Below are 288,358 nucleotides of genomic sequence, written 5' to 3' on the forward strand. Positions count from 1 at the left end.
ACGTGTGAGATACATACACTTTCTTTTTGATCATATTTTCTATTCCGCTATTCAATTAAAACCTTTGGGGATCAATTAAATTGCGTGATAGTCTGTGTCGGTACGTGTGAGATCCACCTTTCCAAGTTTTTGGGGTTCATCTCATACTTCTGAAGATTTGAGGGTGCTGCCTGTTCCATACTCCTCCTCCTACTCCTCAACCATCCTTTTAGGGGTACAAACAATAGTAATTGGGGCCTAGTGTGGTGGTGTACGTGTGAGATACATACACTTTCTTTTTGATCATATTTTCTATTCCGCTATTCAATTAAAACCTTTGGGGATCAATTAAATTGCGTGATAGTCTGTGTCGGTACGTGTGAGATCCACCTTTCCAAGTTTTTGGGGTTCATCTCATACTTCTGAAGATTTGAGGGTGCTGCCTGTTCCATACTCCTCCTCCTACTGCTCAACCATCCTTTTAGGGGTACAAACAATAGTAATTGGGGCCTAGTGTGGTGGTGTACGTGTGAGATACATACACTTTCTTTTTGATCATATTTTCTATTCCGCTATTCAATTAAAACCTTTGGGGATCAATTAAATTGCGTGATAGTCTGTGTCGGTACGTGTGAGATCCACCTTTCCAAGTTTTTGGGGTTCATCTCATACTTCTGAAGATTTGAGGGTGCTGCCTGTTCCATACTCCTCCTCCTACTCCTCAACCATCCTTTTAGGGGTACAAACAATAGTAATTGGGGCCTAGTGTGGTGGTGTACGTGTGAGATACATACACTTTCTTTTTGATCATATTTTCTATTCCGCTATTCAATTAAAACCTTTGGGGATCAATTAAATTGCGTGATAGTCTGTGTCGGTACGTGTGAGATCCACCTTTCCAAGTTTTTGGGGTTCATCTCATACTTCTAAAGATTTGAGGGTGCTGCCTGTTCCATACTCCTCCTCCTACTCCTCAACCATCCTTTTAGGGGTACAAACAATAGTAATTGGGGCCTAGTGTGGTGGTGTACCTGTGAGATACATACACTTTCTTTTTGATCATATTTTCTATTCCGCTATTCAATTAAAACCTTTGGGGATCAATTAAATTGCGTGATAGTCTGTGTCGGTACGTGTGAGATCCACCTTTCCAAGTTTTTGGGGTTCATCTCATACTTCTGAAGATTTGAGGGTGCTGCCTGTTCCATACTCCTCCTCCTACTGCTCAACCATCCTTTTAGGGGTACAAACAATAGTAATTGGGGCCTAGTGTGGTGGTGTACGTGTGAGATACATACACTTTCTTTTTGATCATATTTTCTATTCCGCTATTCAATTAAATCCTTTGGGGATCAATTAAATTGCGTGATAGTCTGTGTCGGTACGTGTGAGATCCACCTTTCCAAGTTTTTGGGTTTCATCTCATACTTCTGAAGATTTGAGGGTGCTGCCTGTTCAATACTCCTCCTCCTACTGCTCAACCATCCTTTTAGGGGTACAAACAATAGTAATTGGGGCCTAGTGTGGTGGTGTACGTGTGAGATACATACACTTTCTTTTTGATCATATTTTCTATTCCGCTATTCAATTAAAACCTTTGGGGATCAATTAAATTGCGTGATAGTCTGTGTCGGTACGTGTGAGATCCACCTTTCCAAGTTTTTGGGGTTCATCTCATACTTCTGAAGATTTGAGGGTGCTGCCTGTTCCATACTCCTCCTCCTACTGCTCAACCATCCTTTTAGGGGTACAAACAATAGTAATTGGGGCCTAGTGTGGTGGTGTACGTGTGAGATACATACACTTTCTTTTTGATCATATTTTCTATTCCGCTATTCAATTAAAACCTTTGGGGATCAATTAAATTGCGTGATAGTCTGTGTCGGTACGTGTGAGATCCACCTTTCCAAGTTTTTGGGGTTCATCTCATACTTCTGAAGATTTGAGGGTGCTGCCTGTTCCATACTCCTCCTCCTACTCCTCAACCATCCTTTTAGGGGTACAAACAATAGTAATTGGGGCCTAGTGTGGTGGTGTACGTGTGAGATACATACACTTTCTTTTTGATCATATTTTCTATTCCGCTATTCAATTAAAACCTTTGGGGATCAATTAAATTGCGTGATAGTCTGTGTCGGTACGTGTGAGATCCACCTTTCCAAGTTTTTGGGGTTCATCTCATACTTCTGAAGATTTGAGGGTGCTGCCTGTTCCATACTCCTCCTCCTACTCCTCAACCATCCTTTTAGGGGTACAAACAATAGTAATTGGGGCCTAGTGTGGTGGTGTACGTGTGAGATACATACACTTTCTTTTTGATCATATTTTCTATTCCGCTATTCAATTAAAACCTTTGGGGATCAATTAAATTGCGTGATAGTCTGTGTCGGTACGTGTGAGATCCACCTTTCCAAGTTTTTGGGGTTCATCTCATACTTCTGAAGATTTGAGGGTGCTGCCTGTTCCATACTCCTCCTCCTACTGCTCAACCATCCTTTTAGGGGTACAAACAATAGTAATTGGGGCCTAGTGTGGTGGTGTACGTGTGAGATACATACACTTTCTTTTTGATCATATTTTCTATTCCGCTATTCAATTAAAACCTTTGGGGATCAATTAAATTGCGTGATAGTCTGTGTCGGTACGTGTGAGATCCACCTTTCCAAGTTTTTGGGGTTCATCTCATACTTCTGAAGATTTGAGGGTGCTGCCTGTTCCATACTCCTCCTCCTACTCCTCAACCATCCTTTTTAGTGGTACAAACAATAGTAATTGGGGCCTAGTGTGGTGGTGTACGTGTGAGATACATACACTTTCTTTTTGATCATATTTTCTATTCCGCTATTCAATTAAAACCTTTGGGGATCAATTAAATTGCGTGATAGTCTGTGTCGGTACGTGTGAGATCCACCTTTCCAAGTTTTTGGGGTTCATCTCATACTTCTAAAGATTTGAGGGTGCTGCCTGTTCCATACTCCTCCTCCTACTCCTCAACCATCCTTTTAGGGGTACAAACAATAGTAATTGGGGCCTAGTGTGGTGGTGTACCTGTGAGATACATACACTTTCTTTTTGATCATATTTTCTATTCCGCTATTCAATTAAAACCTTTGGGGATCAATTAAATTGCGTGATAGTCTGTGTCGGTACGTGTGAGATCCACCTTTCCAAGTTTTTGGGGTTCATCTCATACTTCTGAAGATTTGAGGGTGCTGCCTGTTCCATACTCCTCCTCCTACTGCTCAACCATCCTTTTAGGGGTACAAACAATAGTAATTGGGGCCTAGTGTGGTGGTGTACGTGTGAGATACATACACTTTCTTTTTGATCATATTTTCTATTCCGCTATTCAATTAAATCCTTTGGGGATCAATTAAATTGCGTGATAGTCTGTGTCGGTACGTGTGAGATCCACCTTTCCAAGTTTTTGGGTTTCATCTCATACTTCTGAAGATTTGAGGGTGCTGCCTGTTCAATACTCCTCCTCCTACTGCTCAACCATCCTTTTAGGGGTACAAACAATAGTAATTGGGGCCTAGTGTGGTGGTGTACGTGTGAGATACATACACTTTCTTTTTGATCATATTTTCTATTCCGCTATTCAATTAAAACCTTTGGGGATCAATTAAATTGCGTGATAGTCTGTGTCGGTACGTGTGAGATCCACCTTTCCAAGTTTTTGGGGTTCATCTCATACTTCTGAAGATTTGAGGGTGCTGCCTGTTCCATACTCCTCCTCCTACTGCTCAACCATCCTTTTAGGGGTACAAACAATAGTAATTGGGGCCTAGTGTGGTGGTGTACGTGTGAGATACATACACTTTCTTTTTGATCATATTTTCTATTCCGCTATTCAATTAAAACCTTTGGGGATCAATTAAATTGCGTGATAGTCTGTGTCGGTACGTGTGAGATCCACCTTTCCAAGTTTTTGGGGTTCATCTCATACTTCTGAAGATTTGAGGGTGCTGCCTGTTCCATACTCCTCCTCCTACTCCTCAACCATCCTTTTAGGGGTACAAACAATAGTAATTGGGGCCTAGTGTGGTGGTGTACGTGTGAGATACATACACTTTCTTTTTGATCATATTTTCTATTCCGCTATTCAATTAAAACCTTTGGGGATCAATTAAATTGCGTGATAGTCTGTGTCGGTACGTGTGAGATCCACCTTTCCAAGTTTTTGGGGTTCATCTCATACTTCTGAAGATTTGAGGGTGCTGCCTGTTCCATACTCCTCCTCCTACTCCTCAACCATCCTTTTAGGGGTACAAACAATAGTAATTGGGGCCTAGTGTGGTGGTGTACGTGTGAGATACATACACTTTCTTTTTGATCATATTTTCTATTCCGCTATTCAATTAAAACCTTTGGGGATCAATTAAATTGCGTGATAGTCTGTGTCGGTACGTGTGAGATCCACCTTTCCAAGTTTTTGGGGTTCATCTCATACTTCTGAAGATTTGAGGATGCTGCCTGTTCCATACTCCTCCTCCTACTGCTCAACCATCCTTTTAGGGGTACAAACAATAGTAATTGGGGCCTAGTGTGGTGGTGTACGTGTGAGATACATACACTTTCTTTTTGATCATATTTTCTATTCCGCTATTCAATTAAAACCTTTGGGGATCAATTAAATTGCGTGATAGTCTGTGTCGGTACGTGTGAGATCCACCTTTCCAAGTTTTTGGGGTTCATCTCATACTTCTGAAGATTTGAGGGTGCTGCCTGTTCCATACTCCTCCTCCTACTCCTCAACCATCCTTTTAGGGGTACAAACAATAGTAATTGGGGCCTAGTGTGGTGGTGTACGTGTGAGATACATACACTTTCTTTTTGATCATATTTTCTATTCCGCTATTCAATTAAAACCTTTGGGGATCAATTAAATTGCGTGATAGTCTGTGTCGGTACGTGTGAGATCCACCTTTCCAAGTTTTTGGGGTTCATCTCATACTTCTGAAGATTTGAGGGTGCTGCCTGTTCCATACTACTCCTCCTACTCCTCAACCATCCTTTTAGGGGTACAAACAATAGTAATTGGGGCCTAGTGTGGTGGTGTACGTGTGAGATACATACACTTTCTTTTTGATCATATTTTCTATTCCGCTATTCAATTAAAACCTTTGGGGATCAATTAAATTGCGTGATAGTCTGTGTCGGTACGTGTGAGATCCACCTTTCCAAGTTTTTGGGGTTCATCTCATACTTCTGAAGATTTGAGGGTGCTGCCTGTTCCATACTACTCCTCCTACTGCTCAACCATCCTTTTAGGGGTACAAACAATAGTAATTGGGGCCTAGTGTGGTGGTGTACGTGTGAGATACATACACTTTCTTTTTGATCATATTTTCTATTCCGCTATTCAATTAAATCCTTTGGGGATCAATTAAATTGCGTGATAGTCTGTGTCGGTACGTGTGAGATCCACCTTTCCAAGTTTTTGGGGTTCATCTCATACTTCTGAAGATTTGAGGGTGCTGCCTGTTCCATACTCCTCCTCCTACTGCTCAACCATCCTTTTAGGGGTACAAACAATAGTAATTGGGGCCTAGTGTGGTGGTGTACGTGTGAGATACATACACTTTCTTTTTGATCATATTTTCTATTCCGCTATTCAATTAAAACCTTTGGGGATCAATTAAATTGCGTGATAGTCTGTGTCGGTACGTGTGAGATCCACCTTTCCAAGTTTTTGGGGTTCATCTCATACTTCTGAAGATTTGAGGGTGCTGCCTGTTCCATACTCCTCCTCCTACTCCTCAACCATCCTTTTAGGGGTACAAACAATAGTAATTGGGGCCTAGTGTGGTGGTGTACGTGTGAGATACATACACTTTCTTTTTGATCATATTTTCTATTCCGCTATTCAATTAAAACCTTTGGGGATCAATTAAATTGCGTGATAGTCTGTGTCGGTACGTGTGAGATCCACCTTTCCAAGTTTTTGGGGTTCATCTCATACTTCTAAAGATTTGAGGGTGCTGCCTGTTCCATACTCCTCCTCCTACTCCTCAACCATCCTTTTAGGGGTACAAACAATAGTAATTGGGGCCTAGTGTGGTGGTGTACGTGTGAGATACATACACTTTCTTTTTGATCATATTTTCTATTCCGCTATTCAATTAAAACCTTTGGGGATCAATTAAATTGCGTGATAGTCTGTGTCGGTACGTGTGAGATCCACCTTTCCAAGTTTTTGGGGTTCATCTCATACTTCTGAAGATTTGAGGGTGCTGCCTGTTCCATACTCCTCCTCCTACTGCTCAACCATCCTTTTAGGGGTACAAACAATAGTAATTGGGGCCTAGTGTGGTGGTGTACGTGTGAGATACATACACTTTCTTTTTGATCATATTTTCTATTCCGCTATTCAATTAAATCCTTTGGGGATCAATTAAATTGCGTGATAGTCTGTGTCGGTACGTGTGAGATCCACCTTTCCAAGTTTTTGGGGTTCATCTCATACTTCTGAAGATTTGAGGGTGCTGCCTGTTCAATACTCCTCCTCCTACTGCTCAACCATCCTTTTAGGGGTACAAACAATAGTAATTGGGGCCTAGTGTGGTGGTGTACGTGTGAGATACATACACTTTCTTTTTGATCATATTTTCTATCCCGCTATTCAATTAAAACCTTTGGGGATCAATTAAATTGCGTGATAGTCTGTGTCGGTACGTGTGAGATCCACCTTTCCAAGTTTTTGGGGTTCATCTCATACTTCTGAAGATTTGAGGGTGCTGCCTGTTCCATACTCCTCCTCCTACTGCTCAACCATCCTTTTAGGGGTACAAACAATAGTAATTGGGGCCTAGTGTGGTGGTGTACGTGTGAGATACATACACTTTCTTTTTGATCATATTTTCTATTCCGCTATTCAATTAAAACCTTTGGGGATCAATTAAATTGCGTGATAGTCTGTGTCGGTACGTGTGAGATCCACCTTTCCAAGTTTTTGGGGTTCATCTCATACTTCTGAAGATTTGAGGGTGCTGCCTGTTCCATACTCCTCCTCCTACTCCTCAACCATCCTTTTAGGGGTACAAACAATAGTAATTGGGGCCTAGTGTGGTGGTGTACGTGTGAGATACATACACTTTCTTTTTGATCATATTTTCTATTCCGCTATTCAATTAAAACCTTTGGGGATCAATTAAATTGCGTGATAGTCTGTGTCGGTACGTGTGAGATCCACCTTTCCAAGTTTTTGGGGTTCATCTCATACTTCTGAAGATTTGAGGATGCTGCCTGTTCCATACTCCTCCTCCTACTGCTCAACCATCCTTTTAGGGGTACAAACAATAGTAATTGGGGCCTAGTGTGGTGGTGTACGTGTGAGATACATACACTTTCTTTTTGATCATATTTTCTATTCCGCTATTCAATTAAAACCTTTGGGGATCAATTAAATTGCGTGATAGTCTGTGTCGGTACGTGTGAGATCCACCTTTCCAAGTTTTTGGGGTTCATCTCATACTTCTGAAGATTTGAGGGTGCTGCCTGTTCCATACTCCTCCTCCTACTCCTCAACCATCCTTTTAGGGGTACAAACAATAGTAATTGGGGCCTAGTGTGGTGGTGTATGTGTGAGATACATACACTTTCTTTTTGACCATATTTTCTATTCCGCTATTCAATTAAAACCTTTGGGGATCAATTAAATTGCGTGATAGTCTGTGTCGGTACATGTGAGATCCACCTTTCCAAGTTTTTGGGGTTCATCTCATACTTCTGAAGATTTGAGGGTGCTGCCTGTTCCATACTCCTCCTCCTACTCCTCAACCATCCTTTTAGGGGTACAAACAATAGTAATTGGGGCCTAGTGTGGTGGTGTACGTGTGAGATACATACACTTTCTTTTTGATCATATTTTCTATTCCGCTATTCAATTAAAACCTTTGGGGATCAATTAAATTGCGTGATAGTCTGTGTCGGTACGTGTGAGATCCACCTTTCCAAGTTTTTGGGGTTCATCTCATACTTCTGAAGATTTGAGGGTGCTGCCTGTTCCATACTACTCCTCCTACTGCTCAACCATCCTTTTAGGGGTACAAACAATAGTAATTGGGGCCTAGTGTGGTGGTGTACGTGTGAGATACATACACTTTCTTTTTGATCATATTTTCTATTCCGCTATTCAATTAAATCCTTTGGGGATCAATTAAATTGCGTGATAGTCTGTGTCGGTACGTGTGAGATCCACCTTTCCAAGTTTTTGGGGTTCATCTCATACTTCTGAAGATTTGAGGGTGCTGCCTGTTCCATACTCCTCCTCCTACTGCTCAACCATCCTTTTAGGGGTACAAACAATAGTAATTGGGGCCTAGTGTGGTGGTGTACGTGTGAGATACATACACTTTCTTTTTGATCATATTTTCTATTCCGCTATTCAATTAAAACCTTTGGGGATCAATTAAATTGCGTGATAGTCTGTGTCGGTACGTGTGAGATCCACCTTTCCAAGTTTTTGGGGTTCATCTCATACTTCTGAAGATTTGAGGGTGCTGCCTGTTCCATACTCCTCCTCCTACTCCTCAACCATTCTTTTAGGGGTACAAACAATAGTAATTGGGGCCTAGTGTGGTGGTGTACGTGTGAGATACATACACTTTCTTTTTGATCATATTTTCTATTCCGCTATTCAATTAAAACCTTTGGGGATCAATTAAATTGTGTGATAGTCTGTGTCGGTACGTGTGAGATCCACCTTTCCAAGTTTTTGGGGTTCATCTCATACTTCTGAAGATTTGAGGGTGCTGCCTGTTCCATACTCCTCCTCCTACTCCTCAACCATCCTTTTAGGGGTACAAACAATAGTAATTGGGGCCTAGTGTGGTGGTGTACGTGTGAGATACATACACTTTCTTTTTGATCATATTTTCTATTCCGCTATTCAATTAAAACCTTTGGGGATCAATTAAATTGCGTGATAGTCTGTGTCGGTACGTGTGAGATCCACCTTTCCAAGTTTTTGGGGTTCATCTCATACTTCTGAAGATTTGAGGGTGCTGCCTGTTCCATACTCCTCCTCCTACTCCTCAACCATCCTTTTAGGGGTACAAACAATAGTAATTGGGGCCTAGTGTGGTGGTGTACGTGTGAGATACATACACTTTCTTTTTGATCATATTTTCTATTCCGCTATTCAATTAAAACCTTTGGGGATCAATTAAATTGCGTGATAGTCTGTGTCGGTACGTGTGAGATCCACCTTTCCAAGTTTTTGGGGTTCATCTCATACTTCTGAAGATTTGAGGGTGCTGCCTGTTCCATACTCCTCCTCCTACTGCTCAACCATCCTTTTAGGGGTACAAACAATAGTAATTGGGGCCTAGTGTGGTGGTGTACGTGTGAGATACATACACTTTCTTTTTGATCATATTTTCTATTCCGCTATTCAATTAAAACCTTTGGGGATCAATTAAATTGCGTGATAGTCTGTGTCGGTACGTGTGAGATCCACCTTTCCAAGTTTTTGGGGTTCATCTCATATTTCTGAAGATTTGAGGGTGCTGCCTGTTCCATACTCCTCCTCCTACTGCTCAACCATCCTTTTAGGGGTACAAACAATAGTAATTGGGGCCTAGTGTGGTTGTGTACGTGCGAGATACATACACTTTTTTTGATCATATTTCCTATTCCGCTATTCAATAAAAACCTTTGAGGATCAATTGAATTGCGGGATAGTCTGTGTCGGTACGTGTGAGATCCACCTTTCCAAGTTTTTGAGGTTCATCTCATACTTCTGAAGATTTGAGGGTGCTGTCTGTTCCATACTCCTCTTACTCCTCATCCATCCTTTTAGGGGTAGAAACAATAGTAATTGGGGCCTAGTGTGGTTTTGTACGTGCCAGATACATACACTTTTTTGGATCATATTTCCTATTCCGCTATTCATTAAAAACCTTTCTAGGGCAAGATCTTAAATTACAGAAATATGAGGAGACCGTCAAATAAGGGCCGTGGCCTGGGTCGTGGTGCTGCTGGTAGAGCTCCTGTTGCAAGGAGAGGATGTGGTCGATCTGTGCCAGCTACACGCACAAGTGAAACACCTTCCTCAAGTGTGAGTAGGCGACAGAACCTGCATCAGTATTTGGTAGGGCATCATACGCCCCTAAAAGTGATGAGGCCAGAACAAGTGGAGGCGATAGTAGATTGGTTTGCTGCTGACAGTGCCTCCAGTTCCTTCACATTGTCTCCCACCCAGTCTACTGCAGAAAGGTCACAGTTGGCACCTGCAGCCGATGTCCAACCGTCTTTCACCTCACCCCCTTGCAAATCAGGCAAGCAGTCTGAGCCCCAAGCCATACAGCAGTCTCTTCTTCTTTTTGATGACTCTGTCAGCAGGGTTTCCCAGGGCCATCCACCTAGCCCTGCCCCAGAAGTGGAAGAGATTGAGTGCAGCGATGCCCAACCACTTATTTCTCAAGATGAGTACATGCAAGGATCATCGCAGCACGTCTCCGATGATGACGAAACGCAGGTTTCAACTGCTGCGGCGTTCAGCATTGTGGAGACCGACAAGGAGGGCAGGGGTGAAGACTGGGTGGAAGATGATGTGGAGGACGATGAGGTCCTCGACCCCACATGGAATGAACGTCATGCAGGTGACCTGAGTAGTTTGGAGGAAGAGGCGGTGGTCGCACAGAGCCACCAGCACAGCAGAAGAGGGAGCAGGGTGCAGAAGCGGAGCGGCCGTGCCCTAGACACTACGCCCGCTACTGCCCAACGCAGCAAGGGAACGAGCGCACCAAAGTCAGCTCAAAGGAGTTCTCTAGCGTGGAAGTTCTTTAGAAAATGTGCTGATGACAGGACACGAGTGGTTTGCACCCTGTGCAATCAGAGCTTGAAGCGAGGCATAAACCTTCTCAACCTGAGCACAACCTGCATGATCAGGCATCTAAGTGCAAAGCACGAGCTGCAGTGGAGTACACACCTTCAAAACCAAGAAACGTCTCTGGCTCATCCTGCTTCCTCTTCTGCTGCAGTCTCGGCCGCTCCAGCCACATCTGTAGTGATACCGGCACCTGCCACCCCGCAAACAGACGATCTGTCAGCCACACTACCACCTGGGTCACCAACAACCATCTCCACAATGTCCCGTGGAAGCGTTCAGCTTTCCATCTCCCAAACACTTGAGAGGAAGAGGAAGTACCCCCCTACCCACCCGCGATCCCTGGCCCTGAATGCCAGCATTTCAAAATTATTGGCCTTTGAAATGCTGTCATTCCGTCTGGTGGAGACGCACAGTTTTAAAAACCTTATGTCGGTGGCTGTCCCACAGTACGTCGTGCCCAGCCGCCACTACTTTTCCAGGCAAGCCATCCCTTCCCTGCACAACCAAGTGGGGGAAAAAATCAGGTGTGCACTGCGCAACGCCATCTGTGCCAAGGTCCACCTAACTACCGATACGTGGACCAGTAAGCACGGTCAGGGGCGTTATATCTCCCTAACGGCACACTGGGTAAATGCAGTGGCGGATGGGCCTGAGGCGGATAGCAATTTGGCGCATGTCCTTACACCACCGAGGATTGCAGGGCGCTTCAGTTTGCCTCCTGTTCCTAACTCCTCCTACTCCGCTTCCTCATCCTCTACCGCCTCCTCATCCGGACAGCGTAACACCTTCACCACCAACTTCAGCACAGCCAGGGGTAAACGACAGCAGGCAGTTTTACAACTTGCCTGTTTGGGGGACAAACCACACACCGCGCAGGAGTTGTGGAGGAGCATGGAACAGCAGACAAATGAGTGGTTGCTGCCAGCGAGCCTCAAGCCCGGCCTGGTGGTGTGCGATAACGGGCGAAATCTCATAGCAGCTCTGGGCCTAGCCGGTTTGACGCACATCCCTTGCCTGGCGCATGTGCTGAATTTGGTGGTGCAGAGGTTCCTTAAAAACTACCCCGATATGTCAGAGCTGCTGCAGAAAGTGCGGGCCGTTTGTGCACACTTTCGGCATTCTCACCCTGCTGCTGCTCGCCTGGCAGCGCTGCAGCGTAACTTCGGCCTTCCCGCTCACCGCCTCATATGTGACGTGCCCACAAGGTGGAACTCCACCTTGCACATGCTGGAAAGACTGTGCGAGCAGCAGCAGGCCATAGTGGAGTTTCAGCTGCAGCACGCACGCGTGAGTCGCTCTGCGGAACAGCACCACTTCACCACCAATAACTGGGCCTCCATGCGAGACCTGTGTGCCTTGTTGCGCTGTTTTGAGTACTCCACCAACATGGCCAGTGGCAATGACGCCGTTCTCAGCTTAACTATCCCACTTCTATGCCTCCTTGAAAAAACAATTCGGGCGATGATGGAAGAGGATGTGGCACAGGATGAGGAGGAGGAGGAGGATGAAGAGGTAACATTTCCAAGGCTTTCAGTGCAGTCATTCGCAAGGGGCTCCGAGGGTGGGTTCCTGCACACACAAACGCCAGGGACACAATTGTCCAGCAGGGGCACAGTTCTGGAGGATGAGGAGGATGAGGAGGAGCTGGAGGAGGAGATGGAACCATGTTCACAGCAGGGTGGCACCCAGGCCAGCTCATGGCCATCACTGGTGCGTGGCTGGGGGGATACAGAGGACACGGACGATACACCTCCCACAGAGGACAGCCTTTCGTTGCCTCTGGGCAGCCTGGCACACATGAGCGATTACATGCTGCAGTGTCTCTACAACGACCGCCGAGTTGCCCACATTCTAACTTGTGCTGATTACTGGGTGGCCACGCTGCTGGATCCCCGTTACAAGGACAACGTACCGTCCTTAATTCACTCACTGGAGCGCGATCGCAAGATGCGCGAGTACAAGCGCACGCTGGTAGACGCCATGCTGCTGGCATTCCCATCTGACAGCGGGGCCGCAGTGGAAGCACAAGGCAGAGGAGGAGGAGGAGGAGGTCGCCAACGCAACCAGGGCACCGCCAGCACCTCAGAAGGCAGGGTTAGCATGGCCGAAATGTGGAAAAGCTTTGTCAGCACGCCACAACAAACAGCAGCACCAGCAGCTCAGATGGAACGTCTTAGCAGGAGGCAGCATTTTACCAACATGGTGGAGCAGTATGTGTGCACACGCCTACATGTAGTGAATGAGGGGTCTGCCCCCTTCAACTTCTGGGTCTCCAAATTGGGCACATGGCCTGAGCTTGCCCTTTACGCCTTGGAGGTGCTGGCGTGCCCTGCAGCCAGTGTATTATCTGAACGGGTATTTAGCACGGCTGGGGGCGTTATAACAGACAAGCGCAGCCGCCTGTCCAGAGACAATGTGGACAAGCTCACGTTCATTAAAATGAACCAGGCATGGATCCCACGGGACTTTTCCGTACCTTGTGCAGAATAGCAATGGATACCGACCTTACCCACCCATTGTTCCATTTTTGCTCTTTCTCACTCTTTTGGGGTGTACCCTCATTTAAAATTTGTGAAAAGAAGCAGTGTTGGCTACCTCGTCCTCCTCCTCAGGGCCAGATTAACGTAGGGGCTATTGGAGCTGCAGCTCCAGGCCCCTACCTTTTATATAGGCCCCGGGTTGGCCATATTCACTGTTACCGCTCTTCTGTTACTTGTAAACACAGAAGTCTGGCTTCTATGCTCGCTTCCTGTTAGGGTGCTGGTGGTAACCTGGCGACAGAGATAGGCCCCGATGTCCGCTAGAGGGCGGAGCTTGGACGGAACCCCCAAGGTAAGTGACACAGGCTAGCCTGAGGTGCGGAGTCTAAGTATCCACCGGTTTTCGCCAGAGCCTCTAGTGGTGAGGATGGAGTTCGCTGCGTGTGGATACCAGGTCGCGGTCCTCAGGGTCGCCCCACCAGGGGTGAACCGATCAAGGTCAGAAGGCGGGTAAACAGACAAGGGAGATCCGAGAGAATGGTCAAACAAGCCGGGGTCAGGACAGGCAGCAGACGAGCGGAGTCAGGAATAAGCCAAAAGGTCAACAGGAAATCAGCAGCAAACAGGTCACAGGTTCAGGAACAACGGCAGGAGCTGAAGACAAGACAGCACTGAACCTGTGTGCTGATCCAGCTTAAATAGAGCTCTTTCTAGATGAGAGGGGTGGAGCTGGAATAGCCTGTGAGACTTAACTCATCCACTGCCAGAGCCTTCCTGACAGGTTCCTAACATTGCCCCCCCCTTAAGGGCAACCTCCGGGTGCCCAACAAGCTCCTTTTTTGTGGATGAGCACGAAAAAATGCTTGGATTAGGTCCGCAGCATGGACGTTCCGTTCAGGCTCCCAGGAGTTCTCTTCCGGACCATAACCCTTCCATTTGATGAGAAACTGTAGCTGGTTGCCTCTCTTTCGACAGTCCACCACAGCCTCAACCTCATACTCCACATCTCCATCCACGAACACAGGTTCTGGGGTACCTGAACTTCTACCAGGGAAGTTATCGGGGATCACGGGCTTCAGTAAGGAAACATGAAATATGGGATGGATCCGAAGGGTATCGGGTAGGGATAGTTCATAGGACACATCATTGAGTTTCCTTTTAACTGGAAATGGACCAATAAATCTGGGAGCCAGTTTCTTGGACGGACAGGCTAGGCGGAGATTAGCCGTGGAAAGCCAGACCCGATCATCAGGTTGAAGAATCAACTCTCCCTTCTTTCTCTTGTCAAAGATCCTTTTGGACGCAGTTTGGGCCTTGGCTAAGGTCTCCCGCAGAAGGTTATTATTCCGGGAAAAGAAGTTGACAGTGTCTTGGACTGCAGGAACTCCGGATTCACATGGAATATCTGGTAAGAAGGAGGGATGAAATCCGTAATTAGCGAAGAAGGGAGATTGGCCAGTAACAGAGTGCTTGGAATTGTTGTAGGAGAATTCTGCAAATGGTAACAGGGCTACCCAGTCGTTCTGGACAAAGGTGGTAAAGCACCGCAGGTACTGCTCCAGGGTTTGGTTTGTCCTCTCAGTTTGTCCGTTGGTCTGTGGGTGGTAGGCTGAGGACATAGACAGCTCGATCTTTAACAGTTTACATAAAGCCTTCCAGAAGCGGGAAGTAAATTGTACCCCTCTGTCAGAGATGATGTTCCTGGGAATCCCATGGAGTCTTATGATCTCCTTAATGAAGATCTCTGCAGTTTCCCTTGCAGAGGGAGTACCCTTGAGGGGCAAAAAATGGGCCATTTTAGAGAGTCGATCTACCACCACAAAAATGGCAGAGCACCCTGCAGAAGGTGGAAGTTCCACAATAAAATCCATGGCAATTGTTTGCCAGGGCCGATCAGGGATGGGAAGAGGTCTGAGAAGGCCCCATGCCTTACTTCTGGCGGTTTTACACCGGGAACAGGTGGTACAGGAGAGTACATAACTCCTGCAGCTCTCTTCCATGTCAGGCCACCAAAAAGAACGCTGCAGGAGGTCAAGGGTTCTATGGACGCCAAAATGACCGGCCAGAGGGTGATCATGACAGGCAGCCAGAATTGCTGTTCTGACCTCTTCCGGGACGAAGATCTTGTCTTTAACCCATAACAAGCCATTTTTGTGCACCAGGGGTATTCCGGGTGGACCAGGAATGTGGGCAGAGGCTTGCTCAAGACGGGCCTTCAGATTTGTGAATAAAAGTAGGAAGTTCTTTTCGGATAGGATGGTGTCAGGTACTGAAGTTTCCTTCGGGCTATCAAACATCCGGGACAGGGCATCCGGTTTAACATTTTTAGACCCAGGCCGATAGGTGATATGAAATGAAAACCTTGAAAAAAAAGTGCCCACCGTGCCTGACGGGGTCTCAAACGTTTTGCAGATCTCAGATACTCAAGGTTTTTGTGATCCGTAAAAATAAGAATAGGGTGTACAGCCCCCTCAAGCAAATACCGCCACTCTTCAAGTGCGGCTTTGATCGCCAGAAGTTCCCGGTCCCCAACATCATAATTCCTCTCTGCAGAGGAGAGTTTCCGGGAAAAGAAGGCTATCGGGTGTATCAAGTCCTTGGTTCCCTGTCTTTGGGAGAGGACTGCCCCGACAGCAACTTCAGAAGCGTCAACCTCGAGGAGGTAGGGTAAGGTGGGATCCGGGTGACTCAACACAGGGGCTGACGTGAAGAGCTTCTTAAGGACCAAGAAGGCGGACTGGGCTTCGGGGGTCCATTGAAAGTGAACACTCTTCTTGGTGAGCTGAGTAATGGGAGTGATGATATGAGAGAAACCCTTAATGAACTTTCTATAGAAGTTGGCGAAGCCAACGAATCGCTGCACTCCCTTTTTGTCAGATGGAGGTGGCCAATCCAGGATGGCAGAGACTTTCTGGGGATCCATCTCTATACCCTCTGTAGAAATTATTAACCCCAGAAACGGGATGCTGCTCCGCTCGAATTCACACTTCTCGGCCTTAACATAGAGACCATGCTGACGGAGGCGGCCGAGGACATTTCGAACATGCTCGCGATGTTGCTCCAGGGATGTAGAGAAGATTAGGATGTCATCTAGGTAAACTATGACAAAGATATCAAGCCAATCCCGGAAAATATCGTTCACAAAGTGTTGGAACGTAGCTGGGGCATTGCAGAGGCCAAAAGGCATCACAAGATATTCAAAATGCCCGAACCTGGTACGAAAAGCTGTCTTCCACTCATCGCCTTCTCTAATACGGACTAAGTTGTAGGCCCCGCGGAGATCCAACTTAGTGAACAGGACAGCAGATCTGAGCCGCTGAAAGAGCTCGGGAACCAGAGGGAGAGGGTAGCGGTTCTTAATGGTAACTTTATTCAAGTCTCTGTAATCGATACAAGGTCGAAGGGAGTGATCCTTCTTTTCTACAAAAAAGATACCTGCCCCTGCCGGAGAGGTGGAAGGACGGATAAACCCCTTCTTCAGACTTTCATCCACATAGTCCTTTAAAACGTCCAGCTCACGTTCAGATAGTGGGTAAATTCGGCCAAATGGGATCTCGGCTCCCGGGAGCAAGTCGATGGGGCAATCATATGAACGGTGAGGAGGTAAGGTCTCAGCTCCCCGCTTACTGAAAACATCCAGGAAGTCATGATATGCCTTGGGTACAACAGAACATAAATCAGGCTCAGATTCGAGACAGAACAGAGTTTGGGGGGACTTGGATGGAGCGGGTATACAGGAGTTCCTGCAGTAAGGAGACGGGAACTGGACGGCTCCTGTGATCCAGTTGATTTGCGGGTTGTGTGCCTGTAACCATGGCAATCCCAGGATAATGGGAAATAAGGGAGATGCGATGACATCCAAACGTATCAATTCCTTATGGCCAGATGGAGAGACCATTGGAAGAGGAAGGGTTTCTTGGGTCACGGGTCCAGACTTGATGTGGGAGCCATCGGCCAGGAAGATAGTGAGGTCCTGGGTCTTGGTCTGGAGAGGTATGCCTTGCTGCCCCGCAAAGGAACGGTCAATGAAACAACTGCAGGCTCCCGAGTCAATGATTGCTGTAACCTGGACGGGTCCTTCTGGGAGTTGCAAAGACACAGGAAAGGCTAAGTGGGAGGTGGAGGTAACTGATGCCACACAACTGGAGGGCGAGACTGGCACAGACTTATGGTGTTTTGCTGCGCAAGAGCGCACATAATGGCCAGCTTCTCCGCAATACAGGCAAAGATTACCCAGCTGGCGGCGACGTCTCTCCTCCGGAGACAAGACAGGCCGCATGACCCCAAGTTGCGTGGATTCAGGAGCATCAGGCATGGCTCTGGCGGGAGCAGGGCTGGGAGAGACTGCCCCAGCGGAAGGGAAGTGTACAGGAGGTGCTACTCGTGGCAACATCCAGGCTGGCCGAAACTGCTGCGTTGATCGTTCCGCCCGGCGTTCCCGGAGCCGACGGTCGATTTGAATGGCCTGGGAGATCAAATCCTCTAGTGCGTCGGGGATGCCCACCCGGGCCAATTCGTCCTTCAGTGCTTCGGACAAGCCTAGACGGAACTGGTACCGGAGTGCAGCCTCGTTCCAGGAAGTGTCGGAACTCAGGCGACGGAAGTCCGTGACATAGTCTTCTACGGGTCTGCGCCCCTGCTGGAGAACGTGTAGCGCAGCTTCTGCGGTGGAAGATCGCTGTGGATCGTCATAGAGTTGGGCCATAGCCTCAAAAAATGACAATAGAGAGTTTAAATGGGGGCTACCCTCTTCAAGGAGCCGATGGGCCCAGGACTGGGGTCCGCATAGTAGCAATGAAATAACAAACCCCACCTTGGTGGCCTCCAGGGAGAAGGTCCGGGGGTTGCAAGGAGAAGTAGAGCTGGCAGGCATTGCGAAACGCTCGGAATTTACCCCGATCTCCGGAATATTTTTCAGGGGTAGGGACCCGAGGTTCCGGTGGCAGCATCACTACTGTGGGGCTGGAGGCCGGTGCTGCGGTTGCAGCAGTGGAGGAGGGAGCAGATGGCGCAGTGGAATCTGCCGTGAGGGTTACAGAGCGTAATCGTCCCTCTAACTGTGTATAGCCATCCTGAAGCGTCCTCACGGCTTGAGACAGGGCTGCTAGATGTTGGCAGATCTCCTCTAACGGTGAAGCCTCTCTTGCAGGTTCCGACATGGCTGTCTTGTACTGTTAGGGTGCTGGTGGTAACCTGGCGACAGAGATAGGCCCCGATGTCCGCTAGAGGGCAGAGCTTGGACGGAACCCCCAAGGTAAGTGACACAGGCTAGCCTGAGGTGCGGAGTCTAAGTATCCACCGGTTTTCGCCAGAGCCTCTAGTGGTGAGGATGGAGTTCGCTGCGTGTGGATACCAGGTCGCAGTCCTCAGGGTCGCCCCACCAGGGGTGAACCGATCAAGGTCCGAAGGTGGGTAAACAGACAAGGGAGATCCGAGAGAATGGTCAAACAAGCCGGGGTCAGGACAGGCAGCAGACGAGCGGAGTCAGGAATAAGCCAAAAGGTCAACAGGAAATCAGCAGCAAACAGGTCACAGGTTCAGGAACAACGGCAGGAGCTGAAGACAAGACAGCACTGAACCTGTGTGCTGATCCAGCTTAAATAGAGCTCTTTCTAGATGAGAGGGGTGGAGCTGGAATAGCCTGTGAGACTTAACTCATCCACTGCCAGAGCCTTCCTGACAGGTTCCTAACACTTCCCCAGGCAGCACCCTCAGAACCTCCCCACACAGCGTGAAGGCCGGACAAGGAGGGACAGTTGCCGATGCATGGATGTGTTTATGGGCTTCAGAGACAGCATCCCATGTTGAATTAGGCATGCATGGCTGCACCCTTCCTCCTCTGGGTGCATGGCAAGGCACGGCCCTTAAGGCCCTTCAAAATCCTCAGCACCAAGCCCATGATGCTCTTAATCCGGCCCTGGTCCTCCTCCACCGCCGCTTCCACCTACACCGCCCATAGGTGTGCGCAGCCTATTGCATTAAGGTGTGCACCCCAAAGTTGAAATACACATGCATGTGTTTGCCAGCAGGGAGAGTAATGTATCGGGGCCATGTACCTGTAGGCAAAGAGAAATAGAGCAGAGCAGGTCCGAGGGAGATCTTTCCCATCTCCTCACTGGCAATGCTATGTGCCCTAGGTGATTAGGGTGTGCCCAGGCACACCCGGCACACCCTGTGCGCATGCCTATGTCACCGCCACATCCACCACCACCTCAACCTCCCTCCTACTCCATATGGGCCTCGTCCTTCAGAGATGAAGAAGAACATTGTTTTATTTTTCTGTTTTTTTTTGTTGTTTTAAGTTATTTCCCTATCCACATTTGTTTGCAGAGCACTTGCCATGCTCTTAATTACGTTTTGCTGCCATTTGCAGCACTCTAGCCCTTTCCTTTGGTGTTTTAGAGCCATTTTAGTGCCTTAAAGTTCGGGTCCCCATTGACTTCAATGGGGTTCGGTGTCCGGGAAAAGTTCGGTAAAAGTACGGGACACGGACCCGGACTTTTTTTTAAAGTTCGGCCGAACCCGTCGAACACGGACATCTAGGTGTCCGCTCAACCCTAGTCCCAAAACGACACTCGCGGCCCTTGGAAGCAAAAAATTGTAATTTTGACCAAAAACTACACTTCTGGCCCTTGTGAATAAAAGTGGTCATTTTGACAAAAAACGACACTCCTAGACCTCGTAAGCAATAAAATGGTCTTTTTGAACAAAAACGACACTCGCAGCCCATTCAGACCAAAAATGGTCATTTTGACCAAAAATAACACCCCCAGCCCTTGGAAGGCAACAATGATAATTTTGACCCAAAACAACACTGCCGGCCCTTGTAAGCCACAAAATTGTATTTTGACCAAAAACTACACTCCTAGCCCTTTGAAACAAAAAATGGTAATTTTTACCAAAAATGACACTCCATTTGAGACCAAAAATGGTAATTTTGACCAAAAACCACACTCCCGACTCCTGTAAGCCAAAAATGGTAATTTTGACCAAAAATGACACTCCTGGCCCTTGTAAGCCAAAAAATGGTCATTTTGACCAAACACGACACTCCTAGCCCTTGGAAGCAAAAAAATGGTAATTTTTACCCAAAACTACACTTCTGGCCCTTGAAAGCCCAAAAAATTGTAATTTTGACCAAAACTGACACTCCTAGCCCATGGAAGCCGAAAATGGTCATTTTACCAAAAACAACACTCCCGACTCTTGGAAGCCAAAAGCGGTCATTTTGACAAAAACGACACTTCCTGCCCTTTGAGACCAAAAATGGTAATTTTAACCAAAAACTACACTCTCTGGCCCTTGTAAGCCAAAAATGGTCATTTTGACCAAAAACGACACTTCCGGCCTTTTGAGACCAAAAATGGTCATTTTGACCAATAACGAGTCCCGGCCCTTTGAAACAAAAAATGGTAATTTTTTACCAAAAACGACACTCCCTTTGAGACAAAAAATGGTCATTTTGACCAAAAACCACACTCCCGACTCCTGTAAGCCAAAAATGGTCATTTTGACCAAAAATGACACTCCTGGCCCTTGTAAGCCAAAAATGGTCATTTTGACCCAAAACGACACTGCCGCCCTTGGAAGCAAAAAATGGTCATTTTGACCAAAAATGATAATCCCAGCCCTTTAGAATAAAAGTGGTCATTTTGACCAAAAACGAAACTTCCAGCCTTTGGAAGCCAAAAATGGTCATTTTACCAAAAACAACACTCCCGGCTCTTGGAAGCCAAAAGTGGTCATTTTGACAAAAACGACACTTCCTGCCCTTTGAGACCAAAAATGGTAATTTTGACCAAAAACTACACTCTCTGGCCCCTGTAAGCCAAAAATGGTCATTTTGACCCAAAACGACACTTCCGGCCTTTTGAGAGCAAAAATGGTCATTTTGACCAATAACGACAGTCCCGGCCATTTGAAACAAAAAATGGTAATTTTTACCAAAAACGACACTCCCTTTGAGACAAAAAATGGTAATTTTGACCAAAAACCACACTCCCGACTCCTGTAAGCAAAAAATGGTAATTTTGACCAAAAATGACACTCCTGGCCCTTGTAAGCCAAAAAAATGGTCATTTTGACCAAACACTGCACTCTTAGCTCTTGGAAGCAAAAAAATTGTAATTTTGACCAAAAATTACACTTCTGGCCCTTGGAAGCCAAAAATGGTAGTTTTGACCCAAAACGACACTGCCGCCCTTGGAAGCAAAAAATGGTCATTTTGACCAAAAACTACACTTCCGGCCCTTGTAAGCCAAAAAATTGTAATTTTGACCAAAACTGACACTCCTAGCCCATGGAAGCAAAAAATGGTAATTTTGACCAAAAACTACACTCCCGGCCCTTGGAAGCCAAAAATGGTCATTTTGTCACAAAACGACACTCGCGGCCCTTGGAAGCAAAAAATTTTAATTTTGACCAAAAACTACACTTCTGGCCCTTGTAAGCCAAAAAATGGTCATTTTGACCAAAAACGACACTCCTAGCCCTCATAAGCAAAAAAATGGTCTTTTTGACCAAAAACGACACTCACAGCCCATTCAGACCAAAAATGGTCATTTTGACCAAAAACAACACTCCCAGCCCTTGGAAGCCAAAAAATTGTATTTTGACCAAAAACGACACTCCTAGCCCTTTAGAATAAAAGTGGTCATTTTGACCAAAAACGAAACTTCCAGCCTTTGGAAGCCAAAAATGGTCATTTTACCAAAAACAACACTCCCGGCTCTTGGAAGCCAAAAGTGGTCATTTTGACAAAAACAACACTTCCTGCCCTTTGAGATCAAAAATGGTAATTTTAACCAAAAACTACACTCTCTGGCCCTTGTAAGCCAAAAATGGTCATTTTGACCAAAAACGACACTTCCTGCCTTTTGAGACCAAAAATGGTCATTTTGACCAATAACGAGTCCCGGCCCTTTGAAACAAAAAATGGTAATTTTTACCAAAAACGACACTCCCTTTGAGACAAAAAATGGTAATTTTTACCAAAAACGACACTCCCTTTGAGACAAAAAATGGTAATTTTGACCAAAAATCAACACTCCCGACTCCTGTAAGCAAAAAATGGTGATTTTGACCAAAAATGATACTCCTACACCTTGTAAGCCAAAAAATGGTCATTTTGACCAAACACGACACTCCTAGCCCTTGGAAGCAAAAAAATGGTAATTTTGACCCAAAACGACACTTGGAAGCAAAAAATGATCATTTTGACCAAAAACTACACTTCCGGCCCTTGTAAGCCAAGAAAATTGTAATTTTGACCAAAACTGACACTCCTAGCCCATGGAAGCAAAAAATGGTAATTTTGACCAAAAACAACACTTCCGGCTTTTGGAAGCCAAAAATTGCCATTTTGACCAAAAACGACACTCCCGGCTCTTGGAAGCAAAAAATGGTAATTTTGACCAAAAACTACACTTTTGGCCCTTGTAAGCCCAAAAATGGTCATTTTGACCAAAAACGACACTCCTAGACCTCGTAAGCAAAAAAATGGTCTTTTTTTACCAAAAACGACACTCGCAGCCCATTCAGACCAAAAATGGTAATTTTGACCAAAAATAACACTCCCAGCCCTTGGAAGGCAACAATGTTAATTTTGACCCAAAACGACACTGCCGACCCTTGCAAGCCAAAAAATTGTATTTTGACCAAAAACTACACTCCTAGCCCTTGGGAGCAAAAAATGGTCATTTTGACCAAAAACGACAATCCCAGCCCTTTAGAATAAAAGTGGTCATTTTACCAAAAAGAACACTCCCGGCTCTTGGAAGCCAAAAGTGGTAATTTTGACAAAAACTACACTTCCTGCCCTTTGAGACCAAAAATTGTAATTTTGACCAAAAACTACACTCTCTGGTCCTTGTAAGCCACAAATGGTCATTTTGACCCAAAATGACACTTCCGGCCTTTTGAGACCAAAAATGGTCATTTTGACCAATAACGACAGTCCCGGCCCTTTGAGACAAAAAATGGTAATTTTGACCAAAAACTACACTCCTGGCCCTTGGAAGCAAAAAATTTTATTTTTTACCAAAAACTACACTTCTGGCCCTTGTAAGCCAAAAATTGGTCATTTTGACCAAAAACGACACTCCTAGCCCTCGTAAGCAAAAAAATGGTCATATTGACCAAAAACTACACTTGCAGCCCATTCAGACCAAAAAATGGTCATTTTGACCAAATACAACACTCCCAGCCCTTGGAAGGCAACAATGGTAATTTTGACCCAAAACGACACTGCCGGCCCTTGTAAGCCAAAAAATTGTATTTTGACCAAAAACGACACTCCTAGCCCTTGGGAGCAGAAAAAGGTCATTTTGACCAAAAACGACAATCCCAGCCCTTTAGAATAAAAGTGGTCATTTTGACCAAAAACTAAACTTCCTGCCTTTGGAAGCCAAAAATGGTAATTTTACCAAAAACAACAATCCCGGCTCTTGGAAGCCAAAAGTGGTCATTTTGACAAAAACGACACTTCCTGCCTTTTGAGACCAAAAATGGTCATTTTGACCAATAACGACATTCCCGGCCCTTAGAAACAAAAAATGGTAATTTTTACCAAAAACGACACTCCCTTTGAGACAAAAAATGGTAATTTTGACCAAAAACCACACTCCCGACTCCTGTAAGCCAAAAATGGTAATTTTGACCAAAAATGACACTCCTGACCCTTGTAAGCCAAAAAATGGTCATTTTGACCAAACACGACACTCCTAGCCCTTGGAAGCAAAAAAATGGTAATTTTTACCCAAAACTACACTTCTGGCCCTTGAAAGCCCAAAAAATTGTAATTTTGACCAAAACTGACACTCCTAGCCCATGGAAGCCGAAAATGGTCATTTTACCAAAAACAACACTCCCGACTCTTGGAAGCCAAAAGCGGTCATTTTGACAAAAACAACACTTCCTGCCCTTTGAGACCAAAAATGGTAATTTTAACCAAAAACTACACTCTCTGGCCCTTGTAAGCCAAAAATGGTCATTTTGACCAAAAACGACACTTCCGGCCTTTTGAGACCAAAAATGGTCATTTTGACCAATAACGAGTCCCGGCCCTTTGAAACAAAAAATGGTAATTTTTTACCAAAAACGACACTCCCTTTGAGACAAAAAATGGTCATTTTGACCAAAAACCACACTCCCGACTCCTGTAAGCCAAAAATGGTCATTTTGACCAAAAATGACACTCCTGGCCCTTGTAAGCCAAAAATGGTCATTTTGACCCAAAACGACACTGCCGCCCTTGGAAGCAAAAAATGGTCATTTTGACCAAAAATGATAATCCCAGCCCTTTAGAATAAAAGTGGTCATTTTGACCAAAAACGAAACTTCCAGCCTTTGGAAGCCAAAAATGGTCATTTTACCAAAAACAACACTCCCGGCTCTTGGAAGCCAAAAGTGGTCATTTTGACAAAAACGACACTTCCTGCCCTTTGAGACCAAAAATGGTAATTTTGACCAAAAACTACACTCTCTGGCCCCTGTAAGCCAAAAATGGTCATTTTGACCCAAAACGACACTTCCGGCCTTTTGAGAGCAAAAATGGTCATTTTGACCAATAACGACAGTCCCGGCCATTTGAAACAAAAAATGGTAATTTTTACCAAAAACGACACTCCCTTTGAGACAAAAAATGGTAATTTTGACCAAAAACCACACTCCCGACTCCTGTAAGCAAAAAATGGTAATTTTGACCAAAAATGACACTCCTGGCCCTTGTAAGCCAAAAAAATGGTCATTTTGACCAAACACTGCACTCTTAGCTCTTGGAAGCAAAAAAATTGTAATTTTGACCAAAAATTACACTTCTGGCCCTTGGAAGCCAAAAATGGTAGTTTTGACCCAAAACGACACTGCCGCCCTTGGAAGCAAAAAATGGTCATTTTGACCAAAAACTACACTTCCGGCCCTTGTAAGCCAAAAAATTGTAATTTTGACCAAAACTGACACTCCTAGCCCATGGAAGCAAAAAATGGTAATTTTGACCAAAAACTACACTCCCGGCCCTTGGAAGCCAAAAATGGTCATTTTGTCACAAAACGACACTCGCGGCCCTTGGAAGCAAAAAATTTTAATTTTGACCAAAAACTACACTTCTGGCCCTTGTAAGCCAAAAAATGGTCATTTTGACCAAAAACGACACTCCTAGCCCTCATAAGCAAAAAAATGGTCTTTTTGACCAAAAACGACACTCACAGCCCATTCAGACCAAAAATGGTCATTTTGACCAAAAACAACACTCCCAGCCCTTGGAAGCCAAAAAATTGTATTTTGACCAAAAACGACACTCCTAGCCCTTTAGAATAAAAGTGGTCATTTTGACCAAAAACGAAACTTCCAGCCTTTGGAAGCCAAAAATGGTCATTTTACCAAAAACAACACTCCCGGCTCTTGGAAGCCAAAAGTGGTCATTTTGACAAAAACAACACTTCCTGCCCTTTGAGATCAAAAATAGTAATTTTAACCAAAAACTACACTCTCTGGCCCTTGTAAGCCAAAAATGGTCATTTTGACCAAAAACGACACTTCCGGCCTTTTGAGACCAAAAATGGTCATTTTGACCAATAACGAGTCCCGGCCCTTTGAAACAAAAAATGGTAATTTTTACCAAAAACGACACTCCCTTTGAGACAAAAAATGGTAATTTTTACCAAAAACGACACTCCCTTTGAGACAAAAAATGGTAATTTTGACCAAAAATCAACACTCCCGACTCCTGTAAGCAAAAAATGGTGATTTTAACCAAAAATGATACTCCTACACCTTGTAAGCCAAAAAATGGTCATTTTGACCAAACACGACACTCCTAGCCCTTGGAAGCAAAAAAATGGTAATTTTGACCCAAAACGACACTTGGAAGCAAAAAATGATCATTTTGACCAAAAACTACACTTCCGGCCCTTGTAAGCCAAGAAAATTGTAATTTTTACCAAAACTGACACTCCTAGCCCATGGAAGCAAAAAATGGTAATTTTGACCAAAAACAACACTTCCGGCTTTTGGAAGCCAAAAATTGCCATTTTGACCAAAAACGACACTCCCGGCTCTTGGAAGCAAAAAATGGTAATTTTGACCAAAAACTACACTTTTGGCCCTTGTAAGCCCAAAAATGGTCATTTTGACCAAAAACGACACTCCTAGACCTCGTAAGCAAAAAAATGGTCTTTTTTTACCAAAAACGACACTCGCAGCCCATTCAGACCAAAAATGGTAATTTTGACCAAAAATAACACTCCCAGCCCTTGGAAGGCAACAATGTTAATTTTGACCCAAAACGACACTGCCGACCCTTGCAAGCCAAAAAATTGTATTTTGACCAAAAACTACACTCCTAGCCCTTGGGAGCAAAAAATGGTCATTTTGACCAAAAACGACAATCCCAGCCCTTTAGAATAAAAGTGGTCATTTTACCAAAAAGAACACTCCCGGCTCTTGGAAGCCAAAAGTGTTAATTTTGACAAAAACTACACTTCCTGCCCTTTGAGACCAAAAATTGTAATTTTGACCAAAAACTACACTCTCTGGTCCTTGTAAGCCACAAATGGTCATTTTGACCCAAAATGACACTTCCGGCCTTTTGAGACCAAAAATGGTCATTTTGACCAATAACGACAGTCCCGGCCCTTTGAGACAAAAAATGGTAATTTTGACCAAAAACTACACTCCTGGCCCTTGGAAGCAAAAAATTGTATTTTTTACCAAAAACTACACTTCTGGCCCTTGTAAGCCAAAAATTGGTCATTTTGACCAAAAACGACACTCCTAGCCCTCGTAAGCAAAAAAATGGTCATATTGACCAAAAACTACACTTGCAGCCCATTCAGACCAAAAAATGGTCATTTTGACCAAATACAACACTCCCAGCCCTTGGAAGGCAACAATGGTAATTTTGACCCAAAACGACACTGCCGGCCCTTGTAAGCCAAAAAATTGTATTTTGACCAAAAACGACACTCCTAGCCCTTGGGAGCAGAAAAAGGTCATTTTGACCAAAAACGACAATCCCAGCCCTTTAGAATAAAAGTGGTCATTTTGACCAAAAACTAAACTTCCTGCCTTTGGAAGCCAAAAATGGTAATTTTACCAAAAACAACAATCCCGGCTCTTGGAAGCCAAAAGTGGTCATTTTGACAAAAACGACACTTCCTGCCTTTTGAGACCAAAAATGGTCATTTTGACCAATAACGACAGTCCCGGCCCTTAGAAACAAAAAATGGTAATTTTTACCAAAAACGACACTCCCTTTGAGACAAAAAATGGTAATTTTGACCAAAAACCACACTCCCGACTCCTGTAAGCCAAAAATGGTAATTTTGACCAAAAATGACACTCCTGACCCTTGTAAGCCAAAAAATGGTAATTTTGACCAAACATGACACTCCTAGCCCTTGGAAGCAAAAAAATGGTAATTTTGACCAAAAATTACACTTCTGGCCCTTGGAAGCCAAAAATGGTAATTTTGACCCAAAACGACACTGCCGCCCTTGGAAGCAAAAAATGGTCATTTTGACCAAAAACTACACTTCCGGCCCTTGTAAGCCAAAAAATTGTAATTTTGACCAAAACTGACACTCCTAGCCCATGGAAGCAACAAAAGGTAATTTTGACCCAAAACGACACTGCCGGCCCTTGTAAGCCAAAAAATTGTATTTTGACCAAAAATGACACTCCTAGCCCTTGGGAGCAAAAAAAGGTCATTTTGACCAAAAACGACAATCCCAGCCCTTTAGAATAAAAGTGGTCATTTTGACCAAAAACTAAACTTCCGGCCTTTGGAAGCCAAAAATGGTAATTTTACCAAAAACAACAATCCCGGCTCTTGGAAGCCAAAAGTGGTCATTTTGACAAAAACAACACTTCCTGCCTTTTGAGACCAAAAATGGTCATTTTGACCAATAACGAGTCCCGGCCCTTTGAAACAAAAAATGGTAATTTTTACCAAAAACGACACTCCCTTTGAGACAAAAAATGGTAATTTTGACCAAAAATCAACACTCCCGACTCCTGTAAGCAAAAAATGGTAATTTTGACCAAAAATGACACTCCTGGCCCTTGTAAGCCAAAAAATGGTCATTTTGACCAAACACGACACTCCTAGCCCTTGGAAGCAAAAAAATGGTAATTTTGACCCAAAACGACACTGCCGCCCTTGGAAGCAAAAAATGATCATTTTGACCAAAAACTACACTTCCGGCCCTTGTAAGCCAAAAAAATTGTAATTTTGACCAAAACTGACACTCCTAGCCCATGGAAGCAAAAAATGGTAATTTTGACCAAAAACAACACTTCCGGCTTTTGGAAGCCAAAAATTGCCATTTTGACCAAAAACGACACTCCCGGCTCTTGGAAGCAAAAAATGGTAATTTTGACCAAAAACTACACTTTTGGCCCTTGTAAGCCCAAAAATGGTCATTTTGATCAAAAACGACACTCCTAGACCTCGTAAGCAAAAAAATGGTCTTTTTTTTTACCAAAAACGACACTCGCAGCCAATTAAGACCAAAAATGGTAATTTTGACCAAAAATAACACTCCCAGCCCTTGGAAGGCAACAATGTTAATTTTGACCAAAAACGACACTGCCGGCCCTTGCAAGCCAAAAAATTGTATTTTGACCAAAAACTACACTCCTAGCCCTTGGGAGCAATAAATGGTCATTTTGACCAAAAACAACAATCCCAGCCCTTTAGAATAAAAGTGGTCATTTTACCAAAAAGAACACTCCCGACTCTTGGAAGCCAAAAGTGGTAATTTTGACAAAAACGACACTTCCTGCCCTTTGAGACCAAAAATGGTAATTTTGACCAAAAACTACACTCTCTGGTCCTTGTAAGCCAAAAATGGTCATTTTGACCCAAAACGACACTTCCGGCCTTTTGAGACCAAAAATGGTCATTTTGACCAATAACGACAGTCCCGGCCCTTTGAGACAAAAAATGGTAATTTTGACCAAAAACAACACTCCCAGCCCTTGGAAGGCAACAATGGTAATTTTGACCCAAAACGACACTGCCGGCCCTTGTAAGCCAAAAAATTGTATTTTGACCAAAAACGACACTCCTAGCTCTTGGGAGCAAAAAAAGGTCATTTTGACCAAAAACGACAATCCCAGCCCTTTAGAATAAAAGTGGTCATTTTGACCAAAAACTAAACTTCCTGCCTTTGGAAGCCAAAAATGGTAATTTTGACCAAAAACAACAATCCCGGCTCTTGGAAGCCAAAAGTGGTCATTTTGACAAAAACAACACTTCCTGCCTTTTGAGACCAAAAATGGTCATTTTGACCAATAACGACAGTCCCGGCCCTTTGAAACAAAAAATGGTAATTTTTACCAAAAACGACACTCCCTTTGAGACAAAAAATGGTAATTTTGACCAAAAACTACACTCCTGGCCCTTGGAAGCCAAAAATGGTCATTTTGTCCCAAAACGACACTCGCGGCCCTTGGAAGCAAACAATTTTATTTTTTACCAAAAACTACACTTCTGGCCCTTGTAAGCCAAAAAATGGTCATTTTGACCAAAAACGACACTCCTAGCCCTCGTAAGCAAAAAAATGGTCATATTGACCAAAAACTACACTCGCAGCCCATTCAGACCAAAACATGGTCATTTTGACCAAATACAACACTCCCAGCCCTTGGAAGGCAACAATGGTAATTTTGACCCAAAACGACACTGCCGGCCCTTGTAAGCCAAAAAATTGTATTTTGACCAAAAACGACACTCCTAGCTCTTGGGAGCAAAAAAGGTCATTTTGACCAAAAACGACAATCCCAGCCCTTTAGAATAAAAGTGGTCATTTTGACCAAAAACTAAACTTCCTGCCTTTGGAAGCCAAAAATGGTAATTTTACCAAAAACAACAATCCCGGCTCTTGGAAGCCAAAAGTGGTCATTTTGACAAAAACAACACTTCCTGCCTTTTGAGACCAAAAATGGTCATTTTGACCAATAACGACAGTCCCGGCCCTTTGAAACAAAAAATGGTAATTTTTACCAAAAACGACACTCCCTTTGAGACAAAAAATGGTAATTTTGACCAAAAACCACACTCCCGACTCCTGTAAGCCAAAAATGGTAATTTTGACCAAAAATTACACTCCTGACCCTTGTAAGCCAAAAAATGGTAATTTTGACCAAACATGACAGTCCTAGCCCTTGGAAGCAAAAAAATGGTAATTTTGACCAAAAATTACACTTCTGGCCCTTGGAAGCCAAAAATTGTAATTTTGACCCAAAACGACACTGCAGCCTTTGGAAGCAAAAAATGGTCATTTTGACCAAAAACTACACTTCCGGCCCTTGTAAGCCAAAAAATTGTAATTTTGACCAAAACTGACACTCCTAGCCCATGGAAGCAAAAAAAGGTAATTTTGACCAAAAACAACACTCCCGGCTCTTGGAAGCCAAAAATGGCTATTTAGACCAAAAACGACACTCCCGGCTCTTGGAAGCAAAAAATGGTCATTTTGACCAAAAACGACAATCCCAGCCCTCTAGAATAAAAGTGGTCATTTTGACCAAAAACAAAACTTCCTGCCTTTGGAAGCCAAAAATGGTAATTTTACCAAAAACAACACTCCCGGCTCTTGGAAGCCAAAAGTGGTCATTTTGACAAAAACGACACTTCCTGCCCTTTGAGACCAAAAATGGTAATTTTGACCAAAAACTACACTCTCTGGCCCTTGTAAGCCAAAAATGGTCATTTTGACCTAAAACGACACTTCCGGCCTTTTGAGACCAAAAATGGTCATTTTGACCAATAACGACAGTCCCGGCCCTTTGAAACAAAAAATGGTAATTTTTACCAAAAATGACACTCCCTTTGAGACAAAAAATTGTAATTTTGACCAAAAACCACACTCCCGACTCCTGTAAGCCAAAAATGGTAATTTTGACCAAAAATGACACTCCTGGCCCTTGTAAGCCAAAAAATGGTCATATTGACCAAACACGACACTCCTAGCCCTTGGAAGCAAAAAAATGGTAATTTTTACTAAAAATTACACTTCTGGCCCTTGGAAGCCAAAAATGGTAATTTTGACCCAAAACGACACTTCCGGCCCTTGTAAGCCAAAAAAATTGTAATTTTGACCAAAACTGACACACCTAGCCCATGGAAGCAAAAAATGGTAATTTTGACCAAAAACAACACTTCCGGGTCTTGGAAGCCAAAAATGGCCATTTTGACCAAAAACGACACTCCCGGCTCTTGGAAGCAAAAAATGGTCATTTTGACCAAAAACGACCATCCCAGCCCTTTAGAATAACAGTGGTCATTTTGACCAAAAACGAAACTTCCTGCCTTTGGAAGCCAAAAATGGTCATTTTACATTAACAACACTCCCGGCTCTTGGAAGCCAAAAGTGGTCATTTTGACAAAAACGACACTTCCTGCCCTTTGAGATCAAAAATGGTAATTTTAACCAAAAACTACACTCTCTGGCCCTTGTAAGCAAAAAATGGTCATTTTGACCAAAAACGACACTTCCGGCCTTTTGAGACCAAAAATGGTCATTTTGACCAATAACGAGTCCCGGCCCTTTGAAACAAAAAATGGTAATTTTTACCAAAAACGACACTCCCTTTGAGACAAAAAATGGTAATTTTGACCAAAAATCAACACTCCCGACTCCTGTAAGCCAAAATTGGTAATTTTGACCAAAAATGACACTCCTGGCCCTTGTAAGCCAAAAAATGGTCATTTTGACCAAACACGACACTCCCGGCTCTTGGAAGCAAAAAATGATCATTTTGACCAAAAACTACACTTCCGGCCCATGTAAGCCAAAAAAATTGTAATTTTGACCAAAACTGACTCTCCTAGCCCATGGAAGCAAAAAATGGTAACTTTGACCAAAAACAACACTTCCGGCTTTTGGAAGCCAAAAATTGCCATTTTGACCAAAAACGACACTCCCGGCTCTTGGAAGCAAAAAATGGTAATTTTGACCAAAAACTACACTCCTGGCCCTTATAAGCCAAAAATGGTCATTTTGTCCCAAAACGACACTCGCGGACCTTGGAAGCAAAAAATTGTAATTTTGACAAAAAACTACACTTTTTGCCCTTGTAAGCTTCCAAAAATGGTCATTTTGACCAAAAACGACACTCCTAGACCTCGTAAGCAAAAAAATGGTCTTTTTTTTACCAAAAACGACACTCGCAGCCCATTCAGACCAAAAATGGTAATTTTGACCAAAAATAACACTCCCAGCCCTTGGAAGGCAACAATGTTAATTTTGACCCAAAACGACACTGCCGGCCCTTGCAAGCCAAAAAATTGTATTTTGACCAAAAACTACACTCCTAGCCCTTGGGAGCAAAAAATGGTCATTTTGACCAAAAACGACAATCCCAGCCCTTTAGAATAAAAGTGGTCATTTTACCAAAAAGAACACTCCCGGCTCTTGGAAGCCAAAAATGGTCATTTTGACCCAAAACGACACTTCCGGCCTTTTGAGACCAAAAATGGTCATTTTGACCAATAACGACAGTCCCGGCCCTTTGGAAGCCAAAAATGGTCATTTTTTCAAAGACAACACTCCCGGCTCTTGGAAGCCAAAAGTGGTCATTTTGACAAAAACGACACTTCCTGCCCTTTGAGACCAAAAATGGTAATTTTGCCCAAAATCTACACTCTCTGGCCCTAGTAAGCCAAAAATGGTCATTTTGACCCAAAACGACACTTCCGGCCTTTTGAGACCAAAAATGGTCATTTTGACCAATAATGACAGTCCCGGCCCTTTGAAACAAAAAATGGTAATATGTACCAAAAACGACACTCCCTTTGAAACAAAAAAAGGTAATTTTGACCAAAAACCACACTCCCGACTCCTGTAAGCCAAAAATGGTAATTTTGACCAAAAATGACACTCCTAGCCCTTGGAAGCAAAAAAATGGTAATTTTGACCCAAAACGACACTTCCGGCCCTTGTAAGCCAAAAAAATTGTAATTTTGACCAAAACTGACACTCCTAGCCCATGGAAGCAAAAAATGGCAATTTTGACCAAAAACGACACTTCCGGCTCTTGGAAGCAAAAAATGGTAATTTTGACCAAAAACTACACTCCTGGCCCTTGGAAGCCAAAAATTGTCATTTTGTCCCAAAACGACACTCGCTGCCCTTGGAAGCAAAAAAATTGTAATTTTGACCAAAAACTACACTTCTGGCCCTTGTAAGCCCCAAAATGGTCATTTTGACCAAAAACGACACTCCTAGACCTCGTAAGCAAAAAAATGGTCTTTTTGAACAAAAACGACACTCGCAGCCCATTCAGACCAAAAATGGTCATTTTGACCAAAAATAACACTCCCAGCCCTTGGAAGGCAACAATGATAATTTTGACCCAAAACGACACTGCCGGCCCTTGTAAGCCAAAAAAATTGTATTTTGACCAAAAACTACACTCCTAGCCCTTGGGAGCAAAAAATGGTCATTTTGACCAAAAACGACAATCCCAGCCCTTTAGAATAAAAGTGGTCATTTTGACCAAAAACGAAACTTCTGGCCTTTGGAAGCCAAAAATTGTAATTTTACCAAAAACAACACTCCCGGCTCTTGGAAGCCAAAAGTGGTCATTTTGACAAAAACGACACTATCTGCCCTTTGAGACCAAAAATGGTAATTTTGACCAAAATCCACACTCTCTGGCCCTTGTAAGCCAAAAATGGTCATTTTGACCAATAACGACACTTCCGGCCTTTTGAGACCAAAAATGGTCATTTTGACCAATAACGACAGTCCCGGCCCTTTGGAAGCCAAAAATGGTCATTTTACCAAAAACAACACTCCCGGCTCTTGAAAGCCAAATATGGTCATTTTGACAAAAACGACTCTTCCTGCCCTTTGAGACCAAAAATGGTAATTTTGACCAAAATCTACACTCTCTGGCCCTTGTAAGCCAAAAATGGTCATTTTGACCCAAAACGACACTTCCGGCCTTTTGAGACCAAAAATGGTAATTTTGACCAATAACGACTGTCCCGGGCCCTTTGAAACAAAAAATGGTAATTTTTACTAAATACTACACTCCCTTTGAGACAAAAAATGGTAATTTTGACCAAAAACTACACTCCCGACTCCTGTAATCCAAAAATGGTAATTTTGACCAAAAATGACACTCCTGGCCCTTGTAAGCCAAAAAATGGTCATTTTGACCAAACACGACACTCCTAGCCCTTGGAAGCCAAAAAATGGTAATTTTGACCCAAAACGACACTGCCGCCCTTGGAAGCAAAAAATGGAAATTTTGACCAAAAACTACACTTCTGGCCCTTGTAAGCCAAAAAATTGATATTTTGACCAAAACTGACACTCCTAGCCCATGGAGGCAAAAAACTTGTAATTTTAACCAAAAACGACACTTCTGGCCCTTTGTAAGCCAAAAAATGGAAATTTTGACCAAAAACGACACTCCTAGCCCTCGTAAGCAAAAAAATGGTCTTTTTGACCAAAAATGACACTCACAGCCCATTCAGACCAAAAATGGTCATTTTGACCAAAAAAAACACTCCCAGCCCTTGAAAGCCAAAAAATTGTATTTTGACCAAAAACGACACTCCTAGCCCTTTAGAATAAAAGTGGTCATTTTGACAAAAATGACACTTCCTGCCCTTTGAGACCAAAAATGGTAATTTTGACCAAAAACTACACTCTCTGGCCCTTGTAAGCCTAAAAATGGTCATTTTGACCAAAAACGACACTCCTAGACCTCGTAAGTAGTGTTGAGCGAACACGGACTGTATTATTCGTGTTCGTACCGAATAATTGGATTTTTGTTACCCGAACACGAACACGGACACTTTACTGTATATTCGGGTAAAAATCCGTGTTCAGTCGTTTTATTTCCGGGTTTTGCATGCTTTGGCGCTCTTTTCATGGCGGGCTTTCAACAGCCAATCAACAATCATTTAACTGGTGTGCCTTAAGCCATCCCAGCCATGCCTGCAAATGTCTCAGTAGCTGTGATTGGCCGTCTGAAGCATGTGACCAAGTCTTTATAAGTTCGAGGCAGCCGCAGCGGCATCATTATGCTGCTTAGATCAGGGACAGAGCACACATCAACGTGCTGGCTGCTGATTAGGGAAAGATAGGCAGGAAAAAACCATTTGTGTCCGGATAGAATTGAGGGACAGGTCGGAGTGTTTAGGCAGGGCGAGTTGTAGGCATTTTAGGGATAGAGTCTGCTGAATTATAGGGTCAGTGTGTTCTACAAACTACAATCGATATTGCTGTGTGGGGTGGGGTCTGCACTTAGTTCTCCTGATCTACGATCTCTTCTCAATCCTGTTAGGGACAGAGTCTGCTGAATTTTAGGGAAAGTGTGTTCTACAAACTACAATCGATATTGCTGTGTGGTGTGGGATAGGAGATAGGCAGGTGTCAGTGATCCACATCCATTTTTCTGTGTGTGGGCTGCAGTGAACACAATCTTTTTGGGGTGCAGTGAACACAATCCTTTTGGAGTGCAGTGAACAAAATCTTTGTGGGGTGCAGTGAACAAAACCTTTGTGGGGGTACAGTGAACACAATCTTTGTGGGGTGCAGTGAAGACAATCCTTGTGGGGTGCAGTGAAGACAATCCTTGTGGGGTGCAGTGAACAAAATCTTTGGGGGGTACAGTGAACACAATCTTTGTGGGGTGCAGAGAAGACAATCCTTGTGGGGTGCAGTGAACAAAATCTTTGGGGGGGTACAGTGAACACAATCTTTGTGGGGTGCAGTGAACAAAACCTTTGTGGGGTGCAGTGAACACAATTTTTGTGGGGTGCAGTGAAGACAATCCTTGTGGGGTGCAGTGAAGACAATCCTTGTGGGGTGCAGTGAACAAAATCTTTGGGGGGTACAGTGAACACAATCTTTGTGGGGTGCAGTGAACAAAACCTTTGTGGGGTACAGTGAACACAATCTTTGTGGGGTGCAGTGAACAAAACCTTTGTGGGGTACAGTGAACACAATCTTTGTGGGGTGCAGTGAAGACAATCCTTTTGGAGTGCAGTGAACACAATCTTTGTGGGGTACAGTGAACACAATCTTTGTGGGGTACAGTGAACAAAACCTTTGTGGGGTACAGTGAACACAATCTTTGTGGGGTGCAGTGAACACAATCTTTGTGGGGTGCAGTGAACAAAACCTTTGTGGGGTGCAGTGAACACAACCTTTGTGGGGTACAGTGAACACAATCTTTGTGGGGTGCAGTGAACAAAACCTTTGTGGGGTACAGTGAACACAATCTTTGTGGGGTACAGTGAACACAATCTTTGTGGGGTGCAGTGAACAAAACCTTTGTGGGGTACAGTGAACACAATCTTTGTGGGGTGCAGTGAACAAAACCTTTGTGGGGTACAGTGAACACAATCTTTGTGGGGTGCAGTGAAGACAATCCTTTTGGAGTGCAGTGAACAAAATCTTTGTGGGGTACAGTGAACACAATCTTTGTGGGGTACAGTGAACACAATCTTTGTGGGGTGCAGTGAAGACAATCCTTTTGGAGTGCAGTGAACACAATCTTTGTGGGGTACAGTGAACACAATCTTTGTGGGGTGCAGTGAAGACAATCCTTGTGGGGTGCAGTGAAGACAATCCTTGTGGGGTGCAGTGAACAAAATCTTTGTGGGGTACAGTGAACACAATCTTTGTGGGGTGCAGTGAAGACAATCCTTGTGGGGTGCAGTGAAGACAATCCTTGTGGGGTGCAGTGAAGACAATCCTTGTGGGGTGCAGTGAACAAAATCTTTGGGGGGTACAGTGAACACAATCTTTGTGGGGTGCAGTGAACACAATCTTTGTGGGGTGCAGTGAACACAATCTTTGTGGGGTGCAGTGAAGACAATCCTTTTGGAGTGCAGTGAACACAATCTTTGTGGGGTACAGTGAACACAATCTTTGTGGGGTGCAGTGAAGACAATCCTTGTGGGGTGCAGTGAAGACAATCCTTGTGGGGTGCAGTGAACAAAATCTTTGGGGGGTACAGTGAACACTATCTTTGTGGGGTGCAGTGAACAAAACCTTTGTGGGGTACAGTGAACACAATCTTTGTGGGGTGCAGTGAAGACAATCCTTTTGGAGTGCAGTGAACACAATCTTTGTGGGGTACAGTGAACACAATCTTTGTGGGGTGCAGCGAACAAAACCTTTGTGGGGTGCAGTGAACAAAACCTTTGTGGGGTACAGTGAACACAATCTTTGTGGGGTGCAGTGAACACAATCTTTGTGGGGTGCAGTGAACACAACCTTTGTGGGGTACAGTGAACACAATCTTTGTGGGGTGCAGTGAACAAAACCTTTGTGGGGTACAGTGAACACAATCTTTGTGGGGTACAGTGAACACAATCTTTGTGGGGTGCAGTGAACAAAACCTTTGTGGGGTACAGTGAACACAATCTTTGTGGGGTGCAGTGAACAAAACCTTTGTGGGGTACAGTGAACACAATCTTTGTGGGGTGCAGAGAAGACAATCCTTTTGGGGTGCAGTGAACACAATCTTTGTGGGGTACAGTGAACACAATCTTTGTGGGGTGCAGTGAACACAATCTTTGTGGGGTGCAGTGAACAAAACCTTTGTGGGGTGCAGTGAAGACAATCTTTGTGGGGTGCAGTGAAGACAATCCTTGTGGGGTGCAGTGAAGACAACCAATCCTTGTGGGGTGCAGTGAACAAAACCTTTGTGGGGTACAGTGAACACAATCTTTGTGGGGTGCAGTGAACAAAACCTTTGTGGGGTACAGTGAACACAATCTTTGTGGGGTGCAGTGTAGACAATCTTTTTGGAGTGCAGTGAACACAATCTTTGTGGGGTACAGTGAACAAAACCTTTGTGGGGTACAGTGAACACAATCTTTGTGGGGTGCAGAGAAGACAATCCTTTTGGGGTGCAGTGAACACAATCTTTGTGGGGTACAGTGAACACAATCTTTGTGGGGTGCAGTGAACAAAACCTTTGTGGGGTAAAGTGAACACAATCTTTGTGGGGTGCAGTGAACAAAACCTTTGTGGGGTACAGTGAACACAATCTTTGTGGGGTACAGTGAACACAATCTCATACTTGTGAAGCTTTGAGGGTGCTGCCTGTTCTATACTCCTCCTCCTCCTCCTCATCCATCCTTTTAGGTGTACAAACAATAGTAATTGGGGCCTACTGTGCTTCTGTACGTGTGAAAAACATACACTTTTTTTGATCATATTTCCTATTCCGTTATTCAATAAAAACCTTTGGGGCTCAATTAAATTGCGGAATAGTCTGTGTCGGTACGTGTGAGATCCACCTTTCCAAGTTTTTGGGGTTCATCTCATACTTCTGAAGCTTTGAGGGTGCTGCCTGTTCTATACTCCTCCTCCTCCTCTTCCTCATCCATCCTTTTAGGTGTACAAACAATAGTAATTGGGGCCTAGTGTGCTTCTGTATGTGTGAAAAACATACACTTGTTTTTGATCATATTTCCTATTCCGCTATTCAATAAAAACCTTTGGGGCTCAATTAAATTGCGGAATAGTCTGTGTCGGTACGTGTGAGATCCACCTTTCCAAGTTTTTGGGGTTCATCTCATACTTCTGAAGCTTTGAGGGTGCTGCCTGTTCTATACTCCTCCTCCTCCTCATCCATCCTTTTAGGTGTACAAACAATAGTAATTGGGGCCTAGTGTGCTTCTGTACGTGTGAAAAACATACACTTTTTTTTGATCATATTTCCTATTCCGCTATTCAATAAAAACCTTTGGGGCTCAATTAAATTGCGGAATAGTCTGTGTCGGTACGTGTGAGATCCACCTTTCCAAGTTTTTGGGGTTCATCTCATACTTCTGAAGCTTTGAGGGTGCTGCCTGTTCTATACTCCTCCTCCTCCTCCTCCTCATCCATCCTTTTAGGTGTACAAACAATAGTAATTGGGGCCTAGTGTGCTTCTGTACGTGTGAAAAGCATACACTTTTTTTTTATCATATTTCCTATTCCGCTATTCAATAAAAACCTTTGGGGCTCAATTAAATTGCGGAATAGTCTGTGTCGGTACGTGTGAGATCCACCTTTCCAAGTTTTTGGGGTTCATCTCATACTTCTGAAGCTTTGAGGGTGCTGCCTGTTCTATACTCCTCCTCCTCCTCCTCCTCATCCATCCTTTTAGGTGTACAAACAATAGTAATTGGGGCCTAGTGTGCTTCTGTACGTGTGAAAAACATACACTTTTTTTGATCATATTTCCTATTCCGTTATTCAATAAAAACCTTTGGGGCTCAATTAAATTGCGGAATAGTCTGTGTCGGTACGTGTGAGATCCACCTTTCCAAGTTTTTAGGGTTCATCTCATACTTCTGAAGCTTTGAGGGTGCTGCCTGTTCTATACTCCTCCTCCTCCTCTTCCTCATCCATCCTTTTAGGTGTACAAACAATAGTAATTGGGGCCTAGTGTGCTTCTGTACGTGTGAAAAACATACACTTTTTTTTGATCATATTTCCTATTCCGCTATTCAATAAAAACCTTTGGGGCTCAATTAAATTGCGGAATAGTCTGTGTCGGTACGTGTGAGATCCACCTTTCCAAGTTTTTGGGGTTCATCTCATACTTCTGAAGCTTTGAGGGTGCTGCCTGTTCTATACTCCTCCTCCTCCTCCTCCTCATCCATCCTTTTAGGTGTACAAACAATAGTAATTGGGGCCTAGTGTGCTTCTGTACGTGTGAAAAGCATACACTTTTTTTTTATCATATTTCCTATTCCGCTATTCAATAAAAACCTTTGGGGCTCAATTAAATTGCGGAATAGTCTGTGTCGGTACGTGTGAGATCCACCTTTCCAAGTTTTTGGGGTTCATCTCATACTTCTGAAGCTTTGAGGGTGCTGCCTGTTCTATACTCCTCCTCCTCCTCCTCCTCATCCATCCTTTTAGGTGTACAAACAATAGTAATTGGGGCCTAGTGTGCTTCTGTACGTGTGAAAAACATACACTTTTTTTGATCATATTTCCTATTCCGTTATTCAATAAAAACCTTTGGGGCTCAATTAAATTGCGGAATAGTCTGTGTCGGTACGTGTGAGATCCACCTTTCCAAGTTTTTAGGGTTCATCTCATACTTCTGAAGCTTTGAGGGTGCTGCCTGTTCTATACTCCTCCTCCTCCTCTTCCTCATCCATCCTTTTAGGTGTACAAACAATAGTAATTGGGGCCTAGTGTGCTTCTGTACGTGTGAAAAACATACACTTTTTTTTGATCATATTTCCTATTCCGCTATTCAATAAAAACCTTTGGGGCTCAATTAAATTGCGGAATAGTCTGTGTCGGTACGTGTGAGATCCACCTTTCCAAGTTTTTGGGGTTCATCTCATACTTCTGAAGCTTTGAGGGTGCTGCCTGTTCTATACTCCTCCTCCTCCTCCTCCTCATCCATCCTTTTAGGTGTACAAACAATAGTAATTGGGGCCTAGTGTGCTTCTGTACGTGTGAAAAGCATACACTTTTTTTTGATCATATTTCCTATTCCGCTATTCAATAAAAACCTTTGGGGCTCAATTAAATTGCGGAATAGTCTGTGTCGGTACGTGTGAGATCCACCTTTCCAAGTTTTTGGGGTTCATCTCATACTTCTGAAGCTTTGAGGGTGCTGCCTGTTCTATACTCCTCCTCCTCCTCTTCCTCATCCATCCTTTTAGGTGTACAAACAATAGTAATTGGGGCCTAGTGTGCTTCTGTACGTGTGAAAAACATACACTTTTTTTTGATCATATTTCCTATTCCGCTATTCAATAAAAACCTTTGGGGCTCAATTAAATTGCGGAATAGTCTGTGTCGGTACGTGTGAGATCCACCTTTCCAAGTTTTTGGGGTTCATCTCATACTTCTGAAGCTTTAAGGGTGCTGCCTGTTCTATACTCCTCCTCCTCCTCTTCCTCATCCATCCTTTTAGGTGTACAAACAATAGTAATTGGGGCCTAGTGTGCTTCTGTACGTGTGAAAAACATACACTTTTTTTTGATCATATTTCCTATTCCGCTATTCAATAAAAACCTTTGGGGCTCAATTAAATTGCGGAATAGTCTGTGTCGGTACGTGTGAGATCCACCTTTCCAAGTTTTTGGGGTTCATCTCATACTTCTGAAGCTTTGAGGGTGCTGCCTGTTCTATACTCCTCCTCCTCCTCTTCCTCATCCATCCTTTTAGGTGTACAAACAATAGTAATTGGGGCCTAGTGTGCTTCTGTACGTGTGAAAAACATACACTTTTTTTTGATCATATTTCCTATTCCGCTATTCAATAAAAACCTTTGGGGCTCAATTAAATTGCGGAATAGTCTGTGTCGGTACGTGTGAGATCCACCTTTCCAAGTTTTTGGGGTTCATCTCATACTTCTGAAGCTTTGAGGGTGCTGCCTGTTCTATACTCCTCCTCCTCCTCTTCCTCATCCATCCTTTTAGGTGTACAAACAATAGTAATTGGGGCCTAGTGTGCTTCTGTACGTGTGAAAAACATACACTTTTTTTTGATCATATTTCCTATTCCGCTATTCAATAAAAACCTTTGGGGCTCAATTAAATTGCGGAATAGTCTGTGTCGGTACGTGTGAGATCCACCTTTCCAAGTTTTTGGGGTTCATCTCATACTTCTGAAGCTTTGAGGGTGCTGCCTGTTCTATACTCCTCCTCCTCCTCTTCCTCATCCATCCTTTTAGGTGTACAAACAATAGTAATTGGGGCCTAGTGTGCTTCTGTACGTGTGAAAAACATACACTTTTTTTTGATCATATTTCCTATTCCGCTATTCAATAAAAACCTTTGGGGCTCAATTAAATTGCGGAATAGTCTGTGTCGGTACGTGTGAGATCCACCTTTCCAAGTTTTTGGGGTTCATCTCATACTTCTGAAGCTTTGAGGGTGCTGCCTGTTCTATACTCCTCCTCCTCCTCTTCCTCATCCATCCTTTTAGGTGTACAAACAATAGTAATTGGGGCCTAGTGTGCTTCTGTACGTGTGAAAAACATACACTTTTTTTGATCATATTTCCTATTCCGCTATTCAATAAAAACCTTTGGGGCTCAATTAAATTGCGGAATAGTCTGTGTCGGTACGTGTGAGATCCACCTTTCCAAGTTTTTAGGGTTCATCTCATACTTCTGAAGCTTTGAGGGTGCTGCCTGTTCTATACTCCTCCTCCTCCTCTTCCTCATCCATCCTTTTAGGTGTACAAACAATAGTAATTGGGGCCTAGTGTGCTTCTGTACGTGTGAAAAACATACACTTTTTTTTGATCATATTTCCTATTCCGCTATTCAATAAAAACCTTTGGGGCTCAATTAAATTGCGGAATAGTCTGTGTCGGTACGTGTGAGATCCACCTTTCCAAGTTTTTGGGGTTCATCTCATACTTCTGAAGCTTTGAGGGTGCTGCCTGTTCTATACTCCTCCTCCTCCTCCTCCTCATCCATCCTTTTAGGTGTACAAACAATAGTAATTGGGGCCTAGTGTGCTTCTGTACGTGTGAAAAACATACACTTTTTTTGATCATATTTCCTATTCCGTTATTCAATAAAAACCTTTGGGGCTCAATTAAATTGCGGAATAGTCTGTGTCGGTACGTGTGAGATCCACCTTTCCAAGTTTTTAGGGTTCATCTCATACTTCTGAAGCTTTGAGGGTGCTGCCTGTTCTATACTCCTCCTCCTCCTCTTCTTCATCCATCCTTTTAGGTGTACAAACAATAGTAATTGGGGCCTAGTGTGCTTCTGTACGTGTGAAAAACATACACTTTTTTTTGATCATATTTCCTATTCCGCTATTCAATAAAAACCTTTGGGGCTCAATTAAATTGCGGAATAGTCTGTGTCGGTACGTGTGAGATCCACCTTTCCAAGTTTTTGGGGTTCATCTCATACTTCTGAAGCTTTGAGGGTGCTGCCTGTTCTATACTCCTCCTCCTCCTCCTCCTCATCCATCCTTTTAGGTGTACAAACAATAGTAATTGGGGCCTAGTGTGCTTCTGTACGTGTGAAAAGCATACACTTTTTTTTTATCATATTTCCTATTCCGCTATTCAATAAAAACCTTTGGGGCTCAATTAAATTGCGGAATAGTCTGTGTCGGTACGTGTGAGATCCACCTTTCCAAGTTTTTGGGGTTCATCTCATACTTCTGAAGCTTTGAGGGTGCTGCCTGTTCTATTCTCCTCCTCCTCCTCTTCCTCATCCATCCTTTTAGGTGTACAAACAATAGTAATTGGGGCCTAGTGTGCTTCTGTACGTGTGAAAAACATACACTTTTTTTTGATCATATTTCCTATTCCGCTATTCAATAAAAACCTTTGGGGCTCAATTAAATTGCGGAATAGTCTGTGTCGGTACGTGTGAGATCCACCTTTCCAAGTTTTTGGGGTTCATCTCATACTTCTGAAGCTTTAAGGGTGCTGCCTGTTCTATACTCCTCCTCCTCCTCTTCCTCATCCATCCTTTTAGGTGTACAAACAATAGTAATTGGGGCCTAGTGTGCTTCTGTACGTGTGAAAAACATACACTTTTTTTTGATCATATTTCCTATTCCACTATTCAATAAAAACCTTTGGGGCTCAATTAAATTGCGGAATAGTCTGTGTCGGTACGTGTGAGATCCACCTTTCCAAGTTTTTGGGGTTCATCTCATACTTCTGAAGCTTTGAGGGTGCTGCCTGTTCTATACTCCTCCTCCTCCTCCTCCTCATCCATCCTTTTAGGTGTACAAACAATAGTAATTGGGGCCTAGTGTGCTTCTGTACGTGTGAAAAACATACACTTTTTTTGATCATATTTCCTATTCCGCTATTCAATAAAAACCTTTGTGGCTCAATTAAATTGCGGAATAGTCTGTGTCGGTACGTGTGAGATCCACCTTTCCAAGTTTTTGGGGTTCATCTCATACTTCTGAAGATTTGAGGGTGCTGCCTGTTCCATACTCCTCTTCCTCATCCTCCCTTTAGGGTAGGAAAAAATTTAATCGGGCCTAGTCTGTGTTTGTACGTGTGAGATACACAGTTTTTTATCCTATTCCGCTATTCAATACACACCCTTTTGGTGTAAAAAACATTAAATTGCGGCATAGTTTGCATATTTGACTGTGAGATACACCCGTGCGATACTGTTGTTCTTTTGTTCCGCTATTCAATAAAGACCTTTCTAGGGCAAGATCTTAAATTTCAGAAATATGAGGAGAGCGTCAAATAGGGGCCGTGGCCTGGGTCGTGGTGGTGCTGCTGCTAGAGCTCCTGTTGCAAGAAGAGGACGTGGTCGATCTGTGCCAGCTACACGCACAAGTGAAACACCTTCCTCAAGTGTGAGTAGGCGACAGAACCTGCATCAATATTTGGTAGGGCATCATACGCCTCTAGAAGTGATGAGGCCAGAACACAGAGAGGCGATAGTAGATTGGTTTGCTGCTGACAGTGCCTCCAGTTCCTTCACATTGTCTCCCACCCAGTCTACTGCAGAAAGGTCAGAGTTGGCACCTGCAGCCAATGTCCAACCGTCTTTCACCTCACCCCCTTGCAAATCAGGCAAGCAGTCTGAGCCCCAAGCCATAGAGCAGTCTCTTATTCTTTTTGAGGACTCTGTCAGCAGGGTTTCCCAGGGCCATCCACCTAGCCCTGCCCCAGAAGTGGAAGAGATTGAGTGCAGCGATGCCCAACCACTTATTTCTCAAGATGAGTACATGGAAGGACCATCACAGCACGTCTCCGATGATGACGAAACGCAGGTGCCAACTGCTGCGGCGTTCAGCATTGTGGAGACCGACAGGGAGGGCAGGGGTGAAGACTGGGTGGAAGATGATGTGGAGGACGATGAGGTCCTCGACCCCACATGGAATGAAGGTCATGCAGGTGACCTGAGTAGTTTGGAGGAAGAGGCGGTGGTCGCACAGAGCCACCAGCACAGCAGAAGAGGGAGCAGGGTGCAGAAGCGGAGCGGCCGTGCCCTAGACACTACGCCTGCTACTGCCCAACGCAGCAAGGGAACGAGCGCACCAAAGTCAGCTCAAGAGAGTTCTCTAGCGTGGAAGTTCTTTAGAAAATGTGCTGATGACGGGACACGAGTGGTTTGCACCCTGTGCAATCAGAGCCTGAAGCGAGGCATAAACCTTCTCAACCTGAGCACAACCTGCATGATCAGGCATCTAAGTGCAAAGCACGAGCTGCAGTGGAGTACACACCTTCAAAACCAAGAAACGTCTCTGGCTCATCCTGCTTCCTCTTCTGCTGCAGTCTCGGCCGCTCCAGCCACCTCTGTAGTCATACCGGCACCTGCCACCCCGCAAACAGACGATCTGTCAGCAACACCACCACCTGGGTCACCAACAACCATCTCCACAATGTCCCATGGAAGCGTTCAGCTTTCCATCTCCCAAACACTTGAGAGGAAGAGGAAGTACCCCTCTACCCACCCGCGATCCCTGGCCCTGAATGCCAGCATTTCACAATTATTGGCCTTTGAAATGCTGTCATTCCGTCTGGTGGAGACGCCCAGTTTTAAAAAGCTTATGTCGGTGGCTGTCCCACAGTACGTCGTGCCTAGCCGCCACTACTTTTCCAGGCAAGCCATCCCTTCCCTGCACAACCAAGTGGGGGAAAAAATCAGGTGTGCACTGCGCAACGCCATCTGTGCCAAGGTCCACCTAACTACCGATACGTGGACCAGTAAGCATGGTCAGGGGCATTATATCTCCCTAACGGCACACTGGGTAAATGCAGTGGCGGATGGGCCTGGGGCGAATAGCAATTTGGCACATGTCCTTCCACCACCGAGGATTGCAGGGCGCTTCAGTTTGCCTCCTGTTCCTAACTCATCCTACTCCGCTACCTCATCCTCTACCGCCTCCTCATCCGGACAGCGTAATACCTTCACCACCAACTTCAGCACGGCCAGGGCTAAACGACAGCAGGCAGTTTTACAACTTGCCTGTTTGGGGGACAAACCACACACCGCGCAGGAGTTGTGGAGGAGCATGGAACAGCAGACAAATGAGTGGTTGCTGCCAGCGAGCCTCAAGCCCGGCCTGGTGGTGTGCGATAACGGGCGAAATCTCATAGCAGCTCTGGGCCTAGCCGGTTTGACGCACATCCCTTGCCTGGCGCATGTGCTGAATTTGGTGGTGCAGAGGTTCCTTAAAAACTACCCCGATATGTCAGAGCTGCTGCAGAAAGTGCGGGCCGTCTGTGCGCACTTTCGGCGTTCTCACCCTGCTGCTGCTCGCCTGGCAGGGCTGCAGCGTAACTTCGGCCTTCCCGCTCACCGCCTCATATGTGACGTGCCCACAAGGTGGAACTCCACCTTGCACATGCTGCAAAGACTGTGCGAGCAGCAGCAGGCCATAGTGGAGTTTCAGCTGCAGCACGCACGCGTGAGTCGCTCTGCGGAACAGCACCACTTCACCACCAATAACTGGGCCTCCATGCGAGACCTGTGTGCCTTGTTGCGCTGTTTTGAGTACTCCACCAACATGGCCAGTGGCAATGACGCCGTTCTCAGCTTAACTATCCCACTTCTATGCCTCCTTGAAAAAACAATTCGGGCGATGATGGAAGAGGATGTGGCACAGGATGAGGAGGAGGAGGAGGAGGATGAAGAGGTAACATTTCAAAGGCTTTCAGGGCAGTCATTCGCAAGGGGCTCTGAGGGTGGGTTCCTGCACACACAAACGCCAGGGACACAATTGTCCAGCAGGGGCACAGTTCTGGAGGATGAGGAGGAGGAGGAGCTGGAGGAGGAGATGGAACCATGTTCACAGCAGGGTGGCACCCAGGCCAGCTCATGGCCATCACTGGTGCGTGGCTGGGGGGATACAGAGGACACGGACGATACACCTCCCACAGAGGACAGCCTTTCATCGCCTCTGGGCAGCCTGGCACACATGAGCGATTACATGCTGCAGTGTCTCCACAACGACCGCCGAGTTGCCCACATTCTAACTTGTGCTGATTACTGGGTGGCCACGCTGCTGGATCCCCGTTACAAGGACAACGTACCGTCCTTAATTCACTCACTGGAGCACGATCGCAAGATGCGCGAGTACAAGCGCACGCTGGTAGACGCGATGCTGCTGGCATTCCCATCTGACAGCGGGGCCACAGTGGAAGCACAAGGCAGAGGAGGAGGAGGTCGCCAACTCAACCAGGGCACCGCCAGCACCTCAGAAGGCAGGGTTAGTATGGCCAAATGTGGAAAAGCTTTGTCAGCACGCCACAACAAACAGCAGCACCAGCAGCTCAGATGGAACGTCTTAGCAGGATGCAGCATTTTACCAACATGGTGGAGCAGTATGTGTGCACACGCCTACATGTAGTGAATGAGGGGTCTGCCCCCTTCAACTTCTGGGTCTCCAAATTGGGCACATGGCCTGAGCTTGCCCTTTACGTTTTGGAGGTGCTGGCGTGCCCTGCAGCCAGTGTATTTAGCACGGCTGGGGGTGTTATAACAGACAAGCGCAGCCGCCTGTCCAGAGACAATGTGGACAAGCTCACGTTCATTAAAATGAACCAGGCATGGATCCCACGGGACTTTTCCGTACCTTGTGCAGAATAGCAATGGATACCGACCTTACCCAGCCATTGTTCCATTTTTGCTCTTTCTCACTCTTTTGGGGTGTACCCTCATTTAAAATTTGTGAAAAGAAGCAGTGTTGGCTACCTCGTCCTCCTCCTCAGGGCCAGATTAACGTAGGGGCTATTGGAGCTGCAGCTCCATGCAGGCCCCTACCTTTTATATAGGCCCCGGGTTGGCCATATTCACTGTGACCGCTCTTCTGTCACTTGTAAACACAGAAGTCTGGCTTCTATGCTCGCTTCCCCAGGCAGCACCCTCAGAACCTCCCCACACAGCGCGAAGGCCGGACAAGGAGGGACAGTTGCCGATGCATGGATGTGTTTATGGGCTTCAGAGACAGCATCCCATGTTGAATTAGGCATGCATGGCTGCACCCTTCCTCCTCTGGGTGCATGCCAAGGCACGGCCCTTAAGGCCCTTCAAAATCCTCAGCACCAAGACCATGATGCTCTTAATCCGGCCCTGGTCCTCCTCCACCGCCGCTTCCACCTACACCGCCCATAGGTGTGCGCAGCCTATTGCATTAGGGTGTGCACCCCAAAGTTGAAATACACATGCATGTGTTTGCCTACATGTACATGGCCCCGATACATTACTCTCCCTGCTGGCAAAGAGAAATAGAGCAGAGCAGGTGCGAGGGAGATCTTTCCCATCTCCTCACTGGCAAACAGAGCGATAATGCTATGTGCCCTAGGTGATTAGGGTGTGCCCAGGTACACCAGGCACACACTGTGCGCACGCCTATGACACCGCCACATCCACCACCACCTCAACCTCCCTCCTACTCCATATGGGCCTCGTCCTTCAGAGATGAAGAACATTGTTTTATTTTTCTGTTTTTTTTTGTTGTTTTAAGTTATTTCCCTATCCACATTTGTTTGCAGAGCACTTGCCATGCTCTTAACTACGTTTTGCTGCCATTTGCAGCACTCTAGCCCTTTCCATTGGTGTTTTAGAGCCATTTTAGTGCCTTAAAGTTCGGGTCCCCATTGACTTCAATGGGGTTCGGTGTCCGGGAAAAGTTTGGTAAAAGTCCGGGACACGGACCCGGACTTTTTTTTAAAGTTCGGCCGAACCCGTCGAACACAGACATCTAGGTGTCCACTCAACCCTACTCGTAAGCAATAAAATGGTCTTTTTGGACAAAAACGACACTCGCAGCCCATTCAGACCAAAAATGGTCATTTTGACCAATAATAACACCCCCAGCCCTTGGAAGGCAACAATGATAATTTTGACCCAAAACGACACTGCCGGCCCTTGTAAGCCAAAAAATTGTATTTTGACCAAAAACTACACTCCTAGCCCTTTGAAACAAAAAATGGTAATTTTTACCAAAAATGACACTCCATTTGAGACAAAAAATGGTAATTTTGACCAAAAACCACACTCCCGACTCCTGTAGGCCAAAAATAGTAATTTTGACCAAACACGACACTCCTAGCCCTTGGAAGCAAAAAAATGGTAATTTTGACCCAAAACTACACTTCCGGCCCTTGAAAGCCAAAAAAATTGTAATTTTGACCAAAACTGACACTCCTAGCCCATGGAAGCAAAAAATGGTAATTTTGACCAAAAACGACACTTCCGGCTCTTTGAAGCCAAAAATGGCCATTTTGACCAAAAACGACACTCCTAGCCCTTGGAAGCCAAAAAATTGTATTTTGACCAAAAACGACACTCCTAGCCCTTTAGAATAAAAGTGGTCATTTTGACCAAAAATGAAACTTCCGGCCTTTGGAAGCCAAAAATGGTCATTTTACCAAAAACAACACTCCCGGCTCTTGGAAGCCAAAAGTGGTCATTTTGACAAAAACGACACTTCCTGCCCTTTGAGACCAAAAATGGTAATTTTGACCAAATACTACACTCTCTGGCCCTTGTAAGCCAAAAATGGTCATTTTGACCCAAAACGACACTTCCGGCCTTTTGAGAGCAAAATGGTCATTTTGACCAATAACGACAGTCCCGGCCCTTTGAAACAAAAAATGGTAATTTTTACCAAAAACGACACTCCCTTTGAGACAAAAAATGGTAATTTTGACCAAAAACCACACTCCCGACTCCTGAAAGCCAAAAAATGGTCATTTTGACCAAACACGACACTCCTAGCCCTTGGAAGAAAAAAAATGGTAATTTTGACCAAAAATTACACTTCTGGCCCTTGGAAGCCAAAAATGGTAATTTTGACCCAAAACGACACTTCCGGCCTTTTGAGACCAAAAATGGTCATTTTGACCAATAACGACAGTCCCGGACCTTTGGAAGCCAAAAATGGTCATTTTACCAAAAACAACACTCCCGGCTCTTGGAAGCCAAAAGTGGTCATTTTGACAAAAACGACACTTCCTGCCCTTTGAGACCAAAAATGGTAATTTTGCCCAAAATCTACACTCTCTGGCCCTTGTAAGCCAAAAATGGTCATTTTGACCCAAAACGACACTTCCGGCCTTTTGAGAGCAAAATGGTCATTTTGACCAATAACGACAGTCCTGGCCCTTTGAAACAAAAAATGGTAATTTTTACCAAAAACGACACTCCCTTTGAAACAAAAATGGTAATTTTGACCAAAAACCACACTCCCGACTGCTGTAAGCCAAAAATGGTAATTTTGACCAAAAATGACACTCCTGGCCCTTGTAAGCCAAAAAACGGTCATTTTGACCAAACACGACACTCCTAGCCCTTGGAAGCAAAAAAATTGTAATTTTGACCCAAAACGACACTGCCGCCCTTGGAAGCAAAAAATGGTCATTTTGACCAAAAACTACACTTCCGGCCCTTGTAGGCCAAAAAAATTGTAATTTTGACCAAAACCGACACTCCTAGCCCATGGAAGCAAAAAATGGCAATTTTGACCAAAAACGACACTTCCGGCTCTTGGAAGCCAAAAATGGCCATTTTGACCAAAAACGACACTCCCGGCTCTTGGAAGCAAAAAATGTTAATTTTGACCAAAAACTACACTCCTGGCCCTTGGAAGCCAAAAATGGTCATTTTGTCCCAAAACGACACTCGCGGCCCTTGGAAGCAAAAAATTGTATTTTGACCAAAAACGACACTCCTAGCCCTTTAGAATAAAAGAGGTCATTTTGACCAAAAATGAAACTTCCGGCCTTTGGAAGCCAAAAATGGTCATTTTACCAAAAACAACACTCCCGGCTCTTGGAAGCCAAAAGTGCTCATTTTGACAAAAACAACACTTCCTGCCCTTTGAGACCAAAAATGGTAATTTTGACCAAAAACTACACTCTCTGGCCCTTGTAAGCCAAAAATGGTCATTTTGACCCAAAACGACACTTCCGGCCTTTTGAGACCAAAAATGGTCATTTTGACCAATAACGACAGTCCCGGCCCTTTGAAACAAAAAATGGTAATTTTTACCAAAAATGACACTCCCTTTGAGACAAAAAATGGTAATTTTGACCAAAAACCACACTCCCGACTCCTGTAAGCCAAAAAATGGTCATTCTGACCAAACACGACACTCCTAGCCCTTGGAAGAAAAAAAATGTTAATTTTGACCAAAAATTACACTTCTGGCCCTTGGAAGCCAAAAATGGTCATTTTGTCCCAAAACGACACTCGCGGCCCTTGGAAGCAAAAAATTGTAATTTTGACCAAAAACTACACTTCTGGGCCTTGTAAAAACGACACTCCTAGACCTCGTAAGCAAAAAAATGGTCTTTTTGAACAAAAACGACACTCGCAGCCCATTCAGACCAAAAATGGTAATTTTGACCAAAAATAACACTCCCAGACCTTGGAAGGCAACAATGATAATTTTGACCCAAAACGACACTGCCGGCCCTTGTAAGCCAAAAAATTGTATTTTGACCAAAAACTACACTCCTAGCCCATGGAAGCAAAAATTGTAATTTTGACCAAAAATAACACTCCCAGCCCTTGGGAGCAAAAAATGGTCATTTTGACCAAAAACGACAATACCAGCCCTTTAGAATAAAAGTGGTCATTTTGACCAAAAATGAAACTTCCGGCCTTTGGAAGCCAAAAATGGTCATTTTACCAAAAACAACACTCCCGGCTCTTGGAAGCCAAAAGTGGTCATTTTGACAAAAACGACACTTCCTGCCCTTTGAGACCAAAAATGGTAATTTTGACCAAAAACTACACTCTCTGGCCCTTGTAAGCCAAAAATGGTCATTTTGACCCAAAACGACACTTCCGGCCTTTTGAGAGCAAAATGGTCATTTTGACCAATAACGACAGTCCCGGCCCTTTGAAACAAAAAATGGTAATTTTTACCAAAAACGACACTCCCTTTGAGACAAAAAATGGTAATTTTGACCAAAAACCACACTCCCGACTCCTGAAAGCCAAAAAATGGTCATTTTGACCAAACACGACACTCCTAGCCCTTGGAAGAAAAAAAATGGTAATTTTGACCAAAAATTACACTTCTGGCCCTTGGAAGCCAAAAATGGTAATTTTGACCCAAAACGACACTTCCGGCCTTTTGAGACCAAAAATGGTCATTTTGACCAATAACGACAGTCCCGGACCTTTGGAAGCCAAAAATGGTCATTTTACCAAAAACAACACTCCCGGCTCTTGGAAGCCAAAAGTGGTCATTTTGACAAAAACGACACTTCCTGCCCTTTGAGACCAAAAATGGTAATTTTGCCCAAAATCTACACTCTCTGGCCCTTGTAAGCCAAAAATGGTCATTTTGACCCAAAACGACACTTCCGGCCTTTTGAGAGCAAAAATGGTCATTTTGACCAATAACGACAGTCCTGGCCCTTTGAAACAAAAAATGGTAATTTTTACCAAAAACGACACTCCCTTTGAAACAAAAATGGTAATTTTGATCAAAAACCACACTCCCGACTGCTGTAAGCCAAAAATGGTAATTTTGACCAAAAATGACACTCCTGGCCCTTGTAAGCCAAAAAATTGTCATTTTGACCAAACACGACACTCCTAGCCCTTGGAAGCAAAAAAATTGTAATTTTGACCCAAAACGACACTGCCGCCCTTGGAAGCAAAAAATGGTCATTTTGACCAAAAACTACACTTCCGGCCCTTGTAGGCCAAAAAATTTGTAATTTTGACCAAAACCGACACTCCTAGCCCATGGAAGCAAAAAATGGCAATTTTGACCAAAAACGACACTTCCGGCTCTTGGAAGCCAAAAATGGCCATTTTGACCAAAAACGACACTCCCGGCTCTTGGAAGCAAAAAATGTTAATTTTGACCAAAAACTACACTCCTGGCCCTTGGAAGCCAAAAATGGTCATTTTGTCCCAAAACGACACTCGCGGCCCTTGGAAGCAAAAAATTGTATTTTGACCAAAAACGACACTCCTAGCCCTTTAGAATAAAAGAGGTCATTTTGACCAAAAATGAAACTTCCGGCCTTTGGAAGCCAAAAATGGTCATTTTACCAAAAACAACACTCCCGGCTCTTGGAAGCCAAAAGTGCTCATTTTGACAAAAACAACACTTCCTGCCCTTTGAGACCAAAAATGGTAATTTTGACCAAAAACTACACTCTCTGGCCCTTGTAAGCCAAAAATTGTCATTTTGACCCAAAACGACACTTCCGGCCTTTTGAGACCAAAAATGGTCATTTTGACCAATAACGACAGTCCCGGCCCTTTGAAACAAAAAATGGTAATTTTTACCAAAAACGACACTCCCTTTGAGACAAAAAATGGTAATTTTGACCAAAAACCACACTCCCGACTCCTGTAAGCCAAAAAATGGTCATTCTGACCAAACACGACACTCCTAGACCTTGGAAGAAAAAAAATGTTAATTTTGACCAAAAATTACACTTCTGGCCCTTGGAAGCCAAAAATGGTCATTTTGTCCCAAAACGACACTCGCGGCCCTTGGAAGCAAAAAATTGAAATTTTGACCAAAAACTACACTTCTGGCCCTTGTAAGCCCAAAAATGGTCATTTTGACCAAAAACGACACTCCTAGACCTCGTAAGCAAAAAAATGGTCTTTTTGAACAAAAACGACACTCGCAGCCCATTCAGACCAAAAATGGTAATTTTGACCAAAAATAACACTCCCAGACCTTGGAAGGCAACAATGATAATTTTGACCCAAAACGACACTGCCGGCCCTTGTAAGCCAAAAAATTGTATTTTGACCAAAAACTACACTCCTAGCCCATGGAAGCAAAAATTGTAATTTTGACCAAAAATAACACTCCCAGCCCTTGGGAGCAAAAAATGGTCATTTTGACCAAAAACGACAATACCAGCCATTTAGAATAAAAGTGGTCATTTTGACCAAAAACGAAACTTCCGGTCTTTGGAAGCCAAAAATGGTCATTTTACCAAAAACAACACTCCCGGCTCTTGGAAGCCAAAAGTGGTCATTTTGACAAAAACGACACTTCCTGCCCTTTGAGACCAAAAATGGTAATTTTGACCAAAAACTACACTCTCTGGCCCTTGTAAGCCAAAAATGGTCATTTTGACCCAAAACGACACTTCCGGCCTTTTGAGACCAAAAATGGTAATTTTGACCAATAACGACAGTCCCGGCCCTTTGAAACAAAAAATGGTAATTTTTACCAAAAACGACACTTCCTTTGAGACAAAAAAATGGTAATTTTGACCAAAAACCACACTCCCGACTCCTGTAAGCCAAAAATGGTAATTTTGTCCAAAAATGACACTCCTGTCCCTTGTAAGCCAAAAAATGGTCATTTTGACCAAACACGACACTCCTAGCCCTTGGAAGCAAAAAATTGTAATTTTGACCAAAAACTACACTTCTGGCTCTTGTAAGCCAAAAAAATTGTTATTTTGACCAAAACTGACACTCCTAGCCCATGGAAGCAAAAAATGGTAATTTTGACCAAAAACAACACTCCCGGCTCTTGGAAGCCAAAAATGGCCATTTTGACCAAAAACGACACTCCCGGCTTTTGACCCAAAACGACACTTGGAAGCAAAAAATGGTCATTTTGACCAAAAACTACACTTCTGGCCCTTGTAAGCCAAAAAATTGTAATTTTGACCAAAACTGACACTCCTAGCCCATGGAAGCAAAAAATGGTTATTTTTGACCAAAAACAACACTCCCGGCTCTCGGAAGCCAAAAATGGCCATTTTGAACAAAAACGACACTCCTAGCCCTTGGGAGCAAAAAAAGGTAATTTTGACCAAAAACGACAATCCCAGCCCTTTAGAAAAAAAGTGGTCATTTTGACCAAAAACGAAACTTCCTGCCTTTGGAAGCCAAAAATGGTCATTTTACCAAAAACAACACTCCCGGCTCTTGGAAGCCAAAAGTGGTCATTTTGACAAAAACAACACTTCCTGCCCTTTGAGACCAAAAATGGTAATTTTGACCAAAAACTACACTTTCTGGCCCTTGTAAGCCAAAAATGGTCATTTTGACACAAAACGACACTTCCGGCCGTTTGAGACCAAAAATAATCATTTTGACCAATAACGAAAGTCCCGGCTCTTTGAAATGAAAAATGGTAATTTTTACCAAAAATGACACTCCCTTTGAGACAAAAAATGGTCATTTTGACCAAAAACCACACTCCCGACTCCTGTAAGCCAAAAATGGTAATTTTGACAAAAAATGACACTCGCGGCCCTTGGAAGCAAAAAATTGTAAGCCAAAAATGGTAATTTTGACCAAAAATGACACTCCTGGCCCTTGTAAGCCAAAAAATGGTCATTTTGACCAAACACGACACTCCTAGCCCTTGGAAGCAAATAAATGGTAATTTTGACCAAAAATTACACTTCTGGCCCTTGGAAGCCAAAAATGGTAATTTTGACCAAAAATTACACTTCAGGCCCTTGGAAGCCAAAAATGGTAATTTTCACCCAAAACGACACTGCCGCCCTTGGAAGCAAAAAATGGTCATTTTGACCAAAAACTACACTTCCGGCCCTTGTAAGCCAAAAAATTTTAATTTTGACCAAAACTGACACTCCTAGCCCATGGAAGCAAAAAATGGTAATTTTTGACCAAAAACAACACTCCCGGCTCTCGGAAGCCAAAAATGGCCATTTTGAACAAAAACGACACTCCTAGCCCTTGGGAGCAAAAAAAGGTCATTTTGACCAAAAACGACAATCCCAGCCCTTTAGAATAAAAGTGGTCATTTTGACCAAAAACAAAACTTCCTGCCTTTGGAAGCCAAAAATGGTAATTTTACCAAAAACAACAATCCCGGCTCTTGGAAGCCAAAAGTGGTCATTTTGACAAAAACGACACTTCCTGCCCTTTGAGACCAAAAATGATAATTTTGACCAAAAATTACACTTCTGGCCCTTGGAAGCAAAAATGGTCATTTTGACCAAAAATGATAATCCCAGCCCTTTAGAATAAAAGTGGTAATTTTGACCAAAAACGAAACTTCCTGCCTTTGGAAGCCAAAAATGGTCATTTTACCAAAAACAACACTCCCGGCTCTTGGAAGCCAAAAGTGGTCATTTTGACAAAAATGACACTTCCTGCCCTTTGAGACCAAAAATGATAATTTTGACCAAAAACTACACTCTCTGGCCCTTGTAAGCCAAAAATGGTCATTTTGACCCAAAACGAGACTTCCGGCCATTTGTGACTAAAAATGGTAATTTTGACCAATAACGACAATCCCGGCCCTTTGAAACAAAAAATGGTATTTTTTACCAAAAACAACACTCCCTTTGAGACAAAAAATGGTAATTTTGACCAAAAGAATAAAACAAAATTATGCAGCGCTAGCAATAAATTAGTGAAAATATAAAATTATAAAATTATGATAGAACCAATCTATATCATACAAGAAATCATAATATAATGTATCAATCACATTAAGTGCATAAAATAACTGCAATAATTATATAAAGTGCAAAAATGCGTTGACGCACTTCCGGTTGCGGACGTAACGTCATTTCCGGTTGGGAACTTCCTGGATGTGGAACGCACGCTACGAGCGGCGCCACTCGCTTTGTTTGATAAATGCTTTTTTAACCTTTTTATCCTGTAAGTATTGAATCGCTTTTTGGGGAAATAAAATATACCTACGTACTTCACGATGTATGGCCCTTTTTTCTTTTAATGGTGATATCGGAGACGATTTCAATTTGGAGGTCACATCGGAGGAACCCCACATCAGATCCTGGGCAAATGTGCAATAATACCAAGGGCTTTTTTACAATCGCAATCCGGTGAGTGGGGAACCAAGAGGGCACCTTCACCTTATAAGCACCTTTATTCACTTGGCACTTTGGCACCTATTGGATCATCAATAAGGACTTTTTTCACCAAATTATTTATTTATGCACTTTAATCTTCTCACTTGAAAACTATACTTAACTTTTTAGTTTATCATGCACTTTATATAATTATTGCAGTTATTTTATGCACTTAATGTCATTGATACATTATATTATGATTAGGGTTGAGCGGACACCTAGATGTCCGTGTTCGACGGGTTCGGCCGAACTTTAAAAAAAAGTCCGGGTCCGTGTCCCGGACTTTTACCGAACTTTTCCCGGACACCGAACCCCATTGAAGTCAATGGGGACCCGAACTTTAAGGCACTAAAATGGCTCTAAAACACCAATGGAAAGGGCTAGAGTGCTGCAAATGGCAGCAAAACGTAGTTAAGAGCATGGCAAGTGCTCTGCAAACAAATGTGGATAGGGAAATAACTTAAAACAACAAAAAAAACAGAAAAATAAAACAATGTTCTTCATCTCTGAAGGACGAGGCCCATATGGAGTAGGAGGGAGGTTGAGGTGGTGGTGGATGTGGCGGTGTCATAGGCGTGCGCACAGGGTGTGCCTGGTGTACCTGGGCACACCCTAATCACCTAGGGCACATAGCATTATCGCTCTGTTTGCCAGTGAGGAGATGGGAAAGATCTCCCTCGCACCTGCTCTGCTCTATTTCTCTTTGCCAGCAGGGAGAGTAATGTATCGGGGCCATGTACATGTAGGCAAACACATGCATGTGTATTTCAACTTTGGGGTGCACACCCTAATGCAATAGGCTGCGCACACCTATGGGCGGTGTAGGTGGAAGCGGCGGTGGAGGAGGACCAGGGCCGGATTAAGAGCATCATGGTCTTGGTGCTGAGGATTTTGAAGGGCCTTAAGGGCCGTGCCTTGGCATGCACCCAGAGGAGGAAGGGTGCAGCCATGCATGCCTAATTCAACATGGGATGCTGTCTCTGAAGCCCATAAACACATCCATGCATCGGCAACTGTCCCTCCTTGTCCGGCCTTCGCGCTGTGTGGGGAGGTTCTGAGGGTGCTGCCTGGGGAAGCGAGCATAGAAGCCAGACTTCTGTGTTTACAAGTGACAGAAGAGCGGTCACAGTGAATATGGCCAACCCGGGGCCTATATAAAAGGTAGGGGCCTGCATGGAGCTGCAGCTCCAATAGCCCCTACGTTAATCTGGCCCTGAGGAGGAGGACGAGGTAGCCAACACTGCTTCTTTTCACAAATTTTAAATGAGGGTACACCCCAAAAGAGTGAGAAAGAGCAAAAATGGAACAATGGCTGGGTAAGGTCGGTATCCATTGCTATTCTGCACAAGGTACGGAAAAGTCCCGTGGGATCCATGCCTGGTTCATTTTAATGAACGTGAGCTTGTCCACATTGTCTCTGGACAGGCGGCTGCGCTTGTCTGTTATAACACCCCCAGCCGTGCTAAATACCCGTTCAGATAATACACTGGCTGCAGGGCACGCCAGCACCTCCAAGGCGTAAAGGGCAAGCTCAGGCCATGTGCCCAATTTGGAGACCCAGAAGTTGAAGGGGGCAGACCCCTCATTCACTACATGTAGGCGTGTGCACACATACTGCTCCACCATGTTGGTAAAATGCTGCCTCCTGCTAAGACGTTCCATCTGAGCTGCTGGTGCTGCTGTTTGTTGTGGCGTGCTGACAAAGCTTTTCCACATTTCGGCCATGCTAACCCTGCCTTCTGAGGTGCTGGCGGTGCCCTGGTTGAGTTGGCGACCTCCTCCTCCTCCTCTGCCTTGTGCTTCCACTGTGGCCCCGCTGTCAGATGGGAATGCCAGCAGCATCGCGTCTACCAGCGTGCGCTTGTACTCGCGCATCTTGCGATCGCGCTCCAGTGAGTGAATTAAGGACGGTACGTTGTCCTTGTAACGGGGATCCAGCAGCGTGGCCACCCAGTAATCAGCACAAGTTAGAATGTGGGCAACTCGGCGGTCGTTGTGGAGACAATGCAGCATGTAATCGCTCATGTGTGCCAGGCTGCCCAGAGGCGACGAAAGGCTGTCCTCTGTGGGAGGTGTATCGTCCGTGTCCTCTGTATCCCCCCAGCCACGCACCAGTGATGGCCATGAGCTGGCCTGGGTGCCACCCTGCTGTGAACATGGTTCCATCTCCTCCTCCAGCTCCTCCTCCTCCTCATCCTCCTCCAGAACTGTGCCCCTGCTGGACAATTGTGTCCCTGGCGTTTGTGTGTGCAGGAACCCACCCTCGGAGCCCCTTGCGAATGACTGCCCTGAAAGCCTTTGAAATGTTACCTCTTCATCCTCCTCCTTCTCCTCCTCATCCTGTGCCACATCCTCTTCCATCATCGCCCGAATTGTTTTTTCAAGGAGGCATAGAAGTGGGATAGTTAAGCTGAGAACGGCGTCATTGCCACTGGCCATGTTGGTGGAGTACTCAAAACAGCGCAACAAGGCACACAGGTCTCACATGGAGGCCCAGTTATTGGTGGTGAAGTGGTGCTGTTCCGCAGAGCGACTCACGCGTGCGTGCTGCAGCTGAAACTCCACTATGGCCTGCTGCTGCTCGCACAGTCTTTGCAGCATGTGCAAGGTGGAGTTCCACCTTGTGGGCACGTCACATATGAGGCGGTGAGCGGGAAGGCCGAAGTTACGCTGCAGCCCTGCCAGGCGAGCAGCAGCAGGGTGAGAACGCCGAAAGTGCGCACAGACAGCCCGCACTTTCTGCAGCAGCTCTGATATATCGGGGTAGTTTTTAAGGAACCTCTGCACCACCAAATTCAGCACATGCGCCAGGCAAGGGATGTGCGTCAAACCGGCTAGGCCCAAAGCTGCTATGAGATTTTGCCCGTTATCGCACACCACCAGGCCGGGCTTGAGGCTCGCTGGCAGCAACCACTCATTTGTCTGCTGTTCCATGCTCCTCCACAACTCCTGCGCGGTGTGTGGTTTGTCCCCCAAACAGGCAAGTTGTAAAACTGCCTGCTGTCGTTTAGCCCTGGCCGTGCTGAAGTTGGTGGTGAAGGTATTACGCTGTCCGGATGAGGAGGCGGTAGAGGATGAGGTAGCGGAGTAGGATGAGTTAGGAACAGGAGGCAAACTGAAGCGCCCTGCAATCCTCGTGGTGGAAGGACATGTGCCAAATTGCTATCCGCCTCAGGCCCATCCGCCACTGCATTTACCCAGTGTGCCGTTAGGGAGATATAACGCCCCTGACCGTGCTTACTGGTCCACGTATCGGTAGTTAGGTGGACCTTGGAACAGATGGCGTTGTGCAGTGCACACCTGATTTTTTCCCCCACTTGGTTGTGCAGGGAAGGGATGGCTTGCCTGGAAAAGTAGTGGCGGCTGGGCACGACGTACTGTGGGACAGCCACCGACATAAGCTTTTTAAAACTGGGCGTCTCCACCAGACGGAATGACAGCATTTCAAAGGCCAATAATTGTGAAATGCTGGCATTCAGGGCCAGGGATCGCGGGTGGGTAGGGGGGTACTTCCTCTTCCTCTCAAGTGTTTGGGAGATGGAAAGCTGAACGCTTCCACGGGACATTGTGGAGATGGTTGTTGGTGACCCAGGTGGTGGTGTTGCTGACAGATCGTCTGTTTGCGGGGTGGCAGGTGCCGGTATGACTACAGAGGTGGCTGGAGCGGCCGAGACTGCAGCAGAAGAGGAAGCAGGATGAGCCAGAGACATTTCTTGGTTTTGAAGGTGTGTACTCCACTGCAGCTCGTGCTTTGCACTTAGATGCCTGATCATGCAGGTTGTGCTCAGGTTGAGAAGGTTTATGCCTCGCTTCAGGCTCTGATTGCACAGGGTGCAAACCACTCGTGTCCTGTCATCAGCACATTTTCTAAAGAACTTCCACGCTAGAGAACTCTTTTGAGCTGACTTTGGTGCGCTCGTTCCCTTGCTGCGTTGGGCAGTAGCAGGCGTAGTGTCTAGGGCACGGCCGCTCCGCTTCTGCACCCTGCTCCCTCTTCTGCTGTGCTGGTGGCTCTGTGCGACCACCGCCTCTTCCTCCAAACTATTCAGGTCACCTGCATGACCTTCATTCCATGTGGGGTCGAGGACCTCATCGTCCTCCACATCATCTTCCACCCAGTCTTCACCCCTGCCCTCCCTGTCGGTCTCCACAATGCTGAACGCCGCAGCAGTTGGCACCTGCGTTTCGTCATCATCAGAGACGTGCTGTGATGGTCCTTCCATGTACTCATCTTGAGAAATAAGTGGTTGGGCATCGCTGCACTCAATCTCTTCCACTTCTGGGGCAGGGCTAGGTGGATGGCCCTGGGAAACCCTGCTGACAGAGTCCTCAAAAAGAATAAGAGACTGCTCTATGGCTTGGGGCTCACACTGCTTGCCTGATTTGCAAGGGGGTGAGGTGAAAGACGGTTGGACATTGGCTGCAGGTGCCAACTCTGACCTTTCTGCAGTAGACTGGGTGGGAGACAATGTGAAGGAACTGGAGGCACTGTCAGCAGCAAACCAATCTACTATCGCCTCTCTGTGTTCTGGCCTCATCACTTCTAGAAGCGTATGATGCCCTACCAAATACTGATGCAGGTTCTGTCGCCTACTCACACTTGAGGAAGGTGTTTCACTTGTGCGTGTAGCTGGCACATATCGACCACGTCCTCTCCTTGCAACAGGAGCTCTAGCAGCAGCACCACCACGACCCAGGCCACGGCCCCTATTTGACGCTCTCCTCATATTTCTGAAATTTAAGATCTTGCCCTAGAAAGGTCTTTATTGAATAGCGGAACAAAAGAACAACAGTATCGCACGGGTGTATCTCACAGTCAAATATGCAAACTATGCCGCAATTTAATGTTTTTTACACCAAAAGGGTGTGTATTGAATAGCGGAATAGGATAAAAAACTGTGTATCTCACACGTACAAACACAGACTAGGCCCGATTAAATTTTTTCCTACCCTAAAGGGAGGAAGAGGAAGAGGAGTATGGAACAGGCAGCACCCTCAAATCTTCAGAAGTATGAGATGAACCCCAAAAACTTGGAAAGGTGGATCTCACACGTACCGACACAGACTATTCCGCAATTTAATTGAGCCACAAAGGTTTTTATTGAATAGCGGAATAGGAAATATGATCAAAAAAAAGTGTATGTTTTTCACACGTACAGAAGCACACTAGGCCCCAATTACTATTGTTTGTACACCTAAAAGGATGGATGAGGAGGAGGAGGAGTATAGAACAGGCAGCACCCTCAAAGCTTCAGAAGTATGAGATGAACCCCAAAAACTTGGAAAGGTGGATCTCACACGTACCGACACAGACTATTCCGCAATTTAATTGAGCCCCAAAGATTTTTATTGAATAGCGGAATAGGAAATATGATCAAAAAAAAGTGTATGTTTTTCACACGTACAGAAGCACACTAGGCCCCAATTACTATTGTTTGTACACCTAAAAGGATGGATGAGGAAGAGGAGGAGGAGGAGTATAGAACAGGCAGCACCCTCAAAGCTTCAGAAGTATGAGATGAACCCCAAAAACTTGGAAAGGTGGATCTCACACGTACCGACACAGACTATTCCGCAATTTAATTGAGCCCCAAAGGTTTTTATTGAATAGCGGAATAGGAAATATGATCAAAAAAAAGTGTATGTTTTTCACACGTACAGAAGCACACTAGGCCCCTATTACTATTGTTTGTACACCTAAAAGGATGGATGAGGAGGAGGAGGAGGAGGAGTATAGAACAGGCAGCACCCTCAAAGCTTCAGAAGTATGAGATGAACCCCAAAAACTTGGAAAGGTGGATCTCACACGTACCGACACAGACTATTCCGCAATTTAATTGAGCCACAAAGGTTTTTATTGAATAGCGGAATAGGAAATATGATCAAAAAAAAGTGTATGTTTTTCACACGTACAGAAGCACACTAGGCCCCAATTACTATTGTTTGTACACCTAAAAGGATGGATGAGGAGGAGGAGGAGTATAGAACAGGCAGCACCCTCAAAGCTTCAGAAGTATGAGATGAACCCCAAAAACTTGGAAAGGTGGATCTCACACGTACCGACACAGACTATTCCGCAATTTAATTGAGCCCCAAAGATTTTTATTGAATAGCGGAATAGGAAATATGATCAAAAAAAAGTGTATGTTTTTCACACGTACAGAAGCACACTAGGCCCCAATTACTATTGTTTGTACACCTAAAAGGATGGATGAGGAAGAGGAGGAGGAGGAGTATAGAACAGGCAGCACCCTCAAAGCTTCAGAAGTATGAGATGAACCCCAAAAACTTGGAAAGGTGGATCTCACACGTACCGACACAGACTATTCCGCAATTTAATTGAGCCCCAAAGGTTTTTATTGAATAGCGGAATAGGAAATATGATCAAAAAAAAGTGTATGTTTTTCACACGTACAGAAGCACACTAGGCCCCTATTACTATTGTTTGTACACCTAAAAGGATGGATGAGGAGGAGGAGGAGGAGGAGTATAGAACAGGCAGCACCCTCAAAGCTTCAGAAGTATGAGATGAACCCAAAAAACTTGGAAAGGTGGATCTCACACATACAGACACAGACTATTCCGCAATTTAATTGAGCCCCAAAGGTTTTTAATGAATAGCGGAATAGGAAATATGATCAAAAAAAGTGTATGTTTTTCACACGTACAGAAGCACACTAGGCCCCAATTACTATTGTTTGTACACCTAAAAGGATGGATGAGGAAGAGGAGGAGGAGGAGTATAGAACAGGCAGCACCCTCAAAGCTTCAGAAGTATGAGATGAACCCCAAAAACTTGGAAAGGTGGATCTCACACGTACCGACACAGACTATTTCGCAATTTTATTGAGCCCCAAAGGTTTTTATTGAATAACGGAATAGGAAATATGATCAAAAAAAGTGTATGTTTTTCACACGTACAGAAGCACACTAGGCCCCAACTACTATTGTTTGTACACCTAAAAGGATGGATGAGGAGGAGGAGGAGGAGGAGTATAGAACAGGCAGCACCCTCAAAGCTTCACAAGTATGAGATTGTGTTCACTGTACCCCACAAAGATTGTGTTCACTGTACCCCACAAAGATTGTGTTCACTGTACCCCACAAAGGTTTTGTTCACTGCACCCCACAAAGATTGTGTTCACTGTACCCCACAAAGATTGTGTTCACTGCACCCCAAAAGGATTGTCTTCTCTGCACCCCACAAAGATTGTGTTCACTGTACCCCACAAAGGTTTTGTTCACTGTACCCCACAAAGATTGTGTTCACTGCACTCCAAAAGGATTGTCTTCACTGCACCCCACAAAGATTGTGTTCACTGTACCCCACAAAGGTTTTGTTCACTGCACCCCACAAAGATTGTGTTCACTGTACCCCACAAAGGTTTTGTTCACTGCACCCCACAAAGATTGTGTTCACTGTACCCCCCAAAGATTTTGTTCACTGCACCCCACAAGGATTGTTTGTCTTCACTGCACCCCACAAGGATTGTCTTCACTGCACCCCACAAGGATTGTCTTCACTGCACCCCACAAAGATTGTGTTCACTGCACCCCACAAAGGTTTTGTTCACTGCACCCCACAAAGATTGTGTTCACTGCACCCCACAAAGATTGTGTTCACTGTACCCCACAAAGATTGTGTTCACTGCACCCCAAAAGGATTGTCTTCTCTGCACCCCACAAAGATTGTGTTCACTGTACCCCACAAAGGTTTTGTTCACTGCACCCCACAAAGATTGTGTTCACTGTACCCCACAAAGATTGTGTTCACTGTACCCCACAAAGGTTTTGTTCACTGCACCCCACAAAGATTGTGTTCACTGTACCCCACAAAGGTTGTGTTCACTGCACCCCACAAAGATTGTGTTCACTGCACCCCACAAAGATTGTGTTCACTGTACCCCACAAAGGTTTTGTTCACTGCACCCCACAAAGGTTTTGTTCACTGTACCCCACAAAGATTGTGTTCACTGTACCCCACAAAGATTGTGTTCACTGCACTCCAAAAGGATTGTCTTCACTGCACCCCACAAAGATTGTGTTCACTGTACACCACAAAGGTTTTGTTCACTGCACCCCACAAAGATTGTGTTCACTGTACCCCCCAAAGATTTTGTTCACTGCACCCCACAAGGATTGTCTTCACTGCACCCCACAAGGATTGTCTTCACTGCACCCCACAAAGATTGTGTTCACTGTACCCCACAAAGATTGTGTTCACTGCACTCCAAAAGGATTGTCTTCACTGCACCCCACAAAGATTGTGTTCACTGCACCCCACAAAGATTGTGTTCACTGCACCCGACAAAGATTGTGTTCACTGTACCCCCCAAAGATTTTGTTCACTGCACCCCACAAGGATTGTCTTCACTGCACCCCACAAGGATTGTCTTCACTGCACCCCACAAAGATTGTGTTCACTGTACCCCACAAAGATTTTGTTCACTGCACCCCACAAAGATTGTGTTCACTGTACCCCACAAAGATTTTGTTCACTGCACTCCAAAAGGATTGTCTTCACTGCACCCCACAAAGATTGTGTTCACTGTACCCCACAAAGGTTTTGTTCACTGCACCCCACAAAGATTGTGTTCACTGTACCCCACAAAGGTTGTGTTCACTGCACCCCACAAAGATTGTGTTCACTGTACCCCACAAAGATTGTGTTCACTGTACCCCACAAAGGTTTTGTTCACTGCGCCCCACAAAGATTGTGTTCACTGTACCCCACAAAGGTTGTGTTCACTGCAACCCACAAAGGTTTTGTTCACTGCACCCCACAAAGATTGTGTTCACTGTACCCCACAAAGGTTTTGTTCACTGCACCCCACAAAGATTGTGTTCACTGTACCCCACAAAGATTGTGTTCACTGCACTCCAAAAGGATTGTCTTCACTGCACCCCACAAAGATTGTGTTCACTGTACCCCACAAAGGTTTTGTTCACTGCACCCCACAAAGATTGTGTTCACTGTACCCCACAAAGGTTTTGTTCACTGCACCCCACAAAGATTGTGTTCACTGTACCCCCCAAAGATTTTGTTCACTGTACCCCACAAAGCTTTTGTTCACTGCACCCCACAAAGATTGTGTTCACTGTACCCCACAAAGGTTGTGTTCACTGCACCCCACAAAGGTTTTGTTCACTGCACCCCACAAAGATTGTGTTCACTGCACCCCACAAAGATTTTGTTCACTGTACCCCACAAAGGTTTTGTTCACTGCACCCCACAAAGATTGTGTTCACTGTACCCCACAAAGATTGTGTTCACTGCACTCCAAAAGGATTGTCTTCACTGCACCCCACAAAGATTGTGTTCACTGTACCCCACAAAGGTTTTGTTCACTGCACCCCACAAAGATTGTGTTCACTGTACCCCACAAAGGTTTTGTTCACTGCACCCCACAAAGATTGTGTTCACTGTACCCCCCAAAGATTTTGTTCACTGCACCCCACAAGGATTGTCTTCACTGCACCCCACAAGGATTGTCTTCACTGCACCCCACAAAGATTGTGTTCACTGCACCCCACAAAGGTTTTGTTCACTGCACCCCACAAAGATTGTGTTCACTGTACCCCCCAAAGATTTTGTTCACTGCACCCCACAAGGATTGTCTTCTCTGCACCCCACAAAGATTGTGTTCACTGTACCCCCCAAAGATTTTGTTCACTGCACCCCACAAGGATTGTCTTCACTGCACCCCACAAGGATTGTCTTCACTGCACCCCACAAAGATTGTGTTCACTGTACCCCCACAAAGGTTTTGTTCACTGCACCCCACAAAGATTTTGTTCACTGCACTCCAAAAGGATTGTGTTCACTGCACCCCAAAAAGATTGTGTTCACTGCAGCCCACACACAGAAAAATGGATGTGGATCACTGACACCTGCCTATCTCCTATCCCACACCACACAGCAATATCGATTGTAGTTTGTAGAACACACTTTCCCTAAAATTCAGCAGACTCTGTCCCTAACAGGATTGAGAAGAGATCGTAGATCAGGAGAACTAAGTGCAGACCCCACCCCACACAGCAATATCGATTGTAGTTTGTAGAACACACTGACCCTATAATTCAGCAGACTCTATCCCTAAAATGCCTACAACTCGCCCTGCCTAAACACTCCGACCTGTCCCTCAATTCTATCCGGACACAAATGGTTTTTTCCTGCCTATCTTTCCCTAATCAGCAGCCAGCACGTTGATGTGTGCTCTGTCCCTGATCTAAGCAGCATAATGACGCCGCTGCGGCTGCCTCGAACTTATAAAGACTTGGTCACATGCTTCAGACGGCCAATCACAGCTACTGAGACATTTGCAGGCATGGCTGGGATGGCTTAAGGCACACCAGTTAAACGATTGTTGATTGGCTGTTGAAAGCCCGCCATGAAAAGAGCGCCAAAGCATGCAAAACCCGGAAATAAAACGACCGAACATGGATTTTTACCCGAATATACAGTAAAGTGTCCGTGTTCGTGTTCGGGTAACAAAAATCCAATTATTCGGTACGAACACGAATAATACAGTCCGTGTTCGCTCAACACTAATTATGATTTCTTGTATGATATAGATTGGTTCTATCATAATTTTATAATTTTATATTTTCACTAATTTATTGCTAGCGCTGCATAAATTTGTTTTATTCATTTATTCTAAGATTTTTCATAGTGTTTGCAGCAGCTGCACACTTTCACAGTTTATCACCATAATTTTTCACTATTGTGCAGCGCGGGTTTAAATTTGTTTTTTCAATTTTGACCAAAAACCACACTCCAGACTCCTGTAAGCCAAATATGGTAATTTTGACCAAAAATGACACTCCTGGCCCTTGTAAGCCAAAAAATGGTCATTTTGACCAAACATGACACTCATAGCCCTTGGAAGCAAATAAATGGTAATTTTGACCAAAAATTACACTTCTGGCCCTTGGAAGCTAAAAATGGTAATTTTGACCGAAAATTACACTCCTGGCCCTTCGAAGCCAAAAATGGTCATTTTGACCCAAAACGACACTTCCGGCCCTTGTAAGCCAAAAAATTGTAATTTTGACCAAAACTGACACTCCTAGCCAATGGAAGCAAAAAATGGTAATTTTTGACCAAAAACAACACTCCCGGCTCTCGGAAGCCAAAAATGGTAATTTTGACCCAAAACGACACTTCCGGCCTTTTGAGACCAAAAATGGTCATTTTTTTTACCAATAACGACAGTCCCGGCCCTTTGGAAGCCAAAAATGGTCATTTTACCAAAAACAACACTCCCGGCTCTTGGAAGCCAAAAGTGGTCATTTTGACAAAAACGACACTTCCTGCCCGTTGAGACCAAAAATGGTAATTTTGCCCAAAATCTACACTCTCTGGCCCTTGTAAGCCAAAAATGGTCATTTTGACCCAAAACGACACTTACGGCCTTTTGAGACCAAAAATGGTCATTTTGACCATTAACGACAGTCCCGGCCCTTTGAAACAAAAAATAGTAAATTTTACCAAAAACGACACTCCCTTTGAGACAAAAAATGGTAATTTTGAGCAAAAACCACACTCCCAACTCCTGTAAGCCAAAAATGGTAATTTTGACCAAAAATGACACTCCTGGCCCTTGTAAGCCAAAAAATGGTCATTTTGACCAAACACGACATTCCTAGCCCTTGGAAGCAAAAAAATGGTAATTTTGACCAAAAATCACACTTCTGGCCCTTGGAAGCCAAAAATGGTCATTTTGACCCAAAACGACACTGCCGCCCTTGGAAGCAAAATATGGTCATTTTGACCAAAAACTACACTTCCGGCCCTTGTAAGCCAAAAAAATTGTAATTTTGACCAAAACTGACACTCCTAGCCCATGGAAGCAAAAAATGGTAATTTTTGACCAAAAACAACACTCCCGGCTCTCGGAAGCCAAAAATGGCCATTTTGAACAAAAAACGACACTCCCGGCTCTTGGAAGCAAAAAATGGTCATTTTGACCAAAAACGATAATCCCAGCCCTTTAGAATAAAAGTGGTCATTTTGACCAAAAACGAAACTTCCTGTCTTTGGAAGCCAAAAATGGTCATTTTACCAAAAACAACACTCTCGCTCTTGGAAGCCAAAAGTGGTCATTTTGACAAAAACGACACTTCCTGCCCTTTGAGACCAAAAATGGTAATTTTGACAAAAAACTACACTCTCTGGTCCTTGTAAGCCAAAAATGGTCATTTTGACCCAAAACGAGACTTCCGGCCTTTAAGAGACCAAAAATGGTAATTTTGACCAATAACGACAGTCCCGGCCCTTTGAAACAAAAAATTGTATTTTTTACCAAAAACGACACTCCCTTTGAGACAAAAAATGGTAATTTTGACCAAAAACCACACTCCAGACTCCTGTAAGCCAAAAATGGTAATTTTGACCAAAAATTAAACTCCTGGCCCTTGTAAGCCAAAAAATGGTAATTTTGACCCAAAACGACACTGCCGCCCTTGGAAGCAAAAAATGGTCATTTTGACCAAAAACGACATTCGCAGCCCATTCAGACCAAAAATGGTCATTTTGACCAAAAACAACACTCCCAGCCCTTGGAAGGCAACAATGGTAATTTTGACCCAAAACGACACTGCCGGCCCTTGTAAGCCAAAAAATTGTATTTTGACCAAAAACGACACTCCTAGCCCTTGGGAGGAAAAAAAGGTAATTTTGACCAAAACGACAATCCCAGCCCTTTAGAATAAAAGTGGTCATTTTGACCAAAAACGAAACTTCCTGCCTTTGGAAGCCAAAAATGGTCATTTTACAAAAAAAAACACTCCCGACTCTTGGAAGCCAAAAGTGGTCATTTTGACAAAAATGACACTTCCTGCCATTTGAGACCAAAAATGATAATTTTGACCAAAAACTACACTCTCTGGCCCTTGTAAGCCAAAAATGGTCATTTTGACCAATAACAACAGTCCCGGCCCTTTGAAACAAAAAATGATAATTTTTACCAAAAACGACACTCCCTTTGAGACCAAAAATGGTAATTTTGACCAAAAACTACACTCTCTGGTGCTTGTAAGCCAAAAATGGTCATTTTGACCCAAAACGACACTTCCAGCCTTTTGAGACCAAAAATGGTCATTTTGACCAATAACGACAGTTCCGGCCCTTTGAAACAAAAAATGGTAATTTTTACCAAAAACGACACTCCCTTTGAGACAAAAAATGGTAATTTTGACCAAAAACCCCACTCCCGACTCCTGTAAGCCAAAAATGGTAATTTTGACCAAAAATGACACTCCTGGCCCTTGTAAGCCAAAAATGGTCATTTTGACCTAAAACGAAACTTCCGGCCTTTTGAGAGCAAAAATGGTCATTTTGACCAATAACGACAGTCCCGGCCCTTTGAAACAAAAAATGGTAATTTTTACCAAAAACGACACTCCCTTTGAGACAAAAAATGGTAATTTTGACCAAAAACCACACTCCCGACTCCTGTAAGCCAAAAATGGTAATTTTGACCAAAAATGATACTCCTGGCCCTTGTAAGCCAAAAAATGGTCATTTTGACCAAACACAACACTCCTAGCCCTTGGAAGCAAAAAAAATGGTAATTTTGACCAAAAATTACACTTCTGGCCCTTGGAAGCCAAAAATGGTAATTTTGACCCAAAACGACACTTCCGCCCCTTGTAAGCCAAAAAATTGTAATTTTGACCAAAACTGACACTCCTAGCCCATGGAAGCAAAAAATGGTAATTTTGACCAAAAACAACACTCCCGACTCTTGGAAGCCAAAAATGGCCATTTTGACCAAAAACGACACTCCCAGGTCTTGGAAGCAAAAAATGGTCATTTTGACCAAAAACGACAATCCCAGCCCTTTAGAATAAAAGTGGTCATTTTGACCAAAAACGAAACTTCCTGCCTTTGGAAGCCAAAAATGGTAATTTTACCAAAAACAACAATCCCGGCTCTTGGAAGCCAAAAGTGGTCATTTTGACAAAAACGACACTTCCTGCCCTTTGAGACCAAAAATGATAATTTTGACCAAAAACTACACTCTCTGGCCCTTGTATGCCAAAAATGGTAATTTTGACCCAAAACGACACTTACGGCCTTTTGAGACCAAAAATGGTCATTTTGACCAATAACAACAGTCCCGGCCCTTTGAAACAAAAAATAGTAATTTTTACCAAAAACGACACTCCCTTTGAGACAAAAAATGGTAATTTTGACCAAAAACCACACTCCCGACTCCTGTAAGCCAAAAATGGTAATTTTGACAAAAAATGACACTCCTGGCCCTTGTAAGCCAAAAAATGGTCATTTTGACCAAACACGACACTCCTAGCCCTTGGAAGCAAAAAAATGGTAATTTTGACCAAAAATCACACTTCTGGCCCTTGGAAGCCAAAAATGGTCATTTTGACCCAAAACGACACTGCCGCCCTTGGAAGCAAAAAATGGTCATTTTGATCAAAAATGATAATCCCAGCCCTTTAGAATAAAAGTGGTCATTTTGACCAAAAACGAAACTTCCTGCCTTTGGAAGCCAAAAATGGTCATTTTACCAAAAACAACACTCCCGACTCTTGGAAGCCAAAAGTGGTCATTTTGACAAAAATGACACTTCCTGCCATTTGAGACCAAAAATGATAATTTTGACCAAAAACTACACTCTCTGGCCCTTGTAAGCCAAAAATGGTCATTTTGACCCAAAACGAGACTTCCCGCCATTTGAGACCAAAAATGGTAATTTTGACCAATAACGACACTGCCGCCCTTTGAGTCAAAAAATTGTATTTTTTACCAAAAACCACACTCCCGACTCCTGTAAGCCAAAAATGGTAATTTTGACCAAAAATGACACTCCTGGCCCTTGTAAGCCAAAAAATGGTCATTTTGACCAAAAACGACACTCCTAGCAATCGTAAGCAAAAAAATGGTCATTTTGACCAAAAACGACACTCACAGCCCATTCAGACCAAAAATGGTCATTTTGACCAAAAACAACACTCCCAGCCCTTGGAAGGCAACAATGGTAATTTTGACCCAAAACGACACTGCCGGCCCTTGTAAGCCAAAAAATTGTATTTTGACCAAAAACGACACTCCTGGCCCTTGGGAGCAAAAAAAGGTAATTTTGACCAAAAACGACAATCCCAGCCCTTTAGAATAAAAGTGGTCATTTTGACCAAAAACGAAACTTCCTGCCTTTGGAAGCCAAAAATGGTAATTTTACAGAAAACAACAATCCCGACTCTTGGAAGCCAAAAGTGGTAATTTTGACAAAAACGACACTTCCTGCCCTTTGAGACCAAAAATGATAATTTTGACCAAAAACTACACTCTCTGGCCCTTGTAAGCCAAAAATGGTCATTTTGACCTAAAACGACACTTACGGCCTTTTGAGACCAAAAATGGTCATTTTGACCATTAAGGACAGTCCCGGCCCTTTGAAACAAAAAATAGTAAATTTTACCAAAAACGACACTCCCTTTGAGACAAAAAATGGTAATTTTGACCAAAAACCACACTCCCGACTCCTGTAAGCCAAAAATGGTAATTTTGACCAAAAATGACACTCCTGGCCCTTGTAAGCCAAAAAATGGTCATTTTGACCAAACACGACACTCCTAGCCCTTGGAAGCAAAAAAATGGTAATTTTGACCAAAAATTACACTTCTGGCCCTTGGAAGCCAAAAATGGTCATTTTGACCCAAAACGACACTGCCGCCCTTGGAAGCAAAAAATGGTCATTTTGACCAAAAACTACACTTCCGGCCCTTGTAAGCCAAAAAAATTGTAATTTTGACCAAAACTGACACTCCTAGCCCATGGAAGCAAAAAATGGCAATTTTGACCAAAAACGACACTTCCGGCTCTTGGAAGCCAAAAATGGTCATTTTGTCCCAAAACGACGCTCGCGGCCCTTGGAAGCAAAAAACTGAAATTTTGACCAAAAACTACACTTCTGGCCCTTGTAAGCCCAAAAATGGTCATTTTGACCAAAAACGACACTCCTAGACCTCGTAAGCAAAAAAATCGTCTTTTTGAACAAAAACTACACTCGCAGCCCATTCAGACCAAAAATGGTCATTTTGACCAAAAATAACACTCCCAGCCCTTGGAAGGCAACAATGATAATTTTGACCCAAAACGACACTGCCGGCCCTTGTAAGCCAAAAAATTGTATTTTGACCAAAAACTACACTCCTAGCCCTTGGGAGCAAAAAATGGTCATTTTGACCAAAAACGACACTCCCGGCTCTTGGAAGCCAAAAGTGGTCATTTTGACAAAAACTACACTTCCTGCCCTTTGAGAACAAAATGGTCATTTTGACCCAAAACGACACTACCGGCCTTTTGAGACCAAAAATGTTAATTTTGACCAATAACAACAGTCCCGGCCCTTTGAAACAAAAAATGGTAATTTTTACCAAAAACGACACTCCCTTTGAGACAAAAAAATTGTAATTTTGACCAAAAACCACACTCCCGACTCCTGTAAGCCAAAAATGGTAATTTTGACCAAAAATGACACTCCTGGCCCTTGTAAGCCAAAAAATTGTCATTTTGACCAAACACGACACTCCTAGCCCTTGGAAGCAAAAAAATGGTCATTTTGACCAAAAACTACACTTCCGGCCCTTGTAAGCCAAAAAAATTGTAATTTTGACCAAAACTGAAACTCCTAGCCCATGGAAGCAAAAAATGGTAATTTTGACCAAAAACGACACTTCCGGCTCTTGGAAGCCAAAAATGGCCATTTTGACCAAAAACGACACTCCCGGCTCTTGGAAGCCAAAAATGGTCATTTTGTCCTAAAACAACACTCGCGGCCCTTGGAAGCAAAGAATTGTAATTTTGACCAAAAATTACACTTCTGGCCCTTGTAAGCCCAAAAATGGTAATTTTGACCAAAAACGACACTCCTAGACCTCGTAAGCAATAAAATGGACTTTTTGAACAAAAACGACACTCGCAGCCCATTCAGACCAAAAATGGTCATTTTGACCAAAAATAACACCCCCAGCCCTTGGAAGGCAACAATGATAATTTTGACCCAAAACAACACTGCTGGCCCTTGTAAGCCAAAAAATGATCATTTTGACCAAAAACGGCACTCCTAGCCCTCGTAAGCAAAAAAAATGGTCATTTTGACCAAAAACGACACTCCCGGCTCTTGGAAGCCAAAAGTGGTCATTTTGACAAAAACTACACTCCTAGACCTCGTAAGCAATAAAATGGACTTTTTGAACAAAAACGACACTCGCAGCCCATTCAGACCAAAAATGGTCATTTTGACCAAAAATAACACCCCCAGCCCTTGGAAGGCAACAATGATAATTTTGACCCAAAACAACACTGCTGGCCCTTGTAAGCCAAAAAATGATCATTTTGACCAAAAACGGCACTCCTAGCCCTCGTAAGCAAAAAAAATGGTCATTTTGACCAAAAACGACACTCCCGGCTCTTGGAAGCCAAAAGTGGTCATTTTGACAAAAACTACACTTCCTGCCCTTTGAGAACAAAATGGTCATTTTGACCCAAAACGACACTACCGGCCTTTTGAGACCAAAAATGTTAATTTTGACCAATAACAACAGTCCCGGCCCTTTGAAACAAAAAATGGTAATTTTTACCAAAAACGACACTCCCTTTGAGACAAAAAAATTGTAATTTTGACCAAAAACCACACTCCCGACTCCTGTAAGCCAAAAATGGTAATTTTGACCAAAAATGACACTCCTGGCCCTTGTAAGCCAAAAAATTGTCATTTTGACCAAACACGACACTCCTAGCCCTTGGAAGCAAAAAAATGGTCATTTTGACCAAAAACTACACTTCCGGCCCTTGTAAGCCAAAAAAATTGTAATTTTGACCAAAACTGAAACTCCTAGCCCATGGAAGCAAAAAATGGTAATTTTGACCAAAAACGACACTTCCGGCTCTTGGAAGCCAAAAATGGCCATTTTGACCAAAAACGACACTCCCGGCTCTTGGAAGCCAAAAATGGTCATTTTGTCCTAAAACAACACTCGCGGCCCTTGGAAGCAAAGAATTGTAATTTTGACCAAAAATTACACTTCTGGCCCTTGTAAGCCCAAAAATGGTAATTTTGACCAAAAACGACACTCCTAGACCTCGTAAGCAATAAAATGGACTTTTTGAACAAAAACGACACTCGCAGCCCATTCAGACCAAAAATGGTCATTTTGACCAAAAATAACACCCCCAGCCCTTGGAAGGCAACAATGATAATTTTGACCCAAAACAACACTGCTGGCCCTTGTAAGCCAAAAAATGATCATTTTGACCAAAAACGGCACTCCTAGCCCTCGTAAGCAAAAAAAATGGTCATTTTGACCAAAAACGACACTAACAGCCCATTAAGACCAAAAATGGTCATTTTGACCAAAAACAACACTCCCAGCCCTTGGAAGGCAACAATGGTAATTTTGACCCAAAACGACACTGCCGGCCCTTGTAAGCCAAAATATTGTATTTTGACCAAAAACGACACTCCTAGCCCTTGGGAGCAAAAAAAGGTAATTTTGACCAAAAACGACAATCCCAGCCCTTTAGAATAAAAGTGGTCATTTTGACCAAAAACGAAACTTCCTGCCTTTGGAAGCCAAAAATGGTAATTTTACCAAAAACAACAATCCCGGCTCTTGGAAGCCAAAAGTGGTCATTTTGACAAAAACGACACTTCCTGCCCTTTGAGACCAAAAATGATAATTTTGACCAAAAACTACACTCTCTGGCCCTTGTAAGCCAAAAATGGTCATTTTGACCCAAAACAACACTTACGGCCTTTTGAGACCAAAAAAGGTAATTTTGACCAATAACGAAAGTCCCGGCCCTTTGAAACAAAAAATAGTAATTTTTACCAAAAATGACACTCCCTTTGAGACAAAAAATGTTAATTTTGACCAAAAACCACACTCCCGACTCCTGTAAGCCAAAAATGGTAATTTTGACCAAAAATGACACTCCTAGCCCTCGTAAGCAAAAAAATGGTCTTTTTGACCAAAAACAACACTCCCAGCCCTTGGAAGCCAAAAAATTGTATTTTGACCAAAAACTACACTCCTAGCCCTTTAGAATAAAAGTGGTCATTTTGACCAAAAATGAAACTTCCGGCCTTTGGAAGCCAAAAATGGTCATTTTACCAAAAACAACACTCCCGGCTCTTGGAAGCCAAAAGTGGTCATTTTGACAAAAACGACACTTCCTGCCCTTTGAGACCAAAAAGTGTAATTTTGACCAAAAACTACACTCTCTGGCCCTTGTAAGCCAAAAATGGTCATTTTGACCCAAAACGACACTTCCGGCCTTTTGAGACCAAAAATGGTCATTTTGACCAATAACGACAGTCCCGGCCCTTTGAAACAAAAAATGGCAATATTTACCAAAAACGACACTCCCTTTGAGACAAAAAATGGTAATTTTGAACAAAAACCACACTCCCGACTCCTGTAAGCCAAAAATGGTAATTTTGACCAAAAATGACACTCCTGGCCCTTGTAAGCCAAAAAATGGTCATTTTGACCAAACACGACACTCCTAGCCCTTGGAAGCAAAAAAATGGTAATTTTGACCAAAAATTACACTTCTGGCCCTTGGAAGCCAAAAATGGTCATTTTGACCCAAAACGACACTGCCGCCCTTGGAAGCAAAAAATGGTAATTTTGACCAAAAACTACACTTCCGGCCCTTGTAAGCCAAAAAATTGTAATTTTGACCAAAACTGACACTCCTAGCCCATGGAAGCAAAAAATGGTAATTTTTGACCAAAAACAACACTCCCGGCTCTCGGAAGCCAAAAATGGTCATTTTACCAAAAACAACACTCCCATCTCTTGGAAGCCAAAAGTGGTCATTTTGACAAAAACGACACTTTCTGGCCCTTTGAGACCAAAAATGGTAATTTTGCCCAAAATCTACACTCTCTGGCCCTTGTAAGCCAAAAATGGTCATTTTGACCCAAAACGACACTTCTGGCCTTTTGAGACCAAAAATGGTCATTTTGACCAATAACGACAGTCCCGGCCCTTTGAAACAAAAAATGGTAATTTTTACCAAAAACGACACTCCCTTTGAAACAAAAAATGGTAATTTTGACCAAAAACCACACTCCCGACTCCTGTAAGCCAAAAATGGTCATTTTGACCAAAAAAACACTCCTGGCCCTTGTAAGCCAAAAAATGGTCATTTTGACCAAACACGACACTCCTAGCCCTTGGAAGCAAAAAAATGGTCATTTTGACCAAAAACGACACTCCTAGCCCTCGTAAGCAAGAAAATGGTCTTTTTGACCAAAAACAACACTCCCAGCCCTTGGAAGCCAAAAAATTGTATTTTGACCAAAAACGACACTCCTAGCCCTTTAGAATAAAAGTGGTCATTTTGACCAAAAATGAAACTTCCGGCCTTTGGAAGCCAAAAATGGTCATTTTACCAAAAACAACACTCCCGGCTCTTGGAAGCCAAAAGTGGTCATTTTGACAAAAACGACACTTCCTGCCCTTTGAGACCAAAAAGTGTAATTTTGACCAAAAACTACACTCTCTGGCCCTTGTAAGCCAAAAATGGTCATTTTTACCCAAAACGACACTTCCGGCCTTTTGAGACCAAAAATGGTAATTTTGACCAATAACGACAGTCCCGGCCCTTTGAAACAAAAAATGTTAATTTTTACCAAAAACGACACTCCCTTTGAGACAAAAAAAATGGTAATTTTGACCAAAAACCACACTCCCGACTCCTGTAAGCCAAAAATGGTAATTTTGTCCAAAAATGACACTCCTGTCCCTTGTAAGCCAAAAAATGGTCATTTTGACCAAACACGACACTCCTAGCCCTTGGAAGCAAAAAATTGTAATTTTGACCAAAAACTATACTTCTGGCTCTTGTAAGCCAAAAAAATTGTTATTTTGACCAAAACTGACACTCCTAGCCCATGGAAGCAAAAAATGGTAATTTTGACCAAAAACAACACTCCCGGCTCTTGGAAGCCAAAAATGGCCATTTTGACCAAAAACGACACTCCCGGCTTTTGACCCAAAACGACACTTGGAAGCAAAAAATGGTCATTTTGACCAAAAACTACACTTCCGGCCCTTGTAAGCCAAAAAATTGTAATTTTGACCAAAACTGACACTCCTAGCCCATGGAAGCAAAAAATGGTAATTTTTGACCAAAAACAACACTCCCGGCTCTCGGAAGCCAAAAATGGTCATTTTGACCAAAAAAACACTCCTGGCCCTTGTAAGCCAAAAAATGGTCATTTTGACCAAACACGACACTCCTAGCCCTTGGAAGCAAAAAAATGGTCATTTTGACCAAAAACGACACTCCTAGCCCTCGTAAGCAAGAAAATGGTCTTTTTGACCAAAAACAACACTCCCAGCCCTTGGAAGCCAAAAAATTGTATTTTGACCAAAAACGACACTCCTAGCCCTTTAGAATAAAAGTGGTCATTTTGACCAAAAATGAAACTTCCGGCCTTTGGAAGCCAAAAATGGTCATTTTACCAAAAACAACACTCCCGGCTCTTGGAAGCCAAAAGTGGTCATTTTGACAAAAACGACACTTCCTGCCCTTTGAGACCAAAAAGTGTAATTTTGACCAAAAACTACACTCTCTGGCCCTTGTAAGCCAAAAATGGTCATTTTGACCCAAAACGACACTTCTGGCCTTTTGAGACCAAAAATGGTCATTTTGACCAATAACGACAGTCCCGGCCCTTTGAAACAAAAAATGGTAATTTTTACCAAAAACGACACTCCCTTTGAAACAAAAAATGGTAATTTTGACCAAAAACTACACTCCTAGCCCTTGGGAGCAAAAAATGGTCATTTTGACCAAAAACGACACTCCCGGCTCTTGGAAGCCAAAAGTGGTCATTTTGACAAAAACTACACTTCCTGCCCTTTGAGAACAAAATGGTCATTTTGACCCAAAACGACACTACCGGCCTTTTGAGACCAAAAATGTTAATTTTGACCAATAACAACAGTCCCGGCCCTTTGAAACAAAAAATGGTAATTTTTACCAAAAACGACACTCCCTTTGAGACAAAAAAATTGTAATTTTGACCAAAAACCACACTCCCGACTCCTGTAAGCCAAAAATGGTAATTTTGACCAAAAATGACACTCCTGGCCCTTGTAAGCCAAAAAATTGTCATTTTGACCAAACACGACACTCCTAGCCCTTGGAAGCAAAAAAATGGTCATTTTGACCAAAAACTACACTTCCGGCCCTTGTAAGCCAAAAAAATTGTAATTTTGACCAAAACTGAAACTCCTAGCCCATGGAAGCAAAAAATGGTAATTTTGACCAAAAACGACACTTCCGGCTCTTGGAAGCCAAAAATGGCCATTTTGACCAAAAACGACACTCCCGGCTCTTGGAAGCCAAAAATGGTAATTTTGTCCTAAAACAACACTCGCGGCCCTTGGAAGCAAAGAATTGTAATTTTGACCAAAAATTACACTTCTGGCCCTTGTAAGCCCAAAAATGGTAATTTTGACCAAAAACGACACTCCTAGACCTCGTAAGCAATAAAATGGACTTTTTGAACAAAAACGACACTCGCAGCCCATTCAGACCAAAAATGGTCATTTTGACCAAAAATAACACCCCCAGCCCTTGGAAGGCAACAATGATAATTTTGACCCAAAACAACACTGCTGGCCCTTGTAAGCCAAAAAATGATCATTTTGACCAAAAACGGCACTCCTAGCCCTCGTAAGCAAAAAAAATGGTCATTTTGACCAAAAACGACACTCCCGGCTCTTGGAAGCCAAAAGTGGTCATTTTGACAAAAACTACACTCCTAGACCTCGTAAGCAATAAAATGGACTTTTTGAACAAAAACGACACTCGCAGCCCATTCAGACCAAAAATGGTCATTTTGACCAAAAATAACACCCCCAGCCCTTGGAAGGCAACAATGATAATTTTGACCCAAAACAACACTGCTGGCCCTTGTAAGCCAAAAAATGATCATTTTGACCAAAAACGGCACTCCTAGCCCTCGTAAGCAAAAAAAATGGTCATTTTGACCAAAAACGACACTCCCGGCTCTTGGAAGCCAAAAGTGGTCATTTTGACAAAAACTACACTTCCTGCCCTTTGAGAACAAAATGGTCATTTTGACCCAAAACGACACTACCGGCCTTTTGAGACCAAAAATGTTAATTTTGACCAATAACAACAGTCCCGGCCCTTTGAAACAAAAAATGGTAATTTTTACCAAAAACGACACTCCCTTTGAGACAAAAAAATTGTAATTTTGACCAAAAACCACACTCCCGACTCCTGTAAGCCAAAAATGGTAATTTTGACCAAAAATGACACTCCTGGCCCTTGTAAGCCAAAAAATTGTCATTTTGACCAAACACGACACTCCTAGCCCTTGGAAGCAAAAAAATGGTCATTTTGACCAAAAACTACACTTCCGGCCCTTGTAAGCCAAAAAAATTGTAATTTTGACCAAAACTGAAACTCCTAGCCCATGGAAGCAAAAAATGGTAATTTTGACCAAAAACGACACTTCCGGCTCTTGGAAGCCAAAAATGGCCATTTTGACCAAAAACGACACTCCCGGCTCTTGGAAGCCAAAAATGGTCATTTTGTCCTAAAACAACACTCGCGGCCCTTGGAAGCAAAGAATTGTAATTTTGACCAAAAATTACACTTCTGGCCCTTGTAAGCCCAAAAATGGTAATTTTGACCAAAAACGACACTCCTAGACCTCGTAAGCAATAAAATGGACTTTTTGAACAAAAACGACACTCGCAGCCCATTCAGACCAAAAATGGTCATTTTGACCAAAAATAACACCCCCAGCCCTTGGAAGGCAACAATGATAATTTTGACCCAAAACAACACTGCTGGCCCTTGTAAGCCAAAAAATGATCATTTTGACCAAAAACGGCACTCCTAGCCCTCGTAAGCAAAAAAAATGGTCATTTTGACCAAAAACGACACTAACAGCCCATTAAGACCAAAAATGGTCATTTTGACCAAAAACAACACTCCCAGCCCTTGGAAGGCAACAATGGTAATTTTGACCCAAAACGACACTGCCGGCCCTTGTAAGCCAAAATATTGTATTTTGACCAAAAACGACACTCCTAGCCCTTGGGAGCAAAAAAAGTTAATTTTGACCAAAAACGACAATCCCAGCCCTTTAGAATAAAAGTGGTCATTTTGACCAAAAACGAAACTTCCTGCCTTTGGAAGCCAAAAATGGTAATTTTACCAAAAACAACAATCCCGGCTCTTGGAAGCCAAAAGTGGTCATTTTGACAAAAACGACACTTCCTGCCCTTTGAGACCAAAAATGATAATTTTGACCAAAAACTACACTCTCTGGCCCTTGTAAGCCAAAAATGGTCATTTTGACCCAAAACAACACTTACGGCCTTTTGAGACCAAAAAAGGTAATTTTGACCAATAACGAAAGTCCCGGCCCTTTGAAACAAAAAATAGTAATTTTTACCAAAAATGACACTCCCTTTGAGACAAAAAATGTTAATTTTGACCAAAAACCACACTCCCGACTCCTGTAAGCCAAAAATGGTAATTTTGACCAAAAATGACACTCCTAGCCCTCGTAAGCAAAAAAATGGTCTTTTTGACCAAAAACAACACTCCCAGCCCTTGGAAGCCAAAAAATTGTATTTTGACCAAAAACTACACTCCTAGCCCTTTAGAATAAAAGTGGTCATTTTGACCAAAAATGAAACTTCCGGCCTTTGGAAGCCAAAAATGGTCATTTTACCAAAAACAACACTCCCGGCTCTTGGAAGCCAAAAGTGGTCATTTTGACAAAAACGACACTTCCTGCCCTTTGAGACCAAAAAGTGTAATTTTGACCAAAAACTACACTCTCTGGCCCTTGTAAGCCAAAAATGGTCATTTTGACCCAAAACGACACTTCCGGCCTTTTGAGACCAAAAATGGTCATTTTGACCAATAACGACAGTCCCGGCCCTTTGAAACAAAAAATGGCAATATTTACCAAAAACGACACTCCCTTTGAGACAAAAAATGGTAATTTTGAACAAAAACCACACTCCCGACTCCTGTAAGCCAAAAATGGTAATTTTGACCAAAAATGACACTCCTGGCCCTTGTAAGCCAAAAAATGGTCATTTTGACCAAACACGACACTCCTAGCCCTTGGAAGCAAAAAAATGGTAATTTTGACCAAAAATTACACTTCTGGCCCTTGGAAGCCAAAAATGGTCATTTTGACCCAAAACGACACTGCCGCCCTTGGAAGCAAAAAATGGTAATTTTGACCAAAAACTACACTTCCGGCCCTTGTAAGCCAAAAAATTGTAATTTTGACCAAAACTGACACTCCTAGCCCATGGAAGCAAAAAATGGTAATTTTTGACCAAAAACAACACTCCCGGCTCTCGGAAGCCAAAAATGGTCATTTTACCAAAAACAACACTCCCATCTCTTGGAAGCCAAAAGTGGTCATTTTGACAAAAACGACACTTTCTGGCCCTTTGAGACCAAAAATGGTAATTTTGCCCAAAATCTACACTCTCTGGCCCTTGTAAGCCAAAAATGGTCATTTTGACCCAAAACGACACTTCTGGCCTTTTGAGACCAAAAATGGTCATTTTGACCAATAACGACAGTCCCGGCCCTTTGAAACAAAAAATGGTAATTTTTACCAAAAACGACACTCCCTTTGAAACAAAAAATGGTAATTTTGACCAAAAACCACACTCCCGACTCCTGTAAGCCAAAAATGGTCATTTTGACCAAAAAAACACTCCTGGCCCTTGTAAGCCAAAAAATGGTCATTTTGACCAAACACGACACTCCTAGCCCTTGGAAGCAAAAAAATGGTCATTTTGACCAAAAACGACACTCCTAGCCCTCGTAAGCAAGAAAATGGTCTTTTTGACCAAAAACAACACTCCCAGCCCTTGGAAGCCAAAAAATTGTATTTTGACCAAAAACGACACTCCTAGCCCTTTAGAATAAAAGTGGTCATTTTGACCAAAAATGAAACTTCCGGCCTTTGGAAGCCAAAAATGGTCATTTTACCAAAAACAACACTCCCGGCTCTTGGAAGCCAAAAGTGGTCATTTTGACAAAAACGACACTTCCTGCCCTTTGAGACCAAAAAGTGTAATTTTGACCAAAAACTACACTCTCTGGCCCTTGTAAGCCAAAAATGGTCATTTTTACCCAAAACGACACTTCCGGCCTTTTGAGACCAAAAATGGTAATTTTGACCAATAACGACAGTCCCGGCCCTTTGAAACAAAAAATGTTAATTTTTACCAAAAACGACACTCCCTTTGAGACAAAAAAAATGGTAATTTTGACCAAAAACCACACTCCCGACTCCTGTAAGCCAAAAATGGTAATTTTGTCCAAAAATGACACTCCTGTCCCTTGTAAGCCAAAAAATGGTCATTTTGACCAAACACGACACTCCTAGCCCTTGGAAGCAAAAAATTGTAATTTTGACCAAAAACTATACTTCTGGCTCTTGTAAGCCAAAAAAATTGTTATTTTGACCAAAACTGACACTCCTAGCCCATGGAAGCAAAAAATGGTAATTTTGACCAAAAACAACACTCCCGGCTCTTGGAAGCCAAAAATGGCCATTTTGACCAAAAACGACACTCCCGGCTTTTGACCCAAAACGACACTTGGAAGCAAAAAATGGTCATTTTGACCAAAAACTACACTTCCGGCCCTTGTAAGCCAAAAAATTGTAATTTTGACCAAAACTGACACTCCTAGCCCATGGAAGCAAAAAATGGTAATTTTTGACCAAAAACAACACTCCCGGCTCTCGGAAGCCAAAAATGGTCATTTTGACCAAAAAAACACTCCTGGCCCTTGTAAGCCAAAAAATGGTCATTTTGACCAAACACGACACTCCTAGCCCTTGGAAGCAAAAAAATGGTCATTTTGACCAAAAACGACACTCCTAGCCCTCGTAAGCAAGAAAATGGTCTTTTTGACCAAAAACAACACTCCCAGCCCTTGGAAGCCAAAAAATTGTATTTTGACCAAAAACGACACTCCTAGCCCTTTAGAATAAAAGTGGTCATTTTGACCAAAAATGAAACTTCCGGCCTTTGGAAGCCAAAAATGGTCATTTTACCAAAAACAACACTCCCGGCTCTTGGAAGCCAAAAGTGGTCATTTTGACAAAAACGACACTTCCTGCCCTTTGAGACCAAAAAGTGTAATTTTGACCAAAAACTACACTCTCTGGCCCTTGTAAGCCAAAAATGGTCATTTTGACCCAAAACGACACTTCTGGCCTTTTGAGACCAAAAATGGTCATTTTGACCAATAACGACAGTCCCGGCCCTTTGAAACAAAAAATGGTAATTTTTACCAAAAACGACACTCCCTTTGAAACAAAAAATGGTAATTTTGACCAAAAACCACACTCCCGACTCCTGTAAGCCAAAAAATGGTCATTTTGACCAAACACGACACTCCTAGCCCTTCGAAGAAAAAAATGGTAATTTTGACCAAAAATTACACTTCTGGCCCTTGGAAGCCAAAAATGGTCATTTTGACCCAAAAGGACACTTCCGGCCTTTTGAGACCAAAAATGGTCATTTTGACCAATAACGACAGTCCCGGCCCTTTGGAAGCCAAAAATGGTCATTTTACCAAAAACAACACTCCCGGCTCTTGGAAGCCAAAAGTGGTCATTTTGACAAAAACTACACTTCCTGCCCTTTGAGACCAAAAATGTTAATTTTGCCCAAAATCTACACTCTCTGGCCCTTGTAAGCCAAAAATGGTCATTTTGACCCAAAACGACACTTCCGGCCTTTTGAGACCAAAAATGGTCATTTTGACCAATAACGACAGTCCCGGCCCTTTGAAACAAGAAATGGTAATTTTTACCAAAAACGACACTCCCTTTGAAACAAAAAATGGTAATTTTGACCAAAAACCACACTCCCGACTCCTGTAAGCCAAAAATGGTAATTTTGACCAAAAATGACACTCCTGGCCCTTGTAAGCCAAAAAATGGTCATTTTGACCAAACACGACACTCCTAGCCCTTGGAAGCAAAAAAATGGTAATTTTGACCCAAAACGACACTGCCGCCCTTGGAAGTAAAAAATGGTCATTTTGACCAAAAACAACACTCCCGGCTCTCGGAAGCCAAAAATTGTAATTTTGACCCAAAACGACACTTCCGGCCTTTTGAGACCAAAAATGGTCATTTTTTTTACCAATAACGACAGTCCCGGCCCTTTGGAAGCCAAAAATGGTCATTTTACCAAAAACAACACTCCTGGCTCTTGGAAGCCAAAAGTGGTCATTTTGACAAAAACGACACTTCCTGCCCTTTGAGACCAAAAATGGTCATTTTGACCCAAAACGACACTTCCGGCCTTTTGAGACCAAAAATGGTAATTTTGACCAATAACAACAGTCCCGGCCCTTTGAAACAAAAAATGGTAATTTTTACCAAAAACGACACTCCCTTTGAGACAAAAATTGTAATTTTGACCAAAAACCACACTCCCGACTCCTGTAAGCCAAAAATGGTAATTTTGACCAAAAATGACACTCCTTGCCCTTGTAAGCCAAATAATTGTCATTTTGACCAAACACGACACTCCTAGCCCTTGGAAGCAAAAAGATGGTCATTTTGACCAAAAACTACACTTCCGGCCCTTGTAAGCCAAAAGAATTGTAATTTTGACCAAAACTAACACTCCTAGCCCATGGAAGCAAAAAATTGTAATTTTGACCAAAAACGACACTTCCGGCTCTTGGAAGCCAAAAATGGCCATTTTGACCAAAAATGACACTCCGGTCTCTTGGAAGCAAAAAATGGTAATTTTGACCAAAAACTACACTCCTGGCCCTTGGAAGCCAAAAATGGTCATTTTGTCCCAAAACGACACTCGCTGCCCTTGGAAGCAAAAAATTGTAATTTTGACCAAAAATTACACTTCTGGCCCTTGTAAGCCCAAAAATGGTCATTTTGACAAAAACGACACTTCCTGCCCTTTGAGACCAAAAAGTGTAATTTTGACCAAAAACTACACTCTCTGGCCCTTGTAAGCCAAAAATGGTCATTTTTACCCAAAACGACACTTCCGGCCTTTTGAGACCAAAAATGGTCATTTTGACCAATAACGACAGTCCCGGCCCTTTGAAACAAAAAATGGTAATTTTTACCAAAAACGACACTGCCTTTGAGACAAAAAATGGTAATTTTGACCAAAAACCACACTTCCGACTCCTGTAAGCCAAAAAATGGTCATTTTGACCAAACACGACACTCCTAGCCCTTCGAAGAAAAAAATGGTAATTTTGACCAAAAATTACACTTCTGGCCCTTGGAAGCCAAAAATGGTCATTTTGACCCAAAACGACACTTCCGGCCTTTTGAGACCAAAAATGGTCATTTTGACCAATAACGACAGTCCCGGCCCTTTGAAACAAAAAATGTTAATTTTGACCAAAAACCACACTCCCGACTCCTGTAAGCCAAAAATGGTAATTTTGACCAAAAATGACACTCCTGGCCCTTGTAAGCCAAAAAATGGTCATTTTGACCAAACACGACACTCCTAGCCCTTGGAAGCAAAAAAATGGTAATTTTGACCCAAAACGACACTGCCGCCCTTGGAAGTAAAAAATGGTCATTTTGACCAAAAACTACACTTCCGGCCCTTGTAAGCCAAAAAAATTGTAATTTTGACCAAAACTGACACTCCTAGCCCATGGAAGCAAAAAATGGCAATTTTGACCAAAAATGACACTTCCGGCTCTTGGAAGCCAAAAATGGTCATTTTGTCCCAAAACGACACTCGCGGCCCTTGGAAGCAAAAAACTATAATTTTGACCAAAAACTACACTTCTGGCCCTTGTAAGCCCAAAAATGGTCATTTTGACCAAAAACGACATTCCTAGACCTCGTAAGCAAAAAAATGGTCTTTTTGAACAAAAATGACACTCGCAGCCCATTCAGACCAAAAATGGTCATTTTGACCAAAAACAACACTCCCAGCCCTTGGAAGGCAACAATGGTAATTTTGACCCAAAACGACACTGCCGGCCCTTGTAAGCCAAAAAATTGTATTTTGACCAAAAACTACACTCCTAGCCCTTGGGAGCAAAAAAAGGTCATTTTGACCAAAAACGACAATCCCAGCCCTTTAGAATAAAAGTGGTCATTTTGACCAAAAACGAAACTTCCTGCCTTTGGAAGCCAAAAATGGTCATTTTACCAAAAACAACACTCCCGGCTCTTGGAAGCCAAAAGTGGTCATTTTGACAAAAACGACACTTCCTGCCCTTTGAGACCAAAAATGGTCATTTTGACCCAAAACGACAGTACTGGCCTTTTGAGACCAAAAATGGTAATTTTGACCAATAACAACAGTCCCGGCCCTTTGAAACAAAAAATGGTAATTTTTAACAAAAATGACACTCCATTTGAGACAAAAAAATGGTAATTTTGACCAAAAACCACACTTCCGACTCCTGTAAGTCAAAAATGGTAATTTTGACCAAAAATGACACTCCTGGCCCTTGTAAGCCGAAAAAATGGTCATTGTTCTGCTTCGCGTTATTGAACTGTTGTATAACACTAGTCAGACAGCTTAACAATAATTCAGAAGTCAAGAAACGGGAGACATCATATCTGTATGTATTCTTTTTTCTGAATAACTTTGTAAAACTACAACATAAGCATAAACAAAACATATGTGTCAGTACATTAAACATTATACAGCAGCCTCACTCCATCAGTGGATGTACTTACAGACAATTCTCTGATTAGTCCTGGAATAGATAAGAGCTCTTCTGAATGCTGTCAGGAATAGTTATGAAATGGAGGAAATACAGTTCCAGGTTAAAGGTTACTGCCCTTCCCTCTGAGGGGAATACCTTTTCCTGTCAAGCTTTAGCAAATACACTTCCAGGTTAAAGGTTACAGCCTCTTCCTATGAGGGAAAACATTATTTCCTATAAGCTCTGGCAAATAACTAACTCTGACCACTAGATGGCAGCAACATCAACAACATTGCAGTATAATCTGTAACAGCACTGACCAATATGGGCAGAACACTCCCTGTCTGGCATAATTTATTATGTCACTACCCAAACAATTACTGCTATGCAGAAAAAACATAAACAGGTAAATGGAATCCTACTTAGTCTGAGATCAAAACTATAATGTCAGTTATAGGTCTGAGATAAATTCTGGCAGTCTCATTTTTTACAATCTTGACCTCAACCTTTCTAACCTTGCCATCCCTGCTAGGTAGAACATTGACAATAAGTCCTACGGGCCACTCGTTTCTGCTCTCTTGGCTGTCCTTCAACAGAACAACATCACCCACTTTCTAGATTTGGGCGATCCTTAGTCCATTTCCTACGGCGTTGCAGGTTTGACAGATACTCTCTCTTCCATCTTTTCCAAAAGGTGTCTGCCAAGCATTGTACTTGCTTCCATTGTTTCGCATGGACTTGGGTTGTACTTATGGTTCCAGATGGAGCAGACAAAGAGTTCACCTTTTGAGTCCACAACACCATAGGTGTATCTGGGTCGGAGGACCATATAGAGTTCTGCAGGCATACTGCTTGTATAGGTCTAGTGGCATAATCTGCAGGGTTTTGCTCTGTAGATACAAAGAACCACTGATCTGGGTGTGTAGATTGCCTGATTCTATTCACTCTGTTGGAGACGTACAGATAGAACCTCCTAGTGGTGTCGCAAATGTACCCTAGGACAGTCTTGCTATCAGTGAAGAATTTTACAGCATCAAAGTCAGTGTCTAGTTCATCTGTGATTAGTTCAGACATTTCAACTGCAAGTACAGCAGCACACAACTCTAAACGAGGAATAGTGTGGGCTGGTTTAGGGCTTAATTTGGACTTTCCCATGACAAATCCAACATGACACACATTTTCTGCATCAATTACCTTCAAGTAAGCTACTGCACCTATAGCTGTGGTGGATGCGTCTGAAAAGATACACAATTCCTTCCTGCAAGCTGATGATAGAGATACAGGCACATAGCATCTGGCTATCTTTAGGTGCTCTAACGTTTGCAAGGATTCTGTCCATTGAACCCACTCACTTAGTCTCTCCTGTGGAAGCAATGCATCCCATTCACTTTTCCCAGATGACAGTTCCCGAACTAGGGCCTTACCTCTTATTGTCACAGGCGATACAAACCCTAGGGGATCATAGAGGCTATTTACAGTAGAAAGAATGCCTCTACGTGTAAAAGGCTTTTCCTCTGAGGAAACTCTGAAAACAAAACTATCTGATTCTAGATCCCAACTTAGGCCTAGGCTTTTCTGCAGGGGAAGAGTGTCTGTACCCAGGCAAAGATCTTTTAGGTCCTTAGCTCTGTCTGCTACAGGGAAGGCTTCCATTACTTCTTGGCTGTTGGAAGCAATTTTATGAAGACACAGGTTGGATTCTGCCAGCATTTGCTTTGCTTTACTGAGGATGGAAATTGCATCTTCAGGTGTGCTAGCAGAAGCGAGTCCATCATCTACATAGAAATGTCTCAATACAAAGTGTTTGGCTTCTTGTCCATAGCGCTCTGCCTCTTTTTGGGCAGCTTTTTGCATGCAGTATATAGCGACAGAAGGAGATGGGCTATTGCCAAATACGTGCACTTTCATTCTGTACTCGACAATTTCTTTGTCTATATCATTGTCTTTGTACCAGAGAAAACGTAGAAAGTCTCTGTGGTCTTCTCTGACAAGAAAACAATAAAACATTTGTTGCACATCTGCTGTGAAAGCAACAGGCTCTTTTCTGAAGCGCATGAGGACACCTAGCAAAGTATTGTTTAGGTCAGGGCCACTCAAAAGTACGTCATTTAAAGAGACTCCTTTATACTCTGCACTGGAATCAAAAACTATTCTGATTTGGTTAGGTTTGTGTGGATGGTAGACACCAAACATCGGTAGATACCAGTGTTCCCTGTCTGTCTCAAGTGGTTCTGCGACTTCAGCGTGATCGTTGTCTAGCATCCCTTTAATGAATTCAATGAAATCTTTTTTCACCTCTGGCTTTCTCTGCAGTGTTTTTCTAAGTGAATGCAAACGCTTCATGGCTTGTTCCCTGTTACTAGGCAAAACACGTCTGGGTGTGCGAAAGGGGAGAGGGGCCACCCAACTGTGATTGTCATCTTGGTAAGCCTCTCTATCCATAATCTGCAAGAAGGTCTGATCCTCTATAGAGAGGGCCTGTTTGTCATCATCTTTAGTTTTCTGGAACACTGTAATCCCTAGATTGTCTGTTTCAATGTTGGAATTGACTTCTTCTTTACCATATAGTGTAAAAGAGTCACAGTGTTGTGTTGACCTGCCAAAGCTTTCCTTGACAACGAAGCTGTTGTGACTGGGACTGAGAAGGGATGTGCGTCCATTTGTTAACACAGACGTCTTCAGAGTGCTAATGTTGTCAGGCTGGTGCACTGTCCCCAGGCAAACTTCTCCTACAATGACCCACCCCAGGTCCAGTCTCTGTGCATAGGGGGCATTATAAGGTCCATTTATTTGCTGGCGCACCTTGTGTACCTGAAGGATGTCTCTCCCAAGAAGTAGAAGGATAGAAACATCTGGCTCAACAGCTGGGATAAGGTGAGCAATTGAGCGGAGGTGAGGGTGGTGATGGGCTACTTCTGGAGAGGGAATCTCAGTTTTGTCGTCAGGTATCATGCCACACTCTATTAGGGTAGGAAGCGGGAACTGCACTTTCTTATTGAAGGATTCAATGGTAAAGTCAGTAGCTCTTCTCCCTGTGGTTTCAATTGTCCCCGCACATGTCCTTAGAGTGTATGGAACTGCACTTGCTTTGAGGTTAAAGATATCAAAGAAATCTGACTTTGCAAGGGATCTGTTGCTCTGTTCATCTAGCACTGCATACATTTTCACTGCTCTTTCTCTCTTGCCAGTGGGATACACGGTCACTAAACAGATTTTTGAGCATGATCGTGCACTCTTGCCTTGTCCACATACTTCAGTGCAATTAGACATTACTGAGGAGAGTGGGGTCTCTTGTTGCTCCCTGCCCTGATCTTTCCTGGGTTCTACAGTCTCTAGTGGAGCAGGAGCAGGGCCAGGGTGTAAAGCTGCAATATGTCTCTCACTGCCACATTCTGTACATTCTACTGGTATTTTGCAGTCTTTGGCAATGTGATAAGTAGACCCGCAGCACTTGAAGCAGATGCCGTTTTGTTTGAGGAAGGACATCCGCTCTGCAATGGGTTTGCTTCTAAAGCCTTTGCATTTCTTTAGTGGATGTGGTTTTTTGTGTATTGGGCATTGTCTATCAGGGTTTTCTATGGTGTGTACCTTGTGGGTGCTTTGGTAGTCTGTGACTTCTGAAGGTACAGCTGTTTTGTGTGTGGATACAGAGGTCCTACCGTGAGGTCTGTGAGGTCTCTCAGGTCTGTGTGGTTGATTGCCGCTGGTGGTGAAGGCGAAACTGGGATCACTTCGGATTTTCGCTTGCTGTCGGACAAACCTAGAAAACACAGAGAAAGGGGGAAAGGCAACTCCATAATCTTCTTTGAATTTACCTCCCACAGACATCCACTTGTCTTGCAGATTTGAGGGCAGTTTCTCTACTATGGGATTAGTGCCTCTAGCTGTATCTAGATATGAAAGTCCTGGTAAGTAGCCATCCTCTTTGGCATATTCTATCTCTAGTAGAAGATCACTTAGTTCTTGTAGCCGCACGTTGTCTCTGTAGCCCACTTTGGGAAAGACTTCAAGTTTTCTCAACAGTGCTCCTTCTATTACCTCTGGGGATCCATATGTTTCTTTGAGTCTTTTCCAGGTCATGTTGAGTCCTGCTTTAGGATTGAACAGGTTTGCTCTTCTCATCCTCTTCGCATGCTCTACTGACTCGGTACCAAGCCATTTTATCATTAAATTAAGCATTTCTGCTGGTGATAAGTTCAGGCCTTCAGTGGCATTCAGAAAGGAAGATTTCCATGCCCAATAGTTTTCAGGACAGTCATCGAATTGGAGAAAGCCTGAGCTAACCATTTCTTTGCGGATGAGATATTTGGTGACGTCCACTGCACATTGTTGTTCGCGCATGTAATCTATAGGTTGAGGCGATGGGAACACTTGTTCTTTGTTCTTAGGGGTTTCTGGTGCTTCATTCTTGATTTGCTGGCAGCCGTTGACCTCATGTGGTTGATTGGGCCTGCTCAGGGGGTCTGTTGATCTCGGCCTGACTTCCTTTGCTTCAGGTTTAAGAGACTGTTCCTTTGTATGCGCATCAGTAAGGTTCTGGATGTACTCACTTGTACGATCTGCAGAGAATAGAGGTTTTTCTGGAACCTCTGCGCCTTTATATGATTTTTCACTTCCTGATCGACTTGTTCCCATGTAGGCATCGGCCTCTGCTTGAGCAACTGCAACTGCAGCTTGTCGCTGCAGGATGAGCAATTTTGATTCTAATTCTGCATCTTCTTGTGCCATGACAGCTTTCTTTGCTGCTAACTCCTGCATCATCTTGGCTTTCTTTGCTGCTAACTCCTGCATCATCTTGGCTTCTTTTTCTGCGTACTGTAGCTGGACACGGGCAGCTTCTGCCTTGGCACGAGCTCTATCCGCTGAGGAACTTGCTGAGGACATCTTGCTAGCCCGTGAAGATCTGGATGCATGCGATTGTGCATCGTCTTGCTGGGCGCCGGGAATGTTCTCCCTGCCTTGCTGTGTCGGCGGTGGCGTGACATCAGCCTTGTACTTTGTTCCTGATCTTAGACTCATGCTGCAGTAATGGCGTCTCAGTTTATTCCGGACCGGATGTAGTTGTCTTTTTACTGTTCTGCTTCGCGTTATTGAACTGTTGTATAACACTAGTCAGAAAGCTTAACAATAATTCAGAAGTCAAGAAACGGGAGACATCATATCTGTATGTATTCTTTTTTCTGAATAACTTTGTAAAACTACAACATAAGCATAAACAAAACATATGTGTCAGTACATTAAACATTATACAGCAGCCTCACTCCATCAGTGGATGTACTTACAGACAATTCTCTGATTAGTCCTGGAATAGATAAGAGCTCTTCTGAATGCTGTCAGGAATAGTTATGAAATGGAGGAAATACAGTTCCAGGTTAAAGGTTACTGCCCTTCCCTCTGAGGGGAATACCTTTTCCTGTCAAGCTTTAGCAAATACACTTCCAGGTTAAAGGTTACAGCCTCTTCCTATGAGGGAAAACATTATTTCCTATAAGCTCTGGAAAATAACTAACTCTGACCACTAGATGGCAGCAACATCAACAACATTGCAGTATAATCTGTAACAGCACTGACCAATATGGGCAGAACAGTCATTTTGACCAAACACGACACTCCTAGCCCTTGGAAGCAAAAAAATGGTAATTTTGACCCAAAACTACACTTCCGGCCCTTGAAAGCCAAAAAAATTGTAATTTTGACCAAAACTGACACTCCTAGCCCATGGAAGCAAAAAATGGTAATTTTGACCAAAAACAACAATCCAAACTCTTGGAATCCAAAAGTGGTCATTTTGACAAAAACGACACTTCCTGCCCTTTGAGACCAAAAATGATAATTTTGACTAAAAACTACACTCTCTGGCCCTTGTAAGCCAAAAATGGTCATTTTGTCCCAAAACGACACTTACGGCCTTTTGAGACCAAAAATGGTCATTTTGACCAATAATGACAGTCCCGGCCCTTTGAAAAAAAAAATAGTAATTTTTACCAAAAACGACACTCCCTTTGAGACAAAAAATGGTAATTTTGACCAAAAACCACACTCCCGACTCCTGTAAGCCAAAAATGGTAATTTTGACCAAAAATGACACTCCTGGCCCTTGTAAGCCAAAAAATGGTCATTTTGACCAAACACGACACTCCTAGCCCTTGGAAGCAAAAAAATGGTAATTTTGACCAAAAATCACACTTCTGGCCTTTGGAAGCAAAAAATGGTCATTTTGACCCAAAACGACACTGCCGCCCTTGGAAGCAAAATATGGTCATTTTGACCAAAAACTACACTTCCGGCCCTTGTAAGCCAAAAAACTGTAATTTTGACCAAAACTGACACTCCTAGCCCATGGAAGCAAAAAATGGTAATTTTTGACCAAAAACAACACTCCCGGCTCTCAGAAGCCAAAAATGGTCATTTTACCAAAAACAACACTCTCTTGGAAGCCAAAAGTGGTCCTTTTGACAAAAACGACACTTCCTGCCCTTTGAGACCAAAAATGGTAATTTTGCCCAAAATCTACACTCTCTGGCCCTTGTAAGCCAAAAATGGTCATTTTGACCCAAAACGACACTTCCGGCCTTTTGAGACCAAAAATGGTCATTTTGACCAATAACGACAGTCCCGGCCCATTGAAACAAAAAATGGTAATTTTTACCAAAAACTACACTCCATTTGAAACAAAAAATGGTAATTTTGACCAAAAACTACACTTCCGGCCCTTGTAAGCCAAAAAAATTGTAATTTTGACCAAAACTGACACTCCTAGCCCATGGAAGCAAAAAATGGTCATTTTGACCAAAAACGACACTTCCGGCTCTTGGAAGCCAAGAATGGCCATTTTGACCAAAAACAACACTCCCGGCTCTTGGAAGCAAAAAATGGTAATTTTGACCAAAAATGACACTCCTGGCCCTTGTAAGCCAAAAAATGGTCATTTTGACCAAACACGACACTCCTAGCCCTTGGAAGCAAAAAAATGGTAATTTTGACCAAAAACGACACTCCTAGCCCTCGTAAGCAAAAAAATGGTCTTTTTGACCAAAAACAACACTCCCAGCCCTTGGAAGCCAAAAAATTGTATTTTCACCAAAAACGACACTCCTAGCCCTTTAGAATAAAAGTGGTCATTTTGACCAAAAATGAAACTTCCGGCCTTTGGAAGCCAAAAATGGTCATTTTACCAAAAACAACACTCCCGACTCTTGGAAGCCAAAAGTGGTTATTTTGACAAAAACGACACTTCCTGCCCTTTGAGACCAAAAAGTGTAATTTTGACCAAAAACTACACTCTCTGGCCCTTGTAAGCCAAAAATGGTCATTTTGACCCAAAACGACACTTCTGGCCTTTTGAGACCAAAAATGGTCATTTTGACCAATAACGACAGTCCCGGCCCTTTGAAACAAAAAATGGTAATTTTTACCAAAAACGACACTGCCTTTGAGACAAAAAATGGTAATTTTGACCAAAAACCACACTCCCGACTCCTGTAAGCCAAAAATGGTAATTTTGACCAAAAATGACACTCCTGGCCCTTGTAAGCCAAAAATGGTCATTTTGACCAAACACGACACTCCTAGCCCTTGGAAGAAAAAAAATGGTAATTTTGACCAAAAATTACACTTCTGGCCCTTGGAAGCCAAAAATGGTCAATTTGACCCAAAACGACACTTCCGGCCTTTTGAGACCAAAAATGGTCATTTTGACCAATAACGACAGTCCCGGCCCTTTGGAAGCCAAAAATGGTCATTTTACCAAAAACAACACTCCCGGCTCTTGGAAGCCAAAAGTGGTCATTTTGAAAAAAACGACACTTCCTGCCCTTTGAGACCAAAAATGGTAATTTTGCCCAAAATCTATACTCTCTGGCCCTTGTAAGCCAAAAATGGTCATTTTGACCCAAAACGACACTTCCAGCCTTTTGAGACCAAAAATGGTCATTTTGACCAATAACGACAGTCCCGGCCCTTTGAAACAAAAAATAGTAATTTTTACCAAAAATGACACTCCCTTTGAGACAAAAAATGGTAATTTTGACCAAAAACCACACTCCCGACTCCTGTAAGCCAAAAATGGTAATTTTGACCAAAAATGACACTCCTGGCCCTTGTAAGCCAAAAAATGGTCATTTTGACCAGACACGACACTACTAGCCCTTGGAAGCAAAAAAAATGGTAATTTTGACCAAAAATTACACTTCTGGCCCTTGGAAGCCAAAAATGGTCATTTTGACCCAAAACGACACTGCCGCCCTTGGAAGCAAAAAATGGTCATTTTGACCAAAAACTACACTTCCGGCCCTTGTAAGCCAAAAAATTGTAATTTTGACCAAAACTGACACTCCTAGCCCATGGAAGCAAAAAATGGTAATTTTTGACCAAAAACAACACTCCCGGCTCTCGGAAGCCAAAAATGGCCATTTTGAACAAAAACGGCACTCCCGGCTCTTGGAAGCAAAAAATGGTCATTTTGACCAAAAACGATAATCCCAGCCCTTTAGAATAAAAGTGGTCATTTTGACCAAAAACGAAACTTCCTGCCTTTGGAAGCCAAAAATGGTAATTTTACCAAAAACAACACTCCCGGCTCTTGGAAGCCAAAAGTGATCATTTTGACAAAAACAACACTTCCTGCCCTTTGAGACCAAAAATGGTAATTTTGACCAAAAACTACACTTTCTGGCCCTTGTAAGCCAAGAATGGTCATTTTGACACAAAACGACACTTCCGGCCTTTTGAGACCAAAAAAGGTCATTTTCACCAATAACGAAAGTCCCGGCCCTTTGAAATGAAAAATGGTAATTTTTACCAAAAACGACACTCCCTTTGAGACAAAAAATGGTAATTTTTACCAAAAACTACACTCCTGGCCCTTGGAAGCCAAATATTTTAATTTTTGTCCCAAAAAGACACTTCTGGCCCTTGTAAGCCAAAAAATGGTCATTTTGACCAAAAACGACACTCCTAGCCCTCGTAAGCAAAAAAATGGTCATTTTGACCAAAAACGACACTCGCAGCCCATTCAGACCAAAAATGGTCATTTTGACCAAAAAAAACACTCCCAGCCCTTGGAAGGCAACAATGGTAATTTTGACCCAAAACGACACTGCCGGCCCTTGTAAGCCAAAAAATTGTATTTTGACCAAAAACGACACTCCTAGCCCTTGGGAGCAAAAAAAAGGTCATTTTGACCAAAAACGACAATCCCAGCCCTTTAGAATAAAAGTGGTAATTTTGATCAAAAACGAAACTTTCTGCCTTTGGAAGCCAAAAATGGTCATTTTACCAAAAACAACAATCCCGGCTCTTGGAAGCCAAAAGTGGTCATTTTGACAAAAACGACACTTCCTGCCCTTTGAGACAAAAAATGATAATTTTGACCAAAAACTACACTCTCTGGCCCTTGTAAGCCAAAAATGGTCATTTTGACCCAAAACGACACTTACGGCCTTTTGAGACCAAAAATGGTCATTTTGACCAATAACGACAGTCCCGGCCCTTTGAAACAAAACATTGTAATTTTTACCAAAAACGACACTCCCTTTGAGACAAAAAATGGTAATTTTGACCAAAATCCACACTCCCGACTCCTGTAAGCCAAAAATGGTAATTTTGACCAAAAATGACACTCCTGGCCCTTGTAAGCCAAAAAATGGTCATTTTGACCAAACACGACACTCCTAGCCCTTGGAAGCAAAAAAATGGTAATTTTGACCAAAAATCACACTTCTGGCCTTTGGAAGCAAAAAATTGTCATTTTGACCCAAAACGACACTGCCGCCCTTGGAAGCAAAATATGGTCATTTTGACCAAAAACTACACTTCCGGCCCTTGTAAGCCAAAAAATTGTAATTTTGACCAAAACTGACACTCCTAGCCCATGGAAGCAAAAAATGGTAATTTTTGACCAAAAACAACACTCCCGGCTCTCAGAAGCCAAAAATGGTCATTTTACCAAAAACAACACTCTCTTGGAAGCCAAAAGTGGTCATTTTGACAAAAACGACACTTCCTGCCCTTTGAGACCAAAAATGGTAATTTTGCCCAAAATCTACACTCTCTGGCCCTTGTAAGCCAAAAATGGTCATTTTGACCCAAAACGACACTTCCGGCCTTTTGAGACCACAAATGGTCATTTTGACCAATAACGACAGTCCCGGCCCATTGAAACAAAAAATGGTAATTTTTACCAAAAACTACACTCCATTTGAAACAAAAAATGGTAATTTTGACCAAAAACTACACTTCCGGCCCTTGTAAGCCAAAAAAATTGTAATTTTGACCAAAACTGACACTCCTAGCCCATGGAAGCAAAAAATGGTCATTTTGACCAAAAACGACACTTCCGGCTCTTGGAAGCCAAAAATGGCCATTTTGACCAAAAACAACACTCCCGGCTCTTGGAAGCAAAAAATGGTAATTTTGACCAAAAATGACACTCCTGGCCCTTGTAAGCCAAAAAATGGTCATTTTGACCAAACACGACACTCCTAGCCCTTGGAAGCAAAAAAATGGTAATTTTGACCAAAAACGACACTCCTAGCCCTCGTAAGCAAAAAAATGGTCTTTTTGACCAAAAACAACACTCCCAGCCCTTGGAAGCCAAAAAATTGTATTTTCACCAAAAACGACACTCCTAGCCCTTTAGAATAAAAGTGGTCATTTTGACCAAAAATGAAACTTCCGGCCTTTGGAAGCCAAAAATGGTCATTTTACCAAAAACAACACTCCCGACTCTTGGAAGCCAAAAGTGGTTATTTTGACAAAAACGACACTTCCTGCCCTTTGAGACCAAAAAGTGTAATTTTGACCAAAAACTACACTCTCTGGCCCTTGTAAGCCAAAAATGGTCATTTTGACCCAAAACGACACTTCTGGCCTTTTGAGACCAAAAATGGTCATTTTGACCAATAACGACAGTCCCGGCCCTTTGAAACAAAAAATGGTAATTTTTACCAAAAACGACACTGCCTTTGAGACAAAAAATGGTAATTTTGACCAAAAACCACACTCCCGACTCCTGTAAGCCAAAAATGGTAATTTTGACCAAAAATGACACTCCTGGCCCTTGTAAGCCAAAAATGGTCATTTTGACCAAACACGACACTCCTAGCCCTTGGAAGAAAAAAAATGGTAATTTTGACCAAAAATTACACTTCTGGCCCTTGGAAGCCAAAAATGGTCAATTTGACCCAAAACGACACTTCCGGCCTTTTGAGACCAAAAATGGTCATTTTGACCAATAACGACAGTCCCGGCCCTTTGGAAGCCAAAAATGGTCATTTTACCAAAAACAACACTCCCGGCTCTTGGAAGCCAAAAGTGGTCATTTTGAAAAAAACGACACTTCCTGCCCTTTGAGACCAAAAATGGTAATTTTGCCCAAAATCTATACTCTCTGGCCCTTGTAAGCCAAAAATGGTCATTTTGACCCAAAACGACACTTCCAGCCTTTTGAGACCAAAAATGGTCATTTTGACCAATAACGACAGTCCCGGCCCTTTGAAACAAAAAATAGTAATTTTTACCAAAAATGACACTCCCTTTGAGACAAAAAATGGTAATTTTGACCAAAAACCACACTCCCGACTCCTGTAAGCCAAAAATGGTAATTTTGACCAAAAATGACACTCCTGGCCCTTGTAAGCCAAAAAATGGTCATTTTGACCGGACACGACACTACTAGCCCTTGGAAGCAAAAAAAATGGTAATTTTGACCAAAAATTACACTTCTGGCCCTTGGAAGCCAAAAATGGTCATTTTGACCCAAAACGACACTGCCGCCCTTGGAAGCAAAAAATGGTCATTTTGACCAAAAACTACACTTCCGGCCCTTGTAAGCCAAAAAATTGTAATTTTGACCAAAACTGACACTCCTAGCCCATGGAAGCAAAAAATGGTAATTTTTGACCAAAAACAACACTCCCGGCTCTCGGAAGCCAAAAATGGCCATTTTGAACAAAAACGGCACTCCCGGCTCTTGGAAGCAAAAAAATGGTCATTTTGACCAAAAACGATAATCCCAGCCCTTTAGAATAAAAGTGGTCATTTTGACCAAAAACGAAACTTCCTGCCTTTGGAAGCCAAAAATGGTAATTTTACCAAAAACAACACTCCCGGCTTTTGGAAGCCAAAAGTGATCATTTTGACAAAAACAACACTTCCTGCCCTTTGAGACCAAAAATGGTAATTTTGACCAAAAACTACACTTTCTGGCCCTTGTAAGCCAAGAATGGTCATTTTGACACAAAAAGACACTTCCGGCCTTTTGAGACCAAAAAAGGTCATTTTCACCAATAACGAAAGTCCCGGCCCTTTGAAATGAAAAATGGTAATTTTTACCAAAAACGACACTCCCTTTGAGACAAAAAATGGTAATTTTTACCAAAAACTACACTCCTGGCCCTTGGAAGCCAAAAATTTTAATTTTTGTCCCAAAAAGACACTTCTGGCCCTTGTAAGCCAAAAAATGGTCATTTTGACCAAAAACGACACTCCTAGCCCTCGTAAGCAAAAAAATGGTCATTTTGACCAAAAACGACACTCGCAGCCCATTCAGACCAAAAATGGTCATTTTGACCAAAAAAAACACTCCCAGCCCTTGGAAGGCAACAATGGTAATTTTGACCAAAAACGACACTGCCGGCTCTTGTAAGCCAAAAAATTGTATTTTGACCAAAAACGACACTCCTAGCCCTTGGGAGCAAAAAAAAGGTCATTTTGACCAAAAACGACAATCCCAGCCCTTTAGAATAAAAGTGGTAATTTTGATCAAAAACGAAACTTTCTGCCTTTGGAAGCCAAAAATGGTCATTTTACCAAAAACAACAATCCCGGCTCTTGGAAGCCAAAAGTGGTCATTTTGACAAAAACGACACTTCCTGCCCTTTGAGACCAAAAATGATAATTTTGACCAAAAACTACACTCTCTGGCCCTTGTAAGCCAAAAATGGTCATTTTGACCCAAAACGACACTTACGGCCTTTTGAGACCAAAAATGGTCATTTTGACCAATAACGACAGTCCCGGCCCTTTGAAACAAAACATTGTAATTTTTACCAAAAACGACACTCCCTTTGAGACAAAAAAATGGTAATTTTGACCAAAATCCACACTCCCGACTCCTGTAAGCCAAAAATGGTAATTTTGACCAAAAATGACACTCCTGGCCCTTGTAAGCCAAAAAATGGTCATTTTGACCAAACACGACACTCCTAGCCCTTGGAAGCAAAAAAATGGTAATTTTGACCAAAAATCACACTTCTGGCCTTTGGAAGCAAAAAATTGTCATTTTGACCCAAAACGACACTGCCGCCCTTGGAAGCAAAATATGGTCATTTTGACCAAAAACTACACTTCCGGCCCTTGTAAGCCAAAAAATTGTAATTTTGACCAAAACTGACACTCCTAGCCCATGGAAGCAAAAAATGGTAATTTTTGACCAAAAACAACACTCCCGGCTCTCAGAAGCCAAAAATGGTCATTTTACCAAAAACAACACTCTCTTGGAAGCCAAAAGTGGTCATTTTGACAAAAACGACACTTCCTGCCCTTTGAGACCAAAAATGGTAATTTTGCCCAAAATCTACACTCTCTGGCCCTTGTAAGCCAAAAATGGTCATTTTGACCCAAAACGACACTTCCGGCCTTTTGAGACCAAAAATGGTCATTTTGACCAATAACGACAGTCCCGGCCCATTGAAACAAAAAATGGTAATTTTTACCAAAAACTACACACCATTTGAAACAAAAAATGGTAATTTTGACCAAAAACTACACTTCCGGCCCTTGTAAGCCAAAAAAATTGTAATTTTGACCAAAACTGACACTCCTAGCCCATGGAAGCAAAAAATGGTCATTTTGACCAAAAACGACACTTCCGGCTCTTGGAAGCCAAAAATGGCCATTTTGACCAAAAACGACACTCCCGGCTCTTGGAAGCAAAAAATGGTAATTTTGACCAAAAATGACACTCCTGGCCCTTGTAAGCCAAAAAATGGTCATTTTGACCAAACACGACACTCCTAGCCCTTGGAAGCAAAAAAATGGTAATTTTGACCAAAAACGACACTCCTAGCCCTCGTAAGCAAAAAAATGGTCTTTTTGACCAAAAACAACACTCCCAGCCCTTGGAAGCCAAAAAATTGTATTTTCACCAAAAACGACACTCCTAGCCCTTTAGAATAAAAGTGGTCATTTTGACCAAAAATGAAACTTCCGGCCTTTGGAAGCCAAAAATGGTCATTTTACCAAAAACAACACTCCCGACTCTTGGAAGCCAAAAGTGGTTATTTTGACAAAAACGACACTTCCTGCCCTTTGAGACCAAAAAGTGTAATTTTGACCAAAAACTACACTCTCTGGCCCTTGTAAGCCAAAAATGGTCATTTTGACCCAAAACGACACTTCTGGCCTTTTGAGACCAAAAATGGTCATTTTGACCAATAACGACAGTCCCGGCCCTTTGAAACAAAAAATGGTAATTTTTACCAAAAACGACACTCCCTCTGAGACAAAAAATGGTAATTTTGACCAAAAACCACACTCCCGACTCCTGTAAGCCAAAAAATGGTAATTTTGACCAAACACGACACTCCTAGCCCTTGGAAGAAAAAAAATGGTAATTTTGACCAAAAATTACACTTCTGGCCCTTGGAAGCCAAAAATGGTCATTTTGACCCAAAACGACACTTCCGGCCTTTTGAGACCAAAAATGGTCATTTTGACCAATAACGACAGTCCCGGCCCTTTGGAAGCCAAAAATGGTCATTTTACCAAAAACAACACTCCCGGCACTTGGAAGCCAAAAGTGGTCATTTTGACAAAAACGACACTTCCTGCCCTTTGAGACCAAAAATGGTAATTTTGACCAAAAATTACACTTCTGGCCCTTGTAAGCCAAAAATGGTAATTTTGACCCAAAACGACACTTCCGGCCTTTTGAGACCAAAAATGGTCATTTTGACCAATAACGAAAGTCCCGGCCCTTTGAAATGAAAAATGGTAATTTTTACCAAAAACGACACTCCCTTTGAGACAAAAAATGGTAATTTTGACCAAAAACCACACTCCTGTAAGCCAAAAAATGGTCATTTTGACCAAACACGACACTCCTAGCCCTTCGAAGAAAAAAATGGTAATTTTGACCAAAAATTACACTTCTGGCCCTTGGAAGCCAAAAGTGGTCATTTTGACAAAAACTACACTTCCTGCCCTTTGAGACCAAAAATGGTAATTTTGCCCAAAATCTACACTCTGTGGCCCTTGTAAGCCAAAAATGGTCATTTTGACCCAAAACGACACTTTCGGCCTTTTGAGACCAAAAATGGTCATTTTGACCAATAACGACAGTCCCGGCCCTTTGGAAGCCAAAAATGGTCATTTTACCAAAAACAACACTCCCGGCTCTTGGAAGCCAAAAGTGGTCATTTTGACAAAAACTACACTTCCTGCCCTTTGAGACCAAAAATGGTAATTTTGCCCAAAATCTACACTCTCTGGCCCTTGTAAGCCAAAAATGGTCATTTTGACCCAAAACGACACTTCCGGCCTTTTGAGACCAAAAATGGTCATTTTGACCAATAACGACAGTCCCGGCCCTTTGAAACAAAATATGGTAATTTTTACCAAAAACGACACTCCCTTTGAAACAAAAAATGGTAATTTTGACCAAAAACCACACTCCCGACTCCTGTAAGCCAAAAATGGTAATTTTGACCAAAAATGACACTCCTGGCCCTTGTAAGCCAAAAAATGGTCATTTTGACCAAACACGACACTCCTAGCCCTTGGAAGCAAAAAAATGGTAATTTTGACCCAAAACGACACTGCCGCCCTTGGAAGCAAAAAATGGTAATTTTGACCAAAAACTACACTTCCAGCCCTTGTAAGCCAAAAAAATTGTAATTTTGACCAAAACTGACGCTCCTAGCCCATGGAAGCAAAAAATGGCAATTTGACCAAAAACGACACTTCCGGCTCTTGGAAGCAAAAAATGGTCATTTTGTCCCAAAACGACACTCCTAGACCTCGTAAGCAAAAAAATGGTCTTTTTGAACAAAAACGACACTCGCAGCCCATTCAGACCAAAAATGGTAATTTTGACCAAAAATAACACTCCCAGCCCTTGGAAGGCAACAATGCTAATTTTGACCCAAAACGACACTGCCGGCCCTTGTAAGCCAAAAAATTGTATTTTGACCAAAAACTACACTCCTAGCCCTTGGGAGCAAAAGATGGTCATTTTGACCAAAAACGACAATCTCAGCCCTTTAGAATAAAAGTGGTCATTTTGACCAAAAACGAAACTTCCTGCCTTTGGAAGCCAAAAATGGTAATTTTGACCAAAAACGACACTCCCGGCTCATGGAAGCAAAAAATGGTAATTTTGACCAAAAACTACACTCCTGGCCCTTGGAAGCCAAAAATTGTCATTTTGTCCCAAAACGACACTCGCGGCCCTTGGAAGCAAAAAATTTTAATTTTGAACAAAAATTACACTTCTGGCCCTTGTAAGCCCAAAAATGGTCATTTTGACCAAAAACGACACTCCTAGACCTCGTAAGCAATAAAATGGTCTTTTTGAACAAAAACGACACTCACAGCCCATTCAGACCAAAAATGGTCATTTTAACCAAAAACAACACCCCCAGCCCTTGGAAGGCAACAATGATAATTTTGACCCAAAACAACACTGCCGGCCCTTGTAAGCCAAAAAATTGTTTTTTGACCAAAAACTACACTCCTAGCCCTTTGAAACAAAAATGATAATTTTTACCAAAAATGACACTCCATTTGAGACAAAAAATGGTAATTTTGACCAAAAACCACACTCCCGACTCCTGTAAGCCAAAAATGGTAATTTTGACCAAAAATGACACTCCTGGCCCTTGTAAGCCGAAAAAATGGTCATTTTGACCAAACACGACACTCCTAGCCCTTGGAAGCAAAAAAATGGTAATTTTGACCCAAAACTACACTTCCAGCCTTTGAAAGCCAAAAAAATTGTAATTTTGACCAAAACTGACACTCCTAGCCCATGGAAGCAAAAAATGGTAATTTTGACCAAAAACAACAATCCCGGCTCTTGGAAGCCAAAAGTGGTCATTTTGACAAAAACGACACTTTGAGACCAAAAATGATAATTTTGACCAAAAACTACACTCTCTGGCCCTTGTAAGCCAAAAATTGTCATTTTGACCCAAAACGACACTTATGGCCTTTTGAGACCAAAAATGGTCATTTTGACCAATAACGACAGTCCCGGCCTATGAAACAAAAAATAGTAATTTTTACCAAAAACGACACTCCCTTTGAGACAAAAAATGGTAATTTTGACCAAAAACAACACTCCCGACTCCTGTAAGCCAAAAATGGTAATTTTGACCAAAAATAACACTCCTGGCCCTTGTAAGCCAAAAAATGGTAATTTTGACCAAACACGACACTCCTAGCCCTTGGAAGCAAAAAAATAGTAATTTTGACCAAAAATTACACTTCTGGCCCTTGGAAGCCAAAAATGGTCATTTTGACCCAAAACGACACTTCCGGCCTTTTGAGACCAAAAATGGTCATTTTGACCAATAACGACAGTCTCGGCCCTTTGGAAGCCAAAAATGGTCATTTTACCAAAAACAACACTCCCGGCTCTTGGAAGCCAAAAGTGGTCATTTTGACAAAAACGACACTTCCTGCCCTTTGAGACCAAAAATGGTAATTTTTCCCAAAATCTACACTCTCTGGCCCTTGTAAGCCAAAAATGGTAATTTTGACCCAAAACAACACTTCCGGCCTTTTGAGACCAAAAATGGTCATTTTGACCAATAACGACAGTCCCGGCCCTTTGAAACTAAAAATGGTAATTTTTACCAAAAACAACACTCCCTTTGAAACAAAAAATGGTAATTTTGACCAAAAACCACACTCCCGACTCCTGTAAGCCAAAAATGGTAATTTTGACCAAAAATGACACTCCTGGCCCTTGTAAGCCAAAAAATGGTCATTTTGACCAAACACGACATTCCTAGCCCTTGGAAGCAAAAAATGGTCATTTTGACCAAAAACTACACTTCCGGCCCTTGTAAGCCAAAAAAATTGTAATTTTGACCAAAACTGACACTCCTAGCCCATGGAAGCAAAAAATGGCAATTTTGACCAAAAACGACACTTCCGGCTCTTGGAAGCCAAAAATGGTCATTTTGTCCCAAAACGACACTCGCGGCCCTTGGAAGCAAAAAATTGTAATTTTGACCAAAAACTACACTTCTGGCCCTCGTAAGCAAAAAAATGGTCTTTTTGAACAAAAACGACACTCGCAGCCCATTCAGACCAAAAATGGTCATTTTGACCAAAAATAACACTCCCAGCCCTTGGAAGGCAACAATGATAATTTTGACCCAAAACGACACTGCCGGCCCTTGTAAGCCAAAAAATTGTATTTTGACCAAAAACGACAATCCCAGCCCTTTAGAATAAAAGTGGTCATTTTGACCAAAAACGAAACTTCCTGCCTTTGGAAGCCAAAAATGGTCATTTTACTAAAAACAACACTCCCGGCTCTTGGAAGCCAAAAGTGGTCATTTTGACAAAAACGACACTTCCTGCCCTTTGAGATCAAAAATGGTCATTTTGACCCAAAACGACACTTCCGGCCTTTTGAGACCAAAAATGGTAATTTTGACCAATAACAACAGTCCCGGCCCTTTGAAACAAAAAATGGTAATTTTTACCAAAAACGACACTCCCTTTGAGACAAAAAATTGTAATTTTGACCAAAAACCACACTCCCGACTCCTGTAAGCCAAAAATGGTAATTTTGACCAAAAATGACACTCCTGGCCCTTGTAAGCCAAAAAATTGTCATTTTGACCAAACACGACACTCCTAGCCCTTGGAAGCAAAAAAATGGTCATTTTGACCAAAAACTACACTTCCGGCCCTTGTAAGCCAAAAAAATTGTAATTTTGACCAAAACTGACACTCCTAGAACATGGAAGCAAAAAATGGTAATTTTGACCAAAAACGACACTTCCGGCTCTTGGAAGCCAAAAATGGCCATTTTGACCAAAAACGACACTCCCGGCTCTTGGAAGCAAAAAATGGTAATTTTGACCAAAAACTACACTCCTGGCCCTTGGAAGCCAAAAATGGTAATTTTGTCCCCAAACGACACTCGCGGCCCTTGGAAGCAAAAAATTGTAATTTTGACCAAAAATTACACTTCTGGCCCTTGTAAGCCCAAAAATGGTCATTTTGACCAAAAACGACACTCCTAGACCTCGTAAGCAATAAAATGGTCTTTTTGAACAAAAACGACACTCACAGCCCATTCAGACCAAAAATGGTCATTTTGACCAAAAATAACACCCTCAGCCCTTGGAAGGCAACAAAGATAATTTTGACCCAAAACAACACTGCCGGCCCTTGTAAGCCAAAAAATTGTATTTTGACCAAAAACTACACTCCTAGCCCTTTGAAACAAAAAATGGTAATTTTTACCAAAAATTACACTCCATTTGAGACAAAAAATGGTAATTTTGACCAAAAACCACACTCCCGACTCCTGTAAGCCAAAAATGGTAATTTTGACCAAAAATGACACTCCTGGCCCTTGTAAGCCGAAAAAATGGTCATTTTGACCAAACACGACACTCCTAGCCCTTGGAAGCAAAAAAATGGTAATTTTGACCAAAAATTACACTTCTGGCCCTTGGAAGCCAAAAATGGTCATTTTGACCCAAAACGACACTTCCGGCCTTTTGAGACCAAAAATGGTCATTTTGACCAATAACGACAGTCCCGGCCCTTTGGAAGCCAAAAATGGTCATTTTACCAAAAACAACACTCCCGGCTCTTGGAAGCCAAAAGTGGTCATTTTGACAAAAACGACACTTCCTGCCCTTTGAGACCAAAAATGGTAATTTTGCCCAAAATCTACACTCTCTGGCCCTTGTAAGCCAAAAATGGTCATTTTGACCCAAAACAACACTTCCGGCCTTTTGAGACCAAAAATGGTCATTTTGACCAATAACGACAGTCCCAGCCCTTTGAAACAAAAAATGGTAATTTTTACCAAAAACAACACTCCCTTTGAAACAAAAAATGGTAATTTTGACCAAAAACCACACTCCCGACTCCTGTAAGCCAAAAATGGTAATTTTGACCAAAAATGACACTCCTGGCCCTTGTAAGCCAAAAAATGGTCATTTTGACCAAACACGACACTCCTAGCCCTTGGAAGCAAAAAAATGGTAATTTTGACCCAAAACGAGACACTGCCGCCCTTGGAAGCAAAAAATGGTCATTTTGACCAAAAACTACACTTCCGGCCCTTGTAAGCCAAAAAAATTGTAATTTTGACCAAAACTGACACTCCTAGCCCATGGAAGCAAAAAATGGCAATTTTGACCAAAAACGACACTTCCGGCTCTTGGAAGCCAAAAATGGTCATTTTGTCCCAAAACGACACTCGCGGCCCTTGGAAGCATGGAAGCAAAAAATTGTAATTTTGACCAAAAAATACACTTCTGGCCCTTGTAAGCCCAAAAATGGTCATTTTGACCAAAAACGACACTCCTAGACCTCGTAAGCAAAAAAATGGTCTTTTTGAACAAAAACGAGACTCGCAGCCCATTCAGACCAAAAATGGTCATTTTGACCAAAAATAACACTCCCAGCCCTTGGAAGGCAACAATGATAATTTTGACCCAAAACGACACTGCCGGCCCTTGTAAGCCAAAAAATTGTATTTTGACCAAAAACTACACTCCTAGCCCTTGGGAGCAAAAAATGGTCATTTTGACCAAAAACGACAATCCCAGCCCTTTAGAATAAAAGTGGTCATTTTGACCAAAAACGAAACTTCCTGCCTTTGGAAGCCAAAAATGGTCATTTTACCAAAAACAACACTCCCGGCTTTTGGAAGCCAAAAGTGGTCATTTTGACAAAAACGACACTTCCTGCCCTTTGAGATCAAAAATGGTCATTTTGACCCAAAACTACACTTTCTGGCCCTTGTAAGCCAAAAATGGTCATTTTGACACAAAACGACACTTCCGGCCTTTTGAGACCAAAAAAGGTCATTTTGACCAATAACGAAAGTCCCGGCCCTTTTAAATGAAAAATGGTAATTTTTACCAAAAATTACACTCCCTTTGAGACAAAAAATGGTAATTTTGACTAAAAACCACACTCCCGACTCCTTTAAGCCAAAAAATGGTCATTTTGACCAAAAACGACACTCCTAGCCCTTGGAAGAAAAAAAATGGTAATTTTGACCAAAAATTACACTTCTGGCCCTTGGAAGCCAAAAATGGTCATTTTAACCCAAAATGACACTTCCGGCCTTTTGAGACCAAAAATGGTCATTTTGACCAATAACGACAGTCCCGGCCCTTTGGAAGCCAAAAATGGTCATTTTACCAAAAACAACACTCCCGGCACTTGGAAGCCAAAAGTGGTCATTTTGACAAAAACGACACTTCCTGCCCTTTGAGACTAAAAATGGTAATTTTGCCCAAAATCTACACTCTCTGGCCCTTGTAAGCCAAAAATGGTCATTTTGACCCAAAACGACAGTTCCGGCCTTTTGAGACCAAAAATGGTCATTTTGACCAATAACGACAGTCCCGGCCCTTTGAAACAAAAAATTGTAATTTTTACCAAAAACGACACTCCCTTTGAGACAAAAAATGGTAATTTTGACCAAAAACGACACTCCCAGCCCTTCGAAGAAAAAAATGGTAATTTTGACCAAAAATTACACTTCTGGCCCTTGGAAGCCAAAAATGGTCATTTTGACCCAAAACGACACTTCCGGCCTTTTGAGACCAAAAATGGTCATTTTGACCAATAACGGCAGTCCCGGCCCTTTGGAAGCCAAAAATGGTCATTTTACCAAAAACAACACTCCCGGCTCTTGGAAGCCAAAAGTGGTCATTTTGACAAAAACTACACTTCCTGCACTTTGAGACCAAAAATGGTAATTTTGCCCAAAATCTAAACTCTCTGGCCCTTGTAAGCCAAAAATGGTCATTTTGACCCAAAACGACACTTCCGGCCTTTTGAGACCAAAAATTGTCATTTTGACCAATAACGACAGTCCCGGCCCTTTGAAACAAAAAATTGTAATTTTGACCAAAAACTACACTTCTGGCCCTTGTAAGCCCAAAAATGGTCATTTTGACCAAAAACGACACTTCTAGACCTCGTAAGCAAAAAAATGGTCTTTTTGAACAAAAACGACACTCGCAGCCCATTCAGACCAAAAATGGTCATTTTGACCAAAAATAACACTCCCAGCCCTTGGAAGGCAACAATGATAATTTTGACCCAAAACGACACTGCCGGCCCTTGTAAGCCAAAAAATTGTATTTTGACCAAAAACTACACTCCTAGCCCTTGGGAGCAAAAAATGGTCATTTTGACCAAAAACGACAATCCCAGCCCTTTAGAATAAAAGTGGTCATTTTGACCAAAAACGAAACTTCCTGCCTTTGGAAGCCAAAAATGGTCATTTTACCAAAAACAACACTCCCGGCTCTTGGAAGCCAAAAGTGGTCATTTTGACAAAAACGACACTTCCTGCCCTTTAAAGATCAAAAATGGTCATTTTGACCCAAAACGACACTTCCGGCCTTTTGAGACCAAAAATGGTAATTTTGACCAATAACAACAGTCCCGGCCCTTTGAAACAAAAAATGGTAATTTTTACCAAAAACGACACTCCCTTTGAGACAAAAAATTGTAATTTTGACCAAAAAACACACTCCCGACTCCTGTAAGCCAAAAATGGTAATTTTGACCAAAAATGACACTCCTTGCCCTTGTAAGCCAAAAAATTGTCATTTTGACCAAACACGACACTCCTAGCCCTTGGAAGCAAAAAAAGGTCATTTTGACCAAAAACTACACTTCCGGCCCTTGTAAGCCAAAAAAATTGTAGTTTTGACCAAAACTGACACTCCTAGCCCATGGAAGCAAAAAATGGTAATTTTGACCAAAAACGACACTTCCGGCTTTTGGAAGCCAAAAATGGCCATTTTGACCAAAAAACGACACTCCCGGCTCTTGGAAGCAAAAAATGGTAATTTTGACCAAAAACTACACTCCTGGCCCTTGGAAGCCAAAAATTTTCATTTTGTCCCCAAACGACACTCGCGGCTCTTGGAAGCAAAAAATGGTCATTTTGACCAAAAACCACAATCCCAGCCCTTTAGAATAAAAGTGGTCATTTTGACCAAAAATGAAACTTCCGGCCTTTTGAGACCAAAAAAGGTCATTTTGACCAAATAACGAAAGTCCCGGCCCTTTGAAATGAAAAATGGTAATTTTTACCAAAAACGACACTCCCTTTGAGACAAAAAATGGTAATTTTGACCAAAAACTACACTCCTGGCCCTTGGAAGCCATAAATGGTAATTTTTGTCCCAAAACGACACTCGTGGCCCTTGGAAGCAAAAAATTGTATTTTTGACCAAAAACTACACTTCTGGCCCTTGTAAGCCAAAAAATGGTCATTTTGACCAAAAACGACACTCCTAGCCCTCGTAAGCAAAAAAATGGTCATTTTGACCAAAAACAGCACTCGCAGCCCATTCAGACCAAAAATGGTCATTTTGACAAAAAACAACACTCCCAGCCCTTGGAAGGCAACAATGGTAATTTTGACCCAAAACGACACTGCCGGCCCTTGTAAGCCAAAAAATTGTATTTTGACCAAAAACGACACTCCTAGCCCTGGGGAGCAAAAAAAGGTCATTTTGACCAAAAACGACAATCCCAGCCCTTTAGAATAAAAGTGGTCATTTTGACCAAAAACGAAACTTCCTGCCTTTGGAAGCCAAAAATGGTCATTTTACCAAAAACAACACTCCCGGCTCTTGGAAGCCAAAAGTGGTCATTTTGACAAAAACGACACTTCCTGCCCTTTGAGACCAAAAATGGTAATTTTGACAAAAAACTACACTCTCTGGCCCTTGTAAGCCAAAAAAGGTCATTTTGACCCAAAACGAGACTTCTGGCCTTTAAAAGACCAAAAATGGTCATTTTGACCAATAACGACAGTCCCGGGCCTTTGAAACAAAAAATGGTATTTTTTACAAAAAACGACACTCCCTTTGAGACAAAAAATGGTAATTTTGACCAAAAACCACACTCCAGACTCCTGTAAGCCAAAAATGGTAATTTTGACCAAAAATGACACTCCTGGCCCTTGTAAGCCAAAAAATGGTCATTTTAACCAAACACGACACTCCTAGCCCTTGGAAGCCAAAAAATGGTAATTTTGACCCAAAACGACACTGTCGCCCTTGGAAGCAAAAAATGGTCATTTTGACCAAAAACTACACTTCTGGCCCTTGTAAGCCAAAAAAATGTTATTTTGACCAAAACTGACACTTCTAGCCCATGGAAGCAAAAAATGTTAATTTTGACCAAAAACAACACTCCCGGGTCTTGGAAGCCAAAAATGGCCATTTTGACCAAAAACGACACTTCCGGCTCTTGGAAGCAAAAAATGGTCATTTTGACCAAAAACCACAATCCCAGCCCTTTAGAATAAAAGTGGTCATTTTGACCAAAAATGAAACTTCCGGCCTTTGGAAGCCAAAAATGGTAATTTTACCAAAAACAACACTCCCGGCTCTTGGAAGCCAAAAGTGATCATTTTGACAAAAACAACACTTCCTGCCCTTTGAGACCAAAAATGGTAATTTTGACCAAAAACTACACTTTCTGGCCCTTGTAAGCCAAAAATGGTCATTTTGACACAAAACGACACTTCCGGCCTTTTGAGACCAAAAAAGGTCATTTTGACCAATAACGAAAGTCCCGGCCCTTTGAAATGAAAAATGGTAATTTTTACCAAAAACGACACTCCCTTTGAGACAAAAAATGGTAATTTTGACCAAAAACTACACTCCTGGCCCTTGGAAGCCAAAAATGGTAATTTTTGTCCCAAAACGACACTCGTGGCCCTTGGAAGCAAAAAATTGTATTTTTGACCAAAAACTACACTTCTGGCCCTTGTAAGCCAAAAAATGGTCATTTTGACCAAAAACAGCACTCGCAGCCCATTCAGACCAAAAATGGTCATTTTGACAAAAAACAACACTCCCAGCCCTTGGAAGGCAACAATGGTAATTTTGACCCAAAACGACACTGCCGGCCCTTGTAAGCAAAAAAATTGTATTTTGACCAAAAACGACACTCCTAGCCCTTGGGAGCAAACGACAATCCCAGCCCTTTAGAATAAAAGTGGTCATTTTGACCAAAAACGAAACTTCCTGCCTTTGGAAGCCAAAAATGGTCATTTTACCAAAAACAACACTCCCGGCTCTTGGAAGCCAAAAGTGGTCATTTTGACAAAAACGACACTTCCTGCCCTTTGAGACCAAAAATGGTAATTTTGACAAAAAACTACACTCTCTGGCCCTTGTAAGCCAAAAATGGTCATTTTGACCCAAAACGAGACTTCCGGCCTTTAAAAGACCAAAAATGGTCATTTTGACCAATAACGACAGTCCCGGGCCTTTGAAACAAAAAATCGTATTTTTTTTACCAAAAACGACACTCCCTTTGAGACAAAAAATGGTAATTTTGATCAAAAACCACACTCCAGACTCCTGTAAGCCAAAAATGGTAATTTTGACCAAAAATGACACTCCTGGCCCTTGTAAGCCAAAAAATGGTCATTTTGACCAAACACGACACTCCTAGCCCTTGGAAGCCAAAAAATGGTAATTTTGACCCAAAACGACACTGCCGCCCTTGGAAGCAAAAAATGGTCATTTTGACCAAAAACTACACTTCTGGCCCTTGTAAGCCAAAAAAAATGTTATTTTGACCAAAACTAACACTCCTAGCCCATGGAAGCAAAAAAATGTTAATTTTGACCAAAAACCACACTCCCGACTCCTATAAGCCAAAAATGGTAATTTTGACCAAAAATGACACTCCTGGCCCTTGTAAGCCAAAAAATTGTCATTTTGACCAAACACGACACTCCTAGCCCTTGGAAGCAAAAAAATGGTCATTTTGACCAAAAACTACACTTCCGGCCCTTGTAAGCCAAAAAAATGTAATTTTGACCAAAACTGACACTCCTAGCCCATGGAAGCAAAAAATGGTAATTTTGACCAAAAACGACACTTCCGGCTCTTGGAAGCCAAAAATGGTAATTTTTGTCCCAAAACGACACTCGTGGCCCTTGGAAGCAAAAAATTGTATTTTTGACCAAAAACTACACTTCTGGCCCTTGTAAGCCAAAAAATGGTCATTTTGACCAAAAACGACACTCCTAGCCCTCGTAAGCAAAAAAATTGTCATTTTGACCAAAAACGACACTCGCAGCCCATTCAGACCAAAAATGGTCATTTTGACCAAAAACAACACTCCCAGCCCTTGGAAGGCAACAATGGTAATTTTGACCCAAAACGACACTGCCGGCCCTTGTAAGCCAAAAAATTGTATTTTGACCAAAAACGACACTCTAGCCCTTGGGAGCAAAAAAAGGTCATTTTGACCAAAAATGACAATCCCAGCCCTTTAGAATAAAAGTGGTCATTTTGACCAAAAACGAAACTTCCTGCCTTTTGGAAGCCAAAAATGGTCATTTTACCAAAAAACAACAATCCCGGCTCTTGGAAGCCAAAAGTGGTCATTTTGACAAAAACGACACTTCCTGCCCTTTGAGACCAAAAATGGTAATTTTGACCAAAATCTACACTCTCTGGCCCTTGTAAGCCAAAAATGGTCATTTTGACCAAAAACGACACTTCCGGCCTTTTGAGACCAAAAATGGTCATTTTGACCAATAACGACAGTCCCGGCCCTTTGAAACAAAAAATGGTAATTTTTACCAAAAACGACACTCCCTTTGAGACAAAAAATTGTAATTTTGAACAAAAACCACACTCCCGACTCCTGTAAGCCAAAAATGGTAATTTTGACCAAAAATGACACTCCTGGCCCTTGTAAGCCAAAAAATTGTCAATTTGACCAAACACGACACTCCTAGCCCTTGGAAGCAAAAAAAATGGTCATTTTGACCAAAAACTACACTTCCGGCCCTTGTAAGCCAAAAAAATTGTAATTTTGACCAAAACTGACACTCCTAGCCCATGGAAGCAAAAAATGGTAATTTTGACCAAAAATGACACTTCCGGCTCTTGGAAGCCAAAAATGGCCATTTTGACCAAAAACGACACTCCCGACTCTTGGAAGCAAAAAATGGTAATTTTGACCAAAAACTACACTCCTGGCCCTTGGAAGCCAAAAATGGTAATTTTGTCCTAAAACGACACTCGCGGCCCTTGGAAGCAAAAAATTGTAATTTTGACCAAAAATTACACTTCTGGCCCTTGCAAGCCCAAAAATGGTCATTTTGACCAAAAACGACACTCCTAGACCTCGTAAGCAATAAAATGGTCTTTTTGAACAAAAATGACACTCGCAGCCCATTCAGACCAAAAATGGTCATTTTGACCAAAAATAACACCCCCAGCCCTTGGAAGGCAACAATGATAATTTTGACCCAAAACAACACTGCCGGCCCTTGTAAGCCAAAAAATTGTATTTTGACCAAAAACTACACTCCTAGCCCTTTGAAACAAAAAATGGTAATTTTTACCAAAAATGACACTCCATTTGAGACAAAAAATGGTAATTTTGACCAAAAACCACACTCCCGACTCCTGTAAGCCAAAAATTGTAATTTTGACCAAAAATGACACTCCTGGCCCTTGTAAGCCAAAAAATGGTCATTTTGACCAAACACGACACTCCTAGCCCTTGGAAGCCAAAAAATGGTAATTTTGACCCAAAACGACACTGTCGCCCTTGGAAGCAAAAAATGGTCATTTTGACCAAAAACTACACTTCTGGCCCTTGTAAGCCAAAAAAATGTTATTTTGACCAAAACTGACACTCCTAGCCCATGGAAGCAAAAAATGTTAATTTTGACCAAAAACAACACTCCCGGCTCGTGGAAGCCAAAAATGGCCATTTTGACCAAAAACGACACTTCCGGCTCTTGGAAGCAAAAAATGGTCATTTTGACCAAAAACCACAATCCCAGCCCTTTAGAATAAAAGTGGTCATTTTGACCAAAAATGAAACTTCCGGCCTTTGGAAGCCAAAAATGGTAATTTTACCAAAAACAACACTCCCGGCTCTTGGAAGCCAAAAGTGATCATTTTGACAAAAACAACACTTCCTGCCCTTTGAGACCAAAAATGGTAATTTTGACCAAAAACTACACTTTCTGGCCCTTGTAAGCCAAAAATGGTCATTTTGACACAAAACGACACTTCCGGCCTTTTGAGACCAAAAAAGGTCATTTTGACCAATAACGAAAGTCCCGGCCCTTTGAAATGAAAAATGGTAATTTTTACCAAAAACGACACTCCCTTTGAGACAAAAAATGGTAATTTTGACCAAAAACTACACTCCTGGCCCTTGGAAGCCAAAAATGGTAATTTTTGTCCCAAAACGACACTCGTGGCCCTTGGAAGCAAAAAATTGTATTTTTGACCAAAAACTACACTTCTGGCCCTTGTAAGCCAAAAAATGGTCATTTTGACCAAAAACGACACTCCTAGCCCTCGTAAGCAAAAAAATGGTCATTTTGACCAAAAACAGCACTCGCAGCCCATTCAGACCAAAAATGGTCATTTTGACAAAAAACAACACTCCCAGCCCTTGGAAGGCAACAATGGTAATTTTGACCCAAAACGACACTGCCGGACCTTGTAAGCAAAAAAATTGTATTTTGACCAAAAACGACACTCCTAGCCCTTGGGAGCAAAAAAAGGTCATTTTGACCAAAAACGACAATCCCAGCCCTTTAGAATAAAAGTGGTCATTTTGACCAAAAACGAAACTTCCTGCCTTTGGAAGCCAAAAATGGTCATTTTACCAAAAACAACACTCCCGGCTCTTGGAAGCCAAAAGTGGTCATTTTGACAAAAACGACACTTCCTGCCCTTTGAGACCAAAAATGGTAATTTTGACAAAAAACTACACTCTCTGGCCCTTGTAAGCCAAAAATGGTCATTTTGACCCAAAACGAGACTTCCGGCCTTTAAAAGACCAAAAATGGTCATTTTGACCAATAACGACAGTCCCGGGCCTTTGAAACAAAAAATGGTATTTTTTTTACCAAAAACGACACTCCCTTTGAGACAAAAAATGGTAATTTTGACCAAAAACCACACTCCAGACTCCTGTAAGCCAAAAATGGTAATTTTGACCAAAAATGACACTCCTGGCCCTTGTAAGCCAAAAAATGGTCATTTTGACCAAACACGACACTCCTAGCCCTTGGAAGCCAAAAAATGGTAATTTTGACCAAAACGACACTGCCGCCCTTGGAAGCAAAAAATGGTCATTTTGACCAAAAACTACACTTCTGGCCCTTGTAAGCCAAAAAAATGTTATTTTGACCAAAACTGACACTTCTAGCCCATGGAAGCAAAAAATGTTAATTTTGACCAAAAACAACACTCCCGGCTCTTGGAAGCCAAAAATGGCCATTTTGACCAAAAACGACACTTCCGGCTCTTGGAAGCAAAAAATGATCATTTTGACCAAAAACCACAATCCCAGCCCTTTAGAATAAAAGTGGTCATTTTGACCAAAAATGAAACTTCCGGCCTTTGGAAGCCAAAAATGGTAATTTTACCAAAAACAACACTCCCGGCTCTTGGAAGCCAAAAGTGATCATTTTGACAAAAACAACACTTCCTGCCCTTTGAGACCAAAAATGGTAATTTTGACCAAAAACTACACTTTCTGGCCCTTGTAAGCCAAAAATGGTCATTTTGACACAAAACGACACTTCCGGCCTTTTGAGACCAAAAAAGGTCATTTTGACCAATAACGAAAGTCCCGGCCCTTTGAAATGAAAAATGGTAATTTTTACCAAAAACGACACTCCCTTTGAGACAAAAAATGGTAATTTTGACCAAAAACTACACTCCTGGCCCTTGGAAGCCAAAAATGGTAATTTTTGTCCCAAAACAACACTCGTGGCCCTTGGAAGCAAAAAATTGTATTTTTGACCAAAAACTACACTTCTGGCCCTTGTAAGCCAAAAAATGGTCATTTTGACCAAAAACGACACTCCTAGCCCTCGTAAGCAAAAAAATGGTCATTTTGACCAAAAACAGCACTCGCAGCCCATTCAGACCAAAAATGGTCATTTTGACAAAAAACAACACTCCCAGCCCTTGGAAGGCAACAATGGTAATTTTGACCCAAAACGACACTGCCGGACCTTGTAAGCAAAAAAATTGTATTTTGACCAAAAACGACACTCCTAGCCCTTGGGAGCAAAAAAAGGTCATTTTGACCAAAAACGACAATCCCAGCCCTTTAGAATAAAAGTGGTCATTTTGACCAAAAACGAAACTTCCTGCCTTTGGAAGCCAAAAATGGTCATTTTACCAAAAACAACACTCCCGGCTCTTGGAAGCCAAAAGTGGTCATTTTGACAAAAACGACACTTCCTGCCCTTTGAGACCAAAAATGGTAATTTTGACAAAAAACTACACTCTCTGGCCCTTGTAAGCCAAAAATGGTCATTTTGACCCAAAACGAGACTTCCGGCCTTTAAAAGACCAAAAATGGTCATTTTGACCAATAACGACAGTCCCGGGCCTTTGAAACAAAAAATGGTATTTTTTTTACCAAAAACGACACTCCCTTTGAGACAAAAAATGGTAATTTTGACCAAAAACCACACTCCAGACTCCTGTAAGCCAAAAATGGTAATTTTGACCAAAAATGACACTCCTGGCCCTTGTAAGCCAAAAAATGGTCATTTTGACCAAACACGACACTCCTAGCCCTTGGAAGCCAAAAAATGGTAATTTTGACCAAAACGACACTGCCGCCCTTGGAAGCAAAAAATGGTCATTTTGACCAAAAACTACACTTCTGGCCCTTGTAAGCCAAAAAAATGTTATTTTGACCAAAACTGACACTTCTAGCCCATGGAAGCAAAAAATGTTAATTTTGACCAAAAACAACACTCCCGGCTCTTGGAAGCCAAAAATGGCCATTTTGACCAAAAACGACACTTCCGGCTCTTGGAAGCAAAAAATGGTCATTTTGACCAAAAACCACAATCCCAGCCCTTTAGAATAAAAGTGGTCATTTTGACCAAAAATGAAACTTCCGGCCTTTGGAAGCCAAAAATGGTAATTTTACCAAAAACAACACTCCCGGCTCTTGGAAGCCAAAAGTGATCATTTTGACAAAAACAACACTTCCTGCCCTTTGAGACCAAAAATGGTAATTTTGACCAAAAACTACACTTTCTGGCCCTTGTAAGCCAAAAATGGTCATTTTGACACAAAACGACACTTCCGGCCTTTTGAGACCAAAAAAGGTCATTTTGACCAATAACGAAAGTCCCGGCCCTTTGAAATGAAAAATGGTAATTTTTACCAAAAACGACACTCCCTTTGAGACAAAAAATGGTAATTTTGACCAAAAACTACACTCCTGGCCCTTGGAAGCCAAAAATGGTAATTTTTGTCCCAAAACGACACTCGTGGCCCTTGGAAGCAAAAAATTGTATTTTTGACCAAAAACTACACTTCTGGCCCTTGTAAGCCAAAAAATGGTCATTTTGACCAAAAACGACACTCCTAGCCCTCGTAAGCAAAAAAATGGTCATTTTGACCAAAAACAGCACTCGCAGCCCATTCAGACCAAAAATGGTCATTTTGACAAAAAACAACACTCCCAGCCCTTGGAAGGCAACAATGGTAATTTTGACCCAAAACGACACTGCCGGCCCTTGTAAGCAAAAAAATTGTATTTTGACCAAAAACGACACTCCTAGCCCTTGGGATCAAAAAAAGGTCATTTTGACCAAAAACGACAATCCCAGCCCTTTAGAATAAAAGTGGTCATTTTGACCAAAAACGAAACTTCCTGCCTTTGGAAGCCAAAAATGGTCATTTTACCAAAAACAACACTCCCGGCTCTTGGAAGCCAAAAGTGGTAATTTTGACAAAAACGACACTTCCTGCCCTTTGAGACCAAAAATGGTAATTTTGACAAAAAACTACACTCTCTGGCCCTTGTAAGCCAAAAATGGTCATTTTGACCCAAAACGAGACTTCCGGCCTTTAAAAGACCAAAAATGGTCATTTTGACCAATAACGACAGTCCCGGGCCTTTGAAACAAAAAATGGTATTTTTTTTACCAAAAACGACACTCCCTTTGAGACAAAAAATGGTAATTTTGACCAAAAACCACACTCCAGACTCCTGTAAGCCAAAAATGGTAATTTTGACCAAAAATGACACTCCTGGCCCTTGTAAGCCAAAAAATGGTCATTTTGACCAAACACGACACTCCTAGCCCTTGGAAGCCAAAAAATGGTAATTTTGACCCAAAACGACACTGCCGCCCTTGGAAGCAAAAAATGGTCATTTTGACCAAAAACTACACTTCTGGCCCTTGTAAGCCAAAAAAAATGTTTTCCTGTCTGTCTCCATGGCAGCCTACGTGTGGGTTAACCCCGCCTCCACTCCAAGGGTATAGGACCCCCCTCCCATAAATTTCAGCTCTCAGGTACAGCAGGTGTTCATTTTTTGTCCTCCTCCAAGGACCTACACTTCTGATGTCTTACTACGTCCAGCTTACCTTAGGATACTTTGGATGGTGTCTGCATGTCCAGAGCCCAGCCACGGGCGGGTGAGTGACATTTAAAATCCCCTGCTCTCTGCGGTTGACTGAAGCTTGATTGGCATTCTCTGACATGGGTCTGAAGATTCGCATTGCTTCCCTTCATGGCAGCGGTATTTGTTATTTATGTACACTTTGTTTGTCTCTTTTTCTATCACTGTACAATTTGTTTGTTTGGCCCAATGGCGCTGGAACGCTTCCTGCGTTCCAGCAAACCCTTCCTGCGTTCCAACAAACCCTTCCTCTTCCTCCTCTGCTTCTAGCGTCCAATCGGTAGACGCTTCGTGGTCCCGCGCATGCGCAGTGCGCCGCGAGCGAAGTCGAGGCTTGGTTCGCACATGCGCATTAGCGATCGCGGCCGCATCACCGCTGACGTCATTCCGGCGGGAGATTTAAACAGCTGACGATTCCCCTGTACTTTGGGAATGTACTGTGGGTGTTGCGGCAGCTTCCCAGTGTCTCTGGATTCCTTGCTACAGGTATGTGCAATGGAGACTTGACTGCAGAGGGGGGGGGGGGGCGGAGGGTTGTCACCTCACAATATATCACTGACATGGTGTCTGATATGTATTACCTTTCTTTATCAGTCTGGTTGTTTGGCCTGAAGTATGGATCCTGCGTCACCGCCCTCCTGTGGCCAGCCCTCTCACAACAGGTGGGTGCTGGCATTTTTCAGAGGGGGGGGCGGGGAGGGCTTGCTGGTCCCTAGGTCATGGCTAAATCCAGTGTCTCCCCGATTTTCTCTTTTTTCCATCAGCTCTCCCAGGCCTGATTTACCACAAGAAAGAGACCCTGTCAGACCTCGTGGGAGTTCATCCTCCAGATCTAAACGCCGTGAATCTCCATCAGGGAGTAGGCAACAAGGGAGACGCTCCAATTCCTCCCCCAGACACCATACACGATACCAGAGTCACCGCACACACCAGAGAGCCTGTTGGGGTTGTGGGGCGCATGTCCCGGAGGACAAGTCCCTATGTGAGCCATGTTTTGCTCATGCAGCCGGTGAGAGGGGGCAAAAGGATCAAAGATTGGAATCTCTAGTGAAGAGAATAGTACAACAGTCCCTGAAAGAATGGGGTACAGTCCCACCACTTGGTCCCACCACATCCAGTTCTCCAGGGGAAGTGCAGGAAGATCAAGGCCCCTCTCAACCGAGTATTACTTCTGCAAAGTCATCTGACAGTGATTCGGAAGAAGAAGGGGCTGTTGGCGGCTTTGAGTTCGCCCTAGTTTCACCCCTGATCAGAGCCATTAAAGAAGCTCTCAGATGGGAGGATCCTGTGTCTCCTCAGAAAAAGCAGCGGAAGTTCTTCAAGCACCTTGGTAAGGAGCGTATCAACTTCCCTTCCCTCTCTGAATTACAAGAGGTGATTACTGAAGAATGGAGTAAAGGGGATAGTAAGTCTTCCTTATCCTCCAAACTTGGGAAATTATATCCCTTTAAACCTGAAGATGTCGCCCGTCTGGAATCTGCTCCTCTTGTGGATGCGGCAGTTACAAGATTAGCAAAGCATGTCACTTTGCCACTAGATGACGCGGTCTCTTTCAAAGACCCTTTGGATAGGAAGATAGATCTGGACCTAAAGAGGATCTTTGTGACGGCCGGCGCGGCCTGCAAACCTGTGATGGCATTAGCAACAATGTCTAAAGCCATGGAAGTCTGGGTTTCCGATATAGAATCCAAACTTGGAAGTCTCTCGGAAGAAGCCGTAGAAAGTTCCACTATTCACGAACTCAAGCTGGCTTCAGTGTTTTTAGGAGAAGCATCTATTGATGTTCTGCGTCTTCTGTCCAGATCGATGCTATCCTCAGTAACAGCAAAGAGGGCCTTGTGGCTTCGCCCGTGGATTGCAGATCCAGCTTCTAAACAGGCATGGTGTAAGATCCCTTTTGAGGGTACTTCCCTTTTTGGAAACAAACTAGACAGCGCCATTGCCAAGGCTACTGGCGGAAAGTCAGGTTTCCTCCCGCAAGACAGACGACTATTTGGTCAGAAGAAGCCTCAACCTAGGAGGCAATACACGGAGAGATCAAGAGATGCACGCTCTTACAAGCCTAATAGAGATTTCCGAAGAAACTGGAGAGGTGGTCAATCCTCTACTCGGAGGTCATCAAAAAATCCAGCGCCTGCTGGACAAGATTCCACTAAATCTTTTTGAGATTGGGCCCGTCCAGGCATGTCAGGTGGGGGCACGTCTTCTCCATTTTCAGCATGTCTGGGCGGCCTCAATCACGGACTTTTGGACCGTCAGGACGGTCTCTACAGGCCACAGATGGTCATTTCTGGCAGATCCAGTTCCAAGATTCATCTCAACTCATTTACCCTGTCTAGAAGAGAGAAGAGAAGTCTTGCTCGCCTATGTAGACGCTTTGGTGGCTCAAGGAGCGGTAGCTCCGGTTCCGGAACAAGAAAAATTTCAAGGGGTTTACTCACCCCTCTTCTTAGTCCAGAAGAAGAACGGGGCCTGGAGACCTGTTCTAGATCTCACATACCTGAACAAGTTCATAAAGAACGAAAAATTCAAGATGGAAACACTCTCAACTATTCAAAGGGCAGTACTGCCGGGAGATTGGCTCGCCTCAATAGATTTAAAGGATGCGTATTTTCATGTACCTGTGGCAACCGACTTCCACAATTATCTTCGCTTCTGTGTTCGGAATCAGCATCTGCAATTCATTTGCCTACCCTTCGGCCTGTCTACCTCACCCAGAGTATTCACCAAAGTTCTTCTAGCAGTGGTAGCCTTCATAAGATTGAAAGGTATACGTCTACATCATTACTTAGACGATCTTCTGCTTCTGTCTCAAGAAAAGGATCAGTTATTGGCACACAGAGATCAGGTCATATCGACCCTCAAAGAGTTTGGCTGGCTGCTAAACCTACAAAAGAGTCAGCTGGAGCCTACTCAGCGCCTAGTCTATCTTGGGGCGCAATTCGACACCGTCGAGAATTCAATCTCTCTCCCATTAGAGAAGATACCGGTAGTGAGGGAGAGAATCCTTCCGGCTCTTTCCTCTCCTCGGCTGAAAGCCTCTCAGTGCCTCAAAATCATTGGCACCATGGTGTCCACGGCTCCAATGGTCAAATGGGCTCTCTGGCATATGAGGCCCTTCCAAAAAGGGTTCCTACAACAATGGAACACAGAAGAGAAAGATCAGTACATTCATATCTCCTCCAGCATGAGATACAGTCTTCTTTGGTGGCTGCAACGCAGGAATCTGCTCAACTGTCATTCTCTGGTTCCAGTCTCATGGACTATAATCACAACAGACGCCAGCAACTCAGGTTGGGGGGCTCATTGTCTGACAGAGATGACACAGGGGAGATGGTCTTTTCAGAGACACACTCCAGTCTCCAATATACTGGAACTCCGAGCAGCCTACCAGGGTCTTCGATCTTTCCAACACCTGCTAGAGGGGAAATCTGTAATGATTCGGATGGACAACACCACGGCAGTGTCTTATGTGAAGAGACAAGGTGGGACACGGAGTCTCTCTCTGCTACGAGAATTAGACCCGATCATGTCCTGGGCCCAGACTCACCTAGTAAACATCTCGGCAGTTTACATCCCAGGTTCACAGAATGTTCAAGCGGATTTTCTGTCCAGGGTCCAGTTGAACCACAACGAATGGTCGCTCCATGTGGAGTCGTTCAAATGGATTCTGTCGTTGGGAGTATCTCCCGAAGTCGATCTGTTCGCCTCCCCTTGCAACCACAAGTTGGAGAAGTATGTCACGAGGGGCAAGTGTCCTCAAGCTTACGGGACAGATGCACTAACCGACAGGTGGGAGTTCAGCAGGGCTTATGCCTTTCCTCCAGTACCCATCATTCTCAAATTCCTGCAAAGACTTCAAGCGGAAGATGTGGAGATAGTGATGGTGGCGCCTTTCTGGCCGAACAGGCCATGGTTTCCGCTACTCCTACAACTGAGTTACCGGGACCCGGTCCCTCTTCCCCTCAGACCAGACTTGCTTCTTCAGGGAACATCAGTGCACCCCTGTCCTGCAATTCTCCGGTTGACGGTCTGGTTCTTGAGAGGGAAAGGTTGGAATCGCTCGGCTGCCCATCTACAGCCATTTCCACCTTGATGAATGCTAGACGACCAAGTACTAATAAAGTATACTGTAGAATCTGGGCAAGATTCATGGAGTCTGCATATCCTGAAGGTATGTCTTCCTCAGTCCCTGGGATTCAAGAAATACTAAGTTTTCTTCAGGCTGGTCTGGATATGCCCCTTTCAGTGGCAACTCTTAGAGTTCAAGTTTCGGCCTTATCGGCCTTCTCCGGGGTCATGTGGGCCCAACACCCACTAATCCAACAATTTTTCAAAGGAGCAATCAGGCTCAATCCTCAGAGAAGACCTAGGTTCCCGAAATGGGATCTACCTCTTGTCCTAAATGCCCTCTCCAAATCGGGCATAGATTCCTCTTCTTCTATCAAGGACCTGACCATCCGAACTGTCTTCCTGGTAGCCATTACTTCGGCTAAAAGGGTCTCTGAATTAAGTTCTCTCGGATGTAAAGAACCATTCTTGACTTTTTTTCCGGATCGGGTAGTACTGATACCCAGGCTGAATTCAAATCCGAAAGTCACCTCAGTGTTTCACCAGAATCAGGAGATTGTCCTGCCTACTTTCCGTTCATCTAATGAGTCCAATCCTCATCCGTTGGATGTAGGAGAATCCTTAAAAGCCTATCTTCAAGCAACTGCACCATTCAGGCAGTCTGACAACCTCTTTGTCCTGTTCTGGGGAAAGAACAGAGGTAAACCTGCTTCATCTAGGACTATCGCTTCATGGATAGTGGCAGCTATCCAACAGGCCTATAGAGCTGAGGGGCTGGCTCCTCCGGAGGCGGTGACGGCGCACTCTACAAGGAGTATCTCTACTTCCTGGGCGGCTTCGCGGCACGTGGCTCCAGATGTGATTTGCAGAGCGGCTTCGTGGTCATCAGTCAATACTTTTATGACCCACTATTGTGTAGAGCCTGCTTCTCTGTCCTCAGTTAATTTTGGTTTGACTGTTTTGTCTGCAAATAGCATGAATTAAAATTTTCTTTGCTAAAGCATTCCCACCCGTGTGGAGTGAGCTAGTTATTTCCCACACGTAGGCTGCCATGGAGACAGACAGGAAAACGGAAAATTCCTATCATACTTACCGTAATTTTCCTTTCCTGATAGTCTCCATGGCAGCCGGAGTACCCACCCTCTCGTCTTGGATTCGGCTAAGATATGGAACACCTGCTGTACCTGAGAGCTGAAATTTATGGGAGGGGGGTCCTATACCCTTGGAGTGGAGGCGGGGTTAACCCACACGTAGGCTGCCATGGAGACTATCAGGAAAGGAAAATTACGGTAAGTATGATAGGAATTTTCCGTTATTTTGACCAAAACTGACACTCCTAGCCCATGGAAGCAAAAAAATGTTAATTTTGACCAAAAACCACACTCCCGACTCCTATAAGCCAAAAATGGTAATTTTGACCAAAAATGACACTCCTGGCCCTTGTAAGCCAAAAAATTGTCATTTTGACCAAACACGACACTCCTAGCCCTTGGAAGCAAAAAAATGGTCATTTTGACCAAAAACTACACTTCCGGCCCTTGTAAGCCAAAAAAATGTAATTTTGACCAAAACTGACACTCCTAGCCCATGGAAGCAAAAAATGGTAATTTTGACCAAAAACGACACTTCCGGCTCTTGGAAGCCAAAAATGGTAATTTTTGTCCCAAAACGACACTCGTGGCCCTTGGAAGCAAAAAATTGTATTTTTGACCAAAAACTACACTTCTGGCCCTTGTAAGCCAAAAAATGGTCATTTTGACCAAAAACGACACTCCTAGCCCTCGTAAGCAAAAAAATTGTCATTTTGACCAAAAACGACACTCGCAGCCCATTCAGACCAAAAATGGTCATTTTGACCAAAAACAACACTCCCAGCCCTTGGAAGGCAACAATGGTAATTTTGACCCAAAACGACACTGCCGGCCCTTGTAAGCCAAAAAATTGTATTTTGACCAAAAACGACACTCTAGCCCTTGGGAGCAAAAAAAGGTCATTTTGACCAAAAATGACAATCCCAGCCCTTTAGAATAAAAGTGGTCATTTTGACCAAAAACGAAACTTCCTGCCTTTTGGAAGCCAAAAATGGTCATTTTACCAAAAAACAACAATCCCGGCTCTTGGAAGCCAAAAGTGGTCATTTTGACAAAAACGACACTTCCTGCCCTTTGAGACCAAAAATGGTAATTTTGACCAAAATCTACACTCTCTGGCCCTTGTAAGCCAAAAATGGTCATTTTGACCAAAAACGACACTTCCGGCCTTTTGAGACCAAAAATGGTCATTTTGACCAATAACGACAGTCCCGGCCCTTTGAAACAAAAAATGGTAATTTTTACCAAAAACGACACTCCCTTTGAGACAAAAAATTGTAATTTTGAACAAAAACCACACTCCCGACTCCTGTAAGCCAAAAATGGTAATTTTGACCAAAAATGACACTCCTGGCCCTTGTAAGCCAAAAAATTGTCAATTTGACCAAACACGACACTCCTAGCCCTTGGAAGCAAAAAAAATGGTCATTTTGACCAAAAACTACACTTCCGGCCCTTGTAAGCCAAAAAAATTGTAATTTTGACCAAAACTGACACTCCTAGCCCATGGAAGCAAAAAATGGTAATTTTGACCAAAAATGACACTTCCGGCTCTTGGAAGCCAAAAATGGCCATTTTGACCAAAAACGACACTCCCGACTCTTGGAAGCAAAAAATGGTAATTTTGACCAAAAACTACACTCCTGGCCCTTGGAAGCCAAAAATGGTAATTTTGTCCTAAAACGACACTCGCGGCCCTTGGAAGCAAAAAATTGTAATTTTGACCAAAAATTACACTTCTGGCCCTTGCAAGCCCAAAAATGGTAATTTTGACCAAAAACGACACTCCTAGACCTCGTAAGCAATAAAATGGTCTTTTTGAACAAAAATGACACTCGCAGCCCATTCAGACCAAAAATGGTCATTTTGACCAAAAATAACACCCCCAGCCCTTGGAAGGCAACAATGATAATTTTGACCCAAAACAACACTGCCGGCCCTTGTAAGCCAAAAAATTGTATTTTGACCAAAAACTACACTCCTAGCCCTTTGAAACAAAAAATGGTAATTTTTACCAAAAATGACACTCCATTTGAGACAAAAAATGGTAATTTTGACCAAAAACCACACTCCCGACTCCTGTAAGCCAAAAATTGTAATTTTGACCAAAAATGACACTCCTGGCCCTTGTAAGCCAAAAAATGGTCATTTTGACCAAACACGACACTCCTAGCCCTTGGAAGCTAAAAAATGGTAATTTTGACCCAAAACGACACTGTCGCCCTTGGAAGCAAAAAATGGTAATTTTGACCAAAAACTACACTTCTGGCCCTTGTAAGCCAAAAAAATGTTATTTTGACCAAAACTGACACTCCTAGCCCATGGAAGCAAAAAATGTTAATTTTGACCAAAAACAACACTCCCGGCTCTTGGAAGCCAAAAATGGCCATTTTGACCAAAAACGACACTTCCGGCTCTTGGAAGCAAAAAATGGTCATTTTGACCAAAAACCACAATCCCAGCCCTTTAGAATAAAAGTGGTCATTTTGACCAAAAATGAAACTTCCGGCCTTTGGAAGCCAAAAATGGTAATTTTACCAAAAACAACACTCCCGGCTCTTGGAAGCCAAAAGTGATCATTTTGACAAAAACAACACTTCCTGCCCTTTGAGACCAAAAATGGTAATTTTGACCAAAAACTACACTTTCTGGCCCTTGTAAGCCAAAAATGGTCATTTTGACACAAAACGACACTTCCGGCCTTTTGAGACCAAAAAAGGTCATTTTGACCAATAACGAAAGTCCCGGCCCTTTGAAATGAAAAATGGTAATTTTTACCAAAAACGACACTCCCTTTGAGACAAAAAATGGTAATTTTGACCAAAAACTACACTCCTGGCCCTTGGAAGCCAAAAATGGTAATTTTTGTCCCAAAACGACACTCGTGGCCCTTGGAAGCAAAAAATTGTATTTTTGACCAAAAACTACACTTCTGGCCCTTGTAAGCCAAAAAATGGTCATTTTGACCAAAAACGACACTCCTAGCCCTCGTAAGCAAAAAAATGGTCATTTTGACCAAAAACAGCACTCGCAGCCCATTCAGACCAAAAATGGTCATTTTGACAAGAAAACAACACTCCCAGCCCTTGGAAGGCAACAATGGTAATTTTGACCCAAAACGACACTGCCGGCCCTTGTAAGCAAAAAAATTGTATTTTGACCAAAAACGACACTCCTAGCCCTTGGGAGCAAAAAAAGGTAATTTTGACCAAAAACGACAATCCCAGCCCTTTAGAATAAAAGTGGTCATTTTGACCAAAAACGAAACTTCCTGCCTTTGGAAGCCAAAAATGGTCATTTTACCAAAAACAACACTCCCGGCTCTTGGAAGCCAAAAGTGGTCATTTTGACAAAAACGACACTTCCTGCCCTTTGAGACCAAAATGGTAATTTTGACAAAAAACTACACTCTCTGGCCCTTGTAAGCCAAAAATGGTCATTTTGACCCAAAACGAGACTTCCGGCCTTTAAAAGACCAAAAATGGTCATTTTGACCAATAACGACAGTCCCGGGCCTTTGAAACAAAAAATGGTATTTTTTTTACCAAAAACGACACTCCCTTTGAGACAAAAAATGGTAATTTTGACCAAAAACCACACTCCAGACTCCTGTAAGCCAAAAATGGTAATTTTGACCAAAAATGACACTCCTGGCCCTTGTAAGCCAAAAAATGGTCATTTTGACCAAACACGACACTCCTAGCCCTTGGAAGCCAAAAAATGGTAATTTTGACCCAAAACGACACTGCCGCCCTTGGAAGCAAAAAATTGTCATTTTGACCAAAAACTACACTTCTGGCCCTTGTAAGCCAAAAAAAATGTTATTTTGACCAAAACTGACACTCCTAGCCCATGGAAGCAAAAAAATGTTAATTTTGACCAAAAACCACACTCCCGACTCCTATAAGCCAAAAATGGTAATTTTGACCAAAAATGACACTCCTGGCCCTTGTAAGCCAAAAAATTGTCATTTTGACCAAACACGACACTCCTAGCCCTTGGAAGCAAAAAAATGGTCATTTTGACCAAAAACTACACTTCCGGCCCTTGTAAGCCAAAAAAATGTAATTTTGACCAAAACTGACACTCCTAGCCCATGGAAGCAAAAAATGGTAATTTTGACCAAAAACGACATTTCCGGCTCTTGGAAGCCAAAAATGGTAATTTTTGTCCCAAAATGACACTCGTGGCCCTTGGAAGCAAAAAATTGTATTTTTGACCAAAAACTACACTTCTTGCCCTTGTAAGCCAAAAAATGGTCATTTTGACCAAAAACGACACTCCTAGCCCTCGTAAGCAAAAAAATTGTCATTTTGACCAAAAACGACACTCGCAGCCCATTCAGACCAAAAATGGTCATTTTGACCAAAAACAACACTCCCAGCCCTTGGAAGGCAACAATGGTAATTTTGACCCAAAACGACACTGCCGACCCTTGTAAGCCAAAAAATTGTATTTTGACCAAAAACGACACTCTAGCCCTTGGGAGCAAAAAAAGGTCATTTTAACCAAAAATGACAATCCCAGCCCTTTAGAATAAAAGTGGTCATTAGACCAAAAACGAAACTTCCTGCCTTTTGGAAGCCAAAAATGGTCATTTTACCAAAAAACAACAATCCCGGCTCTTGGAAGCCAAAAGTGGTCATTTTGACAAAAACGACACTTCCTGCCCTTTGAGACCAAAAATGGTAATTTTGACCAAAATCTACACTCTCTGGCCCTTGTAAGCCAAAAATGGTCATTTTGACCAAAAACGACACTTCCGGCCTTTTGAGACCAAAAATGGTCATTTTGACCAATAACGACAGTCCCGGCCCTTTGAAATAAAAAATGGTAATTTTTACCAAAAACGACACTCCCTTTGAGACAAAAAATTGTAATTTTGAACAAAAACCACACTCCCGACTCCTGTAAGCCAAAAATGGTAATTTTGACCAAAAATGACACTCCTGGCCCTTGTAAGCCAAAAAATTGTCAATTTGACCAAACACGACACTCCTAGCCCTTGGAAGCAAAAAAAATGGTCATTTTGACCAAAAACTACACTTCCGGCCCTTGTAAGCCAAAGAAATTGTAATTTTGACCAAAACTGACACTCCTAGCCCATGGAAGCAAAAAATGGTAATTTTGACCAAAAATGACACTTCCGGCTCTTGGAAGCCAAAAATGGCCATTTTGACCAAAAACGACACTCCCGACTCTTGGAAGCAAAAAATGGTAATTTTGACCAAAAACTACACTCCTGGCCCTTGGAAGCAAAAAATTGTAATTTTGACCAAAAATTACACTTCTGGCCCTTGCAAGCCCAAAAATGGTCATTTTGACCAAAAACGACACTCCTAGACCTCGTAAGCAATAAATTGGTCTTTTTGAACAAAAATGACACTCGCAGCCCATTCAGACCAAAAATGGTCATTTTGACCAAAAATAACACCCCCAGCCCTTGGAAGGCAACAATGATAATTTTGACCCAAAACAACACTGCCGGCCCTTGTAAGCCAAAAAATTGTATTTTGACCAAAAACTACACTCCTAGCCCTTTGAAACAAAAAATGGTAATTTTTACCAAAAATGACACTCCATTTGAGACAAAAAATGGTAATTTTGACCAAAAACCACACTCCCGACTCCTGTAAGCCAAAAATTGTAATTTTGACCAAAAATGACTCTCCTGGCCCTTGTAAGCCAAAAAATGGTCATTTTGACCCAAAACGACACTTCCGGCCCTTGAAAGCCAAAAAAATTGTAATTTTGACCAAAACTGACACTCCTAGCCCATGGAAGCAAAAAATGGTAATTTTGACCAAAAACAACAATCCCGGCTCTTGGAAGCCAAAAGTGGTCATTTTGACAAAAACGACACTTCCTGCCCTTTGAGACCAAAAATGGTAATTTTGACAAAAAACTACACTCTCTGGCCCTTGTAAGCCAAAAATGGTCATTTTGACCCAAAACGACACTTCCGGCCTTTTGAGACCAAAAAAGGTCATTTTGACCAATAACGAAAGTCCCGGCCCTTTGAAATGAAAAATGGTAATTTTTTCCAAAAACGACACTCCCTTTGAGACAAAAAATGGTAATTTTGACCAAAAACTACACTCCTGGCCCTTGGAAGCCAAAAATGGTAATTTTTTTCCCAAAACGACACTCGTGGCCCTTTGAAGCAAAAAATTGTATTTTTGACCAAAAACTACACTTCTGGCCCTTGTAAGCCAAAAAATGGTCATTTTGACCAAAAACGACACTCCTAGCCCTCGTAAGCAAAAAAATGGTCATTTTGACCAAAAACGACACTCGCAGCCCATTCAGACCAAAAATGGTCATTTTGACCAAAAACTACACTCCTGGCCCTTGGAAGCCAAAAATGGTCATTTTGTCCCAAAACGACACTCGGAAGCCCTTGGAAGCAAAAAATTGTATTTTTGACCAAAAACTACACTTCTGGCCCTTGTAAGCCAAAAAATGGTCATTTTGACCAAAAACGACACTCCTAGACCTCGTAAGCAATAAAATGGTCTTTTTGAACAAAAATGACACTCGCAGCCCATTCAGACCAAAAATGGTCATTTTGACCAAAAATAACACCCCCAGCCCTTGGAAGGCAACAATGATAATTTTGACCCAAAACAACACTGCCGGCCCTTTTAAGCCAAAAAATTGTATTTTGACCAAAAACTACACTCCTAGCCCTTTGAAACAAAAAATGGTAATTTTTACCAAAAATGACACTCCATTTGAGACAAAAAATGGTAATTTTGACCAAAAACCACACTCCCGACTCCTGTAAGCCAAAAATTGTAATTTTGACCAAAAATGACACTCCTGGCCCTTGTAAGCCAAAAAATGATAATTTTGACCCAAAACTACACTTCCGGCCCTTGAAAGCCAAAAAAATTGTAATTTTGACCAAAACTGACACTCCTAGCCCATGGAAGCAAAAAATGGTAATTTTGACCAAAAACAACAATCCCAGCTCTTGGAAGCCAAAAGTGGTCATTTTGACAAAAACGACACTTCCTGCCCTTTGAGACCAAAAATGGTAATTTTGACAAAAAACTACACTCTCTGGCCCTTGTAAGCCAAAAATGGTCATTTTGACACAAAACGACACTTACGGCCTTTTGAGACCAAAAAAGGTCATTTTGACCAATAACGAAAGTCCCGGCCCTTTGAGACAAAAAATGGTAATTTTGACCAAAAACTACACTCCTGGCCCTTGGAAGCCAAAAATGGTAATTTTTGTCCCAAAACGACACTCGTGGCCCTTCGAAGCAAAAAATTGTATTTTTGACCAAAAACTACACTTCTGGCCCTTGTAAGCCAAAAAATGGTCATTTTGACCAAACACGACACTCCTAGCCCTTGGAAGCAAAAAAATTGTAATTTTGACCAAAAATTACACTTCTGGCCCTTGGAAGCAAAAAATGGTAATTTTGACCAAAAACTACACTTCCGGCCCTTGTAAGCCAAAAAATTGTAATTTTGACCAAAACTGACACTACTAGCCCATGGAAGCAAAAAATGGTAATTTTTGACCAAAAACAACACTCCAGGCTCTTGGAAGCCAAAAATGGTCATTTTACCAAAAGCAACACTCCCGGCTCTTGGAAGCCAAAAGTGGTCATTTTGACAAAAACGACACTTCCTGCCCTTTGAGACCAAAAATGGTAATTTTGCCAAAAATCTACACTCTCTGGCCCTTGTAAGCCAAAAATGGTCATTTTGACCCAAAACGACACTTCCGGCCTTTTGAGACCAAAAATGGTCATTTTGACCAATAACGACAGTCCCGGCCCTTTGAAACAAAAAATGGTAATTTTTACAAAAAACGACACTCCCTTTGAAGCAAAAAATGGTAATTTTGACCAAAAACCACACTCCCGACTCCTGTAAGCCAAAAATGGTAATTTTGACCAAAAATGACACTCCTGGCCCTTGTAAGCCAAAAAATGGTCATTTTGACCAAACACGACACTCCTAGCCCTTGGAAGCAAAAAAATGGTCATTTTGACCAAAAACGACACTCCTAGCCCTCGTAAGCAAAAAAATGGTCTTTTTGACCAAAAACAACACTCCCAGCCCTTGGAAGCCAAAAAATTGTATTTTGACCAAAAACGACACTAATAGCCCTTTAGAATAAAAGTGGTTATTTTGACTAAAAATGAAACTTCCGGCCTTTGGAAGCCAAAAATGGTCATTTTACCAAAAACAACACTCCCGGCTCTTGGAAACCAAAAGTGGTCATTTTGACAAAAACGACACTTCCTGCCCTTTGAGACCAAAAAGTGTAATTTTGACCAAAAACTACAGTCTCTGGCCCTTGTAAGCCAAAAATGGTCATTTTGACCCAAAACGACACTTCCGGCCTTTTGAGACCAAAAATGGTAATTTTGACCAATAACGACAGTCCCGGCCCTTTGAAACAAAAAATGGTAATTTTTACCAAAAACGACACTCCCTTTGAGACAAAAAATGGTAATTTTGACCAAAAACCACACTTCCGACTCCTGTAAGCCAAAAAATGGTCATTTTGACCAAACACGACACTCCTAGCCCTTGGAAGAAAAAAAATGGTAATTTTGACCAAAAATTACACGTCTGGCCCTTGGAAGCCAAAAATGGTCATTTTGACCCAAAACGACACTTCCGGCCTTTTGAGACCAAAAATGGTCATTTTGACCAATAACGACAGTCCCGGCCCTTTGGAAGCCAAAAATGGTCATTTTACCAAAAACAACACTCCCGGCACTTGGAAGCCAAAAGTGGTCATTTTGACAAAAACGACACTTCCTGCCCTTTGAGACCAAAAATGGTAATTTTGCCCAAAATCTACACTCTCTGGCCCTTGTAAGCCAAAAATGGTCATTTTGACCCAAAACGACACTTCCGGCCTTTTGAGACCAAAAATGGTAATTTTGACCAATGACAGTCCCGGCCCCTTGAAACAAAAAATGGTAATTTTTACCAAAAACGACACTCCCTTTGAGACAAAAAATGGTAATTTTGACCAAAACCACACTCCCGACCCCTTTAAGCCAAAAAATTGTAATTTTGACCAAAAATGACACTCCTGGCCCTTGTAAGCCAAAAAATTGTCATTTTGACCTAACACGACACTCCTAGCCCTTGGAAGCAAAAAAATGGTCATTTTACCAAAAACAACACTCCCGGCTCTGGGAAGCCAAAAGTGGTCATTTTGACAAAAACGACACTTCCTGCCCTTTGAGACCAAAAATGGTAATTTTGCCCAAAATCTACACTCTCTGGCCCTTGTAAGCCAAAAATGGTCATTTTGACCAATGACAGTCCCGGCCCCTTGAAACATAAAGTGGTAATTTTTACCAAAAACGACACTCCCTTTGAGACAAAAAATGGTCATTTTGACCAAAAACTACACTTCCGGCCCTTGTAAGCCAAAAAAATTGTAATTTTGACCAAAACTGACACTCCTAGCCCATGGAAGCAAAAAATGGCAATTTTGACCAAAAACGACACTTCCGGCTCTTGGAAGCCAAAAATGGTCATTTTGTCCCAAAACGACACTCGCGGCCCTTGGAAGCAAAAAATTGTGATTTTGACCAAAAACTACACTTCTGGCCCTTGGAAGCCAAAAATGGTCATTTTGTCCTAAAACGACACTCGCGGCCATTGGAAGCAAAAAATTGTAATTTTGACCAAAAATTACACTTCTGGCCCTTGTAAGCCCAAAAATGGTCATTTTGACCAAAAACGACACTCCTAGATCTCGTAAGCAATAAAATGGTCTTTTTGAACAAAAACGACACTCGCAGCCCATTCAGACCAAAAATGGTAATTTTGACCAAAAATAACACCCCCAGCCCTTGGAAGGCAACAATGATAATTTTGACCCAAAACAGCACTGCCGGCCCTTGTAAGCCAAAAAATTGTATTTTGACCAAAAACTACACTCCTAGCCCTTTGAAACAAAAAATGGTAATTTTTACCAAAAATGACACTCCATTTGAGACAAAAAATGGTAATTTTGACCAAAAACCACACTCCCGACTCCTGTAAGCCAAAAATTGTAATTTTGAGCAAAAATGACACTCCTGGCCCTTGTAAGCCAATAAATGGTCATTTTGACCCAAAACTACACTTCCGGCCCTTGAAAGCCAAAAAAATTGTAATTTTGACCAAAACTGACACTCCTAGCCCATGGAAGCAAAAAATGGTAATTTTGACCAAAAACAACAATCCCGGCTCTTGGAAGCCAAAAGTGGTCATTTTGACAAAAACGACACTTCCTGCCCTCTGAGACCAAAAATGGCAATTTTGAAAAAAACTACACTCTCTGGCCCTTGTAATCCAAAAATGGTCATTTTGACACAAAACGAAAGTCCCGGCCCTTTGAAACAAAAAATGGTAATTTTTTCAAAAACGACACTCCCTTTGAGACAAAAAATGGTAATTTTGACCAAAAACTACACTCCTGGCCCTTGGAAGTCAAAAATGGTAATTTTTGTCCCAAAACGACACTCGTGGCCCTTCGAAGCAAAAAATTGTATTTTTGACCAAAAACTACACTTCTGACCCTTGTAAGCAAAAAAATGGTCATTTTGACCAAAAACGACACTCGCAGCCCATTCAGACCAAAAATGGTCATTTTGACCAAAAACAACACTCCCAGCCCTTGGAAGGCAACAATGGTAATTTTGACCCAAAACGACACTGCCGGCCCTTGTAAGCCAAAAAATTGTATTTTGACCAAAAACGACACTCCTAGCCCTTGGGAGCAAAAAAAAGGTCATTTTGACCAGAAAACGACAATCCCAGCCCTTTAGAATAAAAGTGGTCATTTTGACCAAAAACGAAACTTCCTGCCTTTGGAAGCCAAAAATGGTCATTTTACCAAAAACAACAATCCCGGCTCATGGAAGCCAAAAGTGGTCATTTTGACAAAAACGACACTTCCTGCCCTTTGAGACCAAAAATGATAATTTTGACCAAAAACTACACTCTCTGGCCCTTGTAAGCCAAAAATGGTCATTTTGACCCAAAACGACACTTACGGCCTTTTGAGACCAAAAATGGTCATTTTGACCAATAACGACAGTCCCGGCCCTTTGAAACAAAAAATGGTAATTTTTACCAAAAACGACACTCCCTTTGAGACAAAAAATGGTAATTTTGACCAAAAACCACACTCCCGACTCCTGTAAGTCAAAAATGGTAATTTTGACCAAAAATGACACTCCTGGCCCTTGTAAGCCAAAAAATGGTCATTTTGACCAAACACGACACTCCTAGCCCTTGGAAGCAAAAAAATGGTAATTTTGACCAAAAATTACACTTCTGGCCCTTGGAAGCCAAAAATGGTCATTTTGACCCAAAACGACACTGCCGCCCTTGGAAGCAAAAAATGGTCATTTTGACCAAAAACTACACTTCCGGCCCTTGTAAGCCAAAAAATTGTAATTTTGACCAAAACTGACACTCCTAGCCCATGGAAGCAAAAAATGGTAATTTTTGACCAAAAACAACACTCCCGGCTCTCGGAAGCCAAAAATGGTCATTTTACCAAAAACAACACTCCCGGCTCTTGGAAGCCAAAAGTGGTCATTTTGACAAAAATGACACTTCCTGCCCTTTGAGACCAAAAATGGTCATTTTGACCCAAAACGACACTTCCGGCCTTTTGAGACCAAAAATGGTCATTTTGACCAATGACAGTCCCGGCCCCTTGAAACAAAAAATGGTAATTTTTACCAAAAACGACACTCCCTTTGAGACAAAAAATGGTAATTTTGACCAAAAACCACACTCCCGACTCCTGTAAGCCAAAAAATGGTAATTTTGACCAAAAATGACACTCCTGGCCCTTGTAAGCCAAAAAATTGTCATTTTGACCAAACACGACACTCCTAGCCCTTGGAAGCAAAAAAATGGTCATTTTGACCAAAAACTACACTTCCGGCCCTTGTAAGCCAAAAAAATTGTAATTTTGACCAAAACTGACACTCCTAGCCCATGGAAGCAAAAAATGGTAATTTTGACCAAAAACGACACTTCCGGCTCTTGGAAGCCAAAAATGGCCATTTTGACCAAAAACGACACTCCCGGCTCTTGGAAGCAAAAAATGGCAATTTTGACCAAAAACTACACTCCTGGACCTTGGAAGCCAAAAATGGTCATTTTGTCCCAAAACGACACTCGCGGCCCTTGGAAGCAAAAAATTGTAATTTTGACCAAAAACTACACTCCTGGCCCTTGGAAGCCAAAAATGGTCATTTTGTCCTAAAACGACACTCGCGGCACTTGGAAGCAAAAAATTGTAATTTTGACTAAAAATTACACTTCTGGCCCTTGTAAGCCCAAAAATGGTCATTTTCACCAAAAACGACACTCCTAGACCTCGTAAGCAATAAAATGGTCTTTTTGAACAAAAATGACACTCGCAGCCCATTCAGACCAAAAATGGTCATTTTGACCAAAAATAACACCCCTAGCCCTTGGAAGGCAACAATGATAATTTTGACCCAAAACAACACTGCCGGCCCTTGTAAGCCAAAAAATTGTATTTTGACCAAAAACTACACTCCTAGCCCTTTGAAACAAAAATGGTAATTTTTACCAAAAATGACACTCCATTTGAGACAAAAAATGGTAATTTTGACCAAAAACCACACTCCCGACTCCTGTAAGCCAAAAATTGTAATTTTGACCAAAAATGACTCTCCTGGCCCTTGTAAGCCAAAAAATGGTCATTTTGACCCAAAACGACACTTCCGGCCCTTGAAAGCCAAAAAAATTGTAATTTTGACCAAAACTGACACTCCTAGCCCATGGAAGCAAAAAATGGTAATTTTGACCAAAAACAACAATCCCGGCTCTTGGAAGCCAAAAGTGGTCATTTTGACAAAAACGACACTTCCTGCCCTTTGAGACCAAAAATGGTAATTTTGACAAAAAACTACACTCTCTGGCCCTTGTAAGCCAAAAATGGTCATTTTGACCCAAAACGACACTTCCGGCCTTTTGAGACCAAAAAAGGTCATTTTGACCAATAACGAAAGTCCCGGCCCTTTGAAATGAAAAATGGTAATTTTTTCCAAAAACGACACTCCCTTTGAGACAAAAAATGGTAATTTTGACCAAAAACTACACTCCTGGCCCTTGGAAGCCAAAAATGGTAATTTTTTTCCCAAAACGACACTCGTGGCCCTTTGAAGCAAAAAATTGTATTTTTGACCAAAAACTACACTTCTGGCCCTTGTAAGCCAAAAAATGGTCATTTTGACCAAAAACGACACTCCTAGCCCTCGTAAGCAAAAAAATGGTCATTTTGACCAAAAACGACACTCGCAGCCCATTCAGACCAAAAATGGTCATTTTGACCAAAAACTACACTCCTGGCCCTTGGAAGCCAAAAATGGTCATTTTGTCCCAAAACGACACTCGGAAGCCCTTGGAAGCAAAAAATTGTATTTTTGACCAAAAACTACACTTCTGGCCCTTGTAAGCCAAAAAATGGTCATTTTGACCAAAAACGACACTCCTAGACCTCGTAAGCAATAAAATGGTCTTTTTGAACAAAAATGACACTCGCAGCCCATTCAGACCAAAAATGGTCATTTTGACCAAAAATAACACCCCCAGCCCTTGGAAGGCAACAATGATAATTTTGACCCAAAACAACACTGCCGGCCCTTTTAAGCCAAAAAATTGTATTTTGACCAAAAACTACACTCCTAGCCCTTTGAAACAAAAAATGGTAATTTTTACCAAAAATGACACTCCATTTGAGACAAAAAATGGTAATTTTGACCAAAAACCACACTCCCGACTCCTGTAAGCCAAAAATTGTAATTTTGACCAAAAATGACACTCCTGGCCCTTGTAAGCCAAAAAATGATAATTTTGACCCAAAACTACACTTCCGGCCCTTGAAAGCCAAAAAAATTGTAATTTTGACCAAAACTGACACTCCTAGCCCATGGAAGCAAAAAATGGTAATTTTGACCAAAAACAACAATCCCAGCTCTTGGAAGCCAAAAGTGGTCATTTTGACAAAAACGACACTTCCTGCCCTTTGAGACCAAAAATGGTAATTTTGACAAAAAACTACACTCTCTGGCCCTTGTAAGCCAAAAATGGTCATTTTGACACAAAACGACACTTACGGCCTTTTGAGACCAAAAAAGGTCATTTTGACCAATAACGAAAGTCCCGGCCCTTTGAGACAAAAAATGGTAATTTTGACCAAAAACTACACTCCTGGCCCTTGGAAGCCAAAAATGGTAATTTTTGTCCCAAAACGACACTCGTGGCCCTTCGAAGCAAAAAATTGTATTTTTGACCAAAAACTACACTTCTGGCCCTTGTAAGCCAAAAAATGGTCATTTTGACCAAACACGACACTCCTAGCCCTTGGAAGCAAAAAAATTGTAATTTTGACCAAAAATTACACTTCTGGCCCTTGGAAGCAAAAAATGGTAATTTTGACCAAAAACTACACTTCCGGCCCTTGTAAGCCAAAAAATTGTAATTTTGACCAAAACTGACACTCCTAGCCCATGGAAGCAAAAAATGGTAATTTTTGACCAAAAACAACACTCCAGGCTCTTGGAAGCCAAAAATGGTCATTTTACCAAAAGCAACACTCCCGGCTCTTGGAAGCCAAAAGTGGTCATTTTGACAAAAACGACACTTCCTGCCCTTTGAGACCAAAAATGGTAATTTTGCCAAAAATCTACACTCTCTGGCCCTTGTAAGCCAAAAATGGTCATTTTGACCCAAAACGACACTTCCGGCCTTTTGAGACCAAAAATGGTCATTTTGACCAATAACGACAGTCCCGGCCCTTTGAAACAAAAAATGGTAATTTTTACAAAAAACGACACTCCCTTTGAAGCAAAAAATGGTAATTTTGACCAAAAACCACACTCCCGACTCCTGTAAGCCAAAAATGGTAATTTTGACCAAAAATGACACTCCTGGCCCTTGTAAGCCAAAAAATGGTCATTTTGACCAAACACGACACTCCTAGCCCTTGGAAGCAAAAAAATGGTCATTTTGACCAAAAACGACACTCCTAGCCCTCGTAAGCAAAAAAATGGTCTTTTTGACCAAAAACAACACTCCCAGCCCTTGGAAGCCAAAAAATTGTATTTTGACCAAAAACGACACTAATAGCCCTTTAGAATAAAAGTGGTTATTTTGACTAAAAATGAAACTTCCGGCCTTTGGAAGCCAAAAATGGTCATTTTACCAAAAACAACACTCCCGGCTCTTGGAAACCAAAAGTGGTCATTTTGACAAAAACGACACTTCCTGCCCTTTGAGACCAAAAAGTGTAATTTTGACCAAAAACTACAGTCTCTGGCCCTTGTAAGCCAAAAATTGTCATTTTGACCCAAAACGACACTTCCGGCCTTTTGAGAGCAAAAATGGTAATTTTGACCAATAACGACAGTCCCGGCCCTTTGAAACAAAAAATGGCAATTTTTACCAAAAACGACACTCCCTTTGCAACAAAAAATGGTAATTTTGACCAAAAACCACACTCCCGACTCCTGTAAGCCAAAAATTGTAATTTTGAGCAAAAATGACACTCCTGGCCCTTGTAAGCCAATAAATGGTCATTTTGACCCAAAACTACACTTCCGGCCCTTGAAAGCCAAAAAAATTGTAATTTTGACCAAAACTGACACTCCTAGCCCATGGAAGCAAAAAATGGTAATTTTGACCAAAAACAACAATCCCGGCTCTTGGAAGCCAAAAGTGGTCATTTTGACAAAAACGACACTTCCTGCCCTCTGAGACCAAAAATGGCAATTTTGAAAAAAACTACACTCTCTGGCCCTTGTAATCCAAAAATGGTCATTTTGACACAAAATGAAAGTCCCGGCCCTTTGAAACAAAAAATGGTAATTTTTTCAAAAACGACACTCCCTTTGAGACAAAAAATGGTAATTTTGACCAAAAACTACACTCCTGGCCCTTGGAAGCCAAAAATGGTAATTTTTGTCCCAAAACGACACTCGTGGCCCTTCGAAGCAAAAAATTGTATTTTTGACCAAAAACTACACTTCTGACCCTTGTAAGCAAAAAAATGGTCATTTTGACCAAAAACGACACTCGCAGCCCATTCAGACCAAAAATGGTCATTTTGACCAAAAACAACACTCCCAGCCCTTGGAAGGCAACAATGGTAATTTTGACCCAAAACGACACTGCCGGCCCTTGTAAGCCAAAAAATTGTATTTTGACCAAAAACGACACTCCTAGCCCTTGGGAGCAAAAAAAAGGTCATTTTGACCAGAAAACGACAATCCCAGCCCTTTAGAATAAAAGTGGTCATTTTGACCAAAAACGAAACTTCCTGCCTTTGGAAGCCAAAAATGGTCATTTTACCAAAAACAACAATCCCGGCTCATGGAAGCCAAAAGTGGTCATTTTGACAAAAACGACACTTCCTGCCCTTTGAGACCAAAAATGATAATTTTGACCAAAAACTACACTCTCTGGCCCTTGTAAGCCAAAAATGGTCATTTTGACCCAAAACGACACTTACGGCCTTTTGAGACCAAAAATGGTCATTTTGACCAATAACGACAGTCCCGGCCCTTTGAAACAAAAAATGGTAATTTTTACCAAAAACGACACTCCCTTTGAGACAAAAAATGGTAATTTTGACCAAAAACCACACTCCCGACTCCTGTAAGTCAAAAATGGTAATTTTGACCAAAAATGACACTCCTGGCCCTTGTAAGCCAAAAAATGGTCATTTTGACCAAACACGACACTCCTAGCCCTTGGAAGCAAAAAAATGGTAATTTTGACCAAAAATTACACTTCTGGCCCTTGGAAGCCAAAAATGGTCATTTTGACCCAAAACGACACTGCCGCCCTTGGAAGCAAAAAATGGTCATTTTGACCAAAAACTACACTTCCGGCCCTTGTAAGCCAAAAAATTGTAATTTTGACCAAAACTGACACTCCTAGCCCATGGAAGCAAAAAATGGTAATTTTTGACCAAAAACAACACTCCCGGCTCTCGGAAGCCAAAAATGGTCATTTTACCAAAAACAACACTCCCGGCTCTTGGAAGCCAAAAGTGGTCATTTTGACAAAAATGACACTTCCTGCCCTTTGAGACCAAAAATGGTCATTTTGACCCAAAACGACACTTCCGGCCTTTTGAGACCAAAAATGGTCATTTTGACCAATGACAGTCCCGGCCCCTTGAAACAAAAAATGGTAATTTTTACCAAAAACGACACTCCCTTTGAGACAAAAAATGGTAATTTTGACCAAAAACCACACTCCCGACTCCTGTAAGCCAAAAAATGGTAATTTTGACCAAAAATGACACTCCTGGCCCTTGTAAGCCAAAAAATTGTCATTTTGACCAAACACGACACTCCTAGCCCTTGGAAGCAAAAAAATGGTCATTTTGACCAAAAACTACACTTCCGGCCCTTGTAAGCCAAAAAAATTGTAATTTTGACCAAAACTGACACTCCTAGCCCATGGAAGCAAAAAATGGTAATTTTGACCAAAAACGACACTTCCGGCTCTTGGAAGCCAAAAATGGCCATTTTGACCAAAAACGACACTCCCGGCTCTTGGAAGCAAAAAATGGCAATTTTGACCAAAAACTACACTCCTGGACCTTGGAAGCCAAAAATGGTCATTTTGTCCCAAAACGACACTCGCGGCCCTTGGAAGCAAAAAATTGTAATTTTGACCAAAAACTACACTCCTGGCCCTTGGAAGCCAAAAATGGTCATTTTGTCCTAAAACGACACTCGCGGCACTTGGAAGCAAAAAATTGTAATTTTGACTAAAAATTACACTTCTGGCCCTTGTAAGCCCAAAAATGGTCATTTTGACCAAAAACGACACTCCTAGACCTCGTAAGCAATAAAATGGTCTTTTTGAACAAAAATGACACTCGCAGCCCATTCAGACCAAAAATGGTCATTTTGACCAAAAATAACACCCCTAGCCCTTGGAAGGCAACAATGATAATTTTGACCCAAAACAACACTGCCGGCCCTTGTAAGCCAAAAAATTGTATTTTGACCAAAAACTACACTCCTAGCCCTTTGAAACAAAAATGGTAATTTTTACCAAAAATGACACTCCATTTGAGACAAAAAATGGTAATTTTGACCAAAAACCACACTCCCGACTCCTGTAAGCCAAAAATTGTAATTTTGACCAAAAATGACTCTCCTGGCCCTTGTAAGCCAAAAAATGGTCATTTTGACCCAAAACGACACTTCCGGCCCTTGAAAGCCAAAAAAATTGTAATTTTGACCAAAACTGACACTCCTAGCCCATGGAAGCAAAAAATGGTAATTTTGACCAAAAACAACAATCCCGGCTCTTGGAAGCCAAAAGTGGTCATTTTGACAAAAACGACACTTCCTGCCCTTTGAGACCAAAAATGGTAATTTTGACAAAAAACTACACTCTCTGGCCCTTGTAAGCCAAAAATGGTCATTTTGACCCAAAACGACACTTCCGGCCTTTTGAGACCAAAAAAGGTCATTTTGACCAATAACGAAAGTCCCGGCCCTTTGAAATGAAAAATGGTAATTTTTTCCAAAAACGACACTCCCTTTGAGACAAAAAATGGTAATTTTGACCAAAAACTACACTCCTGGCCCTTGGAAGCCAAAAATGGTAATTTTTTTCCCAAAACGACACTCGTGGCCCTTTGAAGCAAAAAATTGTATTTTTGACCAAAAACTACACTTCTGGCCCTTGTAAGCCAAAAAATGGTCATTTTGACCAAAAACGACACTCCTAGCCCTCGTAAGCAAAAAAATGGTCATTTTGACCAAAAACGACACTCGCAGCCCATTCAGACCAAAAATGGTCATTTTGACCAAAAACTACACTCCTGGCCCTTGGAAGCCAAAAATGGTCATTTTGTCCCAAAACGACACTCGGAAGCCCTTGGAAGCAAAAAATTGTATTTTTGACCAAAAACTACACTTCTGGCCCTTGTAAGCCAAAAAATGGTCATTTTGACCAAAAACGACACTCCTAGACCTCGTAAGCAATAAAATGGTCTTTTTGAACAAAAATGACACTCGCAGCCCATTCAGACCAAAAATGGTCATTTTGACCAAAAATAACACCCCCAGCCCTTGGAAGGCAACAATGATAATTTTGACCCAAAACAACACTGCCGGCCCTTTTAAGCCAAAAAATTGTATTTTGACCAAAAACTACACTCCTAGCCCTTTGAAACAAAAAATGGTAATTTTTACCAAAAATGACACTCCATTTGAGACAAAAAATGGTAATTTTGACCAAAAACCACACTCCCGACTCCTGTAAGCCAAAAATTGTAATTTTGACCAAAAATGACACTCCTGGCCCTTGTAAGCCAAAAAATGATAATTTTGACCCAAAACTACACTTCCGGCCCTTGAAAGCCAAAAAAATTGTAATTTTGACCAAAACTGACACTCCTAGCCCATGGAAGCAAAAAATGGTAATTTTGACCAAAAACAACAATCCCAGCTCTTGGAAGCCAAAAGTGGTCATTTTGACAAAAACGACACTTCCTGCCCTTTGAGACCAAAAATGGTAATTTTGACAAAAAACTACACTCTCTGGCCCTTGTAAGCCAAAAATGGTCATTTTGACACAAAACGACACTTACGGCCTTTTGAGACCAAAAAAGGTCATTTTGACCAATAACGAAAGTCCCGGCCCTTTGAGACAAAAAATGGTAATTTTGACCAAAAACTACACTCCTGGCCCTTGGAAGCCAAAAATGGTAATTTTTGTCCCAAAACGACACTCGTGGCCCTTCGAAGCAAAAAATTGTATTTTTGACCAAAAACTACACTTCTGGCCCTTGTAAGCCAAAAAATGGTCATTTTGACCAAACACGACACTCCTAGCCCTTGGAAGCAAAAAAATTGTAATTTTGACCAAAAATTACACTTCTGGCCCTTGGAAGCAAAAAATGGTAATTTTGACCAAAAACTACACTTCCGGCCCTTGTAAGCCAAAAAATTGTAATTTTGACCAAAACTGACACTCCTAGCCCATGGAAGCAAAAAATGGTAATTTTTGACCAAAAACAACACTCCAGGCTCTTGGAAGCCAAAAATGGTCATTTTACCAAAAGCAACACTCCCGGCTCTTGGAAGCCAAAAGTGGTCATTTTGACAAAAACGACACTTCCTGCCCTTTGAGACCAAAAATGGTAATTTTGCCAAAAATCTACACTCTCTGGCCCTTGTAAGCCAAAAATGGTCATTTTGACCCAAAACGACACTTCCGGCCTTTTGAGACCAAAAATGGTCATTTTGACCAATAACGACAGTCCCGGCCCTTTGAAACAAAAAATGGTAATTTTTACAAAAAACGACACTCCCTTTGAAGCAAAAAATGGTAATTTTGACCAAAAACCACACTCCCGACTCCTGTAAGCCAAAAATGGTAATTTTGACCAAAAATGACACTCCTGGCCCTTGTAAGCCAAAAAATGGTCATTTTGACCAAACACGACACTCCTAGCCCTTGGAAGCAAAAAAATGGTCATTTTGACCAAAAACGACACTCCTAGCCCTCGTAAGCAAAAAAATGGTCTTTTTGACCAAAAACAACACTCCCAGCCCTTGGAAGCCAAAAAATTGTATTTTGACCAAAAACGACACTAATAGCCCTTTAGAATAAAAGTGGTTATTTTGACTAAAAATGAAACTTCCGGCCTTTGGAAGCCAAAAATGGTCATTTTACCAAAAACAACACTCCCGGCTCTTGGAAACCAAAAGTGGTCATTTTGACAAAAACGACACTTCCTGCCCTTTGAGACCAAAAAGTGTAATTTTGACCAAAAACTACAGTCTCTGGCCCTTGTAAGCCAAAAATGGTCATTTTGACCCAAAACGACACTTCCGGCCTTTTGAGACCAAAAATGGTAATTTTGACCAATAACGACAGTCCCGGCCCTTTGAAACAAAAAATGGTAATTTTTACCAAAAACGACACTCCCTTTGAGACAAAAAATGGTAATTTTGACCAAAAACCACACTTCCGACTCCTGTAAGCCAAAAAATGGTCATTTTGACCAAACACGACACTCCTAGCCCTTGGAAGAAAAAAAATGGTAATTTTGACCAAAAATTACACGTCTGGCCCTTGGAAGCCAAAAATGGTCATTTTGACCCAAAACGACACTTCCGGCCTTTTGAGACCAAAAATGGTCATTTTGACCAATAACGACAGTCCCGGCCCTTTGGAAGCCAAAAATGGTCATTTTACCAAAAACAACACTCCCGGCACTTGGAAGCCAAAAGTGGTCATTTTGACAAAAACGACACTTCCTGCCCTTTGAGACCAAAAATGGTAATTTTGCCCAAAATCTACACTCTCTGGCCCTTGTAAGCCAAAAATGGTCATTTTGACCCAAAACGACACTTCCGGCCTTTTGAGACCAAAAATGGTAATTCTGACCAATGACAGTCCCGGCCCCTTGAAACAAAAAATGGTAATTTTTACCAAAAACGACACTCCCTTTGAGACAAAAAATGGTAATTTTGACCAAAACCACACTCCCGACCCCTTTAAGCCAAAAAATTGTAATTTTGACCAAAAATGACACTCCTGGCCCTTGTAAGCCAAAAAATTGTCATTTTGACCTAACACGACACTCCTAGCCCTTGGAAGCAAAAAAATGGTCATTTTACCAAAAACAACACTCCCGGCTCTGGGAAGCCAAAAGTGGTCATTTTGACAAAAACGACACTTCCTGCCCTTTGAGACCAAAAATGGTAATTTTGCCCAAAATCTACACTCTCTGGCCCTTGTAAGCCAAAAATGGTCATTTTGACCAATGACAGTCCCGGCCCCTTGAAACATAAAGTGGTAATTTTTACCAAAAACGACACTCCCTTTGAGACAAAAAATGGTCATTTTGACCAAAAACTACACTTCCGGCCCTTGTAAGCCAAAAAAATTGTAATTTTTTCCAAAACTGACACTCCTAGCCCATGGAAGCAAAAAATGGCAATTTTGACCAAAAACGACACTTCCGGCTCTTGGAAGCCAAAAATGGTCATTTTGTCCCAAAACGACACTCGCGGCCCTTGGAAGCAAAAAATTGTGATTTTGACCAAAAACTACACTTCTGGCCCTTGGAAGCCAAAAATGGTCATTTTGTCCTAAAACGACACTCGCGGCCATTGGAAGCAAAAAATTGTAATTTTGACCAAAAATTACACTTCTGGCCCTTGTAAGCCCAAAAATGGTCATTTTGACCAAAAACGACACTCCTAGATCTCGTAAGCAATAAAATGGTCTTTTTGAACAAAAACGACACTCGCAGCCCATTCAGACCAAAAATGGTAATTTTGACCAAAAATAACACCCCCAGCCCTTGGAAGGCAACAATGATAATTTTGACCCAAAACAGCACTGCCGGCCCTTGTAAGCCAAAAAATTGTATTTTGACCAAAAACTACACTCCTAGCCCTTTGAAACAAAAAATGGTAATTTTTACCAAAAATGACACTCCATTTGAGACAAAAAATGGTAATTTTGACCAAAAACCACACTCCCGACTCCTGTAAGCCAAAAATTGTAATTTTGAGCAAAAATGACACTCCTGGCCCTTGTAAGCCAATAAATGGTCATTTTGACCCAAAACTACACTTCCGGCCCTTGAAAGCCAAAAAAATTGTAATTTTGACCAAAACTGACACTCCTAGCCCATGGAAGCAAAAAATGGTAATTTTTACCAAAAACAACAATCCCGGCTCTTGGAAGCCAAAAGTGGTCATTTTGACAAAAACGACACTTCCTGCCCTCTGAGACCAAAAATGGCAATTTTGAAAAAAACTACACTCTCTGGCCCTTGTAATCCAAAAATGGTCATTTTGACACAAAACGAAAGTCCCGGCCCTTTGAAACAAAAAATGGTAATTTTTTCAAAAACGACACTCCCTTTGAGACAAAAAATGGTAATTTGACCAAAAACAACACTCCTGGCCCTTGGAAGCCAAAAATGGTAATTTTTGTCCCAAAACGACACTCGTGGCCCTTCGAAGCAAAAAATTGTATTTTTGACCAAAAACTACACTTCTGACCCTTGTAAGCAAAAAAATGGTCATTTTGACCAAAAACGACACTCGCAGCCCATTCAGACCAAAAATGGTCATTTTGACCAAAAACAACACTCCCAGCCCTTGGAAGGCAACAATGGTAATTTTGACCCAAAACGACACTGCCGGCCCTTGTAAGCCAAAAAATTGTATTTTGACCAAAAACGACACTCCTAGCCCTTGGGAGCAAAAAAAAGGTCATTTTGACCAGAAAACGACAATCCCAGCCCTTTAGAATAAAAGTGGTCATTTTGACCAAAAACGAAACTTCCTGCCTTTGGAAGCCAAAAATGGTCATTTTACCAAAAACAACAATCCCGGCTCATGGAAGCCAAAAGTGGTCATTTTGACAAAAACGACACTTCCTGCCCTTTGAGACCAAAAATGATAATTTTGACCAAAAACTACACTCTCTGGCCCTTGTAAGCCAAAAATGGTCATTTTGACCCAAAACGACACTTACGGCCTTTTGAGACCAAAAATGGTCATTTTGACCAATAACGACAGTCCCGGCCCTTTGAAACAAAAAATGGTAATTTTTACCAAAAACGACACTCCCTTTGAGACAAAAAATGGTAATTTTGACCAAAAACCACACTCCCGACTCCTGTAAGTCAAAAATGGTAATTTTGACCAAAAATGACACTCCTGGCCCTTGTAAGCCAAAAAATGGTCATTTTGACCAAACACGACACTCCTAGCCCTTGGAAGCAAAAAAATGGTAATTTTGACCAAAAATTACACTTCTGGCCCTTGGAAGCCAAAAATGGTCATTTTGACCCAAAACGACACTGCCGCCCTTGGAAGCAAAAAATGGTCATTTTGACCAAAAACTACACTTCCGGCCCTTGTAAGCCAAAAAATTGTAATTTTGACCAAAACTGACACTCCTAGCCCATGGAAGCAAAAAATGGTAATTTTTGACCAAAAACAACACTCCCGGCTCTCGGAAGCCAAAAATGGTCATTTTACCAAAAACAACACTCCCGGCTCTTGGAAGCCAAAAGTGGTCATTTTGACAAAAATGACACTTCCTGCCCTTTGAGACCAAAAATGGTCATTTTGACCCAAAACGACACTTCCGGCCTTTTGAGACCAAAAATGGTCATTTTGACCAATGACAGTCCCGGCCCCTTGAAACAAAAAATGGTAATTTTTACCAAAAACGACACTCCCTTTGAGACAAAAAATGGTAATTTTGACCAAAAACCACACTCCCGACTCCTGTAAGCCAAAAAATGGTAATTTTGACCAAAAATGACACTCCTGGCCCTTGTAAGCCAAAAAATTGTCATTTTGACCAAACACGACACTCCTAGCCCTTGGAAGCAAAAAAATGGTCATTTTGACCAAAAACTACACTTCCGGCCCTTGTAAGCCAAAAAAATTGTAATTTTGACCAAAACTGACACTCCTAGCCCATGGAAGCAAAAAATGGTAATTTTGACCAAAAACGACACTTCCGGCTCTTGGAAGCCAAAAATGGCCAGTTTGACCAAAAACGACACTCCCGGCTCTTGGAAGCAAAAAATGGCAATTTTGACCAAAAACTACACTCCTGGACCTTGGAAGCCAAAAATGGTCATTTTGTCCCAAAACGACACTCGCGGCCCTTGGAAGCAAAAAATTGTAATTTTGACCAAAAACTACACTCCTGGCCCTTGGAAGCCAAAAATGGTCATTTTGTCCTAAAACGACACTCGCGGCACTTGGAAGCAAAAAATTGTAATTTTGACTAAAAATTACACTTCTGGCCCTTGTAAGCCCAAAAATGGTCATTTTGACCAAAAACGACACTCCTAGACCTCGTAAGCAATAAAATGGTCTTTTTGAACAAAAATGACACTCGCAGCCCATTCAGACCAAAAATGGTCATTTTGACCAAAAATAACACCCCTAGCCCTTGGAAGGCAACAATGATAATTTTGACCCAAAACAACACTGCCGGCCCTTGTAAGCCAAAAAATTGTATTTTGACCAAAAACTACACTCCTAGCCCTTTGAAACAAAAATGGTAATTTTTACCAAAAATGACACTCCATTTGAGACAAAAAATGGTAATTTTGACCAAAAACCACACTCCCGACTCCTGTAAGCCAAAAATGGTAATTTTGACCAAAAATGACACTCCTGGCCCTTGTAAGCCAAAAAATGGTCATTTTGACCAAACACGACACTCCTAGCCCTTGGAAGCAAAAAAATTGTAATTTTGACCCAAAACTACACTTCTGGCCCTTGAAAGCCAAAAAAATTGTAATTTTGACCAAAACTGACACTCCTAGCCCATGGAAGCAAAAAATGGTAATTTTGACCAAAAACAACAATCCCGGCTCTTGGAAGCCAAAAGTGGTCATTTTGACAAAAACGACACTTCCTGCCCTTTGAGACCAAAAATGATAATTTTGACCAAAAACTACACTCTCTGGCCCTTGTAAGCCAAAAATGGTCATTTTGACCCAAAACGACACTTACGGCCTTTTGAGACCAAAAATGGTCATTTTGACCAAAAACGACAGTCCCGGCCCTTTGAAACAAAAAATAGTAATTTTTACCAAAAACGACACTCCCTTTGAGACAAAAAATGGTAATTTTGACCAAAAACCACACTCCCGACTCCTGTAAGCCAAAAATGGTAATTTTGACCAAAAATGACACTCCTGGCCCCTGTAAGAATAAAATGGTAATTTTGACCAAACACGACACTCCTAGCCCTTGGAAGCAAAAAAATGGTAATTTTGACCCAAAATTACACTTCTGGCCCTTAGAAGCCAAAAATGGTCATTTTGACCCAAAACGACACTTCCGGCCTTTTGAGACCAAAAATGGTCATTTTTTTACCAATAACGACAGTCCCGGCCCTTTGGAAGCCAAAAATGGTCATTTTACCAAAAACAACACTCCCGGCTCTTGGAAGCCAAAAGTGGTCATTTTGACAAAAACGACACTTCCTGCCCGTTGAGACCAAAAATGGTAATTTTGCCCAAAATCTACACTCTCTGGCCCTTGTAAGCCAAAAATGGTCATTTTGACCCAAAACGACACTTCCGGCCTTTTGAGACCAAAAATGGTCATTTTGACCAATAACGACAGTCCCGGCCATTTGAAACAAAAAATGGTAATTTTTACCAAAAACGACACTCCCTTTGAGACAAAAAATGGTAATTTTGACCAAAAACCACACTCCCGACTCCTGTAAGCCAAAAATGGTAATTTTGACCAAAAATGACACTCCTGGCCCTTGTAAGCCAAAAAATAGTCATTTTGACCAAACACGACACTCCTAGCCCTTGGAAGCAAAAAAATGGTAATTTTGACCAAAAATTACACTTCTGGCCCTTGGAAGCCAAAAATGGTCATTTTGACCCAAAACGACACTGCCGCCCTTGGAAGCAAAAAATGGTCATTTTGACCAAAAACTACACTTCCGGCCCTTGTAAGCCAAAAAATTGTAATTTTGACATAAACTGACACTCCTAGCCCATGGAAGCAAAAAATGGTAATTTTTGACCAAAAACAACACTCCCGGCTCTCGGAAGCCAAAAATGGTCATTTTACCAAAAACAACACTCCCGGCACTTGGAAGCCAAAAGTGGTCATTTTGACAAAAACGACACTTCCTGCCCTTTGAGACCAAAAATGGTCATTCTGACCAATAACAACAGTCCCGGCCCTTTGGAAGCCAAAAATGGTCATTTTACCAAAAACAACACTCCCGGCACTTGGAAGCCAAAAGTGGTCATTTTGACAAAAACGACACTTCCTGCCCTTTGAGACCATAAATGGTATTTTTGCCCAAAATCTACACTCTCTGGCCCTTGTAAGCCAAAAATGGTCATTTTGACCCAAAACGACACTTCCGGCCTTTTGAGACCAAAAATGGTCATTTTGACCAATAACGACAGTCCCGGGCCTTTGAAACAAAAAAATGTTAATTTTGACCAAAAACCACACTCCCGACTCCTATAAGCCAAAAATGGTAATTTTGACCAAAAATGACACTCCTGGCCCTTGTAAGCCAAAAAATTGTCATTTTGACCAAACACGACACTCCTAGCCCTTGGAAGCAAAAAAATGGTCATTTTGACCAAAAACTACACTTCCGGCCCTTGTAAGCCAAAAAAATGTAATTTTGACCAAAACTGACACTCCTAGCCCATGGAAGCAAAAAATGGTAATTTTGACCAAAAACGACATTTCCGGCTCTTGGAAGCCAAAAATGGTAATTTTTGTCCCAAAATGACACTCGTGGCCCTTGGAAGCAAAAAATTGTATTTTTGACCAAAAACTACACTTCTTGCCCTTGTAAGCCAAAAAATGGTCATTTTGACCAAAAACGACACTCCTAGCCCTCGTAAGCAAAAAAATTGTCATTTTGACCAAAAACGACACTCGCAGCCCATTCAGACCAAAAATGGTCATTTTGACCAAAAACAACACTCCCAGCCCTTGGAAGGCAACAATGGTAATTTTGACCCAAAACGACACTGCCGACCCTTGTAAGCCAAAAAATTGTATTTTGACCAAAAACGACACTCTAGCCCTTGGGAGCAAAAAAAGGTCATTTTGACCAAAAATGACAATCCCAGCCCTTTAGAATAAAAGTGGTCATTTTGACCAAAAACGAAACTTCCTGCCTTTTGGAAGCCAAAAATGGTCATTTTACCAAAAAACAACAATCCCGGCTCTTGGAAGCCAAAAGTGGTCATTTTGACAAAAACGACACTTCCTGCCCTTTGAGACCAAAAATGGTAATTTTGACCAAAATCTACACTCTCTGGCCCTTGTAAGCCAAAAATGGTCATTTTGACCAAAAACGACACTTCCGGCCTTTTGAGACCAAAAATGGTCATTTTGACCAATAACGACAGTCCCGGCCCTTTGAAACAAAAAATGGTAATTTTTACCAAAAACGACACTCCCTTTGAGACAAAAAATTGTAATTTTGAACAAAAACCACACTCCCGACTCCTGTAAGCCAAAAATTGTAATTTTGACCAAAAATGACACTCCTGGCCCTTGTAAGCCAAAAAATTGTCAATTTGACCAAACACGACACTCCTAGCCCTTGGAAGCAAAAAAAATGGTCATTTTGACCAAAAACTACACTTCCGGCCCTTGTAAGCCAAAGAAATTGTAATTTTGACCAAAACTGACACTCCTAGCCCATGGAAGCAAAAAATGGTAATTTTGACCAAAAATGACACTTCCGGCTCTTGGAAGCCAAAAATGGCCATTTTGACCAAAAACGACACTCCCGACTCTTGGAAGCAAAAAATGGTAATTTTGACCAAAAACTACACTCCTGGCCCTTGGAAGCAAAAAATTGTAATTTTGACCAAAAATTACACTTCTGGCCCTTGCAAGCCCAAAAATGGTCATTTTGACCAAAAACGACACTCCTAGACCTCGTAAGCAATAAAATGGTCTTTTTGAACAAAAATGACACTCGCAGCCCATTCAGACCAAAAATGGTCATTTTGACCAAAAATAACACCCCCAGCCCTTGGAAGGCAACAATGATAATTTTGACCCAAAACAACACTGCCGGCCCTTGTAAGCCAAAAAATTGTATTTTGACCAAAAACTACACTCCTAGCCCTTTGAAACAAAAAATGGTAATTTTTACCAAAAATGACACTCCATTTGAGACAAAAAATGGTAATTTTGACCAAAAACCACACTCCCGACTCCTGTAAGCCAAAAATTGTAATTTTGACCAAAAATGACTCTCCTGGCCCTTGTAAGCCAAAAAATGGTCATTTTGACCCAAAACGACACTTCCGGCCCTTGAAAGCCAAAAAAATTGTAATTTTGACCAAAACTGACACTCCTAGCCCATGGAAGCAAAAAATGGTAATTTTGACCAAAAACAACAATCCCGGCTCTTGGAAGCCAAAAGTGGTCATTTTGACAAAAACGACACTTCCTGCCCTTTGAGACCAAAAATGGTAATTTTGACAAAAAACTACACTCTCTGGCCCTTGTAAGCCAAAAATGGTCATTTTGACCCAAAACGACACTTCCGGCCTTTTGAGACCAAAAAAGGTCATTTTGACCAATAACGAAAGTCCCGGCCCTTTGAAATGAAAAATGGTAATTTTTTCCAAAAACGACACTCCCTTTGAGACAAAAAATGGTAATTTTGACCAAAAACTACACTCCTGGCCCTTGGAAGCCAAAAATGGTAATTTTTTTCCCAAAACGACACTCGTGGCCCTTTGAAGCAAAAAATTGTATTTTTGACCAAAAACTACACTTCTGGCCCTTGTAAGCCAAAAAATGGTCATTTTGACCAAAAACGACACTCCTAGCCCTCGTAAGCAAAAAAATGGTCATTTTGACCAAAAACGACACTCGCAGCCCATTCAGACCAAAAATGGTCATTTTGACCAAAAACTACACTCCTGGCCCCTGGAAGCCAAAAATGGTAATTTTGTCCCAAAACGACACTCGGAAGCCCTTGGAAGCAAAAAATTGTATTTTTGACCAAAAACTACACTTCTGGCCCTTGTAAGCCAAAAAATGGTCATTTTGACCAAAAACGACACTCCTAGACCTCGTAAGCAATAAAATGGTCTTTTTGAACAAAAATGACACTCGCAGCCCATTCAGACCAAAAATGGTCATTTTGACCAAAAATAACACCCCCAGCCCTTGGAAGGCAACAATGATAATTTTGACCCAAAACAACACTGCCGGCCCTTGTAAGCCAAAAAATTGTATTTTGACCAAAAACTACACTCCTAGCCCTTTGAAACAAAAAATGGTAATTTTTACCAAAAATGACACTCCATTTGAGACAAAAAATTGTAATTTTGACCAAAAACCACACTCCCGACTCCTGTAAGCCAAAAATTGTAATTTTGACCAAAAATGACACTCCTGGCCCTTGTAAGCCAAAAAATGGTAATTTTGACCCAAAACTACACTTCCGGCCCTTGAAAGCCAAAAAAATTGTAATTTTGACCAAAACTGACACTCCTAGCCCATGGAAGCAAAAAATGGTAATTTTGACCAAAAACAACAATCCCAGCTCTTGGAAGCCAAAAGTGGTCATTTTGACAAAAACGACACTTCCTGCCCTTTGAGACCAAAAATGGTAATTTTGACAAAAAACTACACTCTCTGGCCCTTGTAAGCCAAAAATGGTCATTTTGACACAAAACGACACTTACGGCCTTTTGAGACCAAAAAAGGTCATTTTGACCAATAACGAAAGTCCCGGCCCTTTGAGACAAAAAATGGTAATTTTGACCAAAAACTACACTCCTGGCCCTTGGAAGCCAAAAATGGTAATTTTTGTCCCAAAACGACACTCGTGGCCCTTCGAAGCAAAAAATTGTATTTTTGACCAAAAACTACACTTCTGGCCCTTGTAAGCCAAAAAATGGTCATTTTGACCAAACACGACACTCCTAGCCCTTGGAAGCAAAAAAATTGTAATTTTGACCAAAAATTACACTTCTGGCCCTTGGAAGCAAAAAATGGTCATTTTGACCAAAAACTACACTTCCGGCCCTTGTAAGCCAAAAAATTGTAATTTTGACCAAAACTGACACTCCTAGCCCATGGAAGCAAAAAATGGTAATTTTTGACCAAAAACAACACTCCAGGCTCTTGGAAGCCAAAAATGGTCATTTTACCAAAAGCAACACTCCCGGCTCTTGGAAGCCAAAAGTGGTCATTTTGACAAAAACGACACTTCCTGCCCTTTGAGACCAAAAATGGTAATTTTGCCAAAAATCTACACTCTCTGGCCCTTGTAAGCCAAAAATGGTCATTTTGACCCAAAACGACACTTCCGGCCTTTTGAGACCAAAAATGGTCATTTTGACCAATAACGACAGTCCCGGCCCTTTGAAACAAAAAATGGTAATTTTTACAAAAAACGACACTCCCATTGAATCAAAAAATGGTAATTTTGACCAAAAACCACACTCCCGACTCCTGTAAGCCAAAAATGGTAATTTTGACCAAAAATGACACTCCTGGCCCTTGTAAGCCAAAAAATGGTCATTTTGACCAAACACGACACTCCTAGCCCTTGGAAGCAAAAAAATGGTCATTTTGACCAAAAACGACACTCCTAGCCCTCGTAAGCAAAAAAATGGTCTTTTTGACCAAAAACAACACTCCCAGCCCTTGGAAGCCAAAAAATTGTATTTTGACCAAAAACGACACTAATAGCCCTTTAGAATAAAAGTGGTTATTTTGACCAAAAATGAAACTTCCGGCCTTTGGAAGCCAAAAATGGTCATTTTACCAAAAACAACACTCCCGGCTCTTGGAAACCAAAAGTGGTCATTTTGACAAAAACGACACTTCCTGCCCTTTGAGACCAAAAAGTGTAATTTTGACCAAAAACTACAGTCTCTGGCCCTTGTAAGCCAAAAATGGTCATTTTGACCCAAAACGACACTTCCGGCCTTTTGAGACCAAAAATGGTAATTTTGACCAATAACGACAGTCCCGGCCCTTTGAAACAAAAAATGGTAATTTTTACCAAAAACGACACTCCCTTTGAGACAAAAAATGGTAATTTTGACCAAAAACCACACTTCCGACTCCTGTAAGCCAAAAAATGGTCATTTTGACCAAACACGACACTCCTAGCCCTTGGAAGAAAAAAAATGGTAATTTTGACCAAAAATTACACGTCTGGCCCTTGGAAGCCAAAAATGGTCATTTTGACCCAAAACGACACTTCCGGCCTTTTGAGACCAAAAATGGTCATTTTGACCAATAACGACAGTCCCGGCCCTTTGGAAGCCAAAAATGGTCATTTTACCAAAAACAACACTCCCGGCACTTGGAAGCCAAAAGTGGTCATTTTGACAAAAACGACACTTCCTGCCCTTTGAGACCAAAAATGGTAATTTTGCCCAAAATCTACACTCTCTGGCCCTTGTAAGCCAAAAATGGTCATTTTGACCCAAAACGACACTTCCGGCCTTTTGAGACCAAAAATGGTAATTTTGACCAATGACAGTCCCGGCCCCTTGAAACAAAAAATGGTAATTTTTACCAAAAACGACACTCCCTTTGAGACAAAAAATGGTAATTTTGACCAAAACCACATTCCCGACCCCTTTAAGCCAAAAAATTGTAATTTTGACCAAAAATGACACTCCTGGCCCTTGTAAGCCAAAAAATTGTCATTTTGACCTAACACGACACTCCTAGCCCTTGGAAGCAAAAAAATGGTCATTTTACCAAAAACAACACTCCCGGCTCTGGGAAGCCAAAAGTGGTCATTTTGACAAAAACGACACTTCCTGCCCTTTGAGACCAAAAATGGTAATTTTGCCCAAAATCTACACTCTCTGGCCCTTGTAAGCCAAAAATGGTCATTTTGACCAATGACAGTCCCGGCCCCTTGAAACATAAAGTGGTAATTTTGACCAAAAATGACACTCCTGGCCCTTGTAAGCCAAAAAATGGTCATTTTGACCAAACACGACACTCCTAGCCCTTGGAAGCAAAAAAATGGTCATTTTGACCAAAAACGACACTCCTAGCCCTCGTAAGCAAAAAAATGGTCTTTTTGACCAAAAACAACACTCCCAGCCCTTGGAAGCCAAAAAATTGTATTTTGACCAAAAACGACACTAATAGCCCTTTAGAATAAAAGTGGTTATTTTGACCAAAAATGAAACTTCCGGCCTTTGGAAGCCAAAAATGGTCATTTTACCAAAAACAACACTCCCGGCTCTTGGAAACCAAAAGTGGTCATTTTGACAAAAACGACACTTCCTGCCCTTTGAGACCAAAAAGTGTAATTTTGACCAAAAACTACAGTCTCTGGCCCTTGTAAGCCAAAAATGGTCATTTTGACCCAAAACGACACTTCCGGCCTTTTGAGACCAAAAATGGTAATTTTGACCAATAACGACAGTCCCGGCCCTTTGAAACAAAAAATGGTAATTTTTACCAAAAACGACACTCCCTTTGAGACAAAAAATGGTAATTTTGACCAAAAACCACACTTCCGACTCCTGTAAGCCAAAAAATGGTCATTTTGACCAAACACGACACTCCTAGCCCTTGGAAGAAAAAAAATGGTAATTTTGACCAAAAATTACACGTCTGGCCCTTGGAAGCCAAAAATGGTCATTTTGACCCAAAACGACACTTACGGCCTTTTGAGACCAAAAATGGTCATTTTGACCAATAACGACAGTCCCGGCCCTTTGGAAGCCAAAAATGGTCATTTTACCAAAAACAACACTCCCGGCACTTGGAAGCCAAAAGTGGTCATTTTGACAAAAACGACACTTCCTGCCCTTTGAGACCAAAAATGGTAATTTTGCCCAAAATCTACACTCTCTGGCCCTTGTAAGCCAAAAATGGTCATTTTGACCCAAAACGACACTTCCGGCCTTTTGAGACCAAAAATGGTAATTTTGACCAATGACAGTCCCGGCCCCTTGAAACAAAAAATGGTAATTTTTACCAAAAACGACACTCCCTTTGAGACAAAAAATGGTAATTTTGACCAAAACCACACTCCCGACCCCTTTAAGCCAAAAAATTGTAATTTTGACCAAAAATGACACTCCTGGCCCTTGTAAGCCAAAAAATTGTCATTTTGACCTAACACGACACTCCTAGCCCTTGGAAGCAAAAAAATGGTCATTTTACCAAAAACAACACTCCCGGCTCTGGGAAGCCAAAAGTGGTCATTTTGACAAAAACGACACTTCCTGCCCTTTGAGACCAAAAATGGTAATTTTGCCCAAAATCTACACTCTCTGGCCCTTGTAAGCCAAAAATGGTCATTTTGACCAATGACAGTCCCGGCCCCTTGAAACATAAAGTGGTAATTTTTACCAAAAACGACACTCCCTTTGAGACAAAAAATGGTCATTTTGACCAAAAACTACACTTCCGGCCCTTGTAAGCCAAAAAAATTGTAATTTTGACCAAAACTGACACTCCTAGCCCATGGAAGCAAAAAATGGCAATTTTGACCAAAAACGACACTTCCGGCTCTTGGAAGCCAAAAATGGTCATTTTGTCCCAAAACGACACTCGCGGCCCTTGGAAGCAAAAAATTGTGATTTTGACCAAAAACTACACTTCTGGCCCTTGGAAGCCAAAAATGGTCATTTTGTCCTAAAACGACACTCGCGGCCATTGGAAGCAAAAAATTGTAATTTTGACCAAAAATTACACTTCTGGCCCTTGTAAGCCCAAAAATGGTCATTTTGACCAAAAACGACACTCCTAGATCTCGTAAGCAATAAAATGGTCATTTTGACCAAAAACGACACTCGCAGCCCATTCAGACCAAAAATGGTCATTTTGACCAAAAACAACACTCCCAGCCCTTGGAAGGCAACAATGGTAATTTTGACCCAAAACGACACTGCCGGCCCTTGTAAGCCAAAAAATTGTATTTTGACCAAAAACGACACTCCTAGCCCTTGGGAGCAAAAAAAAGGTCATTTTGACCAGAAAACGACAATCCCAGCCCTTTAGAATAAAAGTGGTCATTTTGACCAAAAACGAAACTTCCTGCCTTTGGAAGCCAAAAATGGTCATTTTACCAAAAACAACAATCCCGGCTCATGGAAGCCAAAAGTGGTCATTTTGACAAAAATGACACTTCCTGCCCTTTGAGACCAAAAATGATAATTTTGACCAAAAACTACACTCTCTGGCCCTTGTAAGCCAAAAATGGTCATTTTGACCCAAAACGACACTTGCGGCCTTTTGAGACCAAAAATGGTCATTTTGACCAATAACGACAGTCCCGGCCCTTTGAAACAAAAAATGGTAATTTTTACCAAAAACGACACTCCCTTTGAGAAAAAAAATGGTAATTTTGACCAAAAACCACACTCCCGACTCCTGTAAGTCAAAAATGGTAATTTTGACCAAAAATGACACTCCTGGCCCTTGTAAGCCAAAAAATGGTCATTTTGACCAAACACGACACTCCTAGCCCTTGGAAGCAAAAAAATGGTAATTTTGACCAAAAATTACACTTCTGGCCCTTGGAAGCCAAAAATGGTCATTTTGACCCAAAACGACACTGCCGCCCTTGGAAGCAAAAAATGGTCATTTTGACCAAAAACTACACTTCCGGCCCTTGTAAGCCAAAAAATTGTAATTTTGACCAAAACTGACACTCCTAGCCCATGGAAGCAAAAAATGGTAATTTTTGACCAAAAACAACACTCCCGGCTCTCGGAAGCCAAAAATGGTCATTTTACCAAAAACAACACTCCCGGCTCTTGGAAGCCAAAAGTGGTCATTTTGACAAAAATGACACTTCCTGCCCTTTGAGACCAAAAATGGTCATTTTGACCCAAAACGACACTTCCGGCCTTTTGAGACCAAAAATGGTAATTTTGACCAATGACAGTCCCGGCCCCTTGAAACAAAAAATGGTAATTTTTACCAAAAACGACACTCCCTTTGAGACAAAAAATGGTAATTTTGACCAAAAACCACACTCCCGACTCCTGTAAGCCAAAAAATGGTAATTTTGACCAAAAATGACACTCCTGGCCCTTGTAAGCCAAAAAATTGTCATTTTGACCAAACACGACACTCCTAGCCCTTGGAAGCAAAAAAATGGTCATTTTGACCAAAAACTACACTTCCGGCCCTTGTAAGCCAAAAAAATTGTAATTTTGACCAAAACTGACACTCCTAGCCCATGGAAGCAAAAAATGGTAATTTTGACCAAAAACGACACTTCCGGCTCTTGGAAGCCAAAAATGGCCATTTTGACCAAAAACGACACTCCCGGCTCTTGGAAGCAAAAAATGGCAATTTTGACCAAAAACTACACTCCTGGACCTTGGAAGCCAAAAATGGTCATTTTGTCCCAAAACGACACTCGCGGCCCTTGTAACAAAAAATTGTAATTTTGACCAAAAACTACACTCCTGGCCCTTGGAAGCCAAAAATGGTCATTTTGACCCAAAACGACACTTACGGCCTTTTGAGACCAAAAATGGTCATTTTGACCAAAAACGACAGTCCCGGCCCTTTGAAACAAAAAATAGTAATTTTTACCAAAAACGACACTCCCTTTGAAGACAAAAAATGGTAATTTTGACAAAAAACCACACTCCCGACTCCTGTAAGCCAAAAATGGTAATTTTGACCAAAAATGACACTCCTGGCCCCTGTAAGAATAAAATGGTAATTTTGACCAAACACGACACTCCTAGCCCTTGGAAGCAAAAAAATGGTAATTTTGACCCAAAATTACACTTCTGGCCCTTAGAAGCCAAAAATGGTCATTTTGACCCAAAACGACACTTCCGGCCTTTTGAGACCAAAAATGGTCATTTTTTTACCAATAACGACAGTCCCGGCCCTTTGGAAGCCAAAAATGGTCATTTTACCAAAAACAACACTCCCGGCTCTTGGAAGCCAAAAGTGGTCATTTTGACAAAAACGACACTTCCTGCCCGTTGAGACCAAAAATGGTAATTTTGCCCAAAATCTACACTCTCTGGCCCTTGTAAGCCAAAAATGGTCATTTTGACCCAAAACGACACTTCCGGCCTTTTGAGACCAAAAATGGTCATTTTGACCAATAACGACAGTCCCGGCCATTTGAAACAAAAAATGGTAATTTTTACCAAAAACGACACTCCCTTTGAGACAAAAAATGGTAATTTTGACCAAAAACCACACTCCCGACTAGTGTTGAGCGAACACGGACTGTATTATTCGTGTTCGTACCGAATAATTGGATTTTTTGTACCCGAACACGGACACGGACACTTTACTGTATGTTCGGGTAAAAATCCGTGTTCGGTCGTTTTATTTCCGGGTTTTGCATGCTTTTGCGCTCTTTTCATGGCGGGCTTTCAACAGCCAATCAACAATCGTTTAACTGGTGTGCCTTAAGCCATCCCAGCCATGCCTGCAAATGTCTCAGTAGCTGTGATTGGCCGTCTGAAGCATGTGACCAAGTCTTTATAAGTTCGAGGCAGCCGCAGCGGCGTCATTATGCTGCTTAGATTCAGGGACAGAGCACACATCAACGTGCTGGCTGCTGATTAGGGAAAGATAGGCAGGAAAAAAACATTTGTGTCCGGATAGAATTGAGGGACAGGTCGGAGTGTTTAGGCAGGGCGAGTTGTAGGCATTTTAGGGATAGAGTCTGCTGAATTATATAGGGTCAGTGTCTTCTACAAACTACAATCGATATTGCTGTGTGGGGGGTGGGGTCTGCACTCAATCCTGATCTACGATCTCTTCTCAATCCTGTTAGGGACAGAGTCTGCTGAATTTTAGGGAAACTGTGTTCTACAAACTACAATCGATATTGCTGTGTGGTGTGGGATTGGAGATAGGCAGGTGTCAGTGATCCACATCCATTTTTCTGTGTGTGAGCTGCAGTGAACACAATCTTTTTGGGCTGCAGTGAACACAATCTTTTTGGGCTGCAGTGAACACAATCTTTTTGGGCTGCAGTGAACACAATCTTTTTGGGCTGCAGTGAACACAATCTTTTTGGGCTGCAGTGAACACAATCTTTTTGGGGTGCAGTGAACAAAATCTTTTTGGGGTGCAGTGAACACAATCCTTTTTGGTGTGCAGTGAACACAATCTTTGTGGGGTGCAGTGAACAAAATCCTTTGTGGGGTGCAGTGAACACAATCTTTTTGGGGTGCAGTGAACAAAATCCTTTTTGGGGTGCAGTGAACAACATCCTTTTTGGGGTGCAGTGAACACAATCTTTTTGGGGTGCAGTGAACAAAATCCTTTGTGGGGTGCAGTGAACACAATCTTTTTGGGGTGCAGTGAACACAATCTTTTTGGGGTGGAGTGAACAACATCCTTTTTGGGGTGCAGTGAACAAAATCCTTTTTGGGGTGCAGTGAACAAAATCATTTTTGGGGTGCAGTGAACACAATCTTTTTGGGGTGCAGTGAACACAATCTTTTTGGGGTGGAGTGAACAACATCCTTTTTGGGGTGCAGTGAACAACATCCTTTTTGGGGTGCAGTGAACACAATCTTTTTGGGGTGCAGTGAACACAATCTTTGTGGGGTACAGTGAACAGAATCTTTGTGGGGTGCAGTGAACACAATCTTTGGGGGGTACAGTGAACACAATCTTTGTGAGGTGCAGTGAACACAATCTTTGTGGGGTGCAGTGAACACAATCATTGTGGGGTGCAGTGAACTCAATCTTTGTGGGGTACAGTGAACACAATCTCATACTGAAGGTTTGAGGGTGCTGCCTGTTCCATACTCCCCCTACTCCTCATCTAGCCTTTTAGGGGTACAAACAATAGTAATTGGGGCCTAGTGTGGTTGTGTACGTGTGATATACATACACTTTTTTGGGATCATATTTTCTATTCCGCTATTTAATCAAAAACCTTTGGGGATCAGTTAAATTGGGGGATAGTCTGTGTTGGTACGTGTGAGAGAGATCCACCTTTCCAAGTTGTTGGGGTTCATCTCATACTTCTGAAGGTTTGAGGGTGCTGCCTGTTCCATACTCCCCCTACTCCTAGCCTTTTAGGGGTACAAACAATAGTAATTGGGGCCTAGTGTGGTTGTGTACGTGTGATATACATACACTTTTTTGGGATCATATTTTCTATTCCGCTATTTAATCAAAAACCTTTGGGGATCAGTTAAATTGGGGGATAGTCTGTGTTGGTACGTGTGAGAGAGATCCACCTTTCCAAGTTGTTGGGGTTCATCTCATACTTCTGAAGTTTTGAGGGTGCTGCCTGTTCCATACTCCCCCTACTCCTCATCTAGCCTTTTAGGGGTACAAACAATAGTAATTGGGGCCTAGTGTGGTTGTGTACGTGTGATATACATACACTTTTTTGGGATCATATTTTCTATTCCGCTATTTAATCAAAAACCTTTGGGGATCAGTTAAATTGGGGGATAGTCTGTGTTGGTACGTGTGAGAGAGATCCACCTTTCCAAGTTGTTGGGGTTCATCTCATACTTCTGAAGGTTTGAGGGTGCTGCCTGTTCCATACTCCCCCTACTCCTAGCCTTTTAGGGGTACAAACAATAGTAATTGGGGCCTAGTGTGGTTGTGTACGTGTGATATACATACACTTTTTTGGGATCATATTTTCTATTCCGCTATTTAATCAAAAACCTCTGGGGATCAGTTAAATTGGGGGATAGTCTGTGTTGGTACGTGTGAGAGAGATCCACCTTTCCAAGTTGTTGGGGTTCATCTCATACTTCTGAAGGTTTGAGGGTGCTGCCTGTTCCATACTCCCCCTACTCCTAGCCTTTTAGGGGTACAAACAATAGTAATTGGGGCCTAGTGTGGTTGTGTACGTGTGATATACATACACTTTTTTGGGATCATATTTTCTATTCCGCTATTTAATCAAAAACCTTTGGGGATCAGTTAAATTGGGGGATAGTCTGTGTTGGTACGTGTGAGAGAGATCCACCTTTCCAAGTTGTTGGGGTTCATCTCATACTTCTGAAGGTTTGAGGGTGCTGCCTGTTCCATACTCCCCCTACTCCTAGCCTTTTAGGGGTACAAACAATAGTAATTGGGGCCTAGTGTGGTTGTGTACGTGTGATATACATACACTTTTTTGGGATCATATTTTCTATTCCGCTATTTAATCAAAAACCTTTGGGGATCAGTTAAATTGGGGGATAGTCTGTGTTGGTACGTGTGAGAGAGATCCACCTTTCCAAGTTGTTGGGGTTCATCTCATACTTCTGAAGGTTTGAGGGTGCTGCCTGTTCCATACTCCCCCTACTCCTAGCCTTTTAGGGGTACAAACAATAGTAATTGGGGCCTAGTGTGGTTGTGTACGTGTGATATACATACACTTTTTTGGGATCATATTTTCTATTCCGCTATTTAATCAAAAACCTTTGGGGATCAGTTAAATTGGGGGATAGTCTGTGTTGGTACGTGTGAGAGAGATCCACCTTTCCAAGTTGTTGGGGTTCATCTCATACTTCTGAAGGTTTGAGGGTGCTGCCTGTTCCATACTCCCCCTACTCCTAGCCTTTTAGGGGTACAAACAATAGTAATTGGGGCCTAGTGTGGTTGTGTACGTGTGATATACATACACTTTTTTGGGATCATATTTTCTATTCCGCTATTTAATCAAAAACCTTTGGGGATCAGTTAAATTGGGGGATAGTCTGTGTTGGTACGTGTGAGAGAGATCCACCTTTCCAAGTTGTTGGGGTTCATCTCATACTTCTGAAGGTTTGAGGGTGCTGCCTGTTCCATACTCCCCCTACTCCTAGCCTTTTAGGGGTACAAACAATAGTAATTGGGGCCTAGTGTGGTTGTGTACGTGTGATATACATACACTTTTTTGGGATCATATTTTCTATTCCGCTATTTAATCAAAAACCTTTGGGGATCAGTTAAATTGGGGGATAGTCTGTGTTGGTACGTGTGAGAGAGATCCACCTTTCCAAGTTGTTGGGGTTCATCTCATACTTCTGAAGGTTTGAGGGTGCTGCCTGTTCCATACTCCCCCTACTCCTAGCCTTTTAGGGGTACAAACAATAGTAATTGGGGCCTAGTGTGGTTGTGTACGTGTGATATACATACACTTTTTTGGGATCATATTTTCTATTCCGCTATTTAATCAAAAACCTTTGGGGATCAGTTAAATTGGGGGATAGTCTGTGTTGGTACGTGTGAGAGAGATCCACCTTTCCAAGTTGTTGGGGTTCATCTCATACTTCTGAAGGTTTGAGGGTGCTGCCTGTTCCATACTCCCCCTACTCCTAGCCTTTTAGGGGTACAAACAATAGTAATTGGGGCCTAGTGTGGTTGTGTACGTGTGATATACATACACTTTTTTGGGATCATATTTTCTATTCCGCTATTTAATCAAAAACCTCTGGGGATCAGTTAAATTGGGGGATAGTCTGTGTTGGTACGTGTGAGAGAGATCCACCTTTCCAAGTTGTTGGGGTTCATCTCATACTTCTGAAGGTTTGAGGGTGCTGCCTGTTCCATACTCCCCCTACTCCTAGCCTTTTAGGGGTACAAACAATAGTAATTGGGGCCTAGTGTGGTTGTGTACGTGTGATATACATACACTTTTTTGGGATCATATTTTCTATTCCGCTATTTAATCAAAAACCTTTGGGGATCAGTTAAATTGGGGGATAGTCTGTGTTGGTACGTGTGAGAGAGATCCACCTTTCCAAGTTGTTGGGGTTCATCTCATACTTCTGAAGGTTTGAGGGTGCTGCCTGTTCCATACTCCCCCTACTCCTAGCCTTTTAGGGGTACAAACAATAGTAATTGGGGCCTAGTGTGGTTGTGTACGTGTGATATACATACACTTTTTTGGGATCATATTTTCTATTCCGCTATTTAATCAAAAACCTCTGGGGATCAGTTAAATTGGGGGATAGTCTGTGTTGGTACGTGTGAGAGAGATCCACCTTTCCAAGTTGTTGGGGTTCATCTCATACTTCTGAAGGTTTGAGGGTGCTGCCTATTCCATACTCCCCCTACTCCTAGCCTTTTAGGGGTACAAACAATAGTAATTGGGGCCTAGTGTGGTTGTGTACGTGCGAGATACATACACTTTTTTTGATCATATTTCCTATTCCGCTATTCAATAAAAACCTTTGAGGATCAATTGAATTGCGGGATAGTCTGTGTCGGTACGTGTGAGAGAGATCCACCTTTCCAAGTTGTTGGGGTTCATCTCATACTTCTGAAGGTTTGAGGGTGCTGCCTGTTCCATACCCCCCCTACTCCTCATCTAGCCTTTTAGGGGTACAAACAATAGTAATTGGGGCCTAGTGTGGTTGTGTACGTGCGAGATACATACACTTTTTTTGATCATATTTCCTATTCCGCTATTCAATAAAAACCTTTGAGGATCAATTGAATTGCGGGATAGTCTGTGTCGGTACGTGTGAGAGAGATCCACCTTTCCAAGTTGTTGGGGTTCATCTCATACTTCTGAAGGTTTGAGGGTGCTGCCTGTTCCATACTCCCCCTACTCCTCATCTAGCCTTTTAGGGGTACAAACAATAGTAATTGGGGCCTAGTGTGGTTGTGTACGTGCGAGATACATACACTTTTTTTGATCATATTTCCTATTCCGCTATTCAATAAAAACCTTTGAGGATCAATTGAATTGCGGGATAGTCTGTGTCGGTACGTGTGAGAGAGATCCACCTTTCCAAGTTGTTGGGGTTCATCTCATACTTCTGAAGGTTTGAGGGTGCTGCCTGTTCCATACCCCCCCTACTCCTCATCTAGCCTTTTAGGGGTACAAACAATAGTAATTGGGGCCTAGTGTGGTTGTGTACGTGCGAGATACATACACTTTTTTTGATCATATTTCCTATTCCGCTATTCAATAAAAACCTTTGAGGATCAATTGAATTGCGGGATAGTCTGTGTCGGTACGTGTGAGAGAGATCCACCTTTCCAAGTTGTTGGGGTTCATCTCATACTTCTGAAGGTTTGAGGGTGCTGCCTGTTCCATACCCCCCCTACTCCTCATCTAGCCTTTTAGGGGTACAAACAATAGTAATTGGGGCCTAGTGTGGTTGTGTACGTGCGAGATACATACACTTTTTTTGATCATATTTCCTATTCCGCTATTCAATAAAAACCTTTGAGGATCAATTGAATTGCGGGATAGTCTGTGTCGGTACGTGTGAGAGAGATCCACCTTTCCAAGTTGTTGGGGTTCATCTCATACTTCTGAAGGTTTGAGGGTGCTGCCTGTTCCATACTCCCCCTACTCCTCATCTAGCCTTTTAGGGGTACAAACAATAGTAATTGGGGCCTAGTGTGGTTGTGTACGTGCGAGATACATACACTTTTTTTGATCATATTTCCTATTCCGCTATTCAATAAAAACCTTTGAGGATCAATTGAATTGCGGGATAGTCTGTGTCGGTACGTGTGAGAGAGATCCACCTTTCCAAGTTGTTGGGGTTCATCTCATACTTCTGAAGGTTTGAGGGTGCTGCCTGTTCCATACCCCCCCTACTCCTCATCTAGCCTTTTAGGGGTACAAACAATAGTAATTGGGGCCTAGTGTGGTTGTGTACGTGCGAGATACATACACTTTTTTTGATCATATTTCCTATTCCGCTATTCAATAAAAACCTTTGAGGATCAATTGAATTGCGGGATAGTCTGTGTCGGTACGTGTGAGAGAGATCCACCTTTCCAAGTTGTTGGGGTTCATCTCATACTTCTGAAGGTTTGAGGGTGCTGCCTGTTCCATACTCCCCCTACTCCTCATCTAGCCTTTTAGGGGTACAAACAATAGTAATTGGGGCCTAGTGTGGTTGTGTACGTGCGAGATACATACACTTTTTTTGATCATATTTCCTATTCCGCTATTCAATAAAAACCTTTGAGGATCAATTGAATTGCGGGATAGTCTGTGTCGGTACGTGTGAGAGAGATCCACCTTTCCAAGTTGTTGGGGTTCATCTCATACTTCTGAAGGTTTGAGGGTGCTGCCTGTTCCATACCCCCCCTACTCCTCATCTAGCCTTTTAGGGGTACAAACAATAGTAATTGGGGCCTAGTGTGGTTGTGTACGTGCGAGATACATACACTTTTTTTGATCATATTTCCTATTCCGCTATTCAATAAAAACCTTTGAGGATCAATTGAATTGCGGGATAGTCTGTGTCGGTACGTGTGAGAGAGATCCACCTTTCCAAGTTGTTGGGGTTCATCTCATACTTCTGAAGGTTTGAGGGTGCTGCCTGTTCCATACCCCCCCTACTCCTCATCTAGCCTTTTAGGGGTACAAACAATAGTAATTGGGGCCTAGTGTGGTTGTGTACGTGCGAGATACATACACTTTTTTTGATCATATTTCCTATTCCGCTATTCAATAAAAACCTTTGAGGATCAATTGAATTGCGGGATAGTCTGTGTCGGTACGTGTGAGAGAGATCCACCTTTCCAAGTTGTTGGGGTTCATCTCATACTTCTGAAGGTTTGAGGGTGCTGCCTGTTCCATACCCCCCCTACTCCTCATCTAGCCTTTTAGGGGTACAAACAATAGTAATTGGGGCCTAGTGTGGTTGTGTACGTGCGAGATACATACACTTTTTTTGATCATATTTCCTATTCCGCTATTCAATAAAAACCTTTGAGGATCAATTGAATTGCGGGATAGTCTGTGTCGGTACGTGTGAGAGAGATCCACCTTTCCAAGTTGTTGGGGTTCATCTCATACTTCTGAAGGTTTGAGGGTGCTGCCTGTTCCATACCCCCCCTACTCCTCATCTAGCCTTTTAGGGGTACAAACAATAGTAATTGGGGCCTAGTGTGGTTGTGTACGTGCGAGATACATACACTTTTTTTGATCATATTTCCTATTCCGCTATTCAATAAAAACCTTTGAGGATCAATTGAATTGCGGGATAGTCTGTGTCGGTACGTGTGAGAGAGATCCACCTTTCCAAGTTGTTGGGGTTCATCTCATACTTCTGAAGGTTTGAGGGTGCTGCCTGTTCCATACCCCCCCTACTCCTCATCTAGCCTTTTAGGGGTACAAACAATAGTAATTGGGGCCTAGTGTGGTTGTGTACGTGCGAGATACATACACTTTTTTTGGATCATATTTTCTATTCCGCTATTCAATAAAAACCTTTCTAGGGCAAGATCTTAAATTACAGAAATATGAGGAGACCGTCAAATAAGGGCCGTGGCCTGGGTCGTGGTGCTGCTGGTAGAGCTCCTGTTGCAAGGAGAGGACGTGGTCGATCTGTGCCAGCTACACGCACAAGTGAAACACCTTCCTCAAGTGTGAGTAGGCGACAGAACCTGCATCAGTATTTGGTAGGGCATCAAACGCCCCTAGAAGTGATGAGGCCAGAACAAGTTGAGGCGATAGTAGATTGGTTTGCTGCTGACAGTGCCTCCAGTTCCTTCACATTGTCTCCCACCCAGTCTACTGCAGAAAGGTCAGAGTTGGCACCTGCAGCCAATGTCCAACCATCTTTCACCTCACCCCCTTGCAAATCAGGCCAGCAGTCTGAGCCCCAAGCCATACAGCAGTCTCTTATTCTTTTTGAGGACTCTGTCAGCAGGGTTTCCCAGGGCCATCCACCTAGCCCTGCCCCAGAAGTGGAAGAGATTGAGTGCAGCGATGCCCAACCACTTATTTCTCAAGATGAGTACATGCAAGGATCATTGCAGCACGTCTCCGATGATGACGAAACGCAGGTGCCAACTGCTGCGGCGTTCAGCATTGTGGAGACCGACAAGGAGGGCAGGGGTGAAGACTGGGTGGAAGATGATGTGGAGGACGATGAGGTCCTCGACCCCACATGGAATGAACGTCATGCAGGTGAACTGAGTAGTTTGGAGGAAGAGGCGGTGGTCGCACAGAGCCACCAGCACAGCAGAAGAGGGAGCAGGGTGCAGAAGCGGAGCGGCCGTGCCCTAGACACTACGCCCGCTACTGCCCAACGCAGCAAGGGAACGAGCGCACCAAAGTCAGCTCAAAGGAGTTCTCTAGCGTGGAAGTTCTTTAGAAAATGTGCTGATGACAGGACACGAGTGGTTTGCACCCTGTGCAATCAGAGCTTGAAGCGAGGCATGAACCTTCTCAACCTGAGCACAACCTGCATGATCAGGCATCTAAGTGCAAAGCACGAGCTGCAGTGGAGTACACACCTTCAAAACCAAGAAACGTCTCTGGCTCATCCTGCTTCCTCTTCTGCTGCAGTCTCGGCCGCTCCAGCCACATCTGTAGTGATACCGGCACCTGCCACCCCGCAAACAGACGATCTGTCAGCAACACCACCACCTGGGTCACCAACAACCATCTCCACAATGTCCCGTGGAAGCGTTCAGCTTTCCATCTCCCAAACACTTGAGAGGAAGAGGAAGTACCCCCCTACCCACCCGCGATCCCTGGCCCTGAATGCCAGCATTTCAAAATTATTGGCCTTTGAAATGCTGTCATTCCGTCTGGTGGAGACGCACAGTTTTAAAAACCTTATGTCGGTGGCTGTCCCACAGTACGTCGTGCCCAGCCGCCACTACTTTTCCAGGCAAGCCATCCCTTCCCTGCACAACCAAGTGGGGGAAAAAATCAGGTGTGCACTGCGCAACGCCATCTGTGCCAAGGTCCACCTAACTACGGATACGTGGACCAGTAAGCACGGTCAGGGGCGTTATATCTCCCTAACGGCACACTGGGTAAATGCAGTGGCGGATGGGCCTGAGGCGGATAGCAATTTGGCGCATGTCCTTCCACCACCGAGGATTGCAGGGCGCTTCAGTTTGCCTCCTGTTCCTAACTCCTCCTACTCCGCTTCCTCATCCTCTACCGCCTCCTCATCCGGACAGCGTAACACCTTCACCACCAACTTCAGCACGGCCAGGGGTAAACGACAGCAGGCAGTTTTACAACTTGCCTGTTTGGGGGACAAACCACACACCGCGCAGGAGTTGTGGAGGAGCATGGAACAGCAGACAAATGAGTGGTTGCTGCCAGCGAGCCTCAAGCCCGGCCTGGTGGTGTGCGATAACGGGCGAAATCTCATAGCAGCTCTGGGCCTAGCCGGTTTGACGCACATCCCTTGCCTGGCGCATGTGCTGAATTTGGTGGTGCAGAGGTTCCTTAAAAACTACCCCGATATGTCAGAGCTGCTGCAGAAAGTGCGGGCCGTTTGTGCGCACTTTCGGCGTTCTCACCCTGCTGCTGCTCGCCTGGCAGCGCTGCAGCGTAACTTCGGCCTTCCCGCTCACCGCCTCATATGTGACGTGCCCACAAGGTGGAACTCCACCTTGCACATGCTGGAAAGACTGTGCGAGCAGCAGCAGGCCATAGTGGAGTTTCAGCTGCAGCACGCACGCGTGAGTCGCTCTGCGGAACAGCACCACTTCACCACCAATAACTGGGCCTCCATGCGAGACCTGTGTGCCTTGTTGCGCTGTTTTGAGTACTCCACCAACATGGCCAGTGGCAATGACGCCGTTCTCAGCTTAACTATCCCACTTCTATGCCTCCTTGAAAAAACAATTCGGGCGATGATGGAAGAGGATGTGGCACAGGATGAGGAGGAGGAGGAGGATGAAGAGGTAACATTTCCAAGGCTTTCAGGGCAGTCATTCGCAAGGGGCTCCGAGGGTGGGTTCCTGCACACGCAAACGCCAGGGACGCAATTGTCCAGCAGGGGCACAGTTCTGGAGGATGAGGAGGATGAGGAGGAGGAGGAGCTGGAGGAGGAGATGGAACCATGTTCACAGCAGGGTGGCACCCAGGCCAGCTCATGGCCATCACTGGTGCGTGGCTGGGGGGATACAGAGGACACGGACGATACACCTCCCACAGAGGACAGCCTTTCGTCGCCTCTGGGCAGCCTGGCACACATGAGCGATTACATGCTGCAGTGTCTCCACAACGACCGCCGAGTTGCCCACATTCTAACTTGTGCTGATTACTGGGTGGCCACGCTGCTGGATCCCCGTTACAAGGACAACGTACCGTCCTTAATTCACTCACTGGAGCCCGATCGCAAGATGCGCGAGTACAAGCGCACGCTGGTAGACGCCATGCTGCTGGCATTCCCATCTGACAGCGGGGCCACAGTGGAAGCACAAGGCAGAGGAGGAGGAGGAGGAGGTCGCCAACGCAACCAGGGCACCGCCAGCACCTCAGAAGGCAGGGTTAGCATGGCCGAAATGTGGAAAAGCTTTGTCAGCACGCCACAACAAACAGCAGCACCAGCAGCTCAGATGGAACGTCTTAGCAGGAGGCAGCATTTTACCAACATGGTGGAGCAGTATGTGTGCACACGCCTACATGTAGTGAATGACGGGTCTGCCCCCTTCAACTTCTGGGTCTCCAAATTGGGCACATGGCCTGAGCTTGCCCTTTACGCCTTGGAGGTGCTGGCGTGCCCTGCAGCCAGTGTATTATCTGAACGGGTATTTAGCACGGCTGGGGGCGTTATAACAGACAAGCGCAGCCGCCTGTCCAGAGACAATGTGGACAAGCTCACGTTCATTAAAATGAACCAGGCATGGATCCCACGGGACTTTTCCGTACCTTATGCAGAATAGCAATGGATACCGACCTTACCCACCCATTGTTCCATTTTTGCTCTTTCTCACTCTTTTGGGGTGTACCCTCATTTAAAATTTGTGAAAAGAAGCAGTGTTGGCTACCTCGTCCTCCTCCTCAGGGCCAGATTAATGTAGGGGCTATTGGAGCTGCAGCTCCAGGCCCCTACCTTTTATATAGGCCCCGGGTTGGCCATATTCACTGTTACCGCTCTTCTGTCACTTGTAAACACAGAAGTCTGGCTTCTATGATCGCTTCCCCAGGCAGCACCCTCAGAACCTCCCCACACAGCGTGAAGGCCGGACAAGGAGGGACAGTTGGCGATGCATGGATGTGTTTATGGGCTTCAGAGACAGCATCCCATGTTGAATTAGGCATGCATGGCTGCACCCTTCCTCCTCTGGGTGCATGGCAAGGCACGGCCCTAAGGCCCTTCAAAATCCTCAGCACCAAGCCCATGATGCTGTTAATCCGGCCCTGGTCCTCCTCCACCGCCGCTTCCACCTACACCGCCCATAGGTGTGCGCAGCCTATTGCATTAAGGTGTGCACCCCAAAGTTGAAATACACATGCATGTGTTTGCCAGCAGGGAGAGTAATGTATCGGGGCCATGTACCTGTAGGCAAGGAGAAATAGAGCAGAGCAGGTCCCAGGGAGATCTTTCCCATCTCCTCACTGGCAATGCTATGTGCCCTAGGTGATTAGGGTGTGCCCAGGCACACCCAGCACACCCTGTGCGCACGCCTATGTCACCGCCACATCCACCACCACCTCAACCTCCCTCCTACTCCATATGGGCCTCGTCCTTCAGAGATGAAGAAGAACATTGTTTTATTTTTCTGTTTTTTTTTGTTGTTTTAAGTTATTTCCCTATCCACATTTGTTTGCAGAGCACTTGCCATGCTCTTAATTACGTTTTGCTGCCATTTGCAGCACTCTAGCCCTTTCCTTTGGTGTTTTAGAGCCATTTTAGTGCCTTAAAGTTCGGGTCCCCATTGACTTCAATGGGGTTCGGTGTCCGGGAAAAGTTCGGTAAAAGTCCGGGACACGGACCCGGACTTTTTTTTAAAGTTCGGCCGAACCCGTCGAACACGGACATCTAGGTGTCCGCTCAACCCTACTCCCGACTCCTGTAAGCCAAAAATGGTAATATTGACCAAAAATGACACTCCTGGCCCTTGTAAGCCAAAAAATAGTCATTTTGACCAAACACGACACTCCTAGCCCTTGGAAGCAAAAAAATGGTAATTTTGACCAAAAATTACACTTCTGGCCCTTGGAAGCCAAAAATGGTCATTTTGACCCAAAACGACACTGCCGCCCTTGGAAGCAAAAAATGGTCATTTTGACCAAAAACTACACTTCCGGCCCTTGTAAGCCAAAAAATTGTAATTTTGACATAAACTGACACTCCTAGCCCATGGAAGCAAAAAATGGTAATTTTTGACCAAAAACAACACTCCCGGCTCTCGGAAGCCAAAAATGGTCATTTTACAGAAAACAACACTCCCGGCACTTGGAAGCCAAAAGTGGTCATTTTGACAAAAACGACACTTCCTGCCCTTTGAGACCAAAAATGGTCATTCTGACCAATAACAACAGTCCCGGCCCTTTGGAAGCCAAAAATGGTCATTTTACCAAAAACAACACTCCCGGCACTTGGAAGCCAAAAGTGGTCATTTTGACAAAAACGACACTTCCTGCCCTTTGAGACCATAAATGGTATTTTTGCCCAAAATCTACACTCTCTGGCCCTTATAAGCCAAAAATGGTCATTTTGACCCAAAGAGACACTTCCGGCCTTTTGAGACCAAAAATGGTCATTTTGACCAATAACGACAGTCCCGGCCCTTTGAAACAAAAAATGGTAATTTTTACCAAAAACGACACTCCCTTTGAGACAAAAATGGTAATTTTGACCAAAAACGACACTCCTAGCCCTTCGAAGAAAAAAAATGGTAATTTTGACCAAAAATTACACTTCTGGCCCTTGGAAGCCAAAAATGGTCATTTTGACCCAAAACTACACTTCCGGCCTTTTGAGACCAAAAATGGTCATTTTGACCAATAACGACAGTCCCGGCCCTTTGGAAGCCAAAAATGGTCATTTTACCAAAAACAACACTCCCGGCTCTTGGAAGCCAAAAGTGGTCATTTTGACAAAGACTACACTTCCTGCACTTTGAGACCAAAAATGGTAATTTTGCCCAAAATCTACACTCTCTGGCCCTTGTAAGCCAAAAATGGTCATTTTGACCCAAAACGACACTTCCGGCCTTTTGAGACCAAAAATGGTCATTTTGACCAATAACGACAGTCCCGGCCCTTTGAAACAAAAAATGGTAATTTTTACCAAAAACGACACTCCCTTTGAAACAAAAAATGGTAATTTTGACCAAAAACCACACTCCCGACTCCTGTAAGCCAAAAATGGTAATTTTGACCAAAAATGACACTCCTGGCCCTTGTAAGCCAAAAAATGGTCATTTTGACCAAACAATACACTCCTAGTCCTTGGAAGCAAAATAAATGGTAATTTTGACCCAAAACGACACTGCCACCCTTGAAAGCAAAAAATGGTCATTTTGACCAAAAACTACACTTCCGGCCCTTGTAAGCCAAAAAAATTGTAATTTTGACCAAAACTGACACTCCTAGCCCATGGAAGCAAAAAATGGCAATTTTGACCAAAAACTACACTTCCGGCTCTTGGAAGCCAAAAATGGTCATTTTTTCCCAAAACGACACTCGCGGCCCTTGGAAGCAAAAAATTGTAATTTTGACCAAAAACTACACTTCTGGCCCTTGTAAGCCCAAAAATGGTCATTTTGACCAAAAACGACACTCCTAGACCTCGTAAGTAAAAAAATGGTCTTTTTGAACAAAAACGACACTCGCAGCCCATTCAGACAAAAAATGGTCATTTTGACCAAAAATAACACTCCCAGCCCTTGGAAGGCAACAATGATAATTTTGACCCAAAATGACACTGCCGGCCCTTGTAAGCCAAAGAATTGTATTTTGACCAAAAACTACACTCCTAGCCCTTGGGAGCAAAAAATGGTCATTTTGACCAAAAATGACAATCCCAGCCCTTTAGAATAAAAGTGGTCATTTTGACCAAAAACGAAACTTCCTGCCTTTGGAAGCCAAAAATGGTCATTTTACCAAAAACGACACTCCCGGCTCTTGGAAGCCAAAAGTGGTCATTTTGACCCAAAACGACACTTACAGCCTTTTGAGACCAAAAATGGTCATTTTGACCAATAACGACAGTCCCGGCCCTTTGAAACAAAAAATGGTAATTTTTACCAAAAACGACACTCCCTTTGAGACAAAAAATAGTAATTTTGACCAAAAACGACACTCCTAGCCCTTCGAAGAAAAAAAATGGTAATTTTGACCAAAAATTACACTTCTGGCCCTTGGAAGCCAAAAATGGTCATTTTGACCCAAAACTACACTTCCGGCCTTTTGAGACCAAAAATGGTAATTTTGCCCAAAATCTACACTCTCTGGCCCTTGTAAGCCAAAAATGGTCATTTTGACCCAAAACGACACTTCCGGCCTTTTGAGACCAAAAATGGTCATTTTGACCAATAACGACAGTCCCGGCCCTTTGAAACAAAAAATGGTAATTTTTACCAAAAACGACACTCCCTTTGAAACAAAAAATGGTAATTTTGACCAAAAACCACACTCCCGACTCCTGTAAGCCAAAAATGGTAATTTTGACCAAAAATGACACTCCTGGCCCTTGTAAGCCAAAAAATGGTCATTTTGACCAAACAATACACTCCTAGCCATTGGAAGCAAAAAAAATGGTAATTTTGACCCAAAACGACACTGCCGCCCTTGGGAGCAAAAAATGGTCATTTTGACCAAAAACTACACTTCCGGCCCTTGTAAGCCAAAAAAATTGTAATTTTGACCAAAACTGACACTCCTAGCCCATGGAAGCAAAAAATGGCAATTTTGACCAAAAACTACACTTCCGGCTCTTGGAAGCCAAAAATGGTCATTTTGTCCCAAAACGACACTCGCGGCCCTTGGAAGCAAAAAATTGTAATTTTGACCAAAAACTACACTTCTGGCCCTTGTAAGCCCAAAAATGGTCATTTTGACCAAAAACGACACTCCTAGACCTCGTAAGCAAAAAAATGGTCTTTTTGAACAAAAACGACACTCGCAGCCCATTCAGACAAAAAATGGTCATTTTGACCAAAAATAACACTCCCAGCCCTTGGAAGGCAACAATGATAATTTTGACCCAAAACGACACTGCCGGCCCTTGTAAGCCAAAGAATTGTATTTTGACCAAAAACTACACTCCTAGCAATTGGGAGCAAAAAATGGTCATTTTGACCAAAAACGACAATCCCAGCCCTTTAGAATAAAAGTGGTCATTTTGACCAAAAACGAAACTTCCTGCCTTTGGAAGCCAAAAATGGTCATTTTACCAAAAACGACACTCCCGGCTCTTGGAAGCCAAAAGTGGTCATTTTGACAAAAACGACACTTCCTGCCCTTTGAGATCAAAAATGGTCATTTTGACCCAAAACGCTACTTCCGGCCTTTTGAGACCAAAAATGGTAATTTTGACCAATAACAACAGTCCCGGCCCTTTGAAACAAAAAATGGTAATTTTTACCAAAAACGACACTCCCTTTGAGACAAAAAATGGTAATTTTGACCAAAAACCACACTCCCGACTCCTGTAAGCCAAAAATGGTAATTTTGACCAAAAATGACACTCCTGGCCCTTGTAAGCCAAAAAATTGTCATTTTGACCAAACACGACACTCCTAGCCCTTGGAAGCAAAAAATGGTAATTTTGACCAAAAACGACACTTCCGGCTCTTGGAAGCCAAAAATGGCCATTTTGACCAAAAACGACACTCCCGGCTCTTGGAAGCAAAAAATGGTAATTTTGACCAAAAACTACACTCCTGGCCCTTGGAAGCCAAAAATGGTCATTTTGTCCCAAAACGACACTCGCGGCCCTTGGAAGCAAAAAATTGTAATTTTGACCAAAAATTACACTTCTGGCCCTTGTAAGCCCAAAAATGGTCATTATGACCAAAAACGACACTCCTAGACCTCGTAAGCAATAAAATGGTCTTTTTGAAAAAAAACGACACTCACAGCCCATTCAGACCAAAAATGGTCATTTTGACCAAAAATAACACCCCCAGCCCTTGGAAGGCAACAATGATAATTTTGACCCAAAACATCTCTGCCGGCCCTTGTAGGCCAAAAAATTGTATTTTGACCAAAAACTACACTCCTAGCCCTTTGAAACAAAAAATGGTAATTTTTACCAAAAGTGACACTCCATTTGAGACAAAAAATGATAATTTTGACCAAAAACCACACTCCCGACTCCTGTAAGCCAAAAATGGTAATTTTGACCAAAAATGACACTCCTGGCCCTTGTAAGCCGAAAAAATGGTCATTTTGACCAAACACGACACTCCTAGCCCTTGGAAGCAAAAAAATGGTAATTTTGACCCAAAACTACACTTCCGGCCCTTGAAAGCCAAAAAAATTGTAATTTTGACCAAAACTGACACTCCTAGCCCATGGAAGCAAAAAATGGTAATTTTGACCAAAAACAACAATCCCGGCTCTTGGAAGCCAAAAGTGGTCATTTTGACAAAAACGACACTTCCTGCCCTTTGAGACCAAAAATGATAATTTTGACCAAAAACTACACTCTCTGGCCCTTGTAAGCCAAAAATGGTCATTTTGACCCAAAACGACACTTACGGCCTTTTGAGACCAAAAATGGTCATTTTGACCAATAACGACAGTCCCGGCCCTTTGGAAGCCAAAAATGGTCATTTTACCAAAAACAACACTCCCGGCACTTGGAAGCCAAAAGTGGTCATTTTGACAAAAACGACACTTCCTGCCCTTTGAGACCAAAAATGGTAATTTTGCCCAAAATCTACACTCTCTGGCCCTTGTAAGCCAAAAATGGTCATTTTGACCCAAAATGACACTTCCGGCCTTTTGAGACCAAAAATGGTAATTTGGACCAATAACGACAGTCCCGGCCCTTTGAAACAAAAAATGGTAATTTTTACCAAAAACGACACTCCCTTTGAGACAAAAAATGGTAATTTTGACCAAAAACGACACTCCTAGCCCTTCGAAGAAAAAAATGGTAATTTTGATCAAAAATTACACTTCTGGCCCTTGGAAGCCAAAAATGGTCATTTTGACCCAAAACGACACTTCCGGCCTTTTGAGACCAAAAATGGTCATTTTGACCAATAACGACAGTCCCGGCCCTTTGGAAGCCAAAAATGGTCATTTTACCAAAAACAACACTCCCGGCACTTGGAAGCCAAAAGTGGTCATTTTGACAAAAACTACACTTACTGCACTTTGAGACCAAAAATGGTAATTTTGCCCAAAAACTACACTCTCTGGCCCTTGTAAGCCAAAAATGGTCATTTTGACCCAAAACGACACTTCCAGCCTTTTGAGACCAAAAATGGTCATTTTGACCAATAACGACAGTCCCGGCCCTTTGAAACAAAAAATGGTAATTTTTACCAAAAACGACACTCCCTTTGAGACAAAAAATGGTAATTTTGACCAAAAACCACACTCCCGACTCCTGTAAGCCAAAAATGGTAATTTTGACCAAAAATGACACTCCTGGCCCTTGTAAGCCAAAAAATGGTCATTTTGACCAAACACGACACTCCTAGCCCTTGGAAGCCAAAAAAATGTAATTTTGACCCAAAACGACACTGCCGCCCTTGGAAGCAAAAAATGGTCATTTTGACCAAAAACTACACTTCTGGCCCTTGTAAGCCAAAAAAAATGTTATTTTGACCAAAACTGACACTCCTAGTCCATGGAAGCAAAAAATGGTAATTTTGACCAAAAACAACACTCCCGGCTCTTGGAAGCCAAAAATGGCCATTTTGACCAAAAACGACACTCCCGGCTCATGGAAGCAAAAAAATGGTCATTTTGACCAAAAACCACAATCCCAGCCCTTTAGAATAAAAGTGGTCATTTTGGCCAAAAACGAAACTTCCGGCCTTTGGAAGCCAAAAATGGTCATTTTACCAAAAACAACACTCCCGGCTCTTGGAAGCCAAAAGTGATCATTTTGACCAAAAACCACACTCCCGACTCCAGTAAGCCAAAAAATGGTCATTTTGACCAAACACGACACTTCTGGCCCTTGGAAGCCAAAAATGGTCATTTTGACCCAAAACGACACTTCCGGCCTTTTGAGACCAAAAAAGGTCATTTTGACCAATAACGAAAGTCCCGGCCCTTTGAAATGAAAAATGGTAATTTTTACCAAAAACTACACTCCCTTTGAGACAAAAAATGGTAATTTTGACCAAAAACCACACTCCCGACTCCTGTAAGCCAAAAAATGGTCATTTTGACCAAAAATTACACTTCTGGCCCTTGGAAGCCAAAAATGGTCATTTTGACCCAAAACGACACTCCTAGACCTCGTAAGCAAAAAAATGGTCTTTTTGAACAAAAACGACACTCGCAGCCCATTCAGACAAAAAATGGTCATTTTGACCAAAAATAACACTCCCAGCCCTTGGAAGGCAACAATGATAATTTTGACCTAAAACGACACTGCCGGCCCTTGTAAGCCAAAGAATTGTATTTTGACCAAAAACTACACTCCTAGCCCTTGGGAGCAAAAAATGGTCATTTTGACCAAAAATGACAATCCCAGCCCTTTAGAATAAAAGTGGTCATTTTGACCAAAAACGAAACTTGCTGCCTTTGGAAGCCAAAAATGGTCATTTTACCAAAAACGACACTCCCGGCTCTTGGAAGCCAAAAGTGGTCATTTTGACCCAAAACGACACTTACAGCCTTTTGAGACCAAAAATGGTCATTTTGACCAATAACGACAGTCCCGGCCCTTTGAAACAAAAAATGGTAATTTTTACCAAAAACGACACTCCCTTTGAGACAAAAAATGGTAATTTTGACCAAAAACGACACTCCTAGCCCTTCGAAGAAAAAAAATGGTAATTTTGACCAAAAATTACACTTCTGGCCCTTGGAAGCCAAAAATGGTCATTTTGACCCAAAACGACACTTCCGGCCTTTTGAGACCAAAAATGGTCATTTTGACCAATAACGACAGTCCCGGCCCTTTGGAAGCCAAAAATGGTCATTTTACCAAAAACAACACTCCCGGCTCTTGGAAGCCAAAAGTGGTCATTTTGACAAAAACTACACTTCCTGCACTTTGAGACCAAAAATGGTAATTTTGCCCAAAATCTACACTCTCTGGCCCTTGTAAGCCAAAAATGGTCATTTTGACCCAAAACGACACTTCCGGCCTTTTGAGACCAAAAATGGTCATTTTGACCAATAACGACAGTCCCGGCCCTTTGAAACAAAAAATGGTAATTTTTACCAAAAACGACACTCCCTTTGAAACAAAAAATGGTAATTTTGACCAAAAACCACACTCCCGACTCCTGTAAGCCAAAAATGGTAATTTTGACCAAAAATGACACTCCTGGCCCTTGTAAGCCAAAAAATGGTCATTTTGACCAAACAATACACTCCTAGCCTTTGGAAGCAAAAAAAATGGTAATTTTGACCCAAAACGACACTGCCGCCCTTGGAAGCAAAAAATGGTCATTTTGACCAAAAACTACACTTCCGGCCCTTGTAAGCCAAAAAAATTGTAATTTTGACCAAAACTGACACTCCTAGCCCTTGGAAGCAAAAAATTGTAATTTTGACCAAAAACTACACTTCTGGCCCCTGTAAGCCCAAAAATGGTCATTTTGACCAAAAACGACACTCCTAGACCTCGTAAGCAAAAAAATGGTCTTTTTGAACAAAAACGACACTCGCAGCCCATTCAGACAAAAAATGGTCATTTTGACCAAAAATAACACTCCCAGCCCTTGGAAGGCAACAATGATAATTTTGACCCAAAACGACCCTGCCGGCCCTTGTAAGCCAAAGAATTGTATTTTGACCAAAAACTACACTCCTAGCCCTTGGGAGCAAAAAATGGTCATTTTGACCAAAAACGACAATCCCAGCCCTTTAGAATAAAAGTGGTCATTTTGACCAAAAACGAAACTTCCTGCCTTTGGAAGCCAAAAATGGTCATTTTACCAAAAACGACACTCCCGGCTCTTGGAAGCCAAAAGTGGTCATTTTGACAAAAACGACACTTCCTGCCCTTTGAGATCAAAAATGGTCATTTTGACCCAAAACGACACTTCCGGCCTTTTGAGACCAAAAATGGTAATTTTGACCAATAACAACAGTCCCGGCCCTTTGAAACAAAAAATGGTAATTTTTACCAAAAACGACACTCCCTTTGAGACAAAAAATTGTAATTTTGACCAAAAACCACACTCCCGACTCCTGTAAGCCAAAAATGGTAATTTTGACCAAAAATGACACTCCTGGCCCTTGTAAGCCAAAAAATTGTCATTTTGACCAAACACGACACGCCTAGCCCTTGGAAGCAAAAAATGGTAATTTTGACCAAAAACGACACTTCCGGCTCTTGGAAGCCAAAAATGGCCATTTTGACCAAAAACGACACTCCCGGCTCTTGGAAGCAAAAAATGGTAATTTTGACCAAAAACTACACTTCTGGCCCTTGTAAGCCCAAAAATGGTCATTTTGACCAAAAACGACACTCCTAGACCTCGTAAGCAAAAAAATGGTCTTTTTGAACAAAAACGACACTCGCAGCCCATTCAGACCAAAAATGGTCATTTTGACCAAAAATAACACTCCCAGCCCTTGGAAGGCAACAATGGTCATTTTGACCAAAAATGACACTCCTGGCCCTTGTAAGCCAAAAAATTGTCATTTTGACTAAACACGACACTCCTAGCCCTTGGAAGCAAAAAAATGGTCATTTTGACCAAAAACTACACTTCCGGCCCTTGTAAGCCAAAAAAATTGTAATTTTGACCAAAACTGACACTCCTAGCCCATGGAAGCAAAAAATGGTAATTTTGACCAAAAACGACACTTCCGGCTCTTGGAAGCCAAAAATGGCCATTTTGACCAAAAACGACACTCCCGGCTCTTGGAAGCAAAAAATGGTAATTTTGACCAAAAACTACACTCCTGGCCCTTGGAAGCCAAAAATGGTCATTTTGTCCCAAAACGACACTCGCGACCCTTGGAAGCAAAAAATTGTAATTTTGACCAAAAATTACACTTCTGGCCCTTGTAAGCCCAAAAATGGTCATTATGACCAAAAACGACACTCCTAGACCTCGTAAGCAATAAAATGGTCTTTTTGAACAAAAACGACACTCACAGCCCATTCAGACCAAAAATGGTCATTTTGACCAAAAATAACACCCCCAGCCCTTGGAAGGCAACAATGATAATTTTGACCCAAAACAACTCTGCCGGCCCTTGTAAGCCAAAAAATTGTATTTTGACCAAAAACTACACTCCTATCCCTTTGAAACAAAAAATGGTAATTTTTACCAAAAATGACACTCCATTTGAGACAAAAAATGGTAATTTTGACCAAAAACCATACTCCCGACTCCTGTAAGCCAAAAATGGTAATTTTGACCAAAAATGACACTCCTGGCCCTTGTAAGCCAAAAAATGGTCATTTTGACCAAACACGACACTCCTAGCCCTTGGAAGCAAAAAAATGGTAATTTTGACCCAAAACGACACTGCCGCCCTTGGAAGCAAAAAATGGTCATTTTGACCAAAAACTACACTTCTGGCCCTTGTAAGCCAAAAAAAATGTTATTTTGACCAAAACTGACACTCCTAGTCCATGGAAGAAAAAAATGGTAATTTTGACCAAAAACAACACTCCCGGCTCTTGGAAGCCAAAAATGGCCATTTTGACCAAAAACGACACTCCCGGCTCATGGAAGCAAAAAAATGGTCATTTTGACCAAAAACCACAATCCCAGCCCTTTAGAATAAAAGTGGTCATTTTGACCAAAAACGAAACTTCCGGCCTTTGGAAGCCAAAAATGGTCATTTTACCAAAAACAACACTCCCGGCTCTTGGAAGCCAAAAGTGATCATTTTGACCAAAAACCACACTCCCGACTCCTGTAAGCCAAAAAATGGTCATTTTGACCAAACACGACACTTCTGGCCCTTGGAAGCCAAAAATGGTCATTTTGACCCAAAACGACACTTCCGGCCTTTTGAGACCAAAAAAGGTCATTTTGACCAATAACGAAAGTCCCGGCCCTTTGAAATGAAAAATGGTAATTTTTACCAAAAACTACACTCCCTTTGAGACAAAAAATGGTAATTTTGACCAAAAACCACACTCCCGACTCCTGTAAGCCAAAAAATGGTAATTTTGACCAAAAATTACACTTCTGGCCCTTGGAAGCCAAAAATGGTCATTTTGACCCAAAACGACACTCCTAGACCTCGTAAGCAAAAAAATGGTCTTTTTGAACAAAAACGACACTCGCAGCCCATTCAGACAAAAAATGGTCATTTTGACCAAAAATAACACTCCCAGCCCTTGGAAGGCAACAATGATAATTTTGACCCAAAACGACACTGCCGGCCCTTGTAAGCCAAAGAATTGTATTTTGACCAAAAACTACACTCCTAGCCCTTGGGAGCAAAAAATGGTCATTTTGACCAAAAATGACAATCCCAGCCCTTTAGAATAAAAGTGGTCATTTTGACCAAAAACGAAACTTCCTGCCTTTGGAAGCCAAAAATGGTCATTTTACCAAAAACGACACTCCCGGCTCTTGGAAGCCAAAAGTGGTCATTTTGACCCAAAACGACACTTACAGCCTTTTGAGACCAAAAATGGTCATTTTGACCAATAACGACAGTCCCGGCCCTTTGAAACAAAAAATGGTAATTTTTACCAAAAACGACACTCCCTTTGAGACAAAAAATGGTAATTTTGACCAAAAACGACACTCCTAGCCCTTCGAAGAAAAAAAATGGTAATTTTGACCAAAAATTACACTTCTGGCCCTTGGAAGCCAAAAATGGTCATTTTGACCCAAAACGACACTTCCGGCCTTTTGAGACCAAAAATGGTCATTTTGACCAATAACGACAGTCCCGGCCCTTTGGAAGCCAAAAATGGTCATTTTACCAAAAACAACACTCCCGGCTCTTGGAAGCCAAAAGTGGTCATTTTGACAAAAACTACACTTCCTGCACTTTGAGACCAAAAATGGTAATTTTGCCCAAAATCTACACTCTCTGGCCCTTGTAAGCCAAAAATGGTCATTTTGACCCAAAACGACACTTCCGGCCTTTTGAGACCAAAAATGGTCATTTTGACCAATAACGACAGTCCCGGCCCTTTGAAACAAAAAATGGTAATTTTTACCAAAAACGACACTCCCTTTGAAACAAAAAATGGTAATTTTGACCAAAAACGACACTCCCGACTCCTGTAAGCCAAAAATGGTAATTTTGACCAAAAATGACACTCCTGGCCCTTGTAAGCCAAAAAATGGTCATTTTGACCAAACAATACACTCCTAGCCTTTGGAAGCAAAAAAAATGGTAATTTTGACCCAAAACGACACTGCCGCCCTTGGAAGCAAAAAATGGTAATTTTGACCAAAAACTACACTTCCGGCCCTTGTAAGCCAAAAAATTGTAATTTTGACCAAAACTGACACTCCTAGCCCATGGAAGCAAAAAATGGCAATTTTGACCAAAAACTACACTTCCGGCTCTTGGAAGCCAAAAATGGTCATTTTCTCCCAAAACGACACTCGCGGCCCTTGGAAGCAAAAAATTGTAATTTTGACCAAAAACTACACTTCTGGCCCTTGTAAGCCCAAAAATGGTCATTTTGACCAAAAACGACACTCCTAGACCTCGTAAGCAAAAAAATGGTCTTTTTGAACAAAAACGACACTCGCAGCCCATTCAGACAAAAAATGGTCATTTTGACCAAAAATAACACTCCCAGCCCTTGGAAGGCAACAATGATAATTTTGACCCAAAACGACACTGCCGGCCCTTGTAAGCCAAAGAATTGTATTTTGACCAAAAACTACACTCCTAGCAATTGGGAGCAAAAAATGGTCATTTTGACCAAAAACGACAATCCCAGCCCTTTAGAATAAAAGTGGTCATTTTGACCAAAAACGAAACTTCCTGCCTTTGGAAGCCAAAAATGGTCATTTTACCAAAAACGACACTCCCGGCTCTTGGAAGCCAAAAGTGGTCATTTTGACAAAAACGACACTTCCTGCCCTTTGAGATCAAAAATGGTCATTTTGACCCAAAACGCTACTTCCGGCCTTTTGAGACCAAAAATGGTAATTTTGACCAATAACAACAGTCCCGGCCCTTTGAAACAAAAAATGGTAATTTTTACCAAAAACGACACTCCCTTTGAGACAAAAAATGGTAATTTTGACCAAAAACCACACTCCCGACTCCTGTAAGCCAAAAATGGTAATTTTGACCAAAAATGACACTCCTGGCCCTTGTAAGCCAAAAAATTGTCATTTTGACCAAACACGACACTCCTAGCCCTTGGAAGCAAAAAATGGTAATTTTGACCAAAAACGACACTTCCGGCTCTTGGAAGCCAAAAATGGCCATTTTGACCAAAAACGACACTCCCGGCTCTTGGAAGCAAAAAATGGTAATTTTGACCAAAAACTACACTCCTGGCCCTTGGAAGCCAAAAATGGTCATTTTGTCCCAAAACGACACTCGCGGCCCTTGGAAGCAAAAAATTGTAATTTTGACCAAAAATTACACTTCTGGCCCTTGTAAGCCCAAAAATGGTCATTATGACCAAAAACGACACTCCTAGACCTCGTAAGCAATAAAATGGTCTTTTTGAAAAAAAACGACACTCACAGCCCATTCAGACCAAAAATGGTCATTTTGACCAAAAATAACACCCCCAGCCCTTGGAAGGCAACAATGATAATTTTGACCCAAAACATCTCTGCCGGCCCTTGTAGGCCAAAAAATTGTATTTTGACCAAAAACTACACTCCTAGCCCTTTGAAACAAAAAATGGTAATTTTTACCAAAAGTGACACTCCATTTGAGACAAAAAATGATAATTTTGACCAAAAACCACACTCCCGACTCCTGTAAGCCAAAAATGGTAATTTTGACCAAAAATGACACTCCTGGCCCTTGTAAGCCGAAAAAATGGTCATTTTGACCAAACACGACACTCCTAGCCCTTGGAAGCAAAAAAATGGTAATTTTGACCCAAAACTACACTTCCGGCCCTTGAAAGCCAAAAAAATTGTAATTTTGACCAAAACTGACACTCCTAGCCCATGGAAGCAAAAAATGGTAATTTTGACCAAAAACAACAATCCCGGCTCTTGGAAGCCAAAAGTGGTCATTTTGACAAAAACGACACTTCCTGCCCTTTGAGACCAAAAATGATAATTTTGACCAAAAACTACACTCTCTGGCCCTTGTAAGCCAAAAATGGTCATTTTGACCCAAAACGACACTTACGGCCTTTTGAGACCAAAAATGGTCATTTTGACCAATAACGACAGTCCCGGCCCTTTGGAAGCCAAAAATGGCCATTTTACCAAAAACAACACTCCCGGCACTTGGAAGCCAAAAGTGGTCATTTTGACAAAAACGACACTTCCTGCCCTTTGAGACCAAAAATGGTAATTTTGCCCAAAATCTACACTCTCTGGCCCTTGTAAGCCAAAAATGGTCATTTTGACCCAAAATGACACTTCCGGCCTTTTGAGACCAAAAATGGTAATTTGGACCAATAACGACAGTCCCGGCCCTTTGAAACAAAAAATGGTAATTTTTACCAAAAACGACACTCCCTTTGAGACAAAAAATGGTAATTTTGACCAAAAACGACACTCCTAGCCCTTCGAAGAAAAAAATGGTAATTTTGATCAAAAATTACACTTCTGGCCCTTGGAAGCCAAAAATGGTCATTTTGACCCAAAACGACACTTCCGGCCTTTTGAGACCAAAAATGGTCATTTTGACCAATAACGACAGTCCCGGCCCTTTGGAAGCCAAAAATGGTCATTTTACCAAAAACAACACTCCCGGCACTTGGAAGCCAAAAGTGGTCATTTTGACAAAAACTACACTTACTGCACTTTGAGACCAAAAATGGTAATTTTGCCCAAAAACTACACTCTCTGGCCCTTGTAAGCCAAAAATGGTCATTTTGACCCAAAACGACACTTCCAGCCTTTTGAGACCAAAAATGGTCATTTTGACCAATAACGACAGTCCCGGCCCTTTGAAACAAAAAATGGTAATTTTTACCAAAAACGACACTCCCTTTGAGACAAAAAATGGTAATTTTGACCAAAAACCACACTCCCGACTCCTGTAAGCCAAAAATGGTAATTTTGACCAAAAATGACACTCCTGGCCCTTGTAAGCCAAAAAATGGTCATTTTGACCAAACACGACACTCCTAGCCCTTGGAAGCCAAAAAAATGTAATTTTGACCCAAAACGACACTGCCGCCCTTGGAAGCAAAAAATGGTCATTTTGACCAAAAACTACACTTCTGGCCCTTGTAAGCCAAAAAAAATGTTATTTTGACCAAAACTGACACTCCTAGTCCATGGAAGCAAAAAATGGTAATTTTGACCAAAAACAACACTCCCGGCTCTTGGAAGCCAAAAATGGCCATTTTGACCAAAAACGACACTCCCGGCTCATGGAAGCAAAAAAATGGTCATTTTGACCAAAAACCACAATCCCAGCCCTTTAGAATAAAAGTGGTCATTTTGGCCAAAAACGAAACTTCCGGCCTTTGGAAGCCAAAAATGGTCATTTTACCAAAAACAACACTCCCGGCTCTTGGAAGCCAAAAGTGATCATTTTGACCAAAAACCACACTCCCGACTCCAGTAAGCCAAAAAATGGTCATTTTGACCAAACACGACACTTCTGGCCCTTGGAAGCCAAAAATGGTCATTTTGACCCAAAACGACACTTCCGGCCTTTTGAGACCAAAAAAGGTCATTTTGACCAATAACGAAAGTCCCGGCCCTTTGAAATGAAAAATGGTAATTTTTACCAAAAACTACACTCCCTTTGAGACAAAAAATGGTAATTTTGACCAAAAACCACACTCCCGACTCCTGTAAGCCAAAAAATTGTCATTTTGACCAAAAATTACACTTCTGGCCCTTGGAAGCCAAAAATGGTCATTTTGACCCAAAACGACACTCCTAGACCTCGTAAGCAAAAAAATGGTCTTTTTGAACAAAAACGACACTCGCAGCCCATTCAGACAAAAAATGGTCATTTTGACCAAAAATAACACTCCCAGCCCTTGGAAGGCAACAATGATAATTTTGACCCAAAACGACACTGCCGGCCCTTGTAAGCCAAAGAATTGTATTTTGACCAAAAACTACACTCCTAGCCCTTGGGAGCAAAAAATGGTCATTTTGACCAAAAATGACAATCCCAGCCCTTTAGAATAAAAGTGGTCATTTTGACCAAAAACGAAACTTGCTGCCTTTGGAAGCCAAAAATGGTCATTTTACCAAAAACGACACTCCCGGCTCTTGGAAGCCAAAAGTGGTCATTTTGACCCAAAACGACACTTACAGCCTTTTGAGACCAAAAATGGTCATTTTGACCAATAACGACAGTCCCGGCCCTTTGAAACAAAAAATGGTAATTTTTACCAAAAACGACACTCCCTTTGAGACAAAAAATGGTAATTTTGACCAAAAACGACACTCCTAGCCCTTCGAAGAAAAAAAATGGTAATTTTGACCAAAAATTACACTTCTGGCCCTTGGAAGCCAAAAATGGTCATTTTGACCCAAAACGACACTTCCGGCCTTTTGAGACCAAAAATGGTCATTTTGACCAATAACGACAGTCCCGGCCCTTTGGAAGCCAAAAATGGTCATTTTACCAAAAACAACACTCCCGGCTCTTGGAAGCCAAAAGTGGTCATTTTGACAAAAACTACACTTCCTGCACTTTGAGACCAAAAATGGTAATTTTGCCCAAAATCTACACTCTCTGGCCCTTGTAAGCCAAAAATGGTCATTTTGACCCAAAACGACACTTCCGGCCTTTTGAGACCAAAAATGGTCATTTTGACCAATAACGACAGTCCCGGCCCTTTGAAACAAAAAATGGTAATTTTTACCAAAAACGACACTCCCTTTGAAACAAAAAATGGTAATTTTGACCAAAAACCACACTCCCGACTCCTGTAAGCCAAAAATGGTAATTTTGACCAAAAATGACACTCCTGGCCCTTGTAAGCCAAAAAATGGTCATTTTGACCAAACAATACACTCCTAGCCTTTGGAAGCAAAAAAAATGGTAATTTTGACCCAAAACGACACTGCCGCCCTTGGAAGCAAAAAATGGTAATTTTGACCAAAAACTACACTTCCGGCCCTTGTAAGCCAAAAAATTGTAATTTTGACCAAAACTGACACTCCTAGCCCATGGAAGCAAAAAATGGCAATTTTGACCAAAAACTACACTTCCGGCTCTTGGAAGCCAAAAATGGTCATTTTGTCCCAAAACGACACTCGCGGCCCTTGGAAGCAAAAAATTGTAATTTTGACCAAAAACTACACTTCTGGCCCTTGTAAGCCCAAAAATGGTCATTTTGACCAAAAACGACACTCCTAGACCTCGTAAGCAAAAAAATGGTCTTTTTGAACAAAAACGACACTCGCAGCCCATTCAGACAAAAAATGGTCATTTTGACCAAAAATAACACTCCCAGCCCTTGGAAGGCAACAATGATAATTTTGACCCAAAACGACACTGCCGGCCCTTGTAAGCCAAAGAATTGTATTTTGACCAAAAACTACACTCCTAGCCCTTGGGAGCAAAAAATGGTCATTTTGACCAAAAACGACAATCCCAGCCCTTTAGAATAAAAGTGGTTATTTTGACCAAAAACGAAACTTCCTGCCTTTGGAAGCCAAAAATGGTCATTTTACCAAAAACGACACTCCTGGCTCTTGGAAGCCAAAAGTGGTCATTTTGACAAAAACGACACTTCCTGCCCTTTGAGATCAAAAATGGTCATTTTGACCCAAAACGACACTTCCGGCCTTTTGAGACCAAAAATGGTAATTTTGACCAATAACAACAGTCCCGGCCCTTTGAAACAAAAAATGGTAATTTTTACCAAAAACGACACTCCCTTTGAGACAAAAAATTGTAATTTTGACCAAAAACCACACTCCCGACTCCTGTAAGCCAAAAATGGTAATTTTGACCAAAAATGACACTCCTGGCCCTTGTAAGCCAAAAAATTGTCATTTTGACCAAACACGACACTCCTAGCCCTTGGAAGCAAAAAATGGTAATTTTGACCAAAAACGACACTTCCGGCTCTTGGAAGCCAAAAATGGCCATTTTGACCAAAAACGACACTCCCGGCTCTTGGAAGCAAAAAATGGTAATTTTGACCAAAAACTACACTTCTGGCCCTTGTAAGCCCAAAAATGGTCATTTTGACCAAAAACGACACTCCTAGACCTCGTAAGCAAAAAAATGGTCTTTTTGAACAAAAACGACACTCGCAGCCCATTCAGACCAAAAATGGTCATTTTGACCAAAAATAACACTCCCAGCCCTTGGAAGGCAACAATGGTCATATTGACCAAAAATGACACTCCTGGCCCTTGTAAGCCAAAAAATTGTCATTTTGACTAAACACGACACTCCTAGCCCTTGGAAGCAAAAAAATGGTCATTTTGACCAAAAACTACACTTCCGGCCCTTGTAAGCCAAAAAAATTGTAATTTTGACCAAAACTGACACTCCTAGCCCATGGAAGCAAAAAATGGTAATTTTGACCAAAAACGACACTTCCGGCTCTTGGAAGCCAAAAATGGCCATTTTGACCAAAAACGACACTCCCGGCTCTTGGAAGCAAAAAATGGTAATTTTGACCAAAAACTACACTCCTGGCCCTTGGAAGCCAAAAATGGTCATTTTGTCCCAAAACGACACTCGCGACCCTTGGAAGCAAAAAATTGTAATTTTGACCAAAAATTACACTTCGGGCCCTTGTAAGCCCAAAAATGGTCATTATGACCAAAAACGACACTCCTAGACCTCGTAAGCAATAAAATGGTCTTTTTGAACAAAAACGACACTCACAGCCCATTCAGACCAAAAATGGTCATTTTGACCAAAAATAACACCCCCAGCCCTTGGAAGGCAACAATGATAATTTTGACCCAAAACAACTCTGCCGGCCCTTGTAAGCCAAAAAATTGTATTTTGACCAAAAACTACACTCCTAGCCCTTTGAAACAAAAAATGGTAATTTTTACCAAAAATGACACTCCATTTGAGACAAAAAATGGTAATTTTGACCAAAAACCACACTCCCGACTCCTGTAAGCCAAAAATGGTAATTTTGACCAAAAATGACACTCCTGGCCCTTGTAAGCCAAAAAATGGTCATTTTGACCAAACACGACACTCCTAGCCCTTGGAAGCCAAAAAATGGTAATTTTGACCCAAAACGACACTGCCGCCCTTGGAAGCAAAAAATTGTCATTTTGACCAAAAACTACACTTCCGGCCCTTGTAAGCCAAAAAAATTGTAATTTTGACCAAAACTGACACTCCTAACCCATGGAAGCAAAAAATGGCAATTTTGACCAAAAACGACACTTCCGGCTCTTGGAAGCCAAAAATGGTCATTTTGTCCCAAAACGACACTCGCGGCCCTTGGAAGCAAAAAATTGTAATTTTGACCAAAAACTACACTTCTGGCCCTTGTAAGCCCAAAAATTGTCATTTTGACCAAAAACGACACTCCTAGACCTCGTAAGCAAAAAAATGGTCTTTTTGAACAAAAACGACACTCGCAGCCCATTCAGACCAAAAATGGTCATTTTGACCAAAAATAACACTCCCAGCCCTTGGAAGGCAACAATGGTCATTTTGACCAAAAACGACAATCCCAGCCCTTTAGAATAAAAGTGGTCATTTTGACCAAAAACAAAACTTCCTGCCTTTGGAAGCCAAAAATGGTCATTTTACCAAAAACAACACTCCCGGCTCTTGGAAGCCAAAAGTGGTCATTTTGACAAAAACGACACTTCCTGCCCTTTGAGATCAAAAATGGTCATTTTGACCCAAAACGACACCTCCGGCCGTTTGAGACCAAAAATGGTAATTTTGACCAATAACAACAGTCCCGGCCCTTTGAAACAAAAATGGTAATTTTTACCAAAAACGACACTCCCTTTGAGACAAAAAATTGTAATTTTGACCAAAAACCACACTCCCGACTCCTGTAAGCCAAAAATGGTAATTTTGACCAAAAATGACACTACTGTCCCTTGTAAGCCAAAAAATTGTCATTTTGACTAAACACGACACTCCTAGCCCTTGGAAGCAAAAAAATGGTCATTTTGACCAAAAACTACACTTCCGGCCCTTGTAAGCCAAAAAAATTGTAATTTTGACCAAAACTGACACTCCTAGCCCATGGAAGCAAAAAATGGTCTTTTTGAACAAAAACGACACTCGCAGCCCATTCAGACCAAAAATGGTCATTTTGACCAAAAATAACACTCCCAGCCCTTGGAAGGCAACAATGGTCATTTTGACCAAAAACGACAATCCCAGCCCTTTAGAATAAAAGTGGTCATTTTGACCAAAAACAAAACTTCCTGCCTTTGGAAGCCAAAAATGGTCATTTTACCAAAAACAACACTCCCGGCTCTTGGAAGCCAAAAGTGGTCATTTTGACAAAAACGACACTTCCTGCCCTTTGAGATCAAAAATGGTCATTTTGACCCAAAACGACACCTCCGGCCTTTTGAGACCAAAAATGGTAATTTTGACCAATAACAACAGTCCCGGCCCTTTGAAACAAAAATGGTAATTTTTACCAAAAACGACACTCCCTTTGAGACAAAAAATTGTAATTTTGACCAAAAACCACACTCCCGACTCCTGTAAGCCAAAAATGGTAATTTTGACCAAAAATGACACTACTGGCCCTTGTAAGCCAAAAAATTGTCATTTTGACTAAACACGACACTCCTAGCCCTTGGAAGCAAAAAAATGGTCATTTTGACCAAAAACTACACTTCCGGCCCTTGTAAGCCAAAAAAATTGTAATTTTGACCAAAACTGACACTCCTAGCCCATGGAAGCAAAAAATGGTAATTTTGACCAAAAACGACACTTCCGGCTCTTGGAAGCCAAAAATGGCCATTTTGACCAAAAACGACACTCCCGGCTCTTGGAAGCAAAAAATGGTAATTTTGACCAAAAACTACACTCCTGGCCCTTGGAAGCCAAAAATGGTCATTTTGTCCCAAAACGACACTCGCGGCCCTTGGAAGCAAAAAATTGTAATTTTGACCAAAAATTACACTTCTGGCCCTTGTATGCCCAAAAATGGTCATTATGACCAAAAACGACACTCCTAGACCTCGTAAGCAATAAAATGGTCTTTTTGAACAAAAACGACACTCACAGCCCATTCAGACCAAAAATGGTCATTTTGACCAAAAATAACACCCCCAGCCCTTGGAAGGCAACAATGATAATTTTGACCCAAAACAACTCTGCCGGCCCTTGTAAGCCAAAAAATTGTATTTTGACCAAAAACTACACTCCTAGCCCTTTGAAACAAAAAATGGTAATTTTGACCAAAAACCACACTCCCGACTCCTGTAAGCCAAAAATGGTAATTTTGACCAAAAATGACACTCCTCGCCCTTGGAAGCCGAAAAAATGGTCATTTTGACCAAACACGACACTTACGGCCTTTTGAGACCAAAAATGGTCATTTTGACCAATAACGACAGTCCCGGCCCTTTGGAAGCCAAAAATGGTCATTTTACCAAAAACAACACTCCCGGCACTTGGAAGCCAAAAGTGGTCATTTTGACAAAAACGACACTTCCTGCCCTTTGAGACCAAAAATGGTAATTTTGCCCAAAATCTACACTCTCTGGCCCTTGTAAGCCAAAAATGGTCATTTTGACTCAAAATGACACTTCCGGCCTTTTGAGACCAAAAATGGTCATTTTGACCAATAACGACAGTCCCGGCCCTTTGGAAGCCAAAAAAGAAAGAAAAAAGGGGGGGAAAGGAAGAGAGAGGAGAGAAGGGGGAAGACAGAATATCACCTGGTAGGTGTTCACATACCCGCAGAGATCTGGAGCCATTCATACTATCCAAAGGGAGATATGTAAAGATCCCGCAGGGTAGGAGCTAGAGTCAGGTAGTTGTATTACTTGTGTATCCTCTAAAAATTAACCTGCAAATAACAATACAATGTCAAAGGGATTCGTTCCATAGGTAATTTTCTTTATGTCTATATCTGTAATCTCAGATCACTTCACCTGTTGTGATGATCCAAGAGGGAAATGACTGATGTGTGGGGATGAGGAGAAGAAAGTCCTGAAAAAAAGGGGGGGAAAAGGATTCCAATTGTAGTCTTCAAATGAGGGTGCCTATTGAAGCTTAATTAGTGGTGACCCCTAAAAGCGGATGGAGAAACACAAAAAAAAGGGTACTGAAGAGCAAAAGAGAGGCTCAGAACATAGATTATCCACAATAGGATATGTAATAGTTATTGTAATTATAATTAAGGGTGTCTTACCTCCATGTAGGAGTGGGACATCCATAGTGCCTCAGATAACTTAGATGGATAAAGAGTATGCTAGGATGTAGCCAAAAAATAGAGAAATGTATATAGTCTAATATATTCCAAAGCTTCAGATAAATATCGTTTGCCTGGAATACATAAGTAGAAAAAATAATGCTTTAAAAAAAGAGAAAAAGTGTATAAAGAGGAGGTAAGGGCGTAGGTCCTCCAATTAGTGAGTTGTTTCTATTTGGTTACCTTACCTCCGTATTAGTCTGGGAGAGCGCCCAAATCCGGACCGATTCAGAAGGTGCAATGTCCACTTAGGGATGCACTGCTGTCCCAGAATGGTTCAATGTTAATATTCGACTTTACCTAAAGTATATAAAGATTATATTGTATGCATCTAATTGTCTATCCAAGATATTAAATTGGCTCGGAATGTCCCCAATAAAACATATATAAATACCGTTTGGTGAAAGAAATCAGTAAACCGTCAATGGCATTATCCTCCAACCAGGATAGTTAAAAGGTCCCAAGGCTGTTGGTCCAGCTAGTGCAGTTCGCCCATTGATCTAAGAAGGTATACATATATACACGGTAAATTTAACCTAATTGAAGTGTAAATATTCTAGCAATCAAGGGTCCACCAAAAAGGGTACTTACTAGGCTGTAAGGCAGGTTAGAGGAACATCAATTCAGTCCTGTCACGGAGAGATCACTCACCGGACTGGCTCTCGGCGTTCCCTTAAGTATCAAAACGAGGCCCGTGATTTTCCAATGAGTATTGCGAGATTGAATAGTAAGCCTTCGGTGATGTCGTCATTTCCGTCTATTTGATCTCGCGGGAAACATCGCGAGTTTTTGACGGTGACATCACATCCGATTTGGGTATGTATTCCAACACTTCACGGGGCGTGACCACGGTAATGGATTTCCGCCCTCACTTATCCAAGGACGCGAGGATGGTATCCGCCCTTAGTTCTAATGATCCGTAGGATATCAGAAAAGGAAGGAAAGGAATGGGACTGTGGGGCATTTTGAAAAAAAGTTTGTTTCAACCATGTATATCAGAACTACAAAGAATAAAAAATAAAAATGATGGTGGTTGTATAAATAGTCCAAAAAAGAAAACTATGTTATAGAGGGAAATACTGAAGCCTGTTGGATACGGACGGGGAAATCCTATCAGATATCGCCCCGACACGGGTGGTGGCGTTTAACCCCCTAGGAATCGGGGGTTCAAGCATGGAAATCCCCCAGTTGTTAAAGGAGATTTATCCTGCTGTACGACGCTTAATCCCTCCAGATAGAAAAAGGAACATCCAAAATCAATTTGGAGTCCATCGGAGGGAGGTCTCACCCGTGCCGGGCTCCCAACCTGCGGGTCATCTCCGTATGAGGAAGATATGAAAACATGCAATTGCATGGTTATGGCTTCCAAACTACTGGGATGTGGACCCACCGGATGAAGAGGAAGAAATGAAGAGGGCTAAGGGGGGAGGGGGGAGAAAAAAATGTAACATAAATGGTTAAACAGGAAATGTAACATATAAGGATAATTACCTAATTGAGTATATTTTGGAAAAAAGATGTTAGTCGCATAATGCAATCACAAAATTGGGGTTACAAAATACAATATATATTAATTATCTCCAATGATAAGTTTATTGTAGAGAACCCACTCAGAGATATACATTAGCCAAAATAGGGCTAAGTACAAGCAACATGTACCCTCAGAATGCTTGAAGTAGAGACCCCCAGAGAGATAGAAAGTAGGGGAAGGAGACGCTAAAGGTCACTCTGAAAATGACCGAAAGGACATTCAAAAGTTGTAGAGCAGACAGAGTAGAGAAAGGGGGGGTGATGGGGGGGGGGGGTAGAAAAAGGGGGAGGAGAGAGGAAACAAAAAGGATGGAGATATTCAATAATGGACATAGAAACAGGGAAGGAAAGGACTAGGGGTTACTTATGGGGGGGGATTTTTAGTCTGTCTTCCCTGAGACAAATCCCTTCAAGAAGGGTCTATAACTTGCCGTTTCATTCAGGCCAGGGGGGGTCGTTGCCCCAAGTCTAGCAATCCAGCGCATTTCACGCTGGAGAAGCTGCTTGTTCCAATCGCCCCCCCTGGCCGGAACGTGCACCCTTTCAAGGGCATAAAATGTAACTTTGGGGGTCCTGTATCTGTGAGCGATGGCCATGTGACGGCCAAGTGGTAAATATAATTTGCCGATGTTGAGGCTTTGCATATGTTTGCTAATGCGTTTCCCGAGTTGTTGTTTGGTCTTACCAACATAAAAAGCCTCACATTCACATCGCATCAGACACACGACCCCCTTAGTTTTACAGTTGACAAAATGTCTTGAGTAATGTAATTCACCATTAGGGAGCCTTGTACTCTTACACCGAACTATCACCTTGCATTGGTCACAATTGCCGCAGGGAAATGTCCCTTTGTCTCGGCAGGGGTCTCCTCTCTCAGCGCCCCAATATTCACTTTGGACTAAATTGTCCATCATAGAGGTGGCTCTTCTATAGGTAATAGCAGGGGAAGGGGTTACTATCTGTTGAAGGATAGGGTCTTCCCTAAGTATTGCCCAGTGCTTTTTGAAAATCCCATAAATTTTATCATGTTCATTAGAATAGTTAAGGATAATTCTTGGTGAATTCATGGAGGGTGTCCCTTCCTTTTTGGGAGTTTTGAAAAGTAAATCCTGTCTCGTCAAAGTTTGTACCCTATTGAAATTTTTTCTAAGACACGTCTTAGAGTATCCTCTTTCGAGGAGTCTCTGTGTGAGCTCCCCTGCCTTTTCTCTGAATTCCCTTTCAGCAGAGCAGTTTCTCTTAATTCGCAAATATTGCGAATATGGAATTGATCTCTTGAGTGGTTCAGGATGAAAACTAGCTGCATGCAGCAGGGTATTAAAACAAACTGAATATCCGCGCTACCAGTGTAAGCAGCTGTCATAAACCACGGTGTGATCAAAAAATGAAATATAAAATACAGCGCTGTATTTTATATTTCATGCAGCAGGGTATTCCCTGCTGTGGATTTCCTAAATAGGGTAGTTGATATATGACCCTTGTCACTTTTGTGGATAGTGATGTCTAGAAAATCCAGATTTTGAATCATAGTGCATGGTGAAAAATAAATTCATATTGTTTTTATTTAGTTTCCTGAGCCATTCCTCAAGGAGTTCCACCGGACCGTCCCATACCAGGAAGATGTCGTCGATGTACCTCTGCCACATAACTACGTGGCAGAAGTACATCGACAAGTCCTCACTGGTAATGATGTTATGTTCCCACTCCCCCAGGTACAGGTTTGCATAGGATGGGGCGCAACAGGTCCCCATCGCTACTCCCTGTACCTGGAGGTAGTGGGAACCTTGGAAGGAAAATACATTGTGCTCCAAAATAAATCTCAAAATTTTCAAAATAAACATTATGTACTCTAGTTCCTGAGGGCCTCGCTGTTTCAAGATGTTGGTTATAGCGAGAAGGCCTTTCTCATGTGGTATAGAGTTGTATAGACACTCTGCGTCTATAGTTGCAAGGAGGGCGTTGGGTGGTATAGTCACCCCTTCTAGAATTTGAAGCATGTGGATGGTATCCTTAGTATAGGAGGTTAAGCCAGTGACATGGGGTCTTAGATGGGCATCCACCACACGGCTTGCTGTCTCGGTGATGCTGCCATTCCCCGAAACTATGGGACGGCCCGGTGGATTCCTAAGATCCTTGTGGACCTTAGGTAGGCAATAAAAGGTGGGAATACGAGGATATGGTGTCCGCATGTATTCCCATAATTCAGTCGTGATTGTGCCTGTCTCCCTGGCTCCATCAATGATGGTATAGTATTCATCATTGAATGTTGAGATAGTTTGAGCTGATATTTTTTGATAACATGTTTTGTTATTCAAAAGTTGATAACACATTTTTTCATAATCTGCATTGTCCTGCAGGACAATGTTCCCTCCCTTGTCACTAGGTTTGATAGTGATATTATTGTTTTTTGAAGGGTTTTTAAAGCTTTGCGCTGATCGGGGAGGAGGTTATCTCTAGTAGACTGGATATTAAGTTTGTCAATATCCTTAGAGACTTGCCTAACGAAAAGGGCTATAGTTGGATTCTGATTAAGTTGAGGAAATTTTGGAGATTTTCTCCTAAAACTTTGTTGGTAACTTTATCTTTATTTTATGTTGGTGTGGATTCTTCGTCTGAGGAGCTATTTAGGTTCTCCCAGATTTCTTCATTGTCATAGCCACTTTCCTGCAAAAGAAGATTCAAGTCCCGAAGGGCTCGATATTCTGCTGCTTTTAGTTGTGTGTCAGGTTTTTGCATTTTATCTGACTGTTTAAAGTATTTGCTCTTAAAGAAAATTTCCCTTGCGAATAAATTTAAGTCTTTGATGACACTAAATCTATCTGTGGGTTGACTAGGACAAAAGGATAAGCCCAGTCTTAATAGTTCCTCCTCCCCTTGAGTAAGATTATGAGATGATAAATTAATGATGGTTAATCCGTTTTCTCGGCTATCCGGACTGCAAAAGAGTCCATGCTGGCTTGCGTTTTGACTGCTTGTCGGGTGTGGGGTCTTCCTAAAAAAGGACCCTTGCTATTTGTGCCTTGGGATTTAGTTATCATTGTCCCGTCAGATTGTCTGAGAGTGGAATCTTGATTTTCAGTAGAACCACCCATGGCTTCACTGCCAGTACCCTCATTATTGTTGGGTCCCTGAGGGGTATTGTTTTTTTTCTTTTTGGTTTTATCCTTGTTTTTCCCCCATCGCGAGTATTCACCTTTAGGGCGCCCCCGTTGGTTTGTTTGGGAGGAGTTCGAGGCAGAGGAGTCAGAGGAATAATTATCATTCCTATTGTATTCACTCCTACGTCTCATATTGCGTTGTCCTTGATTCCATCTGTAGGCTTTGCCTTCATTGAAGGCTATTCTATCCCTCCAGTATTTTTTCTCTTTCCTTTGTAATATTGCTTTGTTATAGTCTTCTAGATACGTTTTTAATTTACTTTCTTGTTCTGGATATAAGGGAGAAGTTTTTAGTGGGGCTAGTTGTTTATTGATAGTAGAAACTTCTGTTTCAATAAGTTTTAGTTGTTTAAGATATTCGGTTTGAAGAAGAATCATGAGATTCTTGGAGCATTCGTTAAGAATTCTCTCCCAATCCTGTTTAAGTTCTGTCGAGATATTTTCCAAGGTAGGGAAGATCTGAATCCTTAATCCCAAAGGATTCAGACCTTCCTTCACATATTTGTCAAAAGATTTTATATGCCAGTGTAATGCTGACTTTTTTTCTAAAAAACGTTTTAAAGTAGAAAATAAAGTGAAAATGTCTGATTCTATCTGCTCTTTTTGTTGGAATTTGCTTTCGATGTCTGACATCAGCTCCTCCCAGCCATCTCCCTGGAAGCCTCCCATTCTGGGATATCTGTAGTATACAGGCTATATAGATGGCCTGTAGTAAAGTTTATAGAGGAAAGTTATGGTAGAAAACCGTTTCCTCCGTTAGAAAAACCTTTTAGTATTTGAAAAAATATTAAGGATAGCTAGTCTCGAGTAGTGGGTGACCTGAGAATTATCTACAGAAAATGGGGGTCGGGTGTGTTATCCACCCAAAAAAATACTTGAAACAGGTATGTAGGCAATTCTCAGATATTGTTTTACCATAATCCCTTGATAAGTTTATAAAAGAGAAGAAATGACCCCCTGAAAAGGGTGGGACTTTAGGGGTAACTAATAAAGATCTTTCTTAAGAAAAATAGAGTTAATTAAAATAAGCAATTTATTTGAACAAAATATGATTGTAAGGATCAATCAAAAATATGATACATTCAGGATACAATACAACATGATTACAGAAGCGTGGCAGAGTCCAACGCATTTCGAAATTTTGTATAATACCAAAGTCTTCCTCAGGGACTCAGGAAATCTGCATGTCTTCCTGGAAAGCATAATCATATGCCACAAGTAAATCCAAGATAGCAAAACAAACAGAGTATAATCACATACATTTTGTATATAACATCATTCATATGAGAGTTTCTTGCATATGCGACAACATATTACTTCATTTTTAGGCAATGTCACTTATTCGGTTAGTTGTAAAGATACCGGAATGACATTTCCAAAAAAAAGGGGGGGGGAGAAAAAAGGGGGGGGGAAGGAAGAGAGAGGAGAGAAGGGGGGAAGACAGAATATCACCTGGTAGGTGTTCACATACCCGCAGAGATCTGGAGCCATTCATACTATCCAAAGGGAGATATGTAAAGATCCCGCAGGGTAGGAGCTAGAGTCAGGTAGTTGTATTACTTGTGTATCCTCTAAAAATTAACCTGCAAATAACAATACAATGTCAAAGGGATTCGTTCCATAGGTAATTTTCTTTATGTCTATATCTGTAATCTCAGATCACTTCACCTGTTGTGATGATCCAAGAGGGAAATGACTGATGTGTGGGGATGAGGAGAAGAAAGTCCTGAAAAAAAGGGGGGGAAAAGGATTCCAATTGTAGTCTTCAAATGAGGGTGCCTATTGAAGCTTAATTAGTGGTGACCCCTAAAAGCGGATGGAGAAACACAAAAAAAAGGGTACTGAAGAGCAAAAGAGAGGCTCAGAACATAGATTATCCACAATAGGATATGTAATAGTTATTGTAATTATAATTAAGGGTGTCTTACCTCCATGTAGGAGTGGGACATCCATAGTGCCTCAGATAACTTAGATGGATAAAGAGTATGCTAGGATGTAGCCAAAAAATAGAGAAATGTATATAGTCTAATATATTCCAAAGCTTCAGATAAATATCGTTTGCCTGGAATACATAAGTAGAAAAAATAATGCTTTAAAAAAAGAGAAAAAGTGTATAAAGAGGAGGTAAGGGCGTAGGTCCTCCAATTAGTGAGTTGTTTCTATTTGGTTACCTTACCTCCGTATTAGTCTGGGAGAGTGCCCAAATCCGGACCGATTCAGAAGGTGCAATGTCCACTTAGGGATGCACTGCTGTCCCAGAATGGTTCAATGTTAATATTCGACTTTACCTAAAGTATATAAAGATTATATTGTATGCATCTAATTGTCTATCCAAGATATTAAATTGGCTCGGAATGTCCCCAATAAAACATATATAAATACCGTTTGGTGAAAGAAACCGGTAAACCGTCAATGGCATTATCCTCCAACCAGGACAGTTAAAAGGTCCCAAGGCTGTTGGTCCAGCTAGTGCAGTTCGCCCATTGATCTAAGAAGGTATACATATATACACGGTAAATTTAACCTAATTGAAGTGTAAATATTCTAGCAATCAAGGGTCCACCAAAAAGGGTACTTACTAGGCTGTAAGGCAGGTTAGAGGAACATCAATTCAGTCCTGTCACGGAGAGATCACTCACCGGACTGGCTCTCGGCGTTCCCTTAAGTATCAAAACGAGGCCCGTGATTTTCCAATGAGTATTGCGAGATTGAATAGTAAGCCTTCGGTGATGTCGTCATTTCCGTCTATTTGATCTCGCGGGAAACATCGCGAGTTTTTGACGGTGACATCACATCCGATTTGGGTATGTATTCCAACACTTCACGGGGCGTGACCACGGTAATGGATTTCCGCCCTCACTTATCCAAGGACGTGAGGATGGTATCCGCCCTTAGTTCTAATGATCCGTAGGATATCAGAAAAGGAAGGAAAGGAATGGGACTGTGGGGCATTTTGAAAAAAAGTTTGTTTCAACCATGTATATCAGAGCTACAAAGAATAAAAAATAAAAATGATGGTGGTTGTATAAATAGTCCAAAAAAGAAAACTATGTTATAGAGGGAAATACTGAAGCCTGTTGGATACGGACGGGGAAATCCTATCAGATATCGCCCCGGCACGGGTGGTGGCGTTTAACCCCCTAGGAATCGGGGGTTCAAGCATGGAAATCCCCCAGTTGTTAAAGGAGATTTATCCTGCTGTACGACGCTTAATCCCTCCAGATAGAAAAAGGAACATCCAAAATCAATTTGGAGTCCATCGGAGGGAGGTCTCACCCGTGCCGGGCTCCCAACCTGCGGGTCATCTCCGTATGAGGAAGATATGAAAACATGCAATTGCATGGTTATGGCTTCCAAACTACTGGGATGTGGACCCACCGGATGAAGAGGAAGAAAGGAAGAGGGCTAAGGGGGGAGGGGGGGAGAAAAAAATGTAACATAAATGGATAAACAGGAAATGTAACATATAAGGATAATTACCTAATTGAGTATATTTTGGATAAAAGATGTTAGTCGCATAATGCAATCACAAAATTGGGGTTACAAAATACAATATATATTAATTATCTCCAATGAAAAGATTATTGTAGAGAACCCACTCGGAGATATACATTAGCCAAAATAGGGCTAAGTACAAGCAACATGTACCCTCAGAATGCTTGAAGTAGAGACCCCCAGAGAGATAGAAAGTAGGGGAAGGAGACGCTAAAGGTCACTCTGAAAATGACCGAAAGGACATTCAAAAGTTGTAGAGCAGACAGAGTAGAGAAAGGGGGGGTGATGGGGGGGGGGTAGAAAAAGGGGGAGGAGAGAGGAAACAAAAAGGATGGAGATATTCAATAATGGACATAGAAACAGGGAAGGAAAGGACTAGGGGTTACTATTAGTTACCCCTAAAGTCCCACCCTTTTCAGGGGGTCATTTCTTCTCTTTTATAAACTTATCAAGGGATTATGGTAACACAATATCTGAGAATTGCCTACATACCTGTTTCAAAAAATGGTAATTTTGACCAAAAATTACACTTCTGGCCCTTGGAAGCCAAAAATGGTCATTTTGACCAAACACGACACTCCTAGCCCTTGGAAGCAAAAAAATGGTCATTTTGACCAAAAACTACACTTCCGGCCCTTGTAAGCCAAAAAAATTGTAATTTTGACCAAAACTGACACTCCTAGCCCATGGAAGCAAAAAATGGTAATTTTGACCAAAAACGACACTTCCGGCTCTTGGAAGCCAAAAATGGCCATTTTGACCAAAAACGACACTCGCGGCCCTTGGAAGCAAAAAATTGTAATTTTGACCAAAAATTACACTTTTGGCCCTTGTAAGCCCAAAAATGGTAATTTTGACCAAAAACGACACTCCTAGACCTCGTAAGCAATAAAATGGTCTTTTTGAACAAAAACGACACTCGCAGCCCATTCAGACCAAAAATGGTCATTTTGACCAAAAATAACACCCCCAGCCCTTGGAAGGCAACAATGATAATTTTGACCCAAAACAACACTGCCGGCCCTTGTAAGCCAAAAAATTGTATTTTGACCAAAAACTACACTCCTAGCCCTTTGAAACAAAAAATGGTAATTTTTACCAAAAATGACACTCCATTTGAGACAAAAATTGTAATTTTGACCAAAAATGACACTCCTGGCCCTTGTAAGCCAATAAATGGTCATTTTGACCCAAAACTACACTTCCGGCCCTTGAAAGCCAAAAAAATTGTAATTTTGACCAAAACTGACACTCCTAGCCCATGGAAGCAAAAAATGGTAATTTTGACCAAAAACAACAATCCCGGCTCTTGGAAGCCAAAAGTGGTCATTTTGACAAAAACGACACTTCCTGCCCTTTGAGACCAAAAATGGCAATTTTGAAAAAAACTACACTCTCTGGCCCTTGTAAGCCAAAAATGGTCATTTTGACACAAAACGACACTTACGGCCTTTTGAGACCAAAAAAGGTCATTTTGACCAATAACGAAAGTCCTGGCCCTTTGAAACAAAAAATTTTAATTTTTTCAAAAACGACACTCCCTTTGAGACAAAAAATGGTAATTTTGACCAAAAACTACACTCCTGGCCCTTGGAAGCCAAAAATGGTCATTTTTGTCCCAAAACGACACTCGTGGCCCTTCGAAGCAAAAAATTGTATTTTTGACCAAAAACTACACTTCTGGCCCTTGTAAGCCAAAAAATGGTCATTTTGACCAAAAACGACACTCCTAGCCCTCGTAAGCAAAAAAATGGTCATTTTGACCAAAAACGACACTCGCAGCCCATTCAGACCAAAAATGGTCATTTTGACCAAAAACAACACTCCCAGCCCTTGGAAGGCAACAATGGTAATTTTGACCCAAAACGACACTGCCGGCCCTTGTAAGCCAAAAAATTGTATTTTGACCAAAAACGACACTCCTAGCCCTTGGGAGTAAAAAAAAGGTCATTTTGACCAGAAAACGACAATCCCGGCTCTTGGAAGCCAAAAGTGGTCATTTTGACAAAAACGACACTTCCTGCCCTTTGAGACCAAAAATGATAATTTTGACCAAAAACTACACTCTCTGGCCCTTGTAAGCCAAAAATGGTCATTTTGACCCAAAACGACACTTACGGCCTTTTGAGACCAAAAATGGTCATTTTGACCAATAACGACAGTCCCGGCCCTTTGAAACAAAAAATGGTAATTTTTACCAAAAACGACACTCCCTTTGAGACAAAAAATGGTAATTTTGACCAAAAACCACACTCCCGTCTCCTGTAAGCCAAAAATGGTAATTTTGACCAAAAATGACACTCCTGGCCCTTGTAAGCCAAAAAATGGTCATTTTGACCAAACACGACACTCCTAGCCCTTGGAAGCAAAAAAATTGGAAATTTTGACCAAAAATTACACTTCTGGCCCTTGGAAGCCAAAAATGGTCATTTTGACTCAAAACGACACTGCCGCCCTTGGAATCAAAAAATGGTCATTTTGACCAAAAACTACACTTCCGGCCCTTGTAAGCCAAAAAATTTTAATTTTGACCAAAACTGACACTCCTAGCCCATGGAAGCAAAAAATGGTAATTTTTGACCAAAAACAACACTCCCGGCTCTCGGAAGCCAAAAATGGTCATTTTACCAAAAACAACACTCCCGACTCTTGGAAGCCAAAAGTGGTCATTTTGACAAAAACGACACTTCCTGCCCTTTGAGACCAAAAATGGTCATTTTGACCCAAAACGACACTTACGGCCTTTTGAGACCAAAAATGGTCATTTTGACCAATAACGACAGTCCCGGCCCTTTGAAACAAAAAATGGTAATTTTTACCAAAAAACACACTCCCTTTGAGACAAAAAATGGTAATTTTGACCAAAAACCACACTCCCAACTCCTGTAAGCCAAAAAAAGGTCATTTTGACCAAACACAACACTCCTAGCCCTTCGAAGAAAAAAAATGGTAATTTTGACCAAAAATTACACTTCTGGCCCTTGGAAGCCAAAAATGGTAATTTTGACCCAAAACGACACTTCCGGCCTTTTGAGACCAAAAATGGTCATTTTGACCAATAATGACAGTCCCGGCCCTTTGGAAGTCAAGAATGGTCATTTTACCAAAAACAACACTCCCGGCTCTTGGAAGCCAAAAGTGGTCATTTTGACAAAAACGACACTTACTGCCCTTTGAGACCAAAAATGGTAATTTTGCCCAAAATCTACACTCTCTGGCCCTTGTAAGCCAAAAATTGTCATTTAGACCCAAAACGACACTTCCGGCCTTTTGAGACCAAAAATGGTCATTTTGACCAATGACAGTCCCAGCCCCTTGAAACAAAAAATGGTAATTTTTACCAAAATCGACACTCCCTTTGAGACAAAAAATGGTAATTTTGACCAAAAACCACACTCCCGACTCCTGTAAGCCAAAAAATGGTAATTTTGACCAAAAATTACACTCCTGGCCCTTGTAAGCCAAAAAATTGTCATTTTGACCAAACACAAAACTCCTAGCCCTTGGAAGTAAAAAAATGGTCATTTTGACCAAAAACTACACTTCCGGCCCTTGTAAGCCAAAAAAAATGTAATTTTGACCAAAACTGACACTCCTAGCCCATGGAAGCAAAAAATGGTAATTTTGACCAAAAACGACACTTCTGGCTCTTGGAAGCCAAAAATGGCCATTTTGACCAAAAACGACACTCCCGGCTCTTGGAAGCAAAAAATGGTAATTTTGACCAAAAACTACACTCCTGGCCCTTGGAAGCCAAAAATGGTCATTTTGTCCTAAAACGACACTCGTGGCACTTGGAAGCAAAAAATTGTAATTTTGACTAAAAATTACACTTCTGGCCCTTGTAAGCCCAAAAATGGTCATTTTGACCAAAAACGACACTCCTAGACCTCGTAAGCAATAAAATGGTCTTTTTGAACAAAAACGACACTCGCAGCCCATTCAGACCAAAAATGGTCATTTTGAGCAAAAATAACACCCCCAGCCCTTGGAAGGCAACAATGATAATTTTGACCCAAAACAACACTGCCGGCCATTGTAAGCCAAAAAATTGTATTTTGACCAAAAACTACACTCCTAGCCCTTTGAAACAAAAAATGGTAATTTTTACAAAAAATGACACTCCATTTGAGACAAAAAATGGTAATTTTGACCAAAAACCACACTCCCGACTCCTGTAAGCCAAAAATGGTAATTTTGACCAAAAATGACACTCCTGGCCCTTGTAAGCCAAAAAATGGTCATTTTGACCAAACACGACACTCCTAGCCCTTGGAAGCAAAAAAATGGTAATTTTGACCCAAAATTACACTTCTGGCCCTTGGAAGCCAAAAATGGGCATTTTGACCCAAAACGACACTTCCGGCCTTTTGAGACCAAAAATGGTCATTTTGACCAATAACGACAGTCCCGGCCCTTTGGAAGCCAAAAATGGTCATTTTACCAAAAACAACACTCCCGGCTCTTGGAAGCCAAAAGTGGTCATTTTGACAAAAACGACACTTCCTGCCCTTTGAGACCAAAAATGGTAATTTTGCCCAAAATCTACACTCTCTGGCCCTTGTAAGCCAAAAATGGTCATTTTGACCCAAAACGACACTTACGGCCTTTTGAGACCAAAAATGGTCATTTTGACCAATAACGACAGTCCCGGCCCTTTGAAACAAAAAATGGTAATTTTTACCAAAAACGACACTCCCTTTGAGACAAAAAATTGTAATTTTGACCAAAAACCACACTCCTGACTCCTGTAAGCCAAAAATGGTAATTTTGACCAAAAATGACACTCCTGGCCCTTGTAAGCCAAAAAATTGTCATTTTGACCAAACACGACACTCCTAGCCCTTAGAAGCAAAAAAATGGTCATTTTGACCAAAAACTACACTTCCGGCCCTTGTAAGCCAAAAAAATTGTAATTTTGACCAAAACTGACACTCCTAGCCCATGGAAGCAAAAAATATGCAATTTTGACCAAAAACGACACTTCCGGCTCTTGAAAGCCAAAAATGGCCATTTTGACCAAAAACGACACTCCCGGCTCTTGGAAGCAAAAAATGGTAATTTTGACCAAAAACGACACTTCCTGCCCTTTGAGACCAAAAATGGTCATTTTGACCCAAAACGACACTTACGGCCTTTTGAGACCAAAAATGGTCATTTTGACCAATAACGACAGTCCCGGCCCTTTGAAACAAAAAATGGTAATTTTTACCAAAAAACACACTCCCTTTGAGACAAAAAATGGTAATTTTGACCAAAAACCACACTCCCAACTCCTGTAAGCCAAAAAAAGGTCATTTTGACCAAACACAACACTCCTAGCCCTTCGAAGAAAAAAAATGGTAATTTTGACCAAAAATTACACTTCTGGCCCTTGGAAGCCAAAAATGATAATTTTGACCCAAAACGACACTTCCGGCCTTTTGAGACCAAAAATGGTCATTTTGACCAATAATGACAGTCCCGGCCCTTTGGAAGTCAAAAATGGTCATTTTACCAAAAACAACACTCCCGGCTCTTGGAAGCCAAAAGTGGTCATTTTGACAAAAACGACACTTACTGCCCTTTGAGACCAAAAATGGTAATTTTGCCCAAAATCTACACTCTCTGGCCCTTGTAAGCCAAAAATTGTCATTTAGACCCAAAACGACACTTCCGGCCTTTTGAGACCAAAAATGGTCATTTTGACCAATGACAGTCCCAGCCCCTTGAAACAAAAAATGGTAATTTTTACCAAAATCGACACTCCCTTTGAGACAAAAAATGGTAATTTTGACCAAAAACCACACTCCCGACTCCTGTAAGCCAAAAAATGGTAATTTTGACCAAAAATTACACTCCTGGCCCTTGTAAGCCAAAAAATTGTCATTTTGACCAAACACAAAACTCCTAGCCCTTGGAAGTAAAAAAATGGTCATTTTGACCAAAAACTACACTTCCGGCCCTTGTAAGCCAAAAAAAATGTAATTTTGACCAAAACTGACACTCCTAGCCCATGGAAGCAAAAAATGGTAATTTTGACCAAAAACGACACTTCTGGCTCTTGGAAGCCAAAAATGGCCATTTTGACCAAAAACGACACTCCCGGCTCTTGGAAGCAAAAAATGGTAATTTTGACCAAAAACTACACTCCTGGCCCTTGGAAGCCAAAAATGGTCATTTTGTCCTAAAACGACACTCGTGGCACTTGGAAGCAAAAAATTGTAATTTTGACTAAAAATTACACTTCTGGCCCTTGTAAGCCCAAAAATGGTCATTTTGACCAAAAACGACACTCCTAGACCTCGTAAGCAATAAAATGGTCTTTTTGAACAAAAACGACACTCGCAGCCCATTCAGACCAAAAATGGTCATTTTGAGCAAAAATAACACCCCCAGCCCTTGGAAGGCAACAATGATAATTTTGACCCAAAACAACACTGCCGGCCATTGTAAGACAAAAAATTGTATTTTGACCAAAAACTACACTCCTAGCCCTTTGAAACAAAAAATGGTAATTTTTACAAAAAATGACACTCCATTTGAGACAAAAAATGGTAATTTTGACCAAAAACCACACTCCCGACTCCTGTAAGCCAAAAATGGTAATTTTGACCAAAAATGACACTCCTGGCCCTTGTAAGCCAAAAAATGGTCATTTTGACCAAACACGACACTCCTAGCCCTTGGAAGCAAAAAAATGGTAATTTTGACCCAAAATTACACTTCTGGCCCTTGGAAGCCAAAAATGGGCATTTTGACCCAAAACGACACTTCCGGCCTTTTGAGACCAAAAATGGTCATTTTGACCAATAACGACAGTCCCGGCCCTTTGGAAGCCAAAAATGGTCATTTTACCAAAAACAACACTCCCGGCTCTTGGAAGCCAAAAGTGGTCATTTTGACAAAAACGACACTTCCTGCCCTTTGAGACCAAAAATGGTAATTTTGCCCAAAATCTACACTCTCTGGCCCTTGTAAGCCAAAAATGGTCATTTTGACCCAAAACGACACTTACGGCCTTTTGAGACCAAAAATGGTCATTTTGACCAATAACGACAGTCCCGGCACTTTGAAACAAAAAATGGTAATTTTTACCAAAAACGACACTCCCTTTGAGACAAAAAATTGTAATTTTGACCAAAAACCACACTCCTGACTCCTGTAAGCCAAAAATGGTAATTTTGACCAAAAATGACACTCCTGGCCCTTGTAAGCCAAAAAATTGTCATTTTGACCAAACACGACACTCCTAGCCCTTAGAAGCAAAAAAATGGTCATTTTGACCAAAAACTACACTTCCGGCCCTTGTAAGCCAAAAAAATTGTAATTTTGACCAAAACTGACACTCCTAGCCCATGGAAGCAAAAAATATGCAATTTTGACCAAAAACGACACTTCCGGCTCTTGAAAGCCAAAAATGGCCATTTTGACCAAAAACGACACTCCCGGCTCTTGGAAGCAAAAAATGGTAATTTTGACCAAAAACTACACTCCTGGCCCTTGGAAGCCAAAAATGGTCATTTTGTCCTAAAACGACACTCGCGGCCCTTGGAAGCAAAAAATTGTAATTTTGACCAAAAATTACACTTCTGGCCCTTGTAAGCCCAAAAATGGTCATTTTGACCAAAAACGACACTCCTAGACCTCGTAAGCAATAAAATGGTCTTTTTGAACAAAAACGACACTCGCAGCCCATTCAGACCAAAAATGGTCATTTTGACCAAAAATAACACCTCCAGCCCTTGGAAGGCAACAATGATAATTTTGACCCAAAACAACACTGCCGGCCCTTGTAAGCCAAAAAATTGTATTTTGACCAAAAACTACACTCCTAGCCCTTTGAAACAAAAAATGGTAATTTTTACCAAAAATGACACTCCATTTGAGACAAAAAATGGTAATTTTGACCAAAAACTACACTCCTGGCCCTTGGAAGCCAAAACTGGTAATTTTTGTCCCAAAACGACACTCATGGCCCTTCGAAGCAAAAAATTGTATTTTTGACCAAAAACTACACTTCTGGCCCTTGTAAGCCAAAAAATGGTCATTTTGACCAAAAACGACACTCCTAGCCCTCGTAAGCAAAAAAATGGTCATTTTGACCAAAAACGACACTCGCAGCCCATTCAGACCAAAAATGGTAATTTTGACCAAAAACAACACTCCCAGCCCTTGGAAGGCAACAATGGTAATTTTGACCCAAAACGACACTGCCGGCCCTTGTAAGCCAAAAAATTGTATTTTGACCAAAAACGACACTCCTAGCCCTTGGGAGCAAAAAAAAGGTCATTTTGACCAGAAAACGACAATCCCAGCTCTTTAGAATAAAAGTGGTCATTTTGACCAAAAACGAAACTTCCTGCCTTTGGAAGCCAAAAATGGTCATTTTACCAAAAACAACAATCCCGGCTCTTGGAAGCCAAAAGTGGTCATTTTGACAAAAACGACACTTCCTGCCCTTTGAGACCAAAAATGATAATTTTGACCAAAAACTACACTCTCTGGCCCTTGTAAGCCAAAAATGGTCATTTTGACCCAAAACGACAGTCCCGGCCCTTTGAAACAAAAAATGGTAATTTTTACCAAAAACGACACTCCCGACTCCTGTAAGCCAAAAATGGTAATTTTGACCAAAAATGACACTCCTGGCCCTTGTAAGCCAAAAAATGGTCATTTTGACCAAACACGACACTCCTAGCCCTTGGAAGCAAAAAAATTGTAATTTTGACCAAAAATTACACTTCTGGCCCTTGGAAGCCAAAAATGGTAATTTGGACCCAAAACGACACTGCCGCCCTTGGAAGCAAAAAATGGTCATTTTGACCAAAAACTACACTTCCGGCCCTTGTAAGCCAAAAAATTGTAATTTTGTCCAAAACTGACACTCCTAGCCCATGGAAGCAAAAAATGGTAATTTTTGACCAAAAACAACACTCCCGGCTCTCGGAAGCCAAAAATGGTCATTTTACCAAAAACAACACTCCCGACTCTTGGAAGCCAAAAGTGGTCATTTTGACAAAAACGACACTTCCTGCCCTTTGAGACCAAAAATGGTCATTTTGACCCAAAACGACACTTCCGGCCTTTTGAGACCAAAAATGGTAATTTTGACCAATAACAACAGTCCCGGCCCTTTGAAACAAAAAATGGTAATTTTTACCAAAAACGACACTCCCTTTGAGACAAAAAATGGTAATTTTGACCAAAAACCACACTCCCGACTCCTGTAAGCCAAAAAATGGTCATTTTGACCAAACACGACACTCCTAGCCCTTGGTAGAAAAAAAATGGTAATTTTGACCAAAAATTACACTTCTGGCCCTTGGAAGCCAAAAATGGTCATTTTGACCCAAAACGACACTTCCGGCCTTTTGAGACCAAAAATGGTCATTTTGACCAATAACGGCAGTCCCGGCCCTTTGGAAGCCAAAAATGGTCATTTTACCAAAAACAACACTCCCGGCACTTGGAAGCCAAAAGTGGTCATTTTGACAAAAACGACACTTCCTGCCCTTTGAGACCAAAAATGGTAATTTTGCCCAAAATCTACACTCTCTGGCCCTTGTAAGCCAAAAATGGTCATTTTGACCCAAAACGACACTTACGGCCTTTTGAGACCAAAAATGGTCATTTTGACCAATAACGACAGTCCCGGCCCTTTGAAACAAAAAATGGTAATTTTTACCAAAAAACACACTCCCTTTGAGACAAAAAATGGTAATTTTGACCAAAAACCACACTCCCAACTCCTGTAAGCCAAAAAAAGGTCATTTTGACCAAACACAACACTCCTAGCCCTTCGAAGAAAAAAAATTGTAATTTTGACCAAAAATTACACTTCTGGCCCTTGGAAGCCAAAAATGGTCATTTTGACCCAAAACGACACTTCCGGCCTTTTGAGACCAAAAATGGTCATTTTGACCAATAACGACAGTCCCGGCCCTTTGGAAGCCAAAAATGGTCATTTTACCAAAAACAACACTCCCGGCACTTGGAAGCCAAAAGTGGTCATTTTGACAAAAACGACACTTCCTGCCCTTTGAGACCAAAAATGGTAATTTTGCCCAAAATCTACACTCTCTGGCCCTTGTAAGCCAAAAATGGTCATTTTGACCCAAAACGACACTTCCGGCCTTTTGAGACCAAAAATGGTCATTTTGACCAATAACGACAGTCCCGGCCCTTTGAAACAAAAAATGGTAATTTTTACCAAAAACGACACTCCCTTTGAGACAAAAAATGGTAATTTTGACCAAAAACCACACTCCCGACTCCTGTAAGCCAAAAAATGGTCATTTTGACCAAACACGACACTCCTAGCCCTTGTAAGCCAAAAAATTGTCATTTTGACCAAACACGACACTCCTAGCCCTTGGAAGCAAAAAATATTCATTTTTTTCACCAAAAACTACACTTCCGGCCCTTGTAAGCCAAAAAAATTGTAATTTTGACCAAAACTGACACTCCTAGCCCATGGAAGCAAAAAATGGTAATTTTGACCAAAAACGGCACTCCCGGCTCTTGGAAGCCAAAAGTGGTCATTTTGACAAAAACGACACTTCCTGCCCTTTGAGACCAAAAATGATAATTTTGACCAAAAACTACACTCTCTGGCCCTTGTAAGCCAAAAATGGTCATTTTGACCAAACACGACACTCCTAGCCCTTGGAAGCAAAAAAATGGTAATTTTTACCAAAAATTACACTTCTGGCCCTTGGAAGCCAAAAATGGTCATTTTGACCCAAAACGACACTTCCGGCCTTTTGAGACCAAAAATAGTCATTTTGACCAATAACGACAGTCCCGGCCCTTTGGAAGCCAAAAATGTTCATTTTACCAAAAACAACACTCCCGGCACTTGGAAGCCAAAAGTGGTCATTTTGACAAAAACGACACTTCCTGCCCTTTGAGACCAAAAATGGTAATTTTGCCCAAAATCTACACCCTCTGGCCCTTGTAAGCCAAAAATGGTCATTTTGACCCAAAACGACACTTCCGGCCTTTTGAGACCAAAAATGGTCATTTTGACCAATAACGACAGTCCCGGCCCTTTGAAACAAAAAATGGTAATTTTTACCAAAAACGACACTCCCTTTGAGACAAAAAATGGTAATTTTGACCAAAAACCACACTCCCGACTCCTGTAAGCCAAAAAATGGTCATTTTGACCAAACACGACACTCCTAGCCCTTCGAAGAAAAAAAAATGGTAATTTTGACCAAAAATGACACTCCTGGCCCTTGTAAGCCAAAAAATTGTCATTTTGACCAAACACGACACTCCTAGCCCTTGGAAGCAAAAAATATTCATTTTTTTCACCAAAAACTACACTTCCGGCCCTTGTAAGCCAAAAAAATTGTAATTTTGACCAAAACTGACACTCCTAGCCCATGGAAGCAAAAAATGGTAATTTTGACCAAAAACGGCACTCCCGGCTCTTGGAAGCCAAAAGTGGTCATTTTGACAAAAACGACACTTCCTGCCCTTTGAGACCAAAAATGATAATTTTGACCAAAAACTACACTCTCTGGCCCTTGTAAGCCAAAAATGGTCATTTTGACCAAACACGACACTCCTAGCCCTTGGAAGCAAAAAAATGGTAATTTTTACCAAAAATTACACTTCTGGCCCTTGAAAGGCAAAAATGGTCATTTTGACCCAAAACGACACTTCCGGCCTTTTGAGACCAAAAATAGTCATTTTGACCAATAACGACAGTCCCGGCCCTTTGGAAGCCAAAAATGTTCATTTTACCAAAAACAACACTCCCGGCTCTTTGAAGCCAAAAGTGGTCATTTTGACAAAAACGACACTTACTGCCCTTTGAGACCAAAAATGGTAATTTTGCCCAAAATCTACACTCTCTGGCCCTTGTAAGCCAAAAATGGTCATTTTGACCCAAAACGACACTTCCGGCCTTTTGAGACCAAAAATGGTCATTTTGACCAATAACGACAGTCCCGGCCCTTTGAAACAAAAAATGGTAATTTTTACCAAAAACGACACTCCCTTTGAAACAAAAAATGGTAATTTTGACCAAAAACCACACTCCTGACTCCTGTAAGCCAAAAATGGTAATTTTGACCAAAAATGACACTCCTGGCCCTTGTAAGCCAAAAAATGGTCATTTTGACCAAACACGACACTCCTAGCCCTTGGAAGCAAAAAAAATGGTAATTTTGACCCAAAACGACACTGCCGCCCTTGGAAGCAAAAAATGGTCATTTTGACCAAAAACTACACTTCCGGCCCTTGTAAGCCAAAAAACTTGTAATTTTGACCAAAACTGACACTCCTAGCCCATGGAAGCAAAAAATGGCAATTTTGAACAAAAACGACACTTCCGGCTCTTGGAAGCCAAAAATGGTCATTTTGTCCCAAAACGACACTCGCGGCCTTTGGAAGCAAAAAATTGTAATTTTGACCAAAAACTACACTTCTGGCCCTTGTAAGCCCAAAAATGGTCATTTTGACCACAAACGACACTCCTAGACCTCGTAAGTAAAAAAAATGGTCTTTTTGAACAAAAACGACACTCGCAGCCCATTCAGACCAAAAATGGTCATTTTGACCAAAAATAACACTCCCAGCCCTTGGAAGGCAACAATGATAATTTTGACCCAAAACGACACTGCCGGCCCTTGTAAGCCAAAAAATTGTATTTTTACCAAAAACGACACTCCTAGCCCTTGGAAGCAAAAAATGGTCATTTTGACCAAAAACGACAATCCCAGCCCTTTAGAATAAAAGTGGTCATTTTGACCAAAAACAAAACTTCCTGCCTTTGGAAGCCGAAAATGGTCATTTTACCAAAAACAACACTCCCGGCTCTTGGAAGCCAAAAGTGGTCATTTTGACAAAAATGACACTTCCTGCCCTTTGAGACCAAAAATGGTCATTTTGACCCAAAATGACACTTCCGTCCTTTTGAGACCAAAAATGGTAATTTTGACCAATATCAACAGTCCCGGCCCTTTGAAACAAAAAATGGTAATTTTTACCAAAAACGACACTCCCTTTGAGACAAAAAATTTTAATTTTGACCAAAAACCACACTCCCGACTCCTGTAAGCCAAAAATGGTAATTTTGACCAAAAATGACACTCCTGGCCCTTGTAAGCCAAAAAATTGTCATTTTGACCAAACACGACACTCCTAGCCCTTGGAAGCAAAAAATATTCATTTTTTTCACCAAAACTACACTTCCGGCCCTTGTAAGCCAAAAAAATTGTAATTTTGACCAAAACTGACACTCCTAGCCCATGGAAGCAAAAAATGGTAATTTTGACCAAAAACGGCACTCCCGGCTCTTGGAAGCCAAAAGTGGTCATTTTGACAAAAACGACACTTCCTGCCCTTTGAGACCAAAAATGATAATTTTGACCAAAAACTACACTCTCTGGCCCTTGTAAGCCAAAAATGGTCATTTTGACCAAACACGACACTCCTAGCCCTTGGAAGCAAAAAAATGGTAATTTTTACCAAAAATTACACTTCTGGCCCTTGGAAGCCAAAAATGGTCATTTTGACCCAAAACGACACTTCCGTCCTTTTGAGACCAAAAATAGTCATTTTGACCAATAACGACAGTCCCGGCCCTTTGGAAGCCAAAAATGTTAATTTTACCAAAAACAACACTCCCGGCTCTTGGAAGCCAAAAGTGGTCATTTTGACAAAAACGACACTTCCTGCCCTTTGAGACCAAAAATGGTAATTTTGCCCAAAATCTACACTCTCTGGCCCTTGTAAGCCAAAAATGGTCATTTTGACCCAAAACGACACTTCCGGCCTTTTGAGACCAAAAATGGTCATTTTGACCAATAACGACAGTCCCGGCCCTTTGAAACAAAAAATGGTAATTTTTACCAAAAACGACACTCCCTTTGAGACAAAAAATGGTAATTTTGACCAAAAACCACACTCCCGACTCCTGTAAGCCAAAAAATGGTCATTTTGACCAAACACGACACTCCTAGCCCTTCGAAGAAAAAAAATGGTAATTTTGACCAAAAATTACACTTCTGGCCCTTGGAAGCAAAAAATGGTCATTTTGACAAAAACGACACTTACTGCCCTTTGAGACCAAAAATGGTAATTTTGCCCAAAATCTACACTCTCTGGCCCTTGTAAGCCAAAAATGGTCATTTTGACCCAAAACGACACTTCCAGCCTTTTGAGACCAAAAATTGTCATTTTGACCAATAACGACAGTCCCGGCCCTTTGAAACAAAAAATGGTAATTTTTACCAAAAACGACACTCCCTTTGAAACAAAAAATGGTAATTTTGACCAAAAACCACACTCCCGACTCCTGTAAGCCAAAAATGGTAATTTTGACCAAAAATGACACTCCTGGCCCTTGTAAGCCAAAAAATGGTAATTTTGACCAAACACGACACTCCTAGCCCTTGGAAGCAAAAAAATGGTAATTTTGACCCAAAACGACACTGGAAGCAAAAAATGGTCATTTTGACCAAAAACTACACTTCCGGCCCTTGTAAGCCAAAAAACTTGTAATTTTGACCAAAACTGACACTCCTAGCCCATGGAAGCAAAAAATGGCAATTTTGACCAAAAACGACACTTCCGGCTCTTGGAAGCCAAAAATGGTCATTTTGTCCCAAAATGACACTCGCGGCCCTTGGAAGCAAAAAATTGTAATTTTGACCAAAAACTACACTTCTGGCCCTTGTAAGCCCAAAAATGGTAATTTTGACCAAAAACGACACTCCTAGACCTCGTAAGCAAAAAAATGGTCTTTTTGAACAAAAACGACACTCGCAGCCCATTGAGACCAAAAATGGTCATTTTGACCAAAAATAACACTCCCAGCCCTTGGAAGGCAACAATGATAATTTTGACCTAAAACGACACTGCCGGCCCTTGTAAGCCAAAAAATTGTATTTTGACCAAAAACTACACTCCTAGCCCTTGGGAGCAAAAAATGGTCATTTTGACCAAAAACGACAATCCCAGCCCTTTAGAATAAAAGTGGTCATTTTGACCAAAAACGAAACTTCCTGCCTTTGGAAGCCAAAAATGGTCATTTTACCAAAAACAACACTCCCGGCTCTTGGAAGCCAAAAGTGGTCATTTTGACAAAAACAACACTTCCTGCCCTTTGAGACCAAAAATGGTCATTTTGACCAAAAACGACACTTCCGGCCTTTTGAGACCAAAAATGGTAATTTTGACCAATATCAACAGTCCCCGCCCTTTGAAACAAAAAATGGTAATTTTTACCAAAAACTACACTCCCTTTGAGACAAAAAATTGTAATTTTGACCAAAAACAACACTCCCGACTCCTGTAAGCCAAAAATGGTATTTTTGACCAAAAATGACACTCCTGGCCCTTGTAAGCCAAAAAATGGTCATTTTGACCAAACACGACACTCCTAGCCCTTGGAAGCAAAAAAATGTAATTTTGACCCAAAACTACACTTCCGGCCCTTGAAAGCCAAAAAAAATTGTAATTTTGACCAAAACTGACACTCCTAGCCCATGGAAGCAAAAAATGGTAATTTTGACCAAAAACAACAATCCCGACTCTTGGAAGCCAAAAGTGGTCATTTTGACAAAAACTACACTTCCTGCCCTTTGAGACCAAAAATGATAATCTTGACCAAAAACTACACTCTCTGGCCCTTGTAAGCCAAAAATGTTCTTTTTGACCAAACACGACACTCCTAGCCCTTGGAAGCAAAAAAATGGTAATTTTGACCAAAAATTACACTTCTGGCCCTTGGAAGCCAAAAATGGTCATTTTACCAAAAACAACACTCCCGGCTCTTGGAAGCCAAAAGTGGTCATTTTGACAAAAACGACACTTCCTGCCCTTTGAGACCAAAAATGGTAATTTTGCCCAAAATCTACACTCTCTGGCCCTTGTAAGCCAAAAATGGTCATTTTGACCCAAAACGACACTTACGGCCTTTTGAGACCAAAAATGGTCATTTTGACCAATAACGACAGTCCCGGCCCTTTGAAACAAAAAATGGTAATTTTTACCAAAAACGACACTCTCTTTGAAACAAAAAATGGTAATTTTGACCAAAAACCACACTCCCGACTCCTGTAAGCCAAAAATGGTAATTTTGACCAAAAATGACACTTCTGGCCCTTGTAAGCCAAAAAATGGTCATTTTGACCAAACACGACACTCCTAGTCCTTGGAAGCAAAAAAATGGTCATTTTGACCAAAAACGACACTCCTAGCCCTCGTAAGCAAAAAAATGGTCTTTTTGACCAAAAACAACGCTCCCAGCCCTTGGAAGCCAAAAAATTGTATTTTGACCAAAAACGACACTCCTAGCCCTTTAGAATAAAAGTGGTCATTTTGACCAAAAATGAAACTTCCGGCCTTTGGAAGGCAAAAATGGTCATTTTACCAAAAACAACTGTGACGTGAGTCACTTTGGTTGGGGGGCTTGTGAAACCCCAATTGCTTTAGGGAGGGTGGGAGACTCCTTGTCCAGCATCCCCAGTCCTTCTTATGTGTAAATCACCCTGTGTCTATAAGGGGCACAGGGTGACCAAAAACTACAGTACAGGCCGGGACGACAAAATGGCAATGCAGATGGACTTTCTCTGCAAACTGAACTGTGATTGTAGTATGGCTCCCGGACATCCCCAAGCTGACCCGTATTGGATCTAGCTGGGTCTGCCGGACTATGGAACAGGGGGGAAGTATTGTCACAGAATTAGGAAGCTAGACTCCTGGCCACTGTCTGTGTGGAGCAATTCTTTTTGGTAGTCTCATCAACTCAAGCCATCTGTCTTTCACACAGCAGCCCATTGTCTGCTATGGGGATGTGTCACACTTTAATGCTGTCTATTGTTCTTTGGGATCTCGATGCCGGTGTGTCTGGCCTTGAATGAGATTCCTGAATGTTCAGGTGTTTGTGTCATCTATTGTTTACCTGCTAGCATTCTGTGCATTCCGCCTAGGCTGATTTAAGTGCTCAGTTAATTGGTATGTTAATGATATCATGGTCAGCCCTACCTCGTTATCGTAGCTATTGTGTGATATTTTGTGTAAATATTTGACTGGCCAATGACATACTTCTCCAATGTATAAAAGTCTGTGAGTTGGTTTTAATAAACAGTTCATTCTGGTTTCACTCCAAAACTTGTACTGTCTAGTTCTTGGGGTAACTATAGCCAGAATCACGGATCCGGTGTTCCAGAGCTTAGGAAGCAGGTTACTGGCGGAGATACCCAGTCGGGGTGTCCTGTTCCGTCACATTTGGTTGGCAGCGGTGGGATGCTTCCCGCAGTCTGGGACATCCAAACCTCCACCGGGATCCAAGATCGGGATAGCAGACTTTGGTGGCTACAACGGAGATATGGACCTGGCATCAGAGTTCGAGGGGGTGCTGCGGATTTCCCTTTCGGTATACCCCAGGACAATATCTGCGGATCAATACCTGGAGCTCAGGCAGCAGATTCGGGTGGGGCTCTGGCTTGGAGCCCTCCAGCTTGCTGGTATATACCAGGGAAAGTGCTTTCCAACCCCAGGGGAACAGGCCAGTGATCAACGGAAGTTGCGGATGGCATTCCTGGGAGAGCGGCCCCAGGAGCAATGGGTATCCGAGTTGGACAGGCTGGTCCAGCAGGAGATAGAGCTGGACAATCAATATCGGGCTCTGCAATGGCACGCAGAGCAGAAATATTTAGGAGAGACATCAGAATGCTCTCCGGAGGGATATGACTTTGGTGGCCCTGGATTGCTGTGGGAGAGCCTTACAGATGTCTTTGTGTTTGGGGATGAAGGGGAACCTACCCTTGAGGACCTGCAAGAATACAGAGAGGCTATGCTCCGTCTCACAGGGGTCTCAGAGCTTGAACCTGATCTAGAACACTTGCTAAGGAAAGAACAGCATCTGGAAAGGGCATACAGGAAACTGCTAGAACACGTTCAGCAGCATGCCTATGAGTTGGCAGTGGAAACTCCGGAGATTGCTGTTCCCAAAGCTAAAGTGCTGACAAAAGGGCAGAGCTCTGCTAGCCTCTGCCCAGCACCAGTAACTTCTTCTGGATTCCACAGAAAGGAGATGGTGAACCTCGATCCCCAGAAACCACCAGAGACTGGGGATTTGATAGACTTTTCTATTGAGGAGGAACAACCCGGTGAGACTCCTGCAGAACAGCTCACTTCAGAGCATGGCGCTGTGGACCCCTGCATACCACAATCGGTGGCCCTGAAGGATGTGTGCAAGGTCACCGATGTTTCAATTTACTTCACAGTGGAAAAGCTGGAAGCTGGGCAGAATGCTACTGGCCTCTGCCCACAACAGTCTCTCCTTGGTTGGAGAGACAGTACAGACTGGGGGTACTGTGAAGACCCACCGATGGCTGGTGGAGATGGGACCGAGGTCTCTCTACCGGCCCTACAGGGAGGCTGGGCAGCCGGCCCAGGTCCCCAGCTACAGCAGTGTACCTTCCAGGGACAGGAGACAACTAATCCTTCTCCCCAACCACAGGGAGACAACAGACCTGACCCCAATGGTGCAGATGGGACCGCGGTCTCTGCACCAGACCTACAGGGATGCTGGACGGCCGGTCCAGATCCCCCACCTACCCCGCAGGAATACAAAGAGGAGGAGGTAAGTGATCCCTCCTCTCTACAGCAGACCCCCAACCAGGTTCTGGGGGTAGTATTCGCCAACCCCAACCCAGCAGAAGGGCTGGCAACAGAGCAGAGCGCTGCTGGCCTCTGGCCCCAACTAATAGAAGATGGATTTCCTGTGGTAGTGGATCGGACTTTGGTTCCCACTTACACAACCCCAGAAAAAGGTCTGGCATTGGGACAGGAGGATGTCAGCCTTGTTGTGCAATCACTGGTGGATTTTCATACAGAAAAAGTATATGAGACTACAGTCTCCACCTGCATACCCCAGGGATGCTGGGTAGTCGGCCCAGATCCCCAACAGCATGATGGAGTGATCCCAGTCACCCTGTCTTCTCTCCAGCGGCTAAATGGACTCCAGGGAGAAGGACCAGTCCACACTTCTCCACAGCAGGGGTTGTGTTCTACAAGAGAGGCAGAGGTTGGCTGGGTGAGTAATGATCCGTTCCGGACAATTTGTTTGGGGTGCTGTGTGGGTACAGACATTGGGGGACTGGAACTACGGACTAACTTCAAAGTCAACCCGTTTGGGGTCTCCTTCTGTGTTAGTCTCCTGCCGAAAGGGGAGATATGTGACGTGAGTCACTTTGGTTGGGGGGCTTGTGAAACCCCAATTGCTTTAGGGAGGGTGGGAGACTCCTTGTCCAGCATCCCCAGTCCTTCTTATGTGTAAATCACCCTGTGTCTATAAGGGGCACAGGGTGACCAAAAACTACAGTACAGGCCGGGACGACAAAATGGCAATGCAGATGGACTTTCTCTGCAAACTGAACTGTGATTGTAGTATGGCTCCCGGACATCCCCAAGCTGACCCGTATTGGATCTAGCTGGGTCTGCCGGACTATGGAACAGGGGGGAAGTATTGTCACAGAATTAGGAAACTAGACTCCTGGCCACTGTCTGTGTGGAGCAATTCTTTTTGGTAGTCTCATCAACTCAAGCCATCTGTCTTTCACACAGCAGCCCATTGTCTGCTATGGGGATGTGTCACACTTTAATGCTGTCTATTGTTCTTTGGGATCTCGATGCCGGTGTGTCTGGCCTTGAATGAGATTCCTGAATGTTCAGGTGTTTGTGTCATCTATTGTTTACCTGCTAGCATTCTGTGCATTCCGCCTAGGCTGATTTAAGTGCTCAGTTAATTGGTATGTTAATGATATCATGGTCAGCCCTACCTCGTTATCGTAGCTATTGTGTGATATTTTGTGTAAATATTTGACTGGCCAATGACATACTTCTCCAATGTATAAAAGTCTGTGAGTTGGTTTTAATAAACAGTTCATTCTGGTTTCACTCCAAAACTTGTACTGTCTAGTTCTTGGGGTAACTATAGCCAGAATCACGGATCCGGTGTTCCAGAGCTTAGGAAGCAGGTTACTGGCGGAGATACCCAGTCGGGGTGTCCTGTTCCGTCACAACAACACTCCCGGCTCTTGGAAGCCAAAAGTGGTCATTTTGACAAAAACGACACTTCCTGCCCTTTGAGACCAAAAAGTGTAATTTTGACCAAAAACTACACTCTCTGGCCCTTGTAAGCCAAAAATGGTCATTTTGACACAAAACGACACTTACGGCCTTTTGAGACCAAAAAAGGTCATTTTGACCAATAACGACAGTCCCGGCCCTTTGAAACAAAAAATGGTAATTTTTACCAAAAACGACACTCCCTTTGAGACAAAAAATGGTAATTTTGACCAAAAACCACACTCCCGACTCCTGTAAGCCAAAAAATGGTCATTTTGACCAAACACGACACTCCTAGCCCTTGGAAGAAAAAAAATGGTAATTTTGACCAAAAATTACACTTCTGGCCCTTGAAAGCCAAAAATGGTCATTTTGACCCAAAACGACACTTCCGGCCTTTTGAGACCAAAAATGGTAATTTTGACCAATAACGACAGTCCCGGCCCTTTGGAAGCCAAAAATGGTCATTTTACCAAAAACGACACTCCCGGCACTTGGAAGCCAAAAGTGGTAAGCAAAAAAATGGTCTTTTTGAACAAAAACGACACTCGCAGCCCATTCAGACCAAAAATGGTCATTTTGACAAAAAATAACACTCCCAGCCCTTGGAAGGCAACAATGATAATTTTGACCCAAAATGACACTGCCGGCCCTTGTAAGCCAAAAAATTGTATTTTGACCAAAAACTACACTCCTAGCCCTTGGGAGCAAAAAATGGTAATTTTGACCAAAAACGACAATCCCAGCCCTTTAGAATAAAAGTGGTCATTTTGACCAAAAACGAAACTTCCTGCCTTTGGAAGCCAAAAACAGTCATTTTACCAAAAACAACACTCCCGACTCTTGGAAGCCAAAAGTGGTCATTTTGACAAAAACGACACTTCCTGCCCTTTGAGACCAAAAATGGTAATTTTGACCAAAATCTACACTCTCTGGCCCTTGTAAGCCAAAAATGGTCATTTTGACCCAAAACAACACTTCCGGCCTTTAGAGACCAAAAATGGTCATTTTGACCAATAACGACAGTCCCGGCCCTTTGAAACAAAAAATGGTAAATTTGACCAAAAACCACACTCCCGACTCCTGTAAGCCAAAAATGGTAATTTTGACCAAAAATGACACTCCTGGCCCTTGTACGCCAAAAAATGGTCATTTTGACCAAACACGACACTCCTAGCCCTTGGAAGCAAAAAAATGGTAATTTTGACCCAAAACTACACTGCCGCCCTTGGAAGCAAAAAATGGTCATTTTGACCAAAAACTACACTTCCGGCCCTTGTAAGCCAAAAAAAATGTAATTTTGACCAAAACTGACACTCCTAGCCCATGGAAGCAAAAAACTGCAATTTTGACCAAAAACGACACTTCCGGCTCTTGGAAGCCAAAAATGGCCATTTTGACCAAAAACGACACTCCCGGCTCTTGGAAGCAAAAAATGGTAATTTTGACCAAAAACTATACACCTGGCCCTTGGAAGCCAAAAATGGTCATTTTGTCCCAAAACGACACTCGCGGCCCTTGGAAGCAAAAAATTTTAATTTTGACCAAAAACTACACTTCTGGCCCTTGTAAGCCCAAAAATAGTCATTTTGACCAAAAACGACACTCCTAGACCTCGTAAGCAAAAAAATGGTCTTTTTGAACAAAAACGACACTCGCAGCCCATTCAGACCAAAAATGGTCATTTTGACCAAAAATAACACTCCCAGCCCTTGGAAGGCAACAATGATAATTTTGACCCAAAACGACACTGCCGGCCCTTGTAAGCCAAAAAATTGTATTTTGACCAAAAACTACACTCCTAGCCCTTTGAAACAAAAAATGGTAATTTTTATCAAAAACGACACTCCCTTTGAGACAAAAAATGGTAATTTTGACCAAAAACCACACTCCCGACTCCTATAAGCCAAAAATGGTAATTTTGACCAAAAATGACAATCCTGGCCCTTGTAAGCCAAAAAAATGGTCATTTTGACCAAACACGACACTCCTAGCCCTTGGAAGCAAAAAAATGGTAATTTTGACCCAAAACTACACTTCCGGCCCTTGAAAGCCAAAAAAATTGTAATTTTGACCAAAACTGACACTCCTAGCCCATGGAAGCAAAAAATGGTAATTTTGACCAAAAACAACAATCCCGGCTCTTGGAAGCCAAAAGTGGTCATTTTGACCAAAACGACACTTCCTGCCCTTTGAGAGCAAAAATGATAATTTTGACCAAAAACTACACTCTCTGGCCCTTGTAAGCCAAAAATGGTCATTTTGACCCAAAACGACACTTACGGCCTTTTGAGACCAAAAATGGTCATTTTGACCAATAACGACAGTCCCGGCCCTTTGAAACAAAAAATAGTAATTTTTACCAAAAACGACACTCCCTTTGAGACAAAAAATGGTAATTTTGACCAAAAACCACACTCCCGACTCCTGTAAGCCAAAAATGGTAATTTTGACAAAAAAATGACACTCCTGGCCCTTGTAAGCCAAAAAATGGTCATTTTGACCAAACACGACACTCCTAGCCCTTGGAAGCAAAAAAATGGTAATTTTGACCAAAAATTACACTTCTGGCCCTTGGAAGCCAAAAATGGTCATTTTGTCCCAAAACGGCACTTGCGGCCCTTGGAAGCAAAAAATTGTAATTTTGACCAAAAACTACGCTTCTGGCCCTTGTGAATAAAAGTGGTCATTTTGACAAAAAACGACACTCCTAGACCTCGTAAGCAATAAAATGGTCTTTTTGAACAAAAACGACACTTGCAGCCCATTCAGACCAAAAATGGCAATTTTGACCAAAAACGACACTTCCGGCTCTTGGAAGGCAACAATGATAATTTTGACCCAAAACAACACTGCCGTCCCTTGTAAGCCAAAAAATTGTATTTTGACCAAAAACTACACTCCTAGCCCTTTGAAACAAAAAATGGTAATTTTTACCAAAAATGACACTCCATTTGAGACAAAAAATGATAATTTTGACCAAAAACCACACTCCTAAATCCTGTAAGCCAAAAATGGTAATTTTGACCAAAAATGACACTCCTGGCCGTTGTAAGCCAAAAAATGGTCATTTTGACCAAACACGACACTCCTAGCCCTTGGAAGCAAAAAAATGGTAATTATGACCAAAAATTACACTTCTGGCCCTTGGAAGCCAAAAATGGTAATTTTGACCCAAAACGACACTGCCGCCCATGGAAGCAAAAAATGGTCATTTTGACCAAAAACTACACTTCCGGCCCTTGGAAGCCAAAAATGGTCATTTTGTCCCAAAACGGCACTCGCGGCCCTTGGAAGCAAAAAATTGTAATTTTGACCAAAAACTACACTTCTGGCCCTTGTGAATAAAAGTGGTCATTTTGACAAAAAACGACACTCCTAGACCTCGTAAGCAATAAAATGGTCTTTTTGAACAAAAACGACACTCGCATCCCATTCAGACCAAAAATGGCAATTTTGACCAAAAACGACACTTTCGGCTCTTGGAAGCCAAAAACGGCCATTTTGACCAAAAACGACACTCCCGGCTCTTGGAAGCAAAAAATGGTAATTTTGACCAAAAACTACACTCCTGGCCCTTGGAAGCCAAAAATTGTCATTTTGTCCCAAAACGACACTCGCGGCCCTTGGAAGCAAAAAATTGTAATTTTGACCAAAAACTACACTTCTGGCCCTTGTAAGCCCAAAAATGGTCATTTTGACCAAAAACGACAATCCCAGCCCTTTAGAATAAAAGTGGTCATTTTGACCAAAAACGAAACTTCCTGCCTTTGGAAGCCAAAAATGGTCATTTTACCAAAAACAACACTCCCGGCTCTTGGAAGCCAAAAGTGGTCATTTTGACAAAAACGACACGTCCTGCCCTTTGAGACCAAAAATGGTCATTTTGACCAAAAACTACACTCTCTGGCCCTTGTAAGCCAAAAATGGTAATTTTGACCCAAAACGACACTTCCGGCCTTTTGAGAGCAAAAATGGTCATTTTGACCAATAACGACAGTCCCGGCCCTTTGAAACAAAAAATGGTAATTTTTACCAAAAACGACACTCCCTTTGAGACAAAAAATGGTAATTTTGACCAAAAACCACACTCCCGACTCCTGTAAGCCAAAAATGGTAATTTTGACCAAAAATGACACTCCTGGCCCTTGTAAGCAAAAAAAATGGTCATTTTGACCAAACACAACACTCCTAGCCCTTGGAAGCAAAAAAATGGTAATTATGACCAAAAATTACACTTCTGGCCCTTGGAAGCCAAAAATGGTAATTTTGACCCAAAACGACACTGCCGCCCATGGAAGCAAAAAATGGTCATTTTGACCAAAAACTACACTTCCGGCCCTTGGAAGCCAAAAATGGTCATTTTGTCCCAAAACGACACTCGCGGCCCTTGGAAGCAAAAAATTGTAATTTTGACCAAAAACTACACTTCTGGCCCTTGTGAATAAAAGTGGTCATTTTGACAAAAAACGACACTCCTAGACCTCGTAAGTAGGGTTGAGCGGACACCTAAATGTCCGTGTTCGACGGGTTCGGCCGAACTTTAAAAAAAAGTCCGGGTCCGTGTCCCGGACTTTTACCGAACTTTTCCCGGACACCGAACCCCATTGAAGTCAATGGGGACCCAAACTTTAAGGCACTAAAATGGCTCTAAAACACCAAAGGAAAGGGCTAGAGTGCTGCAAATGGCAGCAAAACGTAATTAAGAGCATGGCAAGTGCTCTGCAAACAAATGTGGATAGGGAAATAACTTAAAACAACAAAAAAAAAACAGAAAAATAAAACAATGTTCTTCTTCATCTCTGAAGGACGAGGCCCATATGGAGTAGTAGGGAGGTTGAGGTGGTGGTGGATGTGGCGGTGACATAGGCATGCGCACAGGGTGTGCCGGGTGTGCCTGGGCACACCCTAATCACCTAGGGCACATAGCATTGCCAGTGAGGAGATGGGAAAGATCTCCCTCGGACCTGCTCTGCTCTATTTCTCTTTGCCTACAGGTACATGGCCCCGATACATTACTCTCCCTGCTGGCAAACACATGCATGTGTATTTCAACTTTGGGGTGCACACCTTAATGCAATAGGCTGCGCACACCTATGGGCGGTGTAGGTGGAAGCGGCGGTGGAGGAGGACCAGGGCCGGATTAAGAGCATCATGGGCTTGGTGCTGAGGATTTTGAAGGGCCTTAAGGGCCGTGCCTTGCCATGCACCCAGAGGAGGAAGGGTGCAGCCATGCATGCCTAATTCAACATGGGATGCTGTCTCTGAAGCCCATAAACACATCCATGCATTGGCAACTGTCCCTCCTTGTCCGGCCTTCGTGCTGTGTGGGGAGGTTCTGAGGGTGCTGCCTGGGGAAGCGAGCATAGAAGCCAGACTTCTGTGTTTACAAGTGACAGAAGAGCGGTAACAGTGAATATGGCCAACCCGGGGCCTATATAAAAGGTAGGGGCCTGCATGGAGCTGCAGCTCCAATAGCCCCTACGTTAATCTGGCCCTGAGGAGGAGGACGAGGTAGCCAACACTGCTTCTTTTCACAAATTTTGTACGTGAGCTTGTCCACATTGTCTCTGGACAGGCGGCTGCGCTTGTCTGTTATAACGCCCCCAGCCGTGCTAAATACCCGTTCAGATAATACACTGGCTGCAGGGCATGCCAGCACCTCCAAGGCGTAAAGGGCAAGCTCAGACCATGTGCCCAATTTGGAGACCCAGAAGTTGAAGGGGGCAGACCCCTCATTCACTACATGTAGGCGTGTGCACACATACTGCTCCACCATGTTGGTAAAATGCTGCCTCCTGCTAAGACGTTCCATCTGAGCTGCTGGTGCTGCTGTTTGTTGTGGCGTGCTGACAAAGCTTTTCCACATTTCGGCCATGCTAACCCTGCCTTCTGAGGTGCTGTCGGTGCCCTGGTTGCGTTGGCGACCTCCTCCTCCTCCTCCTCCTCCTCTGCCTTGTGCTTCCACCCGCTGTCAGATGGGAATGCCAGCAGCATGGCGTCTACCAGCGTGCGCTTGTACTCGCGCATCTTGCGATCGCGCTCCAGTGAGTGAATTAAGGACGGTACGTTGTCCTTGTAACGGGGATCCAGCAGCGTGGCCACCCAGTAATCAGCACAAGTTAGAATGTGGGCAACTCGGCGGTCGTTGTGGAGACACTGCAGCATGTAATCGCTCATGTGTGCCAGGCTGCCCAGAGGCAACGAAAGGCTGTCCTCTGTGGGAGGTGTATCGTCCGTGTCCTCTGTATCCCCCCAGCCACGCACCAGTGATGGCCATGAGCTGGCCTGGGTGCCACCCTGCTGTGAACATGGTTCCATCTCCTCCTCCAGCTCCTCCTCCTCCTCATCCTCCTCATCCTCCAGAACTGTGCCCCTGCTGGACAATTGTGTCCCTGGCGTTTGTGTGTGCAGGAACCCACCCTCGGAGCCCCTTGCGAATGACTGCCCTGAAAGCCTTGGAAATGTTACCTCTTCATCCTCCTCCTCCTCCTCATCCTGTGCCACATCCTCTTCCATCATCGCCCGAATTGTTTTTTCATGGAGGCATAGAAGTGGGATAGTTAAGCTGAGAACGGCGTCATTGCCACTGGCCATGTTGGTGGAGTACTCAAAACAGCGCAACAAGGCACACAGGTCTCGCATGGAGGCCCAGTTATTGGTGGTGAAGTGGTGCTGTTCCGCAGAGCGACTCACGCGTGCGTGCTGCAGCTGAAACTCCACTATGGCCTGCTGCTGCTCGCACGGTCTTTTCAGTATGTGCAAGGTGGAGTTCCACCTTGTGGGCACGTCACATATGAGGCGGTGAGCGGGAAGGCCGAAGTTACGCTGCAGCGCTGCCAGGCGAGCAGCAGCAGGGTGAGAACGCCGAAAGTGCGCACAAACGGCCCGCACTTTCTGCAGCAGCTCTGACATATCGGGGTAGTTTTTAAGGAACCTCTGCACCACCAAATTCAGCACATGCGCCAGGCAAGGGATGTGCGTCAAACCGGCTAGGCCCAGAGCTGCTATGAGATTTCTCCCGTTATCGCACACCACCAGGCCGGGCTTGAGGCTCGCTGGCAGCAACCACTCATTTGTCTGCTGTTCCATGCTCCTCCACAACTCCTGCGCGGTGTGTGGTTTGTCCCCCAAACAGGCAAGTTGTAAAACTGCCTGCTGTCGTTTACCCCTGGCCGTGCTGAAGTTGGTGGTGAAGGTGTTACGCTGTCCGGATGAGGAGGTGGTAGAGGATGAGGAAGCGGAGTAGGAGAAGTTAGGAACAGGAGGCAAACTGAAGCGCCCTGCAATCCTCGGTGGTGGAAGGACATGCTCCAAATTGCTATCCGCCTCAGGCCCATCCGCCACTGCATTTACCCAGTGTGCCGTTAGGGAGATATAACGCCCCTGACCGTGCTTACTGGTCCACGTATCGGTAGTTAGGTGGACCTTGGCACAGATGGCGTTGCGCAGTGCACACCTGATTTTTTCCCCCACTTGGTTGTGCAGGGAAGGGATGGCTTGCCTGGAAAAGTAGTGGCGGCTGGGCACGACGTACTGTGGGACAGCCACCGACATAAGGTTTTTAAAACTGTGCGTCTCCACCAGACGGAATGACAGCATTTCAAAGGCCAATAATTTTGAAATGCTGGCATTCAGGGCCAGGGATCGCGGGTGGGTAGGGGGGTACTTCCTCTTCCTCTCAAGTGTTTGGGAGATGGAAAGCTGAACACTTCCACGGGACATTGTGGAGATGGTTGTTGGTGACCCAGGTGGTGGTGTTGCTGACAGATCGTCTGTTTGCGGGGTGGCAGGTGCCGGTATCACTACAGATGTGGCTGGAGCGGCCGAGACTGCAGCAGAAGAGGAAACAGGATGAGCCAGAGACGTTTCTTGGTTTTGAAGGTGTGTACTCCACTGCAGCTCGTGCTTTGCACTTAGATGCCTGATCATGCAGGTTGTGCTCAGGTTGAGAAGGTTAATGCCTCGCTTCAAGCTCTGATTGCACAGGGTGCAAACCACTCGTGTCCTGTCATCAGCACATTTTCTAAAGAACTTCCACGCTAGAGAACTCCTTTGAGCTGACTTTGGTGCGCTCGTTCCCTTGCTGCGTTGGGCAATAGCGGGCGTAGTGTCTAGGGCACGGCCGCTCCGCTTCTGCACCCTGCTCCCTCTTCTGCTGTGCTGGTGGCTCTGTGCGACCACCGCCTCTTCCTCCAAACTACTCAGGTCACCTGCATGACGTTCATTCCATGTGGGGTCGAGGACCTCATCGTCCTCCACATCATCTTCCACCCAGTCTTCACCCCTGCCCTCCTTGTCGGTCTCCACAATGCTGAACGCCGCAGCAGTTGGCACCTGCGTTTCGTCATCATCGGAGACGTGCTGCGATGATCCTTGCATGTACTCATCTTGAGAAATAAGTGGTTGGGCATCGCTGCACTCAATCTCTTCCACTTCTGGGGCAGGGCTAGGTGGATGGCCCTGGGAAACCCTGCTGACAGAGTCATCAAAAAGAAGAAGAGACTGCTGTATGGCTTGGGGCTCAGACTGCTTGCCTGATTTGCAAGGGGGTGAGGTGAAAGACGGTTGGACATCGGCTGCAGGTGCCAACTGTGACCTTTCTGCAGTAGACTGGGTGGGAGACAATGTGAAGGAACTGGAGGCACTGTCAGCAGAAAACCAATCTACTATCGCCTCCACTTGTTCTGGCCTCATCACTTCTAGGGGCGTATGATGCCCTACCAAATACTGATGCAGGTTCTGTCGCCTACTCACACTTGAGGAAGGTGTTTCACTTGTGCGTGTAGCTGGCACAGATCGACCACGTCCTCTCCTTGCAACAGGAGCTCTACCAGCAGCACCACGACCCAGGCCACGGCCCTTATTTGACGGTCTCCTCATATTTCTGTAATTTAAGATCTTGCCCTAGAAAAGTTTTTATTGAATAGCGGAATAGGAAATATGATCCAAAAAAGTGTATGTATCTCGCACGTACAAAACCACACTAGGCCCCAATTACTATTGTTTCTACCCCTAAAAGGATGGATGAGGAGTAGGAGGAGTATGGAACAGACAGCACCCTCAAATCTTCAGAAGTATGAGATGAACCTCAAAAACTTGGAAAGGTGGATCTCACACGTACCGACACAGACTATCCCGCAATTCAATTGATCCTCAAAGGTTTTTATTGAATAGCGGAATAGGAAATATGATCAAAAAAAGTGTATGTATCTCGCACGTACACCACCACACTAGGCCCCAATTACTATTGTTTGTACCCCTAAAAGGATGGTTGAGCAGTAGGAGGAGGAGTATGGAACAGGCAGCACCCTCAAATCTTCAGAAGTATGAGATGAACCCCAAAAACTTGGAAAGGTGGATCTCACACGTACCGACACAGACTATCACGCAATTTAATTGATCCCCAAAGGTTTTAATTGAATAGCGGAATAGAAAATATGATCAAAAAGAAAGTGTATGTATCTCACACGTACACCACCACACTAGGCCCCAATTACTATTGTTTGTACCCCTAAAAGGATGGTTGAGGAGTAGGAGGAGGAGTATGGAACAGGCAGCACCCTCAAATCTTCAGAAGTATGAGATGAACCCCAAAAACTTGGAAAGGTGGATCTCACACGTACCGACACAGACTATCACGCAATTTAATTGATCCCCAAAGGTTTTAATTGAATAGCGGAATAGAAAATATGATCAAAAAAAGTGTATGTTTTTCACACATACAGAAGCACACTAGGCCCCAATTACTATTGTTTGTACACCTAAAAGGATGGATGAGGAGGAGGAGGAGGAGTATGGAACAGGCAGCACCCTCAAATCTTCAGAAGTATGAGATGAACCCCAAAAACTTGGAAAGGTGGATCTCACACGTACCGACACAGACTATCACGCAATTTAATTGATCCCCAAAGGTTTTAATTGAATAGCGGAATAGAAAATATGATCAAAAAGAAAGTGTATGTATCTCACACGTACACCACCACACTAGGCCCCAATTACTATTGTTTGTACCCCTAAAAGGATGGTTGAGGAGTAGGAGGAGGAGTATGGAACAGGCAGCACCCTCAAATCTTCAGAAGTATGAGATGAACCCCAAAAACTTGGAAAGGTGGATCTCACACGTACCGACACAGACTATCACGCAATTTAATTGATCCCCAAAGGTTTTAATTGAATAGCGGAATAGAAAATAAGATCAAAAAGAAAGTGTATGTATCTCACACGTACACCACCACACTAGGCCCCAATTACTATTGTTTGTACCCCTAAAAGGATGGTTGAGCAGTAGGAGGAGGAGTATGGAACAGGCAGCACCCTCAAATCTTCAGAAGTATGAGATGAACCCCAAAAACTTGGAAAGGTGGATCTCACACGTACCGACACAGACTATCACGCAATTTAATTGATCCCCAAAGGATTTAATTGAATAGCGGAATAGAAAATATGATCAAAAAGAAAGTGTATGTATCTCACACGTACACCACCACACTAGGCCCCAATTACTATTGTTTGTACCCCTAAAAGGATGGTTGAGCAGTAGGAGGAGGAGTATGGAACAGGCAGCACCCTCAAATCTTCAGAAGTATGAGATGAACCCCAAAAACTTGGAAAGGTGGATCTCACACGTACCGACACAGACTATCACGCAATTTAATTGATCCCCAAAGGTTTTAATTGAATAGCGGAATAGAAAATATGATCAAAAAGAAAGTGTATGTATCTCACACGTACACCACCACACTAGGCCCCAATTACTATTGTTTGTACCCCTAAAAGGATGGTTGAGCAGTAGGAGGAGGAGTATGGAACAGGCAGCACCCTCAAATCTTCAGAAGTATGAGATGAACCCCAAAAACTTGGAAAGGTGGATCTCACACGTACCGACACAGACTATCACGCAATTTAATTGATCCCCAAAGGATTTAATTGAATAGCGGAATAGAAAATATGATCAAAAAGAAAGTGTATGTATCTCACACGTACACCACCACACTAGGCCCCAATTACTATTGTTTCTACCCCTAAAAGGATGGATGAGGAGTAGGAGGAGTATGGAACAGACAGCACCCTCAAATCTTCAGAAGTATGAGATGAACCTCAAAAACTTGGAAAGGTGGATCTCACACGTACCGACACAGACTATCCCGCAATTCAATTGATCCTCAAAGGTTTTTATTGAATAGCGGAATAGGAAATATGATCAAAAAAAGTGTATGTATCTCGCACGTACACCACCACACTAGGCCCCAATTACTATTGTTTGTACCCCTAAAAGGATGGTTGAGCAGTAGGAGGAGGAGTATGGAACAGGCAGCACCCTCAAATCTTCAGAAGTATGAGATGAACCCCAAAAACTTGGAAAGGTGGATCTCACACGTACCGACACAGACTATCACGCAATTTAATTGATCCCCAAAGGTTTTAATTGAATAGCGGAATAGAAAATATGATCAAAAAGAAAGTGTATGTATCTCACACGTACACCACCACACTAGGCCCCAATTACTATTGTTTGTACCCCTAAAAGGATGGTTGAGGAGTAGGAGGAGGAGTATGGAACAGGCAGCACCCTCAAATCTTCAGAAGTATGAGATGAACCCCAAAAACTTGGAAAGGTGGATCTCACACGTACCGACACAGACTATCACGCAATTTAATTGATCCCCAAAGGTTTTAATTGAATAGCGGAATAGAAAATATGATCAAAAAAAGTGTATGTTTTTCACACATACAGAAGCACACTAGGCCCCAATTACTATTGTTTGTACACCTAAAAGGATGGATGAGGAGGAGGAGGAGGAGTATGGAACAGGCAGCACCCTCAAATCTTCAGAAGTATGAGATGAACCCCAAAAACTTGGAAAGGTGGATCTCACACGTACCGACACAGACTATCACGCAATTTAATTGATCCCCAAAGGTTTTAATTGAATAGCGGAATAGAAAATATGATCAAAAAGAAAGTGTATGTATCTCACACGTACACCACCACACTAGGCCCCAATTACTATTGTTTGTACCCCTAAAAGGATGGTTGAGGAGTAGGAGGAGGAGTATGGAACAGGCAGCACCCTCAAATCTTCAGAAGTATGAGATGAACCCCAAAAACTTGGAAAGGTGGATCTCACACGTACCGACACAGACTATCACGCAATTTAATTGATCCCCAAAGGTTTTAATTGAATAGCGGAATAGAAAATAAGATCAAAAAGAAAGTGTATGTATCTCACACGTACACCACCACACTAGGCCCCAATTACTATTGTTTGTACCCCTAAAAGGATGGTTGAGCAGTAGGAGGAGGAGTATGGAACAGGCAGCACCCTCAAATCTTCAGAAGTATGAGATGAACCCCAAAAACTTGGAAAGGTGGATCTCACACGTACCGACACAGACTATCACGCAATTTAATTGATCCCCAAAGGATTTAATTGAATAGCGGAATAGAAAATATGATCAAAAAGAAAGTGTATGTATCTCACACGTACACCACCACACTAGGCCCCAATTACTATTGTTTGTACCCCTAAAAGGATGGTTGAGCAGTAGGAGGAGGAGTATGGAACAGGCAGCACCCTCAAATCTTCAGAAGTATGAGATGAACCCCAAAAACTTGGAAAGGTGGATCTCACACGTACCGACACAGACTATCACGCAATTTAATTGATCCCCAAAGGTTTTAATTGAATAGCGGAATAGAAAATATGATCAAAAAGAAAGTGTATGTATCTCACACGTACACCACCACACTAGGCCCCAATTACTATTGTTTGTACCCCTAAAAGGATGGTTGAGCAGTAGGAGGAGGAGTATGGAACAGGCAGCACCCTCAAATCTTCAGAAGTATGAGATGAACCCCAAAAACTTGGAAAGGTGGATCTCACACGTACCGACACAGACTATCACGCAATTTAATTGATCCCCAAAGGATTTAATTGAATAGCGGAATAGAAAATATGATCAAAAAGAAAGTGTATGTATCTCACACGTACACCACCACACTAGGCCCCAATTACTATTGTTTGTACCCCTAAAAGGATGGTTGAGCAGTAGGAGGAGGAGTATGGAACAGGCAGCACCCTCAAATCTTCAGAAGTATGAGATGAACCCCAAAAACTTGGAAAGGTGGATCTCACACGTACCGACACAGACTATCACGCAATTTAATTGATCCCCAAAGGATTTAATTGAATAGCGGAATAGAAAATATGATCAAAAAGAAAGTGTATGTATCTCACACGTACACCACCACACTAGGCCCCAATTACCATTGTTTGTACCCCTAAAAGGATGGTTGAGCAGTAGGAGGAGGAGTATGGAACAGGCAGCACCCTCAAATCTTCAGAAGTATGAGATGAACCCCAAAAACTTGGAAAGGTGGATCTCACACGTACCGACACAGACTATCACGCAATTTAATTGATCCCCAAAGGTTTTAATTGAATAGCGGAATAGAAAATATGATCAAAAAGAAAGTGTATGTATCTCACACGTACACCACCACACTAGGCCCCAATTACTATTGTTTGTACCCCTAAAAGGATGGTTGAGCAGTAGGAGGAGGAGTATGGAACAGGCAGCACCCTCAAATCTTCAGAAGTATGAGATGAACCCCAAAAACTTGGAAAGGTGGATCTCACACGTACCGACACAGACTATCACGCAATTTAATTGATCCCCAAAGGTTTTAATTGAATAGCGGAATAGAAAATATGATCAAAAAGAAAGTGTATGTATCTCACACGTACACCACCACACTAGGCCCCAATTACTATTGTTTGTACCCCTAAAAGGATGGTTGAGCAGTAGGAGGAGGAGTATGGAACAGGCAGCACCCTCAAATCTTCAGAAGTATGAGATTGTGTTCACTGTACCCCACAAAGATAGTGTTCACTGCACCCCACAAAGATTGTGTTCACTGCACCTCAAAAAGGATTTTGTTCACTGCACCCCACAAAGATTGTGTTCACTGCACCCTAAAAGGATTTTGTTCACTGCACCCCAAAAAGATTGTGTTCACTTACCCCCCAAAGATTGTGTTCACTGCACCCCACAAAGATTCTGTTCCCTGTACCCCACAAAGATTGTGTTCACTGCACCCCACAAAGGGTTTTGTTCACTTCACCCCAAAAAGATTGTGTTCACTGCACTCCAAAAAGGATGTTGTTCACTGCACCCCAAAAAGGATTTTGTTCACTGCACCCCAAAAAGATTGTGTTCACTGCACCCCACAAAGATTGTGTTCACTGCACCCCACAAAGGATTTTGTTCACTGCACCCCAAAAAGATTGTGTTCACTGTACCCCCCAAAGATTGTGTTCACTGCACCCCACAAAGGATTTTGTTCACTGTACCCCACAAAGATTGTGTTCACTGCACCCCACAAAGGATTTTGTTCACTGCACCCCAAAAAGATTGTGTTCACTGCACCCCAAAAAGGATGTTGTTCACTGCACCCCAAAAAGGATTTTGTTCACTGCACCCCAAAAAGATTGTGTTCACTGCACCCCAAAAAGGATTTTGTTCACTGCACCCCAAAAAGATTGTGTTCACTGCACCCCACAAAGATTGTGTTCACTGCACCCCACAAAGGATTTTGTTCACTGCACCCCAAAAAGATTGTGTTCACTGTACCCCCCAAAGATTGTGTTCACTGCACCCCACAAAGGATTTTGTTCACTGCACCCCAAAAAGATTGTGTTCACTGTACCCCCCAAAGATTGTGTTCACTGCACCCCACAAAGATTCTGTTCACTGTACCCCACAAAGATTGTGTTCACTGCACTCCACAAAGGATTTTGTTCACTGCACCCCAAAAAGATTGTGTTCACTGCACCCCAAAAAGGATTTTGTTCACTGCACCCCGAAAAGGATGTTGTTCACTGCACCCCAAAAAGGATTTTGTTCACTCCACCCCAAAAAGATTGTGTTCACTGCACCCCACAAAGATTGTGTTCACTGCACCCCAAAAAGGATTTAGTTCACTGCACCCCAAAAAGATTGTGTTCACTGTACCCCCCAAAGATTGTGTTCACTGCACCCCAAAAAGGATTTTGTTCACTGCACCCCAAAAAGATTGTGTTCACTGCACCCCACAAAGATTGTGTTCACTGCACCCCACAAAGGATTTTGTTCACTGCACCCCAAAAAGATTGTGTTCACTGCACCCCAAAAAGGATTTTGTTCACTACACCCCAAAAAGGATGTTGTTCACTGCACCCCAAAAAGGATTTTGTTCACTCCACCCCAAAAAGATTGTGTTCACTGCACCCCACAAAGATTGTGTTCACTGCACCCCAAAAAGGATTTTGTTCACTGCACCCCAAAAAGATTGTGTTCACTGCACCCCACAAAGATTGTGTTCACTGCACCCCAAAAAGGATGTTGTTCACTGCACCCCAAAAAGATTGTGTTCACTGCACCCCACAAAGATTGTGTTCACTGCACCCCACAAAGGATTTTGTTCACTGCACCCCAAAAAGATTGTGTTCACTACACCCCAAAAAGGATGTTGTTCACTGCACCCCAAAAAGGATTTTGTTCACTGCACCCCAAAAAGGACGTTGTTCACTGCACCCCAAAAAGATTGTGTTCACTGCAGCCCAAAAAGATTGTGTTCACTGCAGCTCACACACAGAAAAATGGATGTGGATCACTGACACCTGCCTATCTCCTATCCCACACCACACAGCAATATCGATTGTAGTTTGTAGAACACAGTTTCCCTAAAATTCAGCAGCAGCCTCTCCCTAACAGGATTGAGAAGAGATCGTAGATCGGGACTAAGTGCAGACCCCACACAGCAATATCGATTGTAGTTTGTAGAACACTCTGACCCTAAAATTCAGCAGCAGCCTCTCCCTAACATAATTGAGAAGAGATCGTAGATCAGGATTGAGTGCAGACCCCCCCCCCCGCACACAGCAATATCGATTGTAGTTTGTAGAAGACACTGACCCTATAATTCAGCAGACTCTATCCCTAAAATGCCTACAACTCGCCCTGCCTAAACACTCCGACCTGTCCCTCAATTCTATCCGGACACAAATGTTTTTTTCCTGCCTGTCTTTCCCTAATCAGCAGCCAGCACGTTGATGTGTGCTCTGTCCCTGATCTAAGCAGCAGAATGAAGACACTGCGGCTGCCTGGAACTTATAAAGACTTGGTCACATGCTTCAGACAGCCAATCACAGCTACTGAGACATTTGCAGGCATGGCTGGGATGGCTTAAGGCACACCAGTTAAACGATTGTTGATTGGCTGTTGAAAGCCCGCCATGAAAAGAGCGCCAAAGCATGCAAAACCCGGAAATAAAACGACCGAACACGGATGTTTACAAGAACATACAGTAAAGTGTCCGTGTCCGTGTTCGGGTACAAAAAATCAAATTATTCGGTACGAACACGAATAATACAGTCCGTGTTCGCTCAACACTACTCGTAAGAAATAAAATGGTCTTTTTGAACAAAAACGACACTCGCAGCCCATTCAGACCAAAAATGGTAATTTTGACCAAAAATAACACCCCCAGCCCTTGGAAGGCAACAATGATAATTTTGACCCAAAACAACACTGCCGGCCCTTGTAAGCCAAAAAATTGTATTTTGACCAAAAACTACACTCCTAGCCCTTTGAAACAAAAAATGGTAATTTTTACCAAAAATGACACTCCATTTGAGACAAAAAATGGTAATTTTGACCAAAAACCACACTCCCGACTCCTGTAAGCCAAAAATGGTAATTTTGACCAAAAATGACACTCCTGGCCCTTGTAAGCCAAAAAATGGTCATTTTGACCAAACACGACACTCCTAGCCCTTGGAAGCAAAAAAATGGTAATTTTGACCCAAAACTACACTTCCGGCCCTTGAAAGCCAAAAAAATTGTAATTTTGACCAAAACTGAAACTCCTAGCCCATGGAAGCAAAAAATGGTAATTTTGACCAAAAACAACAATCCCGGCTCTTGGAAGCCAAAAGTGGTCATTTTGACAAAAACGACACTTCCGGCCCTTTGAGACCAAAAATGGTCATTTTGACCAAAATCTACACTCTCTGGCCCTTGTAAGCCAAAAATGGTCATTTTGACCCAAAACGACACTTCCGACCTTTTGAGAGCAAAAATGGAAATTTTGACCAATAACGACACTCCCGGCCCTTTGAAACAAAAAATGGTAATTTTTGCCAAGAACGACACTCCCTTTGAGACAAAAAATGGTAATTTTGACCAAAAACCACACTCCCGACTCCTGTAAGCCAAAAATGGTAATTTTGACCAAAAATTACACTCCTGGCCCTTGTAAGCCAAAAAATGGTCATTTTGACCAAACACGACACTCCTAGCCCTTGGAAGCAAAAAAATGATAATTATGACCAAAAATTACACTTCTGGCCCTTGGAAGCCAAAAATGGTAATTTTGACCCAAAACGACACTGCCACCCATGGAAGCAAAAAATGGTCATTTTGACCAAAAACTACATTTCCGGCCCTTGGAAGCCAAAAATGGTCATTTTGTCCCAAAACGACACTCGCGGCCCTTGGAAGCAAAAAATTGTAATTTTGACCAAAAACTACACTTCTGGCCCTTGTGAATAAAAGTGGTCATTTTGACAAAAAACGACACTCCTAGACCTCGTAAGCAATAAAATGGTCTTTTTGAACAAAAACGACACTCGCATCCCATTCAGACCAAAAATGGCAATTTTGACCAAAAACGACACTTCCGGCTCTTGGAAGCCAAAAACGGCCATTTTGACCAAAAACGACACTCCCGGCTCTTGGAAGCAAAAAATGGTAATTTTGACCAAAAACTACACTCCTGGCCCTTGGAAGCCAAAAATGGTAATTTTGTCACAAAACGACACTCGCGGCCCTTGGAAGCAAAAAATTGTAATTTTGACCAAAAACTACACTTCTGGCCCTTGTAAGCCCAAAAATGGTCATTTTGACCAAAAACGACAATCCCAGCCCTTTAGAATAAAAGTGGTCATTTTGACCAAAAACAAAACTTCCTGCCTTTGGAAGCCAAAAATGGTCATTTTACCAAAAACAACACTCCCGGCTCTTGGAAGCCAAAAGTGGTCATTTTGACAAAAACGACACTTCCTGCCCTTTGAGACCAAAAATGGTCATTTTGACCAAAAACTACACTCTCTGGCCCTTGTAAGCCAAAAATGGTCATTTTGACCCAAAACGACATTTCCGGCCTTTTGAGAGCAAAAATGGTCATTTTGACCAATAACGACAGTCCCGACCCTTTGAAAGTAAAAATGGTAATTTTTACCAAAAACGACACTCCCTTTGAGACAAAAAATGGTAATTTTGACCAAAAACCACACTCCCGACTCCTGTAAGCCAAAAATGGTAATTATGACCAAAAATTACACTTCTGGCCCTTGGAAGCCAAAAATGGTAATTTTGACCCAAAACGACACTGCCGCCCATGGAAGCAAAAAATGGTCATTTTGACCAAAAACTACACTTCCGGACCTTGGAAGCCAAAAATGGTCATTTTTTCCCAAAACGACACTCGCGGCCCTTGGAAGCAAAAAATTGTAATTTTGACCAAAAACTACACTTCTGGCCCTTGTGAATAAAAGTGGTCATTTTGACAAAAAACGACACTCCTAGACCTCGTAAGCAATAAAATGGTCTTTTTGAACAAAAACGACACTCGCAGCCCATTCAGACCAAAAATGGTCATTTTGACCAAAAATAACACCCCCAGCCCTTGGAAGGCAACAATGATAATTTTGACCCAAAACAACACTGCCGGCCCTTGTAAGCCAAAAAATTGTATTTTGACCAAAAACTACACTCCTAGCCCTTTGAAACAAAAAATGGTAATTTTTACCAAAAATGACACTCCATTTGAGACAAAAAATGGTAATTTTGACCAAAAACCACACTCCCGACTCCTGTAAGCCAAAAATGGTAATTTTGACCAAAAATGACACTCCTGGCCCTTGTAAGCCAAAAAATGGTCATTTTGACCAAACACGACACTCCTAGCCCTTGGAAGCAAAAAAATGGTAATTTTGACCCAAAACTACACTTCCGGCCCTTGAAAGCCAAAAAAATTGTACTTTTGACCAAAACTGACACTCCTAGCCCATGGAAACAAAAAATGGTAATTTTGACCAAAAACAACAATCCCGGCTCTTGGAAGCCAAAAGTGGTCATTTTGACAAAAACGACACTTCCTGCCCTTTGAGACCAAACATTATAATTTTGACCAAAAACTACACTCTCTGGCCCTTGTAAGCCAAAAATGGTCATTTTGACCCAAAACAACACTTACGGCCATTTGAGACCAAAAATGGTCATTTTGACCAAAAACGACAGTCCCGGCCCTTTGAAACAAAAAAGAGTAATTTTTACCAAAAACGACACTCCCTTTGAGACAAAAAATGGTAATTTTGACCAAAAACCACACTCCCGACTTCTGTAAGCCAAAAATGGTAATTTTGACAAAAAATGACACTCCTGGCCCTTGTAAGCCAAAAAATGGTCATTTTGACCAAACACGACACTCCTAGCTCTTGGAAGCAAAAAAAAGGTAATTTTGACCAAACACGACACTCCTAGCCCTTGGAAGAAAAAAAAAAGGTAATTTTGACCAAAAATTACACTTCTGGCCCTTGGAAGCCAAAAATGGTCAATTTGACCCAAAACGACACTTCCGGCCTTTTGAGACCAAAAATGGTCATTTTGACCTATAATAACGACAGTCCCGGCCCTTTTGGAAGCCAAAAATGGTCATTTTACCAAAAACAACACTCCCAGCTCTTGGAAGCCAAAAGTGGTCATTTTGACAAAAACGACACTTCCTGCCCTTTGAGACCAAAAATGGTAATTTTGCCCAAAATCTACACTCTGGCCCTTGTAAGCCAAAAATGGTCATTTTGACCAAAAACGACACTTCCGGCCTTTTGAGACCAAAAATGGTCATTTTGACCAATAACGACAGTCCCGGCCCTTTGGAAGCCAAAAATGGTAATTTTACCAAAAACAACACTCCCTGCTCTTGGAAGCCAAAAGTGGTCATTTTGACAAAAACGACACTTCCTGCCCTTTGAGACCAAAAATGGTAATTTTGCCCAAAATCTACACTCTCTGGCCCTTGTAAGCCAAAAATGGTCATTTTGACCCAAAACGACACTTCCGGCCTTTTGAGACCAAAAATGGTCATTTTGACCAATAACGACAGTCCCTGCCCTTTGAAACAAAAAAATGGTAATTTTTACCAAAAACGACACTCCCTTTGAGACCAAAAATGGTAATTTTGCCCAAAATCTACACTCTCTGGCCCTTGTAAGCCAAAAATGGTCATTTTGACCCAAAACGACACTTCCGGCCTTTTGAGACCAAAAATGGTCATTTTGACCAATAACGACAGTCCCGGCCCTTTGAAACAAAAAATGGTAATTTTTACCAAAAACGACACTCCCTTTGAAACAAAAAATGGTAATTTTGCCCAAAAACCACACTCCCGACTTCTGTAAGCCAAAAATGGTAATTTTGACCAAAAATGACACTCCTGGCCCTTGTAAGCCAAAAAATAGTCATTTTGACCAAAAACGACACTCCTAGCCCATGGAAGCAAAAAATGGTAATTTTGACCAAAAACGACACTTCCGGCTCTTGGAAGCCCAAAATGGCCATTTTGACCAAAAACAACACTCCCGGCTCTTGGAAGCAAAAAATGGTAATTTTGACCAAAAACTACACTCCTGGCCCTTGGAAGCCAAAAATGGTCATTTTGTCCTAAAACGACACTCGCGGCCCTTGGAAGCAAAAAATTGTAATTTTGACTAAAAATTACACTTCTGGCCCTTGTAAGCCCAAAAATAGTCATTTTGACCAAAAACGACACTCCTAGACCTCATAAGCAATAAAATGGTCTTTTTGAATAAAAAAGACACTCGCAGCCCATTCAGACCAAAAATGGTCATTTTGACCAAAAATAACACCCCCAGCCCTTGGAAGGCAACAATGATAATTTTGACCCAAAACAACACTGCCGGCCCTTGTAAGCCAAAAAATTGTATTTTGACCAAACACGACACTCCTAGCCCTTTAGAATAAAAGTGGTCATTTTGACAAAAAACAAAACTTCCGGCCTTTGGAAGCCAAAAGTGGTCATTTTGACAAAAACGACACTTCCTGCCCATTGAGACCAAAAATGGTAATTTTGACCCAAAGCGATACTTCTGGCCTTTTGAGACCAAAAATGGTAATTTTGACCAATAACGACAGTCCCGGCCCTTGTAAGCCAAAAATGGTAATTTTGACCAAAAATGACACTCCTGGCCCTTGTAAGCCAAAAAATGGTAATTTTGACCAAACACGACACTCCTAGCCCTTGGAAGCAAAAAAATTATAATTTTGACCAAAAACTACACTCTCTGGCCCTTGTAAGAAAAAAATGGTCATTTTGACCCAAAACGACACTTACGGCCATTTGAGACCAAAAATGTTCATTTTGACCAATAACGACAGTCCCGGCCCTTGTAAGCCAAAAAATTGTCATTTTGACCAAACACGACACTCTTAGCCCTTGGAAGCAAAAAAAAGGTCATTTTGACCAAAAACTACACTTCCGGCCCTTGTAAGCCAAAAAAATTGTAATTTTGACCAAAACTGACACTCCTAGCCCATGGAAGCAAAAAATGGTAATTTTGACCAAAAACGACACTTCCGGCTCTTGTAAGCCAAAAATGGCCATTTTGACCAAAAACGACACTCCCGGCTCTTGGAAGCAAAAAATGGTAATTTTGACCAAAAACTACACTCCTGGCCCTTGGAAGCCAAAAATGGTCATTTTGTCCTAAAACGACACTCGCGGCCCTTGGAAGCAAAAAATTGTAATTTTGACCAAAAATTACACTTCTGGCCCTTGTAAGCCCAAAAATGGTCATTTTGACCAAAAACGACACTCCTAGACATCGTAAGCAATAAAATGGTCTTTTTGAACAAAAACGACACTCGCAGCCCATTCAGACCAAAAATGGTCATTTTGAACAAAAATAACACCCCCAGCCCTTGGAAGGCAACAATGATCATTTTGACCCAAAACAACACTGCCGGCCCTTGTAAGCCAAAAAATTGTATTTTGACCAAAAACTACACTCCTAGCCCTTTGAAACAAAAAATGGTAATTTTTACCAAAAATGACACTCCATTTGAGACAAAAATGGTAATTTTGACCAAAAACAACACTCCCGGCTCTTGTAAGCCAAAAGTGGTAATTTTGACAAAAACGACACTTCCTGCCCTTTGAGACCAAAAATGGTCATTTTGACCAAAAACTACACTCTCTGGCCCTTGTAAGCCAAAAATGGTCATTTTGACCCAAAACGACACTTCCGGCCTTTTGAGAGCAAAAATGGTCATTTTGACCAATAACGACAGTCCCGGCCCTTTGAAGCAAAAAATGGTAATTTTTACCAAAAACGACACTCCCTTTGAGACTAAAAATGGTAATTTTGACCAAAAACCACACTCCCGACTCCTGTAAGCCAAAAATGGTAATTTTGACAAAAAATGACACTCCTGGCCCTTGTAAGCCAAAAAATGGTCATTTTGACCAAACACGACACTCCTAGCCCTTGGAAGCAAAAAATGGTCATTTTGACCAAAAACTACACTTCCGGCCCTTGGAAGCCAAAAATGGTAATTTTGTCCCAAAACAACACTCGCGGCCCTTGGAAGTAAAAAATTGTAATTTTGACCAAAAACTACACTTCTGGCCTTTGTAAGCCAAAAAATGGTCCTTTTGACCAAAAACGACACTCCTAGCCCTCGTAAGCAAAAAAAATGGTCTTTTTGACCAAAAACAACACTCCCTGCCCTTGGAAGCCAAAAAATTGTATTTTGACCAAAAACGACACTCCTAGCCCTTTAGAATAAAAGTGGTCATTTTGACAAAAAACAAAACTTCCGGCCTTTGGAAGCCAAAAGTGGTCATTTTGACAAAAACGACACTTCCTGCCCTTTGAGACCAAAAATGGTAATTTTGACCCAAAACGACACTTCTGGCCTATTGAGACCAAAAATGGTAATTTTGACCAATAACGACAGTCCCGGCCCTTATAAGCCAAAAAATTGTCATTTTGACCAAACACGACACTCCTAGCCCTTGGAAGCAAAAAAAAGGTCATTTTGACCAAAAAACTACACTTCCGGCCCTTGTAAGCCAAAAAAATTGTAATTTTGACCAAATCTGACACTCCTAGCCCATGGAAGCAAAAAATGGTAATTTTGACCAAAAACGACACTTCCGGCTCTTGGAAGCCAAAAATGGCCATTTTGACCAAAAACGACACTCCCGGCTCTTGGAAGCAAAAAATGGTAATTTTGACCAAAAACTACACTCCTGGCCCTTGGAAGCCAAAAATGGTCATTTTGTCCTAAAACGACACTCGCGGCCCTTGGAAGCAAAAAATTGTAATTTTGACCAAAAATTACACTTCTGGCCCTTGTAAGCCCAAAAATGGTCATTTTGACCAAAAACGACACTCCTAGACATCGTAAGCAATAAAATGGTCTTTTTGAACAAAAACGACACTCGCAGCCCATTCAGACCAAAAATGGTCATTTTGACCAAAAATAACACCCCCAGCCCTTGGAAGGCAACAATGATCATTTTGACCCAAAACAACACTGCCGGCCCTTGTAAGCCAAAAAATTGTATTTTGACCAAAAACTACACTCCTAGCCCTTTGAAACAAAAAATGGTAATTTTTACCAAAAATGACACTCCATTTGAGACAAAAATGGTAATTTTGACCAAAAACAACACTCCCGGCTCTTGTAAGCCAAAAGTGGTAATTTTGACAAAAACGACACTTCCTGCCCTTTGAGACCAAAAATGGTCATTTTGACCAAAAACTACACTCTCTGGCCCTTGTAAGCCAAAAATGGTCATTTTGACCCAAAACGACACTTCCGGCCTTTTGAGAGCAAAAATGGTCATTTTGACCAATAACGACAGTCCCGGCCCTTTGAAGCAAAAAATGGTAATTTTTACCAAAAACGACACTCCCTTTGAGACTAAAAATGGTAATTTTGACCAAAAACCACACTCCCGACTCCTGTAAGCCAAAAATGGTAATTTTGACAAAAAATGACACTCCTGGCCCTTGTAAGCCAAAAAATGGTCATTTTGACCAAACACGACACTCCTAGCCCTTGGAAGCAAAAAATGGTCATTTTGACCAAAAACTACACTTCCGGCCCTTGGAAGCCAAAAATGGTAATTTTGTCCCAAAACAACACTCGCGGCCCTTGGAAGTAAAAAATTGTAATTTTGACCAAAAACTACACTTCTGGCCTTTGTAAGCCAAAAAATGGTCCTTTTGACCAAAAACGACACTCCTAGCCCTCGTAAGCAAAAAAAATGGTCTTTTTGACCAAAAACAACACTCCCTGCCCTTGGAAGCCAAAAAATTGTATTTTGACCAAAAACGACACTCCTAGCCCTTTAGAATAAAAGTGGTCATTTTGACAAAAAACAAAACTTCCGGCCTTTGGAAGCCAAAAGTGGTCATTTTGACAAAAACGACACTTCCTGCCCTTTGAGACCAAAAATGGTAATTTTGACCCAAAACGACACTTCTGGCCTATTGAGACCAAAAATGGTAATTTTGACCAATAACGACAGTCCCGGCCCTTATAAGCCAAAAAATTGTCATTTTGACCAAACACGACACTCCTAGCCCTTGGAAGCAAAAAAAAGGTCATTTTGACCAAAAAACTACACTTCCGGCCCTTGTAAGCCAAAAAAATTGTAATTTTGACCAAATCTGACACTCCTAGCCCATGGAAGCAAAAAATGGTAATTTTGACCAAAAACGACACTTCCGGCTCTTGGAAGCCAAAAATGGCCATTTTGACCAAAAACGACACTCCCGGCTCTTGGAAGCAAAAAATGGTAATTTTGACCAAAAACTACACTCCTGGCCCTTGGAAGCCAAAAATGGTCATTTTGTCCTAAAACGACACTCGCGGCCCTTGGAAGCAAAAAATTGTAATTTTGACCAAAAATTACACTTCTGGCCCTTGTAAGCCCAAAAATGGTCATTTTGACCAAAAACGACACTCCTAGACCTCGTAAGCAATAAAATGGTCTTTTTGAACAAAAACGACACTCGCAGCCCATTCAGACCAAAAATGGTCATTTTGACCAAAAATAACACCCCCAGCCCTTGGAAGGCAACAATGATCATTTTGACCCAAAACAACACTGCCGGCCCTTGTAAGCCAAAAAATTGTATTTTGACCAAAAACTACACTCCTAGCCCTTTGAAACAAAAAATGGTAATTTTTACCAAAAATGACACTCCATTTGAGACAAAAATGGTAATTTTGACCAAAAACCACACTCCCGACTCCTGTAAGCCAAAAATGGTAATTTTGACCAAAAATGACACTCCTAGCCCTTGTAAGCCAAAAAATGGTCATTTTGACCAAACACGACACTCCTAGCCCTTGGATCAAAAAAATGGTAATTTTGACCCAAAACTACACTTCCGGCCCTTGAAAGCAAAAAAAATTGTAATTTTGACCAAAACTGACACTCCTAGCCCATGGAAGCAAAAAATGGTAATTTTGACCAAAAACAACAATCCCGGCTCTTGAAAGCCAAAAGTGGTCATTTTGACAAAAACTACACTTCCTGCCCTTTGAGACCAAAAATGATAATTTTGACCAAAAACTACACTCTCTGGCCCTTGTAAGCCAAAAATGGTCATTTTGACCCAAAACGACACTTACGGCCTTTTGAGACCAAAAATGGTCATTTTGACCAATAACGACAGTCCCGGCCCTTTGAAACAAAAAATAGTAATTTTTACCAAAAACGACACTCCCTTTGAGACAAAAAATGGTAATTTTGACCAAAAACCACACTCCCGACTCCTGTAAGCCAAAAATGGTAATTTTGACAAAAAATGACACTCCTGGCCCTTGTAAGCCAAAAAATGGTCATTTTGACAAAAACGACACTTCCTGCCCTTTGAGACCAAAAATGGTAATTTTGACCCAAAACGACACTTCTGGCCTTTTGAGACCAAAAATGGTAATTTTGACCAATAACGACAGTCCCGGCCCTTGTAAGCCAAAAAATTGTCATTTTGACCAAACACGACACTCTTAGCCCTTGGAAGCAAAAAAAAGGTCATTTTGACCAAAAACTACACTTCCGGCCCTTGTAAGCCAAAAAAATTGTAATTTTGACCAAAACTGACACTCCTAGCCCATGGAAGCAAAAAATGGTAATTTTGACCAAAAACTACACTCCTGGCCCTTGGAAGCCAAAAATGGTCATTTTGTCCTAAAACGACACTCGCGGCCCTTGGAAGCAAAAAATTGTAATTTTGACCAAAAATTACACTTCTGGCCCTTGTAAGCCCAAAAATGGTCATTTTGACCAAAAACGACACTCCTAGACATCGTAAGCAATAAAATGGTCTTTTTGAACAAAAACGACACTCGCAGCCCATTCAGACCAAAAATGGTCATTTTGACCAAAAACAACACTCCCGGCTCTTGTAAGCCAAAAGTGGTAATTTTGACAAAAACGACACTTCCTGCCCTTTGAGACCAAAAATGGTCATTTTGACCAAAAACTACACTCTCTGGCCCTTGTAAGCCAAAAATGGTCATTTTGACCCAAAACGACACTTCCGGCCTTTTGAGAGCAATAATGGTCATTTTGACCAATAACGACAGTCCCGACCCTTTGAAGCAAAAAATGGTAATTTTTACCAAAAACGACACTCCCTTTGAGCCTAAAAATGGTAATTTTGACCAAAAACCACACTCCCGACTCCTGTAAGCCAAAAATGGTAATTTTGACAAAAAATGACACTCCTGGCCCTTGTAAGCCAAAAAATGGTCATTTTGACCAAACACGACACTCCTAGCCCTTGGAAGCAAAAAATGGTCATTTTGACCAAAAACTACACTTCCGGCCCTTGGAAGCCAAAAATGGTAATTTTGTCCCAAAACAACACTCGCGGCCCTTGGAAGTAAAAAATTGTAATTTTGACCAAAAACTACACTTCTGGCCTTTGTAAGCCAAAAAATGGTCCTTTTGACCAAAAACGACACTCCTAGCCCTCGTAAGCAAAAAAAAATGGTCTTTTTGACCAAAAACAACACTCCCTGCCCTTGGAAGCCAAAAAATTGTATTTTGACCAAAAACGACACTCCTAGCCCTTTAGAATAAAAGTGGTCATTTTGACAAAAAACAAAACTTCCGGCCTTTGGAAGCCAAAAGTGGTCATTTTGACAAAAACGACACTTCCTGCCCTTTGAGACCAAAAATGGTAATTTTGACCCAAAACGACACTTCTGGCCTATTGAGACCAAAAATGGTAATTTTGACCAATAACGACAGTCCCGGCCCTTATAAGCCAAAAAATTGTCATTTTGACCAAACACGACACTCCTAGCCCTTGGAAGCAAAAAAAAGGTCATTTTGACCAAAAAACTACACTTCCGGCCCTTGTAAGCCAAAAAAATTGTAATTTTGACCAAATCTGACACTCCTAGCCCATGGAAGCAAAAAATGGTAATTTTGACCAAAAACGACACTTCCGGCTCTTGGAAGCCAAAAATGGCCATTTTGACCAAAAACGACACTCCCGGCTCTTGGAAGCAAAAAATGGTAATTTTGACCAAAAACTACACTCCTGGCCCTTGGAAGCCAAAAATGGTCATTTTGTCCTAAAACGACACTCGCGGCCCTTGGAAGCAAAAAATTGTAATTTTGACCAAAAATTACACTTCTGGCCCTTGTAAGCCCAAAAATGGTCATTTTGACCAAAAACGACACTCCTAGACCTCATAAGCAATAAAATGGTCTTTTTGAACAAAAACGACACTCGCAGCCCATTCAGACCAAAAATGGTCATTTTGACCAAAAATAACACCCCCAGCCCTTGGAAGGCAACAATGATCATTTTGACCCAAAACAACACTGCCGGCCCTTGTAAGCCAAAAAATTGTATTTTGACCAAAAACTACACTCCTAGCCCTTTGAAACAAAAAATGGTAATTTTTACCAAAAATGACACTCCATTTGAGACAAAAATGGTAATTTTGACCAAAAACCACACTCCCGACTCCTGTAAGCCAAAAATGGTAATTTTGACCAAAAATGACACTCCTAGCCCTTGTAAGCCAAAAAATGGTCATTTTGACCAAACACGACACTCCTAGCCCTTGGATCAAAAAAATGGTAATTTTGACCCAAAACTACACTTCCGGCCCTTGAAAGCAAAAAAAATTGTAATTTTGACCAAAACTGACACTCCTAGCCCATGGAAGCAAAAAATGGTAATTTTGACCAAAAACAACAATCCCGACTCTTGGAAGCCAAAAGTGGTCATTTTGACAAAAACTACACTTCCTGCCCTTTGAGACCAAAAATGATAATTTTGACCAAAAACTACACTCTCTGGCCCTTGTAAGCCAAAAATGGTCATTTTGACCCAAAACGACACTTACGGCCTTTTGAGACCAAAAATGGTCATTTTGACCAATAACGACAGTCCCGGCCCTTTGAAACAAAAAATAGTAATTTTTACCAAAAACGACACTCCCTTTGAGACAAAAAATGGTAATTTTGACCAAAAACCACACTCCCGACTCCTGTAAGCCAAAAATGGTAATTTTGACAAAAAATGACACTCCTGGCCCTTGTAAGCCAAAAAATGGTCATTTTGACAAAAACGACACTTCCTGCCCTTTGAGACCAAAAATGGTAATTTTGACCCAAAACGACACTTCTGGCCTTTTGAGACCAAAAATGGTAATTTTGACCAATAACGACAGTCCCGGCCCTTGTAAGCCAAAAAAATTGTCATTTTGACCAAACACGACACTCTTAGCCCTTGGAAGCAAAAAAAAGGTCATTTTGACCAAAAACTACACTTCCGGCCCTTGTAAGCCAAAAAAATTGTAATTTTGACCAAAACTGACACTCCTAGCCCATGGAAGCAAAAAATGGTAATTTTGACCAAAAACTACACTCCTGGCCCTTGGAAGCCAAAAATGGTCATTTTGTCCTAAAACGACACTCGCGGCCCTTGGAAGCAAAAAATTGTAATTTTGACCAAAAATTACACTTCTGGCCCTTGTAAGCCCAAAAATGGTCATTTTGACCAAAAACGACACTCCTAGACATCGTAAGCAATAAAATGGTCTTTTTGAACAAAAACGACACTCGCAGCCCATTCAGACCAAAAATGGTCATTTTGACCAAAAACAACACTCCCGGCTCTTGTAAGCCAAAAGTGGTAATTTTGACAAAAACGACACTTCCTGCCCTTTGAGACCAAAAATGGTCATTTTGACCAAAAACTACACTCTCTGGCCCTTGTAAGCCAAAAATGGTCATTTTGACCCAAAACGACACTTCCGGCCTTTTGAGAGCAATAATGGTCATTTTGACCAATAACGACAGTCCCGACCCTTTGAAGCAAAAAATGGTAATTTTTACCAAAAACGACACTCCCTTTGAGCCTAAAAATGGTAATTTTGACCAAAAACCACACTCCCGACTCCTGTAAGCCAAAAATGGTAATTTTGACAAAAAATGACACTCCTGGCCCTTGTAAGCCAAAAAATGGTCATTTTGACCAAACACGACACTCCTAGCCCTTGGAAGCAAAAAATGGTCATTTTGACCAAAAACTACACTTCCGGCCCTTGGAAGCCAAAAATGGTAATTTTGTCCCAAAACAACACTCGCGGCCCTTGGAAGTAAAAAATTGTAATTTTGACCAAAAACTACACTTCTGGCCTTTGTAAGCCAAAAAATGGTCCTTTTGACCAAAAACGACACTCCTAGCCCTCGTAAGCAAAAAAAATGGTCTTTTTGACCAAAAACAACACTCCCTGCCCTTGGAAGCCAAAAAATTGTATTTTGACCAAAAACGACACTCCTAGCCCTTTAGAATAAAAGTGGTCATTTTGACAAAAAACAAAACTTCCGGCCTTTGGAAGCCAAAAGTGGTCATTTTGACAAAAACGACACTTCCTGCCCTTTGAGACCAAAAATGGTAATTTTGACCCAAAACGACACTTCTGGCCTATTGAGACCAAAAATGGTAATTTTGACCAATAACGACAGTCCCGGCCCTTATAAGCCAAAAAATTGTCATTTTGACCAAACACGACACTCCTAGCCCTTGGAAGCAAAAAAAAGGTCATTTTGACCAAAAAACTACACTTCCGGCCCTTGTAAGCCAAAAAAATTGTAATTTTGACCAAATCTGACACTCCTAGCCCATGGAAGCAAAAAATGGTAATTTTGACCAAAAACGACACTTCCGGCTCTTGGAAGCCAAAAATGGCCATTTTGACCAAAAACGACACTCCCGGCTCTTGGAAGCAAAAAATGGTAATTTTGACCAAAAACTACACTCCTGGCCCTTGGAAGCCAAAAATGGTCATTTTGTCCTAAAACGACACTCGCGGCCCTTGGAAGCAAAAAATTGTAATTTTGACCAAAAATTACACTTCTGGCCCTTGTAAGCCCAAAAATGGTCATTTTGACCAAAAACGACACTCCTAGACCTCGTAAGCAATAAAATGGTCTTTTTGAACAAAAACGACACTCGCAGCCCATTCAGACCAAAAATGGTCATTTTGACCAAAAATAACACCCCCAGCCCTTGGAAGGCAACAATGATCATTTTGACCCAAAACAACACTGCCGGCCCTTGTAAGCCAAAAAATTGTATTTTGACCAAAAACTACACTCCTAGCCCTTTGAAACAAAAAATGGTAATTTTTACCAAAAATGACACTCCATTTGAGACAAAAAATGGTAATTTTGACCAAAAACCACACTCCCGACTCCTGTAAGCCAAAAATGGTAATTTTGACCAAAAATGACACTCCTAGCCCTTGTAAGCCAAAAAATGGTCATTTTGACCAAACACGACACTCCTAGCCCTTGGATCAAAAAAATGGTAATTTTGACCCAAAACTACACTTCCGGCCCTTGAAAGCAAAAAAAATTGTAATTTTGACCAAAACTGACACTCCTAGCCCATGGAAGCAAAAAATGGTAATTTTGACCAAAAACAACAATCCCGGCTCTTGGAAGCCAAAAGTGGTCATTTTGACAAAAACTACACTTCCTGCCCTTTGAGACCAAAAATGATAATTTTGACCAAAAACTACACTCTCTGGCCCTTGTAAGCCAAAAATGGTCATTTTGACCCAAAACGACACTTACGGCCTTTTGAGACCAAAAATGGTCATTTTGACCAATAACGACAGTCCCGGCCCTTTGAAACAAAAAATAGTAATTTTTACCAAAAACGACACTCCCTTTGAGACAAAAAATGGTAATTTTGACCAAAAACCACACTCCCGACTCCTGTAAGCCAAAAATGGTAATTTTGACAAAAAATGACACTCCTGGCCCTTGTAAGCCAAAAAATGGTCATTTTGACCAAACACGACACTCCTAGCCCTTGGAAGCAAAAAAATGGTAATTTTGACCAAAAATTACACTTCTGGCCCTTGGAAGACAAAAATGGTCATTATGACCCAAAACGACACTTCCTGCCCTTTGAGACCAAAAATGGTCATTTTGACCCAAAACGACACTTCCGGCCTTTTGAGACCAAAAATGGTCATTTTGACCAATAACAACAGTCCCGGCCTTTTGAAACAAAAAATGGTAATTTTTACCAAAAACGACACTCCCTTTGAAACAAAAAATGGTAATTTTGACCAAAAACCACACTCCCGACTCCTGTAAGCCAAAAATGGTAATTTTGACCAAAAATGACACTCCTGGCCCTTGTAAGCCAAAAAATGGTCATTTTGACCAAACACGACACTCCTAGCCCTTGGAAGCAAAAAATGGTCATTTTGACCAAAAACTACACTTCCGGCCCTTGTAAGCCAAAAAAATTGTAATTTTGACCAAAACTGACACTCCTAGCCCATGGAAGCAAAAAATGGCAATTTTGACCAAAAACGACACTTCCGGCTCTTGGAAGCCAAAAATGGTCATTTTTGTCCCAAAACAACACTCGCGGCCCTTGGAAGCAAAAAATTGTAATTTTGACCAAAAACTACACTTCTGGCCCTTGTAAGCCCAAAAATGGTCATTTTGCCCAAAAACGACACTCCTAGACCTCGTAAGCAAAAAAAATGGTCTTTTTGTACAAAAACGACACTCGCAGCCCATTCAGACCAAAAATGGTCATTTTGACCAAAAATAACACTCCCAGCCCTTGGAAGGCAACAATGATAATTTTGACCCAAAACGACACTGCCGGCCCTTGTAAGCCAAAAAATTGTATTTTGACCAAAAACGACACTCCTAGCCCTTGGGAGCAAAAAATGGTCATTTTGACCAAAAACGACAATCCCAGCCCTTAAGAATAAAAGTGGTCATTTTGACCAAAAACAAAACTTCCTGCCTTTGGAAGCCAAAAATGGTCATTTTACCAAAAACAACACTCCCGGCTCTTGGAAGCCAAAAGTGGTCATTTTGACAAAAACGACACTTCCTGCCCTTTGAGACCAAAAATGGTCATTTTGACCCAAAACGACACTTCCGGCCTTTTGAGACCAAAAATGGTAATTTTGACCAATAACAACAGTCCCGGCCCTTTGAAACAAAAAATGGTAATTTTTACCAAAAACGACACTCCCTTTGAGACAAAAAATTGTAATTTTGACCAAAAACCACACTCCCGACTCCTGTAAGCAAAAAATGGTAATTTTGACCAAAAATGACACTCCTGGCCCTTGTAAGCCAAAAAATTGTCATTTTGACCAAACACGACACTCCTAGCCCTTGGAAGCAAAAAAATGGTCATTTTGACCAAAAACTACACTTCCGGCCCTTGTAAGCCAAAAAAAATTGTAATTTTGACCAAAACTGACACTCCTAGCCCATGGAAGCAAAAAATGGTAATTTTGACCAAAAACGACACTTCCGGCTCTTGGAAGCCAAAAATGACCATTTTGACCAAAAACGACACTCCCGGCTCTTGTAAGCCAAAAATGGTCATTTTGTCCTAAAACGATACTCTCGCGGCCCTTGGAAGCAAAAAATTGTAATTTTGACCAAAAATTACACTTCTGGCCCTTGTAAGCCCAAAAATGGTCATTTTGACCAAAATCGACACTCCTAGACCTCGTAAGCAATAAAATGGTCTTTTTGGACAAAAACGACACTCGCAGCCCATTCAGACCAAAAATGGTCATTTTGACCAAAAATAACACCCCCAGCCCTTGGAAGGCAACAATGATAATTTTGACTCAAAACAACACTGCCGGCCCTTGTAAGCCAAAAAATTGTATTTTGACCAAAAACTACACTCCTAGCCCTTTGAAACAAAAAATTGTAATTTTTACCAAAAATGACACTCCATTTGAGACAAAAAATGGTAATTTTGACCAAAAATGACACTCCTAGCCCTTGTAAGCAAAAAAATGGTCATTTTGACCAAACACGACACTCCTAGCCCTTGGAACAAAAAAATGGTAATTTTGACCCAAAACTACACTTCCGCCCCTTGAAAGCCAAAAAAATTGTAATTTTGACCAAAACTGACACTCCTAGCCCATGGAAGCAAAAAATGGTAATTTTTGACCAAAAACAACACTCCCGGCTCTCAGAAGCCAAAAATGGCCATTTTGAACAAAAACGACACTCCCGGCTCTTGGAAGCAAAAAATGGTCATTTTGACCAAAAACGATAATCCTAGCCCTTTAGAATAAAAGTGGTCATTTTGACCAAAAACAAAACTTCCTGCCTTTGGAAGCCAAAAATTGTCATTTTACCAAAAACAACACTCCCGGCTCTTGGAAGCCCAAAGTGGTAATTTTGACAAAAACGACACTTCCTGCCCTTTGAGACCAAAAATGGTAATTTTGACAAAAAACTACACTCTCTGGCCCTTGTAAGCCAAAAATGGTCATTTTGACCCAAAACGAGACTTCCGGCCTTTAAGAGACCAAAAATGGTCATTTTGACCAATAACGACAGTCTCGGCCCTTTGAAACAAAAAATAGTAATTTTTACCAAAAACGACACTCCCTTTGAGACAAAAAATGGTAATTTTGACCAAAAACCACACTCCCGCCTCCTGTAAGCCAAAAATGGTAATTTTGACCAAAAATGACACTCCTGGCCCTTGTAAGCCAAAAAATGGTCATTTTGACCAAACACGACACTCCTAGCCCTTGAAAGCAAAAAAATGGTAATTTTGACCAAAAATTACACTCCATTTGAGACAAAAAATGGTAATTTTGACCAAAAACCACACTCCCGACTCCTGTAAGCCAAAAATGGTAATTTTGACCAAAAATGACACTCCTGGCCCTTGTAAGACAAAAAATGGTCATTTTGACCAAACACGACACTCCTAGCCCTTGGAAGCAAAAAAATGGTAATTTTGACCCAAAACTACACTTCCGGCCCTTGAAAGCCAAAAAAATTGTAATTTTGACCAAAACTGACACTCCTAGCCCATGGAAGCCAAAAATGGTCATTTTACCAAAAACAACACTCCCGGCTCTTGGAAGCCAAAAGTGGTAATTTTGACAAAAATGACACTTCCTGCCCTTTGAGACCAAAAAGTGTAATTTTGACCAAAAACTACACTCTCTGGCCCTTGTAAGCCAAAAATGGTCATTTTGACCCAAAACGACACTTCCGGCCTTTTGAGACCAAAAATGGTAATTTTGACCAATATCAACAGTCCCCGCCCTTTGAAACAAAAAATGGTAATTTTTACCAAAAACTACACTCCCTTTGAGACAAAAAATTGTAATTTTGACCAAAAACCACACTCCCGACTCATGTAAGCCAAAAATTGTATTTTTGACCAAAAATGACACTCCTGGCCCTTGTAAGCCAAAAAATGGTCATTTTGACCAAACACGACACTCCTAGCCCTTGGAAGCAAAAAAATTATAATTTTGACCAAAAACTACACTCTCTGGCCCTTGTAAGCCAAAAATGGTCATTTTGACCCAAAACGACACTTCCGGCCTTTTGAGACCAAAAATGGTCATTTTGACCAATATCAACAGTCCCCGCCCTTTGAAACAAAAAATGGTAATTTTTACCAAAAACTACACTCCCTTTGAGACAAAAAATTGTAATTTTGACCAAAAACCACACTCCCGACTCCTGTAAGCCCAAAATGGTAATTTTGACCAAAAATGACACTCCTGGCCCTTGTAAGCCAAAAAATGGTCATTTTGACCAAACACGACACTCCTAGCCCTTGGAAGCAAAAAAATGGTAATTTTGACCAAAAATTACACTTCTGGCCCTTGGAAGCCAAAAATGGTAATTTTGACCCAAAACGACACTGCCGCCCTTGGAAGCAAAAAATTGTCATTTTGACCAAAAACTACACTTCCGGCCCTTGTAAGCCAAAAAATTGTAATTTTGACCAAAACTGACACTCCTAGCCCATGGAAGCAAAAAATGGTAATTTTTGACCAAAAACAACACTCCCGGCTCTCGGAAGCCAAAAATGGTCATTTTACCAAAAACAACACTCCCGGCTCTTGGAAGGCAAAAGTGGTCATTTTGACAAAAGACACTTCCCGCCCTTTGAGACCAAAAATGCTAATTTTGCCCAAAATCTACACTCTCTGGCACTTGTAAGCCAAAAATGGTAATTTTGACCCAAAACGACACTTCCGGCCTTTTGAGACCAAAAATGGTCATTTTGACCAATAACGACAGTCCAGGCCCTTTGAAACAAAAAATGGTAATTTTTACCAAAAACGACACTCCCTTTGAGACAAAAAATGGTAATTTTGACCAAAAACCACACTCCTGACTCCTGTATGCCAAAAAATGGTCATTTTGATCAAACACGACACTCCTAGCCTTTGGAAGAAAAAAAATGGTAATTTTGACCAAAAACTACACTCTTTGGCCCTTGTAAGCCAAAAATGGTAATTTTGACCCAAAACGACACTTCCGGCCTTTTGAAACCAAAAATGGTAATTTTGACCAATAACGACAGTCCTGGCCCTTTGAAACAAAAAATGGTAATTTTGACCAAAAACCACACTCCCGACTCCTGTAAGCCAAAAATGGTAATTTTGACCAAAAATGACACTCCTGGCCCTTGTAAGCCAAAAAATAGTCATTTTGACCAAACACGACACTCCTAGCCCATGGAAGCAAAAAAATGGTAATTTTGACCAAAAACGACACTTCCGGCTCTTGGAAGCCCAAAATGGCCATTTTGACCAAAAACAACACTCCCGGCTCTTGGAAGCAAAAAATTGTAATTTTGACTAAAAATTACACTCCTGGCCCTTGGAAGCCAAAAATGGTCATTTTGTCCTAAAACGACACTCCTAGACCTCATAAGCAATAAAATGGTCTTTTTGAACAAAAAAGACACTCGCAGTCCATTCAGACCAAAAATGGTAATTTTGACCAAAAATAACACCCCCAGCCCTTGGAAGGCAACAATGATAATTTTGACCCAAAACAACACTGCCGGCCCTTGTAAGCCAAAAAATTGTATTTTGACCAAAAACTACATGCCTAGCCCTTTGAAACAAAAAATGGAAATTTACCAAAAATGACACTATTTGAGACAAAAAATGGTAATTTTGACCAAAAACCACACTCCCGACTCCTGTAAGCCAAAAATGGTAATTTTTACCAAAAATGACACTCCTGGCCCTTGTAAGCAAAAAAATGGTAATTTTGACCAAACACGACACTCCTAGCCCTTGGAAGCAAAAAAATTATAATTTTGACCAAAAACTACACTCTCTGGCCCTTGTAAGCCAAAAATGGTCATTTTGACCCAAAACGACACTTACGGCCATTTGAGACCAAAAATGGTCATTTTGACCAAAAACGACAGTCCCGGCCCTGTGAAACAAAAAATAGTAATTTTTACCAAAAACGACACTCCCTTTGAGACAAAAAATGGTAATTTTGACCAAAAACCACACTCCCGACTCCTATAGGCCAAAAATGGTAATTTTGACCAAAAATGACACTCCTGGCCCTTGTAAGCCAAAAAATGGTCATTTTGACCAAACACGACACTCCTAGCCCTTGGAAGCAAAAAAATGGTAATTTTGACCCAAAACTACACTTCCGGCCCTTGAAAGCCAAAAAAATTGTAATTTTGACCAAAACTGACACTCCTAGCCCATGGAAGCAAAAAATGCTCATTTTGACCAAAAACAACAATCCCGGCTCTTGGAAGCCAAAAGTGGTCATTTTGACAAAAACGACACTTCCTGCCCTTTGAGATCAAAAATGATAATTTTGACCAAAAACTACACTCTCTGGCCCTTCTAAGCCAAAAATGGTCATTTTGACCCAAAACGACACTTACGGCCTTTTGAGACCAAAAATGGTCATTTTGACCAATAACGACAGTCCCGGCCCTTTGAAACAAAAAATAGCAATTTTTACCAAAAACGACACTCCCTTTGAGACAAAAAATGGTAATTTTGACCAAAAACCACACTCCCGACTCCTGTAAGACAAAAATGGTAATTTTGACAAAAAATGACACTCCTGGCCCTTGTAAGCCAAAAAATGGTCATTTTGACCAAACACGACACTCCTAGCCCTTGGAAGCAAAAAAATGGTAATTTTGACCAAAAATTACACTTCTGGCCCTTGGAAGCCAAAAATGGTCATTTTGACCCAAAACGACACTTCCGGCCTTTTGAGACCAAAAATGGTCATTTTGACCAATAACGACAGTCCCGGCCCTTTGAAACAAAAAAATGGTAATTTTTACCAAAAACGACACTCCCTTTGAGACAAAAAATGGTAATTTTGACCAAAAACCACACTCCCGACTCCTGTAAGCCAAAAAATGGTCATTTTGACCAAACATGACACTCCTAGCCCTTGGAAGAAAAAAAATGGTAATTTTGACCAAAAATTACACTTCTGACCCTTGGAAGCCAAAAATGGTCAATTTTACCCAAAACAACACTTTCAGCCTTTTGAGACCAAAAATGGTCATTTTGACCAATAATGACAGTCCCGGCCCTTTGGAAGCCAAAAATGGTCATTTTACCAAAAACAACACTCCCGACTCTTGGAAGCCAAAAGTGGTCATTTTGACAAAAACGACACTTCCTGCCCTTTGAGACCAAAAATTGTAATTTTGCCCAAAATCTACACTCTCTGGCCCTTGTAAGCCAAAAATGGTCATTTTGACCCAAAACGACACTTCCGGCCTTTTGAGACCAAAAATGGTCATTTTGACCAATAACGACAGTCCCGGCCCTTTGAAACAAAAAAATGGTAATTTTTACCAAAAACTACACTCCCTTTGAGACCAAAAATGGTAATTTTGCCCAAAATCTACACTCTCTGGCCCTTGTAAGCCAAAAATGGTCATTTTGACCCAAAACGACACTTCCGGCCTTTTGAGACCAAAAATGGTCATTTTGACCAATAACGACAGTCCCGGCCCTTTGAAACAAAAAATGGTAATTTTTACCAAAAACGACACTCCCTTTGAAACAAAAAATGGTAATTTTGACCAAAAATTACACTCCCGACTCCTGTAAGCCAAAAATGGTAATTTTGACCAAAAATGACACTCCTGGCCCTTGTAAGCCAAAAAAGGGTCATTTTGACCAAACACGACACTCCTAGCCCATGGAAGCAAAAAATGGTAATTTTGACCAAAAACGACACTTCCGGCTCTTGGAAGCCAAAAATGGCAATTTTGACCAAAAACAACACTCTCGGCTCTTGGAAGCAAAAAATGGTAATTTTGACCAAAAACTACACTCCTGGCCCTTGGAAGCGAAAAATAGTCATTTTTTCCTAAAACGACACTCGCGGCCCTTGGAAGCAAAAAATTGTAATTTTGACTAAAAATTACACTTCTGGCCCTTGTAAGCCCAAAAATGGTCATTTTGACCAAAAACGACACTCCTAGACCTCATAAGCAATAAAATGGTCTTTTTGAACGAAAACGACACTCGCAGCCCATTCAGACCAAAAATGGTCATTTTGACAAAAAATAACACCCCCAGCCCTTGGAAGGCAACAATGATAATTTTGACCCAAAACAACACTGCCGGCCCTTGTAAGCCAAAAAATTGTATTTTGACCAAAAACTACACTCCTAGCCCTTTGAAACAAAAAATGGTAATTTTTATCAAAAATGACACTCCATTTGAGACAAAAAATGGTAATTTTGACCAAAAACCACACTCCCGACTCCTGTAAGCCAAAAATGGTAATTTTGACCAAAAATGACACTCCTGGCCCTTGTAAGACAAAAAATGGTCATTTTGACCAAACACGACACTCCTAGCCCTTGGAAGCAAAAAAATGGTAATTTTGACCCAAAACTACACTTCCGGCCCTTGAAAGCCAAAAAAATTGTAATTTTGACCAAAACTGACACTCCTAGCCCATGGAAGCCAAAAATGGTCATTTTACCAAAAACAACACTCCCGGCTCTTGGAAGCCAAAAGTGGTCATTTTGACAAAAATGACACTTCCTGCCCTTTGAGACCAAAAAGTGTAATTTTGACCAAAAACGACACTCTCTGGCCCTTGTAAGCCAAAAATGGTCATTTTGACCCAAAACGACACTTCCGGCCTTTTGAGACCAAAAATGGTAATTTTGACCAATATCAACAGTCCCCGCCCTTTGAAACAAAAAATGGTAATTTTTACCAAAAACTACACTCCCTTTGAGACAAAAAATTGTAATTTTGACCAAAAACCACACTCCCGACTCATGTAAGCCAAAAATGGTATTTTTGACCAAAAATGACACTCCTGGCCCTTGTAAGCCAAAAAATGGTAATTTTGACCAAACACCACACTCCTAGCCCTTGGAAGCAAAAAAATTATAATTTTGACCAAAAACTACACTCTCTGGCCCTTGTAAGCCAAAAATGGTAATTTTGACCCAAAACGACACTTCCGGCCTTTTGAGACCAAAAATGGTCATTTTGACCAATATCAACAGTCCCCGCCCTTTGAAACAAAAAATGGTAATTTTTACCAAAAACTACACTCCCTTTGAGACAAAAAATTGTAATTTTGACCAAAAACCACACTCCCGACTCCTGTAAGCCAAAAATGGTAATTTTGACCAAAAATGACACTCCTGGCCCTTGTAAGCCAAAAAATGGTCATTTTGACCAAACACGACACTCCTAGCCCTTGGAAGCAAAAAAATGGTAATTTTGACCAAAAATTACACTTCTGGCCCTTGGAAGCCAAAAATGGTAATTTTGACCCAAAACGACACTGCCGCCCTTGGAAGCAAAAAATGGTCATTTTGACCAAAAACTACACTTCCGGCCCTTGTAAGCCAAAAAATTGTAATTTTGACCAAAACTGACACTCCTAGCCCATGGAAGCAAAAAATGGTAATTTTTGACCAAAAACAACACTCCCGGCTCTCGGAAGCCAAAAATGGTCATTTTACCAAAAACAACACTCCCGGCTCTTGGAAGGCAAAAGTGGTCATTTTGACAAAAGACACTTCCCGCCCTTTGAGACCAAAAATGCTAATTTTGCCCAAAATCTACACTCTCTGGCCCTTGTAAGCCAAAAATGGTAATTTTGACCCAAAACGACACTTCCGGCCTTTTGAGACCAAAAATGGTCATTTTGACCAATAACGACAGTCCAGGCCCTTTGAAACAAAAAATGGTAATTTTTACCAAAAACGACACTCCCTTTGAGACAAAAAATGGTAATTTTGACCAAAAACCACACTCCTGACTCCTGTATGCCAAAAAATGGTCATTTTGATCAAACACGACACTCCTAGCCTTTGGAAGAAAAAAAATGGTAATTTTGACCAAAAACTACACTCTTTGGCCCTTGTAAGCCAAAAATGGTAATTTTGACCCAAAACGACACTTCCGGCCTTTTGAAACCAAAAATGGTAATTTTGACCAATAACGACAGTCCTGGCCCTTTGAAACAAAAAATGGTAATTTTGACCAAAAACCACACTCCCGACTCCTGTAAGCCAAAAATGGTAATTTTGACCAAAAATGACACTCCTGGCCCTTGTAAGCCAAAAAATAGTCATTTTGACCAAACACGACACTCCTAGCCCATGGAAGCAAAAAATGGTAATTTTGACCAAAAACGACACTTCCGGCTCTTGGAAGCCCAAAATGGCCATTTTGACCAAAAACAACACTCCCGGCTCTTGGAAGCAAAAAATGGTAATTTTGACCAAAAACTACACTCCTGGCCCTTGGAAGCCAAAAATGGTCATTTTGTCCTAAAACAACACTCGCGGCCCTTGGAAGCAAAAAATTGTAATTTTGACTAAAAATTACACTTCTGGCCCTTGTAAGCCCAAAAATAGTCATTTTGACCAAAAACGACACTCCTAGACCTCATAAGCAATAAAATGGTCTTTTTGAACAAAAAAGACACTCGCAGTCCATTCAGACCAAAAATGGTCATTTTGACCAAAAATAACACCCCCAGCCCTTGGAAGGCAACAATGATAATTTTGACCCAAAACAACACTGCCGGCCCTTGTAAGCCAAAAAATTGTATTTTGACCAAAAACTACACTCCTAGCCCTTTGAAACAAAAAATGGTAATTTTTACCAAAAATGACACTCCATTTGAGACAAAAAATGGTAATTTTGACCAAAAACCACACTCCCGACTCCTGTAAGCCAAAAATGGTAATTTTGACCAAAAATGACACTCCTGGCCCTTGTAAGACAAAAAATGGTCATTTTGACCAAACACGACACTCCTAGCCCTTGGAAGCAAAAAAATGGTAATTTTGACCCAAAACTACACTTCCGGCCCTTGAAAGCCAAAAAAATTGTAATTTTGACCAAAACTGACACTCCTAGCCCATGGAAGCCAAAAATGGTAATTTTACCAAAAACAACACTCCCGGCTCTTGGAAGCCAAAAGTGGTCATTTTGACAAAAACGACACTTCCTGCCCTTTGAGACCAAAAAGTGTAATTTTGACCAAAAACTACACTCTCTGGCCCTTGTAAGCCAAAAATGGTCATTTTGACCCAAAACGACACTTCCGGCCTTTTGAGACCAAAAATGCTAATTTTGACCAATATCAACAGTCCCCGCCCTTTGAAACAAAAAATGGTAATTTTTACCAAAAACTACACTCCCTTTGAGACAAAAAATTGTAATTTTGACCAAAAACCACATTCCCGACTCCTGTAAGCCAAAAATGGTATTTTTGACCAAAAATGACACTCCTGGCCCTTGTAAGCCAAAAAATGGTCATTTTGACCAAACACGACACTCCTAGCCCTTGGAAGCAAAAAAATTATAATTTTGACCAAAAACTACACTCTCTGGCCCTTGTAAGCCAAAAATGGTCATTTTGACCCAAAACGACACTTACGGCCATTTGAGACCAAAAATGGTCATTTTGACCAAAAACGACAGTCCCGGCCCTTTGAAACAAAAAATAGTAATTTTTACCAAAAACGACACTCCCTTTGAGACAAAAAATGGTAATTTTGACCAAAAACCACACTCCCGACTCCTATAGGCCAAAAATGGTAATTTTGACCAAAAATGATACTCCTGGCCCTTGTAAGCCAAAAAATGGTCATTTTGACCAAACACGACACTCCTAGCCCTTGGAAGCAAAAAAATGGTAATTTTGACCCAAAACTACACTTCCGGCCCTTGAAAGCCAAAAAAATTGTAATTTTGACCAAAACTGACACTCCTAGCCCATGGAAGCAAAAAATGGTAATTTTGACCAAAAACAACAATCCCGGCTCTTGGAAGCCAAAAGTGGTCATTTTGACAAAAACGACACTTCCTGCCCTTTGAGATCAAAAATGATAATTTTGACCAAAAACTACACTCTCTGGCCCTTGTAAGCCAAAAATGGTCATTTTGACCCAAAACGACACTTACGGCCTTTTGAGACCAAAAATGGTCATTTTGAACAATAACGACAGTCCCGGCCCTTTGAAACAAAAAATAGTAATTTTTACCAAAAACGACACTCCCTTTGAGACAAAAAATGGTAATTTTGACCAAAAACCACACTCCCGACTCCTGTAAGCCAAAAATGGTAATTTTGACAAAAAATGACACTCCTGGCCCTTGTAAGCCAAAAAATGGTCATTTTGACCAAACACGACACTCCTAGCCCTTGGAAGCAAAAAAATGGTAATTTTGACCAAAAATTACACTTCTGGCCCTTGGAAGCCAAAAATGATCATTTTGACCCAAAACGACACTTCCGGCCTTTTGAGACCAAAAATGGTCATTTTGACCAATAACGACAGTCCCGGCCCTTTGGAAGCCAAAAATGGTCATTTTACCAAAAACAACACTCCCGGCTCTTGGAAGCCAAAAGTGGTCATTTTGACAAAAACGACACTTCCTGCCCTTGTAAGCCAAAAATGGTCATTTTGACCCAAAACGACACTTCCGGCCTTTTGAGACCAAAAATGGTCATTTTGACCAATAACGACAGTCCCGGCCCTTTGAAACAAAAAAATGATAATTTTTACCAAAAACGACACTCCCTTTGAGACAAAAAATGGTAATTTTGACCAAAAACCACACTCCCGACTCCTGTAAGCCAAAAAATGATCATTTTGACCAAACACGACACTCCTAGCCCTTGGAAGAAAAAAAATGGTAATTTTGACCAAAAATTACACTTCTGACCCTTGGAAGCCAAAAATGGCCATTTTGACCAAAAACAACACTCCCGGCTCTTGGAAGCAAAAAATTGTAATTTTGACTAAAAATTACACTTCTGGCCCTTGTAAGCCCAAAAATGGTCATTTTGATCAAAAACTACACTCCTAGACCTCATAAGCAATAAAATGGTCTTTTTGAACAAAAACGACACTCGCAGCCCATTCAGACCAAAAATGGTAATTTTGACAAAAAATAACACCCCCAGCCCTTGGAAGGCAACAATGATAATTTTGACCCAAAACAACACTGCCGGCCCTTGTAAGCCAAAAAATTGTATTTTGACCAAAAACTACACTCCTAGCCCTTTGAAACAAAAAATGGTAATTTTTACCAAAAATGACACTCCATTTGAGACAAAAAATGGTAATTTTGACCAAAAACCACACTCCCGACTCCTGTAAGCCAAAAATGGTCATTTTGACCAAACACGACACTCCTAGCCCTTGGAAGCAAAAAAATGGTAATTTTGACCCAAAACTACACTTCCGGCCCTTGAAAGCCAAAAAAATTGTAATTATGACCAAAACTGACACTCCTAGCCCATGGAAGCAAAAAATGGTAATTTTGACCAAAAACAACAACGACACTTCCTGCCCTTTGAGACCAAAAATTATAATTTTGACCAAAAACTACACTCTCTGGCCCTTGTAAGCCAAAAATGGTAATTTTGACCAAAAACGACACTTACGGCCATTTGAGACCAAAAATGGTCATTTTGACCAAAAACGACAGTCCCGGCCCTTTGAAACAAAAAATAGTAATTTTTACCAAAAACGACACTCCCTTTGAGACAAAAAATGGTAATTTTGACCAAAAACCACACTCCCGACTCCTGTAGGCCAAAAATGGTAATTTTGACCAAAAATGACACTCCTGGCCCTTGTAAGACAAAAAATGGTCATTTTGACCAAACACGACACTCCTAGCCCTTGGAAGCAAAAAAATGGTAATTTTGACCCAAAACTACACTTCCGGCCCTTGAAAGCCAAAAAAATTGTAATTTTGACCAAAACTGACACTCCTAGCCCATGGAAGCCAAAAATGGTCATTTTACCAAAAACAACACTCCCGGCTCTTGGAAGCCAAAAGTGGTCATTTTGACAAAAATGACACTTCCTGCCCTTTGAGACCAAAAAGTGTAATTTTGACCAAAAACTACACTCTCTGGCCCTTGTAAGCCAAAAATGGTCATTTTGACCCAAAACGACACTTCCGGCCTTTTGAGACCAAAAATGGTAATTTTGACCAATATCAACAGTCCCCGCCCTTTGAAACAAAAAATGGTAATTTTTACCAAAAACTACACTCCCTTTGAGACAAAAAATTGTAATTTTGACCAAAAACCACACTCCCGACTCCTGTAAGCCAAAAATGGTATTTTTGACCAAAAATGACACTCCTGGCCCTTGTAAGCCAAAAAATGGTCATTTTGACCAAACACGACACTCCTAGCCCTTGGAAGCAAAAAAATTATAATTTTGACCAAAAACTACACTCTCTGGCCCTTGTAAGCCAAAAATGGTCATTTTGACCCAAAACGACACTTCCGGCCTTTTGAGACCAAAAATGGTCATTTTGACCAATATCAACAGTCCCCGCCCTTTGAAACAAAAAATGGTAATTTTTACCAAAAACTACACTCCCTTTGAGACAAAAAATTGTAATTTTGACCAAAAACCACACTCCCGACTCCTGTAAGCCAAAAATGGTAATTTTGACCAAAAATGACACTTCTGGCCCTTGTAAGCCAAAAAATGGTCATTTTGACCAAACACGACACTCCTAGCCCTTGGAAGCAAAAAAATTTTAATTTTGACCTAAAATTACACTTCTGGCCCTTGGAAGCCAAAAATGGTCATTTTGACCCAAAACGACACTGCCGCCCTTGGAAGCAAAAAATGGTCATTTTGACCAAAAACTACACTTCCGGCCCTTGTAAGCCAAAAAATTGTAATTTTGTCCAAAACTGACACTACTAGCCCATGGAAGCAAAAAATGGTAATTTTTGACCAAAAACAACACTCCCGGCTCTCGGAAGCCAAAAATGGTCATTTTACCAAAAACAACACTCCCGGCTCTTGGAAGGCAAAAGTGGTCATTTTGACAAAAGACACTTCCCGCCCTTTGAGACCAAAAATGCTAATTTTGCCCAAAATCTACACTCTCTGGCCCTTGTAAGCCAAAAATGGTAATTTTGACCCAAAACGACACTTCCGGCCTTTTGAGACCAAAAATGGTCATTTTGACCAATAACGACAGTCCAGGCCCTTTGAAACAAAAAATGGTAATTTTTACCAAAAACGACACTCCCTTTGAGACAAAAAATGGTAATTTTGACCAAAAACCACACTCCTGACTCCTGTATGCCAAAAAATGGTCATTTTGATCAAACACGACACTCCTAGCATTTGGAAGAAAAAAAATGGTAATTTTGACCAAAAACTACACTCTTTGGCCCTTGTAAGCCAAAAATGGTAATTTTGACCCAAAACGACACTTCCGGCCTTTTGAAACCAAAAATGGTAATTTTGACCAATAACGACAGTCCTGGCCCTTTGAAACAAAAAATGGTAATTTTGACCAAAAACCACACTCCCGACTCCTGTAAGCCAAAAATGGTAATTTTGACCAAAAATGACACTCCTGGCCCTTGTAAGCCAAAAAATAGTCATTTTGACCAAACACGACACTTCCGGCTCTTGGAAGCCCAAAATGGCCATTTTGACCAAAAACAACACTCCCGGCTCTTGGAAGCAAAAAATGGTCATTTTGTCCTAAAACGACACTCGCGGCCCTTGGAAGCAAAAAATTGTAATTTTGACTAAAAATTACACTTCTGGCCCTTGTAAGCCCAAAAATAGTCATTTTGACCAAAAAAGACACTCCTAGACCTCATAAGCAATAAAATGGTCTTTTTGAACAAAAAAGACACTCGCAGTCCATTCAGACCAAAAATGGTCATTTTGACCAAAAATAACACCCCCAGCCCTTGGAAGGCAACAATTATAATTTTGACCCAAAACAACACTGCCGGCCCTTGTAAGCCAAAAAATTGTATTTTGACCAAAAACTACATGCCTAGCCCTTTGAAACAAAAAATGGAAATTTACCAAAAATGACACTATTTGAGACAAAAAATGGTAATTTTGACCAAAAACCACACTCCCGACTCCTGTAAGCCAAAAATTATAATTTTGACCAAAAACTACACTCTCTGGCCCTTGTAAGCCAAAAATGGTCATTTTGACCCAAAACGACACTTACGGCCATTTGAGACCAAAAATGGTCATTTTGACCAAAAACGACAGTCCCGGCCCTGTGAAACAAAAAATAGTAATTTTTACCAAAAACGACACTCCCTTTGAGACAAAAAATGGTAATTTTGACCAAAAACCACACTCCCGACTCCTATAGGCCAAAAATGGTAATTTTGACCAAAAATGACACTCCTGGCCCTTGTAAGCCAAAAAATGGTCATTTTGACCAAACACGACACTCCTAGCCCTTGGAAGCAAAAAAATGGTAATTTTGACCCAAAACTACACTTCCTGCCCTTGAAAGCCAAAAAAATTGTAATTTTGACCAAAACTGACACTCCTAGCCCATGGAAGCAAAAAATGCTCATTTTGACCAAAAACAACAATCCCGGCTCTTGGAAGCCAAAAGTGGTCATTTTGACAAAAACGACACTTCCTGCCCTTTGAGATCAAAAATGATAATTTTGACCAAAAACTATACTCTCTGGCCCTTGTAAGCCAAAAATGGTCATTTTGACCCAAAACGACACTTACGGCCTTTTGAGACCAAAAATGGTCATTTTGACCAATAACGACAGTCCCGGCCCTTTGAAACAAAAAATAGCAATTTTTACCAAAAACGACACTCCCTTTGAGACAAAAAATGGTAATTTTGACCAAAAACCACACTCCCGACTCCTGTAAGCCAAAAATGGTAATTTTGACAAAAAATGACACTCCTGGCCCTTGTAAGCCAAAAAATGGTCATTTTGACCAAACACGACACTCCTAGCCCTTGGAAGCAAAAAAATGGTAATTTTGACCAAAAATTACACTTCTGGCCCTTGGAAGCCAAAAATGGTCATTTTGACCCAAAACAACACTTCCGGCCTTTTGAGACCAAAAATGGTCATTTTGACCAATAACGACAGTCCCGGCCCTTTGAAACAAAAAAATGGTAATTTTTACCAAAAACGACACTCCCTTTGAGACAAAAAATGGTAATTTTGACCAAAAACCACACTCCCGACTCCTGTAAGCCAAAAAATGGTCATTTTGACCAAACACGACACTCCTAGCCCTTGGAAGAAAAAAAATGGTAATTTTGACCAAAAATTACACTTCTGACCCTTGGAAGCCAAAAATGGTCAATTTTACCCAAAACGACACTTCCAGCCTTTTGAGACCAAAAATGGTCATTTTGACCAATAATGACAGTCCCGGCCCTTTGGAAGCCAAAAATGGTCATTTTACCAAAAACAACACTCCCGACTCTTGGAAGCCAAAAGTGGTCATTTTGACAAAAACGACACTTCCTGCCCTTTGAGACCAAAAATGGTAATTTTGCCCAAAATCTACACTCTCTGGACCTTGTAAGCCAAAAATGGTCATTTTGACCCAAAACGACACTTCCGGCCTTTTGAGACCAAAAATGGTCATTTTGACCAATAACGACAGTCTAGGCCCTTTGAAACAAAAAATAGTAATTTTTACCAAAAACGACACTCCCTTTGAGACAAAAAATGGTAATTTTGACCAAAAATTACACTTCTGGCCCTTGGAAGCCAAAAATGGTCAATTTGACCCAAAACGACACTTCCGGCCTTTTGAGACCAAAAATGGTCATTTTGACCAATAACGACAGTCTAGGCCCTTTGAAACAAAAAATAGTAATTTTTACCAAAAACGACACTCCCTTTGAGACAAAAAATGGTAATTTTGACCAAAAACCACACTCCCGCCTCCTGTAAGCCAAAAATGGTAATTTTGACCAAAAGTGACACTCCTGGCCCTTGTAAGCCAAAAAATGGTCATTTTGACCAAACACGACACTCCTAGCCCTTGAAAGCAAAAAAATGGTAATTTTGACCAAAAATTACACTTCTGGCCCTTGGAAGCCAAAAATGGTCATTTTGACCCAAAACGACACTGCCGACCTTGGAAGCAAAAAATTGTAATTTTGACCAAAAACTACACTTCCGGCCCTTGTAAGCCAAAAAATTGTAATTTTGACCAAAACTGACACTCCTAGCCCATGGAAGCAAAAAATGGTAATTTTTGACCAAAAACAACACTCCCGGCTCTCGGAAGCCAAAAATGGTCATTTTACCAAAAACAACACTCCCGGCTCTTGGAAGGCAAAAGTGGTCATTTTGACAAAAACGACACTTCCTGCCCTTTGAGACCAAAAATGCTCATTTTGCCCAAAATCTACACTCTCTGGCCCTTTTAAGCCAAAAATGGTAATTTTGACCCAAAACGACACTTCCGGCCTTTTGAGACCAAAAATGGTCATTTTGACCAATAACGACAGTCCAGGCCCTTTGAAACAAAAAATGGTAATTTTTACCAAAAACGACACTCCCTTTGAGACAAAAAATGGTAATTTTGACCAAAAACCACACTCCCGACTCCTGTAAGCCAAAAAATGGTCATTTTGATCAAACACGACACTCCTAGCCCTTGGAAGAAAAAAAAATGGTAATTTTGACCAAAAACTACACTCTTTGGCCCTTGTAAGCCAAAAATGGTAATTTTGACCCAAAACGACACTTCCGGCCTTTTGAAACCAAAAATGGTAATTTTGACCAATAACGACAGTCCCGGCTCTTTGAAACAAAAAATGGTAATTTTGACCAAAAACCACACTCCCGACTCCTGTAAGCCAAAAATGGTCATTTTGACCAAAAATGACACTCCTGGCCCTTGTAAGCCAAAAAATGGTCATTTTGACCAAACACGACACTCCTAGCCCTTGGAAGCAAAAAAATGGTAATTTTGACCCAAAACGACACTGCCGCCTTTGGAAGCAAAGAATGGTCATTTTGACCAAAAACGACACTTCCGGCCCTTGTAAGCCAAAAAAATTGTAATTTTGACCAAAACTGACACTCCTAGCCCATGGAAGCAAAAAATGGCAATTTTGACCAAAAACGACACTTCGGCTCTTGGAAGCTAAAAATGGCCATTTTGACCAAAAACTACACTCCTGGCCCTTGGAAGCCAAAAATGGTCATTTTGTCCCAAAACGACACTCGCGGCCCTTGGAAGCAAAAAATTGTAATTTTGACCAAAAACTACACTTCTGGCCCTTGTAAGCCCAAAAATGGTCATTTTGACCAAAAACGACACTCCTAGAGCTCGTAAGCAATAAAATGGTCTTTTTGAACAAAAACAACACTCGCAGCCCATTCAGACCAAAAATAGTCATTTTGACCAAAAATAACACCCCCAGCCCTTGGAAGGCAACAATGATAATTTTGACCCAAAACAACACTGCCGGCCCTTGTAAGCCAAAAAATTGTATTTTGACCAAAAACTACACTCCTAGCCCTTTGAAACAAAAAATGGTAATTTTTACCAAAAATGACACTCCATTTGAGACAAAAAATGGTAATTTTGACCAAAAACCACACTCCCGACTCCTGTAAGCCAAAAATGGTAATTTTGACCAAAATTGACACTCCTGGCCCTTGTAAGCCAAAAAATGGTCATTTTGACCAAACACGACACTCCTAGCCCTTGGAAGCAAAAAAATGGTAATTATGACCAAAAATTACACTTCTGGCCCTTGGAAGCCAAAAATGGTAATTTTGACCCAAAACGACACTGCCGCCCATGGAAGCAAAAAATGGTAATTTTGACCAAAAACTACACTTCCGGCCCTTGGAAGCCAAAAATTGTCATTTTGTCCCAAAACAACACTCGCGGCCCTTGGAAGCAAAAGATTGTAATTTTGACCAAAAACTACACTTCTGGCCCTTGTGAATAAAAGTGGTCATTTTGACAAAAAACGACAATCCTAGACCTCGTAAGTAGTGTTGAGCGAACACGGACTGTATTATTCGTGTTCGTACCGAATAATTGGATTTTTGTTACCCGAACACGAACACGGACACTTTACTGTATATTCGGGTAAAAATCCGTGTTCGGTCGTTTTATTTCCGGGTTTTGCATGCTTTGGCGCTCTTTTCATGGCGGGCTTTCAACAGCCAATCAACAATCGTTTAACTGGTGTGCCTTAAGCCATCCCAGCCATGCCTGCAAATGTCTCAGTAGCTGTGATTGGCCGTCTGAAGCATGTGACCAAGTCTTTATAAGTTCGAGGCAGCCGCAGCGGCGTCATTATGCTGCTTAGATCAGGGACAGAGCACACATCAACGTGCTGGCTGCTGATTAGGGAAAGATAGGCAGGAAAAAAACATTTGTGTCCGGATAGAATTGAGGGACAGGTCGGAGTGTTTAGGCAGGGCGAGTTGTAGGCATTTTAGGGATAGAGTCTGCTGAATTATAGGGCCAGTGTCTTCTGCAAACTACAATCGATATTGCTGTGTGGGGGGTGGGGTCTGCACTCAATCCTGATCTACGATCTCTTCTCAATCCTGTTAGGGAGAGGCTGCTGCTGAATTTTAGGGTCAGAGTGTTCGACAAACTACAATCGATATTGCTGTGTGGGGTGGGGTCTGCACTTAGTTCTCCTGATCTACGATCTCTTCTCAATCCTGTTAGGGACAGAGTCTGCTGAATTTTAGGGAAACTGTGTTCTACAAACTACAATCGATATTGCTGTGTGGTGTGGGATAGGAGATAGGCAGGTGTCAGTGATCCACATCCATTTTTCTGTGTGTGGGCTGCAGTGAACACAATCTTTTTGGGGTGCAGTGAACACAATCCTTTTGGAGTGCAGTGAACAAAATCTTTGTGGGGTGCAGTGAACAAAACCTTTGTGGGGGTACAGTGAACACAATCTTTGTGGGGTGCAGTGAAGACAATCCTTGTGGGGTGCAGTGAAGTCAATCCTTGTGGGGTGCAGTGAACAAAATCTTTGGGGGGTACAGTGAACACAATCTTTGTGGGGTGCAGAGAAGACAATCCTTGTGGGGTGCAGTGAACAAAATCTTTGGGGGGGTACAGTGAACACAATCTTTGTGGGGTGCAGTGAACAAAACCTTTGTGGGGTGCAGTGAACACAATTTTTGTGGGGTGCAGTGAAGACAATCCTTGTGGGGTGCAGTGAAGACAATCCTTGTGGGGTGCAGTGAACAAAATCTTTGGGGGGTACAGTGAACACAATCTTTGTGGGGTGCAGTGAACAAAACCTTTGTGGGGTACAGTGAACACAATCTTTGTGGGGTGCAGTGAACAAAACCTTTGTGGGGTACAGTGAACACAATCTTTGTGGGGTGCAGTGAAGACAATCCTTTTGGAGTGCAGTGAACACAATCTTTGTGGGGTACAGTGAACACAATCTTTGTGGGGTGCAGTGAACAAAACCTTTGTGGGGTACAGTGAACACAATCTTTGTGGGGTGCAGTGAACACAATCTTTGTGGGGTGCAGTGAACAAAACCTTTGTGGGGTGCAGTGAACACAACCTTTGTGGGGTACAGTGAACACAATCTTTGTGGGGTGCAGTGAACAAAACCTTTGTGTGGTACAGTGAACACAATCTTTGTGGGGTACAGTGAACACAATCTTTGTGGGGTGCAGTGAACAAAACCTTTGTGGGGTACAGTGAACACAATCTTTGTGGGGTGCAGTGAACACAATCTTTGTGGGGTTCAGTGAAAAAAACCTTTGTGGGGTGCAGTGAACACAACCTTTGTGGGGTACAGTGAACACAATCTTTGTGGGGTGCAGTGAACAAAACCTTTGTGGGGTACAGTGAACACAATCTTTGTGGGGTACAGTGAACACAATCTTTGTGGGGTGCAATGAACAAAACCTTTGTGGGGTACAGTGAACACAATCTTTGTGGGGTGCAGTGAACAAAACCTTTATGGGGTACAGTGAAGACAATCTTTGTGGGGTGCAGTGAAGACAATCCTTTTGGAGTGCAGTGAACAAAATCTTTGTGGGGTACAGTGAACACAATCTTTGTGGGGTGCAGTGAACAAAATCTTTGTGGGGTACAGTGAACACAATCTTTGTGGGGTGCAGTGAAGACAATCCTTGTGGGGTGCAGTGAAGACAATCCTTGTGGGGTGCAGTGAACAAAATCTTTGGGGGGTACAGTGAACACAATCTTTGTGGGGTGCAGTGAACAAAACCTTTGTGGGGTACAGTGAACACAATCTTTGTGGGGTGCAGTGAACAAAACCTTTGTGGGGTACAGTGAACAAAACCTTTGTGGGGTGCAGTGAACAAAACCTTTGTGGGGTGCAGTGAACACAACCTTTGTGGGGTACAGTGAACACAATCTTTGTGGGGTGCAGTGAACAAAACCTTTGTGGGGTACAGTGAACACAATCTTTGTGGGGTACAGTGAACACAATCTTTGTGGGGTGCAGTGAACAAAACCTTTGTGGGGTACAGTGAACACAATCTTTGTGGGGTGCAGTGAACAAAACCTTTGTGGGGTACAGTGAACACAATCTTTGTGGGGTGCAGTGAAGACAATCCTTTTGGAGTGCAGTGAACAAAATCTTTGTGGGGTACAGTGAACACAATCTTTGTGGGTTGCAGTGAACAATATCTTTGTAGGGTACAGTGAACACAATCTTTGTGGGGTGCAGTGAAGACAATCCTTGTGGGGTGCAGTGAAGACAATCCTTGTGGGGTGCAGTGAACAAAATCTTTGGGGGGTACAGTGAACACAATCTTTGTGGGGTGCAGTGAACAAAACCTTTGTGGGGTACAGTGAACACAATCTTTGTGGGGTGCAGTGAACAAAACCTTTGTGGGGTACAGTGAACAAAACCTTTGTGGGGTGCAGTGAACAAAACCTTTGTGGGGTGCAGTGAACACAACCTTTGTGGGGTACAGTGAACACAATCTTTGTGGGGTGCAGTGAACAAAACCTTTGTGGGGTACAGTGAACACAATCTTTGTGGGGTACAGTGAACACAATCTTTGTGGGGTGCAGTGAACAAAACCTTTGTGGGGTACAGTGAACACAATCTTTGTGGGGTGCAGTGAACAAAACCTTTGTGGGGTACAGTGAACACAATCTTTGTGGGGTGCAGTGAAGACAATCCTTTTGGAGTGCAGTGAACAAAATCTTTGTGGGGTACAGTGAACACAATCTTTGTGGGTTGCAGTGAACAAAATCTTTGTGGGGTACAGTGAACACAATCTTTGTGGGGTGCAGTGAAGACAATCCTTTTGGAGTGCAGTGAACACAATCTTTGTGGGGTACAGTGAACACAATCTTTGTGGGGTGCAGTGAACAAAACCTTTGTGGGGTACAGTGAACACAATCTTTGTGGGGAGCAGTGAACACAATCTTTGTGGGGTGCAGTGAACAAAACCTTTGTGGGGTGCAGTGAACACAACCTTTGTGGGGTACAGTGAACACAATCTTTGTGGGGTGCAGTGAACAAAACCTTTGTGGGGTAGAGTGAACACAATCTTTGTGGGGTACAGTGAACACAATCTTTGTGGGGTGCAGTGAACAAAACCTTTGTGGGGTGCAGTGAACACAATCTTTGTGGGGTGCAGTGAACAAAACCTTTGTGGTGTGCAGTGAACACAACCTTTGTGGGGTACAGTCAACACAATCTTTGTGAGGTGCAGTGAAGACAATCCTTGTGGGGTGCAGTGAAGACAATCCTTGTGGGGTGCAGTGAACAAAATCTTTGGGGGGTACAGTGAACACAATTTTTGTGGGGTGCAGTGAACAAAACCTTTGTGGGGTACAGTGAACACAATCTTTGTGGGGTGCAGTGAAGACAATCCTTTTGGAGTGCAGTGAACAAAATCTTTGTGGGGTACAGTGAACACAATCTTTGTGGGGTGCAGTGAAGACAATCCTTGTGGGGTGCAGTGAAGACAATCCTTGTGGGGTGCAGTGAACAAAATCTTTGGGGGGTACAGTGAACACAATCTTTGTGGGGTGCAGTGAACAAAACCTTTGTGGGGTACAGTGAACACAATCTTTGTGGGGTGCAGTGAACAAAAACTTTGTGGGGTACAGTGAACACAATCTTTGTGGGGTGCAGTGAAGACAATCCTTTTGGAGTGCAGTGAACACAATCTTTGTGGGGTGCAGTGAACAAAACCTTTGTGGGGTACAGTGAACACAATCTTTGTGGGGTACAGTGAACACAATCTTTGTGGGGTACAGTGAACACAATCTCATACTTCTGAAGCTTTGAGGGTGCTGCCTGTTCTATACTCCTCCTCCTCCTCCTCATCCATCCTTTTAGGTGTACAAACAATAGTAATTGGGGCCTAGTGTGCTTCTGTACGTGTGAAAAACATACACTTTTTTTGATCATATTTCCTATTCCGCTATTCAATAAAAACCTTTGGGGCTCAATTAAATTGCGGAATAGTCTGTGTCGGTACGTGTGAGATCCACCTTTCCAAGTTTTTGGGGTTCATCTCATACTTCTGAAGCTTTGAGGGTGCTGCCTGTTCTATACTCCTCCTCCTCCTCTTCCTCATCCATCCTTTTAGGTGTACAAACAATAGTAATTGGGGCCTAGTGTGCTTCTGTACGTGTGAAAAACATACACTTTTTTTGATCATATTTTCTATTCCGCTATTCAATTAAAACCTTTGGGGATCAATTAAATTGCGTGATAGTCTGTGTCGGTACGTGTGAGATCCACCTTTCCAAGTTTTTGGGGTTCATCTCATACTTCTGAAGATTTGAGGGTGCTGCCTGTTCCATACTCCTCCTCCTACTCCTCAACCATCCTTTTAGGGGTACAAACAATAGTAATTGGGGCCTAGTGTGGTGGTGTACGTGTGAGATACATACACTTTCTTTTTGATCATATTTTCTATTCCGCTATTCAATTAAAACCTTTGGGGATCAATTAAATTGCGTGATAGTCTGTGTCGGTACGTGTGAGATCCACCTTTCCAAGTTTTTGGGGTTCATCTCATACTTCTGAAGATTTGAGGGTGCTGCCTGTTCCATACTCCTCTTCCTCATCCTCCCTTTAGGGTAGGAAAAAATTTAATCGGGCCTAGTCTGTGTTTGTACGTGTGAGATACACAGTTTTTTATCCTATTCCGCTATTCAATACACACCCTTTTGGTGTAAAAAACATTAAATTGCGGCATAGTTTGCATATTTGACTGTGAGATACACCCGTGCGATACTGTTGTTCTTTTGTTCCGCTATTCAATAAAGACCTTTCTAGGGCAAGATCTTAAATTTCAGAAATATGAGGAGAGCGTCAAATAGGGGCCGTGGCCTGGGTCGTGGTGGTGCTGCTGCTAGAGCTCCTGTTGCAAGGAGAGGATGTGGTCGATTTGTGCCAGCTACACGCACAAGTGAAACACCTTCCTCAAGTGTGAGTAGGCGACAGAACCTGCATCAGTATTTGGTAGGGCATCATACGCCCCTAGAAGTGATGAGGCCAGAACAAGTGGAGGCAATAGTAGATTGGTTTGCTGCTGACAGTGCCTCCAGTTCCTTCACATTGTCTCCCACCCAGTCTACTGCAGAAAGGTCACAGTTGGCACCTGCAGCCGATGTCCAACCGTCTTTCACCTCACCCCCTTGCAAATCAGGCAAGCAGTCTGAGCCCCAAGCCATACAGCAGTCTCTTCTTCTTTTTGATGACTCTGTCAGCAGGGTTTCCCAGGGCCATCCACCTAGCCCTGCCCCAGAAGTGGAAGAGATTGAGTGCAGCGATGCCCAACCACTTATTTCTCAAGATGAGTACATGCAAGGATCATCGCAGCACGTCTCCGATGATGACGAAACGCAGGTGCCAACTGCTGCGGCGTTCAGCATTGTGGAGACCGACAAGGAGGGCAGGGGTGAAGACTGGGTGGAAGATGATGTGGAGGACGATGAGGTCCTCGACCCCACATGGAATGAACGTCATGCAGGTGACCTGAGTAGTTTGGAGGAAGAGGCGGTGGTCGCACAGAGCCACCAGCACAGCAGAAGAGGGAGCAGGGTGCAGAAGCGGAGCGGCCGTGCACTAGACACTACGCCCGCTACTGCCCAACGCAGCAAGGGAACGAGCGCACCAAAGTCATCTCAAAGGAGTTCTCTAGCGTGGAAGTTCTTTAGAAAATGTGCTGATGACAGGACACGAGTGGTTTGCACCCTGTGCAATCAGAGCTTGAAGCGAGGCATAAACCTTCTCAACCTGAGCACAACCTGCATGATCAGGCATCTAAGTGCAAAGCACGAGCTGCAGTGGAGTACACACCTTCAAAACCAAGAAACGTCTCTGGCTCATCCTGCTTCCTCTTCTGCTGCAGTCTCGGCCGCTCCAGCCACATCTGTAGTGATACCGGCACCTGCCACCCCGCAAACAGACGATCTGTCAGCAACACCACCACCTGGGTCACCAACAACCATCTCCACAATGTCCCGTGGAAGCGTTCAGATTTCCATCTCCCAAACACTTGAGAGGAAGAGGAAGTACCCCCCTACCCACCCGCGATCCCTGGCCCTGAATGCCAGCATTTCAAAATTATTGGCCTTTGAAATGCTGTCATTCCGTCTGGTGGAGACGCACAGTTTTAAAAACCTTATGTCGGTGGCTGTCCCACAGTACGTCGTGCCCAGCCGCCGCTACTTTTCCAGGCAAGCCATCCCTTCCCTGCACAACCAAGTGGGGGAAAAAATCAGGTGTGCACTGCGCAACGCCATCTGTGCCAAGGTCCACCTAACTACCGATACGTGGACCAGTAAGCACGGTCAGGGGCGTTATATCTCCCTAACGGCACACTGGGTAAATGCAGTGGCGGATGGGCCTGAGGCGGATAGCAATTTGGCGCATGTCCTTCCACCACCGAGGATTGCAGGGCGCTTCAGTTTGCCTCCTGTTCCTAAATCCTCCTACTCCGCTTCCTCATCCTCTACCGCCTCCTCATCCGGACAGCGTAACACCTTCACCACCAACTTCAGCACGGCCAGGGGTAAACGACAGCAGGCAGTTTTACAACTTGCCTGTTTGGGGGACAAACCACACACCGCGCAGGAGTTGTGGAGGAGCATGGAACAGCAAACAAATGAGTGGTTGCTGCCAGCGAGCCTCAAGCCCGGCCTGGTGGTGTGCGATAACGGGAGAAATCTCATAGCAGCTCTGGGCCTAGCCGGTTTGACGCACATCCCTTGCCTGGCGCATGTGCTGAATTTGGTGGTGCAGAGGTTCCTTAAAAACTACCCCGATATGTCAGAGCTGCTGCAGAAAGTGCGGGCCGTTTGTGCGCACTTTCGGCGTTCTCACCCTGCTGCTGCTCGCCTGGCAGCGCTGCAGCGTAACTTCGGCCTTCCCGCTCACCGCCTCATATGTGACGTGCCCACAAGGTGGAACTCCACCTTGCACATGCTGGAAAGACTGTGCGAGCAGCAGCAGGCCATAGTGGAGTTTCAGCTGCAGCACGCACGCGTGAGTCGCTCTGCGGAACAGCACCACTTCACCACCAATAACTGGGCCTCCATGCGAGACCTGTGTGCCTTGTTGCGCTGTTTTGAGTACTCCACCAACATGGCCAGTGGCAATGACGCCGTTCTCAGCTTAACTATCCCACTTCTATGCCTCCTTGAAAAAACAATTCGGGCGATGATGGAAGAGGATGTGGCACAGGATGAGGAGGAGGAGGAGGAGGAGGATGAAGAGGTAACATTTCAAAGGCTTTCAGGGCAGTCATTCGCAAGGGGCTCCGAGGGTGGGTTCCTGCACACACAAACGCCAGGGACACAATTGTCCAGCAGGGGCACAGTTCTGGAGGATGAGGAGGATGAGGAGGAGGAGGAGCTGGAGGAGGAGATGGAACCATGTTCACAGCAGGGTGGCACCCAGGCCAGCTCATGGCCATCACTGGTGCGTGGCTGGGGGGATACAGAGGACACGGACGATACACCTCCCACAGAGGACAGCCTTTCGTCGCCTCTGGGCAGCCTGGCACACATGAGCGATTACATGCTGCAGTGTCTCCACAACGACCGCCGAGTTGCCCACATTCTAACTTGTGCTGATTACTGGGTGGCCACGCTGCTGGATCCCCGTTACAAGGACAACGTACCGTCCTTAATTCACTCACTGGAGCGCGATCGCAAGATGCGCGAGTACAAGCTCACGCTGGTAGATGCGATGCTGCTGGCATTCCCATCTGACAGCGGGGCCACAGTGGAAGCACAAGGCAGAGGAGGAGGAGGAGGAGGTCGCCAACTCAACCAGGGCACCGCCAGCACCTCAGAAGGCAGGGTTAGCATGGCCGAAATGTGGAAAAGCTTTGTCAGCACGCCACAACAAACAGCAGCACCAGCAGCTCAGATGGAACGTCTTAGCAGGAGGCAGCATTTTACCAACATGGTGGAGCAGTATGTGTGCACACGCCTACATGTAGTGAATGAGGGGTCTGCCCCCTTCAACTTCTGGGTCTCCAAATTGGGCACATGGCCTGAGCTTGCCCTTTACGCCTTGGAGGTGCTGGCGTGCCCTGCAGCCAGTGTATTATCTGAACGGGTATTTAGCACGGCTGGGGGTGTTATAACAGACAAGCGCAGCCGCCTGTCCAGAGACAATGTGGACAAGCTCACGTTCATTAAAATGAACCAGGCATGGATCCCACGGGACTTTTCCGTACCTTGTGCAGAATAGCAATGGATACCGACCTTACCCAGCCATTGTTCCATTTTTGCTCTTTCTCACTCTTTTGGGGTGTACCCTCATTTAAAATTTGTGAAAAGAAGCAGTGTTGGCCACCTCGTCCTCCTCCTCAGGGCCAGATTAACGTAGGGGCTATTGGAGCTGCAGCTCCATGCAGGCCCCTACCTTTTATATAGGCCCCGGGTTGGCCATATTCACTGTGACCGCTCTTCTGTCACTTGTAAACACAGAAGTCTGGCTTCTATGCTCGCTTCCCCAGGCAGCACCCTCAGAACCTCCCCACACAGCGCGAAGGCCGGACAAGGAGGGACAGTTGCCGATGCATGGATGTGTTTATGGGCTTCAGAGACAGCATCCCATGTTGAATTAGGCATGCATGGCTGCACCCTTCCTCCTCTGGGTGCATGCCAAGGCACGGCCCTTAAGGCCCTTCAAAATACTCAACACCAAGACCATGATGCTCTTAATCCGGCCCTGGTCCTCCTCCACCGCCGCTTCCACCTACACCGCCCATAGGTGTGCGCAGCCTATTGCATTAGGGTGTGCACCCCAAAGTTGAAATACACATGCATGTGTTTGCCTACATGTACATGGCCCCAATACATTACTCTCCCTGCTGGCAAAGAGAAATAGAGCAGAGCAGGTGCGAGGGAGATCTTTCCCATCTCCTCACTGGCAAACAGAGCGATAATGCTATGTGCCCTAGGTGATTAGGGTGTGCCCAGGTACACCAGGCACACCCTGTGCGCACGCCTATGACACCGCCACATCCACCACCACCTCAACCTCCCTCCTACTCCTTATGGGCCTCGTCCTTCAGAGATGAAGAACATTGTTTTATTTTTCTGGTTTTTTTTGTTGTTTTAAGTTATTTCCCTATCCACATTTGTTTGCAGAGCACTTGCCATGCTCTTAACTACGTTTTGCTGCCATTTGCAGCACTCTAGCCCTTTCCATTGGTGTTTTAGAGCCATTTTAGTGCCTTAAAGTTCGGGTCCCCATTGACTTCAATGGGGTTCGGTGTCCGGGAAAAGTTCGGTAAAAGTCCGGGACACGGACCCAGACTTTTTTTTAAAGTTCGGCCGAACCCGTCGAATACGGACATCTAGGTGTCCGCTCAACCCTACTCGTAAGCAATAAAATGGTCTTTTTGAACAAAAACGACACTCGCAGCCCATTCAGACCAAAAATGGTCATTTTGACCAAAAATAACACTGCCGGCCCTTGTAAGCCAAAAAATTGTATTTTGACAGAAAAACTACACTCCTAGCTCTTTGAAACAAAAAATGGTAATTTTTACCAAAAATGACACTCCATTTGAGACAAAAAATGGTAATTTTGACCAAAAACCACACTCCCGACTCCTGTAAGCCAAAAATGGTAATTTTGACCAAAAACTACACTCTCTGGCCCTTGTAAGCCAAAAATGGTCATTTTGACCCAAAACGACACTTACGGCCTTTTGAGACCAAAAATGGTCATTTTGACCAATAACGACAGTCCCGGCCCTTTGAAACAAAAAATAGTAATTTTTACCAAAAACGACACTCCCTTTGAGACAAAAAATGGTAATTTTGACCAAAAACAACACTCCCGACTCCTGTAAGCCAAAAATGGTAATTTTGACAAAACACGACACTCCTAGCCCTTGGAAGCAAAAAAATGCTATTTTTGACCAAAAATTACACATCTGGCCCTTGGAAGCCATAAATGGTCATTTTGACCCAAAACGACACTTCCGGCCTTTTGAGACCAAAAATGGTCATTTTGACCAAAAACGACAGTCCCGGCCCTTTGGAAGCCAAAAATGGTAATTTTACCAAAAACAACACTCCCGGCTCTTGGAAGCCAAAAGTGGTCATTTTGACAAAAACGACACTTCCTGCCCTTTGAGACCAAAAATGGTAATTTTGACCAAAATCTACACTCTCTGGCCCTTGTAAGCCAAAAATGGTAATTTTGACCCAAAACGACACTTCCGGCCTTTTGAGGCCAAAAATGGTCATTTTGACCAATAACGACAGTCCCGGCCCTTTGAGACAAAAAATGGTAATTTTGACCAAAAACCACACTCCCGACTCCTGTAATCCAAAAAATGGTCATTTTGACCAAACACGACACTCCTAGCCCTTGGAAGAAAAAAAATGGTAATTTTGACCAAAAATTACACTTCTGGCCCTTGGAAGCCAAAAATGGTCATTTTGACCCAAAACTACACTTCCGGCCTTTTGAGACCAAAAATGGTCATTTTGACCAATAACGACAGTCCCGGCCCTTTGGAAGCCAAAAATGGTCATTTTACCAAAAACAACACTCCCGGCTCTTGGAAGCCAAAAGTGGTCATTTTGACAAAAACGACACTTCCTGCCCTTTGAGACCAAAAATGGTAATTTTGCCCAAAATCTACACTCTCTGGCCCTTGTAAGCCAAAAATGGTCATTTTGACCCAAAACGACACTTTCGGCCTTTTGAGACCAAAAATTGTCATTTTGACCAATAACGACAGTCCCGGCCCTTTGAAACAAAAAAATGGTAATTTTTACCAAAAACGACACTCCCTTTGAGACAAAAAATGGTAATTTTGACCAAAAACCACACTCCCGACTCCTGTAAGCCAAAAAATGATCATTTTGACCAAACACGACACTCCTAGCCCTTCGAAGAAAAAAAATGGTAATTTTGACCAAAAATTACACTTCTGGCCTTTGGAAGCCAAAAATGGTCATTTTGACCCAAAACGACACTTCCAGCCTTTTGAGACCAAAAATGGTCATTTTGACCAATAACGACAGTCCCGGCCCTTTGGAAGCCAAAAATGGTCATTTTACCAAAAACAACACTCCCGGCTCTTGGAAGCCAAAAGTGGTCATTTTGACAAAAACGACACTTACTGCTCTTTGAGACCAAAAATGGTAATTTTGCCCAAAATCTACACTCTCTGGCCCTTTGGAAGCCAAAAATGGTCATTTTGACCCAAAACGACACTTACGGCCTTTTGAGACCAAAAATGGTCATTTTGACCAATAACAACAGTCCCGGCCCTTTGAAACAAAAAATGGTAATTTTTACCAAAAACGACACTCCCTTTGAAACAAAAAATGGTAATTTTGACCAAAAACCACACTCCCGACTCCTGTAAGCCTAAAATTGTAATTTTGACCAAAAATGACACTCCTGGCCCTTGTAAGCCAAAAAATGGTAATTTTGACCAAAAACTACACTTCCGGCCCTTGTAAGCCAAAAAACTTGTAATTTTGACCAAAACTGACACTCCTAGCCCATGGAAGCAAAAAATGGCAATTTTGACCAAAAACGACACTTCTGGCTCTTGGAAGCCAAAAATGGTCATTTTGTTCCAAAACGACACTCGCGGCCCTTGGAAGCAAAAAATTGTAATTTTGACCAAAAACTACACTTCTGGCCCTTGTAAGCCCAAAAATGGTCATTTTGACCAAAAACGACACTCCTAGACCTCGTAAGCAAAAAAATGGTCTTTTTGAACAAAAACGACACTCGCAGCCCATTCAGACCAAAAATGGTCATTTTGACCAAAAATAACACTCCCAGCCCTTGGAAGGCAACAATGATCAGTTTGACCCAAAACGACACTGCCGGCCCTTGTAAGCCAAAAAATTGTATTTTGACCAAAAACTACACTCCTAGCCCTTGGGAGCAACAAATGGTCATTTTGACCAAAAACGACAATCCCAGCCCTTTAGAATAAAAGTGGTCATTTTGACCAAAAACGAAACTTCCTGCCTTTGGAAGCCAAAAATGGTCATTTTACCAAAAACAACACTCCTGGCTCTTGGAAGCCAAAAGTGGTCATTTTGACAAAAACGACACTTCCTGCCCTTTGAGACCAAAAATGGTCATTTTGACCAAAAATGACACTTCCGGCCTTTTGAGACCAAAAATGGTAATTTTGACCAATATCAACAGTCCCGGCCCTTTGAGACAAAAAATTGTAATTTTGACCAAAAACCACACTCCCGACTCCTGTATGCCAAAAATGGTAATTTTGACCAAAATTGACACTCCTGGCCCTTGTAAGCCAAAAAATGGTCATTTTGACCAAACACGACACTCCTAGCCCTTGGAAGCAAAATAATGGTAATTATGACCAAAAATTACACTTCTGGCCCTTGGAAGCCAAAAATGGTAATTTTGACCCAAAACGACACTTA

This window comes from Pelophylax lessonae (genome assembly GCF_965119305.1).
Source record: "Pelophylax lessonae genome assembly, chromosome: 7".
In the NCBI taxonomy this organism is placed as follows: Eukaryota; Metazoa; Chordata; class Amphibia; order Anura; family Ranidae; genus Pelophylax; species Pelophylax lessonae.